Source organism: Clytia hemisphaerica, unplaced genomic scaffold, assembly GCF_902728285.1.
Source record: "Clytia hemisphaerica strain Z4C2 unplaced genomic scaffold, Clytia hemisphaerica genome assembly, whole genome shotgun sequence".
Taxonomy (NCBI): domain Eukaryota; kingdom Metazoa; phylum Cnidaria; class Hydrozoa; order Leptothecata; family Clytiidae; genus Clytia; species Clytia hemisphaerica.
The window spans coordinates 11,823-300,180 of NW_027103910.1; the positions used below are offsets into that span (position 1 = coordinate 11,823).

Genomic DNA, 288,358 nt, shown 5'->3' on the forward strand with positions numbered 1-288,358 from the left:
ATTACTCAATTTTTTTGGGATGTTTTTTGCTCACGAAGTCTTTAATATGAAAGAACATTTCAAGAGCATGACATTTTGGTTTCTAAACGTTTTTTTATAAGAAACAAACGACTAATTTTAATAGATCGTCACTATTTGTGTTCTGAATGATTATTTAATGGTCACGTCACGTAGATATCAATTATAAACGTGTTAAATGCATAATCCAGGTAGGTCCATCAAAGTATCACTTGTTTCATTTTTTTCAAAATTTTGAATTTTGGGGCCTGGGGACGAGTTTTTCGCCAAAACGGGGCTAAAACTTTGGGGCAGGTTGGAGACTTCAAAATTGGTCCGATTGGGTCGAAATTTTGCACACTTGATCCTTGGGTAAATCCCTGGGGGAGTTTTTTCATTTTTTCAAGATTTTGATTTTGGGGCCTGGGGACAAGTTTTTCGCCAAAACGAGGCTAAAACTTTGGGGCAGGTTGGAGACTTAAAGATTGGTCCGATTGGGTTGAAATTTTGCACACTTGATCATTGGGCAAATCCCTGGGGGAGTTTTTTCATTTTTTCAAGATTTTGAATTTTCGGGCCTGGGGACGAGTTTTTCGCCAAAACGAGGCTAAAACTTTGGGGCAGGTTGGAGACTTCAAGATTGGTCCGATTGGGTTGAAATTTTGCACACTTGATCCTTGGGCAAATCCCTGGGAATTATTTTTTCATTTTTTCAAAATTTTGGTTTTTGGGGCCTGGGGACAGGTTTTTAGCCTAAACGAGGCTAAAACCCAAAATGCTATAATTTTTCTTAAGCCATAAGTTTGGGCCTACGAATGATTTCAAAGATACTGAAGTTAAGCCAGTGCGGTTAGCATTTGACAGTTTTATCATGCTACCCTGTGGCTTGAACTTTCATTTTCACCACATCGTCTCGCAGCTCAAGTTTTAAAATTTTCATGCCGCCCCACAACTTAGATTTTCAACTTTATCATGCCGTCCCGCGGCTTATCTTTTCAATTTCCATGCCAAAAATTTTAATTTTATCGTGATGTCCTGCAGCTCAACTTGCCAACTTTATTATTATGCCGTCCCACGGCTTAGTTCTTCAATTCTCATGCCGTCCCGCAGCTTAATTTGCAAATTTTATTATGCCGTCCCGCAGCTTAGCTCTTCAATTTTCATGCCGTCCCGCGGCTCAAAATTTCAATTTTATTATGCCGTCCCGCGGCTTAGTTCTTTAATTTTCATGCCGTCCCGCGGCTTAATTTGCCAATTTTACTATGCCTTCCTGCGGCTTAGCTCTTCAATTTTCATGCCGTTCCGCGGCTTAATTTGCCAATTTTACTATGCCGTCCCGCGGCTTAGCTCTTCAATTTTCATCCCGTCCCGTGACTCAAAATTCAGTTTATCATGCCGTCCCGCGGCTCAAGTTTTCAATTTTTCGTGCCGTCTTACAGCATCATGCGTTCTTTTTAATCACCCTTGGCGTTACCTCTGGTTTAGGCAACGACCCTAATCATCGTATCTACTCCTAAGACCTGTCTCTGGACCCATAGCGATCATAAACGTTCTATGCGTAATGGCGATCCTATGTTAGATTTGGCGGTGGTTTTGGGGGTGTGGGTTACTTCGTAACCCCTTACACTTATAGTTAGCGGCTAGTTTAGATCAAGTACACACTGCCCTTCGGGCACACACGACAAGTCCTCCCGGGACTTTAAGGTCACGACATACCGTAGTCCCAACGGTATTAAGCTAAGGACACTACACTGCTACGCAGTACCCGCTACGAGGTCGCTCACAGCTTCCGGCTACGCACCTCAGGCCGTCCGCGGCTTTCTCAGTGGCTGTCCCGCAGCCCTAGGCGTTTAAGTTATCATTTATATTGCATGGTACATCCCCAACGTCACCCCAAATCCTACATCAAGACGCAGCCACGCAGCAACGCAAAAACTTAAATTACATTTTCATTTTACATTCAACTCGTTTCGACAATAAATATTTCAGAACTTTGTCTCTATTTCTCTTGTTTCCACTTTGCTTTTTTATTCGATAATTATTGAATCAAAAAACTCTACATTACGGCCATCTGACGTAGAAATTAATTAGAGCTAAGCATTAGCTCATGTTAATTTCGAGGAAGCGACTAACGCTACGCCCATCACGGCTCTTACGCCCTTACGCATCAAACATACGCCCGCTTGGTGGCCATCTTGAATTGTAGCCTATAAACCGTGACCGAAAATCGAAACACATTCTTTTAAAATCATAATATTTTGGAATTTCCCACCCGCCCTTACTTGCCCAAAATAAGGATAAGCACCAGCTCTTACCTTCTTTGCTTTCTTTCGTTTTTTTTCTTTCGTTTTTTAGGTGACGTCGACCGGCCAACGACGACGGCCAATCAACGATGTCAAGGCGCTTTTTGGTCCCAAGGTTTTACCTCATTTTCATACGCGGAGGATGTTTAGTCCAGGGACCGCCTAGTTTGGGATGTGCCATGTATCATCAGGGGGGTGTGGGTTACTTCGTAACCCCTTACACTTATAGTTAGCGGCTAGTTTAGATCAAGTACACACTGCCCTTCGGGCACACACGACAAGTCCTCCCGGGACTTTAAGGTCACGACATACCGTAGTCCCAACGGTATTAAGCTAAGGACACTACACTGCTACGCAGTACCCGCTACGAGGTCGCTCACAGCTTCCGGCTACGCACCTCAGGCCGTCCGCGGCTTTCTCAGTGGCTGTCCCGCAGCCCTAGGCGTTTAAGTTATCATTTATATTGCATGGTACATCCCCAACGTCACCCCAAATCCTACATCAAGACGCAGCCACGCAGCAACGCAAAAACTTAAATTACATTTTCATTTTACATTCAACTCGTTTCGACAATAAATATTTCAGAACTCAATACTTTGTCTCTATTTCTCTTGTTTCCACTTTGCTTTTTTATTCGATAATCGACCGCCGGAGGCGGTTTCTTTCATAGTGGTACGCTAATCTCGTTTTGCCTTGGCTCATTACTTTGTCTACCATTTACTTTCGGGTTTTTTAACTAGATTACCCAGCTGTTTCTCTTTTTTCCCCTGAATGTCTTTTATTCGGAATTGAATAATCGAGACATGAAAAATGACTATATTGCAATTTGTTTTCAATGAATAATCTAAAATGTACTGGAGATGACATGTAAGCGTTAATAATGTGCGCGCGCTCTTTCGCGAGTGTGATGCGTGATTATCTGATATTCCGATGGCGTATTGGCGGCCGCCCACGCTAAAGCTCTAAAGGAGCGGGCCAATATACCATCGGAGAGAAATAGTAGTCATCCATTGATGTGCCGACATAAGTTTAGCCCTCATTTTCGGGGCCGTGCTGAACGCTCAAAAATTGTTTTTTTGAGATCTGGCGCCTCATAAAGACCGTCAAATCACTGTCGTTAGTTACCACGTCATGAGTATGTCGGCAAAAATTACAAACAACATGGCTGATGTACTTTTCAAAAAATGTGTGCTGTTATGGTTGTTTTTGGTTTCTTTTGATGGATTTTTTGTAGTTTAACTGTACTTATCACTCCCTGAATATCAGTTTTAGTATCCAGTGTAATTTCTGTATGTGCACCAACCCAAAATATGTGTTTCGACCACAGAAAAGTTGATAATCATAACTTTTGTTTTTGTTTGTTTTGATGGCTGATTTTTTCTGCACTTTCTCAAATTTTATACCATTCAAATTTCAAAGACCAAAGAAACTAAAACAGGTATGTTCCTATGGGCTTAGGCTTTTATCAGTAACTTTCATGTTGTTATATATCTTAGACCGTCCTCCAAATATAACTGTTGTCCACCGGCCGACAACGGACAAACCGACTTCAGTGTTCCAGAACTGAAGTTTTTTGGATAAAATCTTTATCAAACTTCACAAAAGTGTTCATTGAGGGTTAGTATTCATTTTCTATAGCTTTAGTTTTTCTTTTAGTGTTATTATAGATAATGATTATGACTTTTCTCTTCTTTCAGGCTTTTTTGTGTACAATGTTATTTCTATTTTGTTTTTGCTTCTGTGATCAGTTTAAAGAAGGAAAAATACTTATTTGAGTATTTCTACATGCCCTCCTTGTGAAAAGAATGATAATGTTTTGCACGATTCCTTCTCCAAAAAGTTTTGTATTTGAATTTATTTCGTGAAAAGTTTTTCCTGACCCAAATTTTGTCGGCCATGACACCTTCCCTGTCCAAATTGCACTCGGGCCCATCTTTCTAAAAAATTACGCGGTCAGACGAAATTCCGTAATGTATTTCTTCCAGATGTTGAAAATTTTCCCGACCTTCAGAGCTTTAGCGTGTCGGAAGAAAATTTCTACATCGGGTGCCAGATAAGATGCGTGATGGAAGGCGGTCGTTTCAGTGTGGTTTAGATCCACACTGTGACCTAGTCAAATCAAAAAACTCTACATTACGGCCATCTGACGTAGAAATTAACTCCGAACATTGAGAATTGTCAGTTACACCCGACTGTCTGTGAAGCATTACGTAATGGATTTTTTCCAAATCTCTTTTTAAATCGAGCTCCGGCGTGAAAAACAGTAGGGTGTTTTTTATACGACGATGAAGACGTCATTTCTTCGAGAAACGTCTGGGGAAAATATAAGTATCCTTCTCGATCGGGAAACGTTGCCCGGTTCGGAAGCGTATTGTTGATCGGACCATACTGCTTTCTAACAGTCAAAACAAAGATGGCGGCAAAAATAAACAACTGGTTGCTACTGCTCTTTCGCTATTTTTCTTTGGTTTTTATGCTTTAATGAGTTGAATTGGATCATGATTTTTGTGTGATTGTTACAAGAAATGGTTGATGATGAAGTTTTCTTATTATTCCTTCCTGGATTTGATGTTTCGTTTGGTTTGGCATAGAAACATAAGAGATTGATGCAACAGGACATTTTATCAACTTTCACAACAAACTAACTTCATTTGCCCGTACATTTGCCCGTACATTTACACAAATTCTAACAAGGCAGTTGACTGAATATTTGTGGATAAATCTGACCATGCTACATTTGAAAAATTAAAACTTGCGACAACAAAAAAGTTTGAACTCACTTTTTTATCGGCTAGTTCGAAACGCAGGTCACAGGTCACAGGTCAACAGGTCACAGGTCACAGTTCAACAAAGTGCAGACCGGAAAAAAGATAATAAGATCATGACATATACATAACATAACATCAATACATAACGCATTATATTACAAAAAAGTAATACATGTTATTTAGATATTATAAAATGACAATTGAATAAAATAACAACCCAGTGACACTTACTTACAAAAATAATGACAAAATCATAAAATATGATGCCTAACAAGACAAAAGCGCGAAAAATATTTATTATACAGAATGTGATGTTGATAGTGTGAATGGATATAAAACGGCACCAATCAGAAGCTTGAGAGGTCCCTAAGAGAGTGGTTAATTATCTGACCTGTGGAGATATGAAAATAGCCTAAACTAAACACAGCCACTGTATCTTGAGTAGTAATCGAAATGGTGATCCTGTTTTACCTAATTGGATCAAAAGATAAGCTTGAATCAAAGTCCCTTAGTCTGATGTCCGAAATGAAGATCTTGTTTTGCCAAGCAAAGATTTGAGAATAAATGGAGACAAGATAATTGAATGAAGTCGAAATTTATCCAAATGAAATGACGTTAAACTTAATGGTTTGCTTTGGGGTAACATTGGGGATGTGCTGTGCTAATCAAAAAGGAGAACCATAATATCCAGTGCACTGTATGGGCTAAAGCAGCCAGGACAATGACACTAGGAAAGTAAGAAGGCCCTAAGGTTACCGAAGGTAAGCCAACACACCTTAAAATATCACTGTGGACCGAGGCCAAGCAGTGTAAATAATATCTGTAAGCACTGTGGACCGTGGCCGAGCCAGTGTAAATAGTATCTGTAAGAACTGTGGACCGTGGCCAAACCAGTATAAATAGTATCTGTAAGCACTGTGGACCGTGGCCGAGCCAGTGTAAAAAGTATCTGTAAGAACTGTGGACCGTGGCCGAACCAGTATAAATAGTATCTGTAAGCACTGTGGACCGCGGCCGAGCCAGTGTAAATAGTATCTGTAAGAACTGTGGACCGTGGCCGAACCAGTGTAAAAAGTATCTGTAAGAACTGTGGACCGTGGCCGAACCAGTATAAATAGTATCTGTAAGCACTGTGGACCGTGGCCGAGCCAGTGTAAATATAATCTGTAAGCACTGTGGACCGTGGCCAAGCCAGTGTAAGAGACCATAATATTAGGATTTTTGAGAAGGGTAGATTTCGAGATAAAAACTACCGGTTAGTGATTACACAGCACATCCCAAATGGTCGGTCCTTGGGCTAAAAAACCTGCCATCAGGAAAAACTCTAGGACCAACAAAAAGGCGCTGGGTTACGATTGATTGATGACATCGTGTTCACCTGAAAAAGAAAGAAAAGAGGAGCAAAACAAGAAAGACATGTCGGGTGGGTGGGCGGTAAAATTATTTTGAAGCTATCTGGCAGAGATGGGGTATGCAAATGGAGTCTGATTTATAGGATCTGCGTTGGAATACTAGTTAGAGAAAATTGCCGTCAGCCGATGATTGAAAATAAAGATGGCGGAGAAGTAACGACGGGAATTAATTACCCGCAAAAGCGGGATGTTTAGCCCATGGAATCTGTGTGCAGTAGAAGTAGGTTCGATAATTAACCTAAGCTAATAAATTAGCTCCAATTAATTATCTGACCTGTGGAGATATGAAAATAGCCTAAACTAAACACAGCCACTGTATCTTGAGTAGTAATCGAAATGGTGATCCTGTTTTACCTAATTGGATCAAAAGATAAGCTTGAATCAAAGTCCCTTAGTCTGATGTCCGAAATGAAGATCTTGTTTTGCCAAGCAAAGATTTGAGAATAAATGGAGACAAGATAATTGAATGAAGTCGAAATTTATTCAAATGAAATGACGTTAAACTTAATGGTTTGCTTTGGGGTAACATTGGGGATGTGCTGTGCTAATCAAAAAGGAGAACCATAATATCCAGTGCACTGTATGGGCTAAAGCAGCCAGGACAATGACACTAGGAAAGTAAGAAGGCCCTAAGGTTACCGAAGGTAAGCCAACACACCCAAAGTCACCCCAAATGCAAAAACAACATAGTAACAACAATATAGTAACAACAATATAGTAAAAACAACGGAAAAAAGGAAGAACTAAACACAATTATTGTCGATGGTAAAACATTACCATTTATCTGGGTCCCAAATAGTAGAGGTAAGTGTTAATGATGCTATGCGGGATTGAAAATGATGTATATCATTGTCTGAAATTCTGAGATAACGTAGATAACAGTCGCTGGTCCAGCGTCCTAGTGAGCGGATCATTGAATCGGAAGCACCCGATGACAGCGCGGCAGAGGCTCCACCAATTCGAAAACTGTGAGTATTTATGTTGGGTACATTGGGAAGGGCCAAGTTCAAAAGGGTAACTAGTTGACGACGTGTAAAAAATTGACCATTAGATCTGACAAAAAGAGGACCCGTTTGTGGTAGATTTGGCTGGAGATAATTTCTCATAGCTGCTACTGGGCAAAGTCGATGGGAAAGGCTGGATAATCTAATTGTAGTTCCCTGACGAAATGGGTCAGTTTTGCTGGCTTTGATTCTGACAAGCATCATTGTAAAATTTGCGTTGAAGGAAATATTTGATACTTGGAGGTGGGAAGTCGGATCAAATCTGCAGGGGGATGGGCATGTGTACTCTGATACTCTAAGTAATCCAAAGAAAGCGAGAAGAGATGCGGCTTGGAACATGGCTTTGTCGGTAGGTGAGAATCCGGAGTGGTTGAGATAGTCCAGGATGATGTGAAGGTGTTGAATTGTGATAGGGGACCTGGGTGGTCGAGAAGAAATGTTACCTTGAGACCGCCGGATTCCGCGAAGAGTGTGAAATAAGATGTTGAAATCTGATAAGCGAGAAAATTGACCCAGCATATTGTTTTGATAAAGGACCCCGAATATATACACTTTAATAGTCTTGAACGATAGCTTGCGATTGGCTAAGGAAACAGCATAAAAACACAAAGAAGCTTCGGTGACTGGAAAAGGAGTAACTTGATTCGAAAGACAGAATGTTGTGTAAGAACGGATGCCTGATCTGTAGGTGTTTTGTGTTGACGGAGCTGTAGACTGTCTCAAGAAATGAGACAAGATCTCTTCCCAAAGGTCCATGATAGAGGTGTGAATGACTGACGGACATTGATCTGAAGCTGGGCAGATGGATTTGAATTTCTCGACCTGTAGACGAGATAGAAGATCAGAAAAGATGTTGTCTTTGCCTGCGACATGTTGGAAAGTAAAGGAGGCGTTGATTTCTACAGATAAGAAGAAAAGAGCTCGGACAATACACATGATTCTAGGATCTTTGGAGGTACCAGAAGCCCAGACAGAGACAATGGTCTCATTGTCTGTGAAGATCAAGACTTGTTGGGAAAAGAACGAATGTTTCCAGCAAGAGAGAGCAGCATAGATGGCAAACAACTCTAGGATAGCAATGTGAATAGGTTTTCCTTTGTGCTGAGCAGGAGGGGAAGGCCAGGGAACAGAGAACCAATGTCCCTGAAAAAAGGAACCGAAACCCAAGAAGGATGCATCCGTAGACAAAGCTAGGGATTTGGAAGACACAACGGGGCTCAGCATAATGGATTTCCCATTCCAAGAGCGGAGGAAAGTAGACCACATAATAAGATCTTCTTGAACTGATTTAGAGAGAGAGATATGATGATGGAGCTTAGCTACAGAAGTAGAAAGGTTAATGAGACGACGCAGGAAAATTCTACCAGGTTTGATAACCTTGCATGCAAAGGAAAGAGAACCTATGAGAGAAAGAAGATCAAGCTTGGTGCATTTCTTCCGAACTAGCCAAGATTCAACAGTATTCAAAAGACTAAGTTTCTTGTCTGCAGGTAGACGGATGGTAAAGTCAACAGAATCTATCTCAATCCCCAAGAACACAATCCTCTGCAATGGGCCCTCAAACTTGTCCTTTGCTATGGGAACACCTAAGAAGTCGAAGACCTGAACCATAAGATCCATACGAGACTGACACTCTTCCTTTGTTCTGCCAACAACGAAAAAATCATCGAGGTAATGTACAAGAGCGGTAATGTTATACTTGACGACTAAAATCCATTGAAGTGCGTCAGAAAAGGTAGTGAAAATAAAAGGAGAAGATCTAAGTCCAAATGGCAATCTCAAATCAACATACCAACGAGATCTCCAGTAATATCCAAGTAGATACCAATCATCCGGATGAACTGGACAAAGCCTGAATGCGTGCTTGATGTCAATCTTTCCCATGAAGCAACCTCTACCCAAGAGATGAACTAAATCTACAGCATCATCAAAAGAAGAATATTTCACGTGGCACGATTCTATAGGGATACCGTCATTCACTGAACAGCCGTTAGGTTGAGACAAATCAAGGATAATACGAGAAGAACCATCATTCTTAGGTGCAGATCCAAGAGGAGAACAGTGAAGATTGGGAAGGGGAGAAGTAGCAAAGGGGCCTGCGGTGTGACCTCGTTCTAGTTCTTTCATAATGGACGCTGAAACTTTGTCACCTACGATCATAGCCGAAGAATTGTTCCTCCCAGTGTGAGAAAGGGGACTATCTCCAAAGCCCAAACGAAACCCATGGGAAAAACCATGAATTAAAAAATCAACAATATCAGGGGAGTACCCTGACAAAAGAAACTCGAGATTTGATATATTTACAGGCGAGGAAACAGAAGTGGGTAGAGAAGACTGTGAAGGAAAGGAATCTAGTAGAAGAGAATCACTGGCACTGGAATCCTGGGTGGTCACTGGCCCCACAGAAGATGCAGACATGGAGAAATCTGCAGCTATGGGAAGGTCGAATACACAGCCCTTGGTTCCATTTCCGGCACACTTGGCCACTATAGCCGGCAGTCTGGGATCGCTGGGGGGCAGGAAAGGGCGGTGGCCTGGAACCATGTTGGGAAGGCACAGAGAAACGAGAGGGAGCCTGAAAATTGGATGAGACACTGTGGGAATTTGATCCGAAAGAGCCTGGTTGGGTGGGTGGGAACCCAGGGGCCCGGGGCTTTTGAAAACTCTGCTGACTACTGCCAAACGATTGCAACTTATTCATGTTAGGAGCTGCTGGACTCTTGCCCTTTGCAGGGCAGGAGGGGGAGAGATGGCCACTGGAGCCACAGGTAAAACACTTAGCTCTTAAAATTTGATCCCTTACATACAGATTAAAAATATACCCGTCAGTTGAGCCCCACGTCACTTTCTGTGGATTGTTGGCGAGGGACTGACGAAATGCTTTGTCATAGTTATACCAGGCTGAAAAGATGTATTGATTTGCCAAGTTTGTAATATAGAGCTGATATTGTAGAAGTTGCTCAGCCAAATGGGCTTTAAATTGTACCATGATTTGAAAGAAAAAGGTCCAAGCTAGGGACCAAGTAAGAAAATCAGTGACTTTTGCTTTGTACTTCGGGTTGTCTTTTGTCGAGGTGTCGTTGTTGCTGGCCAAAGAGATACTATCCCCGTCAAAACTCAGGGAAATATGGGTGTTGGTGGCTCGCCCTACATTCTGAGGAAGCAAAGAATCAAAATTTACGAACTCACCACGTCTGATCCTGTTGATAACATTGGCTGAGACGGGAGGTAGTTGCAAATTCGAAAGTTCTTGAGGGCGGCCATTTTGATCGTCTTGTTGTTGAGAATGGAGGGAAAAGAAATTTGCCGGCGCCGAGGGATTGTTTTGATTTTGTCGCAGCAAAGATGGTAGATCGAGTTGTTGTTGTTGAGATTCGTAGCGTTGATGGGGAACTGAGTTTGCAGGAGTACCAGGAGTAAGACTGTTGACGTTATTGGTTAGGAAACGAGACATGGTTGATGTGAGTCTGTCGTCAATCAGCATCATTAATTGATTTTGTGATAGGTTTGAGGAGTTATCTTCTCTCACGATTGAAATGGAATTGGTTGCTGGAGCTCCGCCAGATGGTCGTTGCATGGCTGGATCATCATGTTTTGGTTCAGAGTCCGTTGGTGTTGGTGATTGAGTTATAGGTACATTATCAGGTCTAACCGGGGATACATTACCGCCAGAAGTACTATTAGTCGTAGGAGGGTTGTAAATGTCGAACAGGACTGATCTAAGGGTAGCATCAGTAAGGGTGTTTGGGTTGAGGTTCTGGCTCTCAGCAATTAGTACAACTTCCTCTCTCAATAAGTTGTTCCAATCGTCGCGTGTGAACGTGTGAGGGTTGATGGTTCCCTTTGCAGAATTAGATGCCAGTTGATCATCATTTGGTGGTGTTAATGATTTTTCATCTGTTTTTGGTTTCTTCGCTTTTGGACCACAATCAACATGAGTGATCAAAAACAGGAACAAACTGAGTTTTAGACTTTTGTTAAATTTCATATTGAAATGATATAAAATTATTTTGAAGCTATCTGGCAGAGATGGGGTATGCAAATGGAGTCTGATTTATAGGATCTGCGTTGGAATACTAGTTAGAGAAAATTGCCGTCAGCCGATGATTGAAAATAAAGATGGCGGAGAAGTAACGACGGGAATTAATTACCCGCAAAAGCGGGATGTTTAGCCCATGGAATCTGTGTGCAGTAGAAGTAGGTTCGATAATTAACCTAAGCTAATAAATTAGCTCCAATTTTAGAAGGATGAAACTAATCAATCATTCAATTGTTATTTTAATGACTTAATGACAATTTTTGACAAAAATGTTGACAGAATCACAAAATATCATGTCTTACAAGAGAAAAACACCAAAAATATTTAGCATACCGAATGTGACGATAACAATATGGCTGGATATAAAATTACACCAATCAGAAGCTCGTGAGTTCTCTGAGAAGGTAGTTTTAGAGCGATGAGTTTTATTATATGTAACCATCATATAACATTACAAACATTACAATATGTAATATACCTGTTATACGTATAATATGGTTTTAAATTTTCTGGTCTGCGTTATACACGGCGCAAACTGCGAAAGATCGATAAAAGCACATGGTTAAATATTGATGTTTGAAATGGTTTTATATGGATGAAATTGCTTGAGAATTATGTTTTTGATAATTCTTTGTGTTTTCCAAACATTTTCCTCTGCAATGACATTGATTAGAGTCAACCTGTCATCACTGACCTGTGACCTGTGACCTGCGACCTGTGACCTGTGACCTGCGTTTCGAACTAGCCGCTTTTTTATGATGGTCAGATGGTAGATGCGTCACCCAAGGAAATGGTTGTGGTTGGATATGAACTGGTTAGCTTTAATGTAAAAATTTAAACCCAGAGCAAAATTTACTGATTGATGATTGATGTTTTAAAAAATGCAACGTGGAAAACTTTTGGTTTGAATTTGGACATTTTCTTGCACGTGCGTTATAAAATGTGGAAATTTTTGCTGTGAATTTGGACATTTTCTTCTACGTGCGTTTTAAACGTGGAAAACTTTTGTTTATGAATTTGGACATTTTCTTCCACGTGCGTTTAAAACGTGGAAAACTTTTGGTTATGAGTTTGGACATTTTCTTGCACGTGCATTTTTTTAAACGTGGAAACTTTTGCTGTGAATTTGGACATTTTTTCCACGTGCATTTTAAATGTGGAAAATCTTTGGTTGTGAATTTGGATATTTTCCTCCACGTGTGTTTAAATCGTGGAAATTTTTGCTGCTAATTTGGACATTTTCATCTTTCACCACGTGCTTTTAAAACGTGAAAATTTTTGCTGTGAACTTGGACATTTTCTTCTACGTGCCTTTTAAACGTGGAAAACTTTTGGTTATGAATTTGGACATTTTCTTCCATGTGCGTTTAAAACGTGGAAAACTTTTGGTTGTGAGTTTGGACATTTTCTTGCACGTGCGTTTTTTAAAACGTGGAAACTTTTGCTGTGAATTTGGACATTTTCTTCCACGTGCATTTTGAATGTGGAAAACTTTTGGTTTTGAATTTGGATATTTTCTTCCACGTGCATTTAAACGTGGAAATTTTTGCTGTGAATTTGGACATTTTCTTTCACGTGCTTTTAAAACGTGGAAATTTTTGCTGTGAACTTGGACATTTTCTTCCCCGTGCGTTTAAAATGTGGAAAATGTTTGTCGTTGACTTGACATTTTCTTCCACATGCATTTAAAAAATGTAGAAAAGTTTTGCTGTCAGGCAAAAATAAAAAAAATGTAGTGTTTCCGGAATGCGGGTGAAGGAAAAAAGCTTTGATGCGGCCGGCCAGAAAAAAAAATTTTATTTGTAATTTGATTTTTTTGATGACTTAAGTAATATATATATAAGATCATTGAAATAGAACTTTAATTATGATGGCGTAAGCCGAAAAGCTTCTATTTTTATGTAGTGAAATAAATTTTGATTTTTTATAGAACTTTAACAATAACTTTTATGTACAAACAGTATGAAGTAAGCCCTGAATATACTAATGTATCAACTACTAACTAAACTAACAAACAATTCTTGATCTACAAGTGGGAATATCTAACCAAACTACTTTTATAGCTTAAATACTCCAACTTGATTTTTTTTATAATGAACTATATAGATGAATCCATAGTCTGCGGCCAGATCAGAAAATTATTATTTTTCACCCGGTTGGTTTCCAGAAATGCTACATTTTTTTATTTTTGCTTCAATTGAAAATTTTTTCAAGCAATATCCTGGCATGAAGACTTTTTTTCTTTTTTTCTTTTTGGAAATTATGATTGCCAATGTGACATTTTTTTGCTTTTACAGCATGCTTTTGAAAATTACAAAATGCCTTCTGCTAGGGGAATTTTTTCCTTTCGATGTTCTTTCAGATTATGAAAATATTTCCCATTATTGCCGACCCAAAAAAATATCAGCGTTTTGATTGGTCGAGAGCATCGAGATATTTGCGATATTTCATATTTCTCTAGTATGGAAATATGACCGCGTTGACTTTTGGGGGACTGGGTAAGCGGCGGGAGAAAAATCAAAACAAAACAGCCGAAAAGAACTGACTTTCGGAGAAACTGACTTGGGAGTCAAAGGGAAAACGCAACAAAAATATTTTCAGATTAACTTTTACTTTGGAGTTCTTCCATAAAAGACACTAAAATCAAATCTGATGAACTAAGAAATTATAAAACTACTTGAGACCACCCAAATATTTTCAGCTTTTCGTATAAAATTCGTTCGTGTGATAAAACCAAACAGTTTTTTTTTATCCATGGACCATGCATACAAAAAAACTTGAGATTCTTGAATGTTTGCCAATAAAATTTCTCATAACATAGCAAGGGAAGTGAAATGTCTTGTATTAAACCAAATGACGAGTGATTTTTATGAAAGTTCTCTCCTAATTCTCGTTCTCGACGAGGTACGTCCTTGAATTTTCAACTCAACAATCATTACATCTTCCTTCTAAAATTCAAAACATTGAAAGCTTGACGATAATCAAGAAAGTATCCAAATTGTATTGCTCTTGAAAAAATGTTGTTCTTTAACCATTATTACAAGCATACATTTCCATCATGGGACTCCTTTCATTCCTCTGCTATTCTTTTCCATGCATCGAAACAAAAACATAGAAAAAGACTGAATGTTATCAATCTGATTAATCCAATGATGAAGGGTTTCTTGTCTATCGAAACAATACTGTACACCATCTGCATTTTGAATTATCAATCTAGAAACTTTCAAATACATCTTTGAAAAATCTGCAACTCTTCAAAACAAAACTTCTGGATCGAAAATGATCGAAAAATGCTTTTCTGTTTTGTTTTTGTGTGAATATTTTCTGCGGGAACATATCGAATTTTTTTGTTCGAATCTAACGTTCGAATTAGATTTTCGAATAAAAACATTCGAAACTACACAGAAGAAAGAAGCAAGGCGGAAGTAAGTTTTAAAACAAAAACAAAAAGAGATTTATATCAGGACAATTTTTTTGAGTCGACAATAAATTAGTTATCACATGACTTCTCGTGCAATACTCGATATTTTACTCGTTCCGAGATTTTACCGATATTTTTCCTCGCCTAAAGGCTCGGAAAAATATTACGGAAAAATCTCGGCACTCGTAAAATATTTCTCGTATTGCACTCGAAGTCATGCGATAACTAGTACGTATTTTTTATTTTTTTTTGCACTTTGAGCTTCTATCATGTTCTTATTAATAGGTATGTTAGGAATTATACCCAATTTTTATTACCTTGACCCCTAAATTGATTGAAATTGAGCAGTTTCAGGCTCAGCATTGTTCTTAAATTGTTCTTATTTTTTGGCGATTTTGAGCCTCGTTGTTCTTATGAAATTGTTTCCCTGTTTTGAAAGTTTTTTACTTTTCGACATGCATTTCAAAAAATATAACTTTTAGATGCTATAATTTTTTACCTTTTTTTCAATATTTTATGTTTTACCTTTTCTCCAATATTTTATATATTAAACCTTTTTTCCAGTATTTTATATATGAAAGAATATGCAAAATATTTCATCTATTTTGAAAATATAAATTTTCCTTTGGTTTTCTTGTTGTAAAATATTCTCAATTTTTGATGAACAAGATCAATTTTTGTAGATATACATTACCCCCTGATTTAAGAAAACGAAACTAGAGAAAAAGTATTTTAGGTTGAAATTTTAAGTTAGTTAAAAAAACTTCAAAAAAGCAGTTTGTTTTGAAAATAGAATATCAACTTTTTTTTGGTTCACCAGAGTTTGTACTCTTAGGTGCCAAATAAACAGGCCCCCCCGGTTGTTAATTTTTCGATTTTTTTCCAACCCCCCCCCGGACCTTATTAGGACCCCCCCGGACCTTATTAGGACCCCCCCGTTTATTAATTTTTGAAAAAATTCCCAGCTACAAAAAGGAAAATTCCTTGTTTTACTCTGAAAAGCCTAAATTTAGTCTATTTTGACCCTTTTTAGGGTTTTTAAAGGTCCATTTTCCAACCCCCCGGTAATTAGGTCCCCCCCCCGTTTATTTAATTTGAAAACTTTTTCCAACCCCCCCATTTATTCGAACCCCCCGTTTATTTGGCACCCAAGAGTACATGTTTAAAATGCATTGATAGAAATTTTCCTTGCTCCCGTGACGATCATGAAAATTACCCAAAAAGGTTTGTTCACCATGCAAATATCGTGAAAATAGCCCAAATCATGCCTTGAATTATTTCCCGATCACGCATCACTCAAACGGCTGGGTACAACTTTTTAAAATTGTATCATAAAATGGCTAACTTTCTCATTCCCGGGAAAACATACCTGCCCTGTCTACTTTTTGGCGTTTTGGTCCTTTTCCGTTGTACACTAGCAATCGGAAAGTTTCGCTGGGAATATAATAAGGAAGTTTAGCAATCCTACGGTATGTAGTCTAAAAAACCTTTCGCTTGCGAACACGAGATTTTCGTATCGTGCGTAACCCCTTTTACAATTGATTTGCCATGAGATTATGAGTCAACAAATCAAACAAAAACCAACAAATCATGTCTCTTCACTTTCATGTCACATCGTGTTTATATGGTGTATCAGAAAGCCAATCCACAAGAAGAGCCATCTTCCTTTATTATGGAGTGTTCCAAAACTATTGGTAGGTTGTTTGGAAGTAAAGAAACCCACACAGTTTGTTTTATTTTGAAGATTTAACTTGAAAACAAACTGCATCTTTCCAGCAGAAACTCATGTTCCAACCAGCTACATAACATTGGTCAGTCGGGTCTGCTACTAACATGTAATAGTTTTATTATAGCCGAGCTTGAGAATCCATAGGCAGAACTTGTAACATATATTATGTGTATAATTATGTCAGTCGACTTGAATCATGATACATTACTCACATTTCACTGGATGCATTTTGGCTGAGAAATTATCCGCAAAATCTTCTGACCGCGTTCTGAGACGGAGGCTAATTAGAAATCATTTTTAGTAAAAATGGCCTCCATGCTAATTTGAACTTCTGTTAATCGAATTTCTCTATAAATCGAACTAATTTTCCCTGTCAAGGCGAGACCTTCCTAAATTGCTTTCCATTCGAGTCTCTGACAAATTAGATTCTTTGAGTTTGAATTAGCGAAAGTCAATTGTATAAAGAACACAAGATTTGAATAAGTTGTTTTCACTTCAATTTCTCCAGTTTCTATCATGTTCGTCATCTCTTATACATTCCGTTTGTTTTTAGTTCGAGGTGCAAAATTTACCAAAACACAACGCAATGAATCGACAAATCCACGAAGCTTTGCTTTTGAACGTCGTAAATGTGTTGGCAAAAGAGAGACTAGAAAATCGAACACTCTTCGAAAACCAAAACAAAACAATCGAACGTTTAGAAGAAAGAATGGACAAAATTGAAGTAGAAAACAAGGATCTGCTGGACAAATATGAGACCCAATCCAATCTTCTCATAAAAAATACTAAGGAAATCGAATCGTTGAAAAATGAAAATGCAAACTTAAACCAAATGCTTCAACAACAAAATGACAATGTTTTGAATATTCATCAAAAACTTCAATTATTAGAAAAGGAAAATCCTAAAGACATTGAAAAGACTTTAAAGGGACAGAGAAAAGATGTTGAAAATTTGAAAACATTTGCAAAGACCGTCGGTAAATTACATGGAACATTGAGTGACGTTAATGTAAGAGAGAATTTTCGAATAAAAAAGTACCTTTACGATAAAGATTATATAAAAAATGGAGATGCAAAACAATGGAATGATTTTGTCCAACAAATCAATACAAACGAAGATTTCAATGGAGATTGTAATTACCTTCAACAAATGAAAAACGATGTGAATCGTTATCAAGGTACTGTATACTCAAAGTCTTGGAATACAAGGTTATATCAGTTTGCAAATGCAATTGATCGAGGAGTGATGATAAACAACCATATAAAACTTTGTTCACCTTACATAGTGAAATACATCTCCGTTATAGATCACAACACCTACGATAATTTTAACAGGACAACTCGAGACATGAAATGGACAAAACATTCACATGATATAGCAAGTTATTCGAGTGGACATCAAGGTTCATGGTGTCTCAATGTTGCTGTCATCTTACCACCTTGGTGTAAAAACGTTTACATTCTTCATTGGAACAAAGAAGACAAAAAGTTGAAAATTCCACTCAATGGGACAGTTGTATCTTTGAAAGGAGATGATCAGTATTGCAGTGCTTTTGTCATGTTACAAATTGAAGAGTAAAACAAAAAACTTTGGATGTAAAATATTTATGCTCGTGGTGTCTCAATGTTGCTGTCGTCATGCCACCTTGGTATAAAGGGAGATAAATGGTATCGCAGTCCTTTTGTCATGTTACAATTGGAATAGTGAAATAAAAAAACTTTCCATGAAAAAGGCATACGGTGTCTCAATGTTGCTGTCATGTTTCCAGATTATTTCAAAATATTTCTAGAGGAAAAGAGGTTTTACAAAAATTTTTGCTGCATAAAAAACTTTAACATCTCTACTTTTTTTCCAGGAAGTTCTTTTTCAAAATTTTCAATTTCAACAATATTTTTCAATCGCTTAAAGATAGGTAGCTTTTTTAAATGGCCCCCAAAACGGAGGTTTGCAATTTTAGTGATTTCTCGAGATATCTTTAAGATATGAATACAAAATTTTGACCATAGTTTGGAAATGTGATTTAGAGAGTTTTGGGCATAAGTTTGTTTGATAAAATTTTTACAGTATACCCCTGGTTGTCAAAATGCAGGTTTGGGGCCCCCAAAACGTAGGTGTAGTTAAAATCAAATTATTAAGCCCAGTGGTAATAGGGGGGAAAACTATGAACATATTTGTGTTTACCCTTAAATTTACGACCCGATGGATGTAAAATTTATGATTTTTATGAAATATTTCAAGATTTTCGATATTGGGCTCTTCCAGAAAAAATCCGTTCATGGGGGGTGGAGGATATATTAATTTTTTCATGAATTACCCCTGGACATTTTGATTTTTAACCCCCTGGACACGGGTTATACCCCTGGACAAACATCAAATCAACCCCGTGGACACAAAAAATTACCCCTGGACATTGGAATTTACCCCCTGGACATTGCAATTTTTTGGTATTTTTTCAATACCCCTGGACAATTCATCCTCCACCCCCCATGAACGGATTTTTTCTGGAAGAGCCCATTGCAAAGTCCAAACTGAAATTTTAGAAATTTTCAAAATGACAATTTTGATTTAACAACGTCTTAATCAAGTTTCTGAAAACCAATCTCTTTTGAAAACAGTTCCATTCATGCATCGAATATACTGTGAAAATTTTAGAAAAAAAGCTTAACTGAAACTGAAAATATTAAGATTTTAAGGTTTTTTTCTCCTATATTTTGCAAAAAATTGCCAGAATTTGCCGTTTTTGCTGATTCAGTGAGAATTTTTATTTATAATGTTAATTTTTTGTTATAAACTATTATTTCAAGCTGATAGGAATGGAATTCCAAGTTTTTTTGCTGTTTGTCATATTTAGAATTTTCGGTTTTATCAATGCTGATTCTAAGGTCCCAAAATACTGGTTGACCTTTAAGATGCTATATCTTTTACCCATCCTCTAAAGTCACAGATGTAACTGCATTTTCTGAACGGCATTAGGTGTAGAAAGTTTCCTATACCCCATTTTCATAACTTATTTTCAATATCCAAGGAGCTAGAGTGAGTTATATGCAATTTTTATCTAAGTTTGGTGTTAAAATATTTCCTTCAGACGCAAATATGTTATTTTGAATCTGTCTCAAACCATCAAAAACATACTCATTTTTAAGTGTAACCATCATTCTTTCAAAATAAACAAAAATCGTTTAATTCTGATAAATCTATAAGTCAGAATCCTCATTTTAATGACGACCTCCGTTTTGGGGGCCGTCTCCGTTTTGGGGGCCATATACTGTACACTGAAAAGAAAAAGCTAGAAATGACTGCAGAAAAATAGAAAAGTTTTGTAATATCAATAACACAAATTTCATAATTATACAACTTGAACAGAGAAATAAAACTACAATTAAACTTCTTAAACTTCTTCTTCTCCTATTACCACTGGACTTAATAATTTAAATTTAAACCTGCGTTTAACAACAAGGGGTATACTGTAAACATTTTATCAAACAAATTTAAACCCAAAACCTTCTAAATCACATTTCCAAACTATGGTCTAAATTTCCAGATTTGATCGACGTATTGAGGGCCCCATACTTTATATGCTAACAATGACCTTGAGCCTATATTTTCTAATTTTGCTGTTTTTGGCTGAAATTTTACGAGTTTTTAGAATATCCCTACAATTTTGCTTAGAATATAAGCATCCTGAAAGCATTTTTCAGCCTTGTCAGAAAGCGTTTTTCAGCTCTTTATCTAAGCATCTCTAAGCTAGTTTTTTTTTGGATTATTGTATGTTTATAAAAAAAACACGCATTTGTATTTGAGCTCATATTGGTTGTGCACCATATAATTTTTTGGAGTTTTAACAAATTAAAACGGACAAAATATTTTGGATGTTAAAACAAATGTAATATAATCATATTGAAAAAATATAAACAAAAAAATTTATTCCTTTATACAATAAAAATTCCCTGTTTTACCTTGAAAATAATAAAGAAGATCCTAAAACTGAAAAGGAAATGCCGTATGAAGATGGCAGTAGTGGTAATTAAGCCAGATGAGATGGAGTTTTTATAAGATACTTTAATAATTTGGCCATTTGCTGAAGTAATGAAAATGACGCGTTCTTTAGAAAAAGTAACAAAGTTATTTTATTACTGGTTAACGACCAACCAAATCAAATTAGAGCTTGTAAAAACTTCATCTCGATCCAGGGATATGTTATAGCGGAGCTGGATAACGCACATTTAAAAAATCTTTGTTCTATCTCTGTCCCTGACATTAAAATTTGATATGAAATTTAACTTTTTTCATTACAAACTCGTGAAATTTGGATTTCCTCTTAGCCAATGATTCTGCTGCTGCATTTATCGTTCACGATTAAAAACTTTTAATTATCAAGAGGGTCTGTAAAACATTGGTGAATGACAATTTAAAAAAAATGAAAAACATTAGTTATTAGAAATTTCTTCTGTAAGATTATAAATAGTACTTTTTCATTTGAAATACCGCGCTACACCGCGGGGTGCCTCACTTTCTAACTGATATTTTCAGATAGCAAGTCGGTATGTCTGATTATGGAAAAATTTCAAGTCAATTGAAACAATATTTGTCAAAATATTTACATCCGAAATTTTTAAAGAGAAATCATGAAAGCTTCTCAAATTCATAACACACGCTGATAAAAATAGATTTCATTTACAAGGAAGATTTTGGGGTATCTTCTGCAAATATTATTTTGATGAAAAGCGGGAACATCGTAGCAAAATATGTGCAAACGTACTGCATGAATACTTTGTCTGCTTCATTTTTCTTATAAAACAGAACACTCAAGGGGAACAGAGATGGATTTCTAATATCAACAGTTTACAATAGAAAAGACAAAGAAGCAATCCGCTAAGGAATTCTCGTCCTTCATCCAGTTCCGCTATAACATATCCCTGCTCGATCCAATTTAGTCTCCTAATAATTTTAAGACACTAAAACTCGTTTCGTTGATTCAAGTTAAATATCATTGTTTCTAGTACTTAGTTTTCTAGCACAAATTATCCAGTTTTGTAACTTTTTACGTCGAATTTCAAATTTTTCAATCATTACTGTTCATATGATTAGTGCGTAAGCACAGAACTCGGAGTGATGTACATTTTAGTTTTTAAATAGAAGATAACTTTTAAATATCAAATAGCTTCACAAATAACACTTGCTTTGAATTTGAACGACTAGACAGGAAAATACAGATTTTTTATCTACAATTACAGACTAGGCCCCCCCCCCCGAGCCTTACTCGAAGATTCCTAAAAATTCACAGGTAGACTACAACAAGCAGAACGGAAGCTAGCAGCTTAAAACTTTTCGAAGTTTAGAGTAGTAGTAATGAATAAATTGAAGATTTACAAATATAGAGAAATAAACACAAATAATTTATAACAATTTATGATATATGAAATATGAGTCAGTATATTGTATCGATCTCTAAAATAAAGACCGGAATAGATCTGAAAAAAGAACCTCCCCTTAGGCAGTTGAAATCAGTTTGAAACTCAAAATAGTTCAAATATTTTGCCTCCTAGATATCCTCCTGTCGTTAAAAATGATACTTTAATCGGTTGAATTTCCCAGAAATTTAATTTTGCGTTTGCGCGGATTTTTTGCCGTTTTTGCGAAAATAAAACTCGTGAAATCGCATGAAATCGCTGACTCCTGAAATTAAATGTATACTAATTTTTCGAAATTAGACTTTCTGTGTAAAATAGACTTTTGAAATATTATATTTTTGGCGTTTGCTGGGTTAACAAACTTTTGACAAACTTTTGGCAGACTCACGAAATTTTATCAAGTTATTAGAAGGCAACTTATTTTTCCAGTCATTATTTTAGAGATCGTTGTTTAATTGTTGTGATCGAAAAATAAATTGTTTGAGCCGTTTCTTTTTACAATAACATGGAAATCATAATATAATAATATATAAATATCTTGCAAAAAAGATTTCATTTAGGACAAACAAAATTTATCATTTTTATTTTATCATGTGTGACCATTCATGTATACTAAATCTCTCTCTAAAGGTGTACAGTGTTTGTCATGGTTGCACTTACTAAAAGAGCCCTGTTTTCTTTTTAAGGTCGATCTGTTTCCAACGTGGTAGTTTTGGGAATTCTTCTTTGCCCACGCCGAATAATTTCTAAAAAACGAAAAGAAATTCAATGGGAGGTATGGTATTTTTGAGTATGGAGTTGGGAACGTGCTAGTTTCGAGTTGGAAATTTGATAGCTGGGGAAATACCGACTACTGACTACCAAAAAAGAAACAACACGAGAACAAACATACATTAAAAGTACGCTTTCGAAAGTTAACGGTTAAGAACGGTTCCCTAACGCTTAAATTTTCGCAAAATTTTAAGAAATTGAGAAAGAATTGCAGTGTTAACGCATGAAATCTTTGATTGATTTTTTTCCTACAGACGAAAGCAAGGCCTCTGTCACTGGGGAGAGGTTAATGGATCATGGGTAATCTTCAACCAAATTTTCACATTGTTTCCTAAAATAATATTTCAGTTCCTTAAAGGTCAATTTTTTTTTTGCGTTGCCACACCATGGCGGCCAACTTCAATTTACTTCATTACCCCCCCCCTCAATTAGCATACAAGCATGGGAGCCCTAGGTACTTTCGTTATTTAACTTCATTTTTAATATTGTATGAGAGCGCAAAAAGTACTGCAATTGCAGGATATCCTCAGATAAAAGCGACTTCAGTATCGAAGAACCCTCTTACCTTAAAGTCCTCTTTATTCAAATAATATTCGATCCTTGTTGGATCGACTCCTTCGGGAAGTGGTTTCTGTTTCAATTCTTCCAATGTATATTCGTCCCTAAAGAAAAATTTTTTTGATAAAAGTTATTAACTCGGAAAATAAAGTATTGACAGCCTTTGTCAGCAATGGGCCACTTGATGGTCCTTTTTACACATTACGTAACAAACACTGCTACCTGCCTCATTTTGAAACGAGTGAAAAAGTGATAAAAACATATACATTTGGTTTCGAAATCCAGTGAATAATATTCCAGGATCGCCAATGCAAGGACATAGCCTAAAAATCTAAGCTAGTTTAATTCAGTCACTAGGATAAATCTAATAGTAAGCTGTAACTGAATAACAAGGCAAAATTCAAAATCTGTCAATATAAAAAAGTCGAAAATACTTCATTACCGTAAGCCATGTGTTCTAACTTGGTGAATACGGGCATAGTAAATCAGGCTAGCAATACCACCTACTTTGATAGCTGTTCAAGGACAGTTTGTAATTTTCGTTTTTCTCCGGGTTGATAACCAGCCTCTTTTTGAATATTTGTGATCTCTTCTCGTTGCTGCCAATGTGGACAAATGTTGGTGAATTCAAGCGGCTCACAACCAGCAAACACCAAATAGATACGTGATAAGTTTCGACCACATTCTACAAAATAAGAAAAAGAAACATTTTTATAGTATACTTACGGTAACAAAGGGGGCTCCTCAATGTTTTTCTCATTAAAAATACTCATTGATTCACTTCAGAATAACCTCTGAAGCTGTAAAAACAAACAAAATTTTGCTTTGTGGTTGAAAATTGGCCAAAAAATTAAGAATAATGCTAAATTTGGCTACTCAAGCTAAAAATGCCACTTTTAGATCATATTCAAGGATATTCAATGGATTGCAAGGATGATTTACCCGAAAAAGTTAAGATTATCCATGATGAAATGGAGTTACACCATTCTTATAAAGAAAAGCGTGTACTTATGGACGTGTTACAATCGTGAGCGCTCAGAATCATTAAAAACCGAACAAAGGGACTGGGTTCCAGTCAACGACTTCCTCACCTTCTGCATAATTCATGACTGATTCCATTGCCAACTTTCTATTGACGTCAAACCTATGTTTTTCTGCATGTGTGTTAGGACCTTTAGAATCGATTGTTTCATCATCAGAAGCAGGCCACCAACCTTGCCATAAAAACATTTTGTATTTCAAGTCGATGAACACGAGACCTGGATACGAGAAAATACACAAGTGGTTAGAATTAAACCACGTCATATGAAAGAGACTCTAGAGCCAGTGAACATGGGTTTGGTATGATGTAGTTTTATGAACGTAATAGCCCGGGGGCAACTTTTTGATAGTCTGGATGGCACTGAAAGAATGACCCGGAGTAATATAGCAGATTTCGTTTTTTTGGCTTTGCCTGCAACAATTCCTCACCACTAGATCTTTTATTGGAGAAAAACAAGCAGATAACCCTGAAGAATTGACAATTTTTTTACTCAAAACGGCAGAAAACCCATGATCCATGATCTTCTAACAAAGATAAAGGAAGTGCTACAATAGCAATTCTCACCCACAATACAATGACGATCAATCTCATACCTGGCTGTGACAATTCGTATAGGTCATTTTGCAAGACCGGAAACGGACATATGTGTTCCGGACTGTATGCAGTACTGGTGATTTCCGTAAAGCGGAAATATCCGTGGAGACTGTCGAAAGCGAAACAGCGTGGAGTGAAATCGAACGTTTTGGCCACTGAAATGAAAGTTGGATATCTTTGTTTACAACCATGAAGAATTTCGGTATGTAAACTCTAATATTAAATAAAAAACGCACTGTCGAATATTTTTAGATATCCGATAGCAAAATATCTCTTCTGTAGCAGCGAGCATAAAGAAAATAGCTTTTGATCAAATAATTATTTAAATGTCACATATATAGAAACAGATAAAAAGAAAGTTTTAACAAAAGAAAAATGAAATTCGAACGTTTTGTAATTTAAGAGAAAAAAACAATGAAATTGACATCCTTAAATAAGATAGTAAAACGTTCGAAAATGTCATAAAAAGAGAGAAAGACTGATTGCAATACGCAATAGGGAAATTAGAATGCTTTCCTGCTAATTGGTGAACGATAAACCATATATTCAACGTGAAAAATCGGATATCGAAATTATTCAGTCTCGCTTTAATGATATTTTTACTATCTTTTAATATCATCAAGCTTGACTAATAATTTTCGAGATCCGATTTTTCTTGTCGAATATCTGCTTATTATGACATCACCTCGGGTCAATAAAATCTCAATAACCAAGATGTCATCGAATTTACAATTCCAGGCGTTTAAAAGCGCTTATTTTCACAGAGGGTTTGTATTAACAAGACCACTGCTAAGAAAACTTCATTATAAGCTTCTACCGCCATCTAACATTTGTTTCAATACAATATCTAAATCCCATTAGCATAATGTTAAATCATTTTGCCAGATGTTAGAAATACTTTCTCTACCACGCTACTGTAGGTCAGATACCGTAATCCCAGATGACTTGTAAACCAAATTAGTTCCTTCTAATAAAACGCCTAAAAGTAAAGTCAATTTAAACGTGCGTATATGTGCATGTAAAATTGTGTAGTAGTATCACCGTCATTTTTAGAAATTTCAACGTCAAATGTTATACGTCGTCGCCGGCGTTGTCGTTGAGAAGTGTCGGTGTCAGTATCATGCTTTTCTAGTTGAGATAAAATGAAACATGCATAGAGAGAGGTTGTTAATTACGTTCACTTGAATTATATGTCTGTTTAAAGGTTTTATTTTGATATAAGTGTTCCCGTTTCATATCAGACACCAGACACATATTTCCTATCGGGACAGTGTCTGCCTATTGCTATCATATGCTTATAAAAGCAAAAAAAAAGTTTTTCTTTTCCTCTTTCTGACCAATCTTGCTCCACATCCGTATCAATTAAATGTGAAAAAGCTTATGAATTAAGATTGATGAGTAAGCAAATGACTTCACTCTTATTTGAAAACAAAACCTTTAAGAGCTATAAACATGTTGTTTAGAAATTTACTTTGAAACCAAAGCTAATGATTAGTTTTGGTTATACGATAACATACACACCGATGACTGTGCAAATGTAACAAGATGGAAACTTCATGTCATGAACTGAAAGTTTGTCTCAAGAAAAATGGTAGTTCGTGCATTGCTTTTAAAAGAGAAAAGATATCATAAAAATCAATAATACCTCATTGGTAAGATAATTTTGAGCAAAGTATTTCAAAATCTTTAAAATCTTTGAATAAAAATAGTCTCCTATCATTTTTCATTTAATTTCTTTAATTTTTGTGGCTTTTGAGAAGTACCCTCATCTCAATTTTTTATGATGATCTTATTAAAAACGAATCAACTAAATTGAGTTTACATGATTACTTGAATGACATATATGCATGGCGACAAATGACATGCCACTGACTGTATGACAAAGTGTTAAAGATACAGAATTAAAACAATACTCGTGATAATGTACTTTGTATATGAAAGGGCCCTAGTAACGAAGCTTTATTTATGCCGTTAGATATGGTTGTGAGTTCAGGTTTTGCTGGATCCGTTCTGCGATTCAATGAAAGTTTAACGTTTGATGGTTTGATGAAACTTTATGGGCACCATAAGTTTGCTTGAAAAATGTCGCGTATAACATATATATAGCATAAGACAGGATGACGAGTGCTTGATTGTTTGATGGTTTGATGAGATTTTATGGGCGCTATAATTTTGCTTATTGTAATATGGATAAGATGACAAGTGCTTGATTGAAGACATAGGAGATGTAAATACGATGCCATGTACATAAAATGTTGTCATGAAACACACGAACAAAACAATGCCGCGTGTCAATTACGCGTCTGTTAGTTGGTTTTGATCACGTGAACTTTGAAAATGTTCGAAATAGTTATTCGAAAAGCAATACAGTAAAATCGTTTTACTAAAATTAAATTGAAAATTAGCCCCGAAATCTATACGAATCTCATATTGAAGACGACCCCAGTCTAATTCCGTTAAACTTCTTAAGGGATCATTTGAATGATGGGAAAACCGGGATCACTAATTGAAATCTAATTTCTTTGTTTAGGGGCCAGGGAAGAAAACATGTTTTACAAATAAGCGATTTCTTCAGTCCTTTCAAATACAACCCGTCTTTAGGGAGTTTCCTATAATTATTCTGATCCCTAAAACCGGGTGGTATGTCGTAGAGAGTAAAATGTACCTTCAATGTATGACATATAGTCTTCTTCGTCTCCCAACGTATCCCATAATGCATTGTCTTCTTCACCTTCAGACACGTGGATCATTTCGAAGGATTTTGAACCAAGTTTCGAAATGCTGAAAAGTGCAACATAAAAGAAGATTAATCAGTAGTCTGTATGGTCTGAAGGCCCATTGAGTCAAAAAAATAATAACTAGGCGCCATTTCTTCCAAAATGACTTGATTTGACAAATAACCGGCTTCTCAAGAATTCAGCACCACACACAGCGACATGCTGATGTAAGGTCCGATGCTGGGCCAAATAGTGATGACATAAAAGAGTTGTTTATGACATTGGATAATTTTCTATACTGTATACATTCTAAACAGTTATTGAAACCGGCTAAGAAACTGGCTCCCGAAACGCGTCCGTTAAGATAAGGTGATTTTAGCAATTATCATGCTGTAAGTAATAATACCAGGTTTATACATTTGATAAATCGTACGAGACGGTATAAAGCAAAGTCTCTAAAATCGCCGTCCACTTTGCTCGACGACGGTAAAAATACCTAAATTCCTTCGTATAAATTAAGGTGAGCAAATGTGATATAGAGTCGTACATCAACTACCGTCTTTATTTTGCATTGATCTCACTTGCCCTCTCCCTCGATATCATCCGATACATAAATTCGCTAATAACTCACTTCTTTTGTAGGTTTTTAGCAGCCTGTTCGGATCTTTCGATGGTCGATGAACTAGCCTTGATACCTTGCCATAGATATAATTTTTTCTCTTCGCCATTGATGATTACGAAGCAGCCACGCGAGCGTAGTGAAGCGGAGCTGAGGAAAATTACAGTAAACATATATAAATAAATTATGCAAAAAGCCACGGTTTTAGGCCCTCTAACTCTCGAAGATGATTGTCTAAAACAATTGCAATTTTATGGAAGAAGAACGAAACATAGAAAACTAAAGGTCGACACACTAGAGTTGATCCTGTCTTCAGTTTTACAGAAGGTTAGGTGGAAAATGTGTCTCAAAGACACGGTGATTTTTTTCTAATCAGTTGTTAGGATAAAATGAACACGTGTCAGATTTTAACGGATATATAATTTTCTCTCTCCATTTGTGTCTCTTCTTCTTTGTTTTGTTTTTCTCTTCCAAAATTTTTTCTTTTTACTTTGAAATGAAATCAACATCAAAACATTCGAAAAGAAAATCAAATGGTCATTAAAAAGATCAAAACATTCCTTTCATAAACTCTTTTGATAAGTTGTTGTGTATTGGAAGCGAAGAGAAAACCTTTGTAATCATGAAATGTACAAAATATGATCTCGCGCTTACCAGACCCCTTTTTTGAACGCGGTCTTGTATTTATACGGTACAATATGAAAATACAGCATTTATGTACACGTTTTTAGTCAATCAGATTGCTCATATTTTTCATGTTGATGATAATAGAAAGTTAAGCTCGCTAGTGGAATATTCAGCGAAGTCTTCAAAATGGGTGGAGTTTCAGGTGTTTCTCTCACCGGGAATCTCATGTGGCACAGGGATGTATATTGTAAATTAATAAGTAAGCAAGACTTGCCATCGTAGTGGTAGTCGACTCATTTTGACGGTAGAGTATTTACCTGTGATCCCTCTCTTTATTTGCTCAGCATTTTAAAGCATAAAGGCATAAAGTACCCGTTTGAAATTTTTGGTATGACCTGGCCGGGGATTGAAACCGCGATCTTGTGCACCGTGGTCAAATGTTATATCTTTACAGCACGGACCACTATAATGTTTATTGTATACATGAACTTACGACAATTTGACTTCAACGAGACAAGTTTCGACATCCACTTCATTTCGTACCCAGTACATTCGATTCTTTTTGTACGATGGATCGTCTGATAATCTGCAGGTTGAGATAAGATTCGTAAAACTTTACAAAAATTAAAAATACGGTTCAGTCTCCACAATTCGAATCAGCACGAAAAACTCAAAGTTGTTCGAGTTAAGAAAATTTTGAGTTATGGAAATTGAAATTTAGAAGGCATTTTTAATTGAAGGGAAGAGAAAAATTGCTCGAGTTAGTTAAGGATACATTTGCGTTGATAGAGGATTGAGTTAGATAAAAACTACTGTACTCCAAAGAGTAACAATTGTGTCTTATTTCTGAAAATGCTCAGTTGAAAACAAGTGAATGTCCAATCATTCGTCGATTTTAAGTTCACTCGCCCAGACTCGACCTCGACCTTCTAAATTCCCAGCAAGGTAAGAAATTATTGCAATTAAAACTAAGGCATCGTACTTTCCAGCATGGATGACCATTTTGCCGTCGAACAGTTGAAAGAATGCTGGAGGTTCTTTTCCTTGTTGCACTGGAATCTGAAGGATCGAAGAAGAGAAGCTATGCTTTATTATGGCTGTATTTTTCATGGGATTGGAAAATATTAACACTAATAAGGGCCGGTGTAAGCAGGAAAAGAAAAGCAACAAAAAACTTCAGAAAAGAAAATAGACTGTGATCTGAATAGAACCATCTGCCAGGCCTCAATTTCATGTGATTACAGGAGAATTGAAGTGGAGTAAAGTGCACGACTGTAAGGTCATGGCAAAAAAAATTCTAATCAAAGTCAAAATCATTTGATTGTTGATCAAAAAAACGGGAAAAGGGAGATCGAAAAACATCAAAAGCTATTGTAATATTACCTGAGGACCTTCTTCAGTGTCCATTTCCACTGTCATCAAAGCGGCCGTTCCTATACAAAAAAAGAACCATTGATCAAAAAGAGAGTTAAGCTAAATTTGAATATGTGAGGCAGTAAAAACGATCTGAGATATTCTTTGAAGACTATCTGACTTTATGGGTGATAGCTCCCTGATGTTGAACAGGTCTCAGTTTATAGTGTAAAAGAGGGGCGTGTCAGCATGTACCAGACGTCCAGTATAACGCAGTGTAAAAGATAATTTGGTCAAAGACTAGCTAGTAATTTTAAAACAAACTGCAATTATTCATAATGGACAAAGAAAAGTTTCAATAAGGTTGGTTAAAAATCAGTTCGCATAAGCGTCTTCTATATTTCATAATTTTCCGATGATAAAAAATAAAAAATTGTGCTGAGAACTTATAGTAAAAGTGGATTACCTTTATCACTACTCGAACAATCTTGACCTTGCCAAAAGAAGAAGAAAATCCTATCTTTGCCGCTGTCTTCTTGTTTTGATTTACCGCCTTTCAGGTTACGGATGCCGGTGCGAAAGATCTCGAAATTCCATTTGATAATATAAGCTTGAAAAAAGGCAAAAAAATGTGAAAACTTTGTTCGAAAGGGAATTCGCGAATTCCACTAGGCAAATTGACTAAAGAATAGAACGCGTAAGGATAAGAAATACAACTATTTGTCCAGAGTGGAGCAGTCATCAACTTGTTGCGAGTGTTTCTTTCGCAAGAAAACGGCATCGCTAAGGGTTGGATTAGCATATTTGACGAAGATTCAAAGGCATTTTAAACCGCTAACAAAAAACGGTAAGGAACACTAAAAACTAATAAAGTCAATTTCAGTAAGTAACTTGACAAATTGACTTTTTCCAAGTGACGTAATTGAAGAAATCTTCGCGAACGTCATTAATACACCTTTTCGACCGTAGCCGCCAGTTGCCGCGCTTTATTCCACTAAACTCCTTTTTGACACATTTTTCTATTGTGTATAGGTGCGAAAAAAGGACTTGGACAGTTTTAGTGGGATAAAACGGACAAAAAATGCCCGTGCGTCAATTGGTGGCTACGGTCGAAAAGGTGTATTTATGGAGGCCACTAAGTGATCTCTATCCGCAACCCTAAAATAGTTAGATATTCGCCGAGGCTTATCATAGACCATGCAACAAATTTCAGAAAACTGAGAATAAGGTTTATAAAGCTCTGTGACGTCACCTACCTTCTCCCGAATAAAATACACCGTAACGTTCGGGAGGTAACTCTTCGAAAGAGTTGGCTGCTACCTGCCATACCGTAAGACTGTTTAACGTTACACCGAATCTGAATAGGGTTTCTTCGTCACGCATTCCTTTACCACGACCAATGAATGAGCCTAAAAGAGAAGAAGCAGTGTATGGTTGTTCTAATGGGATTGGTGCTCACAAGAATAAGATTTCGCGACAATACAAAAAATTTCGAACAGAGTTTTTAAGGATTTATTTTCACAAATGAATTAGTGCTTTTTCACTGAGACTGTCTGGCGAAAATCGATTAGCTGAAACAAAGAAAATTGATAGGAAAATATTACTGACTCCCAAAACATTTGTCAAAGCGTTTACGACCCTTTGAATTTGGAGTTAATTGCAGCATGGTTGACAAAATTTAATTGAAAGTAATTATAAGTCAGTTGTTTTTATAAACAGTTCTCCAACAGTAGAGGCAGTTCTTTAACTTTATGCAAAACCCAAACCATTTGACTACTGATAAATGTTCATGCTCTGGATGGATGTTCAAAGAAGGCGACACACCTCTGTCTGCTATTTTATTGCAAACAATCTATTTTCGGTGTATCTTTGGTTTAATTGGTCATTAAGCCAAGGGAGCTCTACCCCTCTCTTGGAGAACCAAAGGTTTAATGTCCAATTTTCGAAGTTAAATCTGAAATGTTAATATGAAGCGATCAAAATCTGATGTTAAGCACGAATCTTCATTGTATATTTTTTACAACCCTTAGAAATTTATGAAAAGGACCGTTGATGAGAACCACTTACCTATCTAGCGTAGTGAAAAAGCATACCCAATGATTCTGCGATCAGCAGAAAGCGTCTCTCGAAATAGCAATTTTCGTCAAATAATAGATGGCTTTGGAAATTAAATTAATATTCTCAGAGGAGCAAAACACACTCCCAGTGATTTAACCAATGAACAAGTTACATTACACAAAAAAACATGCCAGACCTGATAATAAAACACTTACCGTCAAGAATCATTAGAGGTTCGGGCGTCGGTTGTATTAGATCACGTGCTCTGATCGTCATTAAGTTCGGTGTCGTCGGTTCAGTAAATTCTTTCGTTAACTAAAATAGAACAGTGAATACTATTAGTTACACGGTCTTTTCGAGGTGGCATACGGGATACACCAGGGTCGATAAAAACCGTATTGTTGGCGACGCTTCCCGCATCAATAAGATTCTAGCAATTTCATTGGTCAAAAGACATCACGTGGAGGTGGGATATAAACCGTATCTTGTCTCCCTCGCGTTCGATTAAGAAAAAAAGAAGACATTGCATATTGACGAATGCGCTTTCGAATGTTTGGATCAAGATTCGAATGTTTTGTTTTGAAATCGAAATTGAAATGGTCGGAGTTGAGAAATTCAACAAACAGAAAATCATATTTTGATTTTTACTTTTCTTGAGTTTATATGGACACGTCAAGACTTTTAATTGCGATGTAATAAAATGTCACTTTCACGGACCCCACTTTCAGTTTTATTTACTTTGTAGCTATTTCATGTAAGTATCTATTTGGAGAGTTCTTAAAGCTTTTTGTGCTTTTGGAAAACATGCAAGGGACTTAGACGGGATAAATCCTTATAAGGGTACATGTAAAACTCGGCAAGCCTCGTCACCAATACTGTTTTTACTGACAAGAAGAACGTGTAACTAACAGTAACATTGTTATAGGCCAAGTTTCTTTAACTTTAACTTTAAGATGGTATCACTGGTTCCTTCGACAAGAATCCTCATTTCTAGCTTAGCTATATAGCTCTAGTCTGATTCGCAGACTTCTACAAAACGGCTGGTAGTATACAAGGAACACGAAATCGTTAGTGGATGCCAGCAGCCTTATATAGCTCCAGTTTTGTTATCTCAACTGTTTTATTTTTCAATACATGTATTAAGCGACGATTATAATATGCTCACCTGTGCGTGTACTTTCGCTTCTACTGTTTTAACTTTCAAATCGACCGGATCCGGCCAATCATAAAATTTCCTTCGGAAGGCGACGTTTTCCGTTTTCTCAGCCATCCTTCCGTATACAGACCATTCCGGACGTTCCATATGTGTTGATTTGTTTTCGTTTTTAGTATTAAGGTTGAATGGGTGGATGGGTGTACTGCATGCGTATCCTGAAGAAAGTATTAAGAAAATGTTTCATGTTATTAAAGTGGCCCTGTCCTTGCCGGAGTGCAAAAATAAATGTTTGATAATGCATTACAGTGAGTCTCCATAACTCAAACACGCACATGAAACTTAAATTTATTCGAGTATTCGAGGCATGTGGGATCTTTCTATTTTGTCGTGAGTAAAATCTCAAATTATTTTTCAAAACTATTCTCTAAAGTCGCCATACTCAAATTACAAGTTTTTCGCTTTTAGGGATGAAAACAATAGAATTTCAATGTAAGAACCGTGTAAGAATCCATTTTCAAAAATTTCAAGTTTTGATATCTCGATTTTGGAAAATTGTTACAAAAAAATACTTTGAGGTTTTACTAAGGACCACAGAGGGTTTCTGAAATCTAAATATCTCAAAACATCTAATTATCCCTCAAAAGAAACGCTCGAGTTATTGTGGCTGGAATTGAAGAGACTCCGCTATATAAAGACAGACTTGGTAGCACTTGACTATCGCACGGGAGGTCAGAGTTCGATTCTCACTCGTTGGGGTGGTGACTCACTTAGTATGTGAATATACTTTCGCCCGGTTCAATTCAGGCCACGTGTGAGGTATCGGGTGCAACCATTCTGACACTAGAATGTGTTTAATTCCGGACAGAAGGTTATTAATTATCATACATGTATGAGCAATCTGATTGGTTAATAACGTACATAAATGCTAACATAAATGCTAACGCGTACATAAATGTTGTATTTCATATTGTATCTTATATGTATCGTAACCGAGAGATCTTATTTTGTACAATTTTATGATAAGAAAGGTTCACTCTTCGCTTCCAATACACAAAACTTATCAAAAGAGTTTATGAAAAGAATGTTTTGATCTTTTTAATGACTATTCGATTCTTTTTTCGAATGTTTTTATGTTAATTTTATCTACATAAAAGTAAAAAGAAAAAATTATTGCAAGTGAAAAACAAAACAAAGAAGAAGACACACAAATGGAGAGAGGGAAAGGTTTGCTGATATATTTCAAGTTGATGATAAACCAGTTATCACACTTTTAATCGTACAATATAGGATGTTTTTATCTCGTTCAGAGTTTTCTATATTTTCCTCGTCTAAAAGGAAAGTACGAAAAGAAATCTGAACTCGAAAAATATATCCCATATTGTACTCTGTACCGTGTGATAACTATTACAAAGAAAACTTAAAACACATTTTCAAAAGCTCATTGAAACTAGCAAGAAATTGGTAAAAAAGTATGGAAATCGACGGTTTAGTTAAATTTAGGCGAAGAAAAAAGGTGTACACTTTTTGAAACCTGACTTACCTTTATTATAATGTTCGAGGCCGATATCTGCTGCTTTTTTACGAGGTGCTCCTTTAGTGTGTCGGCCAATCCATGAATATACTTCTGTTCCAAAGTCCAAAACGTAAGCCTAAAATGAAGAAACATATAAACATATAACATATAACAAGTGTTAATTTGAGTCTTGTTTTAACTTAGACTAGTAAACCACGTCGTTATATTTCGCTGCAGATTAAACTTTCAATGGGATCTATTTTTTTTATATGTTCACTGAATACAATACTTTCCAATCCACTTTCCCGCGGCAATTTCTATTTTTTATAAGAACTCTTTATTATAAGCACTATTCCTGCGTTCCTGTGCCCAAGGAAAGACAGACGCTTGCTAGTCTAGTTTTAACTGAATTAAGAAGTCAAAGCCTTGGGACAGAAGAGTGAAAGTTTTTAAACGCCTTCTCAAAAGGTTTAAAATAAAGTCACAAAGTTTCTTCAGTGGCCCACCGGGCAGACAATAAAGGGCGGGTGGAAGTTAATTATTCGTATATGTGACGTTCGCAAAAAAAGACTGTATTTTTTATCACATTCTTTTCCCCTAACCAAAGGTTTAATCAAATGGCTGGATTTGTCCAAATGACATATCATGATTATGTGAGCGCTTGTTTTTGATCTTTGACCAAATTTTTCGTTTTAAAGATTTGTTGAAAAATTTGACAATCAGTGATTAAACTTTCTCGATACCTTGTGTGAATCGAGCCATTTCTTTGACGGGACTTTTCCGGAGAATTTGGGAAGAAGTTTGAGAGAGCATTCATCATCTTCATTGTTTTCATCTTCACATTCAATTTCGTAAAACTGGTTCGATTCCAAAATACCTTTCTCGAAATCTTTATCGTCTAATACTTTTTCGATTTCTAAAAAGAATGTAAAAGTAAAAGATTAATTAAAATCAACTCATTGAGTGTTCTAACTCCGTAACTTTCAAATTTTAAAAAATGTTTACGTTTTACATGCGCGTAAACGCCTTTTAACTAAGAATAAAATGCTTGTCTCGGCTTTATTCGGGTGGGGTCCAAAATGAGGGTGGTACGAAAAAATTGAACGATGGTACTTAATTTGCAAAAAATAATGGATATGGAAAATATATTCTTCGGTTTAGTAGTATGGGCTGTAAAGGTCTCCCTTAGTTTGCAACTGAGGGCTATCTCTATGCTAGAATTTGTAACTCACTTTGTATATGTTTTTTGTCACCGAGTATTTTCCAAAAAGCTTTCAGTTGAGCGCCAGGTTTTTCACGATTTTCATCCATCACATTGACATTGTTTGCAGTACATCCAAGCTCTTTCCATTGTTGGACGACTGCTGACACTTCCGAACCCTGAAATTCATAAAGGGGACATAAGATAAAGACTATAAATGTTGGTTACAACTTATTAAAAAAGCATCCATAATACGAAGCCCAAGGGAAATCGGGCTTTTAATCTAATATGGCTAATGTAAATCTTATAGAAGATCATCCATTCTGCGCGCACTATGCTCTGCTCTTAAGGATGTGGTATAGATGCGAATCACTAAAGCGGTCCGTCAAACTATGGGCTAATGATGCAGCTCTTTAGGAGCTATGGACTTAGACTATAGAGTGAAAACGTGTCGTGTGCACAGAAATCAGGATCTACTCGGCGATTAAGCTCAATCTTGGTTGGCTTACCCTAGCTTTTTCCATGATACTACAATTCTTTCCATTCCATTGATGAACGTATTTGGGCGTCACCAAAACAAACACATCACCTGAGTTCATATTGCATGTTTTCGGTTCGATCAAACGCGTTTGAATATGACGAGCACCTTGAAAAGAAAGTGTAATAAATCAACATAATTAGATAAGTTATAACATAATTCAGCCTTTAAAATGTTAGAAAAATGAGCGACACATTTAAGGCAATGTGGAGTCCCAGGAAGTCCATATTTTCTAAAATATTGAAAAAGTTTTTAGAAACCATGCATGTACAGTTGATGCTCTCTAAATCGACGTTCTACTATTCAATAGGCTCCCTTATTCGATGAAATCCCAGTCAACAAGAAACTCATAAACGACGCTCCCTCCTTCGATAAGCTCCCTTATTCGATGACAATCGAATTCCCCTTGAAGATCGAATTAGAGAGCGTCAACAGTATTTCTGAAATGGCTCTGTCAGCTGAAGTCTTCGAGAAAGCACACATTCTTATAGAACGCTTTGAAAAGTGAAATTCGTCCCAAATATGAAATAACAATCTCAGCAAACGAATTGAAGAACACTCAATCGCTATTCTTTTCGAAACTTATAAAAACATTTTAAACTATAAAAAAACATTTGACTGACACTCTTATTTTGATTAGCTTAAAAATAAGAGTGTCAGTCGAATGTTTTTTTATAGTTTCGAATGTTTTTATAAGTTTCGAAAAGAATAGCGATTGAGTGTTCTTTTCTTTCAACCAATAGAAATTTTTGTTTACATCAGGGCGATTACAAAAAAGCGGGGCTATTACGGATTTATCGCCCCGCTCGTCCTTTACAAATCTAAGCTAAATGTAATCAACCATATAATTACGGTAATAATCACTCATTTCACTATTAAGTAAACGTTGGAAAAATATTTCGACTTACCTTTAATGTGAAAGAACATAACCTCTTTGACACCATCATAAGGATTGGTTTTCTCCGTCCCTACCCCCGTCTTTCTGTCTTTCTCCGTAACACGTAATCCCTTGCTTGCTCCGTGAATGTCTTCTTTGCTTTCCAAACCTTTCTTGGCGTCTTTTGCTAGTTCGACTTCTCTTGCTAAGTTTAAGATTCAGTATTTATTATGTTACAGTTGAGTCTTCATTGCTCGAAATCCCACGGGGAACGTGGGAAAAAAATTTTCTTTGAGTTAAGGAAATTTTGAGTATCAGAGACTCGTTTATAAGACAGTGTTAACTAATGGGACCAACTAGCAAACTCGTTCGAGTTAAGGAGACATTGGAGGAATAGAGGTTCGATATTCGCTATAGTGGTATTCGCAAAATGTACTTTCTAGACAAACCAGTATAATTATGCTAACACTGGGCGAAATCTTGTCTTTCCATTTTCGAAAGATGTTGAGAAGATCAACTTTCAACAAATTTCCAAAATTTTCGAAAGATGAAGTTTCAAATTTGTTGAAAGATATTGGAAGCTCATCTTTCGATGTCTTTCGACTTTTAGGAAGATGAACTTCTCTATTTTTCCAAGATTTGGAAAGACGAACTTACAAGTTTGTTGAATTTTGTTGAAAATTCATCTTCCAACAACTTTCAATTTTTCGAAAGACGAACTTCTCTGTATTTCAAAAGTTTTGAAATATGAACTTTCAATTTTTCAAAAAGATGTCTAAAACTCGTATATCGACGTCTTCCAACTTTTCGAAAGGCCAACTTTTACACTTTTACGTTTAATGTTTAATGTTTAATATTTTTTAAATACACGCTTTTTTATAGGAACAATTTTAAAAGAACACGATTTTGCTGATTTTAATGGGTTTTAATAGATTTTAAGCCATCTTAATTTCTTAAGGAAAAAAACTAATCGTAAGAACATTTAAGCCTAAATACCTCGAAAATTAAGAACAGTCCAGACAGCCCAGCCTGAGCCAAAATTTTCTGGTTCTTCTTATAAAAAAAGCAAAAATTTCGACGCTCGATCGTATTTCGACGTCTTTCAACTTCTCGAAAGATGAACTTCTCTTGGTTTTTCCATGTTGCTGAAAGAAGGACGCGCCAAAACGTTTACGAACCAAAGTCCGCACTGATGAATACCGGGGATCAAAAAGACTATTTGAAGCATAATTTTTGACGTTTAAAACACAAGAAGATACTAAAATATCTAAATTTTTTGTAAAATGAAATAGTTCTAAGTGTATTACATACACAGTTAATGGTTGAATACTGTAAATATAATATCCACATCATTGGAAGTATTTTTGCAAACCCCCGGAAAAAAACTTAGATTATTTTCGAATGTTATGATTTATGATTGCCAGCAAAATTTCTTTTTGTAATTTTGAAACTGGAAGCTTTCTGTGGAGTGGAGTGGAAGGCAGTGTGTGTGTGTGATGAGGAAGACAGCAAACCAAAGCAAAGCCAAAATGCAGTGCAAATAGAAACTTTATTCTAAAGATATGAAATGGGAATCAAAAGATGCTAAGGTGAGCTCCTTTTTATATATTTCTAATTATCAACCACGCTTCAATCATACTTTTTGCGTCCAGTCTGGACACAAAAAGTATGATTGAAGTGTGGCATGTCATGTGTCTGTATGACTATACAGACACATAGACATGGCTACACCACAGCTTTTCAAAGCTATGGGCAGTTCCAGTTATAGTCTGTTAACCCCCAATGGACAATGTGGATTTTCCACAACAATTTACTTTTGAGAAACTTCAGGGTATTAGCCTCCAGTCCAGGGGAAGGCACTTAGGCAAAATTGGGTATGTATGTTTCGCTGCTGGTGACAGGGTCCCATTTTTAGGCTCCATAGCCATCAGACGGCTGGTCAATTAATCAGGAAAATTTCAAAACAAATGAACTACACAGCTCTGCTAGTATATAGTTGTACTCTACCATTTTTGTTTTGATTTAATGTTGTATTTTAATGACCAACCAGCCAGGTCAATCATTCGAGAGCTATGCATGTTAGCCTCCACTGATGCAAGTTGCCCAATCTCACGGTATATGACTGGTTCCCAAAAATTTAGATTTTTGATTATTTTGGACAATCTTCAGGGTGAAAATTAGCTGGGAGACCCGACTTCTCTGTCTATGTGGTTTCAAAAAAATATCAAAGTATAGACAGTAGTAGCCGGGAATTATACAACATGCAAGAATTAATCGCAGAATTTGATTGGCTAATATCTTATTGTTATGATTTGATAAACAAAAGTATGACGTCAAACAGCTCTATTGTTTCAAGACAGTCAAGAAGTGGCGCGAGCTTTTGAATTGTTTTGAAAAAATAACGGTTTTTTCTTTTGTGATTTGAAGTGATTTGAATCGAGTCAATAATTCCATACTCTGTATTTCAGTGAAGTTGTTGGGATTTTAACAGGATAGAAATATTTTTGTAACAGAGTATGGTCTCCAGACTAGGTGAAAATCAGAAAATCTTTTAATTTTTCATCTAACTTTTATTAATTTTTGCCACTTGTCAGGGTGAAAATGGGAAAAATTTTCAATTTTTCGTTCTGACAGAGTCCCAATTTTGCCGAAAATTCATATCTGACATAGGGTCCACTTTTCAAACTCCAACCGCACATCCCTGTCGGCTGTCTAGATCAGTGCCCCACCCCCTAGGTGAAAGCCTCCTTTTCAAAAGTTTTCCACCAAGGACGTTTTAATACCAATTTTTTATCTATTATAATGTGTAATGTATATAGGAATTCTTCTTGATAATCAACCAAGTAAAGCAGCTAGTACAAGACATGTCATCTAAATGCCATGAAGCTGGTAACATCATCACACATACCATGAGTGGTCCTTAATCCGACAACCCTGCCTAAATCAGACGTGGTCTTTCAAAGATACAAACTAAAATGAAAACTATATACATATTCCTGCTCGGTATATGCGCGCGACCACTCACGGTACTACCCTTGAAAGTAGGTTTTCTATCGTTCAAGTGACAGATAAAAAGAATATAATCAGATAAAATAATATCTGGTCCCTTTAGAACCTTTGAATTTTTTCATCTTTCAATAGGAGATTACAACATTTTAGGAAATATTTTAGATAATAAATTTCTCTGACAACCCGCAAACCGATTTTAAGATTTTTGTAAGGAAATCAAATTCACATAACACACCACCAGGTACCAACTGATATGATGTCTTGTACTAACTGCTTGATCCCCCTGGACCAAAGCTGGTCACTTTTGTTTTAACTAGTTGTCTTTCCATTTTCAGGAGATAAAATAAAAGTTGGTTGGTTAGAATGCAAGCTGTCAGATCATTTTATTTTGGAAAATTCTTATTCAGACTTCCCTGTTAGAATTAATGAAGATTTTGTCATAACATGGTTGAAGTAAATAATGATGTTAAATTAAACTCAACGTGGAATATCAAATGATAACATTGCTGAAGGTAGGCCTTTTAGACATAGTTTTTTAGTCTAAAAACAAAGAAATGTTGACGTTTTTGTTTTTGCTATGGAACTGAAAAAGATGACATGATTAAATACACATTTTTTAATAAGCAACTCCAATTTTCTGGTCAGGCCTAGGTTTACCTAGCATTCTGGTCCATTTTCTGAAAAAATTGCTTTGAATACCCCTAATGTTATACCATATTATGTGTATTGGGTCAAAGGGCTATAGTTTGCCATGGTTAGATCATCTAAAACAGCTGTCACTTTTCAAGATAGTGGAAAAAAATTGACAAATTTGAGGCCTCAAGCCTTAGCAGCCTGATTGCTTATAAAAAATTTGTAGAACAAGGAAATTACTTTTTAAAATCTGAGGTGGCAAGCTTTACAGTGTGTCAAATTTTCTTAAAACTTTCATGTTTATAGGATACATTGAATGTGTGTCGACATTGAGCCATTGAAGTTTTGGGGATTTCATTGAAAATAGAGTCATTTTATCCATTGAACAAGGAACAAAATACAACACGGTAAGTATTTTTTGTAATACAATCCAGTAATACAAGACTATTGATGATACTATTCCATTGTACATCAAAAGAAGCTAAAATTTTGTTACAGTACACAAAGTCTTGGCCTAAGTTCAAAATATTTTTGAAAATAGGTTTTTGTAACCTTTTTTAGAACTCTTTAGAAATAGAAACAATCTGAATAATTTGTCTTACTAAAGGGTCTTACTACTATAGTCTACTGAAAGCTGTAAATAACTTATCAACAATTTTACCAACCTCTTTTAGTTATACACTGTTTTGTATGCCTGGATTTCAATACTGATTCAATTTCTATTTATTTTGTTAGGGTCATGACGTAAGGACAGTTACTAGCTGATGTTGAAATGCACTTGAAAAACGATGCTGCAAAACAAAAATGTATGTTGCTGCTATGCAATCAAGATATTTATATGCTTCATGTGGTAGTTCGTTTCAACTTCGAAAATAATAACTTGGTAATATTTTAATTGCAATAATTGGTTGCTGAATGATAGAAGGTATTCTTGTACTCTTTAATGCTTAATTGTAAGAGTCAATCTGTACCATCTTCAAGGGATTGACAATACTGTACCATCACGTGTTGTATAGCACAATAACCTCAGTCTAATAAGTGAACAACTAAACTGAGGACTGGAGTGAGATTTTGGGTCATATTTTTGGAAAATATCACCGTAATATAATTTTATAAGACCCCCTCCCATTTTATGAATTTTTTCTGAAAATGGCTTCATTTTCGACTGCTCTAGGTCCCAAGTATATTATAAATTATGATAAAATATTGCAAAATCTAATAAAAGTTGGGGTCTGAAGCAAGGTGGAGTTTAAAAATTTTCGGTCTGGTTCAGATTTATGCTTCTTTTACTGTGTAAATTTTTCGTTGGATAATCTGTTTAAGGTTTGAAAATATTCTTCAAAAGCATTCAAAAATATCCCTGAATATGTTTAATTGAGAAAATGGAGAGACTTTTGGTTTACCCCTGAAATTAATTTTGTCAAAATGTCGGAGTCCACAATTTTCTTTTAAAAATTACAAAGTAGGTGGGACGTTTATTCAGACTAGGGCATTTTGGGAAAATCGTCTTAATATCAGTTTTTAATAATGACTTGTACTTTATGGTTTTTCTACCCTCCCCTATAATTGAGCACAAAGGAGTTTATTTAGCATACTAGTAGCTTTCATTATTCAAAGTGTCATCTTTTTAGAGTGATTTGCATAATTTTTTAATTTTTTTTAATTTATTATACAGTATTTTTATATTTTTCATATTTTTTACTTCATTAGTTTTTATATTTATAATACCGGCTAATACCCTCAGGCGTCCAAATCTTCCCTAAAACCCCACCGCCCATAATTTGTTCCCCATCCACCATCCGCCCATTCAAGAAACTTTTTGACTTTTTTCTAGGAATTTTGACTTACCACTCGGATTCGAGAGTCTTGTTTTACTTATCAAAAAAATATTACAAATAGTTTTGAAACATCCGGTATATAAGTTGAACCTTTTTGACGACGATGTGAGTAATCAATTCCAGCTTCCCAAACATTGAAAGTTTGCTCTCTCTCTCTCTCAAACTCTCAAAGGGATCACACAATTTTTTATACTTATGTATAAGGGTATTTTAAATAGTGCAATTTACACATTATGCTTGTTTTTTTTTTGTGATTTAGGAGATTAAATTATTTGAAACTTTGTTAACTGAGGCTCAGCATATGCTTTATAGGCAATGTTTAATTTTTCCAAGAGATCAGTCTGGATATGCTTGTTAGCAGTATGCTTATAAAAATGTCTATGATTTAGTAGAATTGATCTCCATTGTAGGAAGCATTCCCAAAGTATTTAACGAGGATTTCGCACTTACGGGAATAGAAATTTCAATGTATCCTTTAATGTCCTTTGAAGCCCTATGTCCAATCTATTCCTTGATAGGGACTAAGATTCTGAAAACTTATAATTTAAATTAGTTATTAGCAATAAGCAAAAAGCTCGTCCCAAAAATTCTGAAAAATGGCAAAAAATGAAGTTTTCAAAATGTCAAAAAATTTTATATAGACATAAAGAATATCATTTCATGAACAATATGTGAAAAAATCAGAGCAGGAACATGCTCCATTGAAAAGTTATGACCAGATTTCCGATTTCCAGGCTAAAATCCCTGGAAAGCTCACAAAAATTAAGATTTTTACAAAATGAGCATATAAAGGCTACAAAGTAGTTTACCTTACCAAATGTTTTTAAATATTGATAATTTTGAAGTTACTGAAGAAATAAAGAAAAAAAAAAATCATTCAGATGTCCAATGGAGTTTTTTTTGGGGTCTAAAATTCTGTTGCGCCCGTGACGGAAAATCATAATTTCTAAATAAAATTGAACAAAGCAGCAGAATTTTTTCAGTTTTTAAATGTTTACAATATTAGACTTATAGGACTGTTGAGAATCACTAAAAGAATTCACTCTAAAACACCAAGGTAATTTTTTAGTGTACTTTAAAGTTTGCGTTGCGCCGTGACGGAAAATCCAGGTTGGCGTTTTAAAATTATCTTTTTCTCCAAAACTTGTTCATCATCAATCAACTTGATGTTTATATGACATGTTCAAACAAGTCATCTGGTAATATTTAGCTGCTAAAATTTAATTTTAGATAGACTTAGTCATACCTTAGAAATAGACAAGGGAAAAATACTAACAGATTTTTTTTCGAAAATGTTTCATTCTCATTTTTTTTTTTTCCAAAAAGGTCCATATTTTTTAAACAGTGCTAATTTTTCAGTATATGATTTTTGATCTTCGAAAATACATGCCTTGGGAAATATTTAATAATTGTTTTGATGGCAATATGTTGAAATTCGATGAGAATAATATATTATTCATATTTGTGATTTTCATTGTTTCATCAAATTTTAAGCCAAAATGGGCCATTTATTGACCTTTCAAGAACCAATATCTTTCCAACACATTCACAAAACCCCATGATGTTATATATCATTGAAAGCGAAACTTTTAATAGATTCTGAATATCTAATTTTTAAAATCCACAATTTTGTTGGGTGAGAGCTATAGTGCTTTAAGTAGTTTTTTCAACAGCTGGGACGAGCTTTTTGCTTATTGCTTATTATATTATTGAAAATGAGATTAGATTATAGAAATTACACACATTTTTTATAAGAACCAGTAAATTCTTGCTCAGGCTGGGCTGTTCTTAAATGTTCTTAGCCGCTTAGTTTCTTTACTTAAGAATCAGTTAAAATCTGTCGAAATTAGTGTTTAAATAATTTCTGAAAGCTGAGGCTCAGATTGTTCTTAATTGTTTTTAGGTTTTGGCCAAATTTCAGCCTCGTGTTCTAATAAAATTGTTCTTATACAAAACGTGTAATTTGTCATTCAGAATTATTTTATTTAGACTACTTAATTTTTTAGCAAAAAGTCATCACTACCGTACAATTTGTTTCATATTTTCTGTTTTCTATGCTTTGTAAATATATAAATTATTCGTTTTAGTGTCACAGAAAAAATTTATCCGCACATAAACACAAATTATTTAAAAGATCTCTCATTTACTTTTGATGACTTGTTAATGAAAGATTTCGAAAAAAGCAAAAATCATCTTCCAAAGTATTTAGAAAGTTTCGGAATATGAAATTTCAACATATTAGGAAGTTATGAATTTAATTTTTCATCCTGTTTGAAAGTTTGAGAATGTGGTCTTTCAACTTTTTGGAAAGTTGGGAAGACAATCTGGTCGAAAGATGTTGGAAGGTAAGGTGCACAACTTCCCAATCCTTGTTGAAAGACCAACTTTAAAACCTGTCGAAAGATGTCAGAATATGAAATTTCAACATATTAGGAAGTTGGGAATTTCATTTTCCCAGCCTGTTTGAAAGTTTGAGAAGGTCGTCTTTCAACTTTTTTGGAAAGATGGGAAGATGATCTGGTCGAAAGATGTTGAAAGGTAAGGTGCACATCTTTCCAATTTTTGTTGAAAGACCAACTTTCAACTCTGTCGAAAGGTGTGGAAATGTGACCTTCCTACATCTTTCCGACGATTTGAAAGACATTATTTCGCCCAGTGTAATTTATTTCGCTTTAAGTACAAAACTCAAACCCAGACGAACAAAATAAAAATTATTTATTGTTATTAAACAATTAAATATACACTTCCAGGGCTCTTTTTTCATTTAGAAAAATAACAAATGTGCAAAATTTCAGCCAAACCCAACAATTTTGAAGACAAGCTTAAGCCCCGTTATACCACCAAATGAAAAGTTTGCGGAAGTTCGATCGAAACTAGCACATCTTTTATATCCAGGCTAACTGGGCCGAACATAAACACATACGAAGAATCAATACGGATCTATTGATGAAGACTGAGGTTCACCTTCCTAAATAAAATATCGAATTTATGTATTTGCTCTTTTGAGGACGGTAGCGTGACTGAAGCGATTTGGAATAACCCGCACTTCTGACCCGCAAAATCGAGGACGGTAAAAATACTGATTTACCGTCGTCCTCAGATGGACAGGATCTAGTCAAATTAGAACCTTACCGTCTCCGTCACAGAAAAACACACGTACATAAACTCGGTAATGTTTAACTGCAGAACCCAAAAACTATCAAAAGAAATCCAGAGAAAAAATAAACAGAAATTCACAGATTCTAACCCAGATTATAATGAGGAAAACAAAGCAATGTATACCGAGTTTATCGTTCTACATCTGCGATTTTAGCTTTACTAAGCTCATTTGAGGTCAATCAATACTTCGATTATCAGCCGGATTGAGAGAGAATGGCATACAAGTGAAGGCAGAGAGTCAATCACCATATTTCTCTAAGCCCTGCATGACAGTGCTTGGAATTCGAACACAGTCCATTACGTTTTGCAAGTCCGTGGTTGAAACAAAAGCAAATTTGATTTTCAAAAGACGTACCTTTAATTCTTCCAGTGTTGATGCCACCCTTCCGTCCAACGACGTTCGTTTCTAATATTTGTTTTATAGATCCATTGGTCAACTAAAGTGAAAGAAAAAGTATTATCAATAAAGAACAACATTCAAGATGAGCATGAAATTTCAAAATTTATGAGGGTGAAGATTTAAAATGAGAAATTGATCTTTGTAATGAAAAAAAATATTTTCCATTGGTGCAATCTGATGTAACGCTTGAAAAAAGTTGAAATGTGGATGAAACTTTTTTTTCGAGCGCGCACTACATTTTTATGACTTTCCAAGCAAAAAAGATTGAAGCCAAAAGGTGCGATTGCAGCGTGCGCAAGTGGAGACCGGCCTTAAAAGTGTTTCCAAGCTTTTGTGAGATGGTTAAGATTTTACTAGGAGTTAGCTGAAGAGTTTTGATTCTTGCGTGACTCGACTGACTGAGCTTCCAGGATTTCAATACATTTAGTTTGTCCTTGAACTTTCATATAATGTGAAAGCTTTTCGTTGAGCAAGAATTTATTTAAATAACATATATGTTAACTTTTAGGTCATCGTGAAAGTCAAGTGAACAAATCTTTATTCGGGCAATCATGCAGAACACAAATAGAAAACGATCTATTAAAATTCTTCGTTCGTTTTCACCATTGATTATCCCCCGTGCCCATTGGGTGGTATTAAGGGAGGGGGTTGGAAGGAAGAGACTATTCATCTCATCTAAAATTTGAGTAATTTGGTTAGGAACATTGATCGAAGCTTATAAATAGTGAATCTTATGGATAACGAATCAAATTTTAAGATGAAAAATCTTTTTTTGTGAAAATCTGCTTCAGCTATCTTTTACCCTATTTTCCTGCAAAAAATTAATGATCCAGTTTTCAAAGTCCGAAATACCTTTTTTAGCCGTTATTTGGCTGGAATTTGACCCCAAAATCTTTTAAAAAAACCGTGCTCCGTCCCATTCAAGATGCGTTTTTAGAGCTGAAAAGTTTTTTTTGCAATAATCTGGTTGAGCCATCTTTTACCTATGATAATTTCATTCGAAAAATCAGAAGAAAAAAAATTTTAAGCCTCAAATATTTATAATAGTTATCGCCGAGTGCAATTTCAGATATTTCGGGAGAGGAAAATAAAAAAACTCTGAACGAGAAAAATATGTCCCATATTTGTACTCGGTTCCGTGCGATAACTATTACATCGTAATGTATTTTTATAATTTTCAATGTTTTTGTATACCTCAAAGAAACCAGTCTTTGAAAGTTCAGCAACAAAAGAAAACATAAACTGCTTTTCACATGAAATAAAATCTATTCTAAAGCTGATTTTAATTAGGTAATTAATTTTTCCATAGTAGAACGAAAATAAAAAGGTTCTTTTGTGCAGACTTATAAAAAGCATCAAATGTAATACCTATTATATAAAAACATTCCTATAGCTAATTAATGCATTATATACGTTTTTATAAGAACATCCAAAATTGTTGAAGACATCAGATATTCTTAACTTTTCAAGTTTTAAGTTTAAAAATGTTCAAAACATGTTATTATTTTCAACATTTTGTGAGTATTTCTGTATTTTTCCCTAAGAAATAGGAAGTTTTAGAGACCGCAAAGCACTCAAATTTTCTTAACTTGTTCTTAGTATTTTGACCATCGAAGCCTCATATTCTTATGTAGCTTGTTTTTACAAAAAAAGTGTATTGAGCTTTGAAATCAAAATCTTGGGATGCAATCACAATTGCCAAGGATTATACTGAATCACATGATTTGAGAAGGGGAAGCTTAACGAAAAAAGAACGTTTTTTAGAGGGAGTGCCAGTGGTATTAACAAGTTGTTGACTCACTGCTAGGAGCATTTTCTTGTTGACTGAATATTTTTATAAGTTTGTTGTAGTTTTTTTGACGGCTTTATTGAAAAATTAGGCAACTATGAGTGCAGAAAAACAGAGTCAATTTCGCCGCGAAGAAGAGGAGATTGCCAAAGGTGCCAACGCCATGGAGGATCCTGAAAGATGTTCAATTTGTTTACAACCAAAAACTCCGAATTCTCCATCCAACAAGTGTGATCAATGTTTGGATAAAATAGACAAAGTTCCAACAGGATTCGCTTTCAAAGTGGTGGAAGGCCAGGAAGATAAGGAATTCGAATGTCCCATTTGTTTGTGTTTAATCAAAGGAGCAACTGAGCTCCCTTGTGAACATTTGATGTGTGGAGAATGTTTGCTTCACTATGAGAAAGGACAAACTGAGAAAGCGGAAAAGTAAGTTCAAACATTTTTTTTATTTAGAAAAATCATACTTTCGTTTAGATGTCAAGTTGACCCAGATTTTCACTTCATTTTCTGAATAATATAACATGAAGTATTAGCCAAAGACTATAATAAAAAATCTTGTAAAAAATGATAAATTTCCGGCAAATAGGTCGAAATTTCGCATGCCGGCAAATCCCGACAATGGCAAGTAAATCAAAAATGCTCATATCGGCATATGCTGACATCGGCACGGAAAGGGTTAACGAGTCTCCATTACTCGAATGTCTCTATAATTCGAATAAATTTTCATTCCTCGTAGCCGTTCGAGTTATGGAGACTCGACTGTACACACAAAATCTCGTAATCAAACTAACGAAAAGTGTGACAATCTGAAAAAATTCGTCAATTCGCGAAATTGAATCCTCGCGAAAATTTACAGTCGAAGTTAGTCGTACAATACAGAGTACAGAGTACCTTATTGGAACTAATTTTCGCAGGTTTTAATTTTAGCGTTTTTCGCGGTTTTTCGTCAAAATCGCGAAAATTTGATCCCGCGAAAAACAATTTTTTTCAATTTTATCGAAAAATTTGAAAAATCCCTAGGAAAATAAAAGAAACTAGCCGGCACCCGGCGTCGCACGCCGGTTTAGCTGTTTGCTGAACGCATTTAAAGTCCTTTGAGATGTTGGGAAGGTGGCTTAAACACGATGAAATCAAAATTAAAGGGAAGAATTCTCTTCAAAGTTTTGCTCTATCCCTCCCGGGTGACGTATCTTTTAACCATATTTTGAAAAAGATTTTTGTGGCAAAAATGATCAGAAAACAGAAAGGGCGTCATTCCAAAATTACACCATACCGGCGACCAGCGACGTCCGAGACGGCTCTGCAATTAGATTTTTTTGCTCGCTTCGCTCGTGTTATATTTGCCGTAGTTCTTGATGTTTAGGAAAACTTTGATGTCAAGATAAGCGGAGTGAAATAATAGACATGACACGCGATTCGTCGAAAAAAGGCAACCCGGGGGGGGTAGTTAGGCAAGAGAAGGGTATGGGTATGGGTATGTGCCGGCCTTAAGGGTTCCTTTTTTGAAACATGGCAGTTTGAAAAATCGGAAAATCAAACTTCAGTCCCACTAAGAATTGGAAAAATAGGAAAATTTCAACTTTTTGCCCCAAGAAAGATAGAAATTTGGTCAAATTAGTTCCAAAAAGTGAATTAAAATTCACACAATTTCCCTTGTTTCTTCTCCTCTTTATTCTGCTAAGGGTCCGAGGGGCAGGACCGAAAGTCAGCTCGCAACCATAGTCCCCGGAAGGCAGCTAGGACACGCAGACAAAAAAGCGCGATAGATAGCGCAATTTTATGTTGCTTTTTATAAAATAACTTCGTCATAACTTCAATAATTTTTCAAATTCAACAATGACTTAGATTTACAGCAAAATAATTATCGACATACATGTTTAAAGGTCCCTTTTTACGAAGAAAGAATTCTAGTTTTTACCGTTTTTACCGCCTTTTGAATGTATTTTTAATGTTGCTGTTGTTCTAACAAACTTGTTATGTGATTCTTGTGTTTTATTTTACATTTGTTCTTTTCTTTAACAGATTCTGTTTAAAAGATTTCTTTTGTTTTGAAAAGAATTCGAATGTCTCAAATCAAATAAGGTCGTTAATTACATTCGAAAACATAAAACAAAAGAAAAGAAAGAAAAAAAAGAAAAAGTCTAATCTATCAATCAAAACAAAGTTTTTATAAAACGGCGCGAATCTGATTTAACACATTTGTGGAGCAAGAACTAAATGTTATCTTTTGGAAGAACAAAAACATTGCGTGCGAAAACGAAAGTATAACATACAGACAGACAAAACGACATACAGAATACCGCTATTAATATATAGATTTGTCCAAAAAAATGCAAAACCGCGAAAATTAAAACCCGCGAAAATTCCAGAATGGAAAAAACCGCAAAAATTAAAACCCGCGAAATGCAATTTTTCGGATATTTTTTTTCGACCGCGAAAATTAGTTCCCGCGAAAATTAGTTCCAATAAGGTACAATTTGGGATATTTTTCGAGTTCAGATTTTTGTCATATTTTCCGAGCCTTTTCTGAATGAGAAAAATATATTCTACAATGTACCAGTAGAGTGTGATAACTGGTTTATCATCAACTTGAAAAATATCAACAAACTTGTCTCTCTCCATTTGTGTCTCTTCTTCTTTGTTTTGTTTTTCTCTTCCATTATTTTTTTCGGTTACTTTTATTTAGATGAAATCAACATCAAAACATTCGAGAGAAAAAAATCGAATGGTCATTAAAAACATTTTTTCATAAACTCTTTTGATAAGTTGTTGTGTATTGGAAGCGAAAGAAAAGCCATTCAGATTGCTTATATTTTTCATGTTGATAATATGGGACAAACTTAAAAGAAAGGTCATACTACTTAAACCATGAATCTTTCTTTTCAGGGAAGAGCCAAAGAAAAACCCAGAATTTCTTTGCAGTGTATGCATGACACCTTACAAAGTTCAAGACGTGAGTTATCTATTTTTCATTCAACCTCTTATTACAATTCGAGTAGTATTTTTATTGCATGCAGAAGAACTGGTATAAGTCATATAGATTTCGATACACTCTCGGGTGCCTTGATTTGAAAAAATGCAAATTTAGAGATCTCTCAAATTCAAAACGCTCCTACAAAAGGGTCGGCGAGATAGATGGACTGTGTGATGATAATTTTCTTTCTGTGTCGGTATTTGAAGAAAAGTGACGGCGTTTAAGTGTCAAACATTCATGTGTTGACAAAATTATAATTTCTGCAATTCTTTACATCTAAAGTTGATAAGAGTAAGAGTTGCTACCCACTAAACAAGTTCTTTATTTTCATTTTTCAGAAAAAGTTTGTAAAGTCCACTGATCGTTTTATACAAAACAAAATTAGGGTTCATTGCATACAAAAAGATTGTCCGTGGATTGGTTCCATCAAGGATTATGAGGTAAAGTCACAAGCACACCCTTTTTTTGTAAAAACCATTTTGTGGGGGCTCGGCTGTCTTATTTTTCGCACTTTGAGCCTCAAAAAACTGTTTATCTTCTCTTTCTTTTTTTGCGAAAACTTCAGCACAACTTCCTTTTTCTAATTTTTTGACGTTTTTGAGCCTCGGTGTTCTTAAAAAGTTGTCTATTTTAGGGCTTATTTTATTAAAGTCGAACAAGCTTCCACTGTCTATGTAAGTGAAAAGTATAAAGCCCGCCCCTTGACACTGAGTGAAAAGGTCGTATCGTCATCCAAAAATCTTTTGAGGTACGATTGCTATAACAGTGAACATCAGGGAACGGGAGGTTCTATCTTAAAAGACCCATGCTATGACACAAACGAATTAAGACTTATCTCCTTTTTTATTTTTTAGGTCCACGTTAAGAAATGTGACTATGGCAAAATGAAATGCCCATATTTCGAGTTGGGTTGTCTCAATACGGTAAGTTTTCTTTCATCAATAAAAAGAAAATCTTTTCAAATGAAGATTCTCGGAAGAAATGATCTTATTTATACTTCATACTTTCTGCAATTTTTATAAAGAATTAGAAATCATTTTTGGTAAAGTGTGGCCTCCTTGCTTATTTGAACTTCTGTTAATCGAATATTTCCATAAATCGAACTAATTTTCCCTGTCAAGGAAAAACCTTCGTATTCCATAATTCGAATCTCTGACTAATTAGATTTCTTTGTTGTGTTCAAATTAGCGAAAGTCAATTGTATAAAGAACACAGGATTTGAATAAGTTGTTTTCACTTCAATTTCTCCAGTTTTTATCATGTTCGCAAGCTCTTATACATTATGTTTGTTTTTAGTTCGATGCGCAAAATTTACCAAAACACAACGCAATGAATCGACAAATCCACGAAGCTTTGCTTTTAAACGTCGTAAATGTGTTGGCGAAAGAGAGACTAGAAAATCGAACACTCTTCGAAAACCAAAACAAAACAATCGAACGTTTGGAAGAAGGAATGGACAAACTTGAGGTAGAAAACAAGGACCTGATGAACAAATATGAAACCCAATCCAATCTTCTCATAAAAAATACCAAGGAAATCGAATCGTTGAAAAGTGAGAATGTAAATTTAAACCAGATGCTTCAACAACAAAATGACAATGTTTTGAATAATCATCAAAAACTTCAATTATTAGAAAAGGAAAACCCTAAAGACATTGAAAAGACTTTACACGAACAGAGAAAAGATGTTGAGAATTTGAAAACATTTGCCAAGACCGTCGGTAAATTACATGGAACATTGAGTGACGCTAATGTTAGAGAGAAAATTCAAACACATTTGTACCTTTACGATAAAGATTATATAGAAAACGAGAAGGTAAAACAATGGAATGATTTTGTCCAACAAATCAATACAAATGAAGATTTCAATGGAGATTGTGATTACCTTCAATCAATGAAAAACGTTGTGAATCATTATCAAGGTACTGTATACTCAAAGTCTTGGAATACAAGGTTATTACAGTTCGCATTGACGATTAATCATGGAGTGATAATAGGCAACCATATAAAACTTTGTCCACATTACATAGTGGAATACATCTCCGTTATAAATCACAACACCTACGAAGATTTTAACAGGACAACTCAAGACATGAAATGGACAAAACATTCACATGGAGTAGCAAGTTATTCGAGTATACATCAAGGTTCACGATGTCTCAATGTTGCTGTCAGGTTACCATTATGGTGTGAAAACGTTTACATTCTTCATTGGGACGAAGAAGACAAAAAGTTGAAAATGCCACTCAATGGAACAAAGGTATCTTTAAAGGGAGATAAACGGTATTGCAGTCCTTGTGCCATGTTACAAATTGAGTGAAATAAAAACTTTCTATGAAAAAGGTTAACCGTGTCTCAATGTTGCAGTCATGTTTCCAGATTATTCTAAATTATTTAATTTCGTCATGAAACGACTTGAGCAGAGAAATAAAACTACAATTAAATTTCTTAACGAATTAAATTAACCATGTATTAACTATTATTTTAGGTTGAATTCAAATTGTAATTTTATTCTTTTGCCTTCGTTTGTTTTGCTTTGTATATGTAATCACATCACATGATAAGGAGTGCAATCCGATTACGAGCTAATCGCACAATGGGTTTCACTGCTTTTACTTCGTTAGGAAAGTAAATTAAACTTGAAAGTTTTGTATTTTTTCTTTATATTTTTCTTTTATTGTTCTTTATAGGATACTATAATTTTTGACCTTTTTCCAATATTTTATAATATATGAAAGTATATGCAAAATATTTCATCTCTTTTTGAAAAAATAAAATTTCCTTTGGTTTTCATATCTTAAAAGATTCACCTTTTTGTCATTCTTTCATTTCAGATAATTGCCCTTTTTGGCTAAATTCTTCTGGCAATCAGCACTTAAAAAAATGATATAATAATTATGCACTATCCAATGGGCTTTTGATATGTTCAACAACACTCTACTCGGCGGTTTAAACAAAAATCAGGAAACTAGGAATTGAGCTGTGGTATGGCTTAATAAAACGTACTCCAATTGCACTGATAGAAGCGAGCGCAGCGAGCGTTAACTTTCGAAAGAAGCGGGCGCAGTGAGTTAACGATACTTCGCTTTGCGAAAACAAAGCGCTCGTTCCGCAACCCCTTTCATGTTGATTTTTCTCTTCTCTCTGTATGTTTTTCTTTTTTCTATTTTTATTGTATTTTTTGTAACAAAGTAACATTCGAATGAAATCGACACGTTCGATGAAAGAACGATGTGAAAAATATCAAAGCTCGATTTTGAAGAAATTGGAGCCCCTTCGAGAGTGTGATTAACGATTAATTGCTCTCTACAGGGTGCAATTAAGGATTAATTGCTCACTTTTGAGGCGCGCCAATTAAGAAAAAATAACCCATCGTAAGTCGTATGTAATTGATATCTACGTGAGCTTTAGTTGAAATTAGAGAGCTTTTAAAAAAGCGTGACAACTGCATTAAGGGAACTAATTTAAGTGACAATTTATTTTACGAATTTATTTGCCAAAAACAAAAACATTGCTACCTCGCCAAAATAAGTTCCCACCAAAATTGATTTCTTTGGAATTTAGGTCGGTTGCTTGTAAAGATTAGTTCTGACACACTGATTATCAGTTCCCTAATAAGTAAAATAGATTACCTTCTTTTCACTTGAGACCAACTCATTGGTGTCATCTTCATCAGTACCGCTACCCCCGTCTTCCAAATCATCAATGACGTCATCACGTTTCTGCAAAACTTTGACGGGGTTTCGACTGGCTACGTTTTTACGGTTCGGTTTGAGTTTACGACGTTGATCGGCGAATCCACGTACGCTTAAAAAAATAAACGTTTATTTTGGCAAATGAAATACCTGTAGGCAAAAACAGAAATTGAATAATTCCTGATATACCACGGCTAATATACCACGGTATATATTTTTTGTTTTCGAATTTTGCTTTCAGAGTTTGATTTTTTGTCGCTCTTGTTGTTTATCAAAGAAATTTATTAGAATCAATCTATTGTCAATTTCATGAAAAGATTTTGTGACTCAAAATAATTAAGAAAATCATTGAAAAAGAAAAACGTTCGAACGTTCTATTAGGGGAATGTTTTATGTGAATCGTTTTGAATTTACATAATTTATACCGGGTGTGCCACAAATAAGTTACCCTCTTTGATTTGATATTGTAGGCAGTAGAGAAGATATTTTTCAAAGATTGTTTCGGAATCATTCAGAGGAAGGCCTAACTTAAAGTTTGGTGTATTACTTTTTAATTTTACTTCATTAGTTCAAAAGTTCAAAACACAAAAAACAATTGAGATAAAAAGAATACATAAAGAGTGTTTACAAGGAGCAAGACTTGGTAAAAGAAGTCTTTTCTCTCATAAATTGCCTTGTTTTTAGCCTTTTTTTGACATTTTTTAAAATTGACATTTTAGTTTTTGAACATAACTTTTGAACTAATGAAGTAAAATTAAAAAGTAATACACCAAACTTTAAGTTATGATTTCCTCTGAATGATTCTGAAACAACCTTTGAAGAATCTTTCTGATACTGCATGCAACATCAAGTCAATCAGGCAAAATTTCTTCTTCCTTTTATTCAGTCTTTTTCCGCAATATAATAGTTCTTTTTTATAAGTAAAATTTTGAAGCCTTCGGATTTTCTTAACTTTTTGAGGTTTTAAGCCTAAAAATGTTCTTAAAATGTTCTTATTTTGACTATTTTGTGAATATTTTGGACCATTTTCCTAAGAAATAGGATGTTCTGAGTCCACAAAGCCTTTAAATGTTCTTAACTTCTTCTTAACATTTTGGCCAGCAAAGCCTTACGTTCTTATATAATTTGTTCTTATAAAAAAACGTGTAGATATGCCTTGTTATTGTTTCACTTACCTTTTAATATGTGATTTACTTTCATGAATTTCCAAGTCATCAAAATCGAAAGCATCTTCACCCATTGTTCAAAAGATGCGCCAAACCAACAAAAAAAGATGAACGAAAAACGAAAAAAATTGGGTTGTGAGTATTTCGTTCCCTTGTCGTTGTTATACTTTTTAACATTCACATTTCAACTAAAAATAAAAATAAAATCGTGGTTACTCTTAGGTGCCAAATAAACACCCCCCCCCCCCCCCCGCTTGTTAATTTTTCGAAAGTTTTCCAACCCCCCGGACCTCATTAGGACTCCCCCTCTTTTATTAATTTAAAAAAATATTTTCAGCTGTCAAAGAGAAAAATGGCACATAATGACTTTTTAGGTAAAAGTGACCACCAAACCATGAAAATTCTCTGGTCTGTAAGATCACCTCCATGCTCTATGTGTTCGTTTCGCTCCGAAGAGGCCATTCTATAGGTTAGTTTTGCCACTCAACACTCCCGGTACATTTCCAGTACATTGGAAATACCAAAAAAGATAAAAAATGCCTGGAAATTCCACCTTTTCGGGGATTTCTGGAGGTTCAGAAATGTCAAATTTTTCAAATATGACACTATATGACATTCGCTAAATTCCCAGACTTTGAAATTTCAAATGCTAGTTTTGGCACTCAAGGCCATTTCCTTACTAATTGAATGACTGGTCTCAATTGCAGACCTCTTAAAACAAGAAGGACGAATCCGTTAGTGGTTACCAGAGCAGCCTTTAGAATAGGTTTTTGTCGGATTTTAGCGATATGATTCCGAAAAAATGTGAGTGTGGCCTTCATTTTCAAACTTTTTTCTAAAAAACAGACTAGAAATTTCACAAAACGTCAACCTGAAATCGAATTAATGTTGCCAAAGGTTTATTAAAGTGACAAGTGGACCCAGTTATTCAAATATTGAAAATTAGACGATATGTTATGCTTTAAATCAAAGTTAACCCTTGACTACATAAATGTCCCAATGTTTACAAAGAAAACTGTTCTTTCAGTATTTTTAGTTTTCCTTCGGTTTTCCTTCCTAACACCTAAGACTTTAATATCTTAAGGCTGATAAGTTGGCAGGTTAAAATAACGTTAATGGAACTGGAATGACCATAAAACTTAATTGATATAAAACAAATTACGTTGACATTAAAGCTAAATTGACATTATGTTTTCCCAGGTCTGAATCGCGAGCTGAGCTTACATAAAGATTGCAGTTATTCAACCAATCATCAAAACAAAAGATAGCGCGTGACGTAACTTAATTTTTCGATTCGACAATGCCATGTCTTCGCCTTAATATAACATTTGGATGATCAGAGAAGACTGCAAAGTGTCGAATAAGAATTGGAATCCCGGGGGGGGCACTGGGTTTGCAGACTGACGGTATGTGCGGGCCAAAAATTGGCTTTTAAAATTGCACCCTTACAGTGCAGCAAAAATCAGTGAAAATCATACCCTTAGAGTGCATTTTCCCCCAAATTTTCGATACTTTTCGTGCAAAAGATGGTCAAAATTCTAGCATTTTTGGTCAAAATATCTAGATTTTTCAAGAATTTTCTGAAATTTGTACCCTTACAGTGCATCTCTAGTTTTTCCGACCCTTACAGTGCATTTTAAACATATTGGAAAAGGTACCCTTAGGACCCGCACATACCCGTCGGTCCTTTTGCCCAGCTGCCCCCCCCCCCGGGATTGGAATGCATTGTTTGCGTTTTAATGGAGCTGTGGAATGTTTTTGCAGAATAAGCAAACAGACTCATGAATAAATATACTGGCTTTAACATAAATCTAATTTACCAAAATGTCAAAAAAGTCATTTCCAAAAACACCTGCAGTAGAAGAACATTCAAGGAGGACTATGGCGGGGTAGATAAAGCATCCACCACTAGGATTCATGGCCCCCGGTGTGCGAATCGAATTGAGGGGGGGTCAAAAAAATATGTCGCCCACCATGGTTGGGCGAAGAAGAAAATTTTCGACTTTTTACCCTTATTTCACCCCTCTAAACGGTATATATAAGATTTTTTAAAGTAAAAAAAAACTACTTTGCGAAATATTGAGGGGGACATGGGATTGCAAGACATCCAGATGACCAGCCTTAAATCCGATGACTATACTGAAGAGGCCTCCCAGCGGTAACTCTGATCACGATATCATGAAAATTTTTGTCTTCAATCACAATCACGAAAATCAACAAAAAATTGGATGATCACGCACCCCTTTGAAAATGTCTAAATCACGTATCAAAAATTTTTCAAATCACGATCACGTTTTGAACCCTGATCACGCAACCACGTAATCACGCTACAAAAAAGTCCCGATCACATCATTACGCAAACCATATAGGGGGGAGAATTTGCAAGACTTAAGGTTTATTGATCGTTTCACTCAATCTATCTCGAAGCAAAAATGAAGGTGAGAGGATATCAAACTAACTCACTTTATTACCGAGGAATCGATGCATGCAATAGTTTAGGCGTCAAGGTCGTGAATGCCCAATCTGTCAGTATGTTCAAGGAAGAGCTTGCAATGGAATGGGAAAATAAGCTTTATAAATTGGAATTATAAAAGATTGTTTCATAGAAGTCAATAGACCTGATAAATATACTTCTATAAATAATAAAAGTTCGGACCACAAAATAAAAACAATGATTTCCATGAAAACCAAACCAAATATAAAATGAAGCGACATATGAGCACTGTAGTATAACAGGCAACAAATCAAAAAGGTAAAATTAGTGCGAAAGAAAAAAATTACAGAACGAGGACGAAAACAATCCCTTCATCGTGAATTTTCAAATTTTTCTGAATCAACAAAAAAAGAAGGATTGTAGAAAAAGAAATCCTCCAAGATTTTAAAAACACTCCGTGATACTTCTAGATTTATATATCCCACTTTTTAAAATCCTTGAAGTTTTCGTTCTTTCAAAAAGAATATTAGAGAGTTCTTTTATTTTCAAATAAAGGAGCAAAAATAGAGATCTTGAAAAGTCTTTTTAAAGACATGGTTTTATAATATGAATATTACTTTCCAAGAATCTTATCTTGACAGTCCAGGCAGTATGGGGCACCTTGACGGTGAAAAGATTTGAAACTGTTTTGGGGTTCAAACATATCTATATTTTGAGAATTGCAATGAATCCAGGCTAATCAAGGGGGCGATAAATTTTCAGAGAATACTTGGTGGTCGTTTGTAAGTAGTTTTGATACTGCATAAATGAGAAAATATTTCGATTCAAAAAGGATACCAAGTACCTTATCAGTTTCAAATTAAAAACAATTTTCGCTGTAAAAGTTCGTCGTCTATAAAAATTCGTCGTAACAAATTTCGTTACTGAGCCGTTTTTCGTCCCTTTTCATCGAACAGTTTTAGAATAAAGCTTATTTTTACTATCAGACGCCTGAAAACGAATGTGAGGCTCTGTGATTGACACGAATGTGGAGCAAGATTGGTCAGAAAGAGGAAAAGAAAAACTTTTTTTTCTCCTTATATCAGCATAGCATAACAAAAAGAAGACACTGTCCTGATATGAAATATGTGTCTGATATGAATCGAGAACCAAATATCAGAAAGAGGAAAAGAAAAACATTTTTTCCTTATATCAGCATAATACAACAATAGGTAGATACTGTCCTGATATGAAATATGTGTCTGATATGAAACGAGAACACTTATGTAAAAACAAAACCTTTAAATTCTAAAATGTATAAAATACAAGACTCAGTTCAGACGAAAACATGAACACAGCTACGAACTAAAGGATTATTAAGTAGTTTGGAACTCTGTCGAGAAAGAAAAATAAACACAATCTTGAACATCAAACACGACTAAAACAAACATGTTGATTTTCGCTAATATGGATTGAAAAAATTCGAGAGTTTGAAAATATGAAAAGATTTCAACTCACTTTAAAAAAGCTTCAAATATTGTTTTTGTTTTTTGACTGAGGTATGACTTTAAAGTTATAGCCGAAAGAAACCAGTGCAAAAATAATTCTAATATCGTACAATCACAACATTATACACGTTTTTTATAAGAACAAACTATATAAGAACATAAGAATTCGATGGTCAAAATGTTAAGAACAAATTAAGAACATTTTAAGGCTTCACGGACTCAAAAACGTCCGATTTCTTAAGAAAATGGACACAAAATACATAAAAATGGGAAAATAAGAACATGTTATTGTTAAGAATATTTTTTAGGCTTGAAACTCAAAAAGTTAAGAACATTTAAAGGCTTCAAAAATTTTGGATGTTCTTATAAAAAATCATGTAACCAGCATTAAAATTCGACGTATTCAATTTCAATAGACCACACCCCACAACAGCTGTGCCATAAGATATTCCCTTCAAACTTGCCAGATAGTGTATCAAAAGCGTCTGATTCGTTAGGTTGAAAATTATACTTTTTTCAAAAACACCCCCTTCTCACAGACCCAGTAGGATTTTTTCAGCCAGTGGGGGTAAAAATGACGTAAGAAAACTCGATGGGGATTGATATTCCCATGTTATTTATAGCTGGGGATTTTAATTCCATCGAGTTTTGGTTTGTTTTCTAGCCAGAAAATTCAGTGGGGATGGAAAAAATAGCAAGAATTTGCAGTGAGGATTTGCTTTTACCTGATTATTTTCAGCGGGAACAAAGATTATACTCTATAATAATCTACCGGGGACGACATTTTTGCCAATTTTTCCAGTATGAAGGGCTCCCAGTGGGTCTGTGAGAAAGGATTGTTCAAAAGAGCTTAATCTACATCTTGATAAAAAAAAGCTTCAAAAAACTTGGATCAAAGCGCTAACAGGTTGATATAATAAGTAGTATATTACGAAGTAATTTATTGTTTTTTAGATTTCAGACGAACAAACAGACATACAAAAACCTATCCAAAAAGTTAAAAAAATATATCAGCGCTTGTGAAAAAAAAAAAATGAACAATTCATAGACTATATTGAAAAACATAAAAAAATTGAACATCAAGCTTTATCATCAATAATTTTCCTTGTGGAAAGGATTTTTATAAGATTAATTAATATATGAAACGAAAATCAATTCATGTTTTTTGAATATTTCATGACCAGTAAATAACATGAATTCTCATATGAAAACGTTTTCCTTTACTTTTAAATAATCAATAGAATGAAATTTAATACCTACTTCTGAATGAAGTTCTGAATTAAAGTTCCTGATCAAGCGAAGAAGAAGGCCATAGAAGCCATTGGTAGACCGGTCATTTTGGAAGTTACCAACTTCTGACTGAACATCTGAATATGAATTTCTGATCATACACGTTTTTTTTATTAGAACATCCAAAATTTTTGAAGCAATCTTAAATTTTTGAGTTTCAAGCCTTAAAATGTTCTTAAAAACATGTTCATATTTTCACAATTTTGCCAGTATTTTTGCCCATTTCCCTAAGAAATTGGATGTTTTCGAGTCCGTGAAGCCTTAAAATATTCTTAATATTTTGGCCATCGAAGCCTTATGTTCTTATATAGTTTGTTCTTATTAAAAAAAACGTGTAACATTAAGAAAGGCGAAAAAGACAAGCTGTTGTAGTTGTCATTTTGAAAGTAATGTACGATAAATTTTAACAAAGAAAAAAAATGGTATCAATAAAGTCAAAATGGGCTTTTCCAGAAAAAATCGTGCACCCCCTGTTGAGAAGGTCCATTTCCGTTCCAAGGGGGTAAGGTTTGAAATACAGTGGAATTCCATAAGGGTAGACGAAAATCCGTCAAAAATAAGCGGAATTCCAAGGGGGTAATGATTGAAAATTTGTAAAAATTCGGATTCCAGAGGGGTATGATCCTAAAATTGGCTGGAATTCCAAGGGGTCACAAAAGGTTGAACCTCCTCAACAGGGGGTGCACGATTTTTTTCTGGAAAATCCCAATGTAGAAAAAGTAAATTTCAAAAATCTTTTCAATTCATTCAAATGAAGCAATCTATCTATATTAAAAAGTTTCTTAATCGATCCATGTACCACCACTCTTTATAAACTCGACTTAACATTTATCGATATTTATTTTAAAGAATTCTTCTAACTTATACTTGTGAAAAGAAATGTGAATGGTCTTCACTCTAAAGTGAAAAACGAAAAGGTGTCAAATTTCCATTAGATCAAAAGAACCAACAGCAACATGTTTCATAAAATACAACTTAAATAAATGTTAATACAATTCTCAATGCCCCGAGAAGATGCATGTATGCATTGACAATTTTTAAAGAAATGACAGCAGATTTATTCTTTGTAATAGAAACAATTTAAATTTCAGAGTTTTCAAACAATAAAACCAAGACAATTCTCAATGCCCAGAGAAGATGCTATGTATGCATTGGAAAATTATTGTACTAATAGAAGCATTTTAAATTTCAGAGGTTTCAAACAATAAAACCAGGACCTCAACAAAATGTTCAAAATATTGCTTGATGTCTCTTTCTACTTTCTATCAATCAATGTAATGTGAGGTGAACAAAAATTCTGGCAAAGTGCTCGATACAACATATAGAGCTTATACTTAACTTCAAAATTTATTCCAAGATAAAATTTTAGAATTCCATGACTATAAGTTATAATAATTAAAGAAGTTGATGAAATCCAGGGAAAGCAATGTCTTGTCTCGCACTTTTAAGCAGATATAGCTAATATAATGAGAAGCCCTCAGGACAAGATCTGAGGATGCAGTACACGTTTTTTTAAAAGAACAAACTATATAAGAACATAAGGCTTCGATGGCCGAAACGTTAAGAACATGTTAAGAACATTTTAAGGCTTTGCCGACTCCGGCCGGTTTCTTAGAAAGATGGGCAAAAATGCTTAAAAAATGGTGAAAATAAAAACATGTTTTAAAAACATTTTTAGGCTTAAAACTCAATGAAGTTAAGAACATCCGAAGGCTTCAAAAATTTTGGATGTTCTTATAAAAAAAGTGTGTGCTGAATTCTTAATCTTACTTGAACTTAAGCATTGACTGATATGCATCCTTTTAGACCATCAACACATTCAAATAAAAACAAACAGTTCTGAGTGAGCGAATAGATCACATTTCACAATAAGATGATTAACTTCATTGCTATTTAAAAATGATAATGCAAAAAACCAAAACTCAATTAAGACCTCAATAAAACATTTTATCACATTAATATAAGAGTAAATTACAAAAACCACGACATCGTAGCTATTTGGGATATAAATCAAAACTAAACTTATAAAAAAGGGACGAGCTAACTTATTAGCTCACTTAATATTACGTGACTTTCTCCTACTCTAAGTCTCGAATCAGGAATGTGCTAGAACGAAATTTCTCATTTTCTTAATGCTACCTAATGGCAAAACAAATGTGGCAAATTAATGTCATAGAGTGCTCGATCAGTTCAAAAAACCAGAGCCATGTAACAATATTTTTAAAAAGTTATCTTCCATACTGCTACCTAATGACTGATAAATTCTAAAGCAACTCACTTTTGTTCTTACTCTGATTACAGATTCTGAATCTTAGTAAATTCTCAAAAAAAGCTATACTCAGAAAATTAACATTGGTTCTCATGAAAGAGCTTAAAACATACTCTTGTATGCTTAATTGTAGGGGGGGGCAGAATCAGCAGGAGGGATGGGTACTCCAGATAAGGATCAACAAAATAGGCGGTCATAATTAAGTGCTATTGACCTCGTTTTGCTAAAAATCCCTAGGAAAATGAAGGTTTTTGGCCAATTTTGGCACTTCGTAGCATAAAGGTCATAAAATGGGGGGGTCATTATAAAGTGATATGGGGTGATTTTTTTCCAAAAATTACAAAATAACCCCCTCCCCTCTACAATTAAGCACACAAGAGTACATGAAAATTCCTTCAAATTGTCAGAATCTTAATAGTTTTTGTGAGATGGTACCTACCATACAGAATGTTCGGCAATCATACATATTGTATAAATCGCTGTCATCAAGGCAAAAGGTCCAATCTCAAAATTAGTGTCTGAGAAAACTAAGATTTTTTCTGTTTTGCTAACCTTTTCTTGTAGATGGGATCCCCCTCACTATGAAAAGGGCCAAGCTCAAGATTTAAGGTTAGCCAAAAATTCTCAGTTTTCTCAGACACTAATTTTGAGATTGGACCTTTTGCCTTGATGACAGCGAAATCAGACACCACAAAAATCAAAAGCTACATTTTAAAAGAATTTGACTCTTCCAATTATAATATCATTACATACCAATTAGCAAACCCATTAAAATGCAATAAAAAAGAAAGTTTGATTGTCGGTAGAGTAATTCAGTCACCTTTTAAGTCAGAAATTTTGAAAAACCATTTCTTGAGCTGTAAAGGTTTCCATAATCTTTAAATATTGTGTTTTGTAGCCATAAAGTATTAGCCTGACATATTCACTCGACTTGATATATAAAAGCAATTTGTGATTATATAAGTGTCACAGTTAGTCTACTTTTTTCCATTCACTATCATAGCTTGCAATGTAAGTGATATTAATATGTCATCTTTGTAAATAAAGAGAGGCTGCCTTTACATTTTATTAAATTATAAAATATGAGATATCAATCTAACAGTATGACGCTATAACTGTGTAAATGCTTGAGGTCAATTTTTCTGTTTTGAAATTGAATACTTCGACCTCAAAATTTTTAAACTGTAATTGATATTTTTACACAGAATCAAAACATTACTTTTTTTCTGAAATGTCCATTCACTAGGCTTTGGTATGGAACCAAGTTAATAAAATAAAGAATAAAACACAATCCATAGCTTAGTTTCTTTTGAAATTTGAAAGATAGAAGAAACCTATAAGAATCAGTTTTGCCTCAGGTATATTCGATATGTTAATATCAATACAAGCCTAACAAAGGTTCGCTAGTCTAGAATTGTCATTAAGTCATCCCAGCGGAAAGGGTATGTTACGCCACTCTCATTTTTGAGTGGATACTACCAGTAGAAACCTAGGAGCGCTATGACCCATGCACTATTTGATAGCAACCATAGAGGTGAGAAAAAGCGCCCTTTTTAGCCACCAACAGACGCTGCCAATCCTTTCTAAAATATGGCCTAAGAAGTGTGAATTTACTGGATTACAAAGTCTTATCATTATGGATAATGTTTAAAAACAGAAAAGACTGTTCATGATGCAAAATGTGTAAACTTCTTTTGCACAGAGCTGTTAAAGAGACACATTATAAAAGATAAAGCTTTTTTTTTAATCATGTTTCCTATTTGTTAAAATGTTAATGAACAGAGTCATTTGTCAGATTAATAGAAAAAATAGAAAAAAGATATAATCACATTGATAAGGATATAGTTGACCACAGATTACAAAGATTTTATAGAAATGAATGTTTTTACACGTGTTCTAACACATCTTAAAAAAAGATTCAACATGACACTGCTTAAAGCAGAAGAAAATGACCTCAGAGCAATAACTTTGAGAAGGGTGGATGTTTATATATAACCCAAAATAATAAACTGACTAACAATATATTTTACAGACAACAAAATATCAACAAAACTCATTAAAAAGAGACTATATTCACATAGTGTCTTCCCTAACCTTTTGCACTAAAATTTTGACAGGAAGTTGATCTGTTGAATTTTCACTTTAGGTATGGGGGGATAGACCCTGAAGGACACTATGATTCAAAAATAATAAATTTTTAATGAGATTTTAATGGGCATTTTATCTATGATATCTTTAACCCTTCAAGTACTGTAAAACCCCCCTTTGTATAAAGTGGTAATATTTATTTCAAAATAAATCCCATTCTGGTGCCAGATTTCATTAAAACAATCAATAGTAATCAGAAATAAGTTTTTTCTCAGGTAGTGGCAAAGTGCTTAAACCAGTACTTTTACTACCATTTGTGAAGGCAAAATTTCAAAACCCTTCACTTCTCCCTTTCTAATTTCATTAATTCAGGCTTCTTTTAATTATATCTGTGACTTTGCACATCAACAGAGTCTTTAATTCAGCCTGGATGACACACAATATATAATCATTTCCTTCCTAGTGTTTAAATGTTAAAGATTTATATTGTTTAGTGGAATCAATCAACGCATTTAACAAATCACACAACAGCAATATCATTTTAAAGAAAAATAATTTAAAAAATTGATATAGTTTTCTTTAAATAAAAGTATATGGCTTTAAGCTTCATGCTTCTGCACTTGTTCAAATGTAAGAGAAATGATCTGAGTGCATGTTAGGCCTGTTACCAAGCTATTGACTGGCTTTTAAACAGAATAGTTTCACATGCAAAACTCACCAATTGAAAAAAGCCATTCATTAAGTGTTAATCCTGGAAGTCAAAGAAAAGAAAAAATTGCCTTCAATATCTTTAGTCTAATTTTGCATGGAATTCTGTAAAAAATGTAATTTCAAAAAGTTTTGTCATCAAATATGCCATCAATTTTGTCTCAGGGATACATGTCATTGCCAATTTGCCTTTTCCCAAAATTCCTGTATCACTGTGGAATTGAGAGCTTAAATTCTGAAAGACTGCTGATTGGAGGCAATGAGAGTTACTTGAAAATGTAAAAGCTCAATAGCTGGTGACACGTCTAACCAATTTTTTGCTAAATTTAGATTTTTATAGGGCCTGGGAATCCAGGAAAACAGGAATCATCAGGAATCAAGATTTTCTTACCTTAAGGGAAGAAATTTTGGGTTTAGATCTCAAAAGCAGTAAAGTTTGCAGTTTTGTCAAAATTGAAAGTTTTGCAGAATTTCTTGTTTAGTTTCATGTTTGCTTCCCTTTGTAAGTAAAACAAAATGTTGAAAATTCCAACATAATTTTCTAACTTTTCAAAAGTGTCAAAATTTTATAATAAAAAGTGGGTCGGTCTATCTATATATTTAAGTAACATCAGGCCCGAAGGCCCATTCTTGCTACGGTCGGCATACACAAACCACTGAAACACATTTAAAGTTATATATATATTGTATATAGTATATTGTATTGTATATTGTATATAGTATATCACTAGACCAGATAAGGCCTAACCTGTCTTGCTGGCCACTGCTGTGCAAAAGTATTTAATAGTATTTTAAATAGACCCTTTGCTAGTACAATCATATTTGAGAAAAAAGCCGGAAATTTCTTCGAAATCTTATAACCACAAACGATTTGGAAGGGCTCTAAAATAGGTTGGAAGGGTAGAGTTTAAACTCTGAGTTTTAACGCTAGACTTAAGATTTAAAGATTCTAGGATCTAAGGATCCAAAAGTTCAAGAATGGTCCAATAGGGCTCAGAATATAGCCTGGAAGTCTATAAACCCCTCCCAAATTGAAATACTCAAATAAATTTATCAATTACAGCGCACAAACTCCAAATTTCAAAAAACGAGAAAAAATAAGCTAAATTCTCAATACATTTTAACCATGATTTCTTTGAAAATGAATAATGCTAAATTCTGCTCTACTTGGGGTCCAATTTCAATCGAAAAGCATATTTTCCGGTTAAAAATGTCCCTCTCTTTGAATTTATTTACAGGCAGAAACTCAGAAAAAGTTCAAAATTTTCTGAAATATTAGCATTTTTGGATATCAGTAAAAGTGATCTTTTCAAAACGTGAAATATTTCACAAAATACTGACTTTGACTCAGTGAAAATACTTCTAAATGGTCGGAAAAAGTTTTTTTCAAATTTTTGGGCTTTTCTCATAATTTCGGACCCTCTCACAGAAGAGATTGGCATTTTTCATTTTCATAGACAATCATGGTCATATAATAATTGAGAAAAAAGGGAAATTCCTAAGAAAACTTATAACCACAAACGATTTGGAAGTGCTTTCGGCTTTAATAAATTAGGTTGGCTGGAAGGGCAGAGTTTAAACTCTGAGTTTTAACGCTAGACTTAAGACTCAGGATTCTAGGATTTAAAGATCCAAAAGTTCAAGAATGGTCTAATAGGTCTCAGATAATAGCCTAGAAGTCTATAAACCCCTCCCGTGTCGTGAGATGAAATATGATTGCTGATATGTGGAATGAAACTGTGCGACTTCCTTTCTTTTCTTCCTCAATTTCATTTTTTAGTAGAATAAGCATAAATTCTTCTTCCCTGCTTAGTCAAAGGAGACAAAACTCATGATATACATTATACCTATGAATGATGACATCATTATACAGATCCAGATCCAGTCATGATTATAAAAAAAACAGACACAGAACATAAAAAAAACAGAAGAGCTCTCCAAAAATTTCAAATATATACAAACTTACAGCCACTGAAATCAAGTTACAACTAAATACTCTACTTAATCTACTTTCTTCATTGATCTAGTCATGATGAAGAAAATTGATTGTATTGTTTGATTGTTTGTGAGTCGTTTGTGTTTCCTTGTTTCCTGGCTGCTAGAAAGGAAAGATCTAGTTTCAATCACCAATTCCGCCCTTCTCCTCTTTTTGTCTATTTCCTATCACTAACTCTGTTTTTTCTGATTTCTGGACTTAGTTTTTTCTGAATTTGACTATTTGAAGCTATTCTGCTAATCCTGAAACTTTACTCCCACACCTCGGTTCGAACCACCAAATGCATGCAACCATGGTTTCCAAACCCGACGCCTTACCACTTGAGCTATCGTCGCACAGCAGAACCACTCAATTCATAACATATTATACCAAACTGGCAAAAGACGGGGGTAATGTTATTATAATATGGATAAAAGTACCCCTTTTTAAACCTGACTGAAATTCGAGCCGTTACTAGCAACCCTGCGGGGCCAAAGGCGCCGAGTATGCACCCGGCACAGTGACAAGCCGTTACTAGTAACCCTGACCCTAACTGATAATCGAATCCTGACCCCCGGAAAATTACCACGGACTAGAAAGAACGAAAAAAATTGAAGGGGCGGAATTGCTGATTGCGGAACGTGCGTTTGAGCGCGCGCAGCGCGCTCAAACGCGCGTTCCGCATCCTTTGGCAAGATCTGCGTACGCGGAACGTAAATTTGTATATATGTTCAGAAAAATGTCCCCAAAACTGCTACCTCCAACCGAAATATGTCGACTTTGCTTTGAATAGAAGAATTAGCAAGCGAAAAGAAGCATTTACCGAAATTATATCGACTTTGGTTATATTTTTCCCGCTGGTCCCTATGTTAGATCCAGTCTTCTAAAAGTTTATTATTGTCTCGGATCCACAATTTGGTAACTTTTAAAAGTGTTTCGAGAGCATACAAGTTGACAAGTGTATAATCAGCATAAGCATCACAAGATTTAGATAAGTATTATTATTTTTGGCTCAAAGATATATATACATATAATTTTGAAATGTTTATCCCCAGCCTTAATGTTGATAATATTAGAAACTTAATTGAGAGTGCCAGAAGAACTGTTGTTGGGAATTTTAGAAAACTTCCAAGAACAGTCTGGCCCAGGTATAGTTGTGTTCCCCAGATTTTAAGAACTGCTCGTAGCCATGGCTTAAATGTTTTTTGTGTGAGTGAAACCCCCGGAGATGGTAATTGCTTTTATCACGCCATTGTAGAACAACTTAACGATCGTACAGATTTTGGTGATGTTTCAGCCTTAAGGTTACAGTATCCAAACCATCTTATCTTACGCCAGGCAGTCGTCAATTTTGTGCGGGATCAAAGTCGTCTAACTGTAGAGGAGTCTCCATACATTGTTGGATATAGAACTTTCTTTAAACAGGGGGCAATTGATATTCGCAGGGCTGAAGGATTTTCTTGGGAGCAGTTTTTAACCCAGCAGTTGTGTGATACTGTGTACACAACAGAGGTCTTTATCAATGCTGCAGCTATCTTGCTTGGTAGAAATATATGCATCAATTCTGAAAGCTGCAGCGTAAATAATCCCTTAAAAGTTATGAGTTGTTTCCGTGATTCTCCTCATTTAGAATTTCATGTAGATATGCCGGTCAGCTCTTACTTTCTTTTGGCCGGAATTAACAATAATCATTTCCAATCATTGTTACCTGGTGATGGGGGGATTTTAGCCAATTTTAACCAGCAAGAAATTGTTGACTTTTCAGTTGAGAATATCGTAAGAAAACGAGAGTCCGAAGGTATTAAAGATCTAATGAAGGAAACTCCCCCTGAAAAGAAAAAGAAAATAGAAATACTACAGACCTTTGTACGAAAGGAAAGTGTTGATCCTGAAATAGAAATACAGGCAAAGTGTACCCTTTACGGTTTGGAATATATTGAGCCCTCTGTTGGAGCGTCTGTTTCTGACAACAAAAAAAGAAGGCAAAGTCTCAAACGTAAGATAACAAATGCAGAAAAAAAAAGAAAGACAGAAAAAGAACTTGAATTGTTATGTGTTCATAATGGTATTGACTACATTGCACCTTCCACTGATCGAGAGCAAAGAAAACGTAGAAAAACAATGAATCGCAGGTTGAAAAATAGGAAAAAGGAAGATATTGTTGCAATGGACATAGTGTGTAAGGGGGGTGAACGTGCCACCAATAAAAAGAGGGCCAATCGCAAATTAAAACCCTTGCCAGATAATGTTAATGATTCAAATTTATCCCCAAGATCTAATAATCCAACTTCACTTCCATCTGTTCATAATGCTGAAGAAAGACCTCTCAGTAATGACAGTTGTTTACATTCAAATCCTAGGGTAGTTGAAGCAGCAAGCATTTTTGAGGAAGGGGAGTTAAAACACAATATTGATCGATGTAAAATTTGTAATGAAGTTAGACCTGTTTTTCATGAAACTGTTCATGTTGAGCCTGGATTAAACAACAATGATTTGTTTTCCCCAGCTTCATGGTCCGTAGGGGAGGATGGTAAGTGCATTAGATGTCGCCAAGAAGAAAAAAATAATCGTAAAAGAAAAAATCCACCTGCTGCCCCCAAATTTTCTGGTATTTTTTCCATGTACGGGAATGATGGTAGTAGTAGTCATGGAGATGGGCCATTACATAATAATATGCATTTTGAAGAAATTCCCCCATACCTGAAAAATCTGAGTATTCTTGAAACGGCCATGATTTCAAAAATCAACATAATAACTAATATTACCATCCTTAAATACGGCATGCTGAAGGGACGCGGCCATTCTATTGCAATTCCACATGACATGAAAATTGCAAAGACTTTGCCAAGCCTCCCCCAAGAAGTAGGAATTATATTGGTTCGAAAGAAAGGTGAGAATGGGGAAGTTTTGAAAGACTTTATTGTCAAACGAGATAATGTTGAACAGGCTTTGAAAGGGCTCGTCTTTGGTTTTCCACATGGTGGAATGGGTACTGCCTTTCCTAATTCTAAAGTTTATGATGGACCAGATCATATTAACACACCTTTAAAAGGCAGGTTTTTTCTATGGCTTCCCAACCCTTTTTATTTTGATGTTATAATTGACTGTGTAAGATTAGAGAATTTGCCTAATGATGGTCGACAAATTTGTCCAGGTGTTCCAAATCTTGAATACAAAACAAAGGTTCCCAACTTGAATAAGAATTTATCTGAAGGTCAACCAGGATCCTCAGATTTGGAAAATACACATTCAGGTGTTGTCTCACCACTTGAACCTAATGATGTTGATAAGAATCTTGAGAAACTTTTACAGAAAATTGTTGATGATGAAGAGACTGTACAAGATCTTGTACGCCTTCAAAGAGTTGGTGTGGCAGAAATAACAAGTGAAAAACGTGAACTTGTGCCTGAAAGGAAAACATGTGGTTTTTTTGCAATGGCTTTTCCAACAATATTTATCAATGGTTCAGCAGACATCACCATTCCTCAACTAACAACCCCTGATTATCAAGAGTGGGTGGATCATATCTACCACTGCGGTGACAACCGTGTGAGCTCCCATCCAACACTTCGATTTTTTCTTTTAAATCTTGGTCTAAGGGAAAGGGCTTTAAACCAAGGTTCATTTATTGTTGCACAACAACTTCATGACGCACATCTTTCTGTTGAAGAATTACGTGAAAATTTAGAGAATAATGATACTTCTGTACCAAGAAAATTGATAAGTGTTGGTGCTAAGTTTGCTAATAGTGATCCATATTGGAGAGACAGGAAAATTGAACTTGACAACCTTGCTTTGTTTTTTAGAAAGATTGGATATGGGGACCTTCCAGCCTACTTTGACACAAACTCTATGGCTGAATACCACTGGGATCCCCTTAAGCAATTGCTTGCCAAGTATGAATCTGTTGTTAAAGGGGTACCCGTCGAGACTGTCCTTGAGTGCATTAATAATGATTTTTCATACCATCGTAAATTAGTTTTGTCGAATCTCCATATTGTCACCAAATACTTTGAGAGAAGGACCCTTAATTATTACAAAACTGTCGGGAAAGAACTATTTCAAACATCTGACATGTGGATTAGATATGAGTTTGCAAAAGGTCGTGGTGAGATTCATAGTCACGCTATTGTTTTTAGTGAATCGCACGCAAAGAAAATAGAAAATGCAATGGCTCTGATTACCGATGATGGAAAAGGTAATGTAAATACATCTGATGCAGCATTTGAACTTCATAGCTTACTTCAGACTGATTTACAAAATACAGAAGATTTTCACTCTCCTAATTTTGTATCTATGCACCCTGCAGGTGGCCATGAAGAAATTGACGAGAATGGCAAAAGGGTCTGGATCCCCAATAAATCTGAATGGCCCAAACCTGATGGAGATTATGAACCTCCAGATTATAATCCTTTGTCAGAAAAACTCTCTGACCACTCAAGCCAAGAATCCATGAGAGATTTTCATATTGCTTTAACAAATAAGGTGGGCTTGCATAAGTGTAATAATACTTGCTTAAATGTGAAGTCTGATGGTGCTAAAACAAAATATTGTCGTTTCCATTTTGGTAAGTTTGATATCGAAAATAGAACTTCAGAAGGAAAAGAAACTCATCCTTTCCATTCACTAATAACACCAGGAGAACATCCACGTTTTGAAGGCAACAGAGATCATTCTTTTCTGATATCTCATGTCAAAACACGACTGTTAACATGGTTAGCCAACTCAGACACGCAAGCCATCATTGATCAAGACTTAATGGCTCTGTTAAGATACATCACTCAGTATGCCTGCAAGGGTGCCAAATCTACAGACGATTTCATTCGTCTATATAAACATTTATTAGATGCTAATAGTGATGTTGCATCTGTAAGAAGTATTGCCCAACAACTAATTTTGAAAATTATAGGATTGATTGATATGCCAGCAGCTGCTGTTGATTTTCTGAATTGTGGGGGTCGTTTGTTTCATTGCACTCGACAGTTCAGGAGAATAGGTCTTAGTGGTTTTCGTGCAATAAATTCAGTTTAAGTTTTCTGATGGGGATGCAACAAAAGAAACACCTCTAGAAAAGTTTTTGAGTGAAAAACGTCGAACACGTTATCCCAATATGACTTTGTATAATTGGGCTCAAATTTGTGTTTGCACCCCTAAGTGTGCTAAAAACCATGTTCCTGTTTTTACTGGGATTCCGACTCTTCCCATATGGCCACTAGAAGAGGACTATTGTAAGGGTCAATTAATGATTCACTCGTTGGGAACATGGGAAAATGTAAATGACCTTAAGAACGGAAAAGACTCATTTTTAGAATCATTCATGGAGTTTTTAGAAAGTGATTTATGTCCTATGATTGTGAAAGAACTTGTCAAAAAAGCAAAATTAGAGCATGACAAAAGACTAGAAAGGGATCGTCAAAGAGCAAAAAAGAGGAAAAACCTTGATGTTGATGATAGCTCTATTGACTACGAATCTGGATCTGAAGATGAGTTTGAGAATGAAATCAGAAACGAACATGAATTTTTAAGATACTTGGCCGAAAATAGACCCCAAGATTTTGAAGATTTGAATGCTTTTAGAGATCTGCCTGATGGTGGAGAAGGTTTTGATTGGCATCAGTATGCAATTGAATCTTTTGGAGGTGGTTGGCCTGATAATTCTTCAGATTGGCTAGAAAACATCTCAAAGGTGGCAGCTGCACAACAACAGGCTCGAAATCAGAATTGTGATTTGCCACCAAATATTGATTTATTGAAGGCTAATGCTCTTCAAAGAGTAATAATAGCTATTAACATTCTTAATATTATGTCCGTTGTGAATAATGAACACCAAAATAAAGTGCGTCTCTTAGTGCAGGGGACGGCTGGAAGTGGTAAAACATTTACAATTGTTGCCTTGACCTATTTGTCGCGAAGAATTTGCAATCGAAACAATGCTGTAATGAATTTAGCACCTACTGGAGCAGCATCTATTCTCCTACCCTTAGGACGAACTGTTCACTCAACAACAACATGGTGGCCACGCTCCTGGAAATTCCTGGAATATCCTGGAATTAATGTTTTCTCCTGGAAAGTCCTTGAAACTCCTGGGATTTCTTGTAATTTTTCAAAATGTCCTGGAATGTCCTGGATATTCTAAATTCTTTGAATATATTTTTTTTTCAATCGACTTTTTCCATTGGATAAAGACATCCAAAAACCTCCTGAGATGGTTGAGGTTGGTACTGGTGCAAAGCTACTTGTTCAGGCATACAAGAAAACGCGTAACCACAAAAGTGGTCTAGTTCACACATTTTATAAAGGAGCAATTTTGTTTTTGTCAAATCTCGCACACCACTTTATCGAGAAATGTCCCTTAAAGTACATGATTGTCCGATCCTCTGGTTGCTTAAATCCAAATACATTGGCAATAAGTGATAAACACGAAACAGCCAAGAATCGATTTGGAAAAATTGTCGAAAAACTCACAGATCAAAAGCAGATAACCGTTAAATTATCAGATGATGCGAAAGATCAATTCGCTAAATTTCTTCGTGGAGCTATCCCACAGAATCGGGAAAAATTTGCCGAATTTTCAAAATTTGATCAACGCCTTGACACATTTTTGTGGCCTTACATATCAGAATATATCCCACGCTTCGGGAAATTTGTATCATCATCATCTTTGTCTTAGCCATGGGCAATCAGCCATCGAACGAGGGTTTAAAGCCAACAAAGAGTTCATAGTAGAAAACCAGTCAGAAGAATCTTTGAAGTCGTTACGTGTAGCACATGAAATCACATGCTGGCTAAGGATGTAGAGGCAAAAAGTATCAAAATCACACGAGATATGATCAGGTCTGTAAAATGCTCGAGGCAGCGTTTTACACCTCTGATTTGGAGAAAAATCTAAAGTCAAATCAAATAGTGACATACAACTTAAAACGTAAATTGGTAACCGAAGAAATTAATCAGATCGCGAAAAAAAAGAGACATTTGCAGTCCAGTATTGACGAGTTGTTGAAAGATGCCGACGGTATGGCCCTACAAGCTCAGGATAATAAATGTTTTCAAACTCTGGAAAGGTCAAACGATCTCAGAAAAGCAGCCGCATTGAAGAAAGCAGAAATTAACGAGTTTACTAAAATGGAAGAAACCCTAATCCTTCGTAGGGATTCAATTGTTTGAGTTGATAATCTAAGTTTTTTAAAGTTGATCCAAACTTACTATGTTCGAAAAGTATTTTTGATTTGATATTTCTTTTGATATTTTGTATATTTTCTTTCGTTATTTTTTTATATTTTCGTCATGAAGTCGACAGCATTTACCTTTTTTTGTATTCTATAGAGTATTTTTCTAAAAATAGCATTAGTTTTGCGTTGCTATTTTTCTATCTAAAGGATTTGAAAAAACCTGTGTGGTAAAAGGCTAGCCTAGCTCTTAACGTGTCAATGCGTTTTGATAAAAATCATATGTTATAATGTGGTATTTTATGTTGTTAGTTATTTTAGGAAAACCTCTTTATTACGTAGTTGCATTCATTTGATATTTTCCTTGCTGAGATAGTAATATTTTATTTTTTTATCCTGGAAAATCCTTGATTTTTTCTGTTTAATGCTATTTTGTCCTGAAATATCCTGGAATTTGATGATCTAAAGTCCTGGAAAAAGTCGAAATTTGTCCTTGAAAGTCCTTGAAAGTCCTGGAATTTGAAAAAAATAATTCTGTGGCCACCATGAACAAGCATCCCAAGAGTGAAGAAAAAAGAATCCAAAACATTACAGTTAACTGATAAGCCATTGAATAGCATATCTCTCACTGCCTTACGTGAACTAACTGGTAGCACTCTGGAAGGTAATTCTATGAAATTGATGACCTTGAATTTAGATGAAAGAGGTATGTATAGTCATCGTATGTTAGCATGGTGTAGTCAACGTTTTAAGGAGGCAACATGTGATTTTTTCAACAACTTTGGTGCAATACCAACTGTCAACTTTTTTGGAGATTTAGGCCAGCTAGGTCCAGTTGATTCTCATGATTTGCATGTTGAGCCATTATCCTCAGACGCCCCAGATAAGCTTGCCGGTTATGGAATCTATCGTACATTTTCACATTGTATTCTGTTAAATGAAACTATGCGACAAGGCCCCAGATCAGTTGTCTTTTTTGGAAATGTTGCTGAGAATCAGAGAGGGTAAACTCGATTTGAATGACTGGAAGACATAAATTCAAGATATGAAGGTGAGCGGTGAGCTTCCTGAAAGTGCCAAAGAGGGATTTAAATCAGACACATGTTTGACTGTTATGGAAACGTGGGCAAGAGGTAAATGTTGAGAACCACAACAACCCAAAACAACTAGCTGATTTGGGGATCCCTGTTGCTACTATACCAAGCAAAGGAAAAGGTCGTCATCACACTCAATCTGTTAATCAGATGGGTCAAATTCCTGCAACCTCTCACATTGCTGTTGGAAGTCGTGTGCTCTTGACTAAAAATCAGCTCAGCTTAACACCTCTTGGATTAAATAATGGAGCAATTGGGAAAGTGATTGCAATATTATATGCTGAGGGAGAAGCACCTCCATCATTTCCAGAAGCAGTTGTTGTAGATTTCCCAAGATACAAAGGCCCAAGCTGGCTTCCAGAACACCCAACATGGGTTCCTATACCTGTCAATGAAGCACGTTGTGATACTAACTGTTGCTCTAGAAGGGGGTTGCCCTTGATGCCTGGTTATTGTATACCTATATCAAAAAGCCAAGGTATGACAATAGGTCCTAATGAGCCATGTACTCATATTCGGATAAAGTTAAATAAAGAGATTTTTATGGAGAAACTTAACCTTGGCATAACTTATACAGCCCTCAGTAGGGCATCTAAACTAGAAAATGTTGCTTTGGTCGAAAAAGTGCCATATGATAGGCTAAATTATATCAATAATCATCCATGGATGCCACGAAGAAGGGAAGAAGAAGAAAGATTGAAAATTTTGAGTGGCGAGACTCTTCAAACATTTGGCCATTACAGCGATTTGAATACCTACAGAGAACTATTATGTGAATTTGATCGCTTTGTCAATGATGGTTTAACTTGTTTTCAAGACTCATAGGCAACTACTTTATGTTATTATTGTTGTTATAAAGTTTTTAAAATTGAAAAATTGCCGTGTTAAATACCTTTTTACTTTTCTTCTGATTTCGTCTCACTGGCAATATTTTAAATCAAGGCTGATTTTCTTTCCTGCACATGGTTAGAGACAGGTATTTGATGGATGTTGATAGTTGTTTCCATCAAAGGTGGATGTTGATAGTTGTTTCCACCCTCTGGTGACATGTTGATAGTTGTTTGTCACATACAGAGCATGACACTGTGAATGTTGATAGTTGTTTTCACAGTGACCCTTGTAACATGCTGACAGTTGTTTGTTGCAATAAGGGTAAACCATGTTTCTAATGTAGCCTGACGCAGTGAAACAGCCTTGTACCTTAAAAGTACCTTTTGGTCTCTACCTGTCTTTATGGGGTGTCTAGTCAAATTTTACGTTTTTGAAGACATTTTTGAGAGTAGAATGTTAAACATCAATCCTTAGTTACGACTTTTTATGATTAGCCTCTATTACAATCAGCCTCTATTACAATTCTCCTTGAAAGTGTAAACCATCAATGCCTGTTTTAACTTTTCTTTGATAAGGCAATTACTTTTTTATTTTCTGGTTTACGGACATTATGAGGAAAAGTTTTGGACAGGAGGATGGAAAAAAAATAAAAAATAAAATTGATGTTTTAAATTTTTTTTTATTTCTTTTTAAAAATCAGAAATCGGAGGAAATAATAAAATAAAATTTTATGAAATTTGCTATGTATCTAAATAAGTCTCTCTTCAACAACTCTTTTTCTTAGCACATATGCAGGAAAAATGTACCCTTGGAGTTTTTGTGGATAGAGAAATTCCATCGGGAAGTTCCCTGACATTAAGGGAAGGATCAAAGTATCTTTACATTGGCAGCATAGGGCACAGCTGTGTTAGATCATTTAACCCCCTCTTTCTTTCTCTTCTTTTCTTTTGTTTTCCTGTTTAAGTAAAGGTTTTTTTTATTTCTTTCTTCTTTTTTGAAGGTCGGAGGAGAAAAAGTAAATAAAAGGTTTTGAAATCTCCATTTTATTTTATTTTTATTTTGGCAAAAATAACGTCGGCGGATCCGTAAACCAGTAAATAATTAAATATTTGCCTAACCATTGAAAGTTAAACAGATAAAAGCTATAAATTAAAACGAATCAACTTATTTATTAGAGATCAGAAGGTAACCTTTTAGGGTGGGGTACAAAATCCTATGGCTTATCCTTCACGTGGTGTACCCTGTTACGCATTTTCAGAAACTGAAACTGAAAATACAAACTGAAAGCCAAGGTTATCTAAAGGGAGATCAGTGATCACTCCCTTTAGATAGAAAACAAACCTTTAAACTTTTTACTTTTCCTTATACCCAAGAGAGATTTTTTATTTTTGTTTTGTAAAAGAAGCTCTTCATACTTAGACTTTGTTACATTCTCTATTTGAAGCCCATACTATTCTCTCTCCAAGTTAAAAAGCAAATAAAAATGAACATCATGTCAGACTACCCCATGAGTGACGACGCTCTGAGTGCGGAGATGTCCGAGGAATCAAAAAGAGAGGAAGTGGAGGAACGAGAAAAGATGGAACAGATGAAGGAGATGGAAAGACAAAGAAATGAAATAGCGAGTTTGCGTAACGAACTAGACAAAGCAAATAAACGCCTTGCCGAAGCAGAGAAACAGAAAGTAATAGAAAAGAAGAAAAAGACAGAACAGGCTAAGAAAGAACAAGCTAAGAAAGAACAAGCTAAGAAAGAACAAGCTAAGAGAGAAAAGGCGAAAAAAGAACAGGAGAAGAAAGAACAGGAGAAGAAAGAACAGGAAGAGGGTGAAAAGAAAAAGAAACAAACGACAGTTATATCCTATAACAAATACAAAAAGATGAGACTTTTAAATGGCGGCCCTGACTCGGTGAGGTCATACCGGTTTTTTAAGAGTAACGGCTTCAGGGACGAGGAAGGATTTCTTGAATCCTGGAAACAGAGAAACCCAAGGCCAAAGCGTCAATTGCACAATGACAATAGCCATAAAAATATTGAACAACATCGTGCCGTGCAACACATCCACGTTACTGTTTCGGGCCAACGCGCTGTTGGTGTTCGCATTTAAACAATAATTGTTTTAATAAATTTTGTCTAGTTTCCTCCATCGTCCTTTTTACTTTCACCGTTGCTGTTTCAAATTTGTCGCTTTACTGTTAATAATATACTGGCAGTATTTGATTGTTGTGTTTTTGTTACTCTTCGTGTTATGAATTTCATTTAAATCATTCTAAAGATCTTTTCACGTCGTAGCTCTTTGTCACTTCTCCTCTCGCAAATGGCTGTTTCGTTCAGTTGTATTGAAGTTTTTACAAGATGCTCACATAATTGCTTATTCAAAACAATAGAGATGATGCATCCTTTCGAAAAATAAATAAAAGTTTTTGTTTGAATAGTTAACGACCAATCCAATGACAAAAATTCTTGTAAATGTTCAACTTGACCCGTTTCGTTTGTCACAGATTTGTATTTGTTTACAAAACATTTATTTTAAAGTGTTAATTTCAAAACTATTTATTATAATACTATTTATTACTACTTATAACTAAGTCTAAGTTGAAAGATATAGAGTTTTTAATTTATTATGTTGATATATCGATATTTTTTTTTTATTGAAAGTAAATTTGAATTTGAATTTTTGAGTAATAATGAAATACCATATTTGAAACCATTATCCAAGATAATTTCCTGCTCGGTGAGAAAATTTTATTCAACGCAGAGTCTCGATTCAAACTGTTTTGATAATAGTAACATTAGTTTCTTACCTAGTTTTACCTAATTTTGGAAACATTGTTATCATAAATTCTTTTGTGTATGTTTCTATTTTATTTTTACAGAAAATCAAACAAAAATATTATATAAAATCAAACAGACAACTGGCTTGGCAATAATCATCTCCTCAAAATTCATGATTAAATTTTAAACGTAAGTGAAACTTGATTTATACACTCTGTTAAATTTGTTAATATTATTTCTTATGTTTGAACATGCTGGCATTCAGATTGCCTCGTCAATAATGATTGCTCTTTTCACATATAGATAAAATGTGCAAGATGATTTGCAGCGCAACCGATATCAATCCATCAACCTGCGTCAACTATCCAACCGTAAGTTCTCCAACTTCGTATCAGAGTTCTTTCAATGTTTATGTCCTTCCGTACTATATGATGCTTTGTTCTTTTTATTATATTGAAAATCGCTTAAAGGTATTTTTTTTAGAAGATAAACAAAGCTATCACAACAAAAATTTATTTTCATTAGATATTTGTCGAATTTCCTGATACTTCCATGTGTAATTAAATCGACTGGAAAGTGTTCATGTTTACAAGCATGACACTAAATGTTTACAGAAAAATATCAATAAAATCAATCTTCTTTTAGGTCATATTGGTGTATCATCCGTCGAACGATCATTGCGAAGAAAGGTCGTGAGAAGCACAGTCACTCGCAACTGTACACTTTTCTTTTTTAATATTTTACGTTACTATTGTATATTTTGTAAAGTAGGACCTATCAAGAAATAAAGTAAAACATCTTTCAGGATGCGCAGTTGACCTAAATAGTCTTAAGTTGATCATAAAGATATGAGTTTATTTGCCTTCATATAAGACCCGTATAGCCATGCACCATTTTAATTAAAAGACTATCAGAAAAAAATAACTTGCAGTCTTATTAATATTTTTCTCTTTTCGCGTTAAAACTGATGCTACAAAATAAAATAAAAGTGAAGTTTTTAAATGTTTTTTTGGACAAATATCAAAATACCGTAAGAACTTTTTATTACTCTCGGGTCTAATAAAGGGAAAGCGGCTGAAAGTTTTTTCAAAGTTTAATAAACGGGGGATCCAATAGCCGTGGGTTGGAAATTGTACTTCTGAAAAAGCCAAAATTGAGTAAATATTAGGAATTAGGAACCTGAGAGTACCCTAATAGGCAAGACTATGGCGGGGGTAGCTATAAAGGGAAATTGGATTTTTTTACAGACTTCTGAAAATATTTCTTCGCTTTGCGAAAACAGAACGTTCGTTCCGCAACCCCTTTTATGTTGATTTTTGTTTATTCATTAAATTGAAAGAAGCTAATGCATTGTAAATAAATAGACAGTATAAAAGAAAGTTTTTTATGATTGGTTTTGAGGCTTTCTTGTCTGGAGAGAGTTTTTGTGTGTAGGAAAGCAGAGAAATGAACGTCAAAGTGTGGCGTAACATTAACAGAAACTTGGAATCATCATAACTTTTGATTGAGTTATCGAAACTGGACGGAATTTTCGACGCAGCTTCCTCAATATAAAATGCACTCATTCACATTATACTAGGGGCCTACTTAGTTCAACACGTCATTTAAATCAATCTGACAAATGTGACGAAAGCTGCAGTGAACAGTGAACATCTAAAGCGACCGCCTCGAATATACTTTCTCAGAGAATAACGAACAGGTTTAAGACATTCTAACGAACAGATTTAGGGGAAATTTCCCGGGGGGTTTACTTAGGCAAAATGGATGCGAACCATAAGGGGGCTCCCCCAGGGGCTGGCGTGACACGTGAATGACCCTTTTTTCTGTCGTGAATACGTGAATTGGACTTTGTCGGCGCGTGAATACGTGAATTGAGATATCACGTGAACGTGAAAATAAGATTTTTCCAGCGTGAATTCGTAAATCGAGATTTTGAGCGTGAACGTGAAAGCGAATTATTGTCTAGAACAAAACTAAATAAACCTATTTAGTTTTGTTCTAACTAGTTTTCACCTGCTAGAAATGGAAATGTGAATTTTGTCAGTGTTGATTTCCCGCCCGGAGGTTACCATATTGAAACTAGTTTTCACCTGCTAGAAATGGAAATGTGAATTTTGTCAGTGTTGATTTCCCGCCCGGAGGTTACCATATTTGTTTACATTTTGATTTTTAAAGAAGGCGGTGACTTCCTAATTAATGCAGGTGGAATAAATTATCTATGACATCAGCATGTTCGCTTGTTTTCCTTGATGACGTAAGCTCGTGAAAAACCATAATGGTAGCCTTATTTGTGAAAGCACATGGCTGCAACATGGCACACATTTTTGGTCTGTCATTTTAGTGTCTGACAGACAGACAGACAGAGCATTTTTGGACACGTTTCACACGCAAAGCTGTAAATCTGCTTCAAATACACAGGTATCATTTTTGTGTTTGTGTTATTTATCACCAGATATATACGGTACTAGCTGGGAGACCCGGCTACAATGTCCGTGTGGTTTTGAGGTATAGCATTTAGTTCGAGCAGAAAATATCAGAGTTTTGACATAGTAGCCGGGAATTATTGAAGATGTAAGAATCAGCGCAAAATTTGATTGGCTAATATTTTATTGTTATGATTTGATAAACAAAAGTATGACGTCAAACAGCTCTATTGTTTCGAGAAGTGGCGCGAGCTTTTAAATTGTTTTGAAAAGATAACGGTTTTTTCTTTTGTGATTTGAAGTGATTTGAATTGAGTCAATAATTCCATACTCATATCAATGTTTCAGTTTTTTGTGCATTTTATTTTGGTCTGTTCACTGTTTGTGAAAGTTTTCACCTATACCTTTCTTTCTTCGTTCTGATTCCCTCTTTTCCATAACATATCATATGCTTCATTATATGATCAGCTGAACTGACCTTATGCTTCTTGCACAGGGGAAATTTATGGGAATATTTGGGGGGTCACCAACAAAACAACTTGAATCCAAATATTTCTCTCTAAGAATTCTGTGAGACACTTTATGCAAATCAACCTTTTGTCCCGCTGTACCTGGCTGTACACCCACATCTCTCTGTGTGTCCTGCATTTTCAAATATTCATTAGAATTACACTCAAAGACATACAAAAAAGTAAGATATATAGCTAAATGTACAACTTTCCAATCAAATAAATGTTGAAAGTTTTTCTTAGAGAAATAACTTCAGAAAAAATCTCGATTGATAAAACCCCCATTCAGCCATTGAAAATCTTATTTTACACTTGCTTTTTGCTCGCATCTCGAACCACATATATATAACAGAATTTTGAAACTTGACAAATATGCACAGAGATTGACTTTTTAAAGAAAGAATTTTTTTGGGGTGCACCCTATTGACTTCTCAAATGAGTTACAGTTAGTAACTTTGTTAAGTACCAATGCAACCAAATGGCACTCATGCTGGGGTAATCACTCAAACATCAACAGAAGCGTATTCTGGTGTATATACACTTACCGTGAGATAAGGTAACTTGCATCAGTGGAGGCTAACATACATAGCCCTCAAATGAATGACCTGGCTGGTCATTAAAATATAAAGTTAAATCAAGAGAACCCTGATATACAAAATTTGCAGGTTGTAAAATGTATATACTGTATATCTCCTAATGAAAAGTGATGTCATGTATGATTATGTTTAATATCATTATTAGATTTGGGATTGTTACACGTCCACAGCCATCGAGAAACGTCTGAATTCTCGCCATCTTGAAATTCATGATCTCGCATGGTTTTTTATTATCCAACCACACTGTTTTATTTACCTGCGATTTGCTTGGCAAGTTACTCGTCAAAAATACTCGCGCAGCAAATATGAGATTCTAAAGTAAGTAAGTAAGTATTTATTTACCATTTAACACTACAAAAAAGATACAAGTGATGATATGCACAAAAAATATATGGAGGGAGACCGCCTTATATTCTAGCTAATCAAAAAGATGCGGCCACCTAAGTACAAATTGCATTTATAACACTTTATTCAAATTTATATAATTTTTAAGAAATTTTTTACGAAATTTGTTAATTAAAAAAAGAATTAAAAGAAGTTTGCTAAGGCGAGGGGTGTTCAGTATCTCCCAAGACAGTAAGTAAGGGCGAGAGATTTAACAAAACGGAAATCAGATGAGCTCAGAGTAATATTTTGGTAAGATCGCTGAATGATATTCCAATGGGTTATACAAATCTTGGAGAAAGATTTGTTTCCAAATGTAATGGTGTTGTAGGAGGGAACAAAAAGTAGTTTCAAACATGCTCCTCTGGTACTTTGAGTGTTTTCATCTTCAGCATCAAGCTGAATAAAGTTAAAAAACTCCAGAAGGTCAAAGGGTAATTTGTTATTTAGGAATCTGTGGACAAAAGATATATTAAGCCAGACCCGATCAATCGAACTTGTCGAACCAATCGAACAATCGAACTAATCGAACTCCATCGAACGATTAAAGTTTGATTAAAAAAATTAATCGAACCTAATCGAACACTCACAATTTTTGAAGCAATAGCAGTTCGATTAGTTCGGTCAGTAAAAAGTTCAATTAGTTCGATGATATTAAAATCCTCATATCTTCCCTCGCTTGCAAAAACTTTGTCCTGGCACGCGATTGCCAATTTCGACAGTTCCCGGACTTAACAGCTTGATGTTTATTGTACCCGGATATTTGTCTATCCGGAAAAAAAGTCTGTTGCGATTTCGCGCGAGGCCGAATGGCAGAATACTACGCCCGCCCCAACAAACCGCTTCTTCTGGCGCTAAAAGGATACAGGAAAAGTGTGTAATCCGTTATCGGAAGTAATTTCCCGATTTACATTCCGAATTTGGCTTTGAAAAGAAGCTAATATACGGTGGCGGAGCAGCACAAACTTGTCAAACAAAATTGGTTTAACGAACTGATCGAACCGAAACCCAATGATCGAACTTAATCAAACACTCACAATCTTTTAAAAAAGATTAGAGTTCGATCAATTTATTTAATCGAACTTTAATCGTTCGATGGAGTTCGATTAGTTCGATTAGTTCGATTGGTTCGACAAGTTCGATTGATCGGGTCTGGATTAAGACATTTGACAAGGTCAAAAATCTTGAGAATTTTGAGGTCAGAAAAGAGTGGAGAAGAAGGGCATCAAAAGGCTTTCTTTTGAAGGATAAATATAGGCTTAGAGGTGGTATTGTCAGTAAGACTCCAGAGTTTGCAACCATATTGAAGATGGGAATGAAAAAGAGCATAATAAATGTTAACTAAGGTTTTTGTTGAAACATAGTGTCTGAGCTTAGATATAATGCCATTTGCTCTGGCAAGTTTAACTGTTAAAGATGTGGTGTGGGCTTTCCAGTTGAGATGCATGTCAATCAAAACGCCGAGATATTTGATATTTGAACTTTGAAAAATTTTCTTACCTCCAATTTTAAGAAAAGGGACAAATTAAAGGAAGAATTTTTTGACAGTGTCTGAAAATTAAAAATTCTGTTTTTCCAGCATACCTATTTTTGGGCTTTTTTGGAGAAGTTTAATTTAGCCGTCATGAATGTGTCCTGTCAGATGTCCCATAATGCACCAAACTCGAAAAAAATTGGAAAATCCTTGAAAAATCCGCCCTTTTGATGATGTCATTGACAGAAAAACTTTAATAAGTCCAGGTAGAAAAAAGATTTCGAGCTCAATTTTTTACCAGAGATTCAAATTAAAAATCAAAAGCATTTTAAATTAAAACTGTTTTGATTTTTTGATAACGTCAGCATTTTTCGATTTTGTTTTCCAATTTTCTAATTTGTTTCATTTATATACGTCTCTGGTCAAAATTTGAGCTCAAAATCTTTTTTCTACCTGAACTTATTCAAGTTTTTCTGTCAATGACGTCATCAAAGTGGCGGATTTTTCAGAGATTTTCCCAATTTTTTCGATTTTGGTGCATTATGGGACATCTGACAGGACAAAAAGGTATGTTTATGAGGTGGAAGTACATGCAGTTTTGAAAAAAAACGAAAATGAGCCCCTTACAAGCGTTGAGGTTGAGATTCTTTTTTGCACTCAAAAGAATCATCACTCAAAAGCATGATTTTTGACGCAAAAAATTTGGATTTCTGATGACTTTAAAAAATTTATTTCAATCACCAGAGTGTCTTGATACAATTTGAGGTGATTTTCAAGATATTCATTTTTCTATTTTTAATGGAGTCATCGTTATGATGTCAATACCATGTATTTGGTTTTTGAGAGATTCTAAAAGATAGACAGCAGAGGCTTGAATTTGAAGCCAGGGAAGTGTGGGGCAGATGTAAAATTTGTAAAATTAAGAGCCTCAATATCAAAATAATTTTGTTATTGACTGTCCCAAATCCTTTTTTTTGCCTATAAAAAGGTTGAATTTGGAATTCAAAATACAGGGAATACACATATATTATATTCGGTCTTTATAAACGTTGAATTAAGTGATTTCAAAGTACGGGGAATACGCATGATATAATTACATTAGCAAATAGAGTGGTGTAATCCGCGCTCATTGAAAATATAATATGAAATAGTTTATGATGGATCCTAACTTACAGGTAAAATATTCGTTGTTATTGGGTTTTGGAATGTAATTTTTGAGTGTACTGTATTTCGAAAGTTTCCAACTCTTCGTTCCTGAGCAGTACTAAACTTAAGGAAGGCCCCAGGTTGCATTAGACACACAGTAACTTCCCCAAAGTTAGTTTTCTGATTTATATTTTTTCAAACTGGGTGTTGAATCAATCCATGATGTATGGGGCCGTCCACATAGTACGTACGCACTAAGGGGGGGGAGAGGGGGTCTTCTCAAAAGCGTATGCTTGCGTACAGGGGGAGGGGAGGGGTGAAAGGAAAATGTACGTACGCAGAGAGAAATTTTTTCATAGCCCTTTTTTGCTTTTTTTTTGTCAACTTTTACGCTTCTTATACGCATCAAGGAAAAGAAAAAGAAAAAGAAATCATCAAAAAAGAATGAAGAAGAAAACAGTTCTCATAATTGGAGCTGGCATTTGCGGTCTTGCCTGTGCAAGAGAATTAACAAAACATGACGCAATTAATGTTGTTGTTTTGGAAGCTTCGAATAGAATTGGTAAGTGTTTTAGAGCTGATTTCCTGGCATCAATAGAAAATGGTTTTCTCATTTTTCTGTTTCAAAAATATACTTAAAGAAATTAGAAATATTTCCTTGATTCTGTAAATTTTTCTGTAAATGTTTCTTACCATATGCCAAAATATACATGTTGGGTCAGGGGCAAATGAAGGTGAGACTGGCTATGTTCGTAACACAATTGAAGTATGGTTCGAACTAAAATGAAAAAATTAACTAAGTCTTACAAAAATATCTAAGTTGAAAATAAATTGAAGTCTAATTGCATTGAGAATAAATTGAATTTTAAGTTATAATTGAAGTGTCTATGTAAAAGGTTTAAGTCGAAGAAAAAATAGTTGAAAAAAAAAGTTGAAATGGCTAAGTCCTAGCAAGGCAAAAAGGCAACACCCAGGCAAAATGGCAGACAGGAAAAGCAAACACTGAAAAGAAAAAGCAAAACTATACTTACATATGCTAAAGCAACTCTTTTCATAAAATGGCTCAAGCCTATCAGTCATTCTAAGATCCAGGGGTTTCTGCTGCTAATTTACATCAAAGTTACATGCTTTTAAAAAGGTGTTATTTCAATGTTTTCTAGATAATTAGCCAGGGATGCAAACGTTTTTATTAGAACATATTTATATTTCTTTATGATTTCATTGAAAATATTAATGATATTTCAGGAGGCAGAATCCATTCCCATACAACGGAAGATGGTGTTTCCTTAGAACTTGGAGCACATTATATCCATGGTACCATTGGTAATCCCATCTACGATTTCGCTGTCGAAAAAGGAATCATTGAGAAAACCATTGAAAAGCAAGGTATATTTTATTGGTACAAGTTGTATCAAATTCCTTTTACGAGGTTTACATTTCCCATGATTGTTAGAAAACATGAATCCACACTAAAATCTTGGTTGATCCTAAATAACTTATACTTATACTTATTATTATATACCTGTAGGCAAAAACAGCCATTGAATAATTCCTGATATACCATGGCAGAATTTTTTTCTTCAAATTTTGCTTTCAAATTTAGATTTTTTGTCGCTCTTGAGTTGTTTATCAAAAAGATTTATTAGAATAAATCTTTTGTCGATTTCATTAACAAATCCATGACTAAAAGTAATTAAGAAAATCATTAAAAAGAAAAACATTCGACCGCTCGATTATGGGAGTGTTTTATGTGAATCGTTCGACTAGTATTTACATAATTTATATATTGTTTTTGTCTCTAGGTAAATGAAACATATATTCAATAGGCTTTCGTTGGTTATTGGATTTATTAACCCTTGGTGATGCATATTCAACTGATTGAATATTACATAACCTCGGGTTAATAAAGCTCAATAACCAACTTTTACCCATTGAATATCTGCTTATTATATAATGCTAAGAAAAAAGTGTTCCATTCGACTTGTTAAAAGTTTTCGGCAAGTATTTTAAAGGCTCTCACAAGGTAGTTTCAAACATTATAACTGGGAGATCAGCAGTCATAATCTCGTACCGGTCTAATAAACAGAACATAAGGTCGAATGCCCTGAATAGAAGATCCATAGATATAACTAGTATAACCACTGATTTCTAATTAGATACCTGACTGAATCAATCTTCACATAATATAGAGGTGTGTCTTGTAATGGGCTCTAAAATGTCCATACATGGGGGGGGTGGAGGATAGTGTCCGGGGGATAGTGAAAGATCTAAAAAAATTGCCTTGTCCCGGGGGGTAATCTTGCTCTGTTTGAGGGTAATTTTGATTGTCCATGGGGTCAACTGATGCTTGTTCGGGGGTTAGACCTGCTGTCAAAAGTCACAATGTCCTGAGGGTAAATTGCAAAAAAAATATTAAATCATGCACCCCCTCCCCATATTCAAATCTTTCTGGAAAAATTGAGCTTTCATGTTTGTTTTTTTCTGTTCTGGTTGTCAACAGTGTGATCCAATTGTTTTTGAAATTAATAGTCTGAAAAATCTGACGTAAATAGAAGACAACATACTGGACTAGTCGACTTGATTACTGGGCACACTTTTAACGGGGAATCTGTAAGCAGTTCAAAGTAGTGGAGAAATTTAATGTATTTCATTATAACCATTGACCTTTATATACCCTGGGCCAAGTTTCTCTATCCCGGCTAAGCAAAATCTTTGATCGGAGTTTTTTGAAAAGTGGTATATACCATAATGGCGGCACTACTCAATAGCGATGTAAATGTATCGAGAGCGTTAGATCTACTTTCCCTCGAAAACTTTGGATGATGTAGCGCCGTTAGACGTTAATTTTTAACAGGGCAATGGGTTCTTTATGGGTACCAATTCAAAAAAACTCCGATCAAAGATGGCGGATATAGCTTGGTCCAGGGATATATAAAGGACAGTGATTATAACTTCTGATCTTAGAATGGGAATCACATGAGACGTTACGGTTTTTTGGTAAAGATATCACACTTGATTCTACAAACAAAACAAAAGCTGCTGATATGGCCGAAAACTTCGCCGAATCAATGATTGATCAACTTTGTGAAGGACAAGACCTTGATTCTAAAAACTTTGACAACCTTGGGGACTATTGGAATCACAAGGTAGAAACATTTAAAGAAGGATTGTCGCCAGGTGATGAACCACTCATCAATGCAATGCAATGTGTTTTTAACCATTTAAGATTGACAGAGATGGCTTACAATGGTTGTGATCGATTAGAACAAATCGATATTGAATCGTATGTTGTCGATGAGGAGATCCCTGGAAATCGATATTTTAACCCGATTGCAGGATACTCTAAGATTGTAGATGCTTTGTATGAGGATATTCGTGAAGGTGTTGTTTTAAGGAACCACCGTGTATATAAAGTGGACCATTCAACGCCAAAAGAGAATGGGTTTAGAGTGTTATGCGAGAATGGTGAATCGTTCAACGCTGATATTGTTCTTGTTACAGCTTCTGTAAATGTTTTGAAGTCGATGTTGGTCACTGAAGGATTTTTTGAGCCACCATTGCCGTGTGAGAAGAAACAGGCCTTAGAAAAAGTGAAACTATCGAATGTAGTGAAACTGTTTTTCAAATTTACAAATCCATTCCCTAATGAGGATGTCAAATATTTGCACTTTTTCCCGTCAGAACAATGTATGAAAATGTCGAAATTGGGATGGGTATATGAATTAGAGCGTATTGGAAATTCAGACTGGTGGTTAACTTGGATTGTCGGTGACCTGATCACAGAATATCACAATTATGATTCCAAAAAGATTTTTGCTAAAGAATTGTTTGAACATCTGAAAACACAATATTTAGACTTCCCAAGTGATTTGGAGATTGATAATGATAGCATTGTGACACATGATTGGAGTCAAGACCCAAATTTCCAAGGTGGTTATTCTTATTTTGAAACAGGAGGAAATATTAAAGAAATTATACCAATATTAAGGAAGCCTATTGTTTATGATACGAATGAGACTAAATGTAGATTGATTCTGTCTGGTGAGATCACAATGCAAGATTATTTTTCGACAACTCATGCGGGATTTACTGCTGGTGTTCGAGACGGAAAAGAAATTGCTAAATTGCTTGGTTTTTGATTGCATCAACAGAAAAGTATGCACTAATATTTTGCTTTATCATTTTGTAGATTGATATCGATTCGATTTTGTATTATATCATAGTTTGCGTAGAAAGTTCCATCGATCTCTAGAGATCATATATTGAGAGGCTCAATATTAAGCATATATTCAATGGGTAAAAGTTGGTTATTGAGATTTATTAACCCTAGGTGATGTAATATTCAACGAGGCGAAGCTGTCTATTGTATAGACTACGTTTAAAGTGGCTAGTAAAAAGATATCCTTTTCGAAAAAAACGGGTCAAACGGGTCATGCTGTTATAGTGTTTAAAATATTTTTAACCGTTAACAAAACTTTTGTTCGAGAAATAATTATCCTAAAAGCAATTTGAAATTTTCAATAAATAATTTAGAATGTCCTAAGTATTTCACACCTTGAGTGATTTTATTTCTTATATTAATTTGTTTGAAATTATAAATCGACTTATGTTTTCGTATATTTTTCACTGTATGGGCACCTAACTATGGCTTCATTGTTGAACTCAGATTAATCATTTTCTAAAAGATAGTGAACGGATCAGGGTTTGGTATGCCCTAGGTTTGAGTTTAAGAGGTGTGAAAAGCTACACTTGTTTTTTATAAGAACGTCAAAAACTTTTTTAGCATTCGGGTGGTGTAAACTTAACGGTTAAACCTAAAAATGTTCTGAAATTTTGATCTTGAAACCTTGCGTTCTTATTTACATTATTGGCGAGTTTATGTATTCGAGATAAATCGAGGGAGCCGGTATAAAGCAAAGTTGAAATGCTGCCAAATTCGCCGTTCACTTTGCTCGACGACGGTAAAAACACCAAAATACCGTCGTCGGTGAGCAAAGGCGATATAGACCCGTACATCAATCATCGACTTTGTTTTGCATCTGTTTCACTTACCGTCGCCCTCGATATCCTCCAATACATAAACTCGGTATTCTTGTACAAAAAACGTGTGTTTAAAATGATAGCCTTTAGACCGGTTGAATGTTGAGAGAGGACTTCGATACTTAGAAAAATTCTGTTTCTCGAAAAAAATCAAGCTCTCTTCCTCCTCTTTATACAACTTTTTTCAACATATCATGAGTAATAATTCTATGAACATACACGCACTGACCTTTATATATCCCTGGACCAAGCTATATCCGCCATCTTTGATCGAAGTTTTTTTTGAATTGGTACCCGTAAAGAAGCCATTGCAGTGTTAAAGAACGTCTAACGGCGCTACATCATCAAAAGTTTGGGATTGAGAAACTTGGTCCAGGGTATATAAAGGTCAGTGCATACACAACACATTTGGCTATTTTGACCCGAATATTGTTAAAGTTTTGTTGTCAAACTTTCCCTTTATATCACGTTATCATTTTCGACTCTTGGGATTGGTCTTTCTAGTCACATGGCTAATTATTATGGAAGAAAATCCATTTACGTACGAAAACTCTAGAAAAAGCCTTCCAGCCCGGTTTTTTTTCTTCATAATGACTATGTTGTAAAGGTCTACCTTTGAACACTTCAACTTTTGAGTTTACTGAGTATTGGTTAACTAAAAACCAGTCCACCTTTTGCAACTTTTGCTGCAACGAATTCTTGATATTTGATGTAATCTTTTATAGGGAAATACCCCCAAAAACACCGGGCGTTTGCCACCAGTTATGAATTTAAAGGGTTTATTTTTACAGAAGTGTTCACGTTTCATATCAGATACATATTTCATATCAGGACGGTGTCTGCCTATTGTTATATTATGCTGATATAAGCAAATAACTGTTTTTCTTTTCCTCTTTCTGACCAATCTTGCTCCGCATCTTTGTCAATCCAATGTTTAAAGCTTGTCAATTAAAATTGATGAGTAAGCAAACGATATCCCTCTTATTTTAAAGAATGAGAACTTTTAAACAATGAAAAACGTCCGGTGTTTTTCTGGTGTTTCCGTATAAAAGATTACGACATGAATATCATTTAATTTTGTTCTTATAAGAAAATTTTTCTATTCTCATGGAGCGTAGGAGCGTATGCTTTTTAAACGTGCTAAGAACGAAGGTCGGTGCTAACGTGTTGAACAAAAAAATCTGCGTGAAAAGAAATAGAGTAATATAATATATAAAAAAAAGTAATAAAAATTAATAAAATATAATGTTAATAATTCTAATCAATGGAAAAGTGCGAAAACACAAAAAAAAATTTGGAAAAAAAGAAAAGTTCTGGAAAATGATGAAAAGATGAGGATTGAAGAGAGGGGAAAGTAGTCTAGTATACTCGCAAAGTTAGTGTTATAATTAATATGGAAATCAAAAAGAAGAATGGATAATGAAAAATAAAAGCTAAAATTTTTGAATTTTTTTTCTTGAAGTAAAATGTGTAATATTGTGAAAGATGAGAATAAAGGGTTTTTTTGGGAGGGATGTTTTTCCCCGGGGGGAATAGATAGCCTCAGAAAATAATTTAATCTCAGGCAAATTTAAAAGAAGAATTTATTTTGGAATAAACATTTTATTTGACTTTGTTATTTGGATTTTTAAAAGAGTTTCAAATTTGAACGATTCACCTTAAAATATTTCGGCCAAGATAATGTATGTGTGAATTTTTACTATTTTGTGTAATAATTTTCTGCAGAATTTATTTTTAGTGAAATTTCCTCATCCATTAAATCATTATCGAATTCGACCGTCGTTTTTTATAAGTTTCCCATTTCTGCACTAAGATTCTTGTCACTTTTCCGAAATATTTCCGCTATTTTTCCCGGGCTAACCGGTATGCGATTGGAAAGGTTTAAAGGGACATTAAAGTAGTAAAATGTAAACATTGCGCGAACCACGTGTCATTAAACAGAACAATTAAAATCACGTGTCCAAAACAAACTTGTAAAACAATTGAAGAATCAAAATTAGCCATATTTGGTTCGATTTTTTATTTTGACATGTGACATTTGTTTTGATTTTTTATCCGCTGCATACAGTTTGTTTACAAAGTTCGCAAGTACTGTTATGTCCCTTTAACACTTTGTTCCAATTTTTTTAGAAAACGCATTATTTCCTTTCATTTCGATAGCAAATCAGTCTGCTTTTGTTTCAAATGTTTAGCTTTACACAATGCAATTGTTCACTTATGAATAGGGAACTGGTAGCGACAAAAGTTTTGACTCATTCTTTACAACGTTTTATTACATTAAAAAATATCTATTCCAAAAAAATCGGCAGTTTGTACTTTTTACTATTTTCTCTTGATGAAAAATATATGTATATATCCCTAGTTAAATAATATAAAAGTAATTCTGAGTGGATTGGTTAAGGGGCCCATCCATGGGCATGTCGCCCCCCCCCCACCTTTTTGCAGACCATACCATAAAAGTTACTATTTTAAGCCATTAAACTATTATTCACCCAGTTAGCGTTTTAAGATGTTTTGAGGGTGTAAAAAGTGAAAAAATTTCTTCGTCGCCCAACCATGGTGGGCGACATTTTTTCCAAAATATTGCAACCCCTCCCCCCACTGAAAATGTTAAGTCAAAAAAAATATCTGAAAATTTGAAAATGAAGTTGAAAAGTCAACGAAGTATCTTTCTCCATCAAGAGAAATAGCGAGTTTATGTATGAGGGTTTTTCGACGACGGAGACGGTTAGTTAGATCCTGACTGACTGAGAACGACGGTAAAAAAGAAATTTTACCGTCCCGTCCTTGGTGGGTCCAAATCGTTTTAGTTAGTCCGTCGTCCCAAAAAGTGCAAATACATAACTCGCTAGTGTTTTATAAAGTACGAATTAGACTTTTTAATGTTTTTTTTTTAGAATAAACTGATTTTTTTGGTATTTTTTAGCTTAAACACAATGAAGAAATTGATGTGAAAAACGAAGTTGATCAACAAAACAAAACGAAACAAAACGAAAGTGAAAGTTAAAGTGATTATGTCTTCATCGACACGACTAATAATATAAAGGTTATTCTGTTATGGTGAAATTGTAACCAATGGATTCGTCTACTTATCAATATATTGCCAACCCACGGGTATTAAAATGTTTATCCTTTCTTCTTTTAATTTGTCGTGTGATCATTCATTCATTGTCTTATAAAAAACTCTGGTCTGGAACCCTTGTATTTTAATTTTTTGTTAGCTTTTGCCTTCGTTAATATCTAAAGACAAAAATCGATTGTTCAACTTTTGATCACGTTACCAACTACTCCTTATTTGGATTGGTTTAAGATTTAATAACGTGGTCAAAAAGTGCGAAAAACAAACTAATTTCACAACACAAGTTCAACCCTAGGAAACAAGAGGCTTCCAAGCTGGGGTATTTTATAGGACTTTTTTTGGGACCCCTGGACAACTCATCCCAATTTATGGAATATTTTAGGAAATTAGCCGAATTTACCAGATTTCTTCCCTTAAGTTATCATTAATTTCATTACTTTTTAGAATGAGTTTGTTAATTTCTTTTATCTTCTTTTTCAGACACATACACAGAAGGTTTTATCTTTAGTTGTGAAATTATGGTTGATCGCCAACTTTGTGACTGGACCATTCGCACTGGTTTATGGTAAGTTCATTTCATTATTGTTGATATATGGAGGCGAGCTGGCCCGGCTAGGTGAGGTGGGGTGGATTTTCGAAAGTTGCGTCACAGTTTTTGACCAATCAAATATAAGAATGCAGCAAGAGTTTAGCCCCAGATTGCATCAAATCAAATCCCCCGCTAAGTAAGTCTAAAAATAAAAGAAATTTTTAATAACTACTGTTCTCTTCTTTCACGGCGTGACCAATGGGCACAAACGTCTTTTGGATGTCTAATGTACGTTTCTAGAACGTCCAAAGGTCTTAAAGCCGTGCATTGAACGTCCATAAGACGTTGCGTGCCCATAAGGTTACCTTCCTTGAATAGTAAATGTCAAAGGAAATTAAATATTGACGTGGAGCACTTCGGATGTTTTCTTTATAATTTTGCACCACGAGACTAAGATTGTTCTTAAGCCGTTCTTAAGTTTATCAATTTCAGCCTCGATTTTCGTCAGAGTTATGGTTTTTTTGTTATATTAAAAGATATCTTTCATCACAACAAAATAAATTCAATAACCCAAAAATGGTTATTTTGCAAAATGCAAAGCATTTTGTTTTGAGTGCATTTTTAAGCAATCTAGAGCTTAAATTTTCAAAATTTCAAAATTTTCACTAAACTTCAGCCCCCCCCCCCCCAATAAGAAAATGCTTCCTACCGCACTGTAAATTATGTAAATAATCGAACGATTCACATAAAACACTCCCATAATCGAACGTTCGAATCTTTTTCTTTTTCAATGATTTTCGTAATTACTTTGAGTCATAAAATTTGTTCATGAAATCGATAATAGATTTATTTTAATAACAAGAGCGACAAAAAAATCAAACTTTGAAAGCTAAATTTGAAAAAAGAAATTCTACAGTATGTGGCCCCCAAAACCTCGATCAAATTTAAAATTTCTCTCAATTCTAGAGGAAAAGAGGTTTTACAAAAACTTTTGCTGCATGAAAAACTTTAACATCTCTAATTTATTTCTCGGAAGTTCTTTTTCAAAATTTTCCATTTCAACAATATTTTTCAATCGCTTAAAGATAGGTAGCTTTTTTCTAATGGCCCCCAAAACGGATGTTTGCAATTTTAGCGATTTCTCGAGATATCTTTAAGATATGAATACAATTTTGACCCTAGCTTGGAAATGTGTTTTAGAGGGTTTTGGGTATAAATATGTTTGATGAAATTAGTATACCCCTGGTTGTCAAAACGCGGGTTTGGGGCCCCCAAAACGGGGGGAGAAACTATGAACATATTTGTGTTTTTCCTTAAATTTACGACCCGATAGATGTAAAATTTATGATTTTTATTAAATATTTCAAGATTTTCGATGATGCAAAGTCCAAACTGAAAATTTAGAAATTTTCAAAATGACAATTTTGATTTAACAATGTCTTAATCAAGTTTCTGAAAACAAATCTCTTTTGAAAATAGTCCCATTCATGTATGGAATAAGATGTGAAAGTTTTAGAAAAAAACTTAACTGAAACTGAAAATATTAAGCTTTAAAGATATTTTCTCCAATATTTCGCAAAAAAAATTACAAAATTTGCCGTCTTAGCTAATTTAGCGAAAAATTTTATATATAATGTTAATTTTTTGTTATGAACTATTATATCAAGCTGATAGGAATGGAATTCCAAGATTTTTTGCTGTTTCTCATTTTTAGAACTTTCGGTTTTATCAATGCTGATTCTAGGGCCCCCAAAATACTGGTTGACCTTTAAGATCCTATATCTTTTACCCAGCCTCTAAAGTCACAGATGTATCTGCATTTTCTGAACGGCATTAGGTGTAGAAAGTTTCCTATTCCCCTATATGCAATTTTTCCTTCAGACGCAAATACTATATGTTATTTTGAATCGTCTCAAACCAGCAAAAATATGCTCATTTTTAAGTATAACCATCATTCTTTCAAAATAAACAAAAATCGTTTATTTCTGATAAATCTACAAGTCAGAATCCTCATTTTAATGACGACCTCCGTTTTGGGGGTCGTCTCCGTTTTGGGGGCCATATACTGTACCGTGGTATAATAGCCGTGGTATATCAAGAATTATTCAATGGCTGTTTTTGCCTACAGGTATATAAATAACAAGAGTTATTATTTGTTTGCAGGTGTTGAGAATATCGCAGAATGTCCAAGCCAGCCGTGGATCCCTATTTTCCTGATGGCTCAAGGCGTCGCATCAATCATTCTTATTTCACTCATGTTGACATGTTTTATCAGTTGTAATGATGACGAGAAAGCGACACATTGGTTCCGCTGCATGACATTTTTTATCATTCTCGTGACACTAGCCTTGATGACATGGCATTTTGTTGGCTCATATTGGGTATTCGGGCTATACCAACAATTACAAGTTGACGGGTCATGCGCATCGAATTGTTATATGTTAGCTTTCGTTTTACTTGTGGTTTGCCAGATATGTTATGGTACTTTTGTTTTGTTTTTTCCATGTGTCTTGAAAGAACGCATCTGTGCATCACGTTATTGAAATTTGGAAAAGACTTGGATGTAAAATTAATGCAGAATTTATATTTTTCTTCGCTTTAAATGAATCATAATAGCGAGGTTATATAAATCACTACGATGGACTAAATTAGGGTAGCCTTCGTTCGCGCTTCGGAACTTTTCTACAGGTTTAAGGTTTTATTTTTACATAAGTGTTTCCGTTTCATATTAGAAACATATGTCATACGCTTTTCTTTTTTTTTTAAGAATCTAGTTTTACCAAGCAGCCTCAATGTTTCTTAAGAAATCGGCCTTTTGAGCCTTAAATGCTTCTTACATGTTTCTAAACTTTTTAACATAATCAGCCTCATGTAAGGCTGGGTTGGAAGGTTCATAAATGAAACCGAATTAAAAAAAGTTATTTTCTCATTCTCAGCCTCAGCATGTTTCCTAGATGTTTCTTAGTTTTTAGGCTTTCTGAGCCTCATGTTTCTTAAAAGTGTGTTTCTTAAATAAAAAAAAAACGTGTATCAGAACAGTGTTTGCCTATTGTTATATTATGTTATGTTATGTTTTCCTTTCCTCTTTCTGACCAACATTGCTCCACATCTGTGTCAATTCAATGTGAAAAAGCTTGTAAATTAAAATTGATGAGCAAGCAAACAATATCACTCTTATTTAAAAATAAAACCTTTAACTCAAAAGTAAGGCAGACTTATCCCACGAAGAAATCAGAAATTAACAGATAGTAAAGCAAAGCGGATATAGTACGCAGGCGGTAAGCATCTTGTTTTCTGATTACCCCGTAAAAAGTAATATTATTCCCATAGGAGAAAGAAGTGGGCGTGGGTATGGGTGTGTCAAAAACACTTTACCTGACACCAACAACCCCCCCCCCCCCATTTAAACTTATGTCTTTGATAACTGCTTCTTCTGCGTCTGGATTTCTGCAGAGCTTTCTTGTCTAACTGACTGACTGATAAAAAGACGTTATTACGATCAAGCGCCACCGTTCCTGTTTTTTCATGATTCATTGCGGTCGTACCTATTTCAACATCAAAGTAATTTATGAATTTATAAAAAATAGCTTTTTGTTTCAACATTGTTTTTATGCACAGACACAACGATACGGCAAATACAGTACAGACGGTTTATGGATTTCTTTTTTTTTGGAATATTCACTGCACAGATGTTGTGCTTTCAGCTCTTACAAGCAACAAGCAAAAAAAAGTGAATATCACAAAAAATATCGCTGTTATTGTTTTTGAAAACATGTGAAGCGTCTTATTGGTCAAGCGCTGAAATTCTATTCTAATATTACGTGACCTAGGTAGGATTTCCTACCTAACCTCGGCACACTTTTCAGCCAAAGCACGACATCTGACCCTTTGGGCTTTATAAATCTATAAAATTTTGTCCCTGATCTGAAGAATATATCAGCCTCACAACTTCTATCCCCATTGGGACTCCGATAGGGATTCTAATCCCCACTATGGGAAAAATTCCAACGGGGCTGTGAAACAGGGGTACATTATCCCGAAAAACTCGTAAGGGTGCAGCAATGCTCTCATTTTTTTGCGTATTTTTAAAAGGGGTTTAGAGAATTCTATATTTATTTTCTCCACAATTATGAAATTTAAAAGTATTGTAAATTATAAATTGTAAATAACAAAGAAAAAAAGGAATTTTATCAACATAATTATACATTGCAATAAATATATTATAATATAATATTAAATTTTTCCCTCTTTATATTTCCATAACTTTGAACATTGTCCTTATGAAAAACACTGGTCTGTAAGCATTTTGTTTTAACTTTTTGTTAGCTTTTTCTTTTGTTATTATCAAAAAATGAGAATTGATTTCCTCAGTTTTTGATCACGTTACCAAGTACTTAGGGATGAGTTTAAAATTTAATCACATGATCAAAAAGTGAGCATAACAAACTATTTTATCAACGCAAGTTCAAGTAAGAAACAATGGAAAGAAACGAAAGGCCTCCAGACCGGGTTTTTTTATACGGACTATGCTTAGAATAACGGCTTTCTTTAAAAGAATTCGCTCAATATCCCAAATAATTTCTGCTGAAAATGCAAATTTCCAATACTTGAAACCACACAAAACAACAAATGAAATAACCCATGAAAGGTGTGTAAAAGGTGTTTCCCAGATTAAGTATCACACCAGATTGATTTTATATTGATTTCGTGGTGGCTACACCACAACACTATCCAAAAGTTTGTCTCTTTGGCATGTTTAAATGTTAGATTTATAGATCAGAAATGAACGGAGAAACTTTTTCATACAGTATATCGAACTCATACATTAGGAATGTCGTTTGTAAAAAGTTTTTTTTTAACTAACTGATGAATGCTTGAAAGCGCAGGAAAAGTATTAGAAAAAAAATTTCTCCGTTCATTTCTGAACAATGATAACGCTCTAGGGTATTAAGCACACACAATTTAAAGTCAGTCATACAATAATGTTAGATTTAAATATTCTCTGTTAAGAATTAATTTAGGGTCTAGTTCATTCAATCTTTAAAAAAAGTTGAAATTTTAGAGTTATTTGAGATTTGAGGTCTGTATATAAATGTGAACCATGAAATTTTTTAAATTGTATATATTTATTTTGTCAAAAGTCGCACCTTAAAATATCCACTATTCATTTTATTCCACTATTCAAATTTCGTAGCTCTTAAAATTTGACAGCAGTTTCATTTCAAGGGTTCCCTCTATTCCATTCCCATCTATGATTTCAAACTTCTTTATGATGAAAATACTGTTAGTAAACACGACCCTTCTCACAGTCCTGGTAGGGTTTTTCACCCAGTGTTGCTGACTGTAACTCAGTAGAGATTTATATTCCCATATTCTTTAATGACACCTCCTTCTCACAGACCCACTGGAAAAATTGGCCGAAATATCGTCCCCGGTGGAAAATGATCCTCTAATTATTGTCCATACTGAATCAATTAAACCAGCCCTCACTGCAAATATATTATGCTATTTTTCCTATCCCCAATGAATTTTCTGACTTTAGAATAAAAGAATTGAAATCCCCAGCCATAAAAAATATGGGAATTTCCAATCTGAGTTTATCCCCACTAATCCGATCGGGTCTGTGAGAAGGTTTTTTTGAAAGTTTTTTATTGGTTTCAATTCCACTTTTCCGAAGTAAAAAAAAAATCAGTTGAGATATCAAAATATAGCACAATATTTTGCAATGAAGGGATTTTTTTATTTGATTATTTTTAGCGGGGAAAAATTGTATTAGTTCTATTTATACTGAGACGAATAATTTCTCTGAGACGAGCAATTTAGAAAATGAGCATTATGGAAGAGTGTACTTTCCATTTATGTTTCAATAAATAGGATCTTCTCCACAGATCACGTCTCAGACGATTTTTCCATCTCAGTATAAATGGAACTATTGAGTATTATTTTCCACCGGGGGACGATAGTTTGGCCAATTTTTCCAATGGGAGGGGGTCCCACCAAGTCTGTGAGAAGGGCGTGTTATTTAAATCAAAGAATTATTATAGACACTGGATAACCGACTCATTGCCATTGCCAAGCGCTCTTTTGGGATTGAATTGATTGATTGAATTTCGATAAAAAAGCAATTAAAATGCTTTGAAAAATCCTTTGTTGAGGGAAAGGAGAGTGAACTATCATTACTGCGGACATAGCTAGAACATGAGAAATCTGCAAATATCAGCTACTTGTAATCCAGTGTATAATAATAGACGACATTGGCTTAACGTGAAAACTCAGATTTGACCCCCGAATATTGCCCACAATGCTTTGGCGGAAAAAAGTTCACGGTGAAATTTTTCCCGCACAAAGCATTGTGGGGAATTATCGGGGGTCAAATCTGACTTTTCATGTGAAGCCGATATCGTCTATTCCTAGGTTAAATCAGCATTATCAAAACGAATCATAGTTTCATGCCAGCTGCTAGACAGTTTTTGACGCAGTTTGGAAAGACCATATATAGCTGACGTCCGCATTTATTCAAACAAATTTGAAGATGATTGGAAAGAGCACGTTTGCCAAAGATTTTGCAGATAGTGCGATCGGAATTACAAAATCCTCCACGAACCTGAGAAAGATGAAAAAGTCGAGGAATTTTTTAAAATACTGTTCCGTATTTGAATACTTAGTTATATACCAACCGTAGGTTTAAAAGTTTTTGCAAGGAGCACTTCCAGAAAAGATTTGAATACGGGGAGTGGTGATATACAATTTTTTGGAAATTTACCCCTGGACATTGTGACTTTTGACCCCATAGACAACAGATCTACCCCGCCCCAAGACAAACATCATTTGACCCCCTCCGGAAAATATATGCTCCATCCATCCCCATGGACGAAAATTTTCTGGAAGAGCCTAAGGAAACATTATTTGCTATTAAACGCATTTACGAGCAGATTCTGATTAATCCACGCTGACACATATTCACTCTAAGGACCATTGCACCGTAAAAAAAATCTGTCCAGGTTGGCAGACCACTTTTATGTTTTCTATTCAGATTTGTTATAAACATCAAATGAGTTTTGACTGCAGAGATTTGGTTAAGTAAAACAATCTTACCATCACAAAGGTCAATCATGAACATAAACATTAGGGATGACTTGGAATTTTTACAAGATGCTTAACTGATTGGTTATTTTTAAACAATAGGGATGACGCTTTCTTTAGAAAAAGTAATAAAATCGTTTGTCTCAACATTTAACGACCAACAGAGTCATCAAAGAACTTGTAAAAACTCCAGCTTGACCCTAACATTAGAACATAGTCACTTTTTGTTTTCGGTTTAAAGCAACGCGGTTTCGAATGTTTTGGTTGAATAACTAAGTCAGATCATATTCGCCATAAATTAAGAATGGCATAGTGTGCTAAGAATGGATGATCTGTTATAAAATTAGAATTGCGTAGACTTCTTAAATTTGTTTTTTTAGACCTACCATCTGTCTTTTACCCCAATGTCGAAATCCACAAACGGTCTTTGATTCATCACAAAATGTACCGTATCGTTTCTAAAACAAAATAAATTCGTTTAAAATGATTACAATTTTCGGTATATTTTGATGGCAAAATCCATGAAATCTTTTTACTTAAATTTCTTCTTTCAAATCAGAAGGCAGTTTAGGATTAATTCTGAATGGTAGTATGAGTTTCAAAATTGGGTAATTCCATAAAATTTCCATACAGGGGGGTGGACCAACCTTATCAAAACAAAGAAAGATTTTTAGAAATGCGCAAATACCCCTAGAAAATGTCAAAATTTGCAAAAGAACCTCTGGAAAATTATTTTCATATCTTAAAAGTGAGGGTGGACGAACTAAAATCAGTCTTTTGCCCCCTGGAAATTTTGAAATAACCTTTTACTCCCTGGAAAAATGAAAAAATACTTTGTTATACCCCCTGGTAATTCTTTTCTGGTTACCCCCTGGAAATGTTCGTCCACCCCCCTGTTTGGATTTACTGCCAAAAAAACTAGTATCCACAGAATATCAAAAGAACTTTCGACTCTGTTCATATGTTTCTTGTTTTTTTTGAAGTTTTTGACGAACACGAAGCTTAAAGGACATCAACCAACGTATATATCTTCTGCAAATTGCTTCCACATTATTTCCAAACAAAGAAAGAACGACTTTGCCGGACGAGCACAAATTTCTAGAAATTCTATTGTTTATTCTGTCTAACCAGCATGCATAGAGACGTTCTTTATATTGATCATAACAAATGATACAGTGTAGTCTCTTTAACCCTTTCAGTCCCAGACAAAAAAACATTCAAAGGTTTCGCACTATGGTAGCTACGAAAGTTCTGGAAACCTCTTAGTTCCAGAGATATAGCCCGGTAAGGTTCGGTCCCAGAGGGACCCGCTCTGCGGGTTAATTCGAACCTCCATAACTCGAATATCTCCTTAACTTGAACAAGTTTTCCATCGTCCTTTCAGTCAACAATGTCTTATAAACTTTACTCCATAACTAGAATTTTCTTTAATTCGAACTAATTTACATTCCCCGTGCCTGTTCGAGTTATAGAGACTCCACCATATCTTTAAGGAGAGACCAAACGCGTTTTTTTCTATGAAAGGAAACAAGTTATCTACAGTCGATACAATGTTGAGAGAAATCAATATCGTTCAAGTTACGATTCATTACAAAGAAACAACTTACTGTATTTTTGGCATTTATTTGACGTTCCAGTACGTCACCAGCATCATTGTACACTCTTGTTGCTGCGACGGTAAAATAGAACGTCATCAAGGTCATTATTACCACGTTAATCTTCATTGTGTTTTGTTTTGTTTATTTTTTGCCTAAGCTTTTGTGGAATCAAAATTTAAAGGAGTAACTTTATGGATTTAGTGTACTGGACTAATTTGCAAATTGGAGGAAAAAGTGAATTCAAATATATCGCAGACCCGGTGAAATTTTTTGAACTAGCGAGGGTAAAATCAACAAACCAAAACCCGATGGGATTTATTTATATTCCTATGTTTTGTCATGGACGAGAGTTTGAGTTTCGAGCCAGAAAATTCAGTGGGGATGGAAAAAATAGCATAATATTTTGCAGTGACGATTTGCTTATCTGATTATTTTCAGTGGGGACAAAAAGATTATTTTCACCGGGAGTATAATTTTTCACTGGGGACGATATTTTGGCCAATTTTTCCAGTGGGAAGGAGTCCCAGTGGGTCTGTGAAAAGTGGGTGTTCTATTGTATTATAGCTATATTGGATTTTTGAAGGGAAATACTTTATAGAAGCTTCGAAAATTAAATTAAGTTCATGGCGTTCTAAATCTAAAGCCTATCAAACGTGAATTGATGACGTCACAATCCGAGGATCAGATCTTTAACGCCATGGTTAAGTTGTATCAAATATCATTTAGCACAAAACCTATAGCTAGTTTGCAGTGCTGACGAGTCCTAATAAGGACGAAATGCATATGCTGTTCTACTACCCAAATTTCCTGAAAGAAGATAGTTGGACAGTAATTCTATGAAATTCTTCACATATATAGCTATAAATACACATATAAATAGCCTCTTAGACTATACTTTGAATCTTCGTGGATCATTAACTCTTTCAAGAGAAGTAGGAAGCATGAAAGCAAGCTTTAGTCTCGAATACAAAGCACCTAACCATTTCTAGCTCCTTTGGGACCTCACTCGAAACATCCCTTTAAAAAAAACTTCACAGTGAAAAAACGCGGACATAAAACTGAAAGCTCGGGGACACGAAAAGTTTAAGAGAAGAAGTTTTTCCCATCAACCTTTTTGTCCCATGAAACAAAAAACAAAAACTATAGGACACACATTTTTTCTTGTGTTGGTGGGATGGACCATGTTGCATTGCGCCAACGCAAAAAAAACTTCTCGTGTCCACAAGCCTTGACTCAAGAAGATTATAGTTTGAAGCATAATTTGTGACTAAATGGCTTAAAGCTTCGTATAAGACAGGCTTCGATAGCTGGACGTGAGAAATATTTCCTCAAACTATATTTTTTTCTCAAAAATTATATAAACTAAAAATTCAAAGTAGGGTGTTACTTCCATTCTTTGATTGATTGACTGAAACAATTTTGCTCTGGAAAAACAACACTTCGAATTTCATGTCCTACTGATTGTCCTCACCTCATTTATATTATATTATCTCCTCTGCTTATCGTGGTCTACGAAGTATTATCTTGGTCGTTTTTTTATAAGAATATCCAAAATCTAGAAGCCTTCGGGATGCTCTTCACTTTTTGAGTTTTAAGCCTAAAAATGTTCTTAAAATATGTTTTGATTTTCGCTATTTTGTGACTATTTTTGTCGATTTTCCTAAGAAATCGGTTGCTTTAGAGTCTGCAAAGTCTTAAAATGTTCTTAACTTGTTCTTAACATTTTGGCCATCAAAGCCTTATGTTCTTATATAGTTTGTTCTCTTAAGATCGTGTATCATCTAGAAAGTATTTTCATAGCCTAACGATTGAAAAACATCTGTCTCTGTTTCGGGCAAACAGGAAAAGCAAAGCAAGAGTAAGTGTAAATATCGCGTAATCTCACTAAACGCCCCCTTTTTTTGAACACACCATTTGAATAAATGCCCTTCCCAAAACCTAAAAACATAATAGACGTCTGTTTATCTGAATACATGGAGTTAGAATACTACTTTGATGTGAAATGATATGTATACGAAGTAGACCTGCAAGCCTTTATCTTTCCTGAGACACGAAAGCGTGGGAATAGTGCTTGTAAAGGGCTCTTATAAAAAGATAAACTGCCACAGGAGAGTCGTTGTATTCAGCGATTGTAGTGAGCCTATTGCAAGCTTAAGCGAAATGCAACGACGTAGTTTACTAGTCTAGATAGGTAGTAAGTCTTTTTTCCTGTCGCTAACAGTGTCGGTATTTCAATGTTAACCTGCCACGTCGTGACGAAAGTTGGACTTTACTATTGGCGGTGCTGTCGGTGATTTTAATAAAGCTTTTTTCTCGTACCCAACCCCACATAAGTGCGTTAAGCGGCTTACTGAGAAAATAAAGTGGATTTGTGTTGAATGCCCAGGAGGTAATTAGGCAAATGGGTGTTGGGTATGTAGAGTATGGGTATATAAGGGTCCCTTTTTCACACCCTCAAAAGTCTCTCAAAGGGGTACAAAAATCATTGAAAAGACAATTGAGAATAATTATATGAAGATTCACTTCACAATTCAATTTTAAAGTCTAACATTATTTGCAACACAAGAATCGGCCATTTTGGGCGGGCGTGCATTATACCGCCCGAGAGGATGCAAAAATCATGAAATTCAAAATTTCCTTTCTCAAAGGGTTGTGATTTTCCAAAATTTGTTGGACAAAAATCGAGTGAAAATCGATAAAAGAAATTGAGAAAAGTCTCTCTAAGGGTCCCAAAAACGCCAACTTTTCCTCTCTCTAACTCTAAGGGTCGATTTTCGATTTTTCGACTCGAACATCTAGTACCCCTCCCTAGGGTTGAATGACCATAAATTGCTATAAATCAATGCTAACTACAGTTGAACCAATCAAATCTTCACCAGTTGTTTTCGAAAGCTGATAAGTGAAAGATTTTTTCATAAGAACATCCAAAACTTTTGAAGCCTTCGGATGTTCTTAACCTTTTGAGCCTAAAAGTGTTTTTAACATGTTCCTATTTTCACCATTTCTTGAGCATTTTTGCCAATTTTCCTAAGAAATCGGATGTTTTAGAGTCGACAAAGCTTTAAAATGTTTTTAAATTGTTCAGACATAGTTAAAATAAAGCAAAAAAGTAATGGAGAGAATAAATTCTAGTCTTACAAAATAAATCCCGTAACAAAAATCGTATCATCATATAACGCCTATACTACTGTATTACACGCATTATAAACGTCTCCAGTCTACATTCAGATGAAAGCTTACTTATCGAAAGAAAATAACATTTTTCAAAGCATCAACGTTGACCCAACATGTTCAAATCTTTCAAATTTCTCGTTTATAATTTGTAAATTCTGTAAGTTCGAAATCTCACTTTAGTTAAAATGGGGATAACAGTGGGAAGTAATAAAAATCCAATCGCTAAGGAATCGCTAAGAAGAAATAATCAATAATTTCTTCAATGTATAGTTCTATTTATACTGAGACGATTAATTTTTCTGAGACGAGCAATTTAGAAATTTAGCATTATGGAGGAGTACACTTTCCATTCATGTTTCAATAAATAGGATCTTCTCCACAGAACTTATGTTCTGAAATAGGAAATTAAGCCGACTTAAGTGAGGCCCATCGGGGAAGTTTTTATTTTCTCCTGTGAATCCAATTTGCCAAATTTGTAACTTTGATTACCTTCTCGGCCCTTTTTCGATGTTTACCCCCATAGCACTAATAACATTCTCAGCGAGGCACTGAAAGAGTGTCCTCAATCTAAATGAACTCCATGAACTATACACCATGGAATTATTAGAGACTCTGGATAAACATCGAATGAAATGGTGGAGAGCGAAGTATTGTCTGTTAGGGTCTCGAAATTGAAAACGTCATAACGACGTATAATTAGTAATTAACTAGATGAGTTTGAATCTCTGAGGATAACTTAAAGTCTCATTTGGGAATTGGAAAAGTGTATTTTGATGAGAAATGCAATGAAAATGCTACGAAAAATAATTTAATGGTGGAAGGAGGGTGAACAATAATGTCATTACTGCGGACAAGGCTTGTACAGGGTGTCCCTAATAAAAGTATCGAGTTTGAACATGCGATTGAGTAGAAAAGTTTGTGTGTGTTATCGCTAAAATATAAGACCGTTCTCCATCACACAGGCTTATTACAACAGGTAGTTACAACGTATAAATTAATTGTAATGACAAAGAAAAAAGAGGGAGAGCTTAAAATACAATTTTGTGAACACGCACATAAAACTTTCTACTCATAGTTGTGTTTCGACTCGATACTTTAATTAGGGACACCCTGTACATAAGAAATTGGCAAAAATCAGCCCGTTGTTTTTCCAGTGTCTATAATAATTCCATGTATACACCAAGCTTGTATTGCATAAGAAAAACTTGGTGTTAGGCATACATAGATAGTTCTTACCTTGACATTTGCAATCCATTTCGAAGCAGTGATAATTTTCATCAGATAATTTCTATAGGTCACTGTTATATAAATGCTATCAATGAACAAACACACAAAAGGATCCTTAGAAAAAAAAACGTGACGAAAATACTTTAGGGAAACGGAAAAAAATGTTTCAAAAAAATAAAAAGGAAGACCGTTTCACAAAAAGAATATTATGTTTCTAATACACAACGTTTTTTCGACGTTTATCTAACGTTCGCAACGTCCATACAACGTGAGATGAACGTTGAAACAACGTTGTGTGCCAGCTATTATGTTTGTGATACGGTCCACGAGATAAAAAAACACAAGACCGAAAATACAAAAACAGAATTTGAAAAACATGAAATAAATGCTATCTTTTTCAAATTAGGAAGCTCTTGTTTTGACGTTTTCATTCTCTTTGATGTGGTTAAGCTAGGAGCTCAAAATCCTTGCGTGATATACCCTTATATAAAACGTATAAGGAAAATGATGCTCAATTTTGATCAAAACTTAACAACAAAGATTGCTATAATGAAGAAAACTATGTACGACTGAAAGAGCTCATTTTTTCAGCATAATCAAAGATCCACAGTTCTTATGCAAAGCCCTTATTTGATAACCTGAGATCAGATTGTGAATGTTTTCTGCACACCACGCTGAAGCTCTAAAGGGATGTGTGAAAACAAACAATCTGACGAATATGCAATCTCGAAATCGTAAGGACCGCGTTCGTCTAAAAGGACTAGGAACGACAACAAAGTTCCGTGATTGTGTTTATGAATAGGGCGCCGTATCGGTTTTTAACTTTCCGGCGCACAACAAGATTCTTGTTGTAGAATTTTCCGCGGGAGGACTATTTTCCTCAGATGTATAATTTTCAAGCACCTTCAGAGGTTTACCGTGTGCGTAAGAAAATTACGAACATCTGTTATCAGGTTATTATTTGACTGTTCTATTAAAAAACCATACAGGGGGTGGACGAACCTTTTCAAGACAGTATTGAAAATGTGTAGATATGGCAAAATTTGCAAAAATACCCTTTGAAAGATTGAATTTCATACCTTAAAGTGAGGGTGGACAAACTAAAATCAGTCTTTTACCCCTGAAAATTTTAGAATAACGTTTTACCCCCTTGGAAGAATGAAAAAATACCCCCTGGAAATTCTGCTTGAATTACCCCCTGGAAATGTTCGTCCATCTCCCTTATATAAAATGGAATGGCCGATTATAGGGGCTTGGTGAAGAATAAAGAGTGGTATTTCAAATAATAAATTATCAGAGAACGCGGGGGTTCTCGGGTTGGAGAATGCGGTCCGGTCCTCCTAAAAACGCGATTCTTAAAAATTTTTGCAAGAAAATAACCTGCTTTCAGAGACAAAATTTGGGAAATAGAGTAGTCCTTTTGACCCATAGATTCAGGGCCAATGCCATGGGGGACAATGAATATAGAGTCTAAGGAGGCGTAACCAAAGATTTTTTACTTTACAAAAAGGTTGGGGGGCGTCCATGGAATGGTGGTGTGGGCCGTGAGATGGACAATTTTGCCTTTAAAAAACATTTTGTAACCCTTTAAGAAAAATTTGGGAAAGTAAATAATACGACCCTCATCGTATGCACGTGCTCAGTTCCTATTTTTTTCCTAAGTACCTAAGTCCTAAATACCACCTTTTCGACCGTAGTCGCGTGGTCAGGCGCGTGCCGCTTTATTAATTAATTGAGCTATTCCAGAAATAGTCTGTACCCCCTAGGTTGAGGTGGTGTGACGTCCAGGGTGGTATGGTCCGGTTTTTTGAGTGTAAAAATCCAGGGCGGTTACCATATGTTGAGGAGGAAAAATCCAGGGTTGTCCAGCTTTTTTAGTGTAAAAATCCAGGGTTACCATATGTTGAGGATAATTTATCCGCCTAAAATCGATTCAATCCTTTTCTGACACCTTTTGCTATTGTCTATAGGTGCGAAAAAAAACTGGGACGGTTTTAAGGTGGTAAAACGGGAAAAAAAACCCACGCGGCAATTTGGCGGCTACGGTACAAAAGGTGTATACTTTTTTTTTAAGAAGCTAGTTTTACCAAGCAGCCTCGATGTTTCTTGAGAAATCGGCCTTTTGAGCCTTAAATGTTTCTTACATGTTCTAAACTTTTTGACATAATCAATCTATTTTTTATGCAAAGAAAAAAAAAACATTTGTAAACTGAATTAAAAAGTGTTATTTTCTCATTCTCAGCCTCAGCATGTTTCTTAGATGGTTCTTAGATTTTAGGCATTCTGAGCCTCATGTTTCTTAAAAGTGTGTTTCTTAAAAAAAAACGTGTTCTATATGGAGATTTGAAAATGTTTTGGTAAATTGTGAATTTGAAGCTGCGTTGATAATTGCAATTAGAAACAATGTTTTTTTTCTCAATATGGTCTTTTTTTAATAAAAACATCTAAAACTTTTGAAGCCTTCGGATGCTCTTAACTTTTTGAGTTTTAAGCCTAAAAATGTTCTTAACATATAATCTTATTTTGACCATTTTGTGAATATTTTTGACCATTTTCCTAAGAAATTGGGTGTTTTCGAGTCAACAAAGCCTTAAAATGTTCTTAACTTGTTCTTAACATTTTAGCCATCGAAACCTTATGTTCTTATGTAGTTTATTCTTATATAAAAAAGGCTGTATAGGCTGTCTAATGTAATATTCTTCTTGAAATTATCTCCACCCATACGATTTATTTTTAAACCTCACAGGAAACTCATGCAAGAGCAATACAACCGGATTGGTGAGAAATTCTAAATAAATGTTTTCTCTTAATAATAAATTAAATTAAAGATAGAATCTAGATTGCAATGAACTAGTAATGTTTTCCGTCTGTTCACATTCAACCATTGAGTTTAAAGCCCAAACGGCTAGAGGCGAATCTTCAACCCTTCTCAAGCAAGAAAAATTGAAACCACTTATTTCCCATCCAAAAAGCACCTAGAACGCGCCGTAATCATGACGACGGATTGTATCTATAGCGGCTCCTTTGTTTTTGAGGACTGCATTTTTTTATATCCAGCGATAGATTTTAGTTTCTTTCAATCCGGCGTTTGTGTAAAAACTACGCGCGGGCGTTCTGGATGGGAAATGAGTGGTTTCATTTCCCATCCAGGAGTTTAGAGTCTAGCCCTTCGGGCTTGGAAGTCAATAGTATGATTTCCGTGTATCATACATTCAACCATCATTTGTAAAAAAAGTTTTTTTTTATCTCCAGTTTCCTCTATAAAAATTTTGTCCCTAAACAACATACCTTAAGGGAAGAAATGTTGGCGGAAAAACTTTTAGAAAATTTGGCCAATTAATTGCCTAAAAATTTAAATTTATAGGTCATTCGCCAGAATAAATTCTCGCCAAATTTAATTTTCTTTCAATTTAGTCTCTATTTCTCCTCAAAACCCCTTTTTTGCCTCGTTTTTTCAGTTTAAATATTGAACAAAAATGGATCGTTCACCAAAATTTCTTCTCGCCAAAATTTCTTCTCTTAAGGTACTCCTATCATCACTGTATAAGACGAAAAAACTTCCAATTTCATTTTAATGTTCGCATTGGAGGTGCATAAAGCAGAGGGAGAGTAAAATGAATTTAATGAATAAAACAAAAGATTTACGTGCTAAAAGTTTCACACGTTCTTCTTGAAAACAGAAAAAGAAAAACAGTTGCTGGAAATGCACAGGGGATCTACTAGTTGGTAAATAGCTCTTTCATTGCCGCCCTCGCGAGGCGGGACAAATACTTTCGACTATATCTTTCGATGGAATAAATTTCTTTGAAAATTTTTTCCTCATCAATGATGTTCAAGTATCAAAGAATCACTCGTGTGAAAATGATAATTATAGCACAATAATTGAAGAAGTTCCCGCCCTCTTACGTTATTACCGTCGTTTTGAATAAGATTCCCATTTCCGCACTAAGATTCCTTTGAAATAGGCCAGGACTTCTTCTGGTACTTTAGGCGTACAAACTTTCGCAATTTTTGCGAATTTTGGCCCTTTTCGCGAAAGGAAATGTCTTTAAAAATTCTAGGAAGGGCCATTCGCGAAAGTTTATGCTCGAGGACAATTCTTGACAAAATAGAAAATCTGAAAAACTTCAAACTTTGAATAAAATGTAACTTTTTAGCAAGAGTAATAAGTCAAAGGACAAATGTTTCAAGCCAATCGAAGAAGTATTTGTCACTCTAAGCCATTTTTTCATGTGAAAATTCTCAATTTTACGTCTTGATTCGCGAAAGTTTATACTCGCGAAAAATATTTTTTTATATAAATTTTTTTTTCCCGTTAAATTCGCGGAAGTAAATGTCGTAAATTTGGCGTTTTTTCGTCCTCGTTCTGCTTTAGTCGAAACTTTCGGAAGGTTCGGAAAGTTAGCCAGTTATTCTGAGTATTTTGTGTGAGAGAGAGAAACAAACCCTTTCCAACCTCATGCCGGTTATCCTGGAAATAATAGCGGAAATATTCCGGAAAAGTGAGAAGAATCTTAGTGCGGAAATGGGGATCTTATACAAAACGACCATTAAACGCTGGAAATGGAAATGTTAACAGAACAATTATATGAAATGATACTCAATTTTAGCTAAACCTAAGAACAAGTTAAGAACAGCTTTAGCTTAAGAAAATACTGATTTTACAGGTTTTATTTTTACATAAATGTTCTCGTTTCATGTCAGACACATGTGTCAGGGCAGTGTCTGTCTATTGTTATATTGTGCCGATACAAGCAAAAAATGTTTTTTTTCCTATTTCTGACCAATCTTGCTCCACATCTGTGTCAATTCAATTTTAAAAAGCTCGTAAATTAAAACTGATGAGTTGATTGACAGAACACGATATCACTCTTGTTTAAAAACAAAACCTTAAGTAATCAGATATACAATAATAACAACAATACCATTTATTAACTGGTGCTTAAGGGTTCTAACCAATGAAGTATAAGCCCGAAGGGCTAGAAGTCAATCTCCTTGGTAGGATTTGAAGCCAACAAATCCTACCAAAGTTGCGCGGCCTTGAGCGGCTCGCCTGGTTTTCACACAAATGACAGGTTGAAACTAAAATTTACCGCTATTAAATTTCGAAAAAAATATCAATCGTAAACAAGAGAATTGCTAGATTCAATCTGTCGTCAAAAATACGGCGCATTTTTTAGGGCTTCACTTTTTCTTACCTGAGAAAGGTTAGAGATTGAACTCTAGCCCTTCGGGCTTCAAACTCAACGGTTCTGAACATAGTCAAAAAATCAATTTTGGTATTTGAGCACGAAAGTTATGTTTCAGGTTTCTTTGCACTTTTAACAAAGACTTACCATTACGTTTTATGAACTTTAAAAAGACGGTAATAATATGTTGCATCAGCCTCTTTCATAAAAAGTGCTAAGTTGTAATGGGCAATTAACCTTTTTGTTTCGAAATTCAAGATTTTGAGACAGGTAAGCTTTTAAAAAAATTTCCCGAAAATAAATTTTTAGTTCGGTAAAAGATACACCATCAACAACAAAAGTTTTTTCAAAATATTTTTTCCTCGCCAAATATAAGCTCTTCAAAGTTGAAATACTCTTCTTCGCAAAAGTCTTCATTTTCTTCTTCATCAAGTTTTTTCTTGGCAATTCTTAAATTTTCAGACTCAAGGAATAGTTGGCCTAACAGAAAATGTATAACATGTCAAAGTTTTGTTAGCTACATCAGGCAGAAATTTATATTTTGTCCGTGACAAATATTAAAATTCACTATGGTCAGAGCCCTTAAAAAGAAGGTAAAAACTTCTCAAACTGGCAAAATCCCGTGACACCCTCTTGGTTTGAGATCTTACCAAGAAATACCTTCATTTCCAAACAAGTGTTATACTTATCCAACCATTTTGAGCTTTACGGAAAACTCCTTATTGACAACGTGTGTTTTCTTTTTTTTTTCTAGCCACACCTATACATATACTCATATTTTGACAACTAAAGCGAGAAGATTTTAAAATGCTTTTATTGATTCCAAAAAAAGAAAGGAGATGAGCGTAGGTCGAGTTTGCTTTTCAGGTTTTATTTTATAATTTAGAAAATTTGATTATAAAACGTCCAAATTAGTAACTGTAAAATGAAAAACTTTCACAACTCATAACTTTTTTATAAGAACATTTCTTGATAATAAGACAAGGCAAAAATTTGACCAAAGCTAAGATAATTTCTGAAACTCTGATATTCGAACAGAATTTTGAGTCCTTTTACAGTAAAACCTTTTAAGAGCCACCGAGAACATTTTAGTCCTGGAAACACAGTTTACCTTAAGAAGGTGACTTACGCTGAAGTCTATTTCCCTTATCTAAATTAGTTTGTGTTTATCGATCCAGTGATATTCATATTGGAAGTTTATCGTGGCTTGGATCACGAGATTTACGTTTGGCAATTAGATTATTTTCTACCCTACTTCCTCTATCATAGCTAATTCAGTTTTCATTGGAGCTTGATAATTTAATGTATTTGTACCAGTGGTATTTAATCAGGGTATTACTAAAAATTTCCAATGAATTATGAAATTCTGTGACTTATCCTTATAAAAAACCCACCAAAGTTAGGAAAAGAGCAATAACAGTGTCTTTTCATTCTTGTTTTTAAGGAACCTTGATGTGGTTTTCAAAATCCAAAATAAGAAATCTCTGTTTTTTGCTACAGGCACAATATAACAATATAACGAGATTTAGGAGATTAGAAAATGTTATCCAAAAAAAAAATGAAATAAATTCTTATCTTTTCTTGTTATGCTCTACCCGGTCTATGTTTCCTTTTCCAATTATATCTTTCTATTTCAATCATCTTCCTTTTTTCCGAAAATTGCAAATTGCGATACACCAATTCTGTTATCCATGTGCATAAATTTGTAATACTTGCGTAACTTTGCAATGCACTCTTCTTGACAATTCCTATCAAGTTTTTTCATAATCATCAATAATAACCCCTTAATTGTTTGTCTGAAGGCTCATTTTTGGGTCAAAACGAAGCAATTTTCACTGCAATTCGACAAAATTAGTTCTCGCCAAAAATTAATTCCGTCAACAACCGACATATTAGGGTATATAAACGTCAACAGACAAAAAAAGGATAACATACAAAATTACTTTACTTTTTTGGAGGAGTCAGGCCATATTTTAGAAAGGCAAGGCAGCGTCCGTTGGTGGCCAAAAAGGGCACTTTTCCAGTGTTTTTCCACTAAAAAGGCTCTTTTTACCAATATTTTAGTAGCTTCAAGAGGGGCAGCGTCCGACAAGCGGACGCTTAAAGGGCATGAAAATGGCCTGGGAGTGATATTTCACCATAGTTTTTATGTAGTTTCTTCTGCTATTAAATTACAAAATTCAATAAAAATTTCGTGTGAGGTTTTCCCATCTACATCCACATTGAGCTCCTCTCCGTTTTCTGAATAAAAAATAAGAGTGTTTGTACTGCAAATAGAATACACGGATTTTTATAAGAACAAACTATATAAGAACATAAGGCTTCGATGGCTAAAAAGTTAAGAAAAAGTTAAGAACATTATATTTTAAGGCTTTGTGGACTCGAAAACACCCAATTTCTTAGGAATTGACAAGGAATGGACAAAAATATTCAAAAAATGGTGAAAATAAGAACATGTTAAGAGGCTTTTAGGCTTTTAAACTCAAAAAGTTTAAGAACATCCGAAGGCTTCAAAAATTTTGGACGTTCTTATAAAAAACGTTTAAACTACTTCACACCGTTTACTTCAGATTCGCTACAAAGTTTTCTGCCCAAAATATGGCGCTGTGTTTTAGTGGTCATTGACCTTGGTTGCTGCACAGGCGACTGAGGCTCGATTCCCACTTACAGCGGTTCACTTGGTATCAAGTGAATGAACCTTTGCCCGGGTCAACCCATGACATGTGAGGGGAATTGGGTAGTCAGTTCAAGGTGCAGACGGGGCGCTAATTGACTACGTCTATAGTTGCGAAAACCAAACTCAACCAAATAGAAATATTGGTAAGAATGACTGAGAAAAAAAACTAACAAGGTAGAATTTTTAAGCGAAAGCGTGGTTTTGATCATCCTACCTAGCTGAATGGCGATATCCCATGGTTTGGTTTCATCACGCGTGCAAACAATGGACACATCAGGATTGCTGAATTTCAATGGTGGAATTTTGTCGTACAAGAACAAACTAAAAATAAAATAAAAGTTAGGAATTTCGAGGCTGAAATTCTCTGAAAAAATAAGAAATATCCAGGCTTTGAGCTAAGTTGAGCTTCTTATAAAAAGAAAACGTGTATATCATAATAAAAACTCATTTTCCTTCAAAAATACAGGACCTGATTTTTCTCTAAATACCAAAGAATATTTTCCTTTGAAAATACGGATGAATAGAAATATTTTGGGAAATTGCCTCTGAACAGGACAAATAGTATAGAGACTTTTACTATACAGTGTATAAAGTTTGAGAGATTTTTTTGGATTCCAGTAAAAGTCTGATATCTAATCCGATCTCCTCTGTCAATTTTTTATGTAAGGCTGACCATTGAAGTCTGATTATCATACACGGTTTTTTTTAATAAGAATACAATTTATAAGAATGTTCATGATGAAAATGGCCAAAAAATTAAGAATATACTATCATGGAATTTAGCAACTGAACCTAAGATCTTCTTTGTCAATTTTAAAGTAAGGCTGACCATTGAAGTCTGATTATCATATACTATTAGTCTGGTTAACCAAGCCAGTTTTTACAAGGCCAAGATACGGCTGACGGCAATATAGCGTTATCGGTGGTTTAATGATTTTTATGATGTACAGAATTTTAAGTTTGCCTTGAAAAAGTCACAACTTACCATCAGATTTTACCAAGTGACTGAATCAATCTAGGCTAATCGACTATTACACTATTCAAAATTAAAAAAAAAAATTAGCACACTCGGAAAAATGATTTCTAAACAAATTAGATTTTATAGATAATTTTTGCTCCTCACTGAAAATAGTTCTCGCTATAATTGGTTCCCTTAGGGTGTTCACACTTGCTCTCTAACCGATGGCTGACCTTCCCTCAAAGGAGGACGAGGTGACTTTCATAACCTCACAATTGTGCTGCACATTTTCACAAATTTTCACAAATCTGCTAGTCTGCAAGATATAAATTATGCTCCTTGGTTAAAATAAAATGCAAAGAGACTTTCCAACTTTTAGAGAAATCAAAGACCAGAAAATGTGGTTATTTAAAGGCAGCACCCCTCGTCATGCTATCATAATTTTTTTCTCCTTTACACATCACAAAGCTTGCCAAAATTAGCTAAAGATTATAGATCACACATCAATAGAATGCAGTTGTTCAAAAGGAATTCCCTCAATTAGGGTAGATTTTCTTCATCATGATTGCATTATATATAAACGCCACTTTTACATTTTTCTTATACTGCAATTGCATTTAATTATTTTCACGGTTCAGAGTCTTTTGACAAAGACAAGCTTCTTCCTGGTAACAATATCTTTTTTATTTAACAATTGTTAGATTCTCATTCTTCGCTGACTAATCTACTACTATGCAAAGCTCTTATCATGTTCATGAAATTGACTCAAATCAGTTTGAAGATTAAGATTTGAAGATATTAAGATTAATTTATATTTTAGGTTATTGATTTAGAATACAGTATATTTTAAATACATTTTTTTAAATATTCCTACATATATTTTTATACACCTATTATAGGTGACAGCAGATTTTTTTAAAACCTTCGCATTTTCACAATTTTTACCTAGAATCTTCATTGTCTTACCGTCAACTAGTCTAACTTGGGATGACGATTGGTTAAAAGTTCAAAACATGGGAACTGTTGATGTATGGCCTGTATTTTCAATTCTGTTAAATCTCTTTGACAATAAATTTGTTTTGATAACTCCACCATGTTTATCAATCATATTTTCTGTCATAACTTGTCACAATAACTTTCACTTTCTGATAGCGCACCCTTTTTAACTTTTTTGTTTTCATTCAAAATGACCGGACGTTGATTGGAGAATTAGATTAACAAATTATTACCCATGTTTTGTCAGACAGTCCCAAGTTGGAGCAGTTGACGGTATGGGCAGTTAGTCACACTAGGAGATCAAACTTTCAGTAAAAACAACGTCAGTCATCTACAGGATGTATTTGAAACAACAAGGATGAGAGTTACCTGAAAAAGTTCAAGTTCCCATAACAATAATTAAAACTTGAAAACTTAAAATGAGACAAACTGGAGACAAAATGACCGATTGCAAACGTGCAGTAGCTAGAATATCAACCAACCAAATTTTGTCATTCAATTCCCGAGGCAGCACTTCGATTTTTAAGGCCTTGTTTATACACTAAAGTAAAAATAATTCCGCACATGTAAATGGGTCAGTGTTTGAGGTCTGGCAAAGTTTCTGGAAAGTAGCCTATCCGGCGGTACGCGGATCTAGGTGGGTTCCGTCTCCCCCGTAGATCTTTTTCTTGGGAAGTTGATCTTCAAATTAGTTTTCAAGGTTGGCTTGGCTCAAATTTTTTTATCTATGGCTCAAATTTTAGGCAATTTCTCATATTTTTTGAAAATGTTAATTTCATTAAAAAGCGCCGGGTTATTTTTCCATAAATCCCTTTAGAAGCTTTGCGCCGTATTTTTTTGCTTGCAAGTCAAGTAAACGATATTAGCGCTTTCGCAGCATTAATCTTTGATACGCATTTTGGCGGGATGCTAGCGTGACTAACTGATGGGAATATATAGTTAAAGAAGTATTGAACCTTCAACTATTTAAAAATGCAACAAACAAAAACAGAGACAAAAGAATAATGACAAGCAGACACAACAGCACAACATGCCCAGTATTAAATTAATGACAAAAGATCTAAACTATTTGTACATTATTCTAATGGAACAGAAAAAGTTTCTTTACTCTTTTTTTTATCACCTTATGTACTTGTTATAAGCCTGTAATAGCTAGCTAAACACTTACAAAAACTATTTCAATTTCAATCAGTATTAGTTAATTTTATTGATTTTGGTTTGTTGATTTGTTTGAGATAGTCGTCTGGTGTCTGTCTAGCTGTTGTAATTTCAAATTCAAAATAAGTTTTTATTGAAAGTAAACATTTACCTTTTTTCATCCATTCCTTTAGAATTGAGTTGGTCATTAATTGAAATCTGCTTGACAACATTTTTTATGCGAATATTTTCTAGGGATTTCAAGTGTTCAACTCCATGTTGGATCCAAACTCCTCTGATTTCACTGTTATATTGCGTGTTTTCTCTTAAATTAGAGCAATGGGTAACATCTTCATGTCGCAAGTATGAATATGGGGCAGCAGTTGAAGCAGAACGAAGGTTTTTGCAAAAACATTTAGGAAATTTCTGTAAAAAGCTTCTCGTGACAGCCGCCATCTTGATGTTTGTTTTTGTACCCGCATCCATATTTCTGTAGTCGGCGAAGCGCTGTTTAAAACTCAATACTGGTCAAATAAACATTCCGGACGGAAGCCCATGCTTTTAGTTCAACTGAAGTTTTTATACTGTTATTGCAAAGAGTAGGCATTTTGATTTGTCTGAATATTATTTTATGTTGTATAAGATGTAAGATAGTAAGTGTAAGATTTTTTGTTCTTTTTCTGAATACTTTATGACCTCCCACATTTTGTCAAATCCCAGTTTTGCCAGAGTTTGGCACATTTGCTTGAGATGATCTGGGGGAGAGAGAGAGAGAGAGAGAGATGTACCATCACCATCCCACATGGGGAATTGGCCCAACCCCAGGACAGCATTCACTATCTTAGGATAGGGAAATCATCGCGCTTATCAGACTCTGCCGATCCTATGTTCGCGACACACAGAACCGATGGTGTATAGCAACGATACTCGATCAGGACGGTCACCACACCACATTGCCTGATATATCTCCCCACACCTTTGTATCAGAGTAGTGGTACCCAATTCCCCTCACATGGCATGGGTTGACCCGGGCGAAGGTACATTCACTTGCCAAGTGAATCGTAGTGACACGGTGGGTATCGAACTCGGGCCTCCCAGGCGGGAGTCAAGGATGATACGCACTATACCACTACGCCTAAGATACGCTTGAGATCTGGAGCGCATAAAAATCAGAGAAAGTCGAGTGGAAGTGCAGAATTTGAGGTTTTCGGGCGCAAGTTCCAGACGGTTTTTTAACCTCAAGTGCAGAGTTTAAGCTAGCTGCGGAACTTGGTATTTCCAATTGTTTTCTCAAGTGCAGCCTTGCCAAACTCTGCAAACTGGGAGCAGACTGGGAGGACCCTCCTGGGACCTGGCGCTCCAAAAACGTCAGTAGCAAAAAGAAAAAGTGCTGTTTTTTTTTTGCTCAGAAATACTGGAAGATTCCAGAGCACTTCCGGTGTTCCAGAGCACAATTTTTGGCGATTGATTTGCACCGCCCGGAAGAGTTGTGTTAAGAATCACTTGACGACCCACGGCATGCCAGGGCCCGAACATGTTCGGGCCTCTTGATTAATACTTTTGTGCCGTGCAGTTTCGGACCATGTTCGGGCCAGATTTTAAAAAACTTGCTACGATTGCGCGTGTAATTTCAGGACCCAATATTTATATTTTATTACCAAAAGGATCTAAAGGATGTGTTTTTTATTGATTTTGTTCATATTTTTGTACATACTTTAACAGAGTTTTATGATAAAGTTAAAAGAAGAGTATTATTCACCCTCTGGATTAACAGTATATATAGACCTAACTCTTCATACAAAAATTACGGGAAACGCATGTTTTGACTTTGTACCCTATGCTGCACTCAAGCACTTAAGCCAAAGTCCCGCAAAGGTGGGACAAAAATCAGTTTTTTGAAGTTTGCAAAAAAACGCCACATAGAAGATCTTTCAAATTCAGTATGTGAATAGAGCAGTAAAAAATACAACTTTTCTATTTTTTCTTTTTTTTGCAAAAGTTCTAGGAATGAAAATAAAGGGATAATGATGATTGAATACTATCCATTGATGTCCCGCGGCACTATCGTAAAGCTAGAATCGCTTCGCGTACTCTTCGCTTGAGAAAATGATTGACAGATTGAAGTTTGCACCCGCGCAGGAGTTCGCGGAGCGTTCTCGGCTCAATCCTCGGACCGCGCTAAAAATGGTAGACTGAGCTGTGATGATCATTTCGATGGAAGTTGTTGGAATGTTTACAAGGCTCTTGACAGAAAATCGTTTGTTTTATTGTCGTCAATGATGACAGTGCGGTTATTAATTTTGTTAGATCTGACAAATTGATGTTTGTAAGTGCACTTTATAGTTTTGATTCCCATTGAAGAATCATATTCTGGTTTTCATGTTATTAGATGCTGTTTTAGAGCTTTAGGTCTACACTGATTAAATGACGTTTGTATTGCCTCTAGGATTTTTCAATACCTCATCGTCTCACAGATCTTGAAACAATTTTTTTTGGCAAATGTTTGAATCAATATTTTCGAAAATAGACAGAGAATAGATAATTGGTATAATAATGATTGCGGGGAAATTTTGTTCACATTTGCTTAAAACTTTCAATTGATAATGGAAATTTCCTTGAATTCTAATGAGGCCCTTTAAGCGGTTTTCGTGATTGCGTGATCAAAGGTCGTGATTTGAAAGATTTTTGAGCTGTGAGGCGTGAGGCGTGATTTTAGAACTTTTTCAAAGGGATGCGTGATTATCCATTTTGTTGTTGATTTGTGTAATCGTGATCGTGATCAGACTTACCGCTGGGGGAGCCTTTATAATAGTACTTATTATATTTACAAAAAATTCTTTAGAAACACAAATTGTTTGATGGTTTTAGAGTAGAACTTTACGGGGACGTCCTTAACCTGCTTTTTTGTCACTTTGGTTACCAAAGGCTTTTGTTCGTATAGCTTATGTTTTTATAAAAAAGATTTAACAGTCGCACTTTATTCGTTCTAATGTTAAAAAATACTTCACTAAACCTGCAGTAAATCTGGCGGATAGGGAAGTGAAATCGAGGGATCGAAGTTGCGGTTATATATGGCCCGAGCAAATCCGTATCAATTGTAAATACATGGCCCGAACATGGCCCGAACAAAATGTTCGGGCCGATTCAATAATACTTTTTTGTGGCCCGAGCATGGTCCGAACAGGCCCGAACATGTTCAGGCCATGTCGTGGGTCGTATCACTTGCTCTGAAAGGAAATCACCGGAAGAGCTAACATCGACTGTTCCAACTTGGGATTATCTTACGCAACATGGGACGGCCATTCCACCACCATTTCACCAAACCTCCAAAGTCATTTGATTTAAGTTCAATGAACCGCGTATTAAAAAATACACGATTTCTCTTTCGCACCGAGTAGGCTTTTGAATTTCTCAGATCCTAATAACGGTTGAAAACATAGCCAATCAAATTTTGTTATTCTTTTACTGGTCACACTTTCTTAGAGAAAGCGCAACTTTCGAAATTTGGTTTTTATTTTAGTAAGGCAAATACTTTTTTATTTGTTGGTTTACGGATCAGCGGACACTATTTTTGCCAAAATAAAAAAATAATGAAATAGAGATTTCAAAACTTTTTTACTTTTTCTCCTCCAACCTTCAAAAACGAATAAAAAAATAAAAAAACCTTTACTTAAACAGGAAAACAAAAAAAAGAAGAGAAAGAGAGAGGGGCTTAAATGACCTAACACAGCTATGCCCTATTCTGTCAATGCATATCTATTGGGAGAAACTATCAAGACTATTGAAAACAATTTTTGAAAAAGAAATAAAAAAGCTATTTAACGCTTTTCTTTATAAAAACAATCCACTATCAGAAAAATGCATAGCTTAATAAATAAGGTTGCCAGAAAACTCAAACCATCGCACTCTACCGTGACATTTTCTTCTTTTAGAAAAAATAATAATTAAAATAATAATTTGGCTAAGAACATTGATCTATGCTTATAAATAGTGATTCTTATAGATAAAGATTTGTTTTTCAGCCAAAAGAATAATAAGTGTTTCTAGAAAACTCAAACCATCGCGCTCTAAGGTGATATTTTCTTTGTTTAGAAAAAATAATAAAATAATAATTTGGCTAAGAACATTGATCTATGCTTATAAATAGTGATTTTAATAGATAAAGATTTGTGTTTCAGCCAAAAAAATAATAAGTGTTTCTAGAAAACTCAAACCATTACCCTCCACCGCTGTCCACCGTGACATTTTCATCAAAAAAAAAAACTAATAAAAATAATATGGCTAAGAACATTTATGTATTCTTATTTTTGAATAGTGATTCTTATAGATAAACACCCTACTATTAAAATTAATGATCCAAGTTTTCATAAAGTCCAAAAAACCCGTTTTTTGGCCTAAATTTTCCCAAAAAATTTTTTTCTTCGAAAATCAGGCTCCATCACATTTTGGCCACCACCATTTTGCACCTTTGTACCAAAAATCAAAAGATTCCTATGATTCAATCCTGAGAAAAGTTGGTAACAGACGGACGAACGGACGAACGGACGGACGGACGAATGATCAAACAAACACAGGATAATTTATAGGACCTCCACCTCACCGGGGTAGGTCCAAAAATAGGCATACCAGAAAAGTGTGATTCTGGGGAACCTAGTGGGAACCCTAATAAGGGTGAACCCTAAATGGGAACCTATGACAGTCTTACATATACACGTATCAGTCTTTATGTGTACATTTTATGTTTCAGTTTATTTTTAGTGTTTTTTATCCATAGACTCTATTTATAACAACATCTTGAACTTTATTCTTTTGTCTTTAAATCTATACTTTAAAATCGATACTTTAGGAAATTTCATAAAACTTTATTTTATTATTTCCTCCGATTTCAGATTTTTTTAAAGAAAATAAAAAAAAATTTAAAACATTAATTTTAATTTTATTTTTTTTCCATCCTCCTGTCCAAAACTTTTCCTCATAATGTCCGTAAACCAGAAAATAAAAAAGTAATTGCCTAAGTGAGACCATCGCTTAATTCGAACTTCCCACTGTAAAAAATGTGAGTCCAATATTGGACTCACAGCTCGAACCCGTCTTGTGTACATCAAATTATAAAAAAACACCCAACGGTTCTCCTGTCTAGGTAAAATGGTGAAATGCAAAAATCGATTTTGGCAAATTTTTTTTGAAAAATGACCCTACAAGATTTGACTAATATAATATCTTTTTATTCCATGAAGCAATTACCGTTAGTTGTCCTAAATCCGACAGCCATGCCTAAATCCGATGGGGTCTTTCAAACATATACACAAACTAAAATAAAAACAAACCTTTCGCTGTGACGCACTGAATATACAAAAGTGTCAACTACTGTAAACTGAGAGATTTGATACACTGAACCAATTGAACCAAAACATTAATTGCTTCTTACACAAAACATAATTTCTTATTACAAAATTGTTACATTTTAAACATGAGCATCAGATTCAGAATAAAAGATAGAATTATTTTTACAACTCACACTTTTTTATCACATTAATTGATATCTTGACATTTTAGTCATCTTGTCTTGTTATGGCAAAGTATCTCATATCCAGTTTCTAGTTGTAGTGATTACTCGCCTTTCGTATTCACTACCTTTCTGGTCAGCATCTACACAGCATCTGGTGAGTTTTTCTGCTGTTTTCATTTGTTCTTTTTCATAGGCATAGGTTAGGTTTTTGTCTGGCCTCTGGTCTTCTAGCTGTTTGGCCTCATTTTTCTCTTTCTTTTTGCCATTTTTCTGTTTTACACATTTTTAGGTTAAGTTAAGTTAGGATTTAAGTTCTAGAATTTTCTGTACTGTAAGTTTGTCATTAATTTTTCTCATATTTATCTGAGTTTAATCATTTCCGTTAATTAGTCAATTAGTCATATTTTCTCTAATTAGGATCAAATTTTGTCTTGTCAAATATTTATGAATTTTTCGTTTTTCTTTCTTCATTCAGTTTGAATGTATCTATTCTCGCATTCGACCCTCTCGCGCCAAGATTATTCCGGACATACCCCAGGTGCGATCTAGGCCCACAACCCTTTTTATCAGCTGTAATTGATATAAATGTTGAAACTGTTTTTCTTTGCTTAATGGTCAGAGAGGGATTATTCTTTTTCAATCAGTGATTCAAGCTTTCATATTATTCCTTTCTCTAAAAAAGGTTGTCAAAATTAGACAAGGGATGTCGATATTAGACCAAATTACGGTAGCAGTTATTTGGGGGTCGGATTTTGGACCACTCACGGTACTTTCAAACAAAAAATATATTGACAATGAATGGGTAAGCTTTCTAGAAATCCAAACATACATACATCCAAACATGGTTCCCTCGCTCATATCAAGGCGGCCCGGGACGGGGGTAAGAGAATTAAAGTTTCTAAGTAAAATCTTAATAATTGTCACCCAAAAAAGTGCCTTTTTTAACCATTCCTTTTAAATAGATAGTCCCAGCCTTATCCCTCCTTCAGTAAAGCTTTTTATACCTTTCGCAAGTCAGGAATCTCACGTGTCTTTGCAAGTTTTCATTTCCCGAAAATGGCCTCGCAAAAGTTAATCCGATTAAAGTGATGAGAAGTAGTAGAGAAGGAAAAGTTGCTATTTTTGATGAATTTCTTGAATCCTTGAAAGTTTTAACGATTTCCCCTGTTATTGTATCAAAACTGTCATTGATTCAACTTTTTTTGTATTGTAGGCAAATTAAAAAAAGACTTATACAAACAAAACGAAAGGCCAATCAGAACCATCAATTATGGGGAAAGGGCGTTTTCCTTTCCGAAGAACAGTAGAATTTTTGAGTGGCGGCAAATTAGTACTTCAAAAACGTGTCAAAACCGTGGCAGTATCGTTCACAACTCAAAAAGAAAGCAAAGGATTAAGGTACATAATTTTAATTCTATATTGGGCTATTCCAGAAAAAAATTGTATCCCCTATGTTGAGGAGGTCTTTTTTTCAAAGTGACCCCCTGACTGGATTTTTTCCTCCACTTTTTCAGGACCTCCTTAGATTTTTTTCTCTCATTTTCTGGACCAGCCTGGATTTTAATCCTCGTTTTACTGACCACCCTGGATTTTCAACATTATTTTACTGACCACCCTGGATTTTTTACGTCCAAAAAACTAGACCACCCTGGATTTTTATTTTCCAGACCTCCTCAACATAAGGGGTACAAACTATACTGGAATAGCCTATTTTACAGCTGGGTGTCCACTGGAAGGAAATTTTTTTGTCGCAAAAAATGAATCCTTCAATTTATTTTTGTCAACAGGTATTTCCTACACACTTACTTACTTTCAGTACCCAGCTCAATAGTAGTGCTAGTATCATCATCTCAGATATCTGTACAAACTGAAGGGCTAGATATCTTGTTTCAAGATGTGTCCTGAAAATGTTAAGCCAAGTTATGACGAGCTTTAACACGATTTGATTGATTGATTGATGATTGATTGATTGATTTGAGCCTTTTTTCTTACAATATGTTTAACTTAACTCAAAGATTCCTTCCATGGTCCTTTTAATATAAGCCTTCCTTCCTTCCATGGTCCTTCTTAGTAAGTCCACCAAATATTTTCAATAAATAACAATAACATCCTCAAGAAAATTTAGAATTTAAGATCTTCGTACCTCATTCGTACCTCCCGTTGAAATTCTATTGTTTTCAAGTAGAAACTAAAAATTACAAACTATCTTATAACTAGATATCAAATATCTTGACTGTAAAAAGCAGGAAGCCAGTAAAATTTGGAGGTTCTGCTTAGGACTATGGATGGAAAAAATCTTTTGGTTAAATTTCATTTTTTACCTGGTTAACAAGATACTTGATTGAAGTAAATAAACGTTAACTTGTCTTTTAGTCGTTTTATAAAGCTTTCATTTCTTTGTATTCATGGCCAACAAATTGAAGTCGTAATTTACATCTTCTTTTATATTTGCAGGGACTTCGTACTAAGGGACTTGCCACAGATACAATACAAAAACCCAAACAAGCAATTTGTCTGTTTTCGAAATCGACACGAATTCCCACACATTACGTTGTATTATGGTAAGCTGTTTTGGACACTATCCACGTAGGCTTGGGGGGGGGGCTAGGGCTGGAGAATGTTGAGCATGTATGAACCGGACTTGTCTGTACAAAATTTTCAATCTCAGCATGGTTCTTAAAAAAAGAAGCCTTGTGATTATTGTGATTAAAAAGTCTTATTTGTAAATTACCGGGTTTCACTTTTCTACTTTTTACCTTCTTACATCTTTAAAGGTTTTGTTTTTAAATAAGAGTGATATCGTTTGCTTGCTTACTCATCAATTTTAATTCACAAGCTTTTTCATATTGGATTGATACGGATGTGGAGAAAAGGAAAAGAAAAACATTTTTTTGCTTATATAATATAACAATAGCAAGACACTGTCCTGATATGAAACATGTGTCTGATATGAAACGGGAACACTTAAATGTAAAAATAAAACCTTTAAAATGAATAAAATCCTTTTGATTTTAGATGGTGGTGAAAGGCAACTGATCGATGTTTACCAAAAATCTGCCGATGACATTTTGAATCTGGTTGAATTGGCAGGTGCTGCCACTGAAAGGTAAAGAGTAATATTTTTAATCCAAATTTCGTTCCCTACCATCAAGGTAATGCGTCACCAATTATACATTTCTGTCTTAGAAGATCCAAAATTGGGTGATTTAAGAGCCCCCCCCCCAAGCAGCTTGCGTGATGACGTAATAGGGACTTTTTTGTAGCGTGCCACGTGATTTGGAATTTTTTTTTCGTGATTGCGTGATTAGAGGTCAAAAATGTGATCGTGATTTGAAAAATTTTTGAGCCATGATACGTGATTTGGACTTTTTCAAAGGGATGCGTGATTATGCTGATTTTCGTGATCGAAGACAAAAAATTGCGTGACCGCTTGGGGGATGCCTCATTTAAGAGTCTTTGAAGCCTTAAGACTTTATTTTATTTTTTCTTATATAAAGAACGTATACTACAGCATTCTCCATGTTTTTAAATGAAAGGTTTTTACTTCTTAACAATTTAAAAACAATGTCGAGCCTGATATTACTCAATTTCAAGCAATATAGGGGTCAAAGTACTTTAGGCGTACAAACTTTCGCGAGCAGAAACTTTCGCAAGGTCGAAAAATCGCGACATTTACTTTCGCGAATTTGTGGAAAAAATGTTTTTCGCGAGCATAAACTTTCGCGAATCGTTGGATAAAAATGAGAATTTTAGAATAAAAATAGCCTTAAAAGTGAAAAATATTCCTTTAATCTGCTAAAGACGGTTACTCTTCGACTTTACAAAGGCATTAAAGGATGATAATATGTCGAAAATTTGATATTTATTACGATTTCGAGGTTTTATGGATTTCCGATTTTTTTGAGAATTTTTCGCGAGCATAAACTTTCGCGAATAGCCCTGCTAGGAATTTTCAAAGCATTTACTTTAGCGAAAAAGGCCAAAATTCGCGAAAATCGCGCGACAGTTTCTGTTCGCGAAAGTTTTTACGCCTAAGGTAGTAAAAATTTGGTATAACGCCTAAAATACCTCGCTTACATCCAAGCTTATAAAATGCACAAGTGTTCTATCAAGTTCACAAATTTCTATGTACATCTAAAAAATTAGCTTTTTCGGGGCTAATAATCGAATTAAAAACATTCTAAAAACATAATAAAATGCATAAAAATCTACGTCATTCCAATTTTGGATAAAAGTAATTTTGATGAATCTAATTTGTCATAAGTCCTGGTTTCTTTAGAGCAAAAAATGATGCTTCAAGATTTTTATGAGTTTTCTAATTGTTTGGGGCATCGAGGACAATTTTCATTGCACATCGAACGAAACTTATATTGTTTTATCATATTGTACCGTCTGTTCTAAGAAAATTGGCAGCTCGCATATTTTGATACATTGCTCTTGAAGGAGAAAAGATACGATTAAAAGTAATAATTCGTTGAAAAGATAATCTTAAGCGGCTGATTCTAAGACTTTAAAACCTTCAGAGAATTTCGAGCCCAGTAGAAAAATTTTTTATCTGAAAACATATTTGAAATCAACGAAGTTTGTAGTTTCAGAAAAGTATAAATTCCAAATCTCTGGTCCAGTAGTAGACGATCCTATCGTCTACACAAGATCACTAAAAAAGGGAATAGTTTAGGAGAGGCGTGATAAATTCGGGTGGAGTAAGCAGTGGCGGAGATGTTTACAGTGTAGACGATACCAATTTGGCGCAAAAGCAAAAAAACTGAAAAAAGCCGTGGATTTGCCTTTGCGTATTATTGACGATTCGGTTCGGTCATTTTCAAAACATTCGAAAACGCACAACAGCATCAACTTTTACTTTTCTATGGCTGAAGGAATTTCTTGCATGAAATTCTTTTCTTTATGGGTTTATTTTGTAGCTCAAATTTAGAATTTTAGTTTGCAATTTATTTGCAACAAGTATTTAAATTTTAAGAGCCATGCTTCATATGTTTAACATACTTTGACTTCAGAAATAATCACCACAAAGACTAACAGGTTTGTTGTTAATATTTTTTACTTCCAACCTTCATTTTTCTTCTTTTTAACTACAGTAATTTAACTCAAAGACACAACACTTGCTGTACATTTAGTATCATTTTACACATTTCCCTTCTGATAAAAACAGCCTTTTACCTTCTTTTCAATACTCCCTATTTTTGTTTTGTTAGAAATTCTACAAGTTACTAATTTTTAACTTATATTTTTTATATTTGACATGTTCTGTAGTATAGAAGTATAATTATAGCCACAGGAAACATTTTGAAGTTTTTAATTTTTGTTTGTCTGGAAGATGGTATCAATTTGAAGGTAGACTATGTGCTTCTGGCAGCTAGAAAAGAGTTTTATTCTGATACAAAAAATCATTACAGGATAGTTTGACAATTGAAGACAATTTGTTTACAATATTTTCCACCATATTCTATATTTAAAGATAATTATATTCTGGCCTTAGGTGGAAGTTGTAGACGTTCATGGTACAGCAAGATGCTGTTATTGCTACCATACAATGCTACTTGAAAGTCTTATCCAAATCCCAGCTGGAAAAAATGATTATTTTCTCAGACATATCGTACTACTTATTCTACAAATGGCCTTTCAATTGCTTTTAATCGGCTGATTGGAGTAAAAACTGAGCTTTTTCAGGGTTTCGAGAAATTAAACCAAAAAATGCCAGAACAAATTCTCACCCTAATTAAAATCCCTGAAGTAATCTCTATAATTAAAAATTTATTTTTTTCTGATTTCCTATATAAATTTTAAAAAATAAGGATAAAATTTTAGTTTTAGTTCTGTTTTGCTAACTTCTTTATATAAACATTAAACTGTCTGCTATTGCAAAACCATATTTTACTTATTACCATATTAACTTATGTAGCATTAAAATTACCATAAATCCTAGAGCACTCTTCAAATTGACTTCAGATCTGGTGTGTATACTCTCTGTACAGACTGGAAGAAATTTGCAAATAAAAAATGCCCAAAAGATACCCCAATCAAAATCTTGTTTTTTCAGCAAAGGGCGACAACAGTCAGACAGTTTCTTTTTTCAAACAGCTAAATTTCTTGTTAAAAAATTGCTAAAATTGGCATAATTCTGGAATTTTTTACATGATATATAAACATTCCTTTGCCACACAATTCACCAAATTTTGTTTGAGATATTCATTCAATCTGAAGTTATTTATAAAAAAATATAAGTCAAAAAATTATATATATGAAATATTTTAATTCCCGCAACCCAAGATTATGCTAAAAAATTTTGTCGCTGAATGTCTTGACCTGTAGTAGAATAGTAAAGGAATAACAATTGTTTGAGAATGTGTAAGTACAATTTTTACATTTTACCCTAACCACAACAAGTAGAAAACAACAAATTAGTCACTTATATAGAAAAATTTCTCAAAAATTAAATAAATAGGTTCAATGTACGGGTAGCAACATGAGTATTCACAGCTTGCATTTGGCAGTACCATTTTTGATTGTTTTGACTGGTTATTATTCTTCATTTAACGTACAGAACAATTTTCAAACCACGTTCTACTGGTTCAATTTCACAAATTTCTCAAATTACATAAAAAATAACACGAAATAATTTTATAAAAAGGTATATATATATATATAAGTAGTAGGGAAACTTATTACCAAAACCTTTTTGGTGATTTCACAAAAACATTTTTGGTTAACTCTTGATATGCACCATTGTCGTCCACAGCTGATTGGTTGAAAGTGACGTATTGACTTATTTTACGTCACTTACAACGAATCACCTATTGGGTATATACATGATGTAATGTCAGAAGACCTTGGAATGGCACATATCATGAATTTGCAGTGAATAGGTGCAATTCATGAAAAATTTCAACCTTTCACACCGTGAATTTGCCAAAAAATTATGATGACTTTTAAACGTTTTGTTTTTCATGTACTCGTACATCTGGAATTAACTGAATATAGACTACGTTCTGGTTCAATTAATTGCCCCTACCTAACCTAAGATTCACCCTCTTTTTATTTTTCCAGAAAAATCTCAAAGAAGCTTGTCCATGTCCATTGAAGTGGCAATCTGAACACCCAATAAATAAGAAGAATTAGAATTTGTAACCCCAGTTCTAAAAGGTTCTATTCCTAGAAACTTGGGAAAATAAATTACTAGATTTGAAACAAACATGAAAAAATATACATGAAGGAAAGTATTTTCAATCAAAAATCAAAAAGTAGTTTGAGGTATAAAGTAGTTGAGAATAGAGTGAGAGCTCGTGCACATAAACCACATAAAAGCACAAGCTGAAAATTTTAAGGAATGGAAAGAATGGAAAACATACCTGATTGAAATGGAATCTTGAGTGGAAAGTCAGTCAGGTTGTTGTTCATATTCAAAAAGATTTTTCCAAAAGCAAATCTTGAGGAATCTAATCCCTACTGACACACTAAAGACTTATTTACTGTACACAAAAATTCATGCATAAAATAGACTAATAAAAGTAGAAATAATTGTTCTCCACCATGAAAATAAATCTCATAAAAACAATCTGAGTGAAATTTCATCAGCCATCTTTCTCAAACGTTTAGCTGTTTGCACTGTTTGCACTCAGTTCGAACAAAAAACGCAAACGGAAAATCTCGAAATCCCGCTGACCTCTCTCAGAGGTCAGTCAGGCAAAATCGTTTGAGTGAAGATGCGCCAAATTGGTATCGTCCGTTTCTTCGAAACTCTCCCGCCGATTTTTTTCCGTATACCGCCATAACGCCATACCGCCATTTTTCCCGCCTTTATTATCACTGTAAACGGACGATAACATCGTCTAGTCCAGTAGAAAAAATCTTATTTTTTTCATCTTAATTTTCGGACCTACCTGGATGTCCTATAAATTAAACTTTTTTCATCCTGATTTTCGAAATTTTTGAAAGATTTTGAAGTCTTACAATCATCCACTTAAGATGATCTTTTCAACAATAAGGTAATACTTTCAATCATGTCTTTTCTCCTCCAAGAGCAATGTATCAGAATGATGTGCAGGCTGCCAATTTTTTTTGGAACAACTTTTACTGTCTAAATCCAGTTTAGGTTAATTTGTTTCTTATTCCGCGAAAATCGTCCGACGAGGATGGGATTCGAACCCACGCGGGCAGAGCCCAATGGATTAGCAGTCCATCGCCTTAACCACTCGGCCACCTCGTCTTGAAAAAATTGCTGAGAAAGATACTTTATGAATTAAATCAATAAATAATTTATTGGTTTCTAAGGTGTCAAATTGTTTGCTATGTGAAATTTACTAAATCCTTTAAAGAATGTCATCTTTAGATAAATACTGAAAGTAATTCAAAGTACTTGAATGGCTTGAATCTGATAGACTAGGGTCTACTTTGAACAAGATGGAGTTTTTACAAGCTCTTATGTGATTTGGTTGGTTGTTAACCAGTAATAAAACAATTTTGTTACTTTTCTAAAAAACGTGTCATTTTTATTACTTCAAATGACCAATTATTAAGATATCTTATATTATAAAAACTCCATCTCACCTGGTCAGCTTCTGGCTGAACTTTGCTTTCCAATAATTGATAAAGTTTGATGATGCTGAGTCCAGTGAAGTAGACTAGGTGCACATGACAAGAAATTGCAATCCCCTTTTTTCAAATAAAACCGTTCCTTCAAGCTATTTTTAAGTAATAGAATAGAGTACGCGCTATCATAGTCATTATAAAAAAACACTGGTCTGGCAATGTATTGTTTTAGCTTTATTGTCGAATTTTCTTTTGTTATAAATAAAAGGCAAGTTGCGATTTGCATACTTTTTGATCACGTTACCAAATTCTCCTTTTGGGATTGGTCTAAATTTCAATCACATGATCAAAAAGTATGCAAAATAAAGTCGATTTGCGAACACAAGCTCTATCTGTTAACAATAGAAAGAAACAAAAGCCTTCCAGACCGGGGTTTTTTATAATGACTATGGCGCTATCTAGTCTATCAAGTGGCTATTACATTGTTTTTGTTTTACAACGCATTGATAAATATATATCAAAAGACATTCTTGATGACATTCTATCAGTTGTCTATGAAGGACTATTAACCCGATATTGCAAGTTTTGGAGATGTGTGCTCCGTTTTTCTTGTTCCGACCTTATATACCTCTCTATCGACTTTCTTTTGGCAATTCTTATGCCTTATGGCTGATACTTTTAAGTTTGAAAGTTCATTTTTCAATGAGAACTCTTTTTTCTTTTCATTTCCAGTGAAATTCTTCAAAAGCAAGAAGTAGAATACCCTGGTCGTATCAATCCGGCAAACTTCGGCAAATATGGACATTGTTTTTGCATTTGTGAAAAACCAGGCCAAGTACCATGCCCATCGAGAGTGAAATTCGATAAACCAATCAAATGGTGGCACGATAAAGAATCAGCAGCACAATAATCCAGTAAACATTCAATGAACAATTTGCGATATTTTGGGGGATGTATCATCATAGTCCCCTGTAGACACGAGATTCTCAGGAAAAATGAGCTGATCACTTGGGTGTGGAAAGTGCATTTCACATATTTCACATTCATTTATGATGAAGAATTTAAAAATTGTTTGGGTAATACACCATCATAGCTGCCTGTAGTCATAAAATTCACAGGAAAAATCAGATCACTTAGGCGTGAAAAGTGTATTGCACGCTTTGGAACATACAAGAAGTTCATCCTGGTGGAAAAATCATTCACGTTTCAAGCACAGTCTGCACACAACGTTGTTTCAAGGTTTATCTAACGTTCACAACGTCCATGAACGTTGGAACAACGTTGTGTGCCAACTGGGAGGTGTGAAATTTACCTTTCCCATCCAGGGAAACGATCTGCTCAATTTTCATGTGAATCTTGTGTCAGCAATTAACGAAAAAGAGTTTTAGTTTTTCTGACGAAGTTAATCTACATATTTGCGGTGGTCTGTAAAATACACACCGAAGGGAGTTGGATTGGATTACGTGGAATGGTTCTTCTATACGACGATCGGAAACTAACAAATTGAGTATACGTACATTCGATGATTGAAACATGATTGAACGCGTGTTATGTTGCGAACAGCGATTTTTTAAGTTGCATATTTGGATTCTTTAAATAAGTGGCTCAAATGAAATCTTTGACTTATGGTCAAAATGATAGATATAAATAAATGATAAATTAAAATAAAATTAGATAATTGTTTTACTGACAATACTTAAGGGGGGTGGGTTGAAGTCAAATTGTTTTTAAAACATTTCCAGATTCTATTTTAACCAGTAATCTAAATCAAAAATTCAAATTCCTTGAAGTCCCTTATTTTGCACATGATTTGAAAATTCAACATATACCCCTGTCTCACAGAATCGGTAGAACTTTTTCCCACAGCGGGGGTAAAACCCCCGTAAAAGCCCTATCGAAATCCCAAAAGAAATTCTATAGTTTCAAGCTTAAAAAATGCAATAAGGATGGTTTTAGAGTGCAATTATTTTTTTCTCCCACAGAGTGCCCTATTACTACTTTCCTTAGTTTTATTTTAAGGCGAGCGAATTTTTCATTTTATCTATGAATTCGAGCCGAGCTTTTTGTGTCTTTTTATCTTCTATTTCGCATCTTTCTCAAAATGTACCGGGTGACCCACGAAAATGTATAATGTATAGTTTGGAGGGTAACTGTGTCCGAAAAAAATGACTTTTTACCTCCATATCTCGATAACTACTTTTCCAAAATAAAAAAATGATACATCAAAATTAAGTTTGCTTTTCCTCTTTACCATGAAAAAAGAAATTAGTTAAAATTCAATTTTTTTTCGGACACAGTTACCCTCCAAACTCTTATACTTTTTTGTGGGTCACCCTGTAGTAGTTTTTGCTGCCTTTTTAGGAGGTCTTATACTTTGATCGTAGAAATTCTAATTTTAGACTAATTTTAGTGTATATTAGCGAGTCAGGAAAATCTTGATTTTTTTGGGATATATTTTAGCGAATCACGATTTCAAAAAATTTTGCGTGGATAAATTTTAGCGAATACTCGTATTACATTATTGATAGGAAATTGATTGAATTCGTTTTCTAGCATTTCTTTGCACTGAAACCCTTTATTTATTATTATTGATAAAAATGTATCAAAGCAATAAAACCAGAAATTTCGTGCGGATAAATTTTAGCGATCTGGCGATTCGGCATGTTTTAGCAAGATTTATTTTAGCGAAAATAGGGAAAACTCGCTAAAACGCTGAAATTAGTCTCACTAAAATTTCTACGATTAAAGTAGGTGAAATTCTACTAAAACTAAAACTAAAACTAAAATTCATTTCCTTGTACGTGATAACACTTCTACTAGACTATTACTACAAGGAAAAACATAACCCGAAGATCAGCATCCTTCTTAGTTTTTAAATAAAAAACAACAAGAAAGTATTCATAATGCGGAATATTTAATGAGTTATAAAATGTACAAGGGAAATAAAATTGATATAAGCTAAAAAATGACTGAATGAAAAGAACAAAAGAGTGTCAATTGTCAGGGGCCTATCCAAACAATTGAAGTTCTTTTGAAGCTTTCAACCCGTCATTAATCTTTGGCCTTAGTTTTTTAATGTAAAATGCTTCTAAAAAGGCCAATTGCGACCAATTATCATTCGAATCTAAGATTTTACAATTATTCAAAACAGCGTTCAAAATGTGTTCTTTATGGTTAATCCCTTGTGATTCTCCAAACAACTGTGCGAGATTAAACATGTCAGTCAAATCGTGAAAACTACTACAGTTATTTAAATGATGATCATGGGTTTGTCGACTCGTTTCCCATTTCAATCATGCGGGTTTTGAAACAACGGTCGGTCTTTCCAACATACCTTTCACCGCAACCAGGCAAACAATTTCGTAAATAATCTTAGCTTTGTGTTCTGTTAAAACTTTGTCTTTAGTTGGGCAGAACATGGCTAACTTTTTTGATTGATAGAGCGAAAACTTTACAACATCGGGTTTAACGTATCTTCCACATTTACGAATAAGTGATTTAACTAAGCGTTCACCATCGAGACCAAGATAAGGAACGTTAACGAAGATTTTGGTGATATCATCGACACTATTCTCATCATCAGTTACGGAGGGAGATTTTTCTCTGTTTGACGTTTAATTATACAGTTTACTAATATGTGAATGGGTAGCCATTCCAAGAAAGGTACTGTCTAACAATTTTGATTTGTTGTTTGAAGAGTGATTGATTCGAACAAATTTTATGAGCACGATTAATCAAAGAGTTAACCAAGAAAATTTTGAAGTTCCATGGGGTTTGACTAGAAAAATCGCTGTATTGGCCTGTGTGAGTAGGTTTGTAATATATATCAGTTGTTGTACCATCAATTTTTATGTCTAGGAAGTGGACATCTTCATTATCAAAAGTGTCTACTGTAAACTGTAGGTTGTTATTGAAAGAATTGAATTTATTGAGAACAAAAGGTATGTTTTCATGTTTCATAAGCATCAAGGTATCATCAACAAATCTCATGTAATGTTTGACAAAATCGTTTTTGATAAGGGACCGTGTACAAATATTGTTCCACTTTTCAACGAATTTACACGATTTCTTTCGTTTCCCAAATGATTTTAATCGTTTAAGAATCGTACCAATTTAAAGCAATGTCAGGCTGAAACGTTATGGAACGATTTTAAACGTTTTTCTTTGAACAAAAAGTGGTAAAACGATTGAAAAGAAAGTCTTCAAGTTCAAACGATCTCCTAATCAATTAAACGAATTTGAAACTATCAAAACGAATTTGAAACTATCAAAACGAATTTGAAACTATCAAAACGAATTTCTTACCTCTAAAATCATACCTCTAAAACGAATATCTAAACTATTAAACGAAATCTAAACTAGTAAACGATATCTAACCGATATCTGAAATATTAAACGAATATCTAAACTATTAAACGATTACTAGCTAATAGTCAATGCTACGATGCGCCCGTTGCTAAAAGTATTATTCTGGAATAAAATTACCGGATGTAGTACTCTATCTCATTGTTGGATACGTAAAATGCGACTTTTTAGTCAAAGCACTCGTTATACATTTTTGGAAAACTAAGGGGTAGGGGAATCAAAATAGCATGGACATTCACACCGACAATTAAGAGTCCACATAGTTTATATATATGGACCTATGCATAGTCTCTCCACTCTTGTACCTTTACTTGGCCTTGTATGGTACACGAACTGATTTTTGATGAATTTTAATCGAGCAAAAACGATTTCATTTTATTGAAACGTTTTGCCTTCGGATGGAACGTTTTTCTATTTAAAAGAACGATCTATATAAACTAAAACTAAGAACACCAAAACGTTTTGAGAACACCAAAACGATTTTGAGAACCAAAAACGATTTTGAGAACACAAAACCACCAAAACGATTTAGAGAACACCAAAACGATTTTGAGTACACCAAAACGAAATCTGGATATTTAAGACGATTGTAAACGATTTTCAAGATTTAAAACGAATGAAAACGAATTCCTTTTCATAGTTTGTCAGTCATCGTTTAGAAAACGATTTTTCTTCAAATTCTTGGCTACTAAATCGTTTCATACCTTTTCACTATACGATTTTTTCTCAAACGATTAAAACAATATTTGTACACGGTCCCTAAGATCATCAATCACATCTTTTTCGAATTCGGTCATGATAATATTAGCTAGAACAGGACCAAGAGACGAGCCCATAGAAACACCATCAATTTGCTCAAAGAGTTTATCGTTGAAAGTGAAAGCAGTTTTCTTACAGGCGTCATTCAAAAGTTTTTTCAGAGTTCGCTTTTTCAGTTTAGTATCGATGAGTTTTTTATCATATACTCGAGTGAGGATGGTATCAATAGTTTTCTTTAGAGGGACGTTTGTAAAAAGGGAAACAACGTCAAAAGAGACATACTTGTAACCCTGTTCAAAAAGTTCTGTAGGAATAACATTAATTCGATTGGCAGCATCAAACGAATCTTTCAATCTTGTATTTTTTGAAATTGTCTGGTACTGTTGGATTCTAGACTATTACTATGTCAAAGAAATTGTAAGAAATAATATCCTTCCAAAAGCCGAAAAACATTTCGAAAAGAATTTCGCTTTTGAAACTCTTCCGTAGACTATGTTATAGTCTAAGACGAATCACTATCTAAGAAAAAAGCCCAAAGCCGAAGAAATGTCGCAAACGGGTTTTTTTTGCCGAAAAGAGTTAACAGTCGGTAGAGTTGCCAGTTTCTTCGAAACTCTCCCGCCGATTTTTTTCCGTATACCGCCATAACGCCATACCGCCATTTTTTCCCGCCTTTACTATCACTGTAACGGACGATAAGATCGTCTACTCTTCCGTAGCTTTCTTCTTTGGTGATAAGGTTTTCAGCCTACTGGGCGGGCTCGACAAGTTTTTGACGTTTCGAGCGTATAGACCTAATCGGAGTTTTTGATTTTTCTAAAACAGCGATGCATTGTGGGATTGTTTCGGGGGGTATTACAATAGGATTTCCTCGAGGCGAAGAATTCCTCTGTCAGTGTCAATCAGATTTTCCTTTTGCATTGGAGAGTGCGGGGGTTACATATATAGGATGATCATACTGGACTGACTGTACTGAAAGCTAAAAGATGTCGAGCTGTATACTATAAAGGCTCTTCACAACATATCCGAGAAACGCCCCGCTCTCTCCGGATGTCGCCCGAAGAATATTTTCGCGCCCAAATTCTGTGTATTTTCAGGAACTGAATTTTGCTGTTTGATGGCTCAGCAACTTCTTCAAACATGGCGCGAGTTTGCAGCGGCAAGAACAGCGGCATGCAATTCATTGACTTGACTGCTTTCGATGTATGTATAAGAATCCATATTTTTTGGTATCGTAAGTTTGATGAAGGACAAAGGATCACTGATATTCTTTTATCTTTAATGTAGCCAAAGGTTTAAGCTCTCTGGTGATATACCTCAAGTTTCTGGGATATAGATTATATATATAGAGGATTCCGATTGTACCTACCTTTGATTACCTTTGATATGTTTCAGCAAATTCTCTGCTCACTCAACCCGTGGGGTCCGGTGTTGACCATTTCAACAATTTGAATTCGAGTCAGCCATCCTGTAAGGGAGATAGGCAGGGAGCAGTGGCTGGTCGGGAACATCTTGCAGAAATTGATCAAGTTGTTTTTTGAAGGAATTTTTGGAACATTTGGTCATGTCACGTATTTTTCTTGGTAACACATTGAATAGTCTTGGACCGGTGGTCTGAAAGGCAGCTCTTCCAAATGTTCTTGTTTGTTGTATTCACTGGTTTGAGTGGGCATTTCTTCCCAGGCGTTGGTTTGTATATGAATAAATACCGCCTTCCCCTTCACCATAGTTAAAATTTGGAACCAGTTGTTCGATTATACACCATGTATATATAATTTGGTATCTTTCGCGTCTTCTCTCGAGACTGTACATGTTGAGGTGTTTGAGCTTCTCCCAATAATTCAAATTGGGTGGAAGTTGGATCCCTTTTATAAAGGATTTTTGCAGATACTCCAGTTCTTGCATCAGGGATCGCTTTTGTAGGAGACCATAGCTGGGAGCAGTATTCCAGATGTTGAAGTACCAATGTCTTCCAAAGAGTGATCATTACTGATTTATCTCTGGACTTGAAGGTTCTGTATATCCAGGCACTTATACCCTTGACTCTGTCAGTGATCGTTTGAATGTGCATTTCATATGACAGGTTGTTTGATAGCAAGATACCCAGGTCTTTCACAGCACTTTTTATTTCGATTGGCTGCTGTACATCTGATTTGTAGACTGAGTGTACTTTCAGTTGTTCATTTTTTTCCGTATGCAATGTGTTCAACTTTTTTCCATTGAGCTCCATATTGTTGATGGATGTCCAGTCATAGACAACGTCTAGATCATCTTGAAGGAGACTCACATCTGCAGCGCAAGATATTGCCTTCTAAGTCTTGTGTCGTCAGCAAAAGATGAGAGGATGGAATGTTAATCTTTTCGTTTATGTCACTAATCATTACCAGAACAAGAGGGGGCCCAGAACTGAGCCTTGTGGAACTCCGCCTTGTAACTTTCGCTTCATCTGATAGGAACGTTTTTATGGAAACTTTTTGGTATCTCTCAGTAAGGAAGGATTGTATCCAGTTTCAATAGTTGTCCTTTGATTCCATTGATTTTTAGCTTGTGTTGTAGCAAGATGTGATGGTCCACCTTGTCAAAGGCCTTGCTGAAAGTCAAGGTAGATTACATCAACATTTTCATTGTTTTGTAGGCGAGATATCAGTCTTTCTACATGAGCCAATAGTTTGACTCAAGCAAGATCGCCCTGGTCTGAAACCATGTTGTGTTGGATTGTATAGGTTGTTTTCTTCAAGGTGGATTTGCAATTTCTCTCTGACTATTTTCTCAAATATTTTAGTGGTAATTGATGTGTCAGCGCAACAGGTCGATAATTCTCTGGTAAACCTTGATCTCCTTTCTTGAATATTGGTGTAATGTGGCTTGTTTTGAGAATTTCAGGTGTGATTCCTTTGTCAAAGTTGTTTTGCCATATCATCTTAAGTGGCTTAGAAAGTGATTTCTTGCACATTTTGAAAAACTTTGCTGGCAAGCCATCTGGTCCGGCTGACGAGTTGGCTGGAATAGTGTCAATTTGTTGGATGAAATCATCTTCTGTGAAAGTAATGTGCTCAAGGGTTGAGGAGTCTTTTGTCTCATTTGAATTCAGAAAACTGTAGTCTGTTTTTGGGAGTGGTAAATACTGAACAGTATTGCTTTTGTAAGATGTTTGCCATCTCTTGTGAGTCAGTTGTTAATTTGTTGGTGGTTGGATTTTTCAGTGGGCCAACTTTAGGTTTAGTTTTTGTGAATCTTTTTTGCATAGGAGTAGAAGTATTTAGGATTGCTTTTGATTTTGAGTGAGGCATCCAGCTCTGCTTTATCGCGTTCATTTTTGTGGAATTGCTGTAGCATCAGTTCAATGTCAATTAGTTTCTGATTTGTTTTATTGGTTTTGAAATTCTTTTTGGAGAGTCTTTTACGTTTTCTCATAATAATACGACGATCTCTTGGAATCTTTGAAAATTTTTTTGGAGGTTTTCTCTTTGGCAAATGGTTTTTCACAATCAGAAGACATTTTTCAAGGAAGTTGGCATATTGACGATTTGGGTCATATAGATTTGTGTCCAGTTCTTGAGACCAATTAATCTCTGTTAATTCTTTGTTAATAATTTCCCAGTCAATTTTATCACTTTGGAAGTTGTAGAGGTCAAATTTGCTTATTAAGTTACGTTCTTCAGTTTCTCCGAATTGATTATCAAAATTCAGATGTGTTGTAACATCTACAACAAGATGATCTGAATAAATAGTAGGTGAGCATGTGTAATTAAATACAGTGTCTGTGTTGTTTGTGAATAGAAAGTCTAAAATATTACCATCACGGTGTGTTGATTTGTGTATCAGTTGATTAATGTGCAAGTCTGCTTTAAAAACATTTAAAAACGTCCAGAAGCTGTTTATTGCAATTTCGTGTTGGGGTTGAAGTCTCATCATTAAGAGGTGTGTGTGGTATGTTGAAATCCCCAAGGATGTATGTGTCAGGTGTACAATCAGTAATTACTATCAATTTTTGCTATCATTGCAGAAAGGAGTTCTTGTAATTCAGGTGCTTCAGATTTGTGGTCTGGATTGTTGGGTTGTCTGTAGATAACACAGAGAAGAATATTAAATTTTTTTGATAAAAGCATCAATGCTTCATTTACTCCGTTCGAGAATTCGAAAATGGGCTCGAAGAATGGTGCAATGTCATTACGCACATAAAATGCAACGCCTCCGCTTGCTCTGCCATATTTCGATTTTACTCTGTCTCTGTTTTTCTTAAAAAAAGTGTAATTTTCAATATCAAGTTCTCCTTTTTTGTGATTGTCCGTTAACCAGGTTTCGGTTAAGCCTAAAAACAGTTGTTTTGAGCTGTTTGTAAGATCTTTGAGGTAGGGTACAGATGAAGGTTTTGTTTGTGGGCAAAGTCCTTGTATATTGACAAACGAAAACATATTCAGTGTAGGTTTAGAAGTAGTTTTGGTAGTCGGGTCAGCATCAGTAAGGGCAGTCACTGTCCCAGTAGATTCCTTGGAAATGTTGGTTCCATTGTGGGGTGCTGGGGTGGTAGATGATGTAGACGATTGAATGTTTGTTGAGGTTGATGTGACAAATCGTGGTTCCTGAATTGTATTTGTTGGTTTTGGTTGCTGAAACAATTGTTCACAAGAGAGATTATTTCTGTGCGAAAGTTGTCCAGGATTGCGAGAAAATCCTGAGGTTCATCATTACGATTGTTTTGCTTTTTCTGATATCGTTTGGTTCCCTTAACATGCGTGAATTTGCAGTCAAGATTAAAGCATTCCCCTCTTGTAATAGATGATGAGCACATCCTCGGGTGGAAGCTTTGGCACTTGGTACCTAGGTTGCAGCCTCTTGGTTGTTTGTTGCCATATTTGAGCAATTTTGTACAGGCTCTAGGATGGATAAATTGACAGTCTCGGCCTTCAGTCCATATTTACATTTTCCTTTTATGTAGAAGCGACATATTTGATCATTTGTCTTTGATTTGGTCTGAGATCTTGATCCAGGATATTGGGCGTGATCGTTGTTGCTGTTGTTCAAGTTGATTTCATTTGGTGGTCCGCCAGCTGTTTGGTTTATTATGTTGGAAGTATCGTCTTCTGTCATTGGTGCATTGATCTCATCGTCCTCATCTACTACACTCCAAGTAGATTTGTCCTGGGATTCAGTTGATCTTGGTGTTTTGTTTGGTGGATTCGGTGTGTTACTATCATGGGTGAAAGACACAGTGTTATCTTGGCAGGATTGACACAGGAAGATCATGCCTGGAATTTTGAAAAGTGTATCGCGTATTGCCTCGTTATGATCAACTAGGTTCATATCTTTCAAAAGATTCAGGTAGCACTCTCGGTGTACTTCTTGACCACATGATGCACACTGGAGAAAGGGTTCATCATTGAGTTTGATAACATAGGACATGTTGCAGATCTGGCATACATCTGGAAAAAAGCTTTTGACTTTGAGGCAGAGCTTTTGAGGCAGAAATTGTGTGTAGGGGTCGTTTTAGTCTGGAGACCATACTCTGTTACAACTAGCCGTATTGTATAAGGGTTGCGAAGCGATCCAGACTCCACCTCAGTTCGCAAGTTGCTAGCAAAATAAGAGAAACCTTACCTTAATGCCTCAAACACACCACATAATCCACGGAGGCACAACACCACCCACTGCCGCCCGCCGCGCATCGCTCTTTTTTTTTCTTCTAGTTATTCTAGTGTAAATGGTGCCTTAATAAAATCAAACGATATTAGTCGAACGTTCGAACATTTTTATTCGAATCACGAATCGTCTACGTCGAAATCATCAAAACATAAAAATAAAACAAAAACAAAAATGTACAAAGATGGCTTGTTGGTTCTTTGGCAGTTTTGATTTCTTTCTTGACAAATTCGACAAATTTGATTACCTCCTTACTTCTTTATCATAGAATATCCACTTGGTTTTGCAAGGTAAGTTTCGTTCATTAAAAGAGCACTCCCCGCCCGCCCGCGTGACTTGCAAAAACCTCTCATTAATTGACCTTATTTGATACTTGATACTTGCTGTTAAAAGTCAAGGGATGATGAAGATCCTTTCTGTCAACGTTCAAACTAATTTGTTTCCATTTAACAGCAAAATAAACATTTAAAACCGAAGAACCACTGGTTAGATTGCTTAGATGCGTGCCGCCCGCGCGGCGCGGCGGCAATTTGATCAAATTCAGATTCTAAGTCCGTGTTTCGGCTTCCGGTAATTTTGTTGCTGTACACTGCTAGGGTACACCATTTTAAAACAGCATTTTTCGCAGTCCTAGCTACCAAACCGAGAAAGTTTTCGTGGCTTCAAGCCAAACCATTCAAGGTCATTTTGATAAAATCATCGGTTTGAAGATGTGATTTATATAGCAAATTTTATAGCAAATTTTCGCTTGGGATAGAAGTTAAAGGTACGTGCACAATATAGCAAAACTGCTTCGCTCATAAAATTCGCTTCGCAAAAATATTTCTATCCTGTTAAAATCCCAACAACTTCACTGAAATACAGAGTATGGAATTATTGACTTGATTCAAATCACTTCAAATCACAAAAGAAAAAACCGTTATTTTTTCAAAACAATTCAAAAGCTTGCGCCACTTCTTGAAACAATAGAGCTGTTTGACGTCATACTTTTGTTTATCAAATCATAACAATAAGATATTAGCCAATAAAATTCTGCGATTAATTCTATCAGAGGGATTTCCCCAGACCTTACTTTTCAAATCCGAGCAGATCCGAACGAAAGAGAAAATATTCGAATCATAACAACAAAGGGTTTTCCGTCAGCATAAATAATAAGAAGATGCAACAGATCAGATAAAAAAACAACACAAACCTTCGAATGTAAAAAGATTCGAAATCTATTTTCTTTGATCTAGCTTCTGGATGAAGCTCTTTAATCTGTATTGGCTAGATATTGGCTTATCTAACAAAAAACCATTCACATGGTTACCCATGCTTTGTAAGAGAGAAAATCCGTTGAAATTTATTAGCAATTATTCGAAAAGATCTCTGAGAAAATCCAGAAAAATCTTGCTATAAAATTTACGTTTTCGAGTCAGAAAAGTAACATACGGAGCATTGAGTTTCAAGCCCGAAGGGCTAGAGGTCAATCTCTAACCTTTCTCAGGCAAGAAAAATTGAAGCCTTAAAATATGCGCCGTATTTTTGATGACGGATTGAATCTAGCAATTCCTTTGTTTTGGAGTGATATATTTTTCGAAATTATAAGCGGTAAATTTTAGTTTCAATCTGTCATTTGTGTAAAAACCAGGCGGGTCGCTCAAGGCCGTGCAACTTTGGTAGGATTTGTTGGCTTCAAATCCTACCAAAGAGATTGACCTCTAGCCCTTCAGGCTTGAAACTCAATGATACGGAGGAGACATTATACTACGTTCTGTAAAATACAACTATGAAAATCAAAATGGCGACAAGCATTTTCAGTGGATCATGGATTTTCTTCATCATCCAAAATTCAAATTTACAGCTTTCTACCCTTTATTTTCTGGTAGAAATTGGTATATTTGTTTTGTTGAAAGTATTATCTTTTAAATTCTCCTTATTAAAGGCTCTAAAATTGACATTTTTCAAATATTATGCATTATGCATTATGCAATATGCATTATGTTTTATGCATTTTGGACCTGCCGGTTCTTTAACCTCTCAAGTGCAGAGTTCAGCTATTTTTTCCTCAAGTCAAGTCCAGGTGTAATTAATCAAACCAATCGAACGGTATTTTTAATCGAACTTTGTCCAAATTAATCAAACTTTGTTGGCCGATTAATGTTCGACTTTTTTTAACCAGACCAAAACATAATAAATGAAATTTTGCATTTCATGAATTTCTTTAGTTTACAAAGTTCGGTTGTTGAACTTTAATCTAATACTCACAAATTTCTCAAAATACAAAGTTCGATTAAAGTTTGATTACTGAAATTGAACTTAATCGAACTTTTTTTTAAAGAGACCTCAATAGTTCAATTAGTTTGATTACATTAATCGAACTTAATCGAACTAATTGGACTTAATCGAACTTCAAGTCAAGTTTATCAAGTTTTGTCAAGTTTAATCGAACAAAAATTTGAGAAAACCTGAGCAACTGAAGGCCGCTCCACTTGCGAGTAATTCGAACATACATAAATATGACAAAACAACGAGCCGTTTGTCTGGGTAAAAACAAATGTGAAAGTCAGTCAAGAACAAGTGCAAATTAGGATACCTTCGGCAATCTCTCCTATATAGGAGAGTATCTTAAATTGGATACGAAAAAGTATCCAAAATAGCAATCAACATCCTAATTAGGATACAAAAAACCTGTATTTTTCACCAACCAGAGACATCCGCGCCATCTTACCACTTCCAAGATGTAAATAATAAGCAAATGAGATTGTGTACTGAATTTCATCGAGTTTGGCTGGCGGAATTCAAAACTATAGCCCAAAACCACTCAAAATGTGCTAACTAGCATACGCGAAAGCTTTTTTCGCGCGAAAATGACCAGGCCCCTTCCGGGCCGTTCTGTAAAAAGAAAAACAAATCTTTAGCTCGTGTTCGCAAAATTTTAGGCTCTGAGCGGCAGATTATTAAGGATGTTAATTTTCGAGGAACCCGCCAGAGAAATTACTTGAAATTTTGGTCAGTGGTGCAAATCTCGATGAAGAAAAGGTTTGCATAGTTTTCCAATCGCGGATCGAAGCAGTAACCTCAAAAATTCAGGTCAAAGTGTCTGCTCTCCTATTTAGGATACCTAAATCTCCAAATTAGGATACAACTCTCCTAAGTAGGAGAGATTGCCGACAGGTATCCTAATTTGCACTTGTTCCTGACTGAAAGTCATAAGTCAAAACCACTTGTTTTAAAACTGTGCGAAACGAAGCACAAAAATCAATGTGGCTGAAATATCAATATCTGTATAATAGAGAAGAAAAATTACTTTCATCGATTTTTGTTATATTTATGTAAATGACGCTAGGAAAGGGGGGTGGGGGGGTTCTTCAGATAGCGTCACAATGACGTTAGTTGCAGGAAAAATTGATATGTGAGTGACCCCTTAAGAAACAAGTACATAAAGGCAAAACTAGCAACCTTGTACAAAATTACTGTTGACAAAATCAGAAGAATACAGATTAAACGTTGAAAATAGTCAAAATCTAAAAGGAAAGTAGAGAAGAAAGTAAATATGAAATACTAGCCGGTACCCGGCGTCGCACGCCGGTTAAGCTGTAGCTGAACGCACTAAAAGTCCTTTTAGATGTTGAAGCTGGCTTATGATGTAATCTTTTTTCCAAGTAAAAATGAGTAAAGCAAAAGGTGCGATTGCAGCAGCTGATTGCAGCCCTAATAAGCCGAGATTTGCGGAATTTTGCAAGACCATGTCAAGGATTTTGCAGTGGCAGGTCTGAGGAATGCAGCCCTTGTCATAAGATTACGTAATCGCTTGTGAAAGTGGCGACTAAATAGGCCACTATTTTCAGGGCACTTTCGGCGGTTTTACCCCCCATCCCGCTTTTGCCGAGTGGATAGCAGCCTACGTATGCTCATTTACCTGATTTTTGGTCAAAATTCGCTTTGAGCAAATGATAGTCTGAAAATTAACCTGTGTTGTAAAAGACAAATCAATTATATATTATGACATTATCGTTACAAAAGTTTCTTCTGTAGTAATTAGTTATTCAAAAGACTGTCGCATTATCTCACACGACTATACAAATGATCCTGAATGATCTCTAATTTCTCTTTTTTTTCATTTGTTGTTTGTTCGGACATTTATTTTGTTTATTACAGTATTCCTCGTATTCTTAAAGTGTAGCTACATATTTTTTTATAAGCAGCGCAATTTTTTAGATAATCTAAAAAGCTTTTACCTAACTTACGAAATAGTAAAGGTTGAAGGTTCCATTTATTATTTTAGTTTTTTGAAACTATAGAAAAAAATCTATTCATACAAAGAAAATCAAAGAAGCAAGCAAAACACGTTTTGTATTTCTGTTTTAAAGGGATTAATTATCAGATGATAGTTTTTTACCCAATTATTGAAGCGGTTTTATACATGTTTTATGGATGTCCAACACTCAGAAATGCCATGCAGACGTCCACAGGGACAGAACGAAAAAGAAAATGACTGAGAAAACTAAAAGACAATACATGATATAAAAAATGTTTCATTTTTTCAAAAATGCAGTTGCGCTAAAAAATCATTTAAAGTTGTGTCTGAGCGGTGCTGCAGGATCCTGCAACTTCATAAATGATTCAAAATGTTAATCCAATCAGATACCAAACAAAGTTTGTCTCTGCGTGACTACAAAAAATCAGTTAAACAGTTCCTTGAATATCTTTTGACGAAAAATATTTTTTGAAAAAATATTTCATAGTGTTGCTGATAATGAAGTTTCTTTTGTGAATTGAAAATTATAATTATAGCGCCAAAATTCATTTTTTTCTTCGATTTACTTTGACACTTTCAGGTCATATTTTAGAAAGGCAAGGCAGCGTCCATTGGTGGCCAAAAAGGGCACTTTTCCAGTGTTTTCCCACTGAAAAGGCTGTTTATACCAATATTTTAGTAATTTCAAAGGGGGCAGCGTCCGATAACCGGCCGCTTAAAGGGCATGAAAAATGGCCTGACTTTCTCGAACGAATTTTGAATTCGTCAACTACCATTTTTAGCATGATGTCAAAAAATTCAAAGTGTAGTATTTTTTTGTGAAAATTTAATCTATTGTAAGACATTTTGCGCAATTTTTAACCACCTAGGTAAAAAATCCAGCATTCCTCTTTGATTCACACTAAAGCGAAAAATGAGTAAAAATGGCATTTTTTGCCCGTTTTAAGACTATGAAAGGCCAGAAAAGGGTCAAAATGGTTTCTAAATGGTGTCTTGTACTAATATTCAACATAAAAAACAAAATAACCCCAGCGAGATCACTCAATATTTCAATTTCAAGCTAAAAAGGCTGATTATGGGTAGCAAAATGCATGAAAACAGCATTTTTGAGGAACCACAACTTTTAAACTTTTTAAGGTACACACTTGAAATTTTTAGCAATGAAACACTTAAGAGAAAAATCAATCTTGAGTTTTCAAAAATTTACTAGAAATCCATAATGGCGCCCTAGAAATTGAGTTTTCATGCTAAATGCCAATATTTCAAGCTAAAACTTGATTTTCTCAGGCTAAAATTTCAAAAATCGTTTCAAGTGGTGTCCTGAAATCTTTTGGTGTTGAAAGTATTCTGGAAATACTCTGGGAGAATCAAAATGGTTTGGGTAAGAAATTTACCAAAGTCTGCCATTATAGTATTGCATTTCCCACAAAAACGCAATATTTAGTGTTAAAAGTCTAATTTTCTCAGGCTAAAACCGCAAAAATGATTTCAAATGGGGTCCTGAAATCTTTGGGTGTTGAAAGTATTCTGGAAACACTCAAGGAAGATCACAGTGGTTCACAATGGTCATATATATATATATATGCCAAAGTCTGTCATTATGAATTTTATTTCTTTAGGAAGAACACTCCAGCTTACTCAAAACATTGTGTTTTAGAATGAAATACAATTCCATAATGGTGAACTTTGGCAAATTTCTGACCAAAACCATTTTGGTTTTCCCAGAGTATTGAAGTGAATTTTTTGACTTTGCCATTTGACGATCTACCCTAACGATTCCAATCTTTTTATTATAAGGCAAATGCATGGTAAGTTATGGCCAAAAATAAAATCACTGCACACCTTCTTGAGACATGGACTTAAAGTTAAAAATCAGCTTATTAGTCAATTTATAGCTTTGACCAACCAACTTAGTACCAGAGTACTAAGTTGGTTTTCACTTATAAGTGATTTTATCACACCTAGGAAGAATTATTATGTAAATATGGGCAATAGTGTAAATTTTCCACTTTTTCCTTAAAAAATCAACTCTTTCTTAGGCGACATTGGGTTGAGATGGTCCTTATCAACTTTGATTACCCACCTGCCTGCATGGTTCACTACAGCCTAGTACAGACTCCCTGAATCAGCTAAATTAGCCTGTATGATATTTAAATTGTTTGACTTCGTTTTTTAGTGATAATTAATTAAAACAAGGATGTTTCTCACAAGAACTGAATACGACAGGTAAAATTATTTTACTATTCACTCTGGTTTATTTAAAGCTTTTGTTTTTTAAACTAGTTTGATATCATTTGCTTACTCATCAATTTTGAAATACAAGCTTTTTCAAATTGTATCGACACGGATGTGGAGCAATATTGGTCAGAAAGAAGAAAAGAAAAGCATTTTTTGGTTTATTCAGCATGTAATTGAACACAAATAACAACATCAGTCTGATATGAAATATGTGTCTGATATGAAACAGGAACACTTATGTAAAAATAAAACCTTTAAAATTTTGGCTAGAATATTTTTCTGTATGTCCATTCCATCAAGGTTTGTATAATATAATATTTTGTATAATCAAGAAAGTTAATATAAAATTATTTAAAATTTCCTTTTCCTGGAAAATCTTTCTTGCATCCCAGGAGGATTACTATTTAGATTTCTGCAAATCTGAGAGTGATCGCACGCTCTGAAGTGATACATAATAGATATTTAGAAAGCCTAACTGATTGTTGTTTAAATAGATCTTATCTTGGAAAATTCTTTTGGTTCTCAATTTTTTGGTGTAAACAAGGAATAGAGTACAAGATATTTATTAGCCTTATAAAGCACATTATAAAAAATGAATTAATATACCTACACTAGTTAGTTTTTCTACAAAACAAGGGCTTTAGTATAATGAGATCTTGCAATGGGTTTCAACCAGATCAAAAGAAATTCTTTAGTCATTTTTCAGTATGAAGAATAAAATTTCATTATGTAATGCATAAAAAGGAATTCCGAGTAGAAATTTTTAGAAATCTTGCGTCTTTCCCTGGGTTTTTACAGCAAATACCACAATGATTACTCGTCAAACAACTTTTCTTTGAACTTTCAGATAATTTCTTTACACCAAACTACCTGTTTATTTTATTTTGTTTTCACATTGTAGAGGTGTCAATTTGTTCTCACCTGAGGGAAGATTATTCCAAGTAGAATATGCGATCGAAGCTATCAAGGTATGTATCTTGTCACATACCTGTTGTAAAGTACTCCCTCTCTGACTTGTATCAAAGTGGTACAGTACCACAGTCCTTTTAAGGTAACAAACCCTTATGGACAACTCTCGAATGTCCCATAAGACGAACAAACTTTTAAATCGATTTATGTACTATCATCTCCTCATTGAGGGATAACTTTTTGGTAAAAAGTTGCTATTAACCTTTTTTTTTATTAGTTACTACTACAGTTTGTAGCATACTAAATTGAATCTCATTTTCAGCTTGGCTCAACAGCCATTGGGATACAAACATCAGAAGGTGTTGTATTGGCTGTCGAAAGAAGAATTACCTCACCGCTTATCATCCCTAAAAGCATCGAGAAAATCTTCGAAGTTGATCAACACATCGGTGAGGCTTTGTTTCTCGTTACCGCTCACACAAACAGAAACTTATAGACCTTTCCCAAAACCCACTTAAATATGAACTTCTATAAAATGTAAATTTTCATTAATCTGATATTATCACAGTTCAATTTGTTTTGGTCTAATGAGAAATGCCTTAAAATTTTGTTCCATTTGGTCTACTAGATCAAAAGATATTTCACTTTCGTTTTCTACAAAATTCCTCTTATTTTGTAAGCTTCCGGTTATTTTCCATACCTTACCCCGCCTCGTTTTCATGTGAACAGAAACCAATTTTAACAGCGTTCAGACCAGAGAGTACCAAATTCAGGACCTACTAGAGACCATCTTACTATCTCTAATTCAATGATCTTCAAGGGACCCAAAATTGTCTTCGAACTATAGCAAGATTCGAATTACAGAGAACAATTTACACCATTATCCAACTGAGGGGACAAATATTATAGTTCGAATTACAGAAAGTCTCAAATAATAGAGGTTCGAATTAGAGAGAGTTGACTGTACTACATTTTTCAGATGGTTTAGGGTGGACTAGGGTGGAAACCTTTAGTATTATTCCTTAAAGGGACATAAAACTGACGAAATTTGTAAACAAACTGTATGCAGCGGGATACAAAATCAAAACAAATGTCGCATGTCAAAATAGAAAATCAAAACAAATATGGCTGATTTTGATTGTTTAATTGTTTTACAAGTTTGTTTTGGACACGTGGTTTTAATTGTTCTCTTTGGTGACACGTGGTTTGCGCAATGTTTACATTTTACTACTTTTATGCCCCTTTAAAGTAAAGACCTTGGAAAGACCTTTCCAAAGATCCTAGCATTCCCAGCTGGCACACAACGTTGTTTCAACGTTCATCTAACGTTATATGGACGTTGTGTACGTTAGATGAACGTTGAAAACATTTCTCCATTATTTATTAGGATGTGCAATGAGTGGATTGATTGCAGATTCTCGAACCATGGTTGACAAAGCACGTGTTGAAGGCCAGGTCAGTTCACTTCTGAGTCCATTTTTAAGATAAAATCTTTCTTCGAGCAAGATTAACATACCTAATTTTTACGACAGTCTTCCTGTCTTTCTTAAATTGGAAAAGTTTTAGATTGAGATTAGTCATTTTGGATTCTGAAAGTTAATGAAAGTTCTTTCGAGTTTCGTTTCTTCGAGTTCTTTTTGGGTCTACCACAGATATTAGCAGATTATTTTTTGCACCAGTCTCTCTTCCCCTTTAACCTCATCTCTCTAACTTTCAAAAAATTTGGGATTTGGGATTTCATGCATTTAGGATTTTGAGGGGAAAGTAAAAGTGAGCAAGTAAAGGCAACCCTTTTCAACCTTTTTAGGGCTCACACTTTTTTCAAATTTGACCTAATAATAATAATCCTTTAAAAATGTCGATTTAATTTTCTTCCATAGAACCATTGGTTTACGTACAACGAGAAGATGTCCGTCGAAAGTTTGACGCAATCACTTTCCAACTTAGCATTGGCTTTCGGTAATAGAGACTATGATAAAGGTGCAATGGTATGTCAATCAATTTTATCGGGTCGAATATACATTTTCTTTAAAATTAACCTTTTGTATGACGTACAAGACCTACATGAGGAATTCTAATATTAAAGGGGTCGTTGTAAAACATGGAGTAGCTCCATGGAGTACTCCAATGGAGTACCTATTGGAGTACTCTAAAAATATTGCAGACCAGATTTTAGATCGCAGGGAGAGGAAAATAAAGACCTGTATAATTTTTTATTTGCTCTAAAACCACTGTAGCAAGAATGTGGCTTTCATGTTAGTCTCTTTTTATATCCTTTCATGTCATCTGCATCACATTGAGTATGAAATTCTCATATCAAAGAAATAATTTGGCGGACTCCATTTATTGTGATTGTCTTATTATTTTGTTAATTGAAGTGTATTTTGTCAATAAAATTACAATGAATAATTAATGCTCTAAAACCCCTCTGTAACCTCTCTCACAGACTGTCCCCAACTGCCAATTCATATTCAGTCATACTACCTGCATCATATTGAGTATGATAAAAATTCCTTTTGGATATGGGTTGATAAGCTATGTATTCTATCAGATTATATGATTGTCACAATATTTTCTTTATAAAAGTCAATCTGTTGACAAAAGGACACAAGAAAAATATTGCTTAAGAAAGCTCTAGTGCCCTACTGGTGTTACATAAATAATATAACACACAATACTATATACAATTACACTGATATTATATGTATTATTATAAAGTGTTTGATATATCAGAGCTATTCTGCAAGCTAAATCTGGTCTGTTAATTGTAGAATCAACAAAGATTTTTAAGCAGAGGGCGTGCGCTATATGAGCTTTACTGCCAGAAATGATGGTAGCCATTTTTTCACAAACAAATACTTGAGAAATTCTTTTGATTGCTATAAATTGAAAGTTTACAGCTGGTGGAAAAGGTTGATTATCAAATTTGTGATATTCATCGCTCTGACAGGTATTTAGGGGGTACTCCATTAGGTACTCCATTGGAGTACTCCATGGAGCTAATCCATGTTTTACAACGACCTATATTAAAGAAAGGATCAGGCTTTTAGTGTTTTTTTTTCTCGAATCTAGTATTGATCAGAACTTGATTTTTCCCGAGAAAATAATGTTGTCTCTCTCCTGTAGGTGATTTCCTTCTTAGCCCTATTTATCTCAGGCTTTTTTGAATGCAGTATACGAAAGTTTAGAGGCTGGAATATACCAGGTGTCGAAAACCTATGACCTAGATGTGCTATGATCGTGAAACTTTCAAGGAATGATCCTTGCCATAAAAGGGAAACCCATAGAAAAAAATTACAGTTGATGATGTCCTCATATAGGTGTTAACGTCATCACAAAGTTATCACCTGTCGCCTCAATACCAACGCCTTAATCAATGAAGTATAAGCCCGAAGGGCTAGAATCGAATCTCTAACGTTTCTCAGGCAAGAGAAAGTGAAGCCTTAAAATATCATAGTGTCCTTCAGGGTCTCTTCCCCCCCATGCCTAGAACGAAAATTTTCCATCCCCCCCTCATTTTTCTCCACCCTGCCTCCAAAAATTTTTCTTTCCCCCCCCCCCTCAAGCATAAAATTAAAAAGCTGTAATTTGATGGGCTTAACGCTTATTGTTCTCCCTAAGGTAGTTATAATTCAAGAATATATGGAAAGGATGGTTGTTTTTAAACCATAATATTAAAAAAACTAAGCATTATGCTATATCATCTCATAAAACCAGATTTTTTTCAATTTTGAATAGATTTTGGTGAGTTCCCCCCCATGCCTAGAATGAAAACACCTTGGCTTCAAATCCTACCAAGGAAATTCAATTCTACAATCAGGGACAAAATACTTGGCACAAAAGGGAAATTCACCGGGGTGTTTTGAAACCACAAATTGATTTTGACCTAATGAAAATGCCTCAAAATGGTCGGAAAAGGGTTATTTTTCACATTTAAGGGGTTTTCTCCTAATTTTAGACCCCCCGCAGAGCAGAAATCGGCATTGTTAATTTTCAAAGACAATCAGGGACAAAATACTTTTTAACGCTACGAGTTTTAACGCTAGACTTAAGATCCAAAAGTTTAAAAATGGTCCAGTAGGGCTTGAAATATAGCCTAGAAACCAATAAATCCCTCCCAGATCGAAATAATCGATGAAATCAAGTTGAGGGCCTGAAATTGACATTCTCGCTCGAACTTCAATTTTCGAAAAATGGTAAATTAGCCAAAAGTGCAAATATATTATGGCACGGATTGTAGTCCTTCGGGCTTATACTTCAATGGCCTTAAATGCCTCAACGCCTCAATGCTCAACGCCATCAAACCAATCAGTTTGTTTTTATTTCTTTCAGAGTCGACCATTTGGTGTTGCGTTGCTCATCGGTGGAATCGATGAAAACGGTCCTCAATTGTAAGTTGGTGTTGTTTGTTGTTGTTTGTTGTACAAGCGATCAAGAATTTTCTTCGAATGATAGAAAGATTTGCATCACAGAGAGACTATTATACACGACTTTCCAGGTTGAGGGGACTAATCTTTTAGTTACAGAAAGATTCAAATTAGAGAGACTTGACTGTAGACCTGTTGACGCTGGAAGGTCTCTAAGGAAGAGGAGATCGACATAAAGCCTAATTATTTTTCTGGTCAGGGTATTTTCTTTGCACTTTGGAAGGAAAATTTGTCAATATACCACCCTGTATTTTTTACAAATTATATATACTTTTAAGTCAAGCATAGCGTTAGTGTTTTCATAGTTAAAAAAGCCCAAAAACCTCGGAGGGCCCGTAAGCTGCTAGGCTGGTCAAGCATGAGGGTCATTTGAGAAAAGAACATCAGACTTTTAAAAGCCCTTCTATTGTTCAATTTAGATGATTGCAAATTTTTCTTTCTTTTGCAGATTTCACTTGGACCCTTCTGGAACGTTCTTGCAATACGATGCAAAAGCTATCGGTATAACACAATTTTGTAATGTCTTTTTCTCTGACCTTGTAAATAACCCCTTCCCTATTACGATGCAAAAGCTATCGGTATGATAACACTATTCTAATGTATTTTTTTCTCTGGCATTGTAAATAACCCCTTCCTTATTACCTAGTCTGAATCGCTGACCTCTCAGTCTACCCATTACCCTCTGTGCGAAAAATCCTTGGGAACCTCAACAGCTCCCCTGTTCTTATGGGATATGGAACTAGGATCTACTATTTGGAAATAATATTATCATTTAGCTAGGGGAAATTCGGAACTGGGGCTACTTTTAATGGTTGTGTTGATTAGTCGTAAAACAGGCTTGCTCTTCATGACCAGTAAATCTATTCTTGATATTCATGTCGTAATCTTTTATACGGAAACACACGGGCATTTGCCACCACGCTTCTTGTGTTTCTATATAAAAGATTACGTCATGAATATCAAGAATTTAACACAATTATTTTTCTTTGCACACAGGATCAGCCAGTGAAGGAGCTCAACAAACGCTGCAAGAAGTCTACCACAAGGTATACAATGCTACTACATAATGTCCCAAAAGGTTTCCTTATTAATTATGTGAATATTATTCATGATAAACATGACGTAAATGTTTTATGCGGGAGTATTAGACCATGTGCAGACGTTACGTTTTCATATCGCTTTGGTATGGTTTTTGTTACGGATACTCATTTCGGAAAGTTTCGGAGCAAGAAAACGGAGCAGTTTCGTTCCGATGAAAATAGTGGAGCGAAACCGTTTCAATCTATTTCGCTTGTTACATCTTCTTTTTTGACGTTTCAAATTTTGACGTTCAAGCATGCCTTATTAAACCTTACTCTATAACTCAAGATTTCCTTAACTCGAACAAATTTGTGTTCCCCTTGCGTGTTGTTCCCCAACTGTACCACAAAATGTCCAAAAATTTGTTAAAAATGGTTTTTATGTCTTGAGTTAACTTGCGCGAGTCAAGACTGCGCCATGTTTCACGGTTTATCTTTGAAAACAGAAGTTAATTATTTTATAATTCATGATATGCACCACTGGAGAGTCTTCTGAAAACTTTATATTTTCCACCCAATACGTCACTTAAACAATGGAAAAAGTTACGTATTAGGTGTGAAATTTTTGAAATTTCTCAGAATGCTCTCCAGTTCTTAACCATATCATGTTATTCCCAAGGCATTTTTGAACTTCATCATCACCATGTACCGTACACCTCGGCTAATTTTCCATGACTCAACCGAAAATGTAGACTTTGTGATAATTTTTCGTTTAAATTATCTTCTACAGTCGATGACGCTAAAGGAAGCATGCAATCAAGCACTGACCATCTTAAAACAAGTCATGGAAGAGAAATTGACCGCCACTAATATTGAGGTAACTTTTATGAAAAATAAAACTAAATCACCCCTCCCCGCAAACAAGGGGAATTTTAGCGAATAGTCCGGGTACCTCCCGGCTATAACCTTTACTCAGTTTTTTGATGAGACAAATCTCTGGAAAGTTTTGTATGCGATTTTTAGTTATTGGCTAAGTAAATGCCAAAGCTCACTTGATGAAATTTCAAAAGATTAAATCTACCAAGTAACAAAAAATTTGCATGGTACACGCTTTTTTTTATAAGAATAGGGGTATTCTAACGATTTTGCCAATTTTCACCCTGATATTCTTATAGAAGATATTCTTATAAAAAAGCGTGTATGAAACTTCACGAAAGTAAATATCGTAACTTTTGTGATTTTTGTGAATGTAGTTTACTTTCTGCTTAAAAAAGGAATAAAAAATTGGTCTACTGAAGAATCTCAAACAATGAAGTATAAGCCCGAAGGGCTAGAATCGAATCTCCTTGGTAGGATTTGAAGCCAACAAATCTTACCAAAGTTGTGCGGCCTTGAGCGGCTCGCCTGGTTTTTACACAAATGACAGATTGAAACTAAAATTTACCGCTAAATTTCGAAAAAATATCAATCGTAATCAAAGGAATTGCTAGATTCAATCTGTCGTCGAAAATACGGCGCATCTTTTAAGGCTTCACTTTTTCTTGCCTGAGAAAGGTTAGAGATCCTACTCTAGCGCTCTAGCGGGCTTTAAACTCAATGAGCACAAGACCCGACCCGAAAGAATCTCAAAACAATGTGTAAATAGGGTTTCAATCGGTTGTTAGGATAATATAAAGATGGGTGGATTTTATGATTTTTGTCATGGACACAAAAGAGACGTTAAAAGCTCCTCTTCTCATTTTACGACTTAATGAGGTCAATTTTCTCTCTTCATAAAGATTGATCGCTCTCCTCTCTCATCGTGGTTTGTAGTGTTGACAGTGAAATCTTTTGCACGCGTGTTCTTACAGTGCACGTTTTTTATAAGAATATAAGGCTTCGATTTATTACCAAAGTCTTTTAAGAACAAGTTAAGAACACTTCAAGGCTTTATGCACTCTAAAGCGTGCAATCTCTTCGGAAATTCCATGGTGAAACTAAGAACATTTAATTTTTTTAGGCTTAGAACTCAAAGGCTCGTGTTCTTACAGTGCACGGTTTTTATAAGAAAGAACTATATAAGAACATAAGGCTTCGATTACCAAAGTCTTTTAAGAACAAGCTAAGAACATTTTAAGGATTTATTTATGGACTCTAAAACACCCAATTTCTTAGGAAATTTCATGGTGAAATTAAAAACATTCAGAATATATTTAGGCTTAGAACTCAAAGGCTTCGAAAGTTTTTGATGCTCTTATAAAAAAACGTATATCTAGATAACAAATCTTTCACGAATCACTTCGAGAAAGTTACTCTTAGGTGCCAAATAAACGGGGGGGGGGGGTTCGTATAAACGGGGGGGGGGGATTGGAAAAATTTTTCAAATTAAATAAACGGGGGGGCCTAATTACCGGGGGGACCTAATTACCGGGGGGGTTGGAAAATGGACTTTTAAAAACCCTAAAAAGGGTTAAAATAGACTAAATTTAGGCTTTTTAGAGTAAAACAAGGAACTTTCCTTTTGGTAGCTAGAAATTTTCAAAAAAATTAATAAACGGGGGGGTCCTAATAAGAGGGGGGGGGTTGGAAAAAAATCGAAAAATTAACAAGCGTTTATTTGGCACCTAAGAGTATCCATGTATGTACTTTTATAGAAATATGAAAGTGTCTTTAGATTCTTTGCCGTGTCATTTCATTCGGTTACAACTTGGGGAAAACAGAGCACTGTGGTTTACCTTTGTGAAGATAACTGTTTTTTTATAAGCAAGCATCTCTCCCTATATCAGGCTTGCGTTATGCTTAGCATTTTATTGTTCTCGAACAATAGAGCTATTGTTTAGGTACCAAAAAGTGATCCTACATATGCTTATAAACGTTATGATTATAAAAGAAAAAACATGCGCCTTGTTCAGCAAATTCTTTAGGGAGATAAACCATTTTATTTGGTTTTCCCTTGGAATGATTAAATCTTCTCATGACTTTAGAAATATTTGAAACATTCCTAAAGTTCCTAAAGGAAATTTAACAAGTCTTTAGTGAATATGTTCCGCAGAACTCTGGATGTGACCTCCCCTTCGTTGCCAGGGCCATGGTCTCCCATTAAAAACTGATCATCAATGAATGAGTCATTGTATGTTATAATGAGAGGGTTTGTACGTAGTGATTAGTTCCCAATAATTAACCGATTAAAAATTTTATGGCTAATTAGAAGTGCCTTAACTTGAGGTTTTAACTTGACAATGAGATTATTTTCCGAACGGTTTGTTGTCATAGGTTTTGATTATTTGCCCTTGTGACCCTAACCCTTCTAAAATTTTTTCACAAAGACGTTAAGGTCACACACAGCCTTTTCTCAAACCTTGTTTTATATGTCATCGCTCAAGTTTTGAGAGATTTTGATCACTTTGGAATTTCCGTCTAAACTTTTTTGTTTTGGTTGTAAAAATCTTTAACCCCTTCGTCTTTAAAGTTTTTATACATTAGGTGGAACCCAGTTTCCCGATAACATCCTAATTCTTACTGTCCGGTATCTTTTTCATTTACATCCGCATACGCCCCTTTTATCTGTGGGCGTGACCATTGAGTTTAAAGCCCGAAGGGCTAGAGGTCAATCTCTAACCTTTCTCAGGCAAGAAAAATTGAAGCCTTAAAATATGCGCCGTATTTTTGATGACGGATTGAATCTAGCAATTCCTTTGTTTTCGAGTGATATTTTTTTCGAAATTAAGCGGTAAATTTTAGTTTCAATCTGTTGTTTGTGTAAAAACCAGGCGGGTCGCTCAAGGCCGCGCAACTTTGGTAGGATTAGTTGGCTTCAAATCCTACCAAGGAGATTGACCTCTAGCCTTCGGCTTGAAACTCAATGGGCGTGACACTCCTGTTCTTTTTCTCTCGGCATGGGCCCCGTCAACGGGGGGGCCGGGGTGTCCATGGCCCCCCCCCCACTTTTTGGTAGACCATGTCATACGTTTTTAAGAGTTACTATCTTAAGCTGGTTTGAGACCAAATCAAACCACAAAAACTATTATTCTCCCCAATTAGATATCGTTTTAAGGTGTTTTGAGGGTGTAGAAAGTGAAAAATTTTCTTCGTCGCCCAACCATGGTGGGCGACATTTTTTCCCAAAGTGTTGGCCTCCTCACTTAAAATAGCTCACCGGGGCCCATGCTCGGATACCTAATAAACGGGGGGTCTGGAATAAGTGGGGTAGGTGCAAAAATTCGTAAAATTTGATAAGCGGGGGTGGCTGGAATAAAATGTCCTGGGTGGACAAGTTTTGAAAAGGAGGCTAATACAGCAGAATTAGGGTAAAAAAGGGAACATTTAAAAATATTTCCCCAAAATTTAATAAGCAGGGGGTTGGAATAAGAATTTCCTGGGTGGAAAGTACCCATTACTCTCGGGTACCTAATAGCCGTCCCCCCCCCGCTTGTAATTAATTTTTCGAAAATTTTCCACCCAGGACATTCTTATTCCAACCCCCCCCCCCGCTTATTAATTTTTATTTTTTTGGGAAAATGTTTTTGAAAGTTCCCTCTTTTGTCCTAATTCAGCTGTATTAGCCTCCTTTTCAAAATTTTTTTACCCAGGACATTTTTATTCCAACCCCTCTCCCCGCTTAATAAGTTTTGAGATTTTTTCCAACCTCTCGCTTATTCCAATCCCCCCCCCCCCCCGCTATTAGGTACCCGAGAGTATATGTCGTCTCAGACCCCGTGAAACACCACAAGTTTTCCAGTTTTGAAGGATTTTGAAGCCTTATAAGTTACTGTCCTGATTATTGTTTTAATGCTCTTCAGCCCTTTTCCTTTTTAAGGTTTTGCACAGTGTGTTTTCCTGATGACATCTCAATTTTTCCTATCCGGTTATTTTTTGACATCCTTAGACGCCCCTTTGTATGTTGAAGCAGGGCGTGTCTTTTCTGCTTTTGCAACACATGAAATATGTTGATCACGAGAATAACATTTGATAGTGATTAAAAACCTCAAACTTCCTTTTGTCTCTCTTTTCATTCTTTTGTTATAAGAACAAATTCTGTCTCTGTTTTCTTTCTCTTTTTTGTAAGAACCATTCTGCTTTGTGTCTTTGTGAATGTTTCCGAGCTCTGTCTCTGCGGTTTACAAACAATTTCATTTCCGTATCAAAATTTACTAGCCGGAACAATGTCTTATTTGAATTAGCTTACTTGGTTTGTTGCTGTTGTTGTTGTTCTTCACGTCGTTTTTCTTGCAAAGTCAATATGAAAAGCAAACCTGCCACTAGTTTTTAATATCCCTTTGTTACAAAAATAAAATAAAAACAGCAGGGAAACCGCACTACAATTTACAAATGTCAATACTTTTTACTCAAGACGGTTATTTTCTCCCGACCGCAGGCGAATTTGGTTTCTAAGGCGATAAGGGTTGATCACCTTGTGACGTCATGCACGCAATTAGATATCTTATCTCTGTTGCTATATTTTTAACTTATGGAATGTTGGAATGTTATCTTAGGGGATCAAAAGTCTGAGATCGAAACTTTTTATTTCCATCTTTTAAGAAGGCTGAATATTGAAATTGGTATTTCGTAAAAAGTTAATACTACAATCGTTGCCAATATATCATGGCACATTTCCGGTGGTCAAATTTAGATACATTGCAATAACCTCCCCCTCCCCTCCGAACAATGTTGGTGGGAAAGAAATATTGCTTGGCCGGCCCTTAGCTCGCCCCGACAACATTGTTTGGGGGAAGAGGGGAATGCTCTTTTTTGTGCTTTTTGCCATAGGTTTAAAACGATATATGTAGCTTCTTGAATCTCTTTACTGTACCTAAACCTGATATCAAAGAGTCAGAGCTTCATATTCCTGCATATATCGTTTTCGTTTAGTAAAATAGCCGAGCTATGGAATAGACTTTAAGGAACCCGAGATAAACGCGAGACAATATGATAAAAATACCTTGGACGATGAATTTCTGAAAGGAAAGTTGAATAGAATATGATAGAAGAAAGATCCTTCGATGACTAGTAGCGTGGTGCCAGGGGGCAGCCCCCCCCCCCAAGCGGTCAATTTTTTGGGGGCGCCGAAATACAAAGGGCGCAAAAAGACGCCTAGGATTAATAATTTATTTATTATTTATTATAGGAGTATATTTCGCAGGTCTATTGACCTCTATGAAACAATCTAATTCAAATTTACAGTTCATCAATAACGGTCTTTTTACATATTTTCTTAAAGTAGAGCTTAGCCCGAGGGCTACCTCTCACTTTCCATACACAGCATTCATCCTTCTCATTCTTCGTTTTCTCTTTAGCTTTTTCATGCCATTCTTTAATGGTTTCACGTTCTTTCTTGGAGAAGTCATCTGTTACACTGAAATTATCTTCGTTTAGTTTATGGACTGAGGCCATAATTCTTTTCTTGTCTTCTTCATTGGCCAACGTTACTTTCAATGGCCGCCATCTTTTCGTCTTGAACATATCATCCTTTCGAGCACCGATTCGTTTTGCAGTGACAACATTTATCTTTAATCCCATACGATTTCCTACAACTTCCTCCACGTAATCTTTATCACCGGCCCGCTGTTCCTCTTTGTTCTCATCTTTATTTTCACCTAAATGATGGACAATGATGTTACATCTAGTTAAGTTCTTCCAGCGATCTTCTTCTCTTTCTTCTTTTTCATTTTTGATAAATTTCTTGATGATAACCTCCTGTTTCTTCACCTCTTCCTTTGTGATATCTGCATATGTTGCCCGTTTTGGTTCTTTAGCGACGTCTTCTTTGTTCATAGCTATAAGTTCCTCCATTTTCTTCTCTAGATTATGCAATCTAGTGTTGAAAACAGATTCAAATATTTGCTGACCTCCATCTTGACATTCTGCTTCCGTTATTGTTTGGGTTATTTGGTTACTTCTGACTCTTTGCTTACTTGTTTTGATTTTTTCCAAAAGTATTGGCGTGACTGTAACACATTTTTTACATTCGAAGCGTCGGCTTTTGTATTGCAGACAAAGCTGAATTTGGTATGCGGGAAGCTCCGAACAAGCATAATGAACGAATCTCTGGCATTTCCTACATTGTAACATATCATTATCCTTTATTATTTCATTCGTGAAGCATTTATTGGCGGTACAGGATCCATATTTTTCAACATTTTCAGTGGATTTTTCATCGATTGTTGCCATTCTCTTTCATTCATTCGCAATGAGCGTGGCCGTGTTTTTTTCGGTGCACTTTTGCTTTTTTGCACCTTAGAATTGGCAGTTTTCGGCCAAAAAGAGAGAAAATACCCTAGACTTTTCGAGCTCGTTTCGCTCGTGTCATTTATCAAAGATATTTTCTTTTCATATGGGGGCGCCAAAATCGATATTTTCTAATGTAAAATTGCCTCCCCAGTTTGCCCGAATTTCAGTCGCGGTACTGTTGATGACATGTATTCCTCAATATTTTTTTTTGTCTTTTACTTATAGTTGGCAACGATTACAGTAGCCGATAATTTCAAGATGTTCTCCAAAGACCAGTTGGAAGAATTGATCAAAGAGATCAACAAGTAAACATTCCCTAGTTTATTTAATATTTGTGAGTTATTCTATGAGATAGGGATTTTTAAGATCTGAGCTCCTATTCTTGCCTCAAAATTCGGAAGTTTCTTATTATGATGTATTTAGGGAAATTCTTGATATTAATGACGTAATCTTTTATACGGAAACATCGGGTGTTTGCCACCGCAGCTTCATTGTTTAAATTCAAAACTTGTGACAAACGTCCGGTGTTTTTCGGGTGTTTCCGTATAAAACGTCATGAATTTTTTTATTCTGGAAAGTTACGTCAGTTTTATTTCGGTTGATTTGGCTTTTAGACGAATGAAAATTCTTTTCAAAACGCCACAAAATCGAGGTTAAACTTAAACTTGGTTTAACTTATAATGATAATTCAAAGGGAACGGAGGGCAAGGGTTTAACCAAGTTTTATGATCAGGTATTTTCTTGTATTAGAATTTTTAATGCCATCATTTTCATTAGCGATTTACCTGTAAAGTTTTTTTTGGAAAGAAATATTTAATTATTTTGAAGGAAAAAGAAAATTGAAATTTAAAAAAATTAACAACTTTTTAGTTATTCTTCTCCTGTTATTTTTGCAAGTCTATAATTTCCTCCTCTTCGAAAAAACATCTTGCATGTTCAATTTTTTCGGCAATTTTGTCAACCATGTCAGTTGATTCTACAGTATTGGCTCCCAGGGATCAGGAAAGTTGGCGTCAACAACTCCTTTAATGATTTTTAAAAAGGTTGAGGCATTATTTAAAGAAGCAATTAAAATTCGGGGAAAGTTAGTCTGAGAGGCTTTTATTTTTAGCTATTCTCTGCAGTGCCGTTGCAGACGAGCATATTTTCAAATATGGTTTCTTAAAGATAACCTGAGATCAGATTGTGAATGTTTTCTGCACACCACGCTGAAACTCTAAAGGGATGTGTGAAAACAAACAATCTGACGAATATGCAATCTCGAAATCGTAAGGACCGCGTTCGTCTAAAAGGACTAAGAACGACAATAAAGTTGCGTGATTGTGTTCATGAATAGGTCGCCGTATCAGTTTTTAACTTTCCGGCGCACAACAAGATTCTTGTTGTAGAATTTTCCGCGGGAGGACTATTTTCCTAAGATGTATAATTTTCAAGCGCCTTCAGAGGTTTAGCGTGCGCGTTAGAAAATTATGAACAACTGTTATCAGGTTACTTAAAGACGACTGTTCAAGAAAATATTATATTTGTTGCTTGATTGTTATTCATTGTTGATTTTTGGTGTATTTTCCAGCAATGTAAAGGCTTACTTTTTAAAACTCTCGCCGCCCCCGCACCCGCCTCCTTTGGCAGCCAAACCATAACCATGGTTGGCACCATTGAGTTTAAAGCCCGAAGGGCTAGAGTTCAATCTCTAACCTTTCTCAGGCAAGAAAAAGTGAAGCCTTAAAAAATGCGCCGCATTTTTGACGACAGATTGAATCTAGCAATTCCTACCAAGGAGATTGACTTCTAGCCCTTCGGGCTTATACTTCATTGGTTGGCACCCCGGATGTCACTAAACTTCAGGCTCCCTCTCCCCAGTATCAAAATGACTACAGTATATAAAAATGTTATAGACAAAAGTTACCCGTAACCGTATGCAAGACTGAAAATTATACAATATTTAAAAGACTGGCAAAGAGAAAGTTTTCTTGAATTATAAACTCTCCACTGTTTCTTGTTTTAATATGATTTAGAAGCTGTATCTTCACCACGTCGACATTTACCGAGACTTTACGTTTCTGATGGATTGATTTTTTCAAACCTTCTGGTAGCCAAGAAAGAAGCATTAGCGAGCATCGAGCTTGCTTGGCTGACCTTCTGGAGGTTGAAAATTGTTCCTTAATATCGCGAGCCAGGCTTTGATAGTTATTAACACTTAGTTGTTAATTCGTATATGCATGACCCAGAGCGAATTTTGCAAAAACAAATATTCTTTGAAATCCTTTAAAAGAAAACAAGTTATTCAACCATGATTTATTAACACAATTCGCAAATATCTATCATAGAATTAAATTTCTTTTTCTTCGAAATTCGGCGTGAGTAAATTTACGTAAAAGAATTTATTTAGTAAAGCAGGAGCAAATATATAAAAAATGAAAAAGAAAGAGATTTTTCAAAAAAACCTAAAGGAAAAGTTTTAAAAGGATTGCGAAAGGTCGCATGACCTAGTTATACGAAAATTTATGCTAAATCTGGCCAAACAGAAAACACAGCACAAAATTGCTGGTTAGAAAAGGAAAATGGTTACAGAGCAAGTGGAAGTGATAATGAAAAACCAAGAAATTCGAGTTTTCAATTTTATTTGCCCAAAAAAACTCAAGAATTCTGAATATAACCTAAGGTATAAGAAAAACACACTTGTGGTAAACGAAAAAAGTAAACCTAATTACAAAATTAATGTTAGTTAAAAAAATTGGTGTGTAAGTTTGTTTGCAAGGTTGGCGGAAAAGACCATGGGCGAGCGCAACACTTTGGCGGGCGGCCGGATGAATAAAGGCGGTGTATGTTTTGATAAATGAAGAAATAGTAGAAAAAAAATGTAAGATAAACAAAAAACAAAACAAAAAAACAAAAATAAATTAATATAAAAAATAGAGTGACATTAAAAAACCAAAAAGAAAAACCCTAAATTTGTTTTTTTACCCAGAAAAATAATAAATTTTATTCCATATTTTGTTACAAAATTAGCGAAGTATTTAAAAAAAGTTTGTTTGCGTCGAAGTGGTGTGTAATGAGGTTCGTGTGATCGCAAATTTGTGTTCAGTCGTACTATGCATAAATAGTGTCTTTATTTCCACTCTGCACATTTAAGTATAAGATCACGTCTGATGTTTTGCAAGCGTCAAAATAATCATTTTGTCTCTGCGGTTTTTTTGTAGACATACCGTGCAAAGATAAGAAAATCGGAGTAACATTTAAAACCCGATGTCTAGAGAATCGGGATTCTAATCGGAAGCGGATCCCGATTTTTCCTTTTCGTCTTCGTCAGCCGGTGTTTCATCGACTAGTTGGTTGACGAGGTCATCAAGCACTGATTGGTCTTCGGGCGACGTTTCTTCTGGGGCGTTTGCGTCTCCATTTTCGATGACTGGGACATCGAGTGCGACAGTTTTCTCGTTTTCTTTATCTTCCTCGCCCTCTTTGTCGGCTTCTTTGATCTCGATTAATCGTGATTCTCCGTGTTTCAAGAGGAAGAATTGCATTTCAGATAATCCTTGTTTGCGGAGCTCTTCATTCAAACGTTGTGGTGGTTCAAGGTAATACTGAAAGTCAAAAAAAATAAAATAAGTCAGATTGAAACAAGTTTTTCCTGAAACCCTCAATACTGAGGTTAAGCATATCAGGATAATCACGACGACGGACGAAAAATGTAATAGGCTAGTGAAAATACGAAATTTGATTGGTTGAAACTCACTAGCCTGTTAGATGTTCGTTCGTCGTCGTGATTTTACCAATTTACTTAACCTCACTAATAACGTTACAAGGAGGGAGAGATAAAAACACCAAAGTTCTTACATCTAAACATGTTATTTTTGTATTAAAATCTCGCGTGTCCAATCTGCACGCGCCACGTGCACTAAGTCGTTTTAAAGTCACGACAAAGGATAGAAAAATAAATAAACTCATCCGTGATCTTTGGGGTGACATAAAATCAGGTTAAAGTTTCTCTAAATTGGATTAATATTCGAGGTTCTATAGCAAAAAGGTTTCTCGAACAGGGATGGGATTATAAAACTAAGTTTAATTGAGAGAATGTTTTGATTTGTTATCAAAGTTGGAAAATAAATCTACCACATGAATGAAACACCCGATCAAAACATGTTCATTCCTCTTTTGATCACTTTTAATAAGAAGAAATATCCCAGGTCAGAATAAATGGAATTTTTGAAAGATACGAAAAAGATGTCTTTTGATTCAGAGGATGTTTCTCCTTTGCGAATGAAAGTATCAAAACATGCAGAAACATGGCGTTCCAGTGATATTTTAATTGGTCAAAACCAAAAAGGGTTAAATCAATCTTGTCATAATATATTACATTTTACAGATCAAATTACAATCTTTCCTGTCAGGAAGTTTTCCTTTGACACAAAACATAACTAGAAATATACGACGTTAGAAAAAATAAAGAGCTCTCTGTTTGCTGTCAAAACAAACAGCAATATAGAAAATCTTTCACTCAAACAATGTCTTTTCTCATTACCAAGGTTCAAAGATACACATTACGTGTTCTAACAAGGTTCAAACAACAATAGACCTATGACCCTTAACAATCATCGATTTCAAAACAAACCGTATTCCAAGGTGCACTTAACACAGCTCAACAGCTAGAGACAATATTCCTAACAAGAAAATTCAAGAATAATTTTTGATGCTTACCTCATTTGCAATGGTAAAGGTTCCCCATGATAACGCCAAAGAGCACATAGCCAAAAGGTCTTGATGAATTTGAACAGATTCTTCAGGTGTTACGTTTCCGTATCCGAATTTCCAGTCTGGCTCATAACATCCAATGGGTAGAGCTGCCATGTGGAAGGGTCCGTATTTGCGGCCAATAGATTTGAAAACGTTACAGTATCCAGTAGCTCCTGAGACGAAAACTTTGTATCTTGGTGACATGATAACCCAACTGCACCACAAGACTGCGTTGTCATCATCAAAGGTTCTGTCATGGTAATTTTGTGATGGTGTGCAAGCAATGTTGAAGACCGTTGTGGTAACATCTTCGTTTTCTTCAATCTGAAAAATCAGAAAAATTAAATTTTTTTATTTCATTATTGGGAATTCGGAATAAGAAAGAAATTTGAGAATTACAGACTCTTAGAATTGAAAGAGGAGGATCAGAGAGAAAGATCTAGCCGAGGATAAGAGCTGGCTCCTTCAGGTAATTCTCTGCTTTGTCTGATGACAACAATTTGTCACACCCACCGAGTTAAGGAAACACAAGGAAAAAATAACTGCATTATCTAATCCCTCTTTAATTATCCCTTTCTAGTTTTGAATGAATAATAAATTAGATCAACATGCTAGACACTTCATTTAATGATCTCAATAATGATTGGTGATTGCTTTTGTGTTTTGATAATGAGAAAGCTTTTTCTTTGTCTTGTCACCTAGTTACAACTATTTACTTTTCAAAAGCACACCCCTCACTAGGCTTTATTTATTTAATTGCATCGACCAATGACCTGAACACACGTTTTGTTGAGTGCAAAAGCTAAGAGGATTTATGGCAAACATATTCATTTTATTTTTAAGTTTAAAAATATAGTGACATTGAACCATACTGACTCTTCCAAATTAGAACAAAGCCTCCTTACTCTTCTCAGATATTTTACTAAAAGGTAAATAAATAAATACTTACTTACTTACTAAATATTTCCCTTACTATTAGCAGTCTCTCTAGACAATGTACTGTTTTGAACAAAAAATTCAATTTCTCTTGGTGGCAAATTTTATCCCAATCCCTTGGTAATCTATGTAGACAATTTACTGTTGATGATAAAATGCAAACCTTTGTTTCGTCAATGAATTCAACTTCATCTTCTTTCCACCAGTCTAATTCAACAACATTTCCGCATCCAGCTTTTGTCATCCAGTCTGCAGCACCCATTGGGACATACCACAATAACATATCGCCAAATCTCTCATTTAATTGACGTACAGATGATAAGTCCAGATAATCAAAATGAGTATTAGTAATAAAAACAACATCGATTCTAGGGAGTTGTGCAACAGAGTATACTGGTTGCCTGTATCGCTTGTTGTCTCCTGGATGATAATATTTAATTCCACGTTGATTGAAATTTGGGTTAACTAAAACATTGACGTTATCGAGTTGAAATAACGTGCTGGCGTGTCCCAACCAAGTGACTCTGATGCCATTTTCTGGTGGGTTTTCAATTCTTTTTGGGTCAGATTTCATCATTTGCATTAATGGCTCTTCATCCAATTTCTTAAAACAAAAAAAAAATGAGCGTAAAAAGAGTGTATATACAGAGAAAGGTAATTATAGAATTGCAGAAATCTTTCTACATAGGACTGATACTAAGACTGATGTAATGTTGATGAATATTCATCAACATGAAGAAATGTAGATTGAAGAAATGGCTCAAAACACTGATCGACTCTTTGGTAATTGTATTTGTATTTTTTTCTTCATTTGAGAACCTGTTCTATTGACTTCTAGCAGCTAGGTCAATTGAAACTAAAATAATTATCATTCTTACGGCATCTGAAGGGACTTTGCTGCTGTCTGGAGTGAAAAAGAATTTGAAGTTATTCCACCCATCCGGGGCAGTCTTATCTGTCTTCCATGGTAAAACATATTTTCCTTCCTTCTTTACAGCTTTTGGGTATTCCAAGTTATCTCTGTCGTGTGTGATTTTGACTGTTTTCTTTTGGATTGTGATTTTTTGGGTTTGGTGATCGGCATTTTGTGGATTTGCAGACATCTTTGCTAATTTTTGTTACTTAGTACTGGTTGTAAAATAATTACAAGAGTTAAAAAAATGAGCAGATATATTTCCAAAGCCTGATATTTCTAACAACTGTAATTTAATGTTTACTCAAATAAAGAAAAAAGCTCTGAGAGCTAAAAGTCATGTAACAGGTCAAAAAACAAGTAACATTAAATCAAGAAAAAATAAAAATAAGTTCAGACAAGCTGCAAAATGAAATGTATAAACCAGGAAAAGGCTTCAAACTCCACAGAAAGATTAACAACTATTATACATTATATGCAATCTAAAAGAAGTACAGCTTTATTTAAATATAACATTTCATAATACGGAAAGAGAAACCAATCAAATATTTTCTCAATGTCAGACCAAGTGAATGTAAATCAAGTAAGTGTCTCACAGAGTAGAGCGATAAACAAAAAGCTACTTTTGGAAACATGAAAACCAAAAATGTATTCCCTAAGTGATTTTCTCCTTAATCGATTCAAAAATTAAGTTTTCATAACTCGAGGCAGGATCAAATTCAAACGTGAACACACCTCATAAAAGTTTTAAAGATAACCTCAGCATGAAGAAATGGTCAAAATTTGCAATAAAAATGAGTGAACAAAAATTGCTTTGAATACTTTTTCAGGAGATAATGTTTCTCCCTCGAACTTACCAAAGAAAATGAATGCTTTTGAACTTTTCCTTGCCTGAAAATGCTTCTGTCGACTAAAGTAAGTAAAAGCCGAGTTCATCAGAGCAATCCAAGTTGCCACACCTGCACTTTTGAGTGTCGAGGAGTTTCAGCCATGTGTGAAAACACGAATAAATTTGAAAAACAACGTAGGAATCAAAACAAACCGTGGTCAGATTAATTATTAGATTCGAAAATATAAACAATCACCGTTTTTCACGTAGAGCAACTGACCACGTTTCCTGTAAATAAGATAATAAGGGGATTAATTATGTGCATAAATTACGAAGGAACAATCAAAACAAAATTTGCATAAAAGAAAATGTTTGAACTTTGAACTATGATATTTATCCAAGATGGAGGACAAAAGACTCCAAAATTACACTTGGTCACTAGGGAATTAGAAGTTTGAAACTAAGGGAGCGGCGAAAATTGGTATTTAATTTCATATGTAGCTATAACATCAATCAATAAGCTAAGATAATCTTTATTAGGGAGAAACAAAAAAGCTAGTATTGAACAAACGTAATAAGTAATATGAAAATTTTAATCTTTTTACCCGGCTAAAACAGCGATAATATAATCAAGATAAAAACGGTAACCCTTAGTAACAATTTCTACATAGTCGCTATGAGACAAAGGGGGACAAAAAATTGACAGAGGCGTAATTCAGTTGCTAAGCTTGTTGGAGGCAGATTCGACCAAACAATAAAAACAATTTCAACAATATCTTATTATTTCCCAATAGCTCCCTTCTGTTTCGTTGCTTTTGACAAAAAAAAAATTCGACAAACACAGGACGAAGTTAGGATAAACAAATAACACACAATTAAATTGGGAAATCAAATAGGGATACACAATATTTTTCTTCTCTATAATAAAGCGTTGTTTTGACATTGAACTAACTAATAAAATCCGTGGAACAGGATTGTCACAGGCAAAGTTTGCAAAGAAGCAAGAAATAAAATGCGCCTAGTTTATTTCGGCGACAAAAAAGGGGGCGTACAAATCAGAATGTATGTCGTGCAAAAGTGAATTTGGCTCAACGTTTATCCGGGTCTCCAGTGACGTTAGATCCCGGGGGGGGGGGGGTACTTAGGTAAAAATAGGTGCTGGGTATGTGCGGACGGTAAGGGTCGGGTTTTTCACCTTTCAAAGTCTCTCTAAGGGTTACAAAAATCAGGAAATTTCAAAGTAGTCTCTCTAAGGGTGGGAAAAATCACGATTTCTAGAAAAAAATTTTGATTTTGAGAGAAAAAATTACAAAAAAGTCTCACTAAGGGTAGGAAATTTTTGAAAATCTGAGAAAATTTTTCGAAAAAGTCTCTCTAAGGGTCACTTTTTCACTAAAATTTGGTCTCTCTAAGGGTCAGTTTTCGGAGGTCCCGTCCGCACATACCCCTCATTCGCCAACCCTAGTACCCCCCCGGGCGTTAGATTGTAATGCAATGTCTTCTGATATTTAACTTTTAACGGGCTTTTTTTGGTGATTCCCGAACTGACATGTTCCTGGAAAACCTCTGTGCAAAATTTCATCCCTACACCATTCTTTTCCGGGGAGTTATGCAATTCTACCCTGACTATGTAACCCAGTTCCTTTTATATGAGTTTTAAGGAATTCGGGGAATATAATCTGATTCAAATGTGAATTTTCCGTTTTATTTCCATGTCTCTTCTCCAACACGAAATCCTTTAAGACATACTTTTAAAGATATTGCAAAAAAAAAAAAAAAATGAAAATGAAACAAAAATGAAAAAAATATATAAATTCACAAAAAAATGAAGAAAAAAGTTAAGCTAACTAAACTCTAAAAATTGCTTTTTCACAAACTCAAAAAATACTGTTAGGAATATTTCTACTGTACTGTTAAAATGGACACAGTATATCTAAAAATGAGAAGATTGCTTTTTAGAGGCTCTAGGCAAGTTAAAATATCAATTTCGAATGTGTCTATTATAAGTTTGAAGTTGATTGAGCATTTTAGAGACTGACCCGCTCTACTATGAGAGTTTTAAATTAAAGGTTCTTCTAGATGCTGAAAACGTATACTACCAAAAATAACAGAGAATCAATCAAACAATAAAATTCTAACGTATTTATCATAATAAAATATCATTAAAACTTTTTATAAAGTTAAGTTGTGTCCTCGGTCTAAGCTGAAAATACACTCTAAGAACATCATTGCATTACTAGGGGATTCAAAAGCCCACAAAGAATACACGTTTTTTTTTAAGAAACTAGTTTTACGAAGCCTCAATGTTTCTTAAGAAATCGGCCTTTTGAGCCTTAAATGTTTCTTACATGTTTCTAAACTTTTTGAAGAAAAAAAACGAATTAAAAAATGTTATTTTCTCATTCTTAGCCACAGCATGTTTCTTAGATGTTTCTTACTTTTTAGTCTCATGTTTCTTAAAAGTGCCTTTCTTAAAAAAAACGTGTAGCTTCGTTAGGATAATTCTGTGACGTCCCTATGTAAATTCGCACCAGGCTACAAGGAGGATCAATCTACTCGACCTTATTTCTTTGTAAGAACTTGACAAAAAACAGACTCGAAAGAGGATTATACTTTAAAATAGCTCAATAGAATCTGTGTAGCAAGAACAAAAGATAAAGTAAGACAAATTATGTTTCTCCTTGACCTCTCTCATTAAATACAAAAGAGAACCAACCTTCAGGGCTACTTAGAAAAAATTACAATATTGTTAAAATACACATTTCAGTTATTCAAATCCTCGTCTAATTTATCCAGTAAAAAACTTGTTCTTATAAATGAAAAGGATTTCTCATCTCTAATCTCGTCTAAGCAGATAGTGTTTGAATAACAGAAGGAATAATCTAGCGATTTAGAATAGTCTAGCGATTTATAACAGTTAACCTATGATAGGGTTTGAACTGTAGAGCTCTTGTCTCCTACAGTGATTGTTGAAACTTCTACGGTGAAAGATCTGGCTTAACATGCTGCCCCAATTTTCGTAACTGGCATATACCGTTTATTAGATATTGAGCAGTGGTGTGGTAGATTACCAAACATTTGGGGGAAAACTGGGCAGAAAAATTTCCAAAATCGCATTGCAACCCTATCGTCAAAAAGTCTACACCGACCACATTTTAACTGCTGTTGTTGAAATTAAGCTAACCTCAAGGATTCGACTATAATTCAACGCCTCACTTTAAATTCTAAAGCTTTGAGAAAAAACGACCCAAAGGAAAACCTTAGGCTTTCAAGAAATTCATGATATTCATGACGTAATGTTTTATACGGAAGCACCAAAAAAAGACAGTTTACCACTAAATTTGAACTTACAAAATAAAACTACTGCTGACGATTTCTAATTCGATCTTCAAGAGGAATTGGATTTTTATCGAATAAGGGAGCGTCGTTTATGAGAGTTTCTTGTTGACGTGGACTTTAAATTTCATCGAATAAGGGAGCCTATCGAATAGAAGAACGTCAAATTAGAGCGCGTTAACTGTAGTGGCAAGTCCCTCCGTTAAAAATATTGTGTGCTTCCGTTTAAAACATTACGTCATGGTTATTATGAATATAGCTTCAGGATGTCAGGGCAAGCCCTTCTCTCAGATATATACATCGAAGTAACATTTTCATAAAACTTTAAAAACGCAAAAAATACATATTCTCGAAATCGAGTCACTGAAGAAAAAAAGCCCATCTAAGTAAGAACGCGCTAAAAAAGGCAAAAAAGTTACAAAAAAAATAAGGAAAAAATTTGAAAAATACACAATAAAGTTGAAGCATAGATATTTAAACGTAGATTAATATCAATCAAACATGTTGAATAAAACACAGAACGGCAGGAACTTCAAAAAAACTTGACCAAACGAGGGAAAAAAAACAGAACTTCTCGTTATTCTAAAATCTTGGTAAGTAACCAGCTAAAAAATGACTGAAAAGTGGGCGAAATAAGTCAAATGTCTACCTAGTTCAAAGACACGTTCATAGCTATATAATTGATGGATTTTAAGAAATTTCGAATGACTGAAAAAAAAACGAGCCCAAAAAGTTAAAAAAAAAATTTTTGAAGATCTATTTTGAAAATCTACCGTGGGGTATCAAAAAATGAATTTACTAAAATATGGGGGAAGAAAACAATCGTTAAAAAAAAAAACAAAAATCAAATAAAATTACTCATTCCACGTTACTTGGCATCCAGTTACCACGACCATGACTGAGCTGTTGATGTTGTGATCGGTACCCACCGCGAGTGTGGCCGCGCGTCGAACTCGAAGCACCTCGTGCGGACGAAAACGATGCGTTGTAATTCGGACTGGTCGGCGAAAACCCGGTTCCACCGGACATCCCTCGGCCTTTGCCAACCCACATATTCTTGTTGTTGAAACCGTAAGTGTCAGGCTTGTTGTTATGGTGATGGAACCCGTTGCTAGGCGATGAAATGCCGTTAGCCGATGGTGAAGAGCCAGTAGCTGGGCCTCGTGGCGAGTTGAAATTAACGGGTTGTTGAGAGTAGTAGCTGTTGTGTTGTAACGGCTGTCGGGGCGTTGGAGAAGTGTCGAATTTCTGTTGTTGTTGTTGCTGCTGTTGCTGCTGGTTGTGTTGATAACGCGTACGGTTGCTGTATACTTGTCGCTGGTGTTGGAGCTTGCTAATGTTTGATCGCACCTCTTCCACCTTCTGCACGCCCTTCATGTAACGTTTAAAGTTGGCGTTTTGCACTTCTTCATAACCGAACCCCTGTTGCCATGGTGAGATGACAGGCGTTTCTAAGAGGCCACGACCGACAGATGGGGGTGGTGGTGGTGGTGGTGCATTGTTTGCTATATTTTGTCGATTTTGTTTGTTATGGTAACTGCCTCTACCACCACGACCATAAGGGCGTCCACGCCCACCTCGGCCACGTTTGTGACTGCTAGGAAGATCGACTGAATTGGGACCACCGACGAGCACGGAAGGGGCGTTTTTCGAGTAGCCAACGCCTGCTTTATTTCCACCCCAATGTGCGACTGGGACGCCAGCAACCTACAGATTCAAAATCAAAAAGTTTGAAAATATTATCAAGTTGAAATGAATTTCCCCAATTTTGTAATCCCAGAAAGGTGTAAAGTTTAAAACCTTCAACGTGTGAGGGAAGCTAAATGAAAGAGTGTTAAATAGCGGTCCTCAAAAAGTAAAATGAATAATTGCTTAACGAAAAAATCAACAGAAATCTCGCCTTGTTTTTAAAAGTGAAGGCTTATGTACAATGTTTTTCCAGTGTTTTTCCACTAAAAAGACTGTTTTTACCAATATTTTAGTAATTTCAAAGAGGGGCAGCGTCTGATAACCGGGCGCGTAAAGGGCATGCAAAAAAGCCTGCAAGATATGGAAGTGAAGAAAATGACTTTGGTAGGCGAATCCACAAAAAGAGAGTGCAATGAAAATCAGCGACTCCTTATTCCTTACTTAAAACTAAGAGGAACTTACATGCAGGGTACCACCGCTTCCATGAACCATTTGTTTGCCACCCGTTCCACGTGACCGCCCACCGCCACGCATCGGAGGAACGCCCGACGGCCGCATGTTGCCCATGAAGGGAGTAGAGTGCATGGAAACAGGTGTTCCAAAAGGGCTGAAGAATTTTTTGGTTTGTTCGAGCCCCGTGATGGAGTACTTTGAGTCCAGACCTTCGGTAACACACCATCGTAGACGTTCCAGCTTTTCAGCAATGTGTGGCTGTAAAGAAAAAAGTTTGGATAGAATTAGAATTGTTGGATTAAAAGTTTGCCAATCAGTTTCTTATGAAAAGATCGGCTATCCAGAGAAATTTCTGGCTGGAAAACAGTTTAAACACCAATAAACTGAACAATCACTTTAGGAGTACAAACTTTCACGAGCATAAACTTTCGCGAATGGCCCTTCCAAGAAATTTTAAAGACATTACTTTCGTGAAAAGAGGATTTCAAATGTCGAAGACTATTTATTCTCTGTTAAGGACACCCTGTATTTTGAATATAATTCATTTTTGAAAACTTTTCGCCTACTGTACCGTATTCAACCGTATTATCCCCAAACAGAGCAAGTTTACTGGGAGCAGACAGGGCAAATTTTGTAAATTTTTCACTACCCCCGGACACTATATCCTCTATCCTCTATGTACGGAAGCCAAATGGCTTCTTTGTGGGTACCTACCAATTTCGAAAAAGATAAAGCTTAGCAGTTAAAGAGGTTAGCGATAAGGGTACACGTCTTTTTTTTTTAAGAAACACACTTTTAAGAAACATGAGGCTCAGAATGCCTAAAAACTAAGAAACATCTAAGAAACATGCTGAGGCTGAGAATGGGAAAATAACATTTTTTAATTCAGTTTTTTATAAGAACCTTCCAATCAAGGCTAATTATGTCAAAAAGTTTAGAAACATGTAAGAAACATTTAAGGCTCAAAAGGCCGATTTCTTAAGAAACATTGAGGCTGCTTGGTAAAACTAGTTTCTTAAAAAAAACAAAACGTGTACACAAATTTCTTTACAAACCTTTCCCTCGCAGAGATCGGTTATGCTGAAATTCATTGTGGATTGCAACCACTTGGTGTGGAATAGTTTCCCGTCGAAGAAGTTCCACGGGCAACAAAACTCCCATGGGACGGGCGACCCACAGGCGTCGTTGGCGATAATGGCGTTCTCAATACCGCTCATGAAGATGGAAGATAACTGGATACATCTGTAATATGAAATGGAAACAAATAAACCAATCTATCCGATTATAAAAAGTGAGCTACCCTACCTACCGTACCTTTCTTTCAGATTTTCTACAAGATGTGCGTCATCTTGTACAAAAATGCATATAGTGTTTCTTTTTGACTTCCATTTAACTTTACACATCGAACACTGAAGATGGTTTTAACCGAAAAGCTTTTGCTTGAATAAAAATACAACTTTGTTCTAAAAAACATTAAAAAAGCTTTCGCCTATTTTTGACGACTTTCTCTTAAGAAAATACCTTGCGTCAACTTGGTTCAGCTTAAGATTAGCCAGGCTTTGAGTGTTGTGTTCGGTAGTCAGTTGAGCTGACAGTGCTTGTGCAAGGAAAGCATCGATATCTTGTTTCGTCAGCACAGAAACTTTGGAGTCTTGTTGGATCAGGTATCTAGCAAAGGAAAGAAATGATAAGGATTTTTAAGATTTGCTGAATTTAAAGGCGGAAATTCTTTTTCTCAATACACAGGTTGCAAAATTAAAGACTGAAGACAAATCGCGCTTTTACTCGAAATTTTTATGTGCTTGTTACATGACATTTATTTCATTTGATGATATTGACACTAATAGTTGTAAACCAAGTAACATTGGAATCAAATCACGTGGACTTTTTCGAATGATTGTTTTGACTACATTGATATAATTTTGCAACCCTTGTATTTGGTTGAGACGAAGAACTTTGAACTCTTTACATGTAAGAAGAATGTACAATGGACACTTGCTAATTCGAACTTCTTTTATTGGAATCTTTCTGTAATTCGACCTTAAATCTTGGCCCCTTCAGTCGGAAATCAGTGTAAAATGCTCCTCTATAATTCCAGCATTCCTCTAATTCTATTAAAAATATAGTCCCATAAAGATCGGATTAAAGAAAGACAGCTGTAAGAGCTAATTTAGATAGACGGCTTTCTGCCTTTCCTTTCATTTGATGAAATGGCAGAGGATCGACGGAAAGTCGGCGGTTTTTCAATCTTTGCTTGAAAATGATTGAATAAAGTTGATGCAGTGGTGTCAAAAGAATGCATAGCATTAACTTTAAAGAGTTTCTACAGAAACGAGGGGAACGTAGAAAGGTAAAGGAGAAAGTCGACCGTCTAACCTACTTTAAGCGTACAAACTTTCGCGAGCAGAAACTTTTGCGAGGTCGAAAATCGCAGAATTTACGACCTTTACTTTCGCGAATTTGAGGAAATAATATTTTTCGCGAGTATAAACCTTCGCGAATTGGATGATCAAGATGAAAAATTTCCATAAAAAGGCTAAAAAGTGACGTAAATACTCCTTGAATTTGATTAAAACTGGTATTCTATGAATTCAACGACGCTTTAAAGGCATGATTTTGATAGATAGCTTTATAGATTTTCAACTTTCGAGAGAATTTTTCGAGAGAATTTTTCGAGAGAATTTTTCGCGAGAATAAACTTTCGCGAATCACCTTGTTAAGAATTTTCAAATGCATTTACTTTTAAGAAAAAGGTGAAAGTTTCTGCTTGCGAAAGTTTGTACGCCTAAAGTAGGTCTTCTACTTAACGATACCGTACCTCAGAACACAACACAATAACATCAACCGTTGCGGCACCATGGCGGTGTTTGACATGTTAACTGTGTCGCTTTTCATGACGGAAAGAAACGCCTTCAAGCGATTGGCGTTGTCTTCAGAGTCCGTACCAAACCATAGTTTCTTGAGCGGTGGTACTCCCCAACTCAATGCTGTGAAAATAAAAATTCGGTATGGTAGTAAATTGGTCATGTAGCGGAGGGGGCCGCGGGTCATGCTGTTTGTCTCCGAGTTGATTCTGATACTCTGCGCTGAACGCGTATTTTCTCTAAAGGCTCCGTAAGAGGTTAGCGCACCGATTTGACCTTTTCAACCAGATTTGGGATGAATATTAAACGAGCTTTTGAGCGCGCTTATTGGCTAAAGCAAAACAGTTACATCAAAATTAACTGTCAATCGTATATATATATATAAACAATATATTGTGATGAGGGATTTATTTGTAGAAAAAATACGTAGTTGAATGTGAATAAAAATGAATTATGAATGAGATTAGTATATCTCAACGAAATGGAAAGCTCGAGGATTCTCAACTGGCGCTCGGCCGAGCAAGACCTGGGAAGAAGATCACCCAGAGTCACTTGGAGAATCAAGAGTCGCGCGAACATAGGCTTCTGCAGACCCCGTCCTAGGAACCAGGTCTGCCAAAGCCTACTTCCGCGATCGATCGCAATGTTCCACCGTTTGGTGATGCGCGAACCATGGTCGCATGCCCGCTGGATAGGATGCCCGTTGTATAGGATACCCGCTGATAGGATGCCCGTTGTATAGGATGCCCGTTGTATAGGATGCCCGTTGATAGGATGCCTGTGGAGGAACCACGGAAGGTGATCACTAGGAGCCAAGTCGCCATCTCGAGATAGCGACAACGTCTGGACGCAGACATATGTATATAGAGAAGTATTAATTTATCGAATTTATCGTAAGCTGAATGTTATTTATCTTAATGGAACTTTTTATGTGAAACATGTATTGAAGAAAAACTGATGTCTACTTTGCTCTGCTGTCACTCTGAATTCCACTGTACATTCTAGTCCTCCCCGTCTTCTAACGGCGGGTCAGATCATAAACGTCTGGGGCATAAAAATAAATATTTTCTTGATGTGCCAGGAGAGGACCGATCAACCTCTTCCCGCGCGACAATATAAACATCGCTTTCGCAGACGCTTTCGGAAAAGGAATAACGTAAAACCATAGACTATTTTCCAGGGGCCATACCTTTTGGTGTCACACAATCTGGTGATTTTAAATTCTTGTCACTGTGTACACACCACTCTTTGACGACAAAACCAACGGCTTCTTTCGGTACCGGTTCTTTGTCTTCTTTCGGCGCCGGTTCATTATCCTGCACGACCTTTTCTTTTTCCTTGGCCTCACTCTCTGACTTCTGTGTATCGTCAACTTCTTTTTGTTGCGTTTCATCAGGCATTTCGTTTGTTTCTTCGCTTTCTTCTGTCTTGTTTTCAATTGTCTCTTCTTCATTTTCTTTGCTCGCTACATCGTCTTTGACCTGATAAAAGAGAAACATTTACAAACGTACAATGAATTTATATTTATTTTGTTTTAACCTATTAAATTGAAAGGAAATTATGAAATTTTCAATGAAATAACTTAATGTTTTACCATGATTGACGCTCGAACTAAACCAAATACAGTTGAAACTCTCCAATTCAATTTTCAAAGGTAATCGGATTTTCATCAAATAAGGGAGCTTATCGAATAGTAGAGTAGTTTATGAGAGTTTCTTAATGACGGCGACTTTAAATTTCATCGAATAAGGGAGCCTATCGAATAGTAGAACGTCGAACTTGAGAGCGTGGAACTGTATAGTCTAAGAGGGCACATCCATAGTCTGGAAGGGATAGAAAAGTTCCACCATGGACCAAGTTATATCCCTCCGCCATCTTTGATCGGAGTTTTCTTTTAAAGTGGTACCCACAAAGAAGCCATTGTAGTGTAAAAACTTTTCATAACGACAAACAGCGCTACATCACTAGCATGCAAGTAAAAGTAGATGCGGGTCTACCACCTAGCGAATAAGAAAAAGAATATGCTAGTCTTAGAACCTTCTTTACCTTTGAGTCTTCAGTTTCATTTTCTTCTTTGTTCTCCGCCGCTTCTTCACTTTCGACATCATCGGCGATGGAGAGTTTCGCACCGAACAATACACCGTACATCAAACGGCGTAACGGCCGATAAATGAGCGGGATGGGAAGACGAGCGGTCGGTGTTTCATCGTCCATAGTCATGTTGATCGAAAGTTCGCCTGACAGCGAAAAAAATAGAGCGATTGAACGAATCGAAGGAATCGTATAAGAAATACAGTAGGATATTCATACCTTTAAATCACATAAAACATGCGCAAAAATAAAACTAAGGAGAGAGCAAAAAACCTATGTTAAGAGGTGTATGAAAATAAAAGCGCGTGAAAATTAATGGGAACGAGGTAACTAGAAAAAACGCTAGAAGTTCCAGAAGTGATTCAGGTTACAGTAACGGGATGTTATAAGGCTGGTCAATTTCGTAGATCCGTCTAGAATACTCACGATCGTTTATGTCTAACGCATAAATCTCGTTAACGAGTACTAAACTCGTTACACCATTACTTGTATATTGTTAATTTGAGACCTTAAACTACTTTAAGGGAAGACGTTTTCGCGGGAATTAGTTTCGCGGATTTGCAAATTTCTTCCCTTAAAGTACAAATACTCTATAACTCTATGATTGAGATTGAAAAGCACCATGGCGGTTTCAAATTTGAAGCACCTCGATGCGTACCTTTAGTAAGGAGATTCAAGATTTCTTGACACATCTGTCCGCTTTGATGACGCTTTCTGGCGATGCTCAAGACATCCTCATGGATATCAGCGACCACCGGCGTCACTTTGATTTCTATAACACGAGAAAATATATATAAGCCTTTTTTTCTTTACAATTCGCGAACCATACTGGGTAACATCTTCCAACTTCCACATAGTGTGCAACTCCCCTACCACCACCTGAAAAAAGGTCAACCACCACCTGAAGAAAGGTCAACTCCACACCTGACCCTCGGACCTAAAATCTCTTATCAGTTCAGCCCCCACCTTATTTCAGCTACCCACACCTATATTTGTAAAATCCTTGAACCCAACTTGAAAACTTCTGGTTAAAGTCCTGAGGACTACAAACTGGACAGAATGAGGCCAGAGGAAATAATGATTTTTTAAACTATATTACATTTTGTGACAGTCTGTGACAGTAATTTTTTATATTTCTCTTGCATTTCTCTGGAATATTGGAAAAGAGAAAAGTGAAAAATCAAACAAAATCTTACACACAGAAAACTTGACAACCCCAGCCGGAAAAATGTCACTCCCACCTGAAATTTTTCATCAACTTGACCTCCACCTCTTTTTAAAAATCAAAAAATCCTCACCAACCCAACCCCCTCCTCAGAATTCAGGCGGTGCCCACTATGTTCCAGCAACATGGCTTGGTAATGTACAGGGTCAAGGTCACTGACATACCTCTAGGATATTCAACGAATGGTTTACCCCTAGAAAACTACCAGTATTATATAGCTTGACCTTGTATTTTCCCAAGCTATATAATGAGATCACTGACGTACCTCTAGGATATTCAACGAATGGTTTACCCCTAGAAAACTTTCCACATTATATAGCTTGACCTTGTATTTTCCCAAGCTATATAATGAGATCACTGACGTACCTCTAGTATATTCAACGAATGGTTTACCCCTAGAAAACTTTCCACATTATATAGCTTGACCTTGTATTTTCCCAAGCTATATAATGAGATCACTGACATACCTCTAGGATATTCAACGAATGGTTTACCCCTAGGAAACATTCCACATTATATAGCTTGACCTTGTATTTTCCCAAGCTATATAATGAGATCACGGACATACCTCTAGGATATTCAACGAATGGTTTACCCTTAGAAAACTTTCCACATTATATAGCTTGACCTTGTATTTTCCCAAGCTATATAATGAGATCACTGACATACCCCTAGGATATTCAACGAATGGTTTACCCCTAAAAAACTTCCCGCATTATATAGCTTGACCTTGTATTTTTCCAAGCTATATAATTAGATCACTGACATACCTCTAGGATATTCAACGAATGGTTTACCCCTAGAAAACTACCCGCATTATATAGCTTGACCTTGCATTTTCCCAAGCTATATAATGAGATCACTGACATACCTCTAGGATATTCAACGAATGGTTTACCCCTAGAAAACTACCCGCATTATATAGCTTGACCTTGTATTTTCCTAAGCTATATAATGAGATCACTGACATACCTCTAGGATATTCAACGAATGGTTTACCCCTAAACAACTTTCAACATTATATAGCTTGACCTTGTATTTTCCAAAGCTATATAATGAGATCACTGACATACCTCTAGGATATTCAACGAATGGTTTACCCCTAGAAAACTTTCAACATTATATAGCTTGACCTTGTATTTTCCAAAGCTATATAATGAGATCACTGACATACCTCTAGGATATTCAACGAATGGTTTACCCCTAGAAAACTTTCAACATTATATAGCTTGACCTTGTATTTTCCCAAGCTATATAATGAGATCACTGACATACCTCTAGGATATTCAACGAATGGTTTACCCCTAGAAAACTTTCAACATTATATAGCTTGACCTTGTATTTTCCCAAGCTATATAATGAGATCACTGACATACCCCTGGGATATTCAACGAATGGTTTACCCCTAGAAAACTTTCAACATTATATAGCTTGACCTTGTATTTTCCCAAGCTATATAATTAGATCACTCACTGACATACCTCTAGGATATTCAACGAATGGTTTACCCCTAGAAAACTTTCAACATTATATAGCTTGACCTTGCATTTTCCCAAGCTATATAATTAGATCACTGACATACCCCTAGGATATTCAACGAATGGTTTACCCCTAGAAAACTACCCGCATTATATAGCTTGACCTTGTATTTTCCCAAGCTATATAATTAGATCACTGACATACCTCTAGGATATTCAACGAATGGTTTACCCCTAAAAAACTTCCCGCATTATATAGCTTGACCTTGTATTTTCCCAAGCTATATAATTAGATCACTGACATACCTCTAGGATATTCAACGAATGGTTTACCCCTATAAACTTTCCACATTATATAGCTTGACCTTGTATTTTCCCAAGCTATATAATGAGATCACTGACATACCTCTAGGATATTCAACGAATGGTTTACCCTTAGAAAACTACCCACATTATATAGCTTGACCTTGTATTTTCCTAAGCTATATAATGAGATCACTGACATACCTCTAGGATATTCAACGAATGGTTTACCCCTAGAAAACTTTCAACATTATATAGCTTGACCTTGTATTTTCCAAAGCTATATAATGAGATCACTGACATACCTCTAGGATATTCAACGAATGGTTTACCCCTAGAAAACTTTCAACATTATATAGCTTGACCTTGTATTTTCCCAAGCTATATAATGAGATCACTGACATACCTCTAGGATATTCAACGAATGGTTTACCCTTAGAAAACTACCCACATTATATAGCTTGACCTTGTATTTTCCCAAGCTATATAATGAGATCACTGACGTACCTCTAGGATATTCAACGAATGGTTTACCCCTAAAAAACTTCCCGCATTATATAGCTTGACCTTGTATTTTCCTAAGCTATATAATGAGATCACTGACATACCTCTAGGATATTCAACGAATGGTTTACCCCTAGAAAACTTTCAACATTATATAGCTTGACCTTGTATTTTCCAAAGCTATATAATGAGATCACTGACATACCTCTAGGATATTCAACGAATGGTTTACCCCTAGAAAACTTTCAACATTATATAGCTTGACCTTGTATTTTCCCAAGCTATATAATGAGATCACTGACATACCCCTGGGATATTCAACGAATGGTTTACCCCTAGAAAACTTTCAACATTATATAGCTTGACCTTGTATTTTCCAAAGCTATATAATGAGATCACTGACATACCTCTAGGATATTCAACGAATGGTTTACCCCTAGAAAACTTTCAACATTATATAGCTTGACCTTGTATTTTCCCAAGCTATATAATGAGATCACTGACATACCTCTAGGATATTCAACGAACAGTGACTCATCATCTACGTCACTCTCGACCTCATTGGCTTCTTCTTCTTCTTCTTGTTCAGCTTTGGAATCTTTTGACTTTTCATCTACACCTACTTCAGTGGAAGTTGTTGTACTTGGTTTTTCTTCATCTGCTATGGTCGGTTGACTCTCAGTATTCTGGGGAAAGGGTTTATGAGAAATATTTGATAAATACAGTCTGGATAGTACTTTCGATATTCAAAATTGGTGTAAACCTTCCTGGTGCTTTGTCCCAAATTTGCAAATTTTTAATGAAATTTTTTTACCAGTGGGGCCAGGGGGGGGGTCATGCAGTTATTATATAAACACTATGACAATTACTACCGTGGTGGTATATAAACCAAAATTTGGGAAAACAGTTACTCCAAAGTGGACTAACTGCAACATGGGTGGTGCCTAAGCCCAAAATTGTCGATTTTGGTAGGATATGGTGTACTACGTGAGCACATTTTTCAATTTTTCACTTAAAATTTTAGTTTTTAAAAATTCCGGAACATTTTTTTCAAAAGTCAAAAAAAAAATCACAAAATTTTTTCTTCAATCAAGGCATGAAAGATATTTTAACAAACTTGGAAAATGATTGAGATATTTAACTCTTGAAAGGTCGTTAATAAGACGTGTCCAGTAAAATGGTATCAAAAATGAGGAATTCAGTGAAAAAATTGCCAAATTTGGCCTCTTTGGGGGTGGTATACACCAATTTTGAGGGTAAAATCAGTTAGTACACTATGGAATAACTGCAAGGGTGGTGGTGTCTGAAGAAAATGTCCAGAATTGCAGTTACTCCACATAGTGTCAAGGAGTAACTGCAAGACCCCCCCCCCCCGGTCGGGCCTACTAAAATGTAAAAAAAATTATTAATAAAAAGCATCAGTTGAAATGCTAAAACTATATATATCTCTAACCACAGCATGGATTATATTGGGCTATTCTAGAAATAGTTTGTAACCAACCCCCTTATGTTGAGGAGGTGTGACGTCCAGGGTGGTCTGGAAAATAAAAAATTCAGTGGAGTCTTGTTTTCTGTGTGTAAAAATCCAAGGTGGTCAGTAAAACGAGGTTGAAAATCCAGGTTGGTCCAAAAAAAAAGAAGAAAAAAATCCAAGGGGGTCCTGAAAAATTTAAATAAAATCAACCTTTCCCAAAAAAGACCTCCTCAACATAGGGGGTACAATCCTTTTCTGGAAAAGCCCATTCTATTCCATACAATATCGTGAGAAATCAATACCTCATTGTCTTTGTGCTGTTCAGCTTTGGATTCTTTCAATTCCAATTGTTCGAGAGCTTGTGCGGCCTCTTCCAGGGTACCTTCTTTGATCACTTTCTCTGGGTCCTCAATGGTCGTCACCCCGGCTTCTTTTGGCTGAATAGAATAATTTGAATATTCATGACATTTTCCACCCAATACGTCATTTAAACAATAGAAAAAGTGACATATTGGGTGGAGAAAAAAAACAGAAAAGTTGCATAATCTCGGGAAGTCATTGCAGTGGTGCATATCATGAATTAATAATTTTTCAACATCTTTAACATTGATTCTAAAATTTGGAAGCAATTTTTTTTGTATTGTCAACCAAAGGCCCTTGGTCAATATGCTAATAAAAATGGAGAAAATCTTTTTTTATTCTTCTTCTCAATAATCACACAGAATTTCAGAATTTTGTTATACTATCTTATACATTACAATAAAAGCCTGATTTTAGCCTATTTTTACCTTATTTTTGGGTTACAATTTCCAACACCCCTGGCAATTAGGTCCCCCTGTTTATTAAAATCTAGAAAATTTTCCAACCCCCCCCCCCCAGTTTATTCAAACCCCACGTTTATTTGGAACCTAAGAGTATTCAACAAACGGCCTTGAAATTCGGACAATCTGAAATTAGCACAAATTTTTCAGCTTTTTCGAGGAAACAGGGACTGGTTTTAATTTAAGGGGGTTTTTATTAACACGAAAATTTACACTTAGTAATATTAATGTAATAAGGTAATGCCTGATATTATTACCATTGATAATAATCGTGAAATGGTTTGAATAATTTGTCTTCCATCTATAGTTTTATATGTTAGGATTACACCATGAACATTATGATTTTTTAGAGAATTTCAGGATAGAAGGACTTTCACACAATGAGAGCACAAATTGTAATAATTTTGCTAAATTTATGGTATTAGATTGCTTTGGAGAAAATGGAACTGTGATGTTAACAATAAAATTACTCCCAAACATATAAATCTACCTACCTCTCTTTTCTTCTTTGAATGTTTAGAAACGTCGTTGATATGCCACCGCTTCTTGTATCTGTTTAAATGATTAGGTTTGTTTTTGGATTCTGATGGGATCGGATAACCAGCTGGTGACCACTCAAGTTCATCTTCATCTGAGAGAAGTACAAATTTGCAGAATAATACTTTTATTTTGAAGACAGTTCCACCACACGTTCAAAATCTTTGTTTCTTTTATCAATTCAAAGGAAAACATCGCAGAGAATCCAAGAGAGTCCCTAAATTGCACAGTGAGGATCACCTCTCTAAGGATATCGGTCCATGAATTGATTAAACTTGTATAATAGGTTCAGAACTTCAGAAACTTGAAAATTCAAATTTTAAAATCAGTGCCGACCTGAGATACCTGATAATCCAGCATATAAATTAATTGAAAAACATACTGTGTAGCTCATCTTTAAAATTGAATGAAAGAAAATTTAAATGAATTGACTAAGCAAAGTATTAAAAAACCAAAAGGAAATTTCATTCCAAAAAACAGTCCCTCTTGTAGTACTGTACCTGTTAAATTTTTTATCCTTGATGCTTTTGAAGCCAGCAGAATGTCTTTATAAAACTCGATGATATCTTTCAGTCTTTGTTCCCCTTCCTCGACAGATAATTTTGTACTTTTCTCAAACACTTGCTCTGAAAGCCATTTGATGTCAGTGATCCTCTCACGGTTATCTTGAATGAATTTTATTACACATTTCAAGCGTAGTTCACTTGGTGGAAGGACTGCATCGGATGGTAAATTTTCCTGTAAAAAGATACGGATTGAAACTTAAAAAGAAAAAAAATGAGAGCATAATACTAGTACAGATACAAGCTTTGGTGAATTGTCCCAGCCTTTTCACCTTTTGTCTAATAAATGATAATATCGTGCATAGTAAATATTGCTACAAAAGAGGATGAAATTAAACAGATTGTATTCATACCTTGGGTGTGTAATATCGCATATTTTATTACACAGTTGTGAGTAACATCCAGAAATAATTCTCAAACAAGACATAAAAAAAGTAAACAGGTGTAATAAATGGGCTGTTCCATAAAATTTCCATACAGGGGGGTGAACGAACAAATTTCTTGGAAAAGTGTAGATACCCCCTGGAAATGGCAAAATTTGCAAAAGAACCCTTGGAAAAAATTCTTTTCATGTCTTAAAGTGAGGGTGGACAAACTAAAATCAGTTGTTCACCCCGGAAATTTGATAATAACTTTTTACCCCCTGGAAAAATACTTCTTTAGACTCCCTGGAATTTCTTCTCGGTTAACCCCCTGGAAATGTTTGTCCAGCCCCCTGTATGGTCATAAAATGGAATGTTAAAAAAAATTTAACAGGTTGTACACTTACCTTAACCTTCTTCAAAGGATTATCTTCATCAATCAGATCCCAATACAAATATGCTAAGAGATTATCTGGTAATTCTAAACTTCCAATCAAGGTTGCTAAATATGGTAGATCATCCGGTTGTAAATCAAGTTCCGTTAAAATATGGTTCATATTAAAAACTCTACAACTGGTCAGCATTTTTTTGACCCACCGACTGTTTACTGTGACGTAATGAGGTAATTTGTAAAACATATACTGTGCATTGTTACCTAAAATTCCTATACAGTCTTGGTCTTTACAGTATAATACAGTTTCTTTGTAAGTGTCCTCTAAGGACGAACAGACTATAACATTACATGCACGGAAAGCCAGTCGTAAAGCATGGCGTAAACTACCAGGTGGAATAAAATCACGAGCTTTTGATCTAAACGGAATGTTTTTGGTGTGAATAATATGGGATAATGCATCTTTTGCACTTTCACGTACAGTTTGTTGAACTGAGGTCCAATGAAAGATGGTCCTTTGATTTAGACATCCATCAAAAAATACAACCAGTTCAATATTTGATTGTCGAAAGACACGTACAAATCGTTCAACTGATAAAAAAAGTTCACTCCATTGTCCCCCACACACCCAATCAATGCCTTCATTGTAGAAATAACGTAGATAATTATCAGCATTCAACAGTAATAAATTTGATGTTTTCTTTATCTTAGTTTCAAGATATGTTGGTAAGGAGAGAGTTTGAGTTTCCAACGACTCGACGTATTCTTGTAAAGACTGCAGCCCCATGGCTTGATTTCCTATAAAAAAAAGAGAGAAAGAATGATTGAGATCACCCATACCTTGTTTTAAAATCTTCCCTCCGAAGAAATCTATCACAACATCATTCCTTCTAAAATACCTTATCCAACAATGAAGATCCTGATTTTTCTAGTTTTTTCTCTCTTTATTTTCTTTAATAATACCATAGCATAGAATGCACACCCCCTGGGCTTAGGGGGCCCAAATCTTTTTTTCTTGTTTGGGGGCTACTTTTTTCAAAAGATGTGGGGCTAAAGTTCATAGGGAGGCTATGTTTTGAGTAATCGGTACCTGATATTTCAAATGATTTTTAGATGACCTCTTGTCAATAATTTTGATTAAGAACTTTCAAGCAAAATAGTTTTTGAATATCTGTTTCTTAAAATTTAGCTGGGGCTATTTTATTAACCCCCCTCCCCCTATTTTTTTTCTTGGAACCTAAACCTGGGCTGACCCTATGCGACGCCGATTGGAGAATAAAAGTGAGTTCACTGCCCCAATTAAATGAACAAGTTATGAGTGTGTAATTTGCCCTGCAGGTGAGGTCATGTGTTCCATCGTGATGCCACAAATTTCTTCTTTCTTTAGACCTGTGGACCTTGGGATAAAATATTAAATATTAAATTTATTTGGTTAAAAAGTTTGAGCCCCCCCCCCCTTATATAAAAATTAATGGTAGAAGGTCACATAGGTTTTTCTTTTGATCCTGAGACAGATATTTGGGATTTCTAGGAAACTTGGGCTAAAGTTGGTACTTTTTTTAGACCTAATTAGCTTATCCGCGGCTCTAGGGGCCAGTAAGACCGGAATTTTTTATTACAATCACTTCAAATAGATAGACCAGTGACTGAACTATTAGAAATTATTATTTTGAGCAGGAACAAACTCCCCTGGGACAGGTCAGATGGCTCTAAAATACCCCTAAAATCAAATTTGTAATGTTTTTGTGACATCATAACTCCAGCTATCATTTTGAAAATTTTGATTTTTTTTTAAATTGTATAGTTTATTTGAGAAAGCATGGTTCTATATCAAATAACCTTTTAAGGAATGCCCAAAAATGTCAAAAACTTCAAATTGGCATAAATCAGCCATTATGGATTTTTAGACCAAATATTTTGGGATTTTACTCAGTTCATTGTACTTAAAAACATATCCAAAAAAATCTAAGTTTCAAACTATAGGAACTGCCTCATTCTTAAAAAAACTGGCTCTTAAAATTTATGATCTCGCATGATTTTTTATTATCCAACCATGCTGTTTTATTTACCTGTAATTCTGTCAGCGAGTGACTCGCCAAAAATACTTGCACGGCAAATATGAGATTCTAAAATGCTGCAAGTGGAGCTGCATAGTTCATATTTTGCTCATCTTTTGCTGCTTTAATTGGTCATTCATTTGATGGCTATGCATTTTAGCCTTCACTGATGCAAGTTACCCAAGTTCACGGTATAGCTTTTTCTAACCAAGGAATATCAAAGTTCCACCTTCACTGATAAAACCTAGAAAGCGCTTTGTGTACTCTTCGCTTGAGAAAATGATTGACAGATAAGCTTTAGAGCTAGCCTATATGAGTAAAGGAATATTCAAGAAACACAGAATCTGTTCTAAGTATAGGCCTTTTCGCCTTTCCATCCGCCATCTTGAATTTTATGCAAAAATAGAGGAACGAAAAAGCTGTGGTTGGATTTAGTTGGAAAATATGCAAAACATAATAAGTTTACACAAAGATTAAAAAGACAAAAGCAATTTCTTAATCCAAAAAGAATTATTTTACAGAACAAAAAAGCCTTTTAGAAATTTGTTCTTAAAGACATTGCATATTCTGTTTTCATGCAATTAAAAAAATCCACCAAGACGGAGTACACACATCAAACTTTTAAAACACGCAAACTGAAAGCAATAATTATGACGTCACACATTCAGCGGGTTCTGATCACTGTTTTGATTTGATCATTTGGCGGTTCTATTCCCAGGAGAAAAATTTACCGTCAGCAGAATAAGGATGTTTGTACCTTCGCGGGAAATTTTTCAGCTTGAGTTTATGTCTAATGTTATGGTTTTTTTAAGTGCTTGTTCTAAGAGATGAGCCTCTTGATTATTTCTAGTTTTCAAAAGAAGCAAATCTAATCTTTCTTCTACAAGATTACACTTTAATATAATGCCAATTATGCATGTAGGTATTAATATTTTCTTTTTGCATATGTTTTGCATACTTTCTAAGGGAATTTCACCACGGCAATTTGGCCACCATAATTTTTGCATGCAATTCAATATGGCGGATGGAAAGACAAAAAGGTCTATTCCAAGTAAGTAAGTGTTCTTCAGTTTTCGACTAGAAACATCTTACAGTGCAGCTGGAACCTCAACATTCCAGGATTAGAAAAAGCTTTTTTTTTTGAAATTTAAACTTTAAAGTGCCATAAAAGCTTGTAGCCTTTGATTTAGAAGATGGTTTTGATACCATTGAAAAGCTATTTTCATACTCTTTCTAAAAGCATTCCGTTTATGCCCCTTTAATAAATCAAGTGGTCAGGAGCTATGGCTTCAAGACTGACACTCTGTATTTTGGCTTGTTTTGGACGCCTATTGGCGTCCTTCGGGGTCTAAGGGTTAACCCTTTATAGGCCGAAATAGGATAGCATTGAGCAAAAAATTTTGACCATAGGCTACTTTCACCCCATTAACTTGGCAAAAAATTGTTGTTGACACCCTCTGTCATCATTTGACACAGGGGGGGGTCAACATCAAGATACCAGACCCATAGCCGGGTGGTGGTGTCTTTTTTTCCTTTAAAAGTCTGAAAAATCAAGTTGGTATTGATGGGGGTGGGTTCCCCTTATTTTAGAAAAAAGTTATCCTCGGTTGGTATTGATACCAAAATAGGGGTTGGGTATCCCTTTTTTAACTATTATGATTCAGAAAGTTGGTATCCATATCAAAATGACAGCAAAACTTTCCTAATTTTTGCCATTATAGCTAGAAAATACCCCGAAAAAAAATTAAACAGTCTGTATTTCTTTATTATCTTGGTCGTTTTTGTATAAAGGTAAAACTCTAACACCAAAGCAAACTTGATCAAGCAGGATGTAGTGTAATTATCAAGCAAGGATGTAGTGTAATTATCAAGCAAACCAGAGTAAACAAATCTCATTTTTCTTTTTGTTTTTGTAATGCAAGAAAAAGGGCTCACACTCAACAAGGATAAATGCAAATTTGGGGCAAAAGAAATCAAATTCTGGGGAATGGTCATTTCAGCAGCTGATCCTGAAAAGGTTGAAGCTTTGAACCACCTCACCACTCCTAAGAACAAAGAGCAGTTAATCAGTTTGATCTGCATGATGCAGAGTAATGATGATTTTATTGAGGGGTTCTCTCAAAAAGCTTCTACCTTGAGGGAGCTTACAAAGAAAGGGGTAAGATTTAAATGGCAAAAGAAACACAGTGATGCATTCTACTCCCTTATAGAAGCATTCCGTAAGGACGTACTCCTGCGTTTTTGTGACCCAAATGTTAGAACGTTTATTGTTGTTGATGGCCACAAGACGGGGCTAGGCGCAATTTTAGCACAATGTCCGTCTTTAGAAGAAGAAGCGAAACCAGTATTGCTCTAGTCTCAAGGACAATTAATGATTCTGAGAAACACTGTCCTCGATTGGATTTAGAAGCTGCTAGCCTTGACTTTGGACTCAGACGATTCCGTGAATATGTTGTATGTTCGCCTGCCCTTATCAAGGTGATCACTGATCACAAGACCTTGGTCCACATATTCAATGGAAAGCGTTCTTGTTCCATTAGAACAAAGCGAATCAAATTGAATCATGAAGACATACCGATCATTGTTGAATACCAGAAAGGGTCTCTTAATCAAGTAGACTACATGATTCGTCATGGGAGAAAACTTTCCAGTCTTCCAATTGGTCAGAGAGAAGAATGCAATGACCTCAATAATCTTCTATACGCACTCCATATGACACAAGTCGTTGATCACATTTCACTAGCGAGAATCGTTCAGGAAACCCGCTGATGATAAAACACTCAGTCAGATTCAAAAATATCTCTGGAAGGGCTATCAATCAATCCCTAAGAACGTCTCCAAAGAGGTTAAAAGATTTCGACCTATTATGTCGGAACTAACGGTTATGGCGAACGGAATAATACTCAAGGATGATAGAATTGTTCTTCGAGAATCACTACACAAACTAGCTATTGAACTAGCACACACAGGGGATCTCACCCAGGACAAAGTGGAATTGAAAGGAGACTGATGTTCCAGTTTTTCTTCCATGGAATGTATGATAAGGTGAAAAGTTTTGTTAGTTCTTGCAGTGATTGCGCGTTGTTTGTGGATAAAATGTGACCCCCCAAGCGATTTGGGGTACATTAAAAATGAGACCGGTCTTGGTGCGGACAGATCGATAAAATGTGCGGCAAAAAAGCGGCAAAAAGATTACCGTGCGGTAAAATGATACCTTTGTATCTACCAGAAATTATCCAAAAATCTTTCCTAGAAATTCCATTCAAACGCACTTGATCGGTCACTAAAGAGCACCATTAGAATGAGTGCGGTATTCAGTGCGGTCATGGAGCGGACATTTTGTTTTCATTGTTTTGCTTGTTTGAACTCGAGGCTGAAATTCTTACGGCAATCGAAAGAAATATAAACAAACGGCGGGGACCGCACCATCGTCCGCTTTCGTCGGCACTTTGTCCGCACGGACCATACGGTGCTGTGCGGTCTTCTGGCCGCTTTTTTCAGCTTTTAGTCGCACAATTAACCAGTCCAAAAGCGGCAGAAGAATGACCGCACCAATACCGGTCTCATTTTTAATGTACTCCAAATCGCTTAAGGGGTCACAAATAACAAAGGAACCTATAACCAGTCACAAGGTACCTGAAAACTCTTGGATACAGTGGCCGTAGACCTCTTTGGTCCCATGCCATCATCCAAGTATCTTGTTGTTGTTCAAGATCTGGGATCAAGATACCCAGCAGCAAAGCTCGTAGCCTCAACTAAAGCTGAAAAAGTTATTCCTGCACTAGCAGAGATCTATGATGAATATGGATATCCTGAAAATCAAATATCTGACAATGGTCCTCCTTTCAATAGAAGAAAAGTGGAGGAGTTTACTAAAACCCATGGTGTTGCAACAAGGTTCTCATCGACCCTCATTTTCCTAGTCAAAACCCAGCCGAGACATTCATAAAACAGTGGGAAAAGCAATGAAGATAAATCAGCACTCAAAAACGAATGAAGCAGAAATCTTACAAGAAACGCTCAAAACATACCGACAGACCCCTCACCCAGCAACGGGTGTGCCGCCTGCAAGCATGATTTTCAGGGACGGGCTGAAAGACAAATTTCCAAGAAAGGCCTTGACTGAAAATAACATCAAAAAAGCACGGGCACTAGACAAAGAAAAGAAAATTCAACATGAAGAGGTTATCTATCAATGCCTCAAAATACCGAAAATCCTCTGATATCACGCAAGGGGACTTGGTATTAGTTTGAAATTATACAAAGAGATCTAAATTTGATCCAATATTTTTACCTTCTCCTTATCAGATACAGGAAATAAATGCAGAAATGAAAAGTGTTCTCATAAGAGATTTATTCTCAACGAAAACCCTACTAAGGCACCTAGATGATGTCAAAAAATGCCAATACTTCATTGACACCACACCACAACAGAAAGGACGCAAAACCACTCAGAGCAACCTGGAATTAGAAGAAGCAGCAAAGCAGTTATAGAGGAGGAGCATCATGGGGAGACTACCTTTCCTGGAGCACCCTCAGTGCAAACTCCCCCACTAGTTTTCCCTCAAACAGCCCCACAACCCCTTCCCCCAAACGATGAACCCACTCACCCAGAAGAAGGAACCATGAAAAATGAAAAATGAATATGCTCATATTGTGCGCCATCCCTTGTTTACTTTGTAAGAACTAATTACCGAAAGGTATATCACCGTCTATGGAGAGTTATTGATTTGATTCTTATAAACTAAATGCTTATAAGAAAAATGAAAATGCTCATATTGTGCACCGTCCCTTGTTTACTTTGTAAGAACTAATTACCTAAAGATATATCACCATCTATCGAGAGTTATTAATTTGATTCTTATAAAGTAAATGCTTATAAGAAAAATAAATACGCTCATATTGTACGCCAACCCTTGTTTACTTTGTAAGAACTAATTACTGAAAGGTATATCACCGTCTATCAAGAGTTATTGATTTGATTCTTATACAGTATATGCTTATAAGAAAATAAAGAAAAAAAACAAAACTGTGAAGGGAAAGAAACAAAGATATATGACGTAATCAGCCCTGTGAATTCAGACAAAATCATATCGGCACTTAAGTGCCGACCAAAACCGGGCCGGCAAAATTTTGCCGACCTAGAGGTCATTTTAGGTCGGCAAAGCCGTCCTAAGTAGCTTGTTTAGGTCGGTAAAGACAAAATAGGAAGAAAATTAACGAACTAACAAATTCAGCTGCTCTATAATTGTGTTATTAAGTTTTATGTTTTATAAAGAGAATGGAATGAGGCTCGATTACCATGTGTTATCAAATGATAACACAATTAGATTAACCTAACAAATAATATTTTTCCTCTTTAGGTTGGCTTTGCCGACCCAAAACATTTCTTTTGTCGGCACGCCGACCTAGAGTGTAAATTACGTCGGCAAATAAAAGCCGACTTCAGCTCAAGTTACGTCGGCTTTCAAGTCGGCATTGCCGAATGCCGACCTGGATTCACAGGGCTGCGTAATGCAAAGAAAACCTGCGAAAATCGTCCGTGGTTATACGAGCGTGCAATTTGTAAATTGATTTTAGTGAGTTCGTCCACCGTATCAAGTACTTTCGTTTTCTAATTTTTTCATTACACCGCGAAAGACTATTGTAATACTTTCGCTATGCGAAATTAATAAAATTTTCCTAAATTATTGGTCCAGCGTGCAGCAGAATGGACCTTTAAAAAGCAACTGATCGAAAAGATTTTGTCTTTGTCAGGGCCTGTGTGCGCAATAAATTAACAAGTCCAGGCTAAACCAACCGCCGATCTAGAATTTTTGACCCGCCGACCCACGCGATGTTTGACCTATGTTTTGGATTGAATTGGTAGTAGAGTCAAATTTCTCGGTTAGATTAAAGGGTTGTTTCAGGTAGGGTCAGGTAGGGCTAGGGCTAGGGTTGGGGATGGGAGTTAACCCCTGGTTAGGGTTTTAGCTCCCGGGTAGAGTTTGGAGTAAATACCATGTTTATAAGGAACTTTGAACTCCTTAAAGCAGTTATGACTCGATGGCCGAGTGGTTAAGGCGCTGGCGTTCTAATCATAGGTGCTTTGTATATAGTGGGTTTGAATCCCATCAGCGGCAAAAGTTTCGAAATTTCGTGAAATGCATCAAAAACTTTCAAAACTTAGCAATACAAAAAAAGTGTCAAAGAATAGAAGCTCAGAGTGGAGGATGGGAAGTGAATTTTTTTGCGTCACTTAAGGAACCCGGTAGGAACTACATTCGGTTATTGCCACGTCAGCTGGACCTTCACGCCGCTCTTGCTTCTTGTATTTATATTAATTTTGTATAATGGTTGTCATAATATATTTCGTATATTTCTTATCTTTAGAGTCAGGTTCAATTAATGAAATACAAAGAATATAACATAAATAAACACCACTTGGTCATATTATTCTTACCCCTCCTTCACGACCCTGCCTATGCCCCGGACAGTCCGGGGTTTTTTTGATGCGTGCCCGGGGTCCGTATTATTTGTTTTTGAGAGACTACCCCGGACGCCCCAGACAGCCCGCGCGGTCGCTTTTTATAGAATCGCTGACCGCGCGGGCTTTTTTCTAATTCATTGAAATATTCTTCCGTGGACAAACGCCGTCTTCCAAAAGATCTTGTAATGTCCTGATTTTGGCGTTTCGTGTGTGAGGCCTGTATTTGAACCTTAAATCTCAAGCGTGGTTTGTTCAGCAATCAAATTCTAAAATCTAACCGAAAGCTGAAAAATGGATCCTGATCAGACAGAGAAAGGTAAGTAAAGTTAGTTTTTTTATTTTGAGGGGGTGAGTTTTAGACCTGGATAAAATGTCCGGGGGTTTAAAGTGTGGTCGGCGATATACGTCCGGGGTAAATTTATGGCGCAAAAATTGGAGCCCCGGACGTAGGTCCGGGGAAAAAGTTATTTTTTTCAAACCCCAGACATTTGCCCCGGACTGTCCGGGGCATAGGCAGGGTCGTCCTCCTTCGGACGACGTGCATTTTTTAATTTTTTCTAGCCTCAGAAAAATTTTTTCTTTTCCAGTGGTAGTCGCAAATTCTGATAAAAATCCATGTACTTTTGCAAAGTGCATCGGAAATTCCACTCTTTTTTGCCTTTTTTAGTTCAATTGCCTTGGAAATTCATACATTATTTTCCTCTCTCGCCTTGGAAATTCGAATTTTGGTGAAAACTTTTGTCCTCAGAAATCCTGTGTCGTCTGCCCCCCTGTTACAGACAAATTCTAGAATGGCCCATTCTTTGAAGGAAAAACGTCAGAAACAAACCCAAAGACCAAAAGATGTATATTTTGTTGTTGAAAATTGATCCTGCGAAGATGTAGTATGAAGAGGCCACGACTGTATGAAACTAGCTAGCGTATATTGAGGTTAATTGTATAGGGAAAAGGAAATTTACCCACTCATCAATCAATCCACCAATTAACCTTAAAGCTTAATTTTTTCCTGGAATATAAAAAAAGAAGAAGAAACAAAAAGCTGGGAAAAAGTCCTTTTTTGACCCTCTATCCCACCGTCGTGACCAATCCACCTCTAATAGGTGAAAAATGGAACTTGAAAAGGATTTTTCTGTATGAATTACTGTTATACCTTATCGAAAATGATGACTTCGTTCAATTTTCCATCGACAAAACTTTTAGCCTCCTACTTTTTGGTCCAAAATTATCCGCCATTTTGTTATCGCGTGAAATGCGCGAAAGAAACAAATGTAGTTTTGACTTATGACTTTTCGATAAATGGTAGTTTGAAGCAATTGCATAAAGTAATGGAAGGGTTTTTGCTTAGCAACTCACGTGTTTACATTCAAAAGGACAGCTTTCAAATCAAAACAAACTTTACATTTTATATTTTATTTTGCATTGGTTCAGATCATTACTGATTACGGTGGTGGCTGGTGCTCCTCCTTTTTTAATTTTTTTATAGAGCTTTTTAGTATCAAATATGCCTCGTGATCCTTACCCTTTTCCAAAATTCGAAAATGACAATGACTTTTCATCGAGCTCGCAACTGCAGGTATGAAATATTTTCTTAATTTTGTTTTCCTTTATATTATTTATTTTATTTGACTATTCACTTATCTATTTGGGGAGAATAATAGTTTTTGTGGTTTGATTTGGTCTCAAAACAGCTTAAAATAGTAACTCTTAAAAACGTATGACATGGTCGATACCAAAAAGTGCCGGGGGGCGGCCATGGACCATGGACTAAAGTGTATACAGATAAATAAGGGTGAATGTCACTAGTCCGACAGTAAAAAATAGTCCGAATCTATAAAATAAATTTAGAATTTAGAAGTGTTTTTTACCGACGTCACTTTTGTCCGAAAACGAAAGAATTTAGAGTGTCAAATGTTGAATACTAGGGTTTTTCACTGAGATAATATTAATAATAATTCATTTTAGCAGCATTTTGACATAATTAGAAATAAAGGACCAATCAAATTTGCGCAAAGATAATTTATAGCAAAAAGAATGCACCGTCTTTAAGGGTCCCTTTTTGCATGTTCAGCGAATTATGTTATAAATAAGGGTTGTAAACCACAAACTTTAATTCCAGCCCCCCCCCCCTAAAGAAGGGTCGTAAAAACAGCTAAATCCAATTTCTTGACTCTTAAAAGCCTAATCCTAATAAGCTTCCCAAAATTTAAGAAAAGTTGGGTTTAGGGACCCAACCTCAAAGTCGGAGCTTTGGATTTTTATAAGAACGTGGTTGCTTATAAAAGATGTGCTTCCTCTTCGGCGATTCATATTTTGTTTTTGACTCGTTGTCGGACAAAAGTGTTGTCGGAATACTGACGACCTCCTGATAATAATTGGCAGTGGAAATAAGAATGCCTGTAACTTTTGATAGTCAACTATAATTATGAAAATATTTTTTGCTTGTTTTAGAGAATCAAAAGCACTAAATTTTAAATGTATAATTTTTTAATTAATAATTAATTCCGGATTACAGTATTAGCGGTTACTGTAAATTTGTGATTGCAAAAATTAAGCTTTTTTTCTACTTATGCTACAACGTTTATTTGTACACCAGTGGTAGTTCAACCTTAGATAAAGAAGGTTGTCAAACTTCAAGGCAAACAGAAACTTCCTTTGGAAGATATCAGAGTCGAAATACCCCTTGGTAGCACTTTTCTGTGAAATATCAAAGTGCAGTTCTCTGTGTAGCCAAGGTGTCCAGGTTTCAATTTCGATTAATTGAGAGAGTAAGTAATATTTCAAACCAGATGGTATATGGTATTGTATGAGAAGACAGAAAACCATTTAATAGTTAGTTAGGGTTAAAGTCATTTGGTTGATGACCATGGAGAAATAAAAGATACTCTTGCTGTTTTTCAATGTGCAAGCATTTTGAATTTTCTTTCTCTTCCAGGCTCAAAACCAAAACAATGTGATGGATTCATCTGACCAATGGAATAGACTTTATGAGAAAAAGACTTTAGCAAGCTCAAGGCGTGAGGTTTTCCATCATGACCCACAGGTAATTTATTTTGCAAGCCATTAGATGAATTTGTAAATTCATTACGTTTGGTGTTATCCAAGTAAACCAAATATGGATATCCACTGAGTTGATAAACTCGAACTTGTTTAGATTGATTCAATAAATGTAGACTGAGTATCTACTTCTATTAATTTTCATGATTTCTAGTTGTGAAAATTCTAGGAGTATCTATCAAAATCTATCTTTAAGTTGTTTGAAATTTCCTGGTCGCAACAATTAAGGAAGCCTTGCTAAACTTAACAACTTATTTCATAAGTCAATTTCAAACACATGTTAAAGATCGAATTTTACACTCTAAACAAAAATTTTGTATCCAAACCCCCTGTTTGGCTGAAATTGCCACACTAAATAGTAAAGCCTTAATCTGCGAAAGAGGCTGCACTTTTGGTGCAATTTGTTGAAAATAGAAATTACAGAGCAATCCAGACGAGTACTTTATTTTTATTATCAATTTACATATAAATTAAAGTTGAGATTATAATTGTTTGATACTCAAAGTTTCACGCAACTTTTCGTTACGATCTTCAGTCAAAAAATCTAATATTATCAAAATATTATCAATTTGCAAATTATAATTTTATGAAATCATCTTTTTAAGGCACCACGTGATAGTTTAGATTTCGTCATCAAATCGATCTACGATCACCATTCAGAATTTCTTCAATCCAGCGCTGAAACACTTTACCAACCTGAAACTCTGGGCTTACCACACGGGTAAGTCACTTCAATATACAGATTTCGAATTATATTTTTGCATAGCTTTTGCTTTGATCCCATGTAATCTGCATGAAAAAAAGTTAAGTGAACAAAACAAAAAGCAGTTGTTAGACAAGCAATTTTAGCTCATTTTTTTAGAAATAGAAAAACATTTTTTGAATGAATAAAAAGAGAAATAAAAACGTCTATAAACATTTTATAATGCATTTACACTTGTCGCTGATATTTGTTCGATTGCGTAGTTTAATTTGAAACATAAAACACGAGTGCTACTTTTTAATGCCTTTAATTTTCGCAGATGAGATGGAATTTTTATAACATACTTTAATAATTTGTCATTTGAATTATAATAAAAATGATGCATTCTTTAGAAAAAGTAACAAAATTGGTTAACGACCAACCAAATCCAATAAAAGCTTGTAAAAACTTCATGTCGTCCCAATTTTCAACTTCACAAGATGCATTTATTTGGAATTTGTTTTGTGCTATAAGTTTTAATTTTACCCCCCCCCCCTGGGTGTTTTTCCACTGGCGGCTTAAGCTAACAGGGTTAGCAAAACGTCCAATAAAATGCTGAACAGCCAAAAACTATTCATATAAATTTGTGGATGAAAAGAGATGGTTACACGTCAATATGTACTTTCATTTCCCATTGCAACACAGGAGAAAAATCGAAAAATATTTTGTTTTTCGTGATCCGCCTATCATCGCTCTTTTGTTCTTTCAAACATGCCCTCGAGCATGTATCTAGTGGATTAGAAAATTCGTGCAAAATACAAAAGATTTAACGAATTTTCTCCTGTGTTTTTCTCCTGTGTTGCTTTGGGAAATACAATATTTTTCTGAAAAGAAAAAATTAACGTGCAGCCATCTCTTTTCATCCAAAAATTACATGAACAGTTTTGGGTGGGCTATTCATCGTTTTATCAAAAGTTTAATTCTGTTAGCTTAAGCTGTCAGTATAAAAACACCCCCTGTTATCAAAGTCTCTTGGTAGATCGGTAAATAAGTAGGGGCAATTTCTAACAATGGTTTATAGAATATTTATCTCAGCTCAAGTTCCAGTATTGATACCCTTGATATCAGGATCACCACAAGGAAGAGATCAGGGGGAATCTTTTATTGAATGCTACAGTACAGCGTCTGTTTTTTCATAGTCATTATAAAAAAACCCGGTCTGGAAGGCTTTTGTTTCTTTCTATTGCTAACCGTTAGAGCTTGCGTACCTTAAATTGATTTGTTTTACATAGTTTTTGATCATGTGATTATAAAATCATCCAATCCCAAGAGTCGAAAATGGTAACGTGATCAAAAAGTATGCAAATTGCAACTTGTCTTTCATTTACAACAAAGGAAAAATTGACAATAAAGCTTAAACGATACATTACCAGACCAGGATTTTTTATAATGACTATTGTTTTTTTAAGCTTAGAGAGCTACAAGACTTTCTTGAAAGGAGTACTGGCAACTATCAAAATATCTTCAATTAAATTGTTCATTATTTTTAGACGTAAGTTGAAGAATCGAACTACACCAAATACAGAAAAAATGACCGACATCAAAAAAGACAAACTCAAAATTACCGTGTCTGAAAAACGCGAAAATATCGACAGCGTCAAAGGAGCTATACGTAAGTTGGTGCTATTGATACCTCTATTCATGATATGCACCACTTGAGAGTCTTCTGAGAACTTTTTTGAGAACTTTTCCACCCAATAAGTCACATAAACAATAGAAAAAGTGACGTATTAGGTGCAAAACAAAAGGACAGAAAAGTTGCATAATTTCGTCATTGCAGTGTTGCATATCATGAATACCATTGATTTCAAAGCCGGGGGGGAGGCTAGATCCGAAACTCCTGGATGGGAAATGAAGCCACATAAATCACATCCAGAACACGTGACCTGTGTTTTTTTCAAACAAAAATTCCAAGTGCGGGGAAAACATAAGTTTCACTTTTTCTTACTTTGGAAAGGTTGAAGTTTCCTCTCTAGCCTCTTCGGGGCTTCAAACTCAATGCTCTATATCTTGTTATGGCTTGCTTTTATAAGTCACTCAATGGGAATGAGAACTTTACGTGAAAAAAATAGTGGTTGAATTCAGGATACACTGTACACACCTGCGCATTTGCTTACACTAGCCTGAGCAGCATCTCCATTTTTTAATCACCCGATCTTGTCTGGGCGATATTAGGCTGCCCCTTCTGATATATTTTGAGGCTGCGTTTTGTGTACGAAATTCTCGTCTTTGTGTTTTTGAAGTTTGAGTTTTAAAAATTTGATTAGCTTGATTAGTAATTTTTATACGAGAGATCATTAATTTTAATTAAATCTTTATGGCTAGACGTTAATACAATCATTAAATTTCTGAAGCTTTTTAAGAAAATTAAAAAAGGTCGCCTCAAAGTTGGGGTAACTCTTGGACGGGAATTTCATACGCGATGCGCATCCCTTAGGACGATATGGGATCATCTGATTCTTCTCTGACTCGCTTTTTCCTCTTTTTTAGCAAGCCATCACAGTGCAGCTACCAACAGAGGTTATTCGCGTAAACACGATGGGGGATTTTATGGTTGTTGACTTGACATACTACAAAACCAAATATTTGTTTATATAATTCGAATAACATATGAAATAATAACATAAATTATGCTGTAATTTTTTTTCTAATTCTCTTTTTTTGTTTTTCTTTGCATTTATTATCTATTCAGTATCGGTAATTTTACTCTGAGCTGAAATCTCAAATATCTTATATCATATTTCTGATTAATCGAGATTATCATTTGCGTATTTAACTTAGACTCGTCGATCACTGATCAGATATGACAAAAATTTAAGTATTCTCTTGAGCTTATGAAAAATGTATTTTCCTGATTTTGCCTGTTTTTAGCTTAGATTTTTGGGATTTTCGGATTTTCCTAGTCTGGAGCTAGACTACTAATTAACATCAGTTTTACTCAAAACTTCTTTTACAGTAGTAGAAGAAAACTACCTAGAAGTTTGTTTACTTTTCCAGTTTTTGAATTCCAAATTCCCGCACGACTTTTTTTCTTTTTGACTTTGAGGCAGGATTGCTCCTACGTTTTGTGTTAAAAGAATGGTGGTCTGGAAATCGAGACTAGGATTTTCCTTAAACTTCTGCTTGGGAAAATAAGCACTCTTTTATAAGCATTTTTCAGTCTTGTCAAGCCTCAACCTAAACATCTATAAGCCTGTTTTCGAAATTTTGTTTACTTTAGAAAAAGCATGCATTAGTTAACAACGCTAATGATCGTCGTGGCGCGTTGGCAATCTTTTTTTCTTCACTTGTGGCTTCATAGGCACTTACTTTTACCGATTTGGAAAGTTGAGCGAAAGTCCTCTCGAAATGAATAAAGATCATAGCGGGTCTCGTTTTGATATAGAACTACCTAGTGAAATTTACATGTATGGTTCCCAAAAACGTTTATTTTATGTTTGAAGATCAATTATCTTTCCAACGAGACCTATAACTGTTCTAACCTCGATAAGGTATGACAACCTTATAACTAGAAAAAGCTTTTATTCCTATATCTCACCCTCATAAAAACAAGTTTGTGTGGACCTGTCAATTGTTTTGAAACAGACTTTAAAATATTTTTAAATTCAAAAGATTTTTGTACATAAATTTTTTTTATTAAAGTTTTATTTTTTTTGATTTCATATTTTTACATTATGTGATTTTGTATCAGTGATTGATTGATTTATTGCAATGCAAATTATATTGAATGCTTAAAATTGCAGACTTTTATCTAGTTTTTCTAGTACCTTCTGCCTTTACTGCCGAAAAAAACTTTGAAGGTCTGTGACTATTTAAAACCGTAAAACTATAATATCGAAAATCTATTACACAATACAAAAGCTTCATATTCTACCAGTAAAAAAAATTCCATTAAATTTAAATGAAGGTTGTGGAAATAAAACTCAAGGGACCTTGATGCTGTAAACTCAATTTATTATTTAATTGAATACTGATCTAATTGAAACCTTCTTGAAAAATTAAATACTGTCTTGAAAAATTGTTTTTTCATTTCTCTCTGTCCATAAAATATTTTATTGTTCTGAAGAATTTTCTCCGTCAGCAGCATCAGCCATATTTCTTTCGTCATTCTGCACGGCTATTTTGACAGTTTCGTTTGGAAGATTTCGAAGGCTTTCATCTTCTTCCATGCACCGTTCAGCAGATTTCATTTCAAACAAACCAGTCATCACAAAATCAAGATGGTTGTTTCTCTTTATGATCACATCTGTTTTTTTCACAATGATTTCTGTCGCATTCTTTGCCAGCGCAAACGAATTTTCTACCATTACTACAATCATATTTTTCTCCTTTTTGACTGGCGTGGTTTATATTGTTTTATATTGTAAATATTGTTTAACCCTTTTGCTTCTATGGTTAGTTTGAGACTGGCTATAAATAAAGTTATCCAGGAGGTTTTTATTCAATCATATATTTATGTTTTTGTAAGTGCCCGACTGACATTTTTGGAATTATCAATTACTAAATAAATAGTACTTAATATCTCAAATACCTTGATAGGAATCAACTTATTGCCGAAGTCAACTGTACGGAAGCTTTTTAACCCTGTTTACAGAACAATTGTTTTTCTAAGAATTTCTAAAAAATTTTTGTGGTGTGTTTTTTTGTTGTCATGAATTCATGAATCCAGATTTTAGCGTTAACATTCTTGTCTTTTTATACACAGGGAAGTTCGAAAATAAAATTTATGCTTCACTTGCATAAATTTGGTGATCATATTGATTTATTGACTTTATCTTTGCAAAGAAGTTATGAAATGTCAATAACAAATGTTGAATGACAATTTCACACTTTTTGAAATCACGTTTTTCTTGACTTTGGCGAGTTTTAGCGGTAACCAGATCTCAGTTCAGCCTTCCTAAAATCGAATTTTGTTCATATTTACCAAAGAAAACGCTAAAGTTTGGCTGCATTTTACCTAAAGTCTATTCACGATAAGTGTGCACCCTTTTTTCTTTTACCTATAACTTTTGAAGGAATTCTTCAATCTTTATAAATTTGGTATCGTTGGAGAGATATTTGTGAGTGTATATATCGTATATAATAAATTTATGAAAAATGTTCGCAATTACCTGACAATGTTTACATTTATTTTTAATGGGTAAAGAAATCTAACCCTAAAACAAACAAGAAGCCCAAGGGCATGAAGGCCCAGCATTAAAAGTTTTGTTTCTAAATAAGAGTGATAAAGTTTGCTTACTCATCAATTTTAATTTACAAGCCGGCACGAATGTGGAGCAAGATTGGTCAGAAAAGAGGAAGAGAAAAACATTTTTTTGCTTATATTAGCACAATATAACAACTGATATAAACATGTGTCTGACATATGAAACGGGAACACTTATTTATGTAAAAATAAAACTTTTGAAAAATCTTTAACAAACATGATTGTGTTAGCTCTAACTAAAGGGAGCAAAAACAAATGATAAAAAGTAAAATTAAAAAGAAACCAGCCTCGAAAAAATTTTCCTGCAACCACAGTGGCTGCAGCCTCAGCAGCACTCAAATAATGCAAAATTTGTATATTGCTGCAGTCCATAAAAACTGAACAATTTGGAGTTATTGGCTGAAATTTTGTACAGTGACTCACTTTCAGATGCAGATCATAATTCAGTACTCTTGGGTGCCAAATAAACGGGCCCCCGCTTGTTAATTTTTCGAATATTTTCCAACCCCCAGGACCCGCCCGTTTATTAATTTTTAAAAATATTTTCAGTTGGCAAAAAAAAGTCCCCTTATTTTGCTCTAAAAAGCCTGTATTTACCTTATTTTTGGGTTTTCAGAAGTACAATTTCCAACCACCCCGTTTATTCGAACCCCCCCCGTTTATTTGGCACCTAAGAGTAAGTGTTTTTCCCAAAATGAGGCTATTTCAAGATGGTGTCTGACAGGGTGGTGCCAATAAGCCCTTTTGACCGTTTTGGACTGAAATTGCTTGATTTTCATAGCTAAATGTATCTGAAAGTCCTTATTGTCTATTTTTTAAAATCATTATGACATGCTGAAATTGTGTACAAAATTTGAGCTTTTTAGTTCAATTTTACCAGGAGAAACAAGCAAAAGAAATTTGCAAAATCAGACAAAACCGCGATACAAGCTGCAACACGGAGAATGCTCAAAATGCCTTGCGACAACTTTTTCAAAACAGTAGATTTGAGCCCGGCTCTTCCCAACGAAACTGCAAAAAATAGCTGTAGAGAATTACGAAAGAAATATGGCTGATGCTGCTGACGGAGAAAATTCTTCGGAACAATAAAATATTTTATGGATATAGAGAAATGAAAAACAATTTGTCAAAGCAGTATTTTACTACTGTATATTCTTTTTTCAAAAGAAAACATCAGTGTTCAATTAAATAAAACACAACAAGGTGTCGGTCTGTCTGTGTATCCCTACAGTATTATTACATAAAAATTAGAAGACGTGTTTAACCTACAACTTTTCGAACGTAGTAGCGCGATCAGACTGCAACGGTTTTAGGATGGTAAAAAAAAAATTGGTGTATTTTCTCTCTTTTTGGCCGAAAAATGCCAATTCTAAGGTGTAAAAAAGCAAATGGGCGTCGAATTATAGTAAACAAAGGCTTCTTTTAGTGCCCTTTGTATTTCGGCGCCCCTCAAAAAAATCGGCCGCTGGATTTACCCATCGCACGTGGGTTAAAATTGCTCTTGGATTTGTGGGTCAAAATCGCTCGTGGGTCAAAATTTCCCCGTGGGTCCAAAATTTTCCGTTGGTCCGAAATGTTCCAAAAATCCCAATACTGTAAGATCGTGTAAGATATTTATGGTATTTTAAGCAGCGAGCTAGCTGTAAACATTGTTTACATTTCGCTGTTTCAAGTCTATTCTTAAATCCATCATCTTCTCATTCAGAGAAATATCGTATCAATTCATTTAAACTTCCCCTCCCTTATAGAGTCTGCTAAATTACGTGGGTTACGTGGGTTCGTGGGTTAAAATATCTCGTGGGTTCGTGGGTCCGAAAAAAAATCACGTGGGTTGAAATTGCTCGTGGGTTCGTGGGTTCGTGGGTCAAAATCGCTCGTGGGTCCAAATTTTCCCGTGGGTCCAAAATTTTCCGTTGGTCCGAAATGTTCCAAAAATCCCAATACTGTAAGATCGTGTAAGATATGTATCTATCTATCTATCTATCTATATATTTAAGTAGTAACAAAACATACATGTTCGTTCTCCCTACATATAAAAACATTTAACAAAAAAATATAAATGAAAATGAGTTAAAATAAAATGTTTGGTTTTTTATTCAAAAATAATTTATAATATAAAATTCCTAAAGAAAAAGCTCATATCAAACCGAGGATAAGTAGTAAAGTTGAGAATTAAAGGCTGAGAATATTGACACAAAGCTTAACATAATGGCTTGGTGCTGAGAATACCAAAATGTGAAGGGTATGGTATGTATGGTATTTTAAGCAGCGAGCTAGCTGTAAACATTGTTTACATTTCGCTGTTTCAAGTCTATTTTTAAATCCATCATCTTCTCATTCAGAGAAATATCGTATCAATTCATTTAAACTTCCCCTCCCTTATCTTTTGTTTGCACAAAAATTGAAGGAAAACTACTCATCAAACAACAGAAGTTATAACTATATATCTATTTTTTACAAGAAAAATTCAATGAAATTATTCTTGTCTGAAAAGTTTCGCTATTTTATTTCGAAATAAATCGTATATCCTTATTATGATTAGGCTTCTGGCATCCACTAACGGATTCGTGCTCCTTATAGAGGATGCTTAAGGGCTCTGACCATAGTGAATTTTTCATAATTGCCGTGTTTAAAATGTGTTTTCTGACTGATGTAACCAACAAAACTATGGCATGTTATACATTTTCTGTTAGACAAACTATTCCTGAATCTGAAAATTCAAAAATTGCATTGAAAAAGTTTGATGAAGAAGAAAATCAAGACTTTTGCGAGGAAGAATATTTCAACTTTGAAGAGCTTAGTTTCGGCGAAGAAAAAACATTTTGAAAAAATTTTTGCAGTAGTTGGTGTATCTTTTACCGAACAATAAAAGTTTTTGCGGAAAATTTTTGTAAATGCTTCTTTGTCTCGAAATCTTCAAAATAGTGGGTTTTTCATCAATTTTTCATCCGGATTTTGCTTAAAAAAAACAGTAATATACTTTTGAACACACCTTTTTAGAAAAATTTTCCGCAAAATTTAAAATAGTTCAATTCTTTGCGGACAGTGTAAAGAAATTTTGAAACAAAAAAGTTAATTACCCATTAAAACTAAGCACTTTTTGTAAAAGAGGGTGATGCAACATATTATTAACATCTTTTTAAAGTTCATAACGTCATTTTTGCAATTAAATTCTTAATTACTCTTAAGGGATTCGATTAAAAAGCAATTTATAAAGGCAATTCTTTGTTAAAAGTGTTAAGGAACCTGAAATATAACTTTTATGTTCAAATACCAAAATCAATTTTTGGACTATGGTCAGAGCCCTTAATAAGCGATATTTCCTTTGTCCAGAGATTTGCCGCCTTTAGCCGGTATACGGCTAAAGACATTTTTAGCTGGCGAGTGTCTACAAATATGACATTACGTAATGTTTAAATTTTCTGTGAGACACCAAATCATAGATTGGAAAATATATTTGGATTTCGAAAAAAAAAGTAGGCGAAGGGAAGTTGGCATCTTTTTATTCCTCCTTTCTTGTTTAATGTGATTTTTTGTAAAATATTAGAAATTAGATTTATTGAATTTAAGTGCCCTGATGTATCTTCTGTGTGCACCAACAAAATTTTGCTTCATAAAACTACATTTCGATGCTTGAATTTGGACTTGTATGAGTGTATAATTTTTTACCACACTGGGGATTCGTTGATCACTTTGGCTCCAGATAATTGTTTTGTCAGTTCTACGGATATGTTGCAGATTATTTCATTATTGAATATTTCTGACATTACTTCTTTATGATTCTACAAAAGGGAGTGTTGTTAAAACAAACAAAGAACTTTTTATCAGCATTTCACCTTTTAATACTGTGTGGCCTTTGTATCTTTTCAGGTACTTAGCTTCAATTCTTTGAAGAGATTGGAGTGTTTCTGGTTGTTTTCTTTCACTTTTGTGTTCGTAATTGTATTTTTCGAGCTTCGACCGAAGAGCTGCTGATGGAAAAGTTTTGATAAATTTACAGACCAGATATCTTAGATTTCCTTTGCGAACCGGAAAGCGGTTGGTAGATCATTAAGCAGACCTATACTACCTGGGGTCTTGTAGAGGTCTGCGATTCAGACTATATTATGATATGATACATTCATCCGTTTTTGTGACTTCTAAAGTCTTCAATTTTCAGTCTAAAATGTTCTTAATTTTTCAGACTACTCTAAATCGACAATATCATGCAAAATAAAGGACACTTAAAATTGGTAAAATTTGGACAATACTCTCGGGTACCTAATAGCCGGGGGGGTTGGAATAAATCTCAAAACTTAATAAGTAACTTAAAAAATGTCCTGGGTGGAAAATTTTGAAAAAGAGTCTAATACAGCAGAATTAGGACAAAAGAGGGAACTTCCAAAAACATTTTCCCAAAAATTAATAAGCGGGGGGGTTGGAATAAGAATGTCCTGGGTGGAAAATTTTCGAAAAATTAATTAACGGGGGGGGGACGGCTATTAAGTACCCGAGAGTACTTGACTCTCGATTTTAGAAAATCTATCCCTAAGTTCGGTTAAAACTGCTTGAAAAGAGGAAAGAATTATAGTTTCTTGTCATTTTTTCCAAACTGAGGTTGGGCATGTTCTTACGATGCTCTTAATTTTTCAATGTTCTTATAAACTGGGCTCTAATAAAAAAGACGTGTACCAGTTTGTCGGTATTGACCTTTTTTTGCGTCGGTATTTCGGTGATCAAAAAAAAATGTGTCGGTATTTCGGTGTGAGAGATGCTTTTCGATGATGGAAAATGTTAAATTTTCAATCGATGATACAGTAATTTTGCTTAAAACGTCGGAGAAAAGTGCTAAATCGAGGGCTACCCCTCTCATCCTCTTATCTCATATTAGAATTTAAAAAAAAAAAACATGAAAAAATGTCGGTGGTGTCGTAAAAAATGTGTTGGTATTGCGGTGATCTTGTAAAAAAATTTATCCCCCCCCCCCCGCTATAATGGACGAAAAGATAATGGGCACAAGATTGACTGTTCTAAGAAATTCCTGCATATCATGAATACCATTGATTTCAAAGCTGCCCCCCCCCCTCCCCGAGATCCGAAACTCCTGGATGGGAAATGAAGACACTTAAATCCCATCCAGAACACGTAACCTGTGTTTTTTTCAAGCTAAATTTCTTAGTGCAGGGAAAACTTAAGTCTTCACTTTCTTTTACTTAAGAAAGGTTGAAGATTCCCTTCTATATCTTGTTATGGCTTGCTTTTATAAGTTACTGAATGGAAAACTTTTCGTGAAAAACATTTAAACGGAAAAAAATAGTGGTTAATTCAGGATACACTGTACACACCTGCGCATTTGCTTACACTAGCCTGAGCAGCATCTCAATTTTGGCTGGGCGATATTAGGCTGCACGCACCCCCTCTGATATGCTTTGATATAGAGGCTGTGTTTTGTGTACAAAATTCTCGTCCGAGAGTAGCCCTCATCTTTGTGTTTTTGAAATTTGAGTTTTAAAAATTTGATTAGCTTGATTAGTAAAGTTTAATATAATAAGAGATCATTGATTTTCATTAATTCTTTATGGCTAGATGTTAATACATTAATACAATCATTAAATTTCTGAAGCTTTTTAAGAAAATTAAAACAGGTCGCCTCAAAATTGGGGTACGTCTTGGACGGGTATTTCCCTTAGGACAATATGGGATCATTTGATTCTTCTCTGACTCGCTTTTTCTTCTCTTTTTAGCAAGCCACCACAGTGCAGCTACCAACAGAGGGTATTTGCGTAAACACGATGGTGGGTTTTATGGTTGTTGACTTGACATACTACAAAACCAAATATTTGTTTATATAGTTCGAATAACATATGAAATAAGTACTAGTTATCGCATGACTTCGAGTGCAATACGAGAAATATTTTACGAGTTCCGAGATTTTTCCGTAATATTTTTCCGAGACTTTAGGCGAGGAAAAATATCGGTAAAATCTCGGAACGAGTAAGATATCGAGTATTGCACGAGAAGTCATGTGATAACTAATTTATTGTCGACTCAAAAAAATTGTCCTGATATAAATTTCTTTTTGTTTTTGTTTTAAAACTTACTTCCGCCTTGCTTCTTTCTTCTGTGTAGTTTCGAATGTTTTTATTCGAAAATCTAATTCGAACGTTAGATTCGAACAATAAAACATCGATTTCCCGCCGAACAAATATTCACACAAAAAACAAAACAGAGAAGCATTTTGATCATTTTCGACCCAGAGTTTTGTTTTGAAGAGTTGTAGATTTTTCAGATATGTATTGAAAATTCTAGATTGATATTCAAAATGCAGATGTGTACAGTATTGTTTCGAAAGAGAAGAAACCTTCATTTAGATTAATCAGATTGATCTTATGATAACATTCAGTCTTTTTCTATGTTTTTGTTTCGATGCATGAAAAAGAATAGCAGAGGAAAGGCGTCCATGAGGAAATGTATGCTTGTAATAATGGTTGAAGAACAACATATTTTCAAGGCAAACCAATTTGGATATTTCTTGATTATCGTCAGCTTAAATGGTTTGAATTTTTAGAAGAAGAGCAATGATTGTTAAGTTGAAAATTTCAGGACGTACCTTGTCGAACGAGATTAGAGAAAAACTTTTAAAAAAATTCACTCGTCATTTGGTTTACTACAAGACATTTCACTTCCCTGCTATGTATGAGAAATCTTATTGGCAAACATTCAAGAATCTCAAATTTTTGTATGCATTGATAAAAACTTTTGTATCAACGGAGAATTTTATACCAAAGCTGAAAATTTTGGGTGGTGCAGTCGTTTTATAATTCTAGTTTATCAATTTGATTTTAGTGGTTATATGGAAGAACTCCAAAGTAAAAGTTTCTGAAAATATTTTTGTTGTTTTTCCCTTTGACTCCCAGTTTCTCTGTTCTTTTTTTTGTTTTTTTTTTTTTTTTCCGCTTTACCCAGTCCCCCAAAAGTCAACGCGGTCATATTTCCAGACTAAAGAAATATGAAATATCGCAAATATCTCGATGCTCTCGACCAATCAAAACGCTGATATTTTTTTGGGTCGGCAATAATAACATAAATTATGCTGTAATTGTTTTTTCTAATTCTCTTTTTTTTGTTTTTCTTTGCATTTATTATCTATTCAGTATCGGTAATTTTACTCTGAGCTGAAATCTCAAATATCGTCATCTTTCTGATCAATCGAGATTACCCTTTGCGTATTTTAGACTCGTCATAATTAGAACGATTACTGAATCCACTTGGTGTTCGAGTTAACTTATAAGCATATCTAGGCTCAGATATGACAAAAATTTTCTTAAGCCTATGAAAAATGTGTTTTCCTGATTTTGCCGGTTTTTAGCCTAGATTTTTCGGATTTTTGGATTTTCCTAGTCTAGAGCTAGACTACTAATTAACATCAGTTTTACTCAAAACTTCTTTTACAGTAGTAGAAAAAACCTACCACGACTTTTTTTCTTCTTGACTTTGAGGCAGGATTGCTCTTACGTTTTGTGTTAAAAGAATAGTGGTCTGGAAATCGAGACTAGGATTTTCCTTAAACTTTTGCTTGGGATAATAAGCACTCTTTTATAAGCATTTTTCAGTCTTGTCAAGCCTCAACCTAAACATCTATAAGCCTGTTTTCGAATTTTTGTATGCTAGAAAAAGCATGCATTAGTTAACAACGCTAATGATCGTCGTGGCTTGTTGGCAATCTTTTTTTCTTCACTTGTGGCTTCATAGGCACTTACTTTTACCGTTTGAAGATCAATTATCTTTCCAACGAGACCTGTAACTGTTCTAACCTCGATAAGGTATGACAACCTTTTAACTAAAAAAAGCTTTTAGTCCTATATCTCCCCCTCATAAAAACAACTTTGTGTAGACCTGTCAATTGTTTTGAAACAGACTTTAGAATATTTTTGAATTCAAAAGATTTTTGTACATAGATTTTTTTTTATTAAAGTTTTATTTTTTTAAACTTCATATTTTTACATTATGTGATTTTGTATCAGTGATTGATTAATTTATTGCAATGAAAATTATATTGAATGCTTAAAATTGCAGACTTTTTTCTAGTTTTTTCTAGTAACTTCTGTCTTTACTGCCGAAAAAAACTTTGAAGGTCTGTGATTATTTAAAACCGTAAAACTATAATATCGAAAATTTATTACACAATACAAAAGCTTCGGGATGAGCTGGAGCTTTTAAGTAATTGGTCATTTGAAATTATAGAGATGACGCGTTCTTTAGAAAAAGTAATAAGATTGTTTTATTACATCTTAACGTCCAACCAAATCACGTAAGAGCTTGTAAAAACTCCAGCTTGTCCCAAAGCTTTACATTCTACCTGTTAACAAATTTCCATTAAATTTAAATGAAGGTTGTGGAAGTAAAACTCAAGGGACCTTGATGCTGTAAACTCAATTTATTATTTAATTGAATGCTGATCTAATTGAAACCTTCTTGAAAAATTAAATACTGTTTTGACAAATTGTTTTTTCATTTCTCTCCATCCATAAAATATTTTATTGTTCTGAAGAATGCTCGTCAGCGCCTCAGCCATATTTTCGTCATTCTGCACGGCTATTTGCAGTTTTTCTGAAGATTTCGAAGGCTTTTATCTCTGCCATGCACGTTCACAGATTTCATTCCACAAACCGGTATCACAAAAATCAAGATGTTTCTTCTCTTGATGATCACATCTGGTTTCTTCCACAATGATTCTGTCGCATTCTTTGCCAGCGCAAACAATTTTTACCATTACTACATATTTAGTTCTCCCATTTGGACTGCGTGGTTTCAAATATTGTCAACCCTGGCTTCAGGTTAGTTTGAGACTGGCGAAAAAAGGACCGGAGGGGTCAATCGTATATTATATTTGTAACCCGACTGCATTGGAATAGCAATGCTAAAAAATTACTGAATATCAACTACCTTGATAGGAATCAACTTATGCCGAAGTCAATGTGAAGCTTTTTGCCCCTGTTTACAGAACGATTGTTTTTCTAAGAATTTCTAAAATAAAATTTATGCTTCACTTGCATAAATTTGGTGATCATATTGATTATTGACTTTATCTTCGCAAAGAAGTTGAAATGTCAATAACAAAGGTGAAGACACTTTCCACTTTTGAAATCACGTTTTCTTGACTTGGCGGAGTTTTAGCGGCAACAGATCTCAGTTCAGCCTTCCGAAACGAATTTTGTTCAATTTACCAAAGAAAAACGCTACGGTTTTGTGCATTTTACCTAAGTCCATTCTCGAGTTGTGCACCATTTTTCTTTACCTATAACAAGGCATCTTATCTTTAAAAAATTGGTTCGGGAGGATATTGTGAGGGTATAGGATAAAGAAATTATGAAAAGGTAGCAATTCCCGACAAGTTGAGATTATTTTTATGGGTAAAGAAATCTAACCTAAAACAAAAGAAGCCCACTGGCAGAAGGCCCAGCATTAAAGTTTGTTCTAAAGAAGAGTGATAAAGTTTGTTACTCATAATAATTTACAAGCGGCACGACGTGGAGCAAGTGTCAGAAAGAGGGAGAGAAAAACATTTTTGCTTATTAGCACAATAAACAATGATATGAAACAGTGCTGACTGAAACGGGAACACTTATTGTAAAAATAAAACTTTGAAAAGCTTTTAACAAACATGATTGTGTTAAAGCTCTAACTAAAGGGAACAAAAACAAATGATAAAAAGTAAAATTAAAAAGAAACCAGCCTCGAAAAAATTTTCCTGCAACCACAGCGGCTGCAGCCTCAGCAGCACTCAAATAATGCAAAATTTGTATATTGCTGCAGTCCATAAAAATTGAACAATTTGGAGTTGTTGGCTGAAATTTTGTACAGTGACTCACTTTCAGATGCAGATCATAATTCAGTACTCTTAGGTGCCAAATAAACGGGCCCCCCACTTGTTAATTTTTCGAAAATTTTCCAATTTTTCATGTTTGCACTCATCCTTGTCCCAAGGGACCCAAAAAAACCAAAGAGTCTTTAGAATTCAAGGTTTAATTTGGAAATTTTGTAGATATCCTTATTATTTGTTACTTTTGTATCTTTCTTTGTTGTTAATTTCCAACAATTTTTCAAAAGCTTAACTACATTAACCTGATCAATATATTGTGCCCCTTTATTCGATTCACTACCATCTGTTGCCAAAGTTATCACAAATTTGCATTGTAAGATTCCGAACTTCAGACTTAGACTGAAAATGGATCACTTCACCTCTCCCAACGTATGGTTTGTTATTGTACATGGCGTTGTAAATCCACCATTTTATTGTATATGATTTTTCATCGAATTGGCCCTTTAAACAAATCGTTGAAATGTTTTCAAATACATTGAATTAATACAAAAGCTTCTTTTGTGGCTTGTCCTTAACCTTTACCACGCCTTCTCTCTGGGAACTTCACCCCGTGCACGCCTTGTCGTTTTGGGAAAAATGACAGTTTTACGCTTTCCGTCATAACTTTTGATTTACTAAACCGATTAAAAAAAATAAGCTCAATCTGGAAAGCCAACTTTCTGTTTCCAAAAATGTAAAATAAAGGATTTCCTCTATCAATGGTGTGACACAGTAGTTTCTTGCCTTAGAGTTGAAAAAAATTCAAAAACGCAATTTGTCATATTTTTCAAAATTGTAAGTTCCGGTTAAAAAAAAAGTGGGGAGAACATTTGCGAGACCATAATTTTTTGCTCATTGTTTCCACCATTATAATACACTGCTAGCCAAAAAAACACAATATACTTACTAGAAAAGCAACAAAATTCATTTTTAGAAACCCTGGTTGCGAGAAAATTCCACGTAAATCAGGCACGTAAGGCAGAGGCCCCTTGAGGTAATTTTATGGAAAAATCACTAAAATGACTTTCCCTATCATCACCAGCATGAAAACAATAGAAATAACATGTATACACTTTGAAAAACTCTTTGCAGCCTATCAGAAGCCTTAACTTGGTTTCGGTTTCGGTGACGGTCGATGACGGCCGACAAGCCCCAGTTTCACCCTAGTACCGTCAGGCTAAAGCTAAGGAGCAGAGAAACTTACCTCAAACACTGACTAAACTACAAACAAGCAATACATAACATTTCCAACCAATAAAACAAACCATTTTCCACTAAATAAACATAAAAAGTTAGTTACAGCAGTCAATGAGCTCATAATTTCCAAAAGAATATTTTGCCTGATTTTCCAGTTTGTTTTGACAGTTAAAATCGAAAGTAGGTGGTTTCAAACTATTGAAAATAGTTTGTTTACATTTTCTCTCCGTCATATAAGACATTTCCCGGGATTTAAAGGCGTCTTTAAGGCGGTAGGGCGACTTTTCTTAAAACCGCACGAAAAATGTATATTTACGGCTTCGGCTATAGCTTAAAACGTAAATTTACGGCTTCGGCGTGGTAAAGGTTAAAAACTAGTAATAGAGAATGGAAAAAAAACCATAAAACAAATTATACTCTGTCAATTTTTTAATCAAGCACATCTAGATGCTTATCCAAGGAACACGACGAACAAGTATACCCAATTTAATCCATCCGACAACTTTGGAAGTCTTCAGGCTGCCTTAGATTTTTCTGGTATATGCAGTATCAAACAGACACGCATTCTTAGATTCTAGCTCGACTAAAGTTAGGGGGAGTCATTATAAACTAGGGGGAGTCTAAATTTGCTAGGAAATATTAACTCTAGGGAGTCATAATTTACTAGTTTATAAGAACTGGGGAGTCATAATAAAATAGTGTATTTTAACTGGGGAGTCATAATAAACTAGTTTATTATGTTATGACTGGGGAGTTTTAATTTAGGGGAGTTGAAATTAACTGTGACACCGGCTCGAACCACCAAAGTTGTTTGTCAGTGATTGGGCTCTTCCAGAAAAAATCCGTTCATGAGGGGTGGGGGATGAATTGTCCAGGGGTATTGAAAAAATGCCAAAAAATTGCAATGTCCAGGGGGTAAATTCCAATGTCCAAGGGTAATCTTTTGTGTCCATGGGGTTGATTTGATGTTTGTCCAGGGGTATAACCCGTGTCCAGGGGGTTAAAAATCAAAATGTCCAGGGGTAATTCATGAAAAAAATAATATATCCTCCACCCCCCATGAACGGATTTTTTCTGGAAGAGCCCATTCTGAGCCCGGCATGTGCTACCAAGCCGCTGCAAAAATTTGAAATTACAAACTCCTACCCCTACCGTGTCCTCGGACAACTTGCATCAGTCCAGACGATCTCAATCGAACGGAATCGACGATCGAACCAAATCGAACGCAATCGAACACTACCGTAATTTTCAGATTCGATTGATATTCGATTGCGTTCGATTGATGGTCGATTGCGTTCGATCGTCGATTCATTGACCCCCGGATTGTTCATCGCATAGTTTCTACGGGAAATCGAAAGTAATTTCATTCGGCTTGTGATGTTTGAGGGCTTGGATGTTGGGAAGCTGCAAGAATAAAGCCAGACGATCTCAATCGAACGGAATCAACGATCGAACCAGTCGAACAACAATCGAACCAATCAAATATTACCCAGAATTGACGTTCGATTGCGTTCGACAATCGAATTTCAATCGGTCGATTGCGTTCGATTTGGTTCGACTGGTTCGATCGTCGATTCCGTTCGATTGAGATCGAGACAAAATTGTTCCTTACGAAATACCAGCTGTTTTTTTTTCTCTTACGCTTTTTATACGCATTAAGGAAAAGAAAAAGAAACATTGAATTGAGTTCCCTTTGTTTGTTTCCTCAGGCAAACAGTGGGTTTGATTTCAGTCCGAAGAATTTTAAAGCTAGGTTTGTCAATCAGCTAACAGTTACCTTTCAAGGATTTTCGCCAGAAAAAGTGCCCTACTCTGTCTAAAGCTAAAACATCTTGAAAAATAAAGTACCAAACTGTCAAATATCTCAACGGCCGAAGACTGGACACGACAACAACAAATTATTCTAGAGCGCGGCATTGTTCTCGCATTTGATTGGCCGGAAATAATCTATTTTGCTTTTACGCGCCGAGTACTCAAAAAATGAACAAATTTGAATGTGGGAAGTCTATACTATTTCTTGCGTTTGGACGAGTGGTTTCTTAATAATTTACAGACCCTACCCATGACTCTACTCCAATCTTGGCATCATGTTTCTGACCAACAATCTCCTGGTCAAGTGTAATACAATATGACCGTTTGTGAGGACTGTACTGATAAATACTGCCCGAGGTCAACTAAGAACTTGACTTGAGTAAGCCCGTCGTCATGCAAAAAGAACCAATTGCATTGCGTAAAAACTCACACAGACCACGTCAAAAAAACAAACCACTTAGCTTGAAGACAAATACAAAGGAATTAATTTTATTTTTACTTTTTCTTGAAATGTGAATTATCCTATTTGTATAAAGTAAAAATATCAAATGAGCGGTTTCTTAACGCGCTCATTGAGTCTCCTTTTCCGTTTCGAAGGAACTTTCTTCGCAAAAATGTTCTCTACTTTTTGTTGTTTTGGCTTTTCATCAACATTTATCTTTATTTTCTTATTTGGCGCATCATTCTCGTTTCCCTGTATCTCGCGCCTTATGTTTTCCAATCTTCGTGTCTTTAGTACATTGAGTCAACGAAGCATATTTCCCATCACAAATCTTAACGTCACTATCTCCTTTTTGTGGGTTAGAATGTCTCTTTTTTTCTGAATTTACAATCCCGTTAGATGAAAGGCCAGCATTGGTCTCCTTACCATTGATATGAACCTCTTTTCCCACAGCTTTGGTACCATTTTGAAAGTTTGATTGTTGTTTACGCTCAAACATGGCAACAAAGAAACCGTTGGTAAAATCTTTCTCAGGTACAGCCCGAATGCATTTGTAAGCTGGAAGAAAAGTAAAAGAAATCAATACAAAATTGAAGAAATCCCCCCAATGATGCTTTGGCCCTTTATTGTATACTAACTTAAAATCTAAAATAAAAGATCCTAATGCATGTGAATCCGAAGCTGTGGAATTTAATGACAAACTTTTCCTGCACACGCCAGTGGCCACCGGGGCCATCCACGTACACAGTGAAGGGGTGAGAGGGAGTTTAGCAAACGCTTACGTCTATTGTTTGAACGACGTCATTTTTATTGTTCTCAGGACGAGGAGTCAAAAATTTGGAAAGTTTTCACGTTCATACTATATGGTCATGCTCATCCATTGTAGAGTTCGGTAAAAGAAGGGAAGGAAAAAAGAACGAAAGAAATCTTAAGGCCGGTCTCTTCTAGAGCACGCTGCGATCGCACTTTTTGGTTTCAATCCTTTTTGCTTTGAAAAAAGATTACGTCATAAAAAACGTAAACACATTTCAACTTTTTTCAACGGTTACGTCAGATTGCACCAATGGAGTTGCTTCATTTTTCTTTTGACCAATAGCATGGAAGCTTTGCTCTAAAAAGTGCGATCGAAGCGCGCGCAAGTAATATCGAGGCCACTCGCCAACTACTTTCGCGTGAATTGCTATAATTACGCTGGCATGGTTTCTACATGGTAATAAAAAAGAGTCCACATTTAAAAAGACTTTTAACAAACCTAGTTCCCATTCTCCTTGACCTCTGCTTTTCCACGAGGGCATCACGTGACATAAATCAAATTGTTCTTCGAATCGTTTGAATGCTTTCTCGATGACGTCTTCGTTCTCCTGAAAACAAAACAAGTGTTTATGTTGATGTAGTGTCCTGGCCATAAGGAAACGGTTAATGATACGGCTGATGTTAAAAAAGTGTTTATGTTGACGTAGTGTCCTGGCCATAAGGAAAACTGTTAGTGATACGGCTGATGTTAAAAAAGTGTTTATGTTGATGTAGTGTCCTGGCCATAAGGAAAACTGTTAATGATACGGCTGATGTTAAAAAAGTGTTTATGTTGATGTAGTGTCCTGGCCATAAGGAAAACTGTTAATGATACGGCTGATGTTAAAAAAGTGTTTATGTTGATGTAGTGTCCTGGCCATAAGGAAAACTGTTAAAAAAAGTGTCCTGGCCATAAGGAATGATACGGCTGATGCGCAAAGATGTTTCTTTGGTGTAGAGGTACCTTCTCGGCCCTTTTCACACCGGCCCTTATTGGCGTTATTTGTGGGCTCGTGGCGTAATAAGGGCCGGCGTAATAAGCGCCAAGACTTTGCAATTTTAGCCTAAAAGCGGCGGAAATTTTTCATCATTATTTCTCAATAGACGATAACGGCTTAACATGAAAACTCAGATTTGATCCCCGAGAATTCCCCACAATGCTTTGCGCGGAAAAAAGTTCGCGGTATTTTCCGTGCAAAGCATTGTGGGGAATTCTCCGGGATCAAATCTGAGTTTTCATGTTAAGCCGATATCGTCTATTTAAAGAATTTTAGGTATGATTCGAAGACGATGATTATCCATGGTTTTACTCCATATTTAAAACTTTAGTGATTTTCGTAAGCCCAAAATTAGGCTGTGGCGTAATAAGGGCCGGCGTAAAAAGGCCCAATAAGGTAGTTAATCTAAAAAATCCCACACTTACTTAAGATAGACAAAAAGAACGACAGATTTCAAAAAGAACAACAAATTTTGCCATTCACAACCCTGACCTGGATAGTTTGTATACTCAGATGTTTCGATTTCTTTTTGTTAATTACAAAGATTAACAGCACATGTTTAAATGAACGATAAATTACACATGCGTGTTATATTGCAGGATTCTTTACAGGAGCAGTCTGTGTACTGTCGAACCATTCGAAATCGGATACATACTCATTGTATGTTGTGTCTCCTAATTCTTTTTTTATTAATTTCAAAAGTAATTTGCGAAAATTTCCCAAAGAGTCCGCCCACGACAAAAAAGATTGCGGTTATTTGGATTGTGATTTTGCTTTAATACGCAAAAGATCTTCTTAAGTCAAAACACATTTTCCTTCAGAAATACAGAAAATGCTTTCCCTCAAAACACTAAAACATTTTTTTTTAAATAGCGAAAAGATTTTCCTTCAGAAATACAGAAAAAGCTTCTTCTTAAAACACTAAAACATTCATATTTCAAAAAAACGAAAAATTTTCCTTCATAAATACAAGAAAAAGTTTGTTTTTTTTAAAACACCAAAATAATTCATTTTTGAAAAAATAATGAAATTATTTTCCTTCAAAAATAAAGAAAAAAGCTTTTTCTTGAAACACTTACAGTATAATGGCCCTCAAAACGGAGGTTTTGCCTTAATGAGTCATGTTTTGCTTTGAAATCTGAGAAAGCTTCAGATTCAATCCTAACACATTTCTCTTGAGTCCAAAAAAAGAAAAATACCAAAATGTCATTTATAACATGGCTAATTTTATTCTCCCTTTTTTTTCAAAAATTAGTTTCTAAAATCCCTTTTTTTGTCATAAACAAGATTGGAAATTAACCCCTAAAACCTCTGGAAAGTATAAAAATATACCAACATACCAACTCGAAATATTTCACGAAAAAATCAACATTAAAAACTGCTTGTATTTCTCAGCCAGGCCTGAAACACTTATTGTTTTGGTATAAATTTTTTTTTGCAAAATTATCAAAAACTAATTCTTTATCGTGTCATTAATTCGAGATATTATGTTTAAGTGATGGGTTTTTAACAATTTCAATTTAATTGAATCGACATTTTGGGGGCCACTAACACCTCCGTTTTGACAACCATTTGTATAAAGATAAAGAGAAAAGTATATTTTGACTCTTTTGATAAAGCATTGCCTTCATACCTATTGATAGTAATTTGATGTCGGTGCTATGCTTTTTGATTAAGATATTTCGAAAAAACTAAACCTCCGTTTTGGGGGCCATTAGAAAAATGTGACTCAACTTTGACTGAAAAAAAAATCATACAAAAACCATTATTCTAAGAAAATTATCTTTAGAGAAAGAAACGTGACATGTTGAAGCTTTATACCCAAGAAAATTTTTTAACGTTCCCTATTTTCTGAATTCACTAGAAAAATTTCGATTTGAATAGACGTTTTGGGGCCACATACTGTAAACTTGAACATTCATATTTCAAAATAACGAAAAGATTTTCCTTCAGAAATACAGGAAAAAGTATTTTCTTAAAAGAAGAAGAAGAAGAATGGTCCATCCTAATCACGAGGAACTGGCCTAAAAATATATAATAAATATAATCCTAGGAAATCACTACGCTAAGGACAATAAAAAGTCACTAAATTAAATTCAGATGTGAAAACATTAAGAAGAAAAATCTAGCATTTTGAAATATACTACACATTTATCAATTTTCTCCAATTACCACGATCATTAATCAAATCAAACCAAATAGATTTCTCAATATCAAACCACTTCAAGGCTTTATAAACACTTCTACCATAAGTGAACTCAGGCGAACCAACCAAACGAGCATTACATACCCAACATGATAATAACTTTCTCGGTAATCTATCAAACGACATACGCGATACATGACCCAACCAGGATAATTGACGATTAAGATAAAATTCAATGGTTGGATATTCAACCTTGTCAACAACGATTCCGTACTTATTCGGTACAGAAAGACATGGGAACGATTTATACGACACATTGAACGCATACATGCATGGTGAAAGTTACGCAGAAGACGAAGTAGGTGCTCAGTTGAGGGACCACGACTCAGCGCCATAAAAATATCGGTAGAATGAGACATGTAAACTACACTTTTTAGCCTCATCAAAATGACACGAGAGGAAATATGACGTTCGTAGGGCTCCGAAAGCATTGCCACCTTTTTGATACGATTGGTAATATCAACATAATCCTTACAGTCCCTTGATATAAAGCAACCAAGGTAGCAAAACTTGTCAACGATGGGGAAGTAAGTGTGCGCACAGAGCTTTAGGGCGAGAGATCGATTCCGTCATAAAGATTCAGGATCAGAATACGATTTCGGTGGTTTCGAAACAAAAAGGATTTCCGTCTTTGAGGGTTTATCCGGAGTACGAATATCACCAACATGAACTCCCATCCCAAATTTCAAGAAGTGAGATCACAGCGGAGAGTAATTTTCTGGTATCCGATCTACTTTCAAAAAGCACAGCAGTATCGTCTGCATATTCAGAGTCGTCTACGGAAAAATCAGATCCTTTGGTGTTGTATCTCCGTCCTGTTAGCGTGAAATCTTCCTTGGTGCGGTACATGCATAGCGGTCGATCGTGCATTTTCCGCCATGTTTGCATTATTGCGGCAATGTAGATGACAAATAACACGGGCCCGAGGATGTCACCACCTTGTTTAAACTCCGATGTGCAGGGCATAGTGTGTTATAAACCGAATCAACTTGAAAATTTACGTGAAATTTACGTGTAGAACTTTCAAAATAGAAATAAGTTTGTCTGACAAGCCGAACTTTTGTAGGACTTGCCAAAGCAATGATCTGGGCACCCTGTCAAATGCCTTGACAAGGTCAAGAAAGAGTACCCATGTTTCTAAATTGTGTTCTCTGCGTTTTTTAAGAGCAGTTTTGATCGCGAATACAGCATCCATGCAACCTCTACCTTGACGGAAACCACATTGTGCCTCATGATCAAGATTTTCAACGAAAGGTTGGAGTCTGTTGTGTATTATGATAGCCAGAACTTTGTATGCTGTCTCCAAAGCATGATTCCCCGATAGTTGCCTGGCTTCGATAGGTCACCCTTTTTCGGTAAGATGACAAGTTTTCCGAGATCCCATTGGGAGGGGTAAGTTTCATTTTCCCAGATATCAACAATAATCTTGACAAAATAATCGAAGCAAAGTTCGTCTTCCGTCAACGATTTGAACATGGGAGCAGATTAAGCCAGATGCCCCGGTGCTTTATTTTTCAGTCTCAATACTGCCTTTCTGATTTCTTTTCAACGCTTGGAGTATGACTGAATCGTCATTCAAGATGCGCGGTGTTATGGACGATAGGACGGAAGGGTCATAAACTTCTTCACGATTATAAAGTTTTGAAAAATGGATTCGAAAAACTTCAGCATTTTTCCTCTGACGAAACGCACTTACTTCCGTCCTCTTTTTTCATCATCATGACTTGTTTGTGGTGGAGGGGGTTTACTCAAGCCATTTTTTAGGTTTTCACATTTTTCCCAAAACGAGTTTTTTTTGTACCAAGATTCATGCATTTGGACCTTTATTCAAGCGGTTACATGAGTTCATAATCCAAGCGCTTTTGGCAACATTAATAGCGTTTTTGAGTTCCTTTCGAGCACGTATTGCAGCTGCAGTTGTGCGACGTGTGAATGCGGTTTTTGTTTTGTTATAAACTGCGATATTACGTTTCTCACTTAAATTCAACAGTTCTGATTCATTTGCTGAGAACCAGTCGGGTGGTTGACGAGTGATTTTTGGTAGGACTGAGGATGCAGTATCATGAAGTGATTTCTCCAAGGATTCGTACTCTACGCGATCAAGAGATTGTAATTTTGAAGATAGGGAGTCGATAAATGCATTACGCAATTCACGATCAACAAGCAGTTTATTAGAGTCAATATTGGAAAGTGGACGCTTTGTTGGTGATTTTTTGATGAAACGAGCTGCTATTCGTAATTTCATCCTCACAGAGAGGTGATCTGAATCAAGTAATGGTTTTGAAGCAAACACATCAACAACACGTCGAAAATCAGTTTTTAGTACAAGTAGATGATCAATCTGATGCGGTAGTTTTAGATCGAGGGTGTCTCCACGTTGCGTAGTTCTTTTTACGGAAATAGGTACTACAAGCGACGAGACGATTGATTTCAAGGAAGGTAGTAAGTCTTGTACCAGCATAATTACTATGAGGTAGACCAAATTTGCCTACTGAAGATATTTCAATCCCCACTTCTCTCATAACTAATTCCGAGGGAGGAATTGGTATCACAACCAACGATTAAAATATCTTTCGGACGTTTCGAGTTTTATACAGTTCTCAAGATTCTGAAGAAAAGTGTCCCACAAAAGTGCGTCTGCAACTCCTATAGGGGCGTAAGCTGAGACGAGAAAGATATCGATATTCTTGTCACGATTGTCTTTTAACGAAAGTCCTGGTCGCAATTAGTCGATTTCCAAATTCGGTGAAAATGGGTGAGCCTGCTTCTTTCCAAGCTTGGGTTGCAGTTTTGTTAAGTACGATACCGACACCACCTTGTCCTCGTTTGCTTTTGTTTTCGGATGCATTTAAAAACCCATTCAAAATAAAGGTACAGTCATTTACGATCTCGACCGATTTACTGCTTTTCCATGTTTCTTGTAGACAAAGTGCAAATGTATTTTGTCGTTTAATTTGGGTAGAAAGTTCATAAACCCTTTCCGTAGTTTTAATTCCTCTAGCATTTTGTGTAATAAAGTTCAGTTGCTTGAAATTCTTCGCTTTCTTTGGCATGACAAAACTGGGGCTCGCGACACCACCAATATTGGTACTACGATGATCTTCTCCGATTGTGCGGCAGAAGCAAGTTACTTCCAGCTAATCACAACCACCAAATGAGTAGACCATCATGATAGCACAGCCATAAACATCTATGTGAGCATCATGATTGTTGTTATTCTTCTGGGTGCGGCAGCTGACGGATCTAATGACACCGATTCAGGTGGCCGCCACACCCTTTTTTTGATTTTTGGTTTCTATAAGAACAACTTATTCACTAATTCTTAATGGAGAGAATTTTTTTATCTGTAAGTATTTTCTTAAAACACCAAAATAATTCATTTTTAAAAATAACGAAAAAATTTTCCTTCAAAAATACAGAAAAAAGCTTTCCCTTTAAACACTAAAATATATTTATTTTCAAAAATAACGAAAAGATTTTCCTTCAGAAATACAGAAAAAAGTATTTTTTTAAAACACCAAAATAATTCATTTTTAAAAATAACGAAAAAGGTTTTCCTTCACAAATACAAAAGAGAGTATTTCTTTAAAATACCAAAATCTATCTTTAAAAATAACAAAAAGACTTTGGCCGATTGGTAGTGAGAAGTTCCAGCCAGGTAGGGTGTTAGGGAAATATGAAGATAGACTCTCTACCTTCACTTTTCTTCAAAAATATATAAAAATCTTTCCCTTTAAAAGCATCAGCACCAGCTTTGATTTTCCTTCAAAAATACAAAAGGGATTTCATATCTTTTTCTGTCTCTCCTTTAAGGGTGAAAGAAACCTATACTTTAACTTCACATCTAATTAGAAAGACTCGACAGAATGAAATTTCTACAGTAAGAGCTATTATAGTGGTTTTAAATACATTTTAAAATACAAGTTGAACTAGTGAAACTTCAGTACATTTTTAATGTTACTTATTGGAGAGCACACTAAACTTGGGGAGATAAAACAAAAAAATCGACAAACCTGCTTGTGGATTGAACACGTGGAATACAACACCTTTTGAACGTTCGGAAAAGTCAGGGCGTGACTGAGGGCGGCTGTTTGGAAGCCAGATAACGCTTTCAATCGTTTCTCGTTCACCTAAAGAAACAACCAAGCTAAGACTTAATCTATCTTATCTAGGCGATCTCCATTTTGGCATGACGATGAACGAAATTATTTGTTGATGGTCGTCGTGTAAAGTACAGTTGACGTGTCAAAAAGGTGTGCAGTGGTTTTGACCATAACTTTCCAAGAATTTGTGGTATAATAAAAAATTTGGTATCGTTGGAAAGATATTCAATGCACATATTTTTTTCCACTTGGTTGTTTTTCAAAATTTGTTCGAGAAAGTGAAGAAAATGAAAGAAAAAAATTGAACTTCTTGTAGATTAGCGCTATAATTACCATTTCCACATGAATGAAACTTCAATCTTAGATCAGCAACACAGTGAAAAAAATTGTCAAAAAATTAATTCCGTCAAAAAATACTAAACAAAGTGTTCAACTGACTGTTTTTTACTGTCAACCAGAGGACAACCTTTGTTTACCTCATTAGTAGCATTTTCTTCATCATCATCAACGTAGTTATCCATTCGCCCAACAATCCCACTTCCCGAACACGAAGGATCCAACAAAATGTATTCCACTTTTGAAAACAACTTGTCATCGTGTCGAACCTTGGTACAAAAGAAAGAAGAATTCTGACATAGAGTGCGGTACCCGGCAGGAACTTTTAAAGGTTTCAGCTTAAGTCTAAATAGACTAAATTTAGGCTTTTTAGAGTAAAACAAGAAACTTTCTTTTTGAGAGCAGGGAATTTTTTCAAAAATTAATAAACGGGGGGGGGTCCTAATAACGTCCGGGGGGTTGGAAAAAAATCGAAAAATTAACAAGCGGGGGGGGGGGGCGTTTATTTGGCACCTAAGAGTACTTTTTGGGGAATTTTTCTCCTATTCGGATACTGGGTGGTCGGTAACTTTTTAAATTTGGTTTTTTAATTTTTAAGTAATCGATTTTCAAAATAAAATTTCAATTTTGACTTTTGGATTTGAAGTGATCATCAAAACTTTTGACCCAATTGTCCGAATGCAAAAAAGTAATTCATCAAATTTTAAGTTAGACCCTCCTCAATCTTATTAATAAGCAAAATCAACCTTACTTTGGTAGCTCTATAAAAAACGTCACGGGACATCCAAAGAAGGTTGGACCACCCATTAGTTATAATATACTACAGAGAATGCAAAATGCTTCTTTGAATTCTTTGCTGTCTTCATAAGAGAGTTATTCTAGTTATTCTGACAAATTTTCCACATAAATATACCATAGGGAGTGTATCTTTATTGTGCACAAACTACAAAAGAATTATCTCATCGATAGAGATGCTAAATTCCCTTAATAAAAATGCACTTGAATCAAAAGATAAGCCACATTCTCTGTAGAATTCAGATGAACGAAAAGAAATACGAATAAAAATTTCTTAATCAAGACTTGAATTGTGTCTGGAGTTATTTCAATGAAAAATCAGGTATAAAGTATTTTTCCATCTGTCTATCTTGACAAGGGGAAGTCTACTGGGTGCGCCAGAAAAAAGTTTGCAGGTTTATCAAGATATTACGAGCTTACAGTTAAAGATATTGTGTTGATTCTTTTTTTATTCCATAGAGGGAAGCTTAACTTAAATTTTGGTACGTAAATATTTTTAAAATGGGTTCAGTCAATCAAATGTTGTGTTAAAAAAAAATTTTGACCAACCCAAACTGAACAAAATCATTAAAAAAACGGGTATATAATTAAACTTGTATTAGCAGGATAACTCACCTTCAGGAAATCTTGATGTTTAGGAGTGACGCATGTGGCACCAGCTTTCTGAACCAACATTTCCATTGTACGTAATCTCTTCTTGTCCAAATCAAATGAATACACAGACCTACAAAATGCAGAAAATTAGGTAAATGAAATCTGATGAAATCGGTATTGCAGTTACTAGAGAGACTTGTCCAAATCAAATGAATACACAGACCTACAAAATGCAGAAAATTAGGTAAATGAAATCTGATGAAATCAGTATTGCAGTTGCTAAAGAGACTTGCCCAAATCAAATGAATACATAGACCTACAAAATGCAGAAAATTAGGTAAATGAAATCTGATGAAATCAGTATTGCAGTTGCTAGAGAGAATTGCCCAAATCAAATGAATACACAGACCTACAAAATGTATAGATTGAGGAAGAAGTGAAATCAGATATGCAGTTGCTGGGGACTGAGATCTGCTCTTAAAAAGAGTTGGATTGAAATATGTGAAAGGTAACAGTTCTTTTCCACAAAAACGTTCATATGACGAGGTGGGAAATATATTTCCCAATGGTATTGAAAAAATTCTGAAAAACTGGTATGCATTTTGATTATTCAAAGTGTTTTGATATGACATATCAAATGCCCAGCTGTAGATATTTTCTTAGAATTAGAGTTACCCATTGTTATTCAAGATGCACGCCAAATGAGTTGTTTTGTTACCAGGTGCTGCACATCCGTCGATCACCAAGCTCCTTTCAGGTGGATTCAACACGTAAGCAGACAGACAACTGGCCTGGAATGATAAAAAGTTGGGACAAACTGGAGTTTTTACAAGCTCTTATTTGATTTGATTGGTCGTTAACCAGTAATAAAACAATTTCGTTACTTTTTCTAAAGTACGCATCATTTTTATTACTTCAAATGACCAATTAATAAAGTATCTTATAAAAACTCAATCTCGTCTAAAATCATATGCATTGCCTTGACTGATTATATTGCAAAGGTTTATACTATGAACCACTAGGGAACAAGGCCAGCACACTCACACCTCATTATGTATTGTGCAATCCATTACATAACTACTATCACTGCAATAATATTTGGCAGTAAACATTTTATTTTTGATGTTACAACTTATTTCCCCTTCCCCCAAGCATCAATAGTTGAGTTTGCAGCCCTGTTGCCTTCTTCAACCATTAAAATTAGGGAGAGGGGATTTAGGAGAGGGAAGTGAGTAAATCCAGTGTTTTTTTGTGGCTTGTGCCAATATATTATTGCACTGATTGTAGCACACCACTTGCCAACTGAATAAAGCAGGAATAGAACCCCAACCTCCTGGAAGTCAGGCAAGATCATAATTAATTATACACTACTGCGTCTGTGCAATTCTGATACACACAATTATAAACAACTTTCCTAGGTGCTATAAAATTCTTGTGAGAAGCAATCTTTAGTTTTCCAAGAACTTCCCTAATTCTTCACAACACAAGTGGTTATAACCATATCCACATCCCAAGGAAGAACTTTTCATAATTGACTGAGCATATATGATGTATGCATATATGATATGAACCTATCATAGTGGGCACCCCCCTGGATTCTGGGGGGGGGGTTGAGGATTTTCAGATTTAAAAATACGTGGGGGTTGGGTTGATGAGAAATTTCAGGTGGGGGTAACCCTATGTAGGTGGGGGTAACATTTTTCAGGTGGGGGTTGTCAAGTTTTCTGTATTTAACTTCGTTTGATTTTGTACTTTTTTGTCATTTTCAACTTTCCACATACTATACTAGATAAAAATATAAACAAATGACTGTCATAAGTCATAGTGTCCTTCAGGGTCTTTTCCCCCCATGCCTAGAATGAAAATTTTCCATTCCCCCCCCCCCTCATTTTTCCCCACCCTGCCTCCAAAAATTTTTCTGTCCCCCCCCCCAACCATAAAATTAAAAAGCTGTAATTTGATGAACTTAACAGTTATTGTTTTCCCTAAGGTAGTTCTAATTCAAGAATAAATGGAAAGGATGGTTGTTTTTAAACCATAATATTAATAAAACTAAGCATTATGCTATATCATCTCATAAAACCAGATGTTTTTCAATTTTGAATTGATTTTGGTGAGTTCCCCCCCGTGCCTAGAATGAAAATTTTCCATTCCCCCCTCGTTTTCCCCCACCCTGGCTTCAAAAAAAATTCTTTCCCCCCTATGCGTCCTTTTGACCTCAAAACCCATTCCCCCCCTGAATCCAGGGGGGAGGACACTATGTAAGTTCTGAAGGTTAAAAAGAGTTCATTTTTTCTCCTGTCTTTTCCTTTCCAGTTTGTAGTCCTCAGGACTTTTAACTGGGATCTTTAGTGTTCCTAAAAGGAACAAGGCCTCCAAATTCGAAGGTGTGATTCGATTGCGCCGTTTTGCTGAAAAAGGTGGGAGTTGGGCTGATATGAGATTTCAGGTGGGGGTAACCCTATGTAGGTGGGGGTGACCTTTTTCAGGTGGGGGTTGGAGGGGTGTTGCCCACTATGCCTATAATAAGGTTGGTTGTTGTTCGTCTCTTAGAATTTAAGCATGTGCCTACACCACTCAATTATAAACCATCCTCATCTCAATATAAGTCTATTTCGATGCACTTACCTTATCTTGTAGAAAAAGTTTTCCTTCCTTGTACAAAGAATATTGATGAAGATCGGTGTTTGGAGGGAAAACCAAAACGTTGGGAATGTCCTTGTCAAGCACGAATTCATCGCCACTGATCTCATTAATTTCCTACAAAGTTTATAAAATGTTAGAAAATCTGTTGACAGACCCAAGCCTGGTTACAATCAGTTATAATCAATATATCCAGATATTACAATCAAACGAGGTGAAATCATATTCAAAGAGTGCTCAATAAATATATCAAGATATCATTAAGACAAGAAAAAACGAACTAAGCCTATTTTGCAATTAGTGCTGTCAATTTCTACATCTACTGAAAGAGTAACTTGATTTGTGTAAATCACAGAGATTTGAATTGAATTATAGAAAGAGCTTTGTTCACAATGTGCGATGGCAGAATTACTTTAGATCATAGAAAGAATCTAATAAAAGAAGTTAAAATAGCCCGAGTCCATTATAGGTCATTACTTTGTATACCTTTCCAGAGACAAGGTTGAAGCCATCTGTTTGAAACCGATTGATAGCCACGTCCATGGAGCATTTCAGAACATTGACACGCACATATCTGGGAAGGACAACTATAGAAAGGAAAAATATTAAAAAATTACAGGGTTTAGATGTGTTAATGAACGATTCCCGATTCATAGGCCAGATTTTCGCCTTTGCTTCCAGCATGTTTTTTATTTTTAAGGAAAATACATTTCCATTTCAAAACGGGATTGTCTTTTCAATGTCCTGATGAAAATAGTAATTATTTTGATTTATCATTAAATATATTCTCTGCTACCGAAAATATTTATTTTCTCTAAAAGAGAAAAAAAAGAATTTTATATTTACTTTGGAAAATATTATCCAGATCTACTACAGAAAATTTACTCTGTATTTTCAGAGGAAAACTTTTTTTCTGTAATTTTTAAGGAGATCCTACTATGAATAATATAGGAAACATAAAAGAAAGAAGTCCTTTGTGTATATTATAAAATAGCATATCATTCATTTAGGGAAATTTATTCTATACTACAGTATATGGCCCCCAAAACGGAGACGGCCCCCAAAACGGAGGTTGTCATTAAAATGAGGATTCTGACTTCTAGATTTATCAGAATTAAACGATTTTTGTTTATTTAGAAAGAATGATGGTTATACTTAAAAATGGGCATGTTTTTGATGGTTTGAGACAGATTCAAAATAACATATTTGCGTATGAAGGAGATATTTTAACACCAAAATTAGATAAAAATTGCATATAACTCACTCTAGCTCCTTGGATATTGAAAATAAGTTATGAAAATGGGGTATAGGAAACTTTCTACACCTAATGCCGTTCAGAAAATGCAGATACATCTGTGACTTTAGATGATGGGTAAAAGATATAGCATCTTAAAGGTCAACCAGTATTTTGGGACCCTAGAATCAGCATATTAATAACCGAAAATTCTAAATATGAGAAACAGCAAAAAATCTTGGAATTTCATTCCTATCAGCTTGAGTTAATAGCTTATTACAAAAAATTAACATTATATATAAAACTTTTCGCTGAATCAGCAAAAATGGCAAATTCTGTCACTTTTTTGCAAAATATAGGAGAAAAATACCTTTAAAGCTTAACATTTTCAGTTTCAGTTAAGCTTTTCTTCTCAAATTTTCACAGCTTTTTCCATACATGAATGGAACTATTTTCAAAAGACATTGATTTTCAGAAACTTGATTAAGACGTTGTTAAATCTAAGTTTTCATTTTGAAAATTTCTAAATTTTCAGTTTGGACTTTGCAATATCGAAAATCTTGAAATATTTAATAAAAATCATAAATTTTACATCTATCGGGTCGTAAATTTAAGGGTAAACACAAATGTGTTCATAGTTTTTCCTCCTATTACCACTGGGCTTAATAATTTGATTTTAACTACACCTCCGTTTTGGGGGCCCCAAACCTGCATTTTGACAACCAGGGGTATACTGTAAAAATTTTGTCAAACAAATTTATGCGCAAAACCCTCTAAATCACATTTCAAAACTATGCTCAAAATTTTGTATTAATATCTTAAAGATATCTCGAGAAATCGCTAAAATTGCAAACCTCCGTTTTGGGGGCCATTAGAAAAAAGTTACCTATCTTTAAGCGATTGAAAAATATTGTTGAAATTGAAAATTTTGAAAAAGAATTGTCCGGAAATAAAGTAGAGAGGTTAAAGTTTTGCATGCAAGAAAAATTTTTGTAAAACCTCTTTTCCTCTAGCTTTGAGAGAAATTTTAAATTTGATCGCCGTTTTGGGGGCCCACATACTGTATACTAGAAGAAGATTATGCCCGTATTGCCTGAAGAAAAGCTATCCTGTATTTTTCAAAGAAAATATTTTACAAAAGAAATAAATGCCCTACGAACCAAAAAAACTTTTCTGCGATCTTTAGAAGATTGATTTTGCTACTACTACTATTCTTTGGTTTTAATTAGAAATTTTTATTCCATTATAATAAAAGGAAGATGTATCTTTTATTATCTGTTTCAAATATTGCATTTTTCTTGAGATATCATACCCTAAAATTGAACAATTGCACACTATCCATCAAATTTTCACTCCCTTCTACTAAAATAAAGATTTTTCTTACACGAGGAATTTAAATTTTTTGTGTTATAACCATAAAGATTAAAAAAGCCATTATAAGAAAGACTTGTTCAAAAATGGAGTATGGTGAAAGTTGTTTCGTTTGTGAGCAAAATCAGCATTGTATTTTGAAAAATGTTTCCTTGGGCAACTAATTTAATGATAAAAAAAATAACCAGAAGCTTCATGTTTTTGATGTTGTTACTACAAGAGGTCATTTTCAGAGTAAAAAATCTAATAACAAACGAAATCTTTTAAAAACAAATTTTCAAAAATGACCAGTATAATAGTTCTAAAAATACAATCAAAAACACGCTATAAAATGATAGAGAAGATACCTCAGGAACTAAAATAATTGAAACGTGCAAAGAAAGTATACAAAAGTAATTATACAAAAAAGGCAATAAAAGTAGAAAAAAAATTTATGTCGTAAAAAGCTGTATTGTTTTAAACAAATTCTGTACATTAAGTGTAGGTTTCTGATCGATAATTAAAAGAGCTTCAGTTATCTCTCTTGTTTCATTCTTTTTGAATCCCTTAGGAATTAGTTCTACGTCATCCATGGTAACTGGTGTATGACCAGAAAGTTGAGAGTGTTTCAATACAGTCGAATTTTTATCTCTACCACTATGGTTGATGATGCATTCTCCTCTCAGTTTCACCTAAATAGGTTTCAATGCAATCCTCGTTGTATTTATAATAAAATTCTGTATCCTGTCTTTACCCGTGTCCAGGAAATTTTCAGTACCGTTCAATATTTGCTGTATTTTCAAAGCAAAATGAATTTCATATTTTCAAATAAAAACAATTTCCCAATCCAGGAAATCTTTTAATACCTTTCTTATATTCTGTAAATCTCAAAGGCAGGATGAATTTTAAAGGAAAATATACTTTGTATTCTCAAAGGAAAATATACTTCGCACTCTAAAAGGAAAATTTACTCAATATTTATTAATGCTTAAGGCACCCTTTCAAGGTATTCTCTGGGTTAAATTTAAAATATTTTAAACATAAAATGATTGTCAAAAGGTCAGTTTTAGCATTTCAAAATATGTCAAAATGTTGGTTCTGTCAGACAAAATAGATTGTAAATACACATTTATTATATGCAAAGCACAAAGTATATTAGAATATAAGGTTTCTAAGCCAAAAATTTTAAAATATTTTAAGGCTTTGTATACACTCTGAAAGTAGACAAAACTACTAAAAAGTATAAGGTAGTTCAAAGAACATTGTACTCTGTATTTCCTAAGGAAAATGAACATACTCCATATTCTCGAAGGAAAACATACTCAATTTCTTGAAAGGAAAATGTATTTCATATATTTAAAGGAAAATTTCAGAGTTTTCAATGTCAAACTGTATACCATATTTTCAAATTAATTTGTAAATTTACTGTGTATTTTAAAGGGAAAATGAATTCCTTTATCTGAAAAGGAGAATATATGCTGTAATTTGAACAGGTTTGAAAGTAAATGCATTCAGGGGGGGGGTCCAGTTACTATATGACACTATGACACTTATTACGGTGGTGGTCTAGATTTTCACATTTAAAAAAACAGTTACTACAGATACGTAGTAACTGCACTTGAGGGGTGGTATCACTATCTAGTTTGGTGAAAGCAGTTACTACATAAAGTAATTACTGTTATTTTAAGGTGGTGTCTAATTTTAACTTGGCGAAAGTGTATTTTTAAAGCCCTATGTTTCCAAAGAAAATTGTACTCTGTATTTTAAGGCACTCTTCAATTATTTTTGAAGATGGTGAACTCACAATAAATCTGGGAAAATATATAAAATACGAGAATTAAACGGAAAATTCCACAAAGACCAGTCAGAATCAAAATATTGAAAGGAGGTCAATCATGAAGGCAGGTAGAAGGTGTGAAAAAAATGCAGAAGTTGCAATATAGGGAACGAAATAGAAGTGAATAATACATACAGAAAAATGCATACAGTGTTTAAAAGCAAATTTACTCTGTATTTGAAAGCACAATGTAATTCATATTTCAAAAAGGAAAATGCATGTAGTGTTTTAAAGCACGTTTACTCTGTATTCTAAAGGAAAATGTAATACATATTTCCAAAGAAAAATATATGCAGTATTTTAAAGCAAGTAAACTCTGTATTTAAAAGGAAAATATTCTCAGTATTTCTAAAATGCATGTAGTGTTTCAAAGCAATTAAACTCTGTATTTGAAAGGAAAATGTCATCCCTATTCCCAAAGGAAAAGTATGCAGTATTTTATAGCATACTTACTCTGTACTTATGAAGATCCGTATTTCCAAAGGAAAATGCATGCAGTGTTTTAAAGCAAATAAACTCTTTATTTGAGGGGAAAAAGTAATCCTTATTTCTAAAGGAAAATGCATATAGTGTTCTAAAGCAAATGAACTCTGTATTTGAAAAGAAAATGTTATCAGTATTTCTCAAGGAAAATACATGCAGTGTTTTTAAGCAAAGAAACTCTTTATTTCAGAGGAAAATGTAATCCGTATTTCTAAAGGAAAATGCATGTAGTGTCCTAAAGCAAATAAAATCTGTATTTGAAAGGAAAATAATCTCAGTATTTCTAAAGGAAAATACATGCAGTGTTCTAAAGCGAATTTACTATGTATTTTAGGGAAATGTTATCCGTATTTCTAAAGGAAAATGCATATAGTGTTCTAAAGCAAATAAACTCTGTATTTGAAAAGAAAATGTTATCAGTATTTCTCAAGGAAAATACATGCAGTGTTTTTAAGCAAAGAAACTCTTTATTTCAGAGGAATATGTAATCCTTATTTCGAAAGGAAAATGCATGTAGTGTTCTAAAGCAAATAAACTCTGTATTCGAAAAGAAAATGTTATCAGTATTTCTCAAGGAAAATACATGCAGTGTTTTTAAGCAAAGAAACTCTTTATTTCAGGGGAAAATGTAATCCGTATTTCTAAAGGAAAATGCATGTAGTGTTCTAAAGCAAATAAAATCTGTATTTGAAAGGAAAATAATCTCAGTATTTCTAAAGGAAAAAACATGCAGTGTTCTAAAGCGAATTTACTATGTATTTTAGGGAAATGTTATCTGTATTTCCAAAGGAAAATGCATACAGTGTTCTAAAGCAAAATTACTCTGTAATTTGTAGGGAAATCTTATCTGTATTTCCAAAGGAAAATGTATGCAGTATTTTAAAGAGGAAAATGTAATACGTATTTCTAAAAGAAAATACATGCAGTGTTCTTAAGTAACTAAACTCTTTATTTGAGAGGAAAATGTAATCCGCATTTCTAAAGGAAAATACATGCAGTGTTTATAAGTAAAGTTACTCTGTATTTTGAAGGGAAATGTTATCCGTATTTCCAAAGGAAAATGCATGCAGTGTTCTAAAGCGAATAAACTCTTTATTTGAGAGGAAAATGTAATACGTATTTTTCAAGGAAAATGCATGCAGTGTTTTAAAACAAATAAACTTTACTTGAGAGGAAAATGTAATACGTATTTCTAAAATAAAAATACATGCACTGTTCTTAAGTAAATTTACTCTGTATTTAGTAGGGAAATGTTCTCTCTATTTCCAAAGGAAAATATGCAGTGTTTTAAAAAGGAAAATATAATACCAGGGCTGCAAATAAATATTTTTAGTCAATCGGACATCATGTCTGACAGAAATGAAATCCTGTCGGTCAAACTCAAAATCCTGTCGGTCATTCAGTGTATATTTTTTTTTAAAGTTACGGAGAAAGCGAGTAGGAAAAATAAAAGTTACCTTTAAACAGTTTGTTACTGTAGATAACAGAGAAATTGATTCGATAAAAGTGATCTTAGAAACACCTTTGGAAGTTACGAAAAAAGCAAGTTGATAAAAATTAACTTAGAAACACTCTTAAAAGTTAAGAAGAAAGCGAGTTGATAAAAGTTAACTTAGAAACACTCTTGAAAGTTATGAAAAAAGCGAATTGATAAAAGTGATCTTAGAAACAAAGAAGGTTACGAAGAAAGCAAGTTGACAAAAGTAATTTAGAAACACCCTTAAAAGAGTTACAAAGAAAGCGGGTTGATAAAAGTGAGTAACGAAGAAAGCAAGTCGATAAAAGTTAACTTAGAAACACTCTTGAAAGTTATGAAGTAAGCAAGTTGATGAAAATAGTTTTAAAAAACTCTTGAAAGTTTTGAAGAAAGCGAGTCGATAAAAGTTTAACTTTGAAACACCCTTGAATGAAAGTTATGAAGAAAGCGAATTGATAAAAGTGATCTTAGAAACACTCTTGAAAGTTACGAAGAAAGCGAGTCGATAAAAGTTAACTTAAAAACACCCTGAAAGCTACAAAGGAAGCGAGTATTAAAAGAATAGGCTAAGTAAGAAACAGGGGTGTAAGAGATTTATTTTCAACTCTCAAGTTAATGGTTTATTCCTTTTTTCATTCGGACATCATGACCGCCACAAAAGATTTTCAGTCGCTCAAATAGCTTTTTCAGTCGGACATTGACCGATGACCGACGCTTATTTGCAGCCCTGTAATACGTATTTCTAGAAGAAAATGCATACAGTGATCTTAAGTAAATTTACTCTGTATTTTGAAGGGAAATGTTATTCGTATTTCCAAAGGAAAATGTTTGCAGTGTTTTTTAAAACAAATTTACTCCATATTTTAGAGGGAAAATGTACACTGTATTCTGGAAAGAAAATGTACGCTGAAATTTACAGGGAAAACAAAAATGTATTTAGTATGGTATTTTTTTAAAAGAAAACATTATTATAATGTTTTTAAAGTTGTAATTATACCTTGGTTTTTCTTTGTATCTGTGAAGAGACCAGGTTCTTCTTTCTGTAGGTCATCCAATGTTGCTTTCAATTTGTCCTCGTGTGTTGAAATGAACTTTTCATATTTACTATTTTGATGAAGTCCTTTACCAAATAATGTTTCATAGCAAAGCACATATTGAAGTGCTTTACTTATCTAAAGAGAAAAAAGAGGAAATATTGGATTTAAAAATATAGGAGGTTTCCAAATAGACAAAAAAAATTGTGATTAAAACCCTTGTGACAGATGCTAAAAAAACTTAAAGAGGTTTTGTAATGCAAAAAGGGTTACTTGTAACCTATATAAGTATTTTTTTTATTCCTTTAAAGTGTCCAGCTTTTTTATTGAGCAGCAGTAGCAGATAAAATGATACAACGATTCTTTGAAATAATAAATAAAACTTGTAATCCATCCTGTAAAAATATTTTCATAAAAAATTATGCTAAAAATGTAATATAATACAGTACGTGAAATTACTAAGAAATCTCAAATCGTTCTGAAATAATACTTAAGAATTCTTCTTTCAGTTTATATTTGAATACTTCATACCATTCTAATATCTTTTTCCTACGGGAAACGATATCTTTAAAAGTCATTGTGCTTTCCTTCTGTATGATGTCACTTAGCTCATTCCAGTTTTTTATATAAATAACAGGAGCTTTGTATTTCTTCAACAGATAATATGGACCTGTTTTCTTATCACAACTCCCAGGAGTCACCACATCCTCCAGCACTGGTACACTGCCATATGACATACTCTCGTAGATGCGATAAGATTCTGAATTTATGCCGACTGGACATAATGTTAAATCACTTTCTCTTAGAATCTTATGATATAATTCCATACTGTCTTTATTTTCTTTAGGCATCCACTCAAATCTTGTCTTAGAGTAACAATTGAAGTCACGTTTCTCCAGCAAACTTTTCAGAAGAACCCTTGAAGAGCCTGGGTATACAGTTCCTAGAAAGTTACAAGTATAATGCCTTTTCTTGAATACGTCAATTTCATTTTTATTGATAACAGGAAAATTTCTATAAGTAGCTACACCAAGTGGCCATTGTAAGATCTTCTTAGTTTCTTTCACAACATCATAAATGATGAAAACAAACTTCAAAATTTTACTTTTAATATACTTATTCATCCACTCGTTTCCACACCTCTCATTTCCAAGAATAATAATACCAAGATTTTTTAATCTAGGAAAATTTTCAACATCCAATAACATATCAAGCCATTGTTTTGCTTTTGCAACTTTGCTCTCTTCTCGTCCATTTAAAATAATAACCAAATTCTCAACTTTTTGATCAGCAGTGGATGGAAGCAAATAAGGTCCAGTTTTGAAACTCAATAATACTCTATCAATCTTTAATCGTCCACGTTGCATCATGTATCCTTTTACACTGTTCAACTCTCCTTCAAAAAGATGGCTCCAAAAATATTCAGCAATTGAGGCTTTCCCCCAAACATTGACAGTACCCTCAAACGGAACGGAGTTATAAACAACATTTGATTCTTCTTCTTCTGACCTCAAATCTGTTGTAAGTAACTTGATTGTCAGTGCAATTCCCATGAATAGAAACATTACAAGAAACAAATTCTTTTTCCATTTACGCCACATTTCTGATGATAAAATATAAAGTAACAAATTTAACCTACAATTCCTTTTAGACGATATTTAATTTCACTTCTTCTCATTAGATAAGAAATAAAAAAAATCTTTATTATTTGAAATTTAAATACCTGGTTGTTTTCCTTCCAAAGTGCAGTCAAGTTAATGATCTTCTCCAAGATTCTTTTATCTGAAGAGAATTTTAAAATTTTACATATTTTGAACTCTGGACTTCTTCACAGACTTTCCCCTCAAAATCTATTGCTTTTTCAGAATTTTTTCCTCGTTTTTCTTCTCCCACATTTCTAAATGTAAATTTTTTTCTAATTTCCTATATTAATCCCCAAATGGGATTGGGTTACACTATCAGATTTCCCAATTTTCCCAGTTTTCAGGTAATCTTCGAAGCAAAAATCATATTACACTGATACACCGTTTTCCATCAGACATTTTTCTTAGAAATAGCAGAATGAATGTAATGAATGTAATATACAAGAGTGATAATAATATCACTCATAAGTCATAAATTAGCAATAGAGTCACTAAAAGGATCCCAAAATTATAAGTCCACTCACTCAAAAGGTAAAAAATTCTTGTAATTTGAAAAAGATTTGAATATTCTGGCTGGAAATGGTTTTAAAAAATTCAAAAATTAGGGGTGGGGTTATTTAAAGCACCATTTCTAAGCACTGTCTTTAAATCCTAATTATGCTAAAGATTTTTTTGATAAAATCGATTATCGATTAAAATCGATAGCTTATCGATAATTAATCGATTGATTAAATATCAATTAAAAACGATAATCAATAAATAATAGGCGCCTAAAAAATTGTGAGTATCGATTATATCGATCAGATGTAAGATATCGATTATATCAATTAGATATTATCGATTAAAAATCGATAGGGTTGAGATATCAATTATATCAATATTAATCGATTTTATCAATTATTAACACTGTAATTGATATTATTGATTAAAAATCTCATAGTGTGCAGAGGGGTATCCCCCCTATTTTTAAAATTTTTTGATCCCGCACCATTTACAGGGGTCCGAGCCCCCAGCATATAATTTGTACTCCCAGTATTGGGGAAGAATTTTATTGACTTAAATCAACATATAACATAAAAAAAAATTTTTTTAACCAAAAAGTTACTATCCCCCCATTTTTATTTGATCCCCCCTATGAGCTAAAACCCCCCATTTTAACTGGAAAATTGCCCATCCCCCCTATAAAGCCTTCCTTGAAAACTCGGATCCCCCCTTAATAAAGGGGGGGGGTTCATACTATGAATCTCTACAGCACGCCGAATGAGGCAACTGTGACAAAAGTTTTGTGATAATCTTAAATCTAACTTTATCAAACCATCAATGAACGGTTTTAGCACCATATTATACTGTAATGAAATTAAGTGTCATTTAACAAAATTAAGGGCAGAAAGTGGTACCCCAATAAGTACCCCAATTGGTGCACCAATTGGGGTACCATGCTTTTTAAAATAACCCTCGATTAGCTACCGTGAGATTGGGTAACTTGCATCAGTGGAGGCTAACATGCATAGCCCTCAAATGAAAGACCTGGCTGATCATTAAAATACAACTACGCAGCTCCGCTCGCAGCTCTACTCTACCATTTTTGTTTTGATTTAATTTTGTATTTTAATGACCACCCAGGTCTTTCATTTGAGGGCTATGCATGTTAGCCTCCACTGATGCAAGTTACCCAATCTCACGGTATCGATTATCGTTTTTAACTGATATTTATTCAATCGATTAATTATCGATTAGCTTTCGATTTTAATTGATAATCAATTTGGATTGGTATACGAGTTTTTAAGTCTATACTGACAGTGTCAAAACTGGTCAGATTTTTGCCGTACGAAACACCTTTTCTTTTCGTTAAAATTTTGCATGTAAGTCACACCCATTAGGGGGTAAAAAGAAACTGGAGAGAAATTCATTAAATCCTACAAAATGAGCCCACTACCCCTCAACCGTTTCGTACGGTTTTGGGTCAAAAAAGTTACAAACGCCCTACTCAGACCTGCCAACTTAAGATGTTCATTTGGCGTGAGATAAAAATTTCGAAGGAAAATCCGAAATCTTAGCCCGATTTTTCCGATTTTCCGACTTCGGAAAACAGGAAATTTTTTCCAAAAAATTGGAAAATTGGGGAAATTTATTCCGAAAATCGGAAAATCAGGGAATTTTTTTTCTCCAAAAATCGGAAAATCGGGGAAATTTATTCCGAAAATCGGAAAATCGGGGAATTTTTTTTCCAAAAATCGGAAAATCGGGGAAATTTCTTTCAAATATCAAAAATGCGTGAGAAATCAAACTTTTGAAAAAAAGCAAGTTGATAAAAATTAACTTAGAAACACTCTTAAAAGTTAAGAAGAAAGCGAGTTGATAAAAGTTAACTTAGAAACACTCTTGAAAGTTATGAAAAAAGCGAATTGATAAAAGTGATCTTAGAAACACTCTTGAAAGTTACGAAGAAAGCGAGTCGATAAAAGTGGTCTTAGAAACAAAGAAGGTTACGAAGAAAGCAAGTTGACAAAAGTAATTTAGAAACACCCTTAAAAGAGTTACAAAGAAAGCGGGTTGATAAAAGTGAGTAACGAAGAAAGCAAGTCGATAAAAGTTAACTTAGAAACACTCTTGAAAGTTATGAAGTAAGCAAGTTGATGAAAATAGTTTTAAAAAACTCTTGAAAGTTTTGAAGAAAGCGAGTCGATAAAAGTTTAACTTTGAAACACCCTTGAATGAAAGTTACGAAGAAAGCGAATTGATAAAAGTGATCTTAGAAACACTCTTGAAAGTTACGAAGAAAGCGAGTCGATAAAAGTTAACTTAAAAACACCCTGAAAGCTACAAAGGAAGCGAGTATTAAAAGAATAGGCTAAGTAAGAAACAGGGGTGTAAGAGATTTATTTTCAACTCTCAAGTTAATGGTTTATTCCTTTTTTCATTCGGACATCATGACCGCCACAAAAGATTTTCAGTCGCTCAAATAGCTCAAAAAATGCGTGAGACAGTGTTGGAATGCGAGAGTCTCACGTCCAATGGGCCATTCCAGAAAATTTTTGTTACCCCCCGTCGGACGACGTGCATTTTTTAATTTTTTCTTGCCTCAGAAATAATTTTTCTTTTCCAGTGGTGGCTGGAAATTCCGATAAAAATCCATGTACTTTTGCTAAATGCATCGGAAATTCCACTTTTTTTTGCCTTTTTTGATTCGATTGCCTTGGAAATTCATACATTTTCTTCTCTCGCCTTGGAAATTTCGAATTTTGGTGAAAACTTTTGCCCTCGGAAATCCTGTGTCGTCCGCCCCCCTGTTACAGACAAATTTTGGAATGGCCCAATGCGTGAGAGTTGGCACCTATGCTACTACGGATAATGAAGCATGCCCTGACATGCACAGGCCAGTGTTTTCGAGTGTGGTGGGAGTTATTTTAAAGTTCAAAAGTGGCAAATGGCCCGTAAAGTCTGGGCCATACCACAGATCGTTAAACTATCAAACAGGCTAAATTTTTGCAATACAAGTGTATTCAACCAATCTCAATTCAAACATATATTTATTTACCTGAAGGAAATTAGGGACACACCTATTTTATTTAAAAGAAAATGAAAAATTTTAACATAAAATCAAAGTTTTTGTAAAATCTTCAATACATCAAAAATATACTCACGCTTCAGCGTTTCAAAAGTTAAAGCATAAAGCTTCCTTTTATTTCTGTACTCAGATGAAAAGCATAAGCTCTTAATTGATCCCTTTTTAGCCAAAACAGTGCCTAAAATTGAGCTGGATTTCTCGTACAACTTGTCGGCCATGTTGCCATGAATTTCCGGAACTACGTGCCTATCCGGATCATATTTCAACTTTCAGGATATGCTTAAATACGGAAATGTCTGTATGTTTACTAGAAACAAGATGGCTTCCAATCTTTGGTAATGAAATGATCATCCGACTTTTCAGACTTTAAGTTTAGTCAATTTTAGATAGAGTGTAGAAAACTTTTTGGTTCCTATCCTCTAGGTCCTATCCTTGCTTTCTTTTTCTTTTTTAGCCTTGGAAATTTTATTTTTTCAGTGGATATTAAAATATTAACACTTTTGGTTTGCAAAATGTATGTGTTGCTGTGTTGGAAACTCACACACTCTTTTTTGCTTAGAGATTCATACATTTTCTTCTCTCGCTTTGGAAGTTTTGAAGTTTGGTGAACCTTGGAAATCCTGTGTCGTCCACGCTGCTGCAGTATAGACCTAAATCTTCATACAAAAATTACGGGGAAACGCATTTGGACTTTGTATCCTATGCTGCACGCAAGCACTTACTTAAGCTAAAAGTCCTGCAAAAGCAGGACAAAAATCAGTTTTTTTAAGTTTACATAAAAACGCCACATAGAAGATCTTTCAAATTCAGTATGTGAATAGAGCAGTAAAATATACAACACTTTTCTATTTTTCCTTTTTTTTGCAAAAGTTCTAGCAGGAATGAAAATAAATGATAATTGAATACTATCCATTCCTGATGATCCGCGACACTATCATGAATCTAAAATACTCTTCGCTTGAGAAGACGATTGACAGATTAAAATTTTTCAGCCGCGCGGGAGCTCGCGAGCGTACTGCGGGCGTTCTGCGGCCTTTCTACAGGGCACAGGCGTTCTGCGAGCGTTCTCGGCTCAATTCTTGGACCGCGTTAAAAATGGTAGACCAGCTGTGAAAAGATAATTTCGATGGAAGTTGTTGGAATGTTTACAAGACTCTTGACGGAAAATCCTTTGTTTTATTGTCAATGATGACAGTGCCGTTATTAATTTTGTTAGATCTGAGGCGAACCCGAAAAAAATTTTTGTTTCCGGTCCACCGGGACGACCCTGCCTATGCCCCGGACAGTCCGAAGTTTTTTTGATGCGTGCCCGGGGTCCGTATTATTTGTTTTGAGAGACTACCCCGGACGCCCCAGACAGCCCGCGCGCGGTCGCTTTTTATAGAATCGCTGACCGCACGGGCTTTTTTCTAATTCATTGAAATATTCTTCAGTGGACAAACGCGGTCTTCCAAAAGATCTTGTAATGTCCTGATTTTGGCGTTTCGTGTGTGAGGCCTGTATTTGAACCTTAAATCTCAAGCGTGGTTTGTTCAGCAATCAAATTCTAAAATCTAACCGAATCCGAAAGCTGAAAAATGGATCCTGATCAGACAGAGAAAGGTAAGTAAAGTTAGTTTTTTTATTTTTAATTAATTTATTAACCTTGCCTAGTTTATAAAAAAAATCTCTCACTACTTTTTATATACGTCCGGGGTAAATTTATGGCGCAAAAATTGGAGCCCCGGACGTAGGTCCGGGGAAAAAGTTATTTTTTTCAGACCCCAGACATTTGCCCCGGACTGTCCGGGGCATAGGCAGGGTCGTCCACCGGGTTATGAAAAAAACACTCACCCGGCCGACCGCAAAATAATTTTTTTTGCTAAATTGTTTATATTTTCAATTGTGTTACAATATATCTCTAAGAACTGAACACTCTCTTTCATTTTGAATATTTATCTTCAATTGCTAAAGGCTCCAAACTTAGACTAGTAAACTAGTCGGTTATTACTTAAAATAAAACTGTCAATCAAATAATGTAAACACTAATTAAATGTTCAGCACGCGTGAGAGAAAAGGAAAATAACCGACTAGAAGCTTCTTCCAACGCCTTTTTTTCTTCACCTAAAATCGTAAGGAGAGACATACAGATTTCTGACCCGTGCGGGATCGCATTTATTTTTCTTTCTGTTTATTGCATTTTTGGAAATGTTCATTTATTTATATGTTCCCATGTTTAATGTTACTATGAAATATCATTTACTGTAGTCAAAAAATTTGGATGAATTCTCAAAAACCTATAAACAACGTTTTTTGAGGGAAGAAGCTTCTAGTCGTTGAAATTCAGAAAAGACATGCAACCTCACCTCTTCGATTCTTTTTATTTGGAGCTTGAATTTTTTGTATATGGGTCTGTTTTCAACAACTAGTTTACTAGTCTACTCCAAACTGTGATTACGAAGGGAACTTTTTTGAGAAAAAAGTAGAGTGAGAGAAACATTTCCCCAATTTTTTAAATCCTCACTTTATGAATGTTTCTATTTATTTTACGTAAAAATCAGCATGATTCTTTTATAAAAATAAAGCTGTATATGAAAAAAAATATTCTTAAAAGTTGAGTTGCAAGCAAGAATTAACAAAAACAATGCAGAGTTTAGTTTTACCTTCATTCCAAGTGATTTCTAGGTGTGCATTTTACAGTAGAATATAAAATATCACGTGCGATAAATCACACGCCTCAAAAACTGATTCACAAAAGTTTTTCAAACAAACAAACTAACCCTAACCCTAACGATGATGTACGAAAAAAATGCAGCCGGGTGACAACGAAATAAATTGTCACCCGGCCGGTGGACCGGAAACAAAAATTTTTTTCAGGTTCGCCTGATATATTGATGTAAGTGCACTTTATAGTTTTGATTCCCATTGAAGAATCATATTCTGGTTTTCATGTTATTAGATGCTGTTTTAGAGCTTTAGAGCTAGCCTGTCTTGTACCGTGAGTGGTCCTAAATCCGACAGCTCTGCCTAAATCCGATGGGGTCTTTCAAAGATACAAACTAAAATAAAAACAAACCTTCGTTGTGACACAATGAAATTTCAAATATATTTTATACTTCACAACTTAACATGGCAAAAATTCACTTGACACAATGAAGATACCAAAGTGTCAACTAAACTGAGAGATTTGATACACCAAACCAAATAACAATAATTGCTTCTAATACAAAACATTTTTATTAAAAAATTGTACTAACGTTTCAAACACGAGCAACAGAATAGTTGAAGAATAATAGAGGTAATTATTTTTACAACTCACACTTTTTTATCACATTTATTGACATCTTGACATTATGGTCATCTTGTTAGATGTTTTGCTTCAAGAGTTCTTGCAATAGTTTATTGTTCAACTTGGAGAGGGAATGTTTGTAAACATTGAATTTTTTTTCGTAGCAGTTATTTAGGGGGTCGGATTTAGGCAGGGCTGTCGTATTTAGGACCACTCACAGTACCTGGTACAGACAAATTCTGGAATGGCCCAAAAATATTGCAAACCTAGGACAGGTTTGCACTCTGTTTACGCCCTGTAAACCCAAGTTTAGGCTTTAAAACCTAGGTTTACCGTCACAGGCTGCATCGTTTGAGGCGTGTGATAGCACGCGCACACCTCCACACACACCTAAAATCTTTGAGGAGAGTGATTAATCATACGCCATAAATTTGGATTTTACTACTTAAAGTTATGCATAGCACTCCTTATCACACGCCTAAAGTACTTTTTAGGAGTGCGATTGACCACACGCCTGGAATTTTCAAATGACAAAGCCTGCCGTCAACTGCTCTAACTTGGGACTATCTAACAAAACTATGGGATGGCTATTCGGCCACCATTTCACCGAACCTCCAACTCTTTCCTGTAAAAAAATGGTAGGTAAAATTCTGGCCTGTACCAGGCGACCACGGCTTTTCCCTCAACACTGTAAGGAAACCTAGCAGATAGGTAAAGAACTCCTTTTAATCATAACTTTCTTTCCTCTGGATGAATCTTTGTGAAATTTTCAGGAGAGATCCATAAAATTATCATTGATATCATGTTCAAATATCTAAATCATTCTCTTTTTTAAAAGGAAAGAAAACAATTGACAATGTTTACATTCCTCTAACCATCCACAGTACTAAAGTGCGCATTTTTACCTCAGTACCGCCTCTGGTGGAGCACCATAGAGATTGACTAAATGGTGTATTTTGAAAATTAAGTGAATTTGTTATCTGTTTTGATCTTTAAAAAGAGATCCCACACCTGATTTTGCCCGAGTACTCTAGAGTGCTTAATTGTAGAAGGGGGGTCATTTTGCAATTTTTAAAAACAATCAACCCCATGCCATATCACTTTAAAATGACACCCCCATTTTATGAGCTTTATGCAACGAAGTGCCGGAATTTACCAAAAACCTTTTCAAAAACCTCATTTTCCTAGGGATTCTTAGCAAAATCAGGTCAATAGCCCTTAATTATGACCCCCTCATTTTGTTGATTTTTATCTGGAGTACCCACCCCCTGCTTACCCCCCTACAATTAAGCACACAAGAGAGTAGTCCTGGGTAAAAACCTCTTTGAATGCTTGATGACTTGCTCATCTGCTTTACTAGTTACTTGTTTGGATCAGTTTTGAATTCATTTTCGTCAACATTTAAAAGGTTCAGGTTTCTAATATCTGCAAGCTTGTTTTTGTCCCTGCATTTTGAACCTTGCGTAAATTTGCTTAAGTTAAAAAAGATTGTGACAGCCTGGAACCAGTTACATAATCTTCTAGCAACAGTTTTATTTTTTCATTTAGTAATAAATTATATAAAAAAATTAAAAAGACATCACTCCACACACAGACACAGACACAGAGGCCAAAACAAATCACTATGTCACATCTGTAAGTGTTTAGCATATAACTTTTGGAGATTTTTAAAGTATTTACTACTAATAAAGCTTTCATTTTAGAAGATCTCATAAAACCGAAAGTGGGACCTATTTTTTTCTTTTAACACTAAGCTTAATTTATTTAAGTGTATAAATATTTATGACTTTTGTCCTTTTTATATTATATTGCTTAGAAAAGTATTATAGTCATATGAAAGTTGTATCTTTGTCTGTATACTGGGAATTTGATATATCATTTCATTCCTGATTTTCTAATATCTTTTCTATAGTTGTTACAATAAACAATGGGGTGAGGCTCAAAGTACTTTGAAAGATCTCTTGGAAATTGAAGTTCCCGATGTACCTCCAAAGCCAGAAAAAGTGAGAAATCTCAGCTTCCTTTTCAATACCAAAGTTTTGAACTCAACCCCTGAGAATTTAACCTTTTCCTGACGAGTTCAATTCTGGATGACCCTAATGTGCACTAAATACCTTAAAAGGAGTTTTCTTACTAAGAGCTTGTTTGATTTCTGATATAAAATCTTAAGATTAGATCACTCTATCAGGTTATTATAGGTTTCTTCATATTCTTCAGTATAATAATTTTTTTTTCACTGCTCAAAAAGGTGATGAAACTGAAAGAAAAAATGGAAAAATCTGCCAGGATCTCATTTAATGTTTTAATGTTTTGGTCTTTACAAATCCTGATTATTTATAATCATTAAATTGATAATACACATTTTTTTATAAGAACATCAAAAATATTTGAAGCCTTTGGATTTTCTTAACTTTCTTAGTTTTAGTGCTAGTATCTTTGTGCAATTTCCTAAGAAATTGGGTGTCTTAAAACCCATGAAGGCTTAAAGTGTCCTTAACTTGTTTTTAACATTTTGGCTATCAAAGCCTAATGTTCTTATATAGATTATAAAAACAATGCTTATGGAATAATTTGTATCTTCCAATTCTTTTATAGGATCGAATCGTCGCTTTTCAAAATTTGGCAGTGATGTACATCAAGTACATACAAATATTTACAAAACTTGAACAAAGTTTTGATCAGGTATTACATTTTGATTCATTTCAAAAGAAGAGTTTGTAAGTCTTATTTTTGACAATCTCCAAGAATGATTTTTTTCTGTTTCAATTTGAAGACATTTTTCAAACTTAAATTTCAAAAACAACCAAGCGATATATCTCAGTGTTATCACCATCTTCAAGATGCTGATAACACCGAAATATATCGCTTGATTGTTTGTTCAACTCTTTATTATTGCATTGAAGATATGAAATTCAGCTGCAATTCAGAACATAATAATGATGAATGACTATAAATTGAGAATTCCCTTTACGAGGATTCACTTTAAAATTGATAAGTATTTGTGATTATAGTTGTAGGGAAGATCTTCTTGATTGTCTAAAATAGGTCTTATAAGCTGGCCACTAGAGCATTTAATCCCTTAATGTACCATTGCAATGTCTTCTGATTACATCACGGACCCAATAGCTTATTGGTTGTAAGTGACGTAAAATCAGTCAATACATCACTTTCAACCAATCAACTGTTTGGTCCGTGGAATACATTGCAATGGTGCATATCATGAATCAAATAGTTTTCAATAAAACAAGTATTCAACTTAAAGAATAGGGCTCTAGGGCTCCTAACCCTTTGTGCATTACATCTACATTGGGGAGTGTTAAATAGGTACCACTTCTGGTTTTTTAGAGCTCAAGGCCGGTCTCCACTTTCACGTGACATGAGCGAAAACTTTTTGACGTTTTTGTAAGGTCATTGGTTGGTTGAAAAATGAAGCAATTCCATTGGTCAAAATTGACGTAACGGATGAAAAAAGTAGAACTTTCTTTAACTTCCCTTAAACTTTTTTATGACGTAATCTTTTCTTCAGGCAAAAAAGATTAAGAAAAAAACTGTCGCCCATTTTGTGTGAAAGTGGAGACCAGCCTTCAGTAGGGCTACATCTAGGCTGCATGCATCCCCAAATTAGTTTTGATATAGGGGAAAAAATTACCGAATAGTTATGTATTTTGCAGAATTTTGGCGACTTGTATTTTTCAAAAAAACTCGATGTGTATTGTTTGAGTTATTTGATGACGTAAATAGAAATCAAATAAAGATTCAAATAAAAAGAACATATGGCTAGAAATCTCTCTTTCTCCTTTATTTCTTTTTGTTTATCGAAATTAGCAAACAAAACTCTCAAGATAACAAAAGACGACAAACTGTCAATCAAAGTTCTCTATCATTCAACTCTTTGTTTGGTTAGCAGATTTTTTGCTAAGTTTGGAACGGTTTTGTGAGCCTGATTCGCATCCCCTATATCAAAAGTTATCAGAGGGGATGTGTGCAGCCTAGGCTACATCCACTCATTGGATAACGAATGGTTTGTTTTACTGTTGTTTTCCTTGAATTTTAGATCGTTCATCCACAGAAACGTCTTGTTTTGAGGCACGTGCTAGATGGAGCAATGGGAAGGTAACTTTGAAAATATCTACAGGGTGTCCCGAAAAAAGTCCTGTGTCAGTTCTGAATACAAGTAGAACAATATTTTTGCGTTGATTACAATATTGCGTTAAAGAAAGAAACTATACACACAAAAATGTTTCTACTTGTAATCGTGTTCTAACACAGGACTTTTTTCGGGACACCTTGTATTGGTTGATACTGAAGGACTGTCTTTACATTCAGACTTACCATGGGTCCTTTAATAAGAAGTTTTGAGTATTATGTCAAGGTACTTTCCCACCATACCATACAGGTTCAGTCGCAATGAATGGTTTTATTATATAATTAGTGAGTGCCCGCCACTTACCTACATGGATAAATTTTTTGCGAGAAGATTTTTTCGCGAGTCACTTGTGAAACAAAATAATTTAATTTTTTCACGGAATTTATTTTTGCGAATCACTCCCTTTTTCAACTTATATCGTTTATTTTCCTAGAGGTTTTGGCAAAAAAACTAGGGTTTTTGGCAAGGTTGGGTTTCATAATTTTGCGAAAATTTTGAAAAAACTTTTAATCCTCTCGTAAATTGATTGATTCTTTAGAATTTAGAATATTGATCAGAATTCATGTTTATTGTATTGCTTAAAAAATCAGGAGCATTCCTAGGTTTGTTTAAAAAGTAAACATCTGTTGTGCGCAGATTTGTAATACTTGCGCAGATTTGTAATACTTGAGCTGCGCAGAAATGTGATACTTCTCTGCGCAGATTTGTAATTTGGAATTGATAATTTCATTGGTAACCAAATTCCATTCTGCGAACAAAATACATAAAAAAAGACTTTAGAAAATAATACCCAAATAAAGTTGTGATTGTTGAGCACATCGAATAAATAATCAATTAATATTTCTTTTCTAAGCAGTGCTTTTATAAGAAATTTATCTGGTAATATATAAATTGTTTATGAGAATAGCGCGGATATTTTTTTATAAGAACTGCTTTTATAAGAAACTAATCAATAACTCGTAAAATAAAAATTATTTCTTGTCGGTAATTGTTTATTTCGAAGCGAACAAGGTACGAAGAATAACATGAACATATTTATTTTTATAATTATTCAGCACTTTGTTATGAAAAAACAATTAATGATATAAAAATATTTTTGTCAACATTTTATCATTTCAAGAGGTAGTACCAAAATTGATGAACAATTTATAAGATGATATGATAAGAAAATATTGATTTACTCTAAAACCACCTTCTACCTAGCTAGGAAACCTGTCCCCTCTGACTGAATTTCTTTTATAACCTTTCAAAGCACCTTCATTACATTCCAGCATGATATCTCAAGTGAAATTATTAACTATTAATTGTTAACTAACTTTCAAAAAGAGTTTGATGGTTGAAGCTTCGGTACACGTTTTTTTTTTTATTAGAACACCTAAAATTTGGCTGAGCCTGGATGTGCTTATTTTTTTAGCAATTTTCAGCCTAAAATGTTCTTAAATGCGTTCTTAATTTTTCGGATTACTTTAAATCGACAACATCATGCAAAATAAAGAGCACTTAAAGTTGGTAAAATTTGGACAATATTTGACTCTCGATTTTAGAAAATCCATCCCTAAGTTTGGTTAAAACTGCTTAAAAAGAGGAAAAAATTGTAGTTTCTCGTCATTTTTTTCCAAACTGAGGCTGGGCATGTTCTTACGATGTTCTTAATTTTTCGACGAATTTCAGCCTAAATGTTCTTATAAACTGGGTTCTAATAAAGAAAAAAACGTGTATGTTTTTTGTTGTTGTTAGATAGAAAAAATACATAAAGATGAAGAAAAAAAAAATGATTGGAACAATTTCCATTAGATTAAAAGATATTGATTCGTTTCTTATAAAGTTGATGCTTATAGGAAAAATGAAAATATTGAAATTGTATTCAAAATCCCATGTTTGTATTGAAAGAACCAACTGCCGAAAGCCAATTTCCATTAGATTGAAAGATATTGATTCGTTTCTTATAAAGTTGATGCTTATAAGAAAAATGAAAATGCTGAAAATTATTCCCAATCCATGTTTGTATGATTATGAAAGAACCAACTGCCGAAAGTCAATTCCCATTAGATTGAAAGATATTAATTCGTTTCTTATAAAGTTTATGCTTATAAGAAAAATGAAAATGCTTAATATTATTCCCAATCCATGTTTGTATTGAAAGAACCAACTGCCAAAAGCCAATTTTCATTAGATTAGAATATATTGATTCGTTTCTTATAAAGTTAATGTTCATACTAAAGATATACAACCTTTGTGTGATTTTCTGATTATTTTTGAAAGTCTTTTTTCGAAACTTTTCTTCGTGGGAAACATATGCCGAAGTAAAAATCTAAATTCCAAATTACAAATCTGTGCAGAGAAGTATTACATTTCTGCGCAGCTCAAGTATTACAAATTTGCGCAAAGTTTATTACAAATCTGCGCAGGTATTACAAATCTGCGCAAGTATCACAAATCTGCGCACAACACATCTCACTTTATTATTAGTTAGAATTTAGAATTTATTTTTTACAGGTTGTTGGAGCTTAAGAACAATATGGTTTCATTGGAATTTGCAGAGTACCATTATTTTGATGACGTATTGTCTGATCTAAAATTGACCCCTGTAAGTTGTCACCACATGCTTTAAAACAGAAATTATTCGAATTTTTGTCAGGCCTGGTGTCTTGAACCCTCTATCATATATCAGTGATAGCCTTTTTTGGACCTACCCCGGTGGGGTGGAGGTCCTATAAATTAACCCATGTTCGTTAGTTAGTTAGTTAGTTACCAGCTTTTCTCGAGATTGGCTCATTAGTTTTTTCTGATTTTTGGAACAAAGGTGCATGACCGTAAACCCTCGAATGTGACGGAGCCCGAATTTCGAAAAAAATTTTGGGGCAAATATGGGCCAAAAAACGGCTTAAAAACGGGTATTTTAGACTTTGTGAAAAATTGGATCATTAACTTTTTCTAATTTTTAGCATGAAAGTAGGGTACAATCATATTTAAAAGATGGCTCAAGCAGATTTTTGTAAAAAAAAAATTTTGGCTCATAAATCGCATTTTTATCTATAAGAACCACTTTTAATAAGAATACATCAATGTTCTTTGCCATATTATTATTATTATTATTATTTTTATTAGTTTTTTTAAGATGAAAATGTCAGGGTAATGATTTGAGTTTTCTAGAAACACTTATTATTTTTTTGGCTGAAAAGCGAATCTTTATCTATAAGAATCACTAATTATAAGCATAGATCAATGTTCTTAGCCAAATTATTATTTTATTATTTTTTTTTCTAAACAAAGAAAATGTCACCATAGAGCGCGATGATTTGAGTTTTCTGTGAACACTTATTATTTTTTTGGCTGAAAAACGAATCTTTATCTATAAGAATCACTATTTATGAGCATAGATAGATCAATGTTATTAGCCAAATTATTTTTTTATTATTATTTTTTCTAAAACAGAAGAAAATGTCACGGTAGAGCGCGACGGTTTGAGTTTTCTGGAAACCTTATTTATTAAGCTGTGCATTTTTTCTGATAGTGGTTTTTACAAAGAAAAGCGTTTAATAGCTTTTTTATTTCTTTTTCAAAAATCTTTTTCAATAGTGTTGATAGTTTCTCTCAATAGATTTGCTTACATTTTCTTTATTTTTTTGTATTTTGACCAGTTATGTCTTGTGTTTCATTGTTTCAATGTTCACTGATTAGTTTGATAACCAGGTAGGTCCATAAAAGTATCGCTTGTTTATTGTATATCAGTTTTTGCCAAGAAAGTTCTTAAAGAAAACAATAAAAAATGATCTTTTAGCTAAAATGACTCTACCCATTTCAAACTCCATTAAAATATTTCACTAGAAAGGAACCATAATCAAGTTTTTAATGGCAAAATTCAAAATATCATTAAAATCATTATTGTAACTGTTGCCTTTAATCTCACATCTTTCCCTTTAGAACGACATTGAAATTCCCGTACCAAAGTATTTCTTACAAGAGAACCGTGAAGCTCTCAAAGAGCGTGACAAATTGATGAGTAATGTGTTGAAGAAAACAAGACCTTATGATTTTGTTAAGACTGTGAGTAATTTTATTTTTTAGTAGTTTTGGGTCCAAAATCCTATAATTTTTGGACCTACCTCGGAGGTCCTTTAAATTAACCGATGTCCGTTCGTCCTTCGTCCCTTCGTCAGTCTGTTACCAGCTTTTGTCAGGATTGGCTCATTAGTTTTTTCTGATTTTTGGCACAATGATGCAAAATGGCATTGCCCAAAATGTGACGGAGGCCGATTTTCGAAAAAAAAAACTTTCCGGCCGAAAATGTCGGAAATATGCCGGAAAAACTATTTTTTTGGCATTTTGTTGAGATTTTATCATTAGTTTTTTCTGATTTTTTACTCAAAGATGCGTTTTAACATATGCCGGAAATCGCCGTTTTCTGGATTTTCATTGGATTTTTTTCTTATAATTGGTTGTTTTTTCATTCAAAAACATTATTAATAGCAATGCCCACCATCAAGTATGTTTTAATTTTCAATAAAATTGATTTTTGAAGCCGGAACTATTGACTGACTGATTTTTTTCATTTTTCTTCTCGCATTGCTATCTAACTTTCATCATCAGGTAGGTCCATTCAGCATGTTGCTTGTTCAGTTTTAATTCTCCTACCACTAGAGCTGAGTTGTAAATCAGGTTTCATCTTATTTCACTATAGACAAAAGACGAAATTACAATGACAAAAGAAGAAGCTATTCAACTAATCCAAGTAATTTTGTATTTTATGATCTTGAAGGACTTATCTGGGCAGTATCTATTTTGTAACACCCTCAAATTGGTTTTTAAACATTCAAAACAACAATAGTTCCTACTCATTAATGACGATGACCCTTTGTAAGGAGATATTTTTTGGATTAAACTTCTTTTATTTATTTTTATGCTATAATTGCTTTAAATCGCTTTTTAACTAACTTGGTTCCAAACTTCTTCTCTTATTTGCTTTTGAAAATGACCCACTCTTTTCGAAACCTAAAAATTAAAATAACCTTTTTTTCATCGTAGATACATGAAAGAGCGCGACAAGGCCGCTGGAGAGCAAAATTTATGAAGGAAATCAGGTATTGTTTGTGAAGTTGATGGTTTTAGAAAGCAGGATACAAATTGCAAAATGCAAATTTCTTTTGTTTTTTTAACTTTTTTTTATAGAGTGCAAGAGGAGAGAGAACGTTTAGCTGCCACAAGAGGTGCACCAACATTGGATCGAAATGTCGCAGCTACAAAAATACAAAAGGTTTTGATTCAATTTGAGATTTAAAAAGACGATTTAGAAAATTCAATTCTTCTAGGTCCTTCATTGCTTATAAAGTACCCATATCATTCCCTAACACAGTGCTGTGTTCTTGTGTAAAATCGAAAAGAACATTTCAATTTTTATTCTTATTTTACAGATAGAATAGCTCACGTTTAAGTTACCCCTTTTAAGTGTTTCCTTTTGAAATGTATACTGGCGCTTTCTTCCAGCCAGCTTTTAGAGCCAGTTTAGATGATAAGTTTTGAGGGTTTTACTTCGTTTTTTTGGACACACTGTAAGTCGCCTTACAATTGCTTCTCTCAAACGCCTTTCGAACCGTTTAAGCGTAAAGAGACTGGGTTAGAGTTTATCAAGAAGAATTGACATCAAAAGTTCGGAAATGCAGGAATTTTAACGTCATTCCCTCCTGGTAAAGACTAACCAAACTCCTCAAGCTTGAATGGTAGGTATGCGTTTTTTCTTCAAATTGCAGTCATACAATTTTCGAAATTTCCTTCATAGATATGGAAAGGTTTTATGGCACGAAAGAAAACAAAAGTCATGCGCGAAGAGGAACTCATTTTCGTTGGAATGGTAAACACTATTTTTAAATAATAATGTGTATCCCATCCTCCCATCATTTGAAGCTTTGAATGTTATGTTCTACTTGATTGTCGAAATGGAGACTTTATAATCTGAAACTGTATTTGGCTCTTCCAGAAAATGTTCGTACACCCCGGGTGGAGAATACTGTATATTGTCCGGGGGTAGTAAAAATTTGTCAAAATTTTCCTTGTCTTACCCCTCCTGCTCTGTCAGGAGGTAATTTCGGGTATCCGGGGGGTCAGCTGATGCTTGTCCGGGGGGTGAAACCCTTTGTCCGGGGGGTACATCACTGAAAATTGTTATATCCTCCACCCCCCATATACAATTTTTTTTTGTTTCTGTTCCTCAGATGAATTCCTGTCCTCCCACCAAAAAAAAAGAACTTTTTTGTCTCAAAATTTGAGGAATCTACTGGGCTTACATTTGTTGTGCAAATTTCGAATTCCGAAAAACACGAAAAACCTTGGTTTGAGCACTGTTAATCAGGTTTAATTTTGTGGTATTGATAAGATTTCAGAAAACTACATAAAATGAACTAGCCTCTACCTTCTTTCATCCAATTTTCAGAACTTTCTTCGTGCCAATTAATTAAAAAATTAAGAATATTCAGAACAATATGAGAACGTTTGAGTCAGAATAACATAAAAAATTCCATCAGGTGATATTTCATAATTTGTGGTAACCCATGTTGACGGGGTAACTCTCTCATTACAGATACAGACTTTTAATATCATTGAAGCTTGAACTCGGAAGTTTAAGATAAACTATGAATACTCGAAGAACAAGGCTTCTTCGACACAACTGAGGTGTCTTCATACCCCGTAATTTATCCATACCCCCTGAAAAATCAAGATTAATTCTTTTCCAGAAACCAGCACCACCAGTCAATTACAAAGACACACCGATGTATAAAGCTGACCAACAGATGGAGAAACGGCGCATCATTCAGCAAGAAAACGAACGAGAATATCAGAAAGCTTTGGTGACCATCAAAGAAAAGTTGAGAGAGGTTGAAGGACCGGAGATGAGAGAAAGGTTGCAAGATCAAATACGACAATGGTTTATCGAGTGTAGGTTAGTATCTACTACTCGTTTTAATTATTTTTATATTTTTAAAAATCAAACGGAAGAAAAAACATTTGAAAAAGCATTTGCAAAAACACCATCAAAAAGAAAATACGAAGTTAACAGGGGTAGTCGCACAAACAGCACAATAAATAAAGACGGCCTCAGATCTTTTTCATCGGCAAATGTACTCCTTAGAACAAAAGTCACTTTGAACAACTTTTTTTTAATTTGTTAGGCTTAGCATTGAATCTGAATCTGAAGAACGTTTAGAACAGTTTTCGAATATGGATGACCCACTGGATATCCACAAAATGACCTTACATTTCTACTTACTACAGCTAGAAAGTCAATTATGTTAATGTTTGTCAGTCTGTACTTTACCAACCCTTCAACACATTTTTCATTCTGAAAAAGCCCATTACTAGTTGGGTAAATGTATTGAAAATATTACATTTCACTTTATTAAATTTTTACGTAGAAATAATCAAAAATACAATACAAGGAATAGATCTAAAAAAGATGCAAAAAATAATGCGATAAAATTAAATTCTCGAATCACTGAATAATGAAATTGAGTCTTGTAAATTGTCTCTTTTACAATTAGAGTGCTCGATACTACTGCAGACTGAATGACTTTATTCAAAGAAATTTTCTTTTTCTTTCCCAATATCGCTGGTTTAATGCATCATTGATGCAATTTTCAGTTCCATTATTAGAAAAATCCATGTCATATATACAAGATTTTTATCAAATTTTTACAGTCAAATTTGACAGCATAAGGTTATTTATATGCCTTTACTTGTTAAATTACATGTTCTTTTTAATTAAATTTTTATTGACCTATTTTCACGCATCTGGTGGAAGAAGTAATGGAATCATTCTAACGGGACATCCAAACTGGCATTCCTCAATCAATTCTGTTAAATCTTCTGGTAGGGTCTGCAAAATGTTCTCAAAAAGTTTTTTCATTAAATCAGAGATTATAATATAGCACAACTCGTCTTGGTGTTCAAAAACCATCTGTAACTCTTCTTCTGACAGTTTGGACATGAATCAACGGATTGGTAATCGATCAAGACTCTTGTCAAGATATTCTAACAGATCCTCGTAGAAAAAATTTGATATGCTCATTTTGTGGTGGCTGAAAAATTGTTGAATTTTACCTTTTTCTATAAAACATTTGATGAGTTCTGTCAAAAGGTCGATTAGCCATTTTCGGACGTCTACAATTTGGTCCTCTTGTACCTTCTGAGGTCGGGTGAAAACTGTTAACGCCGCGGCTTTCAGAGAATACGTCGTCAGCTTTTCTCTCAGCAACTTTCCAATATTATAATCACCAAACATAATTTTGAAATGTAATCTGACGTAATATTTTCATGATTTTGTATGCTTGTCGTTGTTCATCAGTGAAGGATTTCATCAGAAGCATTTCAGCGTAAGACAGAGATAGACGGAAGTTGTTCTCGGACCCTACTTCATATTTCGGAATCTTCGGTACAGCCAAAGTTCCTGCTTTTAGGATCTCGTCTAATAAGTTTTTACTGATAAGGTCAGATTTTCTCCATTTACTGACAACTTAGGCCAGTAGTTACCTAACTTGCATGCCAAGACCAGGTCGATGTCAGCTCCATGCCACTTGGTGGCAAGTGGCATGAAGCTGACATCGACCTGGTCTTTGCTATCTTTCCCTTCCAACATCAGAGGGATTGCAGCACCGAATTTAGTTATTTCGCGAAAATTTTTATAATCTAATACAATTGGCTTTCCTTCGCTTCTTGGAAACTTTTCCGTATTCAACTTTAAGTACAAAGGCCTAGTTATGCCTTTACAGAAGCCTGCAATCAATTGTAATAGGCGGTACATAACTTTATCTGAACTTAAACTATTGCTGTTTTTGAAATCCCGAAAGCGCTGATCGTTTGTTTTGATGCTCACAAAACCATTCAAGGATGGCAATGCTGACAAATCAACAATCTGATCAATTTGAATATCATATACCACCAGATAGTCAACTTCAAATGGCTCGTCCAATCGAACACCTTCAGAAGTACTGCCAGACACCACGATGTTGTAACCACCGAAAGCCGGCTCTACTTCAGCTACTTTTGCCATTATTTCTTCCACCAGAGATCTTGTTGTTCAATAAAATCGTTTGACCTCTTCCAATGGCATTGGCACTTAATAAGTTAAAGGTTTTGTTTTTAAATAAGAGTGATATCGTTTGCTTATTCATCAATATTAATTTACAAGCTCTTTGATATTGAATTGACACGGATGTGGAGCAAGATTGGTCAGAAAAGGAAAAAATAAACATTTTACTGCTTATATCAGCATAATATAACAAAAGCAAGACACTGTCCTGATATGATACATGTGTCTGATATGAACCGGGAACACTTCTGTAAAAATAAAACCTTTAATAACATTTTTAGACTTAAAACTCAAAAAAGTTATGAGTATCTGAAGGCTTCATAAATTTTGGATATTCATATGAAACAAAAAGAATATATGTAAATAATAGAGGAAGAATCATAGGCTTGGTGAATGATTTAAAAATTCTTCATAAGTTTAGATCTTGACATATTTTGAATGATATGCGAATGTGTCTTAGACCATGTTCAGACGTTACGGTTCCGTTCCGAAACGAAACGAAACCATGAAACGGTTCCGAAACAAGTGTGAACGTCAAAATTCGAAACGTCAAAAAAAACTAACCTTTATATACCCTGGACCAAGTTTGTCAATCCCGGCCAAGCAAAATCTTTGATCAGTGTTTTTTGAAAAGTGGTACCCTAATGGCGGCACTACTCAATAGCGGTGTAAATGCATCGAGAGCGCTAGATCTAGTTCCCCTCGAATACTTTTGATGATGTAGCGCCGTTAGACGTTAATTTCTAACACTGCGATGGCTTCTTTGTGGGTACCAAATTCAAAGAAATCAAAGATGGCGGATATAGCTTGGTCTAGGGATATATAAAGGTCAGTAGACCTTAGATCTCTCTCTTAACATCGACGTAGAAAGTCCAAACAGTCATAAACTGTTACTTGATAGTGTCCCCCTTTATAAAGGGTAAGGGGGGATTCTGATTTTGCCCCATTTTCGGAGGTATGAGGGAAAATGAAAAATTTGTAATTTGATGTTGGAAAATAAAGAGGGGAGAAAACCATAAATTTTGGGAATTTTGATTGGGGGAACTTCATTAATCTCAAGGTAATCTCGTAGAAGATCTGTTTAAGTAATACAATCAGCAAACCTTACTTGAATCAAACCAATTTTTTTTTTTTTTTTTTTTTTTTTTTAAACAGAAATACGGTTTCAGGCGCGCATGGGCCTCTTAAACCGATCGTTTACAAAATACTTTCTTAAAATAAAGCTTGTCACGAGGACTTCCTCGGACTCTTATTACATGATCCTTCTCTGACATCGCTTGATTCATTTCGTCCGCTTTCTTTCGCCACTCTTTAACTTGTTCGCGTTCGGATTTGGTTAAATCGTCAGTTATGCTAACTTTGTCGTACTTTTGATATCTCTTTAGTTCTCTCAACTGCTTCATAAATCTGTATTTAAAATGAGTGTCTTTAAACACAACTTTGATCGGACGCATGTCAGCAGACTCCTTTCCTATACGGGAAATGTATGTTGGCACTGTCTTGATGTTGACGTCGCTCAGTATCTCGGCTACGAAGTCATTATCGTCTTTATCTTTGGTCTCTTTAACGCCATGGATGATAATGTTGGCATCCCTAGATTCTTTTCTTTGTTCTTCAATTTGTTCTTCGACTTTCTCGCTACGGAGAAGCCGTTTGGATATGTTTAATTCGTTGCTGGTTGTCGCCATCTCAGCGTAACTTTTAGCAGGAATTTTCTCTTGGTCCGTTGTAGTCTTCGCATTTATGGTTTCTTCGATTTTGTTTACGAGTTTTGTTTCCAAGACGGAAAATTCTGTTTTGATTATTTCGGTTACTTGATTCTTCTCCCTTAGATATCCTTGACATCTTGCTTGCAGCTCCTTAACAACACAGCTCAGTCTCCTCTCATTCTCACTATTGTTTTTGTGGCTATCAGCGCAGCTTTTGATTCTTACTGATTGATCGATTATCTTTTTATTCAGTTCTTCATCGATTGAGCAGCAATTTATACACTGGTATTTACGATATCCTTTATTCAAGAACAGCTTTAATTGATACGTTGGAAGTCCAGTGCATGCATAATGTACTGTCCTCTGGCATTTTTGGCATTCAATTCTCATATTATCGTCATCTTTAATACAGTTCTTTTCCGTGCATTGGTCGGCGTCATTTCCATTTTCTTCCTTGTTAGATGTTGCAGCAAGAGAAGGCATTTGTTGACGAAATTTGGTCGTTTTTTTCATATTTTTTTATTTTTGTTAAAGTTTCTCCATTTGTTTAAAGAAACGAAGAGAGCGACCTTCTTAGTTGACGTCAAATATTTTGTTTTTTATTTTTCCATAAAACTTCATTTTTAAGCAGTTTCAAGGCTATATTTTCAAGCTTTTCAAAACTTTAAACCTGATTGAAGGCATTTTTATGTGAAACATATGGGGGAACCGCAAAGTCGTCAAATAACTGGAGGCAAAAAAGAGGGACCGACATTTTTTTGAGTATGGTGGGGGATACAAAAGTGGGGGGAATCGAGAAATATTTGGATTTTTAGTCGGGGAACTAACCCAGGAGAACACTAAGTACTTGAGACAGATTAAACACTTTTTCGTAGAGCTTCACAAATTTTTCAGAAAACAAGCAAATGAATTCAAAACATGCTATCAGTTGGTTCTCCTTCTCCCTTTAACACAACAACAACCAAATACTTGCAACAACACAACAACACGCACATCTCATAAAAAACAATTTGAAATTTTTTCAACATCAATATTTTTTAGCAGTTCTAAGAAGCATGTTTTAATTAAGTAAATGACATAATAGAGATGAAAGAAAAAAGAGCTCGATACTATGTCCTCTTTTGACGTCTGCTTGACTTTGATTGCGAGGGAAGTTTGGTAAAAAGATTTGATCTGATGTTTATTTAACACGAGGGGGTTTATCTAAAGAATCCTGCATTACTAAAAATAGACAAAAAGAACGACAAATTTCATAAAAAACGACATATTTCGCCGTCCACAACCCCAACCGAAAGTGACTGTAACACCCCTAGCGATTCATTCCCTTTCGTTTATCACGGGAATTAACTATTTGTGGTCTAAAAGAACGACAAATTACGCATGCGTGTTACAATGCAGGATCCTTTAGAGGAACAGAATGACACTTATCATTTTTACTTCTAGGGATGCAACAGGAAAGTTTCCAGAATATCCAGCTGAAGATGAGGGCGGCTCAAGCGCCATTTTTACGCCCAAAGATCCCGCCGAGGTAAAAAATTGAACCATATTGATTTTGTTTCGGGATAAAACTCGGTTTCTAATGACCCTTTCTGATGGCCTTTCGGTAATTTATGATTCATCAAAAATACTCATTTCTCTTTAAAGTTTTTGTTTTTAAATAAGAGTGATATCGTTTGCTTACTCATCAATTTTAATTCACCACAAGCTTTTTCACATTGGATTGATACGGATGTGGAGCAAGAATGGTCAGAAAGTGGAAAAGAAAAACTGCTTATATCAGCATAATATAACAATAGGCAGACACTTTCCTGATATGAAATATGTGTCTGATGTGAAACGGGAACACTTATGCAAAAACAAAACCTTTAAGTAGGCTCTACAATGGAAACACGGTGTATTTTTTAGCCGAGTGACAGCATTTGACTAATTAATTTCTTTTACGATTTCTTGTTTAGGTTGAAGCTGAGCTGAAGGCTAAGGTAACCATACATTTTTATCTTAAATCATAACACTTACACTTAAAGGGACATAAAAGTAGTAAAATGTAAACATTGGGTGAACCACGTGTCATTAAAGAGAACAATTAAAATCACGTGTCCAAAATAAACTTATAAAACAATTGAACAATCAAAATTAGCCATATTTGGTTTGATTTTTTATTTTGACATGTGACATTTGTTTTGATTTTGTATCCGCTGCATACAGTTTGTTTACAAATTTCGCAAGTACTTTAATGTCCCTTTAAGGGAATGTATTTCTCGATATGCATAAAAAGACATTTGAATTTTACCTCAATGATGCTCAAGTTTTATCTTAAATTATCGCTTTCTCAATTTTATTTACATAAAGTTGTATTTAGTCTGTCACGCAATGGTGCGAATCGTCTGGGGAAGCAAGTGTCAGATTTCAAGAAGCTGATTAAAGTTTAAATCATAAATTACCGCTTTCTTCAATTTTATTTACATGAAGTTGTATTTAGTCTGTCACGCAATGGTGCGAATCGTCTGGGGAAGCAAGTGTCAGATTTCAAGAAGCTGATTAAAGTTTAAATCATAAATTACCGCTTTCTTCAATTTTATTTACATGAAGTTGTATTTAGTCTGTCACGCAATGGCGCGAAACGTCTGGGGAAGCAAGTGTCCGATTTCAAGAAGCTGATTAAAGTTTAAATCATAAATTACCGCTTTCGTCAATTTTATTTACATGAAGTTGTATTTAGTCTGTCACGCAATGGTGCGAAACGTCTTGGAAGCAAGTGTCAGATGCGACCTTTCATTTCAAAATTAAATCACTTTCAGTTGGAAAGATAATTGAAAATTTCTGTTTTTAAACTCCCCGTTTCTTTGTTTTGCATTTTGTAGGAAGAAGAAAAAGCGAAAGGGAAGAAAGGCAAAGGGAAAGATGGCAAAGGAAAAGACAAGAAGGATAAAAAAGGAAAAGGAAAAGATAAAGATAAGAAAGGAAAGAAGGGAAAAGGCGACGAGGTATGTGTTATATTTCGCTGTGACCATTTTGGCACTTGTTTGCCTTTATTTATCGAATTCCTGCCTCGTCTTTATCTCGATTTTTGCAATGCAATCACTTCATTCGATTATTTGAACACGATTCGAAATTGCCAATTCTCCATCATTCTTCAGCCGTCTTTTACATCGAATGGGTTATGGAAATCAGTTTCGAAAGAAAACATCTTTTCTTTTAAAATTCATCACCAGTCCCCCCCCCCCCAAGCTGACTGCGTCTTTAAGGGTTGATAGGGTATAGAACATATCTAACGTCAAGCGGCCCCATGAATCGTGGAATGCAAAAATTACCTGCATTTCAGTCAGGATGTACGCGGGTGGTAGTGGGCGGGATCATTACATTATTATTATTCCATTTTTAAGGGTAAAAGGTTTCACTACAAAGAATCTTGTTTGGAATCTTATTTCTTTTTGCGATAATCTTAATAAAGCAAGCAGGGTTGATTAATTTTTTCTCTAGGAAGAAGATGTTGGGATTGTTTTCGATCCTTCTGCTTTTGTACCCACATTGAGCGAATCTAGCAAGATGTACCGCGGTAGGTTTTTATGAAAATAGCAAGTTAACTATAATATAAGAATGCATTTTGGTAGTTTTGAAGTTTCTGGCCCGTTTGGTTTACATCAATAGTTCTGTAAACCTATTTGTGGAGCTGAAATTATTTGAACAAAACTTCGTCCGAAATTCAGAAAAGGCCTTAAAACAGGTTTCCGTAGGGTAACCCTTAGATCAGGGCAAATTTTTTATATCATGCTCCTAATAGGGTGTAGAACTGACAAAACAATTTGCCCTTCTATGAGAACCACCTGAGTCTTACCACTTACTTTCTTTAAAAAAACAATTCTTGAACAAAAGGAAAGGCTAAAACCTGAGAACAACTTGAGCCAATTACCACTTCTTACAAGGTTAATTCTTTTAGAACAAAAAAGAAGTGCAAATCCTGAGAACAAATTAAGAACATGTATTTAGCCTTAGATTTTCAAAATCACTTAGTAAGTTCTAATTTTCGACAATTTTAAGCCTAAACCAATGAAATGGTGTTTAAAACATCTAAGCCGAAAAGTCAACTCAGTAAAATTTGCTGGTTGTTTTAGAGAAATCTGTTTATCGATTGTTCTTTTTCTCATACATACTCTTTATCTTTTCACAGGTGTTTGGGAGAATCGAGACGAATCGTTAAACTTCTCGCAAAAACACGATGTCGAATTGATCAAAGAGGAGAAAAGGTATACCCTTTTCATTTTTGTGTATTCTCTTCGGTCTCAGATTTTTTTGTATTTGTATTTTCATGTCAAATTAACCCATGTTCAAGGGCCTCGGCGAGCCATTTTGAGTGAGGGGGCCAACTTTTTGAAAAAAATATTGCCATGGACCCCCCCCCCCCCCGTTGACGGGGCCCATCCTCCAGATCTTCTTACTCTGACTTTTTCGTAAGAGAAGAAGGGTTCAACTGTTTTTGGTCGAACTTCAGGTAAGTTTGAGTAAATTCTTTTCTAAAGGTTTGATTCTCGAACTGTTTGAGTAAGATTGTCTTGTATGTTTCTTTCGATGTGAGTAAATAATTTTGAGCGTGCGCAGTGCAAAGGTAGAGCATTCCGCTACTGTGCCCAAAGCTGCGAGTTCAAACCTTGGCTGTGTCATACCCATCGGGCTAGATGTCGTGTTCTCGCTGAAAAGTGTCCGTGGTTAGGTAGGAAATCCTACCGAGGTCACGTGACATTACAATAGAATTTTAGCGCTTGGCCAATCTAATCAGAAGCTTTTCGGTTTTCGAAAATAATAGCAACAATATTTTTTCCGATATTCAATTTTGTTTGCCTGCGATGGCTTAAAGCACGACATCGATTCCTCTCTACTTATGCTCAATCCAGGGAGAAAGAATGGCGCCCTCCTTCAGGTAGATAACTATCGAAAGAGGAGGCTTCGGATCACATCCGACTGCGGTCGCGGTCGCGGTCGCAGGCTTACTTTCAAACTATATTGTGTGTGGCTTGTCGAGTTCTTTGTCACACAGTTGTTAGTTTATAATATTTTTAAATGATTTTACTTTATCTTTTTTTTTCAGGGTTGAAATTGAAACAGAAGTTCGTTTACACGTCGATGAACTTATGAGACAAGAATTGAAAAACTTAAAAATGGTTCGTGAAAAGTTCGTTTCTTCTTTTTCAACTCAAAAATATACTGGTGTCAAAAGTGTTGGGAACCTTCCAATATATTTTGATGCATTTTCAGGCTTAACGCCTAAAGTCTTCTAGTGTTTTTTGATGTCTCGATATTATTCTGAGTTTTGAGCTTCGGTTCTTTGAGCACTCTATAGACTCTGTTGAGGAGCAACCTCTGTTTCTCCGTTCACCACAAGTGATTATGCAAAGCCTGATACTTAGTGTTTTGAGCACTCTGGTGACAACAGCAGTCTATGCTTGCTAATCCGAGCCGCACTGATGAGGCCTGGGAAGGACAAAACACGTAGCGGATAGATGTATTATTATCTTATAAAAGGTTTTTCAATTCTTTCGAAGTTCGAAGAGCTTTTTTATTCAAAATACATATTTGTTAGCACAATGGTTAGTCTAACCAAGCTCTTATACGCAATGCTCGAGACTTTCAATGGTGTTATTTACATGTGAATTCTTATTTTAGGCAGTGGACAGAGATAAGGGAAAGAAAGGCAAAAAAGGTGGAAAGAAAAGTGGTAAAAAGGTAAATGAATTTTTCTCAATATTATTACGATCTCTTTTATGAACTCAGCATATCGGGTGTCTCGTTTAATGGAGCTTTTTGTTAATTCTTGCCATAATTATAGCTTTAAAACTGTGATACTTTTGATATCTTGTTACTTACTATTGGCCTTTTCCAAAAAAAACCGTATACCCCCCTGTGCTGAGGAGAAAAAATCCTGGTATTGTAGGTAGTTTTAGGTTAAAAACCCCTTGGAATTATAATTACTTTTCACGGATTTTCGTACACCTTTGGAAGCCACATATCAAACTTCGCCCGCTTGGAAAATTTTTTATGGAAAGGCCCATTTCCAGTCTAGGACCTGCCGATAGTTCACATAGAGCCCGGATAGCTTATCTCGGTTTTGCGATCAATCAATCATATTTTTTTTTAGAAAAAGGGGAAAAAGAGCGGAAAGAAAGGAGGGAAGAAGGGCAAAAAAGGGAAGAAGGAAAAAGACTTGACTGCTGACAGGTAATATGAAGTATATTATTCCGTTACGGCAAACTTTCGAATTTCTCTCTTTAGAATGTTATATAATTCAAATTAATTCTTCGCCCTTAGAGTGATTTACTAGAGAGAGAGCTTATGTATGTGTGTTTTTCTGAGACGGAAACTGATAGCTTCTGAATTTCCTAGATCTCCATCAACTAAGAACGCGTCTTCGATTTAGCTGGTCAAAACTGCGGATTATTCCAAATCCCTTCAGTCACCACCGCTCCCAAAAGTGCAAATACATAAACTCGCTAATTTCTATAATTTGGATGTCTTAGAGTCAAGAGTTAGAAAGGCAGGGCAGCGTCCGATAAATGGCATGAAAAATGGCCTGCCCTAGGTACTTATTACATCTATTACCCCCTCTCCCTCATTACTAGAACTATAGAATCACTTTATGAAGAATTAGTCAAGGAAGGGATCTTGGTTCAGTATCCCAAAACACCGCTCAAAGATTACCTGGGAGAATACAGCTACCTTGGGACGACGTTAAGACAAGCCAACATTGAACCGATGCCCTCTCTTTCGGACGTGCGGCGTGTCATCACGGAGTACTGTATACTGCCTCTAGGTAAGTGCTTTACATCAAATATTCACCGCATATCTAAGAGGTAGTTATTCATGATATGCACCATTGCAATGTCTTCTGACATTACATCAAGGACCCAATAGCTTATTGGTTGTAAGTGACGTAAAATCAGTTAATACGTCACTTTCAACCAATCAGCTATTGGGTTCGTGGAAGATATTGCAATGGTGCATATCATGATTTGGATAAATTGTCAGCCCCATGGACGTTTGCCCCATATTTTCAGGTACCAATTTGGACATTTGAATCTAGATTTGGAAATCAGAAGCATTCAGGATTTTTGATGTTCTGAGTGCCATTTTTTTCAGATTTTTTGAGGTTTTTTGAGATTTTGAGGGCACCTAGCCCTGTACGAAAAGAATAATATCCTCATCATGGAAGGGAGATGGGGGTTAAATTTCCTTCTGGAATATCCCAATACAAAATTACATAATATAGTTTGGTGTTATGTTAATGGCCGAATCCACACAAACGTTATTCGTTGGACAGTTGTATTTATAGAAATATGCAACTTTGACAAAATATTATGAGGGTAATGACCCAATACAAAATTACATAATAAAGTTTGGAGTTATGTTAATGGCCGAATCCACACAAACGTAGTATTTGTTGGACAGTTTGTATTTATAGTAATATGCAACTTTGACAAAATATTATGACGGTAATGACCCAATACATAACTATTTGGTGATGTTGATGTAATTTAGCTTTTTGTTTTATACAAAAACTATTATCAAACTATTTAGTAGTTAGATAGTTATATCTGTAAAAACAAAACAAAACAAAATACTATGAGAGCTCTACTCTCAAGAAAATAGTTTTTGCCTATTATACGATTGTTTTATCACAGGCTCACAAATCGTCCATGAAAAAGCACCACTCGTTAAGTCATGTCTCATCACTGGCCCACGAGGGTGTGGTAAGAAAATGTTGGTTCACGCTATTTGCACAGAGACTGGGGCGAATCTTTTCGACTTGACAGCAGCAAATGTGGTCGGAAAATACCCTGGGAAAGCCGGTCTGGCGATGATGTTACATATGGTTTTTAAGGTATATAGAGGTTTTTAAGGTTTTGTTAGAATCATGTAACTTCCGCCATTTTTAAAGCAAACTTTCGAATTTGTAGAGGCAAATCACCTAAATCGAACGTTTGCGACGTGGAAATATAAAACGTAACTTAATCAACTTATAATATGAAAATCTATTTTCTTTTCATATAACGAATTTTGTTCGGCTCTATCTTGGACTAGAGTCGTTTATAATACGTGTTATTTAATACTATAGATGCTACATGATAATTAGATTACTTTTGCGGAATAACATTAGTTTTACTTTATATTATGCCCTCCAGTATTCCTTACCGTATTTTGAGCCTCGATATCCTCATAAAATTATTCTCACAAAATAAAGAATGCATAGTTTAATATTCTTCTTTCTTTTAAGGTTGCCAGGCAACTAGCACCGTCAGTTGTTTACGTTGGTGATTGTGAAAAGACCTTCCAAAAGAAATTACCCAAAACTGATAAGGTGAAGAATTAGAATTCTCTTCTCGAGATAAATCAACAGCATTGCAGGCCTCGTTTTCAAATTAAATAATTACTTCAAACGATATCTACACATGTAATATGTTTTCCCAAGAGAACATTTTCAATTTTGAAACAAAACTGCAACAAAAGAAAACGAGTTTCGCAATTATTTCATGCATTTCGAGAAGAGTGTATTGAAAACTCGGAGTCTACTCAAGGCTTTTTTATAGACGGGATGGTGTGATTAAGTGACCCGAATCATTAAGACTTGAAAATAGGACTTTATGGGTATGTTGTTTTCAGCTCAGTAATTCAAGTGGAGATATCTAAAGAGAAAGAGTCGTGCCATCCCAGTTTAGATGTTTAGACAGCTATCAAAAGTGAGCCTTTGGGCCGCTTTTGAATTAGAATATAGAGACTATTTCTGACTGAACTTTGCTTACTGATCATTCTTGATGACACTGAGCACAGTGAAGTAGACTAGAAGTACTTTGACAATGTCACCATTTTGAAGAAAAAAAACCACCAAAACTCATTGCAAACCTTAAAATAAAAACATGGCTTTGTCCTATTGTTAGACTATTTTACTAAGCAATTTTACTAAGTTATTTTACTAAATTTTAGGCTTAATCAAGAACTACCATATACTACTGGTCCACTTTAATCGCGGTATCCAGTCTAAAAAAAAGTTTTAAATGCACCTCTGGGTCTTTTGAGATAACTTCAGTCGCAAATTTCAGCACACCTCGTTTTTAACAGTTTATTTCTTCATTTCTTGATTTCAGACGGATCCGAAACGTTTCAAGAAAGATTTCCCAAAGATTGTGAAAGGAATGAAAGCAGAAGATCGCGTCTTGCTCCTCGGAACTTCACTTTTCCCTTTTAGTATCCTTTTCAGGAATTGTCGTTGTTCGGACGAAGGACTTAGAAAACCTGTTATTTAGAATCCTTTAATGGGCTTTTCCAGAAGTAGTCCGTGCCCATGTTGAGGATATTGGATATCGATCGGGGTTAACGATTTTTGTTCAAAAGTGGATATCCAGGGAGTTAAATATCTACAAGGGAGCAGATATCCAGGGGGTAAAGTGTCTTTTCAAGTAAAAAATACGATATCCAGGGGTAAGTATCTTTATAAGTGTGGATATCTTTACTAATAAAGTAGGATATCCAGGGGGTTCGATACTTCGAAAAATCAATATCCTCAACTGGAGGGGTAAAAACTTTTTCTGGAAAACCCCAACGACACAGAAGAAAAGTTCTTTGATGAAAATTTTTTCTTGGTAGTTAAAAGATAACGCTGAACATTTGATTTTTGAACTATCAATCCTATAATTTGAAATTCCAGGCTTATTAAAAAGGAAATTTTCAATTTTTTGGCCCAGCTCCTAAAACGACATACATAAGCATAGTGTGCAGAGGGGTCTGACCCCCCATTTTCATTTCATCCTCCCCCCTTTTTTTACTTGACCCCCCCCCCCCTAAAATCTCAAACCCCCATTTTATTCTGGAAATCTCCTATCCCCCTATAAAGCACTTTTGGATAAGTTGGACCCCCCCCCCGGGTTCACACAATGACTTAAGACTAAGAAGTTACGTTTTCCTTTCCTTAACAATTTGTGTTTTCTCAACAAGACGCTGAAGTGAAACCATTTTGTCAGACGTTTCAAAAGTTATTACTCCTCCCTCGCCCTGATTATGCTTCCAGATTTTGTAAGTAGAACTTGTTGGGTCTATGTGGCACACCAGTATGTGATGATATATCTTATACGATTTCTTCTCGGTGAATTGGTATATTGATTATTTTTCTAAAAGATCATAGTGCTCTTAATTTTATCTTTTCAACTGTATATGATATGACAAAATTGAAGAATTGGTTTGAAAAATGATAAGCAAACCAAAATTTAGTGCACACTTGAAAGCGAATGGACTTGGAGAAGGTTGAGTACAATACTGGCCAAAAGTTATGGAATTCCTCACTTTTTGGTATGAATTCACAAGTTCCCCCCTTTACCCCCTTATGCAATGTTGAATTTCAGTCCAACTTGACTCAGCAACATTGTAGAGAGGGGAAGGGGGAGAGGAGCCATAAAAACAATAGAATAAGTGGAATTCCATTTACTTTTGGCCAAGATTGTAAATAGAATCAAAAGATTTAATTTTTTTATTTTTTACAACAGTATTATGGCCAAGTTTAATCAAGAAACACGGTGGTATAGTGACAGACGCTTTGGATATTTCATCTTTGAGCAAGGTGACGGATGGTTACACACCAGGACATATGGTTGATGTCATCAAACAAGTGCTCACTGACCGACGCATCAAACAACAGGTATGCTAGGAGCTTAAGGGGCGATGGCCATGTGGTCAAAGGCTTCAGCGTCTCAAACCAGGGATTCGTGGTTCGAATCCCGGCTCCTTCCAATGTTCCGTTTAGTTCAAAGATAGCCGGCTGGCCGTGGACCCCGTGAAAACAATCGAAAGACTGTCTAAAAGTCCTAAATTACTGGGCTATCAAACAACAGGTATCTTAGTCTCGTAACAGAGCATCTGTTCTGCACATATCACTCTGCTCTAAGGGGTATCGCGAATGCTCTCTTACGGAGCCCTAGAGCAAATACGTGTCATGCACGAAGAAGTTTGAATTTTCTAAGAGATTACATTACAGGTCACTTCAACTAGCATTCAACAACAACTTCAACAACACAATAAGGGCAATTGAAACATGTACACGTTTTTATAAGAACTTTATGAGAACACAAGGCTTCCATGTCCTAAATGTTAAGAACAAATTAAGAACATTTTAAGGCTTCGCGGACTCTAAATCACCCGATTTCTTAGGAAAATGAACAAAAATACTCAAAAAACGGTGAAAATAAGAACATGTATGCTTAAAACTCAAATGGTTAAGAACATCCGAAGGCTTCAAAATTTTGGATGTTCTTATAAAAATATGTGTATGCTTAACTGTGGACACTTTTTGACATCTTCTCAGCATTCATTCATACTATGCTAGAAAGTTATACACCGTTGGAAAGATATTTCCAAGGTGAAAAATCTAAAGGATAAAAGATTTAAAAAAATTGAAAAATAAAGATGAGAAATGAAGATGAAAAAATGAAGATTTCATCTTCTGTCTTAAACATCGTGATGCTGAGCTAAAAGGTCAAAAAACTAAAGTGTCCACATACTTCTGAGACAGATTTTGATCTCATAACAGATCATCCATTCTGAGCTCTGGCATGAATACGTGCATCTGAGGACTCTTAAACACTCAATTTCTAAGGTAAATGGACAAAAAGAACATGCTTAAAAACTCAAAAAGTTAATAACATCCGGGGGCTTTTGGATGTTCTTATGAAAAAAACGTAGTCAACAGCAAACGTGTTAATGAGGCCTCGTGGATTCTTCAGTTATTTTGCTCTTATGTTTCGAATCGTACCGTAAGTTTGTCTAATATTGACATTCCTCTTTTAATTTCGACACCCTTCTTTAAAGATAGGAATGATCGGAAGGTCGGGATCACTGATAGACAAAATATTTTTCCACTCTGATCGCTAAGCAAAGAAAAATTTGTTTCCATCAGCGATTCCGACTTATTAGAAGAGGGGCGTCGGCATTAGACCAACTTACAGTACCAAATACGGGCAAAGAAAAAGCCAAAGAAATAGAAAATCGAAATTTAGTAACGCTCTCTTACACTAATTCTTTTGAAATTTTTCATCAGTACTTCTAAAGTTTTGAAATATCAAAAAAAATTGGAGTCAAATTACGGTAAATCTACAATGTTTCTCAATTTTTCTTCATTGCATCAAAACTTTTGAAATACAAAGGAGTTGATATAACTCGAACACGCACGGGGAACACATTTTTCATATTAAGGACATTTTGAGTTATGGAGTACGGTTTATGGGGCATTGTTATCTGAATGGACCAGAGGTGTTAAGGAGACATTCGAGTTATAGAGGTTCGAATTATGGCGAGACTCCGTACTATCAAAAAATAGTTCAAGTCAAATTAAATATTTGAAAAACAATGCTTTTTATTTGCAACTTCTAAAAATTTGATTTTTTTTTTCTTATAAATAAAAAATGAACAAAATGCTTTATTTACATAATATACAAAAAAATTTTTATCCCTATCCATCCAATACATACTTTTTTATAAGGGAGATTTTATGACAAAAAGAAGACTCCACAGTAGTAACAGTAAACATTTTTTATAAGACAAACTATATAAGAACATAAGGCTTCGAAGGCCAAAATGTTAAGAACAAGTTAAGAACAATTTAAGGCTTTGCTGAATGATTTCTTAGCAAGAGGGACAAAAATACTCACAAAATGGTGAAATTACGGACATCTTGAGAACAACAAAGTTACACATTCGAACGTCCGAAGGCTTCATAAATTTTGGATGTTCTTATGAACATTTTTAGAAATGAGGAGAACACAAAATTTTCCCTAAAAGTAAGTACAAAAGAATTTGGGAACCAAAAAAATAAAAAACAATCAGAACAGGAAAAGATGAAATAGAAAAATCTAAGATTGCTGTCTCCCAAAAGTATCCGAAAGATGCATCAAAATTGAAAAAACTCTACAATATAACTACATAAGATTAAAAATGTTCTGTAAAAAATTGTATAATTTCTCTAGCATTCATTCTATTGTCTTTACATTGGTCCCAACAGCCAGTCATAACCTGTGAATAGAGCTTTTCCGTATCTTCAGGTATGCACGGTCTCAAATTATACGCGACCACTTTAAAAATGATGACCTGATGATTTTCATTACCGTAAGGTCTTTCTCTGGTTGCCATTTGCCATAAACATATCCCAAAAGAATAGATATCTGCTTTATCCGTCGCTGGCTCCCCGCGTAGTAATTCGGGCGCGCGGTAAGAATAAGTGCCCGTTAAGCTTGTCTTTGTCGGAGTTGTTGGAGATGAGATCTCAGATAGGTCTTTACAGCACCCGAAATCAGCGATTTTGCATTGATCTGTAGCCTGGGAGACGAGAATGTTTAACGGCTTCAAGTCTAAATGTACAATGTTTTTCTTGTGAGCGTATGCAAGCCCGGATGCAATTTGTTTTGCAAATTTGATTCTTCGTCTCGACAAAACGGTTTCGTTTTCATCGTCCAAAATTGATTGAAGAGTTCTGGCGTTCAAATATTCCATTAAGATATAATGTGATTGGTTTTTAAGAAATGTACAAAATGTTCTGACTATGTTTCTATGTTGGAGTCGAATAGCCATGTTCTCGGATGTAAAACTTTCTTGAGCGGCCCGCGCGTTACGAGCGGTAATATGAAAACGTTTGAGTGCGTATTTTTGTCCCTTTATCAAGCATTCATGAACAGTCCCAAAACCACCTGATCCCAAGTAACGACCTAGTTCAATTTCGTCAAAATGAAAATCTTCTTTTTTCTTGGAGCATAACTTTTGAAAATAATCTAAACGATGCTTGAATAATAAGTTGGTGTTTGATTGATGACTTGATATAGTTTTCGACATTCTGTGCCCAGCGGTTATTTTGTAACTTCTGATAACCTTGTCCAGCGGTTTGTTTTGCTACTTTCGTTTTCTTCTCTTCTATCTTTCAATCAGTACAGCGGTCTTTTCTCTTCAACCTCACTTTCAAAATGAGACTGAAAACATAATAGTCATTTTCCATTCGACGATCGTGTTTAAAAAAAAAAGTTTGCCACGCTTCTAGCTATACTTAAAACAAAAAACTCATATTAGCGTCCCTTTAAACAAGCGCACTCCCTTGGGACGTTCCCTCAATCCACTCGCGTGGAACAGAAATGTACAAACGAACGAAGATGCTATGCGGTTTTCTCTTTTCTTTATTAATTAAATGGGTGTTAAAAAGCATGGTCGTAAAAACAACAAAAGAAAACTAATTATTTCGAAATTGGAGCACTGAAATTGGTTGCTATGCTAATTCGACGTCCTAACGGTTTTATTTGTTGTTGTCCGGGGGTTTGTGTCAATAAAAAGTGGAATGATTTTTTTTTGCAGCTGAATTACGCTTCTGCAGAGACTTTCCAACGGAATTTTGATTTTCGCTTTAATTTTCGCGTCCGTTTCAAGTCGGCCTCGTTATCATAATTTTAGTCTGTTACATTGCATTTACATTTATAAGAAATCTCATTTTGAATAAAAAAACTAAATTATTCTGCACCCTAACAAAATCTAGTTGGGTGTATTTTTAAAGCCCCTTCAGTTACATGACAATTTCAAGAGTTTTATAGCTTTTTGGTCTATCTTCGTTTTGAATATTTCCAAACTAACTGTCTTGGATTTTATTAGTTTTCAATTTTCAATTTTATATCTTTTCTTATCAAAAGTGAAACGTGTTCTTATACAAAGAGATAATCCCCTCTCTTTTGTGATAATTATTACATTAATACATTCCTTTGACGGTCAGGGTAATTAACGCTTAAAGAAATTTAATAATTACTTTAGAAAATGTTCTAATAATTCTTTTTACAAATTTCTTAATTGACAAAGAAATGAATACTGTGACAAATTTTAAACTTCAAAGAAACTATTGTAACACCTCAAATTCAACAGATCATTTTTTCTATAAGCACACTACTGCTATGCAATTTAAATGAATTAATTCAATATTAAATTAAAATTTACTACTACTGCTATCAAGATTATCGAATGAATTTCAATGAGAATCTATGGGGAGACTTTTTACCAAGTACACGTTTCTTTATAAGAACATCCAAAATTTTTGAAGGCTTATGAGCATTTTTGCCCATTTTTCTAAGAAACCGGCTGTTTTAGAGTCGCTAAAGCCTTAAAATGTTCTTAACTTGTTCTTAACATTTCGACCATCGAAGCCTGATGTTCTTATATAGTTTGTAAACGTGTAAGATTTATAACTATTTGTTGGTCAAGTTAAGGGACCGCTAAATGTTTGTCGACCTTTACACGATTTTTTTCATTGAGAATAAGAAATTGGTTTTTATTTTAAGGCTTTGCGGACTTTAGAACACTTTTTGAAAGACAAATTTAACAATAAACCAAGAGGGTTTGGTTATTCAAGTAGAGGTTTTTTATAAGAACAAACTAGTCTCGCTTTTGGGCTCAGCACATTCATAAAGCGTATGTCAGAGGAGATCTCTGATTTACATGGAAACGAGACAAAGTTGTCACTGTTAACCCCCGTTTTTTAATTCAGCATGCGTTTCGCCTTAGAATAGTTCTGCACAGCAACGAGGCAAATGGGAAGGACATACAAAAGTTAGCGACGCAAAAAAAAGAATGATTTTTGGGAACGAGGCGGGGAGCGAGGTTTAAAACACACGCTCTGTCAAGAATGGGAAATGTACACATGTGTCTTTATGAAAATCGAATTTTTTAATTGCTATTGTTATCGGTGTCAATAAAGAACAAAAGATACGCGTGTCATTTTCAAGAAGGATTATTTTTCCGTAAAGTAATGAGTCATTTAATGACCCATAATTATCAGATTAATTCTTAAACACGTTTTCAAATTATCATAATTTATACGATTTTCATTGAAGTAGAAAATTATTTCTTTGAACTTGAAAAAAATTAATAGGATTGTTGTTGTGGACAGTGTCACAATTTTTCTTCTTCTTCAATATTTGAACATAATGAAGGAAATTTGAAACGAGTCTTTTGTCAATCTTCAATCTCCATTCATTCTCAGATATGATGTCATCTTTTCAATGGAATCCGAAAAGCCTTGCTTAAGTGCTTGTACTCCTTTAATCATTGGAATTGTTTAAACTTAAAACGCCCCTCACGGCCCCCACACAAAAAATCAGTCTGTACAGCCTTGCAAAATTGGTCTATTTCGGCCCAAGGGCTCGAACTCCTTTTGTCTTTGAGAATACGCTTTACAAGAATATTCTATTTATAATTTCCCAAAAAGCGTTGAAAGCCTTTTTATTTCCACCCAGTTCTATAAAGAAACTTGGAAATTGCACTTGAACTCAAAACGGGCCTCGAGCATAGATTTATAAAGCCCGAAGGGCTAGATGGCGTACTTTTGCTGAAAAGTGTGCTGAGGTTAGGTAGGAAATCCTACATAGCTCACGTGACAATTTAATAGAATTTCAGCGCTTGACCAATAAAAAGCTTCGCGGGTTTTCGAAAACAATAGTAGCAATATTTTTTGCGATATTCACTTTTTTTGCTTACAAGAGCTTAAAGCATGACATCTAGCCCTTCAGGCTTTATAAATATATGGCCTCGGAGTTACTCCCCCTAATCCTCAAAAAATTCTTTCCGAGATAGATATTTACAGCCTAGTAAAATTGGGCTATTTTGGCTATTCTTGGTCATTTTAGGGCACTAACTTTTTATATAAAAAAGATATGCAAAATCAGAACACAAATAAAAAACTCACATATTTTGAAAGCTGATTTACTGTATTATTACACGTTTTTTATTTATAAGAACATAAGGCTTTGATGGCCAAAATATTAAGAACATTTGCGGACTCCAAAAGACCCGATTTCTTAGGAAAATGGACAAAAATACTCACAAAATGATCAAAATAGGAACATGTTAAGGACATTAATTTTTAGAGTCAAAACTCGAAAAGTTAAGAAAATCCAAAAAGTTTGAATGTTCTAATAAAACGACATGTAACAGCATGAATTCCTATTTTTCATTTCACCAGTTAACGAAGAAACCGTTAGTAGCGTCGGAATTTGTTGGACCGCTGGCCAAAATCGAACCCATTTATAAAGAAGAAGAAGAAGCTTTCAAGGTCAGTAGTCATTAAGCTTTCTGATTGGTCCTCGCTAGTCACGTGATCTGAGTATTGCAATCTGATTGGCTCTCCTCTAAAGTCCATCATCCGCTTTAGGTACGCCATGATTCTTATTTGCCTGCAAATTTTCAAGCAATACGGATTTTCAATTCCAACAATTTATAACTGTTGGAAAGATAATTAAGACCACTATAATTTGTAAAAATTATAATTTCATTCAATTGAAAAAAAATTTTCACCCTATGATGCCAGTAACTGCAATTTTGATTCAGAGGAACTATTATAATATACTACCTTAAAGGAAGAAAATTTGGCGGATTTGGCGGATTTGACTGAAATCCGCCAAATTAAGTTCCAGCCAAAATTTTTTTTTTCCGTCATCCGCCAAATTAAATTCCCGCCAAATTTAGTTTTTTTGTCCATCCGCCAAATTAAATTCCCTCTGAAAAAACTTTTTTGGCCATCCGCCAAATTAAATTCCCGCTAAAATTTCTTCCTTGAAGGTATATAAGGTCAGTTGGCCGAAATATTCATGGAAGATTTCTTTTTCCTTGACTACGCTGTATTGTATACACTCTGGTTTTCAGCTTGCTCATTTCAATTATACAGTGGTCTCTCTCTAATTCGATCTTGATTGGACTATAATTTTTCTTCGAATTAGAGACATATTCGAATTATAGAGGAGCATTTTATACTGATTTCTAACTGAAGGGACCAAGATTTAAGTTCGAGTTACAGAAAGATTCCAATAAAAGAAGTTCGAATTAGCGAGTGGCCACTGTGTATTCTTCATTTGCAGGTTTGGTATGCGAAGACACCGTTAGGGAAGAAACGAGCAAAAGCCGCCAAAGAGGGCGAAGAGGATGGCGGAGGGAAGGGCGGTAAAGGAAAAGATAAAGGTAAAGGGAAAGGGAAGAAGAAAAAGTAAATGATGACAGAAAGATGTTGAAGAGCATGTGCGACGGTAACCAATTTTTTGACTCTCTTTAATTCGATCTTTAAGGGACCGAGAGCTTTCTTCAAATTAGAGAAAGATTCCAATTACAGAAAGTATGTTAAGCGATTTTCCGCCTGAGAGGACCAGTACACGTTTTTTTTTATTAGAACCCAGTTTATAAGAAAATTGAGGCTGAAATTCGTCGAAAAATTAAGATTATCGTAAGAACATGCCCAGCCTCAGTTTGACAAGAAACTACAATTCTTTCCTCTTTTCAAGCAGTTTTAACCAAACTAGGGATGGATTTTCTAAAATTGTCCAAATTTTACCAATTTTAAGTGCTCTTTATTTTGTATGAAATTGTCGATTTAGAGTAGTATGAAAAATTAAGAACGCATTTAAGAACATCTTAGGCTGAAAATTTCTTAGAAAATAAGCACAGACCAATTTTAGGTGTTCCAATAAAAAAAAAACGTGTATTCAAGTTCGAATTGTAGAAAGATTCGTTGCAGAGAAGTTCGAATTAGAGACAGTTGGCTGTATTTATTTTTTCATGTTATTGTCGAGGTTAAAGATTTCATTTTAGAATGACTTTAATCGAGGCTTAACTTGTCAACCAGGGCTAGCGCTCCCCGCTACTGGGTCCCTTACGCCTCTAAGCCATCTCTAATCATTTCTAGTTTAGCTTCTTGCAATTTTAGCCGACTTTAGAGATTTACACCCCTTCTCACAGACCCATTAGAGTTTTTCCAGCTATTGAGGGTAAAAATAACGGACCGAAACTCGATGGGGATTGATTTCCCCAAATTTTTTATGGCTTGTTATTTGAATTCCATTGTTTTCGAGACAGAAAATTCAGTGGGGATGGAAAAAATAGAACAATATTTTGCAGTGAGGATTTGCTTATCTGATTATTTTCAGTAGGGACACAAGGTGGAGTAGAATTTCCCACTGGGGACGTTATTTGACCAATTTTTCCAGTGGGAAGGGGTCCAAGTATGGGCCTGTGAGAAGGAGGTGTGAAAGTGTTTTTCATTTTCTTCAGCTGTCTACCTGTCTGTTTGTCTTTCGATTGCCTGCCTACCCATCCAGCTTGTTGGCCTTACCCTTGCTAATTCTTAACAGCTTAGACGAAAACAATTTCGAGAATGAGAATGTAAAGCGGTTTTTTTGAAAGGTTTTAATTTCATGGCCCCCGCTGTAAAGAGAATATTTGTGAATTATGAAATCAATCAAATAATTATTATTTTTAACAAAGCGTGACATTATTATACATAGGTAAATAAGATAAGAAATATTTTTTCCGTTTATATGTATATTTTTTCATACCCAATAATTTATTATGATATGAAGACGTTCCTAAATTATAAAAAACTCGATTGACTTGTTGTTACAAACTTGTCGATAAGGATAGCCAATTTTCCCTCGAACAACAATGTGACTTGTGAGTTCGACTGTTCCAGTCTTTTTCGAAATTTTAAGATCTAATTCGGGGAGGGGGACTCAATTGCACAGATATCTTATATAAAACACTTAATAGAGCTACTCCATCCCTAGCGGAATTAAAATAATCTGCCATCTTTGATAAGTAGACCATAATTCGGTGCCGGCAATTTGGTCGATCAAGCTTTCGCCTCGTCGTTTCGCTTCGCTTCCACTACTAACTTGTCGATAAGGATAACCAACTAAAATTTAAGTTTTCAATCGAACATAAGCCGATGTTTGAGAACGGTGGAATCGAGGCGTGAATACTAGTGGGTTTTTGTCTGTCAGTTCGTCTATTCTTTTTTTTTGAAATTTAGTAGCGAAAGGGACATTGCTCTGAAAGATAATAATGAGTCAAAAAAAATGTGTCAATGAGAAACCTATATAATCTCTGTTAGAAGAATTGGTATCTAGTTTTTGATCAGCTTATATTTCTCTCCTATAGTTTTGACAAACACAATCTTTCTAAAAAGTCGGTGTTAAAGTTTATCTCGGTGTGATATACCAATCAAATTCAGTTCATAGTCCTTATATTATCATATAAGTAACTACTTAAAAACGAAGAAACACCATTTCACTGATAAAATTTTAATTTTTTTCAAGTTTTTAAAGTTCGTGTTTGTTTGAACAAATACTTACTATACAAAAATCTCTACATGGTTAAAATATTAAAAGAGAAATTACTCGAAAATGATTCCTTACAAACTGTGTCCTGTTGAAAAATTGTTCACAACATCGTTTTATCTCATATTATTCGTCTGTAACCTACACAGTACCTTTACCAAAAGTTTCTTCCAGTTTTTTCACTTTCCGTATTGATTTACTATTGTCTTAAATCTTGTAGATCACAACTTCTTTTCTATTACGTAATTCCATATACCTTGTTTAGTCCTTTTTCGCGATAAAACGTAAAGTAAAGCTTTCTTAGCGGTTGACTGTTTTTACAATACTGTAAGTCATATCACTTCATCTTACACCTTTTCAATATGTGGCTACCAACCAACGGGTTTTATCCATTTCCTGGATAGTCCATCTTCTTGTCTAAGTGATTTACCATCAATCAATCAATCAATCAATCAATCAATCAATCAATATCAATCAATATCAATCAATCAATCGATCAATCAATACCATCAATCAAGCAATCAATAATCAATCAATTTATCTCACATTAAATCGTCTTCTTCATCTTCATTTTCAACCTTCTTCAACTTCTTCTTGTTTTCCTTTCATTTTTTCATTCAAATACATTCTTAAACCGTCTCTCTCATGTGCGCCGACTTCGCATACGGCATTTCGCCGACCCTTCCGTCGTGACGCATTAAACACCATTCGTGTCGCTTCGTCAATTCCCGGTGGCATCAATGCTTTTTGTAATATACTCGCCATGCTGAATTCGTCATTTCGCGATCCTTTACGGCGGAAAGATAACTTGCGATCAGGTTTTGATGTTAAGAAAGCACTTTCGAAAGGGACTGAACCGCTACGTTTGTGAGTGCCAATTTTAGCCGGCGATCTCATTCCCGACTTTTTACGTAACGACAACCGTCGCATTAACGAGGGTGTTTTCGCTTGTCTTCGGTCTAAATTAGAAGTACTTGAACTTCTCGTTTCCAATTCGTTTTCCGGGCATTCTTCCAACTTCCCTAAGGAAATCATTGAGCTTTTTAACGGTGATAATTGAGCTAGTGAGTTCAGTTTCATGTCTACCATTGAGGTATACCCTGGCAGTGAACATCTCGAGTCTTTACGATTCAAAGACATCAATGATAATCGTGACTGCAATAAATCGCCGAAGTCTTTATGTGAACCATTCATCGTATGTGTCGACATCTTTTTTCCGACGTCTTCGATAAGGACGTCGCCGTTATTATTGTTCCCGTCATGCCGTCTGTTTTGTTGACGTTGAGATGACGCCTGAACTACACTACCGTAAGAACAGTTTCGGCCACAGAATTGTTTTCCGGCGTCGATGAGCCGGGATCGTTCTTGTTTCTTTTTATCTTTGCTGACCATTGTAGTGAAAGGAAGAGAGATTTTTCGGTAATGTTTTTTAACTTCACTATAAATGAGAAAACAAGATTTCATCTAGAATAGGTTTTAAAGGAGCAAATATACTAACTCTAAAGGTGCCTAGCCTCCTTCTAAAAACCCTAGATTATACCGCCAGGAGGTAGGAGATTTCAAGATTTCAATTTGTGTACAATGGAACCTTGAAACCAACCCGTTCTTTTCGTGTACCATGTTGAAGAAAGTTTTACACCCCTTAATTTTCGGCGCACCTAAAAATCGGCCTCTAGGGAAGAGTCATTGCTCCCTGCCTCCACCACGCTACTGGTATCAAGGTTTCTTCACAATTCTACAAGAGCGCAAGTTCAGGTATAAGTCACGAATTCGTTAAAGAATGCCCATAGGCTAAAGGTTTATCTGTGATCTCCATCTCTAGGCGCCGTGGTATAGTGGTCATCAACTCTGATTTCTGTACCGGAGACCAAGGTTCGATTCCCAGTCGCGGTGGCTCACTTAGCAAGTGAATGAACCTTCGCCCGGGCTAACCCATGGCAAGTGAACTCCGGATTAAGCCCTGCCATGTGAGGGGAATTGGGTAGTCCGTCCACAGATCTGTAAAGCACGAAGGGCTAGATTTGCGGCTTTTATCGAAAAGTGAAGCCTAGGTTTGGAAGGATTTCCTACCAAAGTCACGTGACTAAAATATGCAATTTCACCGGTTTGAGAGATGTGAAATAGCGTTTGCCGCCTACTATTTTTGATCTCGCGCTCCGAAAACAATTAAAATGCTAGATCCTATCCATCGGCACGAAATTTAAAAAGTCAAATTTTTGCTTCATTTTTTTTTGCTGGAAAAAGCTTAAAGTTGCCTATCTAGCTCTTCGGGCTTTACAGATATCTGTGAGTCAGTCCAAAGGTTGCTGACAGGACGCATAGTTGCGTTAACACAGTTGCGACAATAGGCCCAATAGCCTGCTGTAACTAAACCAGTTAATAGAATTAAGAATTGAATACAATCTCGATCCATAGTCTTTCAACATCGTTCATGATCGAACATGCAATGACTCGAAGACTAGCATTATTTTCTTAATTTCATAACAACAAAAAATATTTCGCAGCCACCCGTCTGCAATCCATTTACTCTTAAGAATTGAATAATAATTTCATATACTTTCAACTTTATATATTTTTATCAGTCATTATCTTATCATTATATTATTATAAGTCCTATTTACTGCCATACCTTTTCGTCTTATCAAGTAACGAAAGCATTTTATCGGCGCCATACATAAGCCCTTTTTATCTTGGTTGGGCTCAGAAAAAAAAACACCCTTATTGTCTAACTTTATCCCTAATTTTCTCAACTATATTATCGGTCAAAATTATGCTATATTTTCTAAATATATATTCCATTGGAATATTGAGAAAGGAAAACAATGTTTCGATTTTTGTTATACAAAAGCAATGCAAAACACCAATAAAGGAAAAAATTATTCCCTCTTATTTTTGGCCCCTAAATAACAAAAACAAGGGACTAAAGTTTCATATCCCATTATATATATTTTTTTTTGAGTCTTGTTTTTTCAAAAAATGTAAAACCTTAATTTCGTATTTCTCGAAAAACACTTCAAAAATATTTTTTTCAACAAATAATATGCACGTAAAAGGATTTTTTTTTCAATTTCAATTTTAAGGATTTTTTTGATGAGGTTTTTAGCAAACGCCACACTTTTTAATCCTAACCCAAACAAAAAAACCCGCAAAAATAACAATCATTAAACTCAGACGATATTATTCTCGCTGAAATATTCAAACGGTTATTCCAGATCTACCTCTCTCCTGCTACACCTACACGCTTTTTTTTTATAAGAGGCAGCAAATTTGTCTCAGCATGGACTAATCTTAACTTTTTTGAAATTTACAGGTTTAGATTTTCTTAGGCGAGGCCAATTTGATTTGTTGCTTTACGGGCCAAGCTACCCAGAGAAGAGGGTCCGTCCGTCCGTCGGCGAACAGATAAAAATAAAAGTAGAATTTCACCTATAAAATCTTCTAAAAAGGCAGCAAAAACTTCTACATCTTGACAATAATGCGAAATAGAAAACAAAAAGACACAAAAAGCTCGAATGCATGGATATAATGAAAAATTGGAAAAATTGAACATAAAATTGTCAAAACTTTGGAAAAACTACTAAAATTTTGAAAATTTGGCAGTCTATAAAGCAATGAAAATAAAAATGTACTACCAAAATAATTTTTATTTTTATTTCGATTTTTGGAATTTCAGGCTCGGTCGGGCCGGTAAAACAACCAATCAAACTGGTCTCGCCTTACGATGTTCTTAATACGCTTGATTCCTTTACTTTAAAACTTAAACATATAATAATTTCTGAAATCTGATTTGTTCTTAGATTTTCGCCAATTTTCAGCCCCGTGTCCTTATAAATTTGTTCTTATAAAAAGCGCGTGGTGTTATACAAAGTTGTCTTTAACGGGATAATCAGATGGTTTGAGATATTTTGCCTATAGATAGCTTCTAGGATTTTAGGAAAAATTTCTAAATTTTTCGGTGTACTTATTTTCCTAACTCAAGTTATACCACTTTGAAATTTTGAACCTTTGCTTGAAAACAAT

At 35.1% G+C, this 288,358-nt stretch overlaps 16 protein-coding genes, 3 long non-coding RNA genes and 1 other non-coding gene across 22 annotated transcripts; 11 read left to right on the top strand and 9 right to left on the bottom strand.

Annotated features, from left to right (window-relative positions):
• Positions 1–7,244: 7,244 nt before the first annotated feature.
• On the bottom strand, positions 7,245–7,894 carry LOC136809203 (uncharacterized). Its single transcript, XM_067065722.1, has one exon. The coding sequence runs from the start codon at positions 7,821–7,823 to the stop codon at positions 7,254–7,256; it is 570 nt and encodes a 189-aa protein (XP_066921823.1). The 5' UTR covers positions 7,824–7,894; the 3' UTR covers positions 7,245–7,253.
• Positions 7,895–22,003: 14,109 nt separating this feature from the next.
• On the bottom strand, positions 22,004–56,564 carry LOC136809167 (supervillin-like). The gene is made up of 22 exons (XM_067065685.1): positions 56,384–56,564; positions 55,146–55,320; positions 46,704–46,785; positions 37,741–37,914; positions 36,804–36,940; positions 36,326–36,473; positions 35,837–36,009; positions 35,121–35,229; positions 33,590–33,795; positions 32,640–32,739; positions 31,623–31,775; positions 30,833–30,976; positions 30,397–30,446; positions 29,996–30,072; positions 29,507–29,599; positions 28,399–28,536; positions 27,716–27,831; positions 25,050–25,205; positions 24,506–24,673; positions 23,922–24,099; positions 23,422–23,518; positions 22,004–22,831 (listed from the first exon to the last, which is right to left on the bottom strand). Exons 1-22 carry the CDS (start codon positions 56,446–56,448, stop codon positions 22,745–22,747), a joined length of 2,826 nt encoding a protein of 941 aa, XP_066921786.1. The 5' UTR covers positions 56,449–56,564; the 3' UTR covers positions 22,004–22,744.
• LOC136809205 (uncharacterized) lies at positions 39,184–42,495 on the top strand. Of its 2 annotated transcripts, none has more exons than XR_010846955.1 (3): positions 39,184–39,298; positions 41,658–41,758; positions 42,087–42,495. It is a non-coding gene; the product is annotated as an uncharacterized lncRNA (long non-coding RNA). The 2 variants fall into 2 exon arrangements; XR_010846956.1 differs by lacking the exon at positions 39,184–39,298 and adding an exon at positions 41,104–41,230.
• LOC136809168 (uncharacterized) lies at positions 48,575–53,882 on the top strand. The gene is made up of 5 exons (XM_067065686.1): positions 48,575–48,966; positions 51,427–51,493; positions 51,853–51,954; positions 52,369–52,437; positions 52,811–53,882. Exons 1-5 carry the CDS (start codon positions 48,635–48,637, stop codon positions 53,831–53,833), a joined length of 1,593 nt encoding a protein of 530 aa, XP_066921787.1. The 5' UTR covers positions 48,575–48,634; the 3' UTR covers positions 53,834–53,882.
• A 22,363-nt stretch (positions 56,565–78,927) lies between the features above and the next one.
• Positions 78,928–80,278, top strand: LOC136809206 (uncharacterized). Its single transcript, XM_067065723.1, has one exon. The coding sequence runs from the start codon at positions 79,200–79,202 to the stop codon at positions 79,821–79,823; it is 624 nt and encodes a 207-aa protein (XP_066921824.1). The 5' UTR covers positions 78,928–79,199; the 3' UTR covers positions 79,824–80,278.
• Positions 80,279–80,590: 312 nt separating this feature from the next.
• LOC136809207 (uncharacterized) lies at positions 80,591–81,309 on the top strand. The gene is made up of 3 exons (XR_010846957.1): positions 80,591–80,680; positions 80,795–80,862; positions 81,137–81,309. It is a non-coding gene; the product is annotated as an uncharacterized lncRNA (long non-coding RNA).
• A 6,095-nt stretch (positions 81,310–87,404) lies between these two features.
• Positions 87,405–93,712, top strand: LOC136809169 (spermine oxidase-like). Its single transcript, XM_067065687.1, has 3 exons — positions 87,405–87,585; positions 88,269–88,409; positions 89,988–93,712. Exons 1-3 carry the CDS (start codon positions 87,468–87,470, stop codon positions 91,160–91,162), a joined length of 1,434 nt encoding a protein of 477 aa, XP_066921788.1. The 5' UTR covers positions 87,405–87,467; the 3' UTR covers positions 91,163–93,712.
• On the top strand, positions 93,678–99,922 carry LOC136809170 (transmembrane protein 272-like). Its single transcript, XM_067065688.1, has 4 exons — positions 93,678–93,745; positions 94,990–95,177; positions 95,623–95,707; positions 97,835–99,922. Exons 2-4 carry the CDS (start codon positions 95,139–95,141, stop codon positions 98,212–98,214), a joined length of 504 nt encoding a protein of 167 aa, XP_066921789.1. The 5' UTR covers positions 93,678–93,745; positions 94,990–95,138; the 3' UTR covers positions 98,215–99,922.
• Positions 99,923–101,438: 1,516 nt separating this feature from the next.
• On the bottom strand, positions 101,439–104,506 carry LOC136809171 (uncharacterized). The gene is made up of 3 exons (XM_067065689.1): positions 104,362–104,506; positions 103,141–103,212; positions 101,439–102,275 (listed from the first exon to the last, which is right to left on the bottom strand). Exons 1-3 carry the CDS (start codon positions 104,476–104,478, stop codon positions 102,111–102,113), a joined length of 354 nt encoding a protein of 117 aa, XP_066921790.1. The 5' UTR covers positions 104,479–104,506; the 3' UTR covers positions 101,439–102,110.
• Positions 104,507–116,069: 11,563 nt separating this feature from the next.
• LOC136809172 (uncharacterized) lies at positions 116,070–120,257 on the bottom strand. Its single transcript, XM_067065690.1, has 3 exons — positions 119,883–120,257; positions 116,834–116,940; positions 116,070–116,183 (listed from the first exon to the last, which is right to left on the bottom strand). Exons 1-3 carry the CDS (start codon positions 120,194–120,196, stop codon positions 116,089–116,091), a joined length of 516 nt encoding a protein of 171 aa, XP_066921791.1. The 5' UTR covers positions 120,197–120,257; the 3' UTR covers positions 116,070–116,088.
• Positions 120,258–126,436: 6,179 nt separating this feature from the next.
• Positions 126,437–135,410, top strand: LOC136809174 (small ribosomal subunit protein mS25-like). The gene is made up of 4 exons (XM_067065691.1): positions 126,437–126,617; positions 127,674–127,780; positions 128,235–128,325; positions 134,499–135,410. The coding sequence occupies exons 1-4, from the start codon at positions 126,490–126,492 to the stop codon at positions 134,674–134,676; spliced, it is 504 nt and encodes a 167-aa protein (XP_066921792.1). The 5' UTR covers positions 126,437–126,489; the 3' UTR covers positions 134,677–135,410.
• Trnas-gcu (transfer RNA serine (anticodon GCU)) lies at positions 133,362–133,443 on the bottom strand. Its single transcript has one exon. It is a non-coding gene; the product is annotated as a tRNA-Ser (tRNA).
• Positions 135,411–150,934: 15,524 nt separating the features above from the next.
• LOC136809177 (proteasome subunit alpha type-5-like) lies at positions 150,935–165,431 on the top strand. Its single transcript, XM_067065695.1, has 10 exons — positions 150,935–150,996; positions 151,910–151,976; positions 152,240–152,366; positions 153,305–153,372; positions 153,798–153,905; positions 156,250–156,308; positions 156,793–156,845; positions 157,341–157,390; positions 158,154–158,240; positions 164,795–165,431. Exons 1-10 carry the CDS (start codon positions 150,968–150,970, stop codon positions 164,876–164,878), a joined length of 732 nt encoding a protein of 243 aa, XP_066921796.1. The 5' UTR covers positions 150,935–150,967; the 3' UTR covers positions 164,879–165,431.
• Positions 165,432–167,173: 1,742 nt separating this feature from the next.
• On the bottom strand, positions 167,174–171,822 carry LOC136809176 (N-acyl-phosphatidylethanolamine-hydrolyzing phospholipase D-like). The gene is made up of 4 exons (XM_067065693.1): positions 171,118–171,822; positions 170,403–170,843; positions 169,268–169,627; positions 167,174–168,153 (listed from the first exon to the last, which is right to left on the bottom strand). Exons 1-4 carry the CDS (start codon positions 171,340–171,342, stop codon positions 167,836–167,838), a joined length of 1,344 nt encoding a protein of 447 aa, XP_066921794.1. The 5' UTR covers positions 171,343–171,822; the 3' UTR covers positions 167,174–167,835.
• Positions 171,823–173,676: 1,854 nt separating this feature from the next.
• On the bottom strand, positions 173,677–199,875 carry LOC136809175 (constitutive coactivator of PPAR-gamma-like protein 1 homolog). Its single transcript, XM_067065692.1, has 14 exons — positions 199,749–199,875; positions 190,089–190,870; positions 189,257–189,494; positions 188,714–188,850; positions 187,701–187,835; positions 186,433–186,610; positions 183,073–183,186; positions 182,370–182,560; positions 181,513–181,804; positions 180,278–180,446; positions 178,981–179,127; positions 178,515–178,701; positions 177,469–177,717; positions 173,677–177,024 (listed from the first exon to the last, which is right to left on the bottom strand). Exons 2-14 carry the CDS (start codon positions 190,857–190,859, stop codon positions 176,176–176,178), a joined length of 3,657 nt encoding a protein of 1,218 aa, XP_066921793.1. The 5' UTR covers positions 190,860–190,870; positions 199,749–199,875; the 3' UTR covers positions 173,677–176,175.
• On the top strand, positions 197,265–197,555 carry LOC136809208 (uncharacterized). Its single transcript, XR_010846958.1, has 2 exons — positions 197,265–197,298; positions 197,338–197,555. It is a non-coding gene; the product is annotated as an uncharacterized lncRNA (long non-coding RNA).
• Positions 199,876–199,972: 97 nt separating the features above from the next.
• Positions 199,973–213,446, top strand: LOC136809178 (protein CFAP276-like). 2 transcript variants are annotated; one of them, XM_067065697.1, is made up of 5 exons: positions 199,973–200,171; positions 201,531–201,638; positions 202,258–202,373; positions 203,885–204,006; positions 213,324–213,446. In XM_067065697.1, exons 1-5 carry the CDS (start codon positions 200,100–200,102, stop codon positions 213,392–213,394), a joined length of 489 nt encoding a protein of 162 aa, XP_066921798.1. In that variant the 5' UTR covers positions 199,973–200,099; the 3' UTR covers positions 213,395–213,446. The 2 variants fall into 2 exon arrangements, with proteins under 2 accessions (XP_066921798.1, XP_066921797.1); XM_067065696.1 differs by lacking the exon at positions 213,324–213,446 and adding an exon at positions 204,885–206,136 and having other exon boundaries at positions 199,976–200,171.
• Positions 213,447–220,933: 7,487 nt separating this feature from the next.
• On the bottom strand, positions 220,934–246,275 carry LOC136809179 (28S rRNA (cytosine-C(5))-methyltransferase-like). Its single transcript, XM_067065698.1, has 11 exons — positions 246,062–246,275; positions 242,498–242,556; positions 240,738–240,912; positions 233,846–233,946; positions 233,345–233,476; positions 231,392–231,507; positions 230,738–230,846; positions 229,468–229,596; positions 228,902–229,018; positions 222,145–222,253; positions 220,934–221,450 (listed from the first exon to the last, which is right to left on the bottom strand). The coding sequence occupies exons 1-11, from the start codon at positions 246,201–246,203 to the stop codon at positions 221,131–221,133; spliced, it is 1,509 nt and encodes a 502-aa protein (XP_066921799.1). The 5' UTR covers positions 246,204–246,275; the 3' UTR covers positions 220,934–221,130.
• Positions 246,276–250,802: 4,527 nt separating this feature from the next.
• LOC136809180 (dynein regulatory complex protein 11-like) lies at positions 250,803–283,545 on the top strand. The gene is made up of 27 exons (XM_067065699.1): positions 250,803–250,888; positions 251,166–251,256; positions 251,849–251,935; positions 253,308–253,366; positions 255,897–255,987; positions 257,325–257,447; positions 258,082–258,132; positions 258,426–258,481; positions 258,570–258,654; positions 259,177–259,248; positions 260,129–260,334; positions 265,632–265,716; positions 266,144–266,167; positions 267,050–267,172; positions 267,669–267,744; positions 268,357–268,432; positions 269,272–269,344; positions 269,847–269,906; positions 270,319–270,398; positions 270,800–270,990; positions 271,859–272,058; positions 272,452–272,535; positions 273,320–273,419; positions 274,167–274,244; positions 274,712–274,863; positions 281,200–281,289; positions 282,092–283,545. Exons 1-27 carry the CDS (start codon positions 250,878–250,880, stop codon positions 282,218–282,220), a joined length of 2,553 nt encoding a protein of 850 aa, XP_066921800.1. The 5' UTR covers positions 250,803–250,877; the 3' UTR covers positions 282,221–283,545.
• Positions 277,059–278,318, bottom strand: LOC136809181 (serine/threonine-protein kinase mos-like). Its single transcript, XM_067065700.1, has one exon. It carries the CDS (start codon positions 278,040–278,042, stop codon positions 277,146–277,148), a length of 897 nt encoding a protein of 298 aa, XP_066921801.1. The 5' UTR covers positions 278,043–278,318; the 3' UTR covers positions 277,059–277,145.
• Positions 283,546–288,358: the final 4,813 nt, after the last annotated feature.

Bases quoted from the DNA above. Each gene is read 5' to 3' on its own strand.
- LOC136809203 (XM_067065722.1), bottom strand. From the start codon at position 7,823: ATGTTCCAAGCCGCATCTCTTCTCGCTTTCTTTGGATTACTTAGAGTA.
- LOC136809168 (XM_067065686.1), top strand. From the start codon at position 48,635: ATGAGTGCAGAAAAACAGAGTCAATTTCGCCGCGAAGAAGAGGAGATT. The intron at 51,494-51,852 runs GTGAGTTATCTA...TTCATTTTTCAG, and splicing joins CACCTTACAAAGTTCAAGAC to AAAAAGTTTGTAAAGTCCAC. The intron at 52,438-52,810 runs GTAAGTTTTCTT...GTTTGTTTTTAG, and splicing joins AGTTGGGTTGTCTCAATACG to TTCGATGCGCAAAATTTACC.
- LOC136809167 (XM_067065685.1), bottom strand. From the start codon at position 56,448: ATGGGTGAAGATGCTTTCGATTTTGATGACTTGGAAATTCATGAAAGT. The intron at 36,941-37,740 runs GTAAGTCGAAAT...TTTCTTTTCAAG, and splicing joins TATGTTCTTTCACATTAAAG to GTGCTCGTCATATTCAAACG. The intron at 33,796-35,120 runs GTAAGTCAGGTT...TACTTTCTTCAG, and splicing joins CCTCGAACATTATAATAAAG to GATACGCATGCAGTACACCC.
- LOC136809206 (XM_067065723.1), top strand. From the start codon at position 79,200: ATGAACATCATGTCAGACTACCCCATGAGTGACGACGCTCTGAGTGCG.
- LOC136809169 (XM_067065687.1), top strand. From the start codon at position 87,468: ATGAAGAAGAAAACAGTTCTCATAATTGGAGCTGGCATTTGCGGTCTT. The intron at 87,586-88,268 runs GTAAGTGTTTTA...ATGATATTTCAG, and splicing joins GGAAGCTTCGAATAGAATTG to GAGGCAGAATCCATTCCCAT. The intron at 88,410-89,987 runs GTATATTTTATT...TTCTGATCTTAG, and splicing joins GAAAACCATTGAAAAGCAAG to AATGGGAATCACATGAGACG.
- LOC136809170 (XM_067065688.1), top strand. From the start codon at position 95,139: ATGGATTCGTCTACTTATCAATATATTGCCAACCCACGG. The intron at 95,178-95,622 runs GTATTAAAATGT...CTTCTTTTTCAG, and splicing joins AATATATTGCCAACCCACGG to ACACATACACAGAAGGTTTT. The intron at 95,708-97,834 runs GTAAGTTCATTT...ATTTGTTTGCAG, and splicing joins ACCATTCGCACTGGTTTATG to GTGTTGAGAATATCGCAGAA.
- LOC136809171 (XM_067065689.1), bottom strand. From the start codon at position 104,478: ATGAAGATTAACGTGGTAATAATGACCTTGATGACGTTCTATTTTACC. The intron at 103,213-104,361 runs GTAAGTTGTTTC...ATTTTGTTTTAG, and splicing joins AAATAAATGCCAAAAATACA to AAACGATACGGTACATTTTG. The intron at 102,276-103,140 runs GTAGGTCTAAAA...CATCTTTCTCAG, and splicing joins ATTGGGGTAAAAGACAGATG to GTTCGTGGAGGATTTTGTAA.
- LOC136809172 (XM_067065690.1), bottom strand. From the start codon at position 120,196: ATGGATGCGGGTACAAAAACAAACATCAAGATGGCGGCTGTCACGAGA. The intron at 116,941-119,882 runs GTAAATGTTTAC...TTTTATTTTTAG, and splicing joins AAAGGAATGGATGAAAAAAG to TTTGTTCTTGTACGACAAAA. The intron at 116,184-116,833 runs GTAGGATGATCA...TTTTTTATTCAG, and splicing joins GGATATCGCCATTCAGCTAG to AAAACGGAGAGGAGCTCAAT.
- LOC136809174 (XM_067065691.1), top strand. From the start codon at position 126,490: ATGGGGAAAGGGCGTTTTCCTTTCCGAAGAACAGTAGAATTTTTGAGT. The intron at 126,618-127,673 runs GTACATAATTTT...TTATATTTGCAG, and splicing joins AAAGAAAGCAAAGGATTAAG to GGACTTCGTACTAAGGGACT. The intron at 128,326-134,498 runs GTAAAGAGTAAT...TTTCATTTCCAG, and splicing joins GCAGGTGCTGCCACTGAAAG to TGAAATTCTTCAAAAGCAAG.
- LOC136809177 (XM_067065695.1), top strand. From the start codon at position 150,968: ATGTTTCTCACAAGAACTGAATACGACAG. The intron at 151,977-152,239 runs GTATGTATCTTG...TCTCATTTTCAG, and splicing joins ATGCGATCGAAGCTATCAAG to CTTGGCTCAACAGCCATTGG. The intron at 158,241-164,794 runs GTAACTTTTATG...TTTTACTTATAG, and splicing joins TGACCGCCACTAATATTGAG to TTGGCAACGATTACAGTAGC.
- LOC136809176 (XM_067065693.1), bottom strand. From the start codon at position 171,342: ATGTCTGCAAATCCACAAAATGCCGATCACCAAACCCAAAAAATCACA. The intron at 170,844-171,117 runs GTAAGAATGATA...TTTTGTTTTAAG, and splicing joins GCAAAGTCCCTTCAGATGCC to AAATTGGATGAAGAGCCATT. The intron at 169,628-170,402 runs GTTTGCATTTTA...CTGATTTTTCAG, and splicing joins AATTCATTGACGAAACAAAG to ATTGAAGAAAACGAAGATGT.
- LOC136809175 (XM_067065692.1), bottom strand. From the start codon at position 190,859: ATGGGGCTGCAGTCTTTACAAGAATACGTCGAGTCGTTGGAAACTCAA. The intron at 182,561-183,072 runs GTACGCATCGAG...TTTCGCTGTCAG, and splicing joins CTTGAATCTCCTTACTAAAG to GCGAACTTTCGATCAACATG. The intron at 180,447-181,512 runs GTATGGCCCCTG...TTATTTTCACAG, and splicing joins AGATTGTGTGACACCAAAAG to CATTGAGTTGGGGAGTACCA.
- LOC136809178 (XM_067065697.1), top strand. From the start codon at position 200,100: ATGCCTCGTGATCCTTACCCTTTTCCAAAATTCGAAAATGACAATGAC. The intron at 200,172-201,530 runs GTATGAAATATT...TTTCTCTTCCAG, and splicing joins CATCGAGCTCGCAACTGCAG to GCTCAAAACCAAAACAATGT. The intron at 204,007-213,323 runs GTAAGTTGGTGC...TTCTCTTTTTAG, and splicing joins CAGCGTCAAAGGAGCTATAC to CAAGCCACCACAGTGCAGCT.
- LOC136809179 (XM_067065698.1), bottom strand. From the start codon at position 246,203: ATGGCCGACAAGTTGTACGAGAAATCCAGCTCAATTTTAGGCACTGTT. The intron at 242,557-246,061 runs GTGAGTATATTT...AATTCTCTTCAG, and splicing joins AACTTTTGAAACGCTGAAGC to ATAAAAGAATCTTGGAGAAG. The intron at 233,947-240,737 runs GTATAATTACAA...TCCTTTCTATAG, and splicing joins AGATACAAAGAAAAACCAAG to TTGTCCTTCCCAGATATGTG.
- LOC136809180 (XM_067065699.1), top strand. The intron at 251,936-253,307 runs GTATTACATTTT...CTTGAATTTTAG, and splicing joins TTGAACAAAGTTTTGATCAG to ATCGTTCATCCACAGAAACG. The intron at 258,133-258,425 runs GTAATTTTGTAT...TTTTCATCGTAG, and splicing joins AAGCTATTCAACTAATCCAA to ATACATGAAAGAGCGCGACA.
- LOC136809181 (XM_067065700.1), bottom strand. From the start codon at position 278,042: ATGTCGAAAACTATATCAAGTCATCAATCAAACACCAACTTATTATTC.